At 42.9% G+C, this 288,358-nt stretch overlaps 1 protein-coding gene and 1 pseudogene across 18 annotated transcripts; one reads left to right on the forward strand and one right to left on the reverse strand.

The window, feature by feature from the left end:
* Positions 1-2,036: 2,036 nt before the first annotated feature.
* On the reverse strand, positions 2,037-173,188 carry TRIM2 (tripartite motif containing 2). Of its 18 annotated transcripts, none has more exons than XM_060299678.1 (14): positions 173,023-173,188; positions 124,147-124,213; positions 110,715-110,849; positions 58,132-58,316; positions 53,188-53,425; positions 41,919-42,070; positions 40,346-40,526; positions 38,818-39,541; positions 25,684-25,787; positions 25,274-25,441; positions 18,121-18,301; positions 17,001-17,071; positions 12,175-12,315; positions 2,037-6,446 (listed from the first exon to the last, which is right to left on the reverse strand). In XM_060299678.1, exons 4-14 carry the CDS (start codon positions 58,263-58,265, stop codon positions 6,294-6,296), a joined length of 2,247 nt encoding a protein of 748 aa, XP_060155661.1. In that variant the 5' UTR covers positions 58,266-58,316; positions 110,715-110,849; positions 124,147-124,213; positions 173,023-173,188; the 3' UTR covers positions 2,037-6,293. The 18 variants fall into 18 exon arrangements, with proteins under 18 accessions (XP_060155661.1, XP_060155658.1, XP_060155656.1 ...); XM_060299675.1 differs by lacking the exon at positions 173,023-173,188 and adding an exon at positions 137,805-137,885; XM_060299673.1 differs by lacking the exon at positions 110,715-110,849.
* Positions 61,098-61,196, forward strand: LOC115864529 (U6 spliceosomal RNA; annotated as a pseudogene).
* Positions 173,189-288,358: the final 115,170 nt, after the last annotated feature.

A 288,358-nucleotide genomic window follows, 5' to 3' on the forward strand; every position in this document is an offset into this window, starting at 1 on the left:
AGTGTAAATGGACTAAATGCTCTAATCAAAAGACATAGAGTGGGGACTTCCCTGGTGGCACAGTGGTTAAGAATCTGCCTTCCAATGCAGGGGTCACGGGTTCAATCCCTGGTCAGAGAACTAGATCCCACATTCGTGCCGCAACTAAGAGTTCATATGCCACAACTAAGGAGCCCGTGAGCCGCAACTAAGGAGCACGTGTGCCGCAACTAAGGAGCCTGCGAGCCACAACTAAGACCCGGTGCAACCAAAATAAATAAATTTTTTAAAAAAGATATAGAGTGGTTGAATGGATACAAAAACAAGACCTGTATATATGCTGCACACAAGAGACTCACTTCAGATCTAAAGACACACACAGATTGAAAGTGAGGGCATGGAAAAAGGTATTCCATGCAAATGTAGATCAAAAGCAAGCCAGAGTTGCCTTACTAGTACCAGATAAAATAGACTTTAAAACAAAGACTGTTACAAGAGACAAAGAAGGATTACATAATGATCAAAAGATCAATCCAAGAAGAAGATATAACAATTGTAAATATATATGCACCCAACATAGGACCACCTAAATACATAAAGCATACAGACATTAGGGAGAAACTGACAGTAAATAATAGTAGGGGACTTTTCATTTCTCACTTACATCAATGGGCAGATCATCCAGACAGAAATAAATAAGGAAATACTGGCCTTAAATAACACATTAGACCAGATGGACTTACTAGATAAACATAGAACATTCCATCCAAAAGCAACAGAATACATCTCCTTTTCAAATACACATGGAATATTCTCCAGGACCGATGACATTCTGGCCAAAAAACAAGCCTCTGTAAATTGAACAACATTGATATCATATCAAGCATCTTTTCTGACCACAATGCTATGAGACTAGAAACTGCAAGAAAAAAACTGCAAAAACACAAAAGGTGGAGGCTAAATATGCTACTAAATGACCAACGGATCACTGAAGAAATCAAAGAAGAAATTTAAAAATACCTAGAGACAAATGAAAATGAAAACACAACAATCCAAAATCTATGGGATGCAACAAAAGCAGTTCTAAGAGGGAAGTTTATAGCATTACAAGCCCAGGACCAGATGGCTTCACAGGAGACTTCCACCAGACATTTAGAGAAGAGTTAACATCTATTCTTCTTAAACTATTCCAAAAAATTGCAGAAGGAACACTTCTGAACTCATTTTACAAGGCCAGCAGCACCCTGATACCAAAAGCAGACAAAGATATCACAAAAAAAGAAAATTACAGGCCAATATCACTGATGAACATAGATGCAAAAAACCTCAACAAAATATTCAATTCAAACTGAATTGAACAGTACATTAAGTGGACCATATACCATGATCAAGTGGGATTTATCCCAGCGATGCAAGGATGTTTCAATGACAAAATTCAGCGTCCACTTATGATAAAAACTCCCAACAAAGTGGGTATAGGGGGATATACCTCAACATATTAAAGACTCTATATAATAAGCCCACAGCTAACAGTATACTCAACATACTCCACGATGAAAAGCTGAAAGCGTTTCTTCTAAGATCAGGAATAAGACAAGGATGCCCACGCTGATCACTTTTATTCAACATAGTATTGGAAGCCCTAGCCACAGCAATCAGAGGAGAAAAAGGAATAAAAGGAACCCAAATTGGAAAGAAGTAATTAAAACTGTCACTGTCTGCAGATGACATGATACTATACATAGAAAATCCTCAAGATGCCACCAAAATCTATTAGAACTAATTAATATTAGAATAAGTTAATTCAGTAAATTTGCAGGGTACAAAATTAATATATAGAAATCTGTTGCATTTCTGTATATCAACAACAAGTTATCAGAAAGAGAAATTACGAGAACAATCCCATTAACTAAACTTTTTCTCCCTAGTATAAACAGTTTGGTTGAGGTATTGATATCTTCCACATATTCTAGAACATACCTTCATTTATTCCTTCACTAAGAAAGAGGACAATAAATAGCTTAAATGTTTAAATAAATAAACATTCACCCTGGAAATGGAGAAAAGAAACTTTATTATGATGATTTGAAATTTTGTGCATGGTAAAGGTATACACATGAATCTTGTTTCTCCTATGTTTCAAGACAGAATTAATTTAAAGATTTATTGTAGACTAAAGCATCCAAAATACTGTGGTACATAGGTAGCTATGAACATACAAACACTTTGATGCACAGCATTCATTCTTTTCTTCAAATAGGCAGTCAGCATTTTGATTCATAAAGGAACAAATGATGAGAATATATCAGTATCAATGTCAGAGAGCGCAAGACTTAAGTGTTCTATACACAAAACATATGAAACAGACCTATAAAGGTGGAATGTACAAAATTTAAAAAGAAAACAAAGCAAGTGAAAGCCCCTCATACTCATACATAGGATTGAAAGGCTATAGAATTGAGAATAATATAAAGAATTCTAAGAATACACTCTGTTCATGACAGAACATTCCCATGTCATAAAGCAAAAACATTGAGTTTAAGGCTGTGTTGCTTTCAAAAGTTACTGGAAGTGCTGTACATTCACTGGAACAACATAGCCAATTTATTCATGTTTTAGAATATTAATAGCTTTCATACATTCTCCACAAACAGACCACACAATCACTGCCACACAATTCATCTTCAGAAAGTTTAAGATTAACATCATGATTTGTGGCTTACTGTCATTTAAAACAAAAAATTATTTATTTATACCAAATTTTTGATGGGCACTTCGTTTCCTTTATGGCAATGCTAGATTCCTAGTTATCAAAAATATTAAAATAATTTTAAAGTTTAAAACCCTGCAACATTTACAGAAAGCAACAGTATTACGACTTTTGATTTTAAGCAAAATTAGACAATGTTTGCAGCAAATAACTTCAATTTTACCCTACCTTGAAATGTCTTATTTTTAAATTATACTAAAAATATTCCTCCTTTTTCAGAAGCTGGTGAATAGGGAGGATAAGATAGAGTCCAAATGTACATAAAGATTTTTCCCATCTGAAGTAATCTGCAGATTACCTGATGCTTATTTGCTACTTTCTCCAATTAACTCAATAGGTATTACCAAAGCATTTATGTGAACCCTTCAGTGTTAAGGATCCATAGACACTTGCTAGCGTACTGCTTTCCCAGTTAACTCTGTTAGGACATACCTTGTATATTTAGTAGTAGAATCAAGTGTGCTCTAGTTGCATGGATCTCTTAGTATTTATTTGCTTCAAATCTAGTCAAAGAGTAAATTAAAAGAAGGAAACTTGGGGACTTTAGTTACTAGAGATTAAAGTTTGATCAAGATACTAATAACCATTTTTTTAAAAATGGCTAACAGTCATAAAGGCTTTTTATTCATGTGTTTCTAGGTGGTGATGTGACTCTCCACTCACCTCCCTGTGTCCAGCAGGGGAGGTCTGTGTCAGAGATACAGTTACTAATATCTATAAGCGGGGAGGGAATGCATTGTCACCTACCTTTACATTCTAACTGGCAACATTTTGCCATAAGTGCCCAGGGGAAATCTGAATGGGTAATTTTTCAGTGCTACTTATCGTGAATGTATGACAGGTTCTGTACACTTGACAAAGAGAAATCAAACAATAATGGTAGCCCAGAAAAAAAGTCACTTATTTTACTATCCTTCTCAGTTTACTAGAAACCATTTTTCAAAGAATGTGACAAAGTTTCACTTAAATCTTGTCTATTCGTATCTTATCAGCAGCACTTTTCCCCCTAAAATATGCTTACTAATACAGTAAATGCACATACGTATCCAAATTTGAAATGTTATCTATACTTTAACATATATGATTACACATATTTTGGGGATATATAGTGTTTCCTGGAGTGCCCATAGCATGTGTTTTAGTAACAGACAGTGGAACAGGTCTGAATCAAAGTATCTCTTCTTTCATTCCAGTTTCATTCCAATATTGACATGTAAAAAAATTAGCTTTGTATTCAATCTACTATCAAGATATCCAGTCTCATATGGTATGATGGCTGGTTAATTTCTAAATTCACAAGTATAATTTAAATGTGCAAAAAAACCTCTTTAAGTAAACTAGTCTTAAGATCAATGGCCTATGACAGAATCTACATAGAAAGCCATTTTTACTTGTGAAAAGAAACTGAAATTCATTTAACCAATTTAAAAAGTTTCCTTTTAAACATTCCAGAAGTTATCAAGGGTCTAGCTTATCTTTTATGCAGAATGTTAATAAACGGTAAAATGAAATTCCCTCACTAGAGTGTAAGCTCCAAGGGGGCAGGGATTTTTGTCTGTTTTATCCATTACTTTATCCCCAGTGCCTAGAATAGCCTCTGACACCCAGTAAGTGCTCATTAAATATGAATGTTTAAACTCAAAGACTTATTTCACTGACATTAGGAAACAGTGTCTTAGTTTAACATTCTAAAAATGTCATTGATTTATTTAACTTTATCATGGACAGTCTCAAATATTTTGAAAATTCTACCTAACTAAAAAAATACTAAACCTAAATGTAAATCTTCCTGAAAAAAATTTTTTTCAGAGGTTGATTTGGGCATAATAAATTTGATAGATAATTGGAAGATTTCCCTTCTAAATTTAAAAAAGTCCTATATAAGAGAATGGCTGAATTATAAATTAATAAGCAAGAAACATCACATTCATATAGTTATACGTGTGGGAAATGTTTTCTTATAGTACAGTCCTAAGGTGCTTTCAGTGAAAAAGGTCCCAAAGTCCTTACTGGAAATGCCAAACATGACATCCTGTTTGGTAGAACTGAGTAGAAAATTAAACAGTGGAAATAGACCACATCTTATTTTACAGTATTAGATTGACTAAATTATTCTTAACATTTTTCAAAATGCATTTATACTTAAAGTTAAATGTAACTCAAGTTGAACTTTTTTTTCTCTTGACCTGTTTTTTGTTTTGTTTTTGAAAGCACAGAAGGCCATTTTCTGACTAAAAGTCAGCCAATACAAGCATTCCTGGAAAATGGCAAAAATTACATCTGCTTTAGGGCTTGCTCTACTAGGACGGCTTTAAACTGTGCAGTTAAGGAATGTGCTGAAGATGCTTCTGTCTTTCAGAGTGCTGCCTATTTCAATACACCAAAGATTCAGCTATATATATCTATATATGATACATTCTACCCTACCCTAATCATGTATATATAGTCCTTTAATGCCTCTACTAGTCATTAGACAATGATAAATAACCATAACATGCCCTTACCTGTAATGCTTTTGAGATAACACAACTTTGGTAACACTTGTTTCTAAAAGGAAACCATTGATCAATCACATGCCTTTGGTTGACACCATCAGTCCTCCAAAGGGCTGCTTATGGCTCTCTGTCCTAGGATACTGGTGTCCTACTACATGTGCTGACATTTTGCAGGAGGTAAAGCTTTCGCATTCGTGAAGTGGAAAAGGAGAGACACATGTGAGAACGTGGCACAGAAAATGTGACTGACTTTTTCTTGATTACATTCCAGTGCATTAATCTGGAGTTAATGGGGCTGGTATAATATGCTTTTCAAAGTATTAGGGATTTCAGGATTCCCTGAAAATGAACTTTGTTTTTTGATACAGGGTGAGCAGGAGAGATAAAAAGAACACATGAAGAAGATCTTTGCTCTAACTCAGAAAGGATGGGAAATTTGCATTGATTTTTTTAAGTGCTAAACTCAAGACGCTCGCTAATCCCAGCTGGGAGGATTTTGCAAGACAGTTTCCATTTTTCCCGAAGTAATTTATATGTAGCTACTAATAACCAAAAAAATGTCACAAGGGTAATACCTACTGTAAAAGTGAGGTTAGAAGATCCCCTGGGTCTTGTGACCAAGGTTAAATAAAGTATATAACTATAACAGATTTCGTTTTTGTTTTGTTTTTGGAAGCTCTGCGCAAAAGCTACCACTCACAGGATTAACAAATACCTTTACATATTCTAGTTGCTTTTTAATGCTTATTTGATTTGCAAAATTAGTTTAGCTACATAAATCCCTGTCCTATAAGCCATAGTTCACAGGTGTAAAACTCTGCAGTTTTTATAGATTCAGTAGAAGAGATTTTTTTTTTCAACCCTAAATGTGGATTATGGAAATCAGATATGCAGTTTTTAAGGAAATCGTTACATTCAGAAATAACCTTGGAAAGTTCACCGATGATTCCTTCTAGCATGAAAAGTCTAGTATAATCTGGTCCTGCGTTGAGAAATCCATTCCAGTTTATGTGTAAGATCTTTGTAAGGGGTTGTCCAGTTGCCCACTGTTACTGTAAGTACCGATACACCTTGAAACAGTGGTTTCCAGAGTCTGCAACCACCACATGGCCGTCTGAAGTTAGGGCCAGGCCTTGGGGGCCATAGAGTGGGTCAGCAGATGTGTTAATGTAGGACAAAAACGATCCACTTCCATCAAAAACCTGTAAATATAAAGTCAGAGTGTAATAGGAAAAGTTACAGTAATACGATGAAATAGGGGTTAGAAAACCCTTAATGCTAATGTTTTTAGTATAGAAGCATGTGCGCAACGCCCCAGGTTTGTTCAGGTCACTATCACAGAAAACCCCTCCCTCCACTTACCTTGCTCTCCCTCCCCTCACTCTCTATGCCCCACAGTCACTGACAAGGAATGTGCCACTGGCCATAGGGTCTCACGTATACTCTTACAGTGGTCACATGTGAGGGGAATGGCCCTGGATGCTGCCTGAAAAATAAAAGATCCTTATTTCTCATTCTAAGCTTATTCCCAATCATAAGAGAGAAAAATCAGCAACTAGGCCACAGAAGAATGTCCTGAGTCACAATGTGCAACGAGAAAACAGAAATTACTTTTTTCCTTTTCAGAAAAGAGTAAGTTATACGAAGTCAATGGTTCAACAAGTACATTTAGATAGAAAGTGGTCTTTTTTGGTCTGTAAGCTTCTGCTATGAGGAAATAAGAGGAACACTCCTCCTTCCCAGGCCCAGGCTGGTTTCTTTCAACCATTCTGGTTGGCCCATAGGTGTTTCAAAAGGCAGGTGTGATGAGGGCCACAATATAAACAGCTTAGCATCTGTGGTCCGATACAGAACTGCTTTGTGAACTTCGTTTCCTGTCTGCTTCTGGCTTCCCATCAGATATAGACGCCTCTTCCAAATGTAGAGGTCCACAGGGATAATTAAGCAAGATAAATATACTAGAGAAATTAAAGCATACAGTGTTACATTTAAAGTCTCAACCCTTTTCCTGAGAAGTGGATACATATATCAGATTCAACTGCTCAGCTGCTGTCCTCACAGTAACATCAGAATGCTCCTAGATTTACCCAGAGCACCCTGTGGTCTCAGGTGCACTGCACAGACCCACACAGGTGAGGATGAATTGCCCTGTCTGTAAATGCATGTTTAGATACATGCAGGTGACTGCACAAGAGACATGGGAGAAAAGAAAAGTCTTTCTTCAGTGAGGACTGAAAAGCTTTGCTCTTAATTTAGAGGAAAATCAAAATTTTGTGTCACAGTCCCCTCTGGTAGTTTGACAAAGACTATAGAGCCCATCTCAAAATAGTGTTTTAATAGTTTTTTTTTCCAGAATGTAGCCAGTTTTATTATTATTTATATCCAATCAAAATGCCAAATGCCATTCAAGATACATTATTCCTAAACCATGGAAACATATTTGAATTAATTATTGTTACTCTCTTTTTTGGTTCACTTTTTATTTTGAAATAGTTATAGATTCATAAGAAAGTTGCAAAGATAGTACAGAGAGATTCTGCGTACTCTCCATCCAGTTTCTCCCAATGGTTACATCTTCTATACCTGTAGTACAATATTAAACCCAGTAAACTGACATTGGAATGTGTGTGTATAGTTGTACCTTTTATCACAAGTATAGATTAACGTAGCCACTGCAACCAACATGCAGAACTATTCCATCATCACGAAGATCTGCCTCATGCTGCCTCTTTATAGTCACACCCACTCCCCTTCTCCCAACATCTCTAACTCTTGCCAGCCACTATCTGTTTTCCTTCTCTATAATTCTGTCATTTTGAGAATGTTACCTAAATGCAATCATACAGCATGTGATCTTTTGAAAGTGGCTTTTTTTCACTCAACATGATGCCCTTGACATGCATCTAAGTTGTTGAGGGTGTCATCACTCTGTTCCTTTTAACTGCTGAGTATTATTCCACAGTGTGGATATACCAGTTTGTTTGGCCATTAACCTACTGAAAGACATCTTGGTTATTTTCAGTTTTTGGCTATAACAAATAAAGTTTCTATGAACAACAATGCAGAGGTTTTTCTGCGGACCTAAGTTCTCATTTCTCTGGGATAAATACCCAAGAGTGCAATTACTGAGTTGTATGGTAAGTGTACACTTAATTTTTTAAGAACCTGCCAAACTATTTTCAAGGCTGACTGTCATTTTACATTCACACTAGCAATGTATGAGAAATCTAATTTTTCTGCATGCTCACCAGCATTTGGTATCATCAGTATTTTTAATTTTAGCTATTCTAATAAGTGTGTAGTAGTAACTCATCATGGTCTTAATTTGCACTTCCCTAATGTCTTTTCATGTTTATAACCTCCTCAGTGAAACTTCTCTTCATGTCTTTTGCCCATTTTCTAATTGGACTGTTTGGTTCTTTTATGTCGAATTCTGAAAATCATTATATATTCCAGGCATAAGTCCTCTGTCAGATAGTGTGGTTTATAAATATTTTCTCCCCGTTTGTTGCTTATCTTTTTGTCCTCTTAACAGAGTCTTTCACTGAACAAAAGTTTTTAATTTTGATAAAGTCCAGTTTATTGACTTTGTTTTTTTATGGATCATACTCTCAGTATCATGTCTAAAAATTCTTTAGCAAGCCATATGTCCCAAAGATTTTCTCTTAGAACCTTCTAAAAGTTTTATAGTTTTACACTTTTCATTTAAATCTATAATCTTTTTTGAGTTAACTTTTACATAAGATGGGGTTCATTTTCTTTCCTTTATGGAGATCTTAATTGTTCTAGCACCTTTTGTTGAAAAGGTTACCATTCCTCCATTAAATTGCAAAATTTTGTACCTTTGTCAAAAAGTCAGTTGGCTGCACACGTGTGGGTCTATTTCTGGATTCTCTATGCTGTTCCCTTGACCTATGTGCCTATCCCTCCATTAATACCACACAGTCTTGTTTACTGCAGCTATAGAATAGCTGTATAACAAGTCATGAACTCAGGTAGAGGGATTCCTCTCTCTTTTTTTTCAAAATTGTTTTAGCTATTTTAGTCCCTTTACTTTTCCACATACATTTTAAGATAATCTTGTCTATATCTACAAGAATTCCTGCTGGGATTCTGTGTTAAACCTGTATGTCAGTTTGGGGAGAACAGACTTTTTTCTTGAGCCTTGCAATCCATGAATACAGTATGTCTCTCCACTTATTTAGATCTTCTTTTCTTTTTTACACTAGCATGTAAGCTTTCAGATACACATACTAGACATGCTTTGTTATTATATCTAGATATTTCCATTTTTTCAGCAATTTTAAGTGGTATTGTATTTAAAATTTTGGTGTCCACGTGTTCGTTGCTACTATATAGAAATACAATTGAGTTTTATATGCTGATCTTGTATCCTGTGACCTTGCTGAACTCTCTTATTAGTTCTAAGAACTGTTCTGTAGATTCCTTGATATGTTTTTATGTAAACAGTCATGTTCTCTCCAAATAGGGAGAGTTTCTTTCTTTCTTTCTAATTTGTAATCTTCTTATTTCCCTTTCTTTCCTTATTGTATTGGTTAGAACTTCCAGCACTAATGTTGAATAAGAATGGTGAGAGCAAACATCCTTGCCTTGTTTCTGATCTTAGAGGAAAAGTTTTCATTCTTTCACCATTAAGTATGGTGTTAGCAGTAGGTTTTCACAGACATTCTTTATCAAATTGAGAAAGTTCCTGTATATTCCTAGTTTTCTGAGATTTAAAAATCATGAATAGGTATTGAATCTTACCAAATGCTTTTTTCTGCATGAATTGATATGATCATATTATTTTTATTCCTTGGCCTTTTAATGGGGTGGATTACATTGATTTTTTAAAAATTCTCCCTTTATTACATTGATTTTTAAATACTGAATCAGCCTTGCGTTCTTGGAAAAAAACCCACTTGGCCGTGGAAAGATTTTCACATATTGTTGAATTCTATTTCCTAACATTTTAAGGAATATTAAAATATTCCTCATCTATAATCATGAGGAATATGGCCTGTATTTTTCTTTTTTGTACTGTCTTAGTCTGATTTTGGTATCATGGTATCAGAAGCTGAGTTGGAAAGTGAACTGTAAAGTGTTCCCCTGTCTTCTATTTTCTAGAAGAAACTGAACTGGTGCTAACTCTTCTTTAAATATTTGGTAGAATTCTCCAGTGAAACTTTCTGAGTCTGGAGATTTCATTTGGGGGAGTTTTTAAATTATGAACTAAATTTCCTTAATAGCTGTAGAGCTATTCAATTTATTTACTTTATATTGGGTTAGTTGAGGTGTTTGTACTTTTTGAGAAATCGGTCCATTTCATCTAAGTTGTCAAACTGATGCGTGTAGAGTTGTTCGCAGAATTCCTTACTATTCTTTTGATGTCTGCAGGGTCTGTAGTGATACTAGCATTTTCTGTCTTTTTTTCTTTGTCGGTCTTGCTAGAGGTTTGTCAGCTTTACTAATCTTTTCAAAGAATAACTGTTTCATTGATCTCCTCTTGAATGTAAATGATTTCTGATACTATCTTCACTATTTCCTCCCTTCAGCTTGCTTTCAGTTTTTGCTCTTCTCCTAGCTTCTTTTTTTTTTTTTTTTTTTGCGATACGCAGGCCTCTCACGTTGTGGAGCACAAGCTCTGGACGCACAGGCTCAGCGGCCATGGCTCACGGGCCCAGCCGCTCCACGGCATGTGGGATCTTCCCGGACCGGGGCACGAACCCGTGTCCCCTGCATCGGCAGGCGGACTCTCAACAACTGCGCCACCAGGGAAGCCCCTTCTCCTAGCTTCTTGAGGTGGGAAATTGGGTTCTTGATTAAAGACATATTCTCTTTTATAATGTAAGTATTCAGTGTTATTAGTTTCCCTTGCAGGTAGAATGGTGGTTACCAGAGGGTAGGGAGTGGGGAGAAATTGGTCAAAGTGTACAAACTTCCAGTTAGAAGATGAATACGGCCCAGGCATCTAATGCACAGGGTGCTGATTATAGTTATAATACTGTGTTATGTACTGGAAAGTTGCTAAGAGAGTACATGTGTTCTTACCACAAAAAAAGAAATGGCAATTATGTGATGTGATTTTGAAATATATAAGTGTATCAAATCAACATGCTGTATACCTTAAACTTATACAGTGTTCTATGTCAATTACATCTCAATAGAGCTGGGGGAAAAGAATTCCCTCTCGGCAATGTTTTAGCTGCATTCCACAAACTCTGATATGCAATATTTGCATTTTCATTCACTCCAATATATTTTTAAATTTTCCTTGAGACGTCCTCTTTGACTCATGGGTTATTTAGCAAAATAATGTTTTTAAGTGCATAGGACAAAATACATGGGATTATACAGGAAAACAATTATATTAAAATAGAGTCATCAAAGTGCTACAGAACTGTGATATAGTAATATGGGTGCTTTTTAAATTAACACATTAAATAACAAGGAACAACGATAGGTGTAATGATGACTGTAATTTTTAAGTAGTGATCAGTATAAATGATAATTCGAGACGTCTACGATGGTAATACGAAAATTTCTGTAATTTCTCTTGGTGACAAAGTTATAGGTATCACTATAAGTACTGTGATTATTGCCTATATTCATAATTAAAGGAAATTATAATTTTCAGTTAGAAGTTAGTCAAAATAATGATGTAATATTTTTGTTCAGTGGATCTCTTAAATTCTAGCTACAAATGCTTTTGGGGTGTGTGGGATACACGCTAAGAATCCCTGATTTAGAGGGTTTCACTCTGGTAATATGTTGACTTTTTTCTACTCCACCTTCTTTACCTTGATTATTTACAGTCTAATTACCTAATCAATGAACAAATGGAAAACATTCCAGTCTGGGGTACAGACGATTCTCCACTTTCAACAAACACCAATCACTCTAAACAAATAAATCCGTATGTTAATCTACCTGGATCCTGCTGTTTCCCCAGTCTGCTACAATGATGTTTCCATTTGAATCCACTGCTACACCCGTTGGAGCATTAAACTGCCCATTTCCTTCTCCATTTGAGCCAAACTTCAACATGAATTCTCCTTCCTGATTAAACACCTGTACGAAATATTTTAAGATTATTTTATTTTAAATTAAAATAGTTAAGCAAACATTATGGCTTTTAAAAATATCTGAGCAGGTTATTTAAGACATTCTTTAAAAAGAGGGGGGAAGTCTATAAGCTAGACTTCCATTCACTTGTGGTTCCCCAATTTACTGTCTAAATCTGATTTAGCATTTGTTAACCACTTCTTTTTCTAGCTTATATCTGGTTCTATTACTATGTGAAAAGACTTTTGTTATAAATTATAAAATATATAAAAACATAAGCTAATACGAGTAAGTAGAGCTGTAATTTCCAACATTATTCTTTCTGCATTTATATAAACAGCTAATTTCAAGAACAGGCATTGTATTTCTAACAGGATGGATGATCACTCAAAGTTGAATCAGAAAGTAAGAGCTTTTTGTTAAGCCAGATACTCAGAATTTACTACCATTTTACTAAGTCAACATAACAAGAAGGGGTGGTAGGCTGGACCACACATTTATAATAAGGAAAATTCATCGAATGAGTGAGTGCGTGTGTGTGTGTATGTGTGTGTGATGGCAGCAGGTGAGGAATAAGAAAAGGACTTTTTAAAATAGATTTTCTCAGAATATATTTTAATTAGAATAGAGAGTTTACACAACCCTAAGGCTTTGATGAATAGAGCCCATGAGAGAGAGAGGCTGACAGAAGTCGGGGCTAAACAGAACTCTTAAGAACTCTCAAATTCTCTAATATCTGATATGGTCAAGCACTGGGCTGTTGTGCTTAATTAAATATTCTTATTAATAGAGTGTTACTGTATATGTATCAACTGCAGATTACTCAGATTACTAATCTTGAGAGAATTAAAATTTTAATATGTGTTTAATGATAACACTATAGTAAGCATGATTTTATCTTGATGATTCTGGTGATACTTTGAAACGTCTTCGGGAATTATTTTAAGCTTCCATTATCATGCAACACGTGTAGAAGTACTCATTAACGAATCAGAAAGTGTTACACACCAGGCACCCATGAGGGTAAGGTTCCTAAAATATGGACCTGAGAGAGGTCTCTATGTCTGAGCACAGATCTAATCTGAAGATGATCTCAGGACCTTTTAGAGATTCTCCTATTGCCATCTCTGTGGTTATAAAAGATTAAAATGATGCTATTTGTTTTAGTTTCTTTTTTTGTCTTTTTGTTTTTGGTTTTTGGGTTTTTTTCTGCCACACCACACAGCACGCGGGAGCTTAGTTCCCTGACCAGGGATCGAACCCACATGCCCTGCAGCAGAAGCATGGAGTCTTAACCACTGGACCACCAGGGAAGTCCCTCTTTTAGTTGCTTATGATGGGAAAGTGAGACATTTCCATCTCTAAAGCCTAAACATTCTTTAAGGTAAAAAAATGTCATGACCACTTCCTGAATTAATTACATACTTGCCAAGTAAGTAAGCTACCTCTTTGGTTCTTTGGAAAGGACAGAGATAGGAACCAGCTTTTCCTAAAATATCATTTAAAATCTTTCCTGACTCTTTTTATCTCCTTCACATAAACATTCTACTTTTAAAGACCAAAAGGAGTGTTTGTATGCTGGCGAGGACACGACTGATTATTCTCTGATCTTTCCCTTATTAAGTTGTACAGGGGAGCGATAAATTAGGAGTTTGGAATTAATATATACACACTATTATAAATAAAATAGACAATCGGCAAGGACCTACTCAATTGCACAGGGAACTCTACTCAATATTCTGTAATAACCTACGTGGGAAAAGAATCTGAGAAAGAATAGATATAGATATATAGATATATAGATACATACATGTATAACAAAATCAGTTTGTTGTATACCTGAAAACTAACACAACGTTGTAAATCAAACTGTACTCCAATACAAAAATGAAAAAAGAAGTTGTACAAATAATTTTTTTGTTTGTTTGTGTTTATCTTTCTGAGTTAGTATGTTTTCCTTGGCATAATTCAAACAGCTTACGTGCTTCTGCTCCATTTTGAAATAATGGAGAAAGCCAAATTTAGTCTTAACTGTTTTGCAATGAGAAAAAGGTATAAAGTGAAGGTAGCTGAAGAACTAACTAGCCCACTCCTTAGCCCTGACCTATAGGTCTGGTTTTTACATTTACCAACATAGAAGTGACTTGAATACTAGAAATCTTGTTAACTGCCCTGTGTTATATAGGAAACAAAAGCCCAACTAGTCCATAAGAGCTATATGGCAACAACTGTCAAAGAGAAGAGAAAAAACAAAATGACTGGGTTTTTTTCCCTCTAAATAAGAGGAAAATTGAGTTTAAATAACTAAACTGCCTCTACAGTACTGAAAACTTGAAGTGTTTTCATAATCTTAATCATGATGTCACATATTTTCTATTTTTCCCATCTAAAAATGTCATTCCATTATTTATAAATTATTCAGATGAAAACATATTAAGAGGCAGAAGTATGAGATGAAATCTTTTTTATAGCTTTGCTTTTTGATAACAAATTTTTATAGCAAGTTTTTATAAGTTGGACGATAATCTTTTTCTGATTTCAAAATTCTGCTCACCTCAATACCACCTCCACTTGGAAGTCTTCCCTGACGATCTTAGCAATGGACATGTACTTTCTTCTGGATACCTATAGAACTTTATATGTACCTATTTTTTAAAAGTCATTCATTGCTCCTGCCTTGCATTCTGGTCACTCACATGTTTTATTTCCTCCTCCAGCACCCGTCAGGGCTGGTAAACAGGAGCCCTCCCACATACCAACACTAGGTGGTTCAGAGAGCTGCCTGGGGCACTGGGACGGGGAAGGCTCTGAGCCCACAGGTGTGCTTAGTAGAAAAGAGCAACCTGATTAACATCACTGTCTTCTGGTGGAGGTAGGCAGCACCTATGCCAGGCTTTGCTGGCCTTTGACACTGTTAAGATCTATATGCATTTTCTTCTCATTGAATGCGCTACAGTTAAATGAAGGATTCCTCTATAAAGAGAGTGAAGGGCAGGAAGCGTAATAATAGCCAAGTTATCCTTCTATAGTTATGTTCATCACACAGGACTGTTACAGCCCCCTGGGAGGACCGTCACAAGCACAGGCCCTGCTGCCTCTTTGCTCTCTGTTTCTCTCCTCCTCCAAAGATTTTCCCACTGTCCTCTTCCCTTTACCAAGGTTGGGCATTGAGAGAGGCGGGGAGATGAGAATGGAGCCCCACCACTATGGTAGCAACTCTGGAGAGACTACATGGCAGGAAGCAGCCTTACAAGTAAGCAGCAGCGGGCACCATTTCCCCTCATCCTGCCCCGTCACCATGGCCCACTGTGCTCTCCTCTTTGCACAGGGACTTGACACCCATCTCAAAAGCTCAAGGACTTCCCATTTACTCAGGTTAAAAGTACCTTCTTCCAGGAAGAGATGGGGAAATGAAGCAGTGAAGAGAGAGTACCTTAGGGTGTTAAAATCCTATCCCCATCTAGCTATTCTAGCTGTCAACAATGGCAAATTGTTTTTAAAGTTTTGTTGCTCAATGGTTGTCTCTAAGTGCAAACTTCAGTCATTGGCCTACCACCTGTGCTGTTTTCTTATCCTCCCTCACATTTGAAATGCCTCACTTTAAAAAATTTAAATGAATTTCCTTACAAGGAAAACTTTATATCACTTCTATAAGTGCAAACCAGTATGACTTGATGTAAACAGAAGGTAACTCTAAAAATATATACACAACACTTAAAAGAAAAATGTCTGCCAGTGCACTGCCCAGGACCACCTGGCCTCCCCTTCAATGGAACACACATCACACTTTGAGAAGCTTGGTCTAGAATGTCATTAAACATTTTCTCTTTTCGGTAAGTGAGACATTGGTTTTCAATCACTTTAGTATTTCCTGGTTTGCTCATAATAAAGGTCAAATCTCTCTTCTCTCCTCTACCTAGTAAGAAAGATGTACTACACTATTTGGGAGAGGGGGGTGGGCGTTGTTTTCTCAGGAACACCAAGTGTGTGAAAGGATTCTAAGATGTATGAAATACACTACATGAATGCATGCCAGGGCTATTTCCCTCCCCAAATCTGTTGCTGTAGCAGAGTCCTGATATCTAATTTTGTTTGAAAGGTCTTATAATGCAGAAAATTGAAGAAAGTGATCCATTTTAATTTACTGAATAGCCACGAAACGTTAAGCTTCAGAAAGTTCTGCCTCTCTAAGTTCAAGCAATTGCTTTTTTTTTTTTTTTGTGGTACGCGGGCCTCTCACTGTTGTGGCCTCTCCCATTGCGGAGCACAAGCTCCGGACGCACAAGCTCAGCGGCCATGGCTCACAGGCCTAGCTGCTCCGCGGCATGTGGGATCTTCCCGGACCGGGGCATGAACCCGTGTCCCCTGCATCGGCAGGCGAACTCTCAACCACTGCGCCACCAGGGAAGCCCCCAAGCAACTGCTTTTTTGAATTTCATTTTCAAGTTATCTCCATTTACGCCAGTTTCAAATTAAAAAACTTATTGCCACCATATTTTGTTCACTTTTCTGACTCTCCAAAGTCTGTATGTCCAAATTAAAACCCGCATCTTTAAGGAGAAACAAAAATCTTCTCTTTTCGGCTACCTCCCCTAGGTCCTGTGTGTATATATGAGTGTTATGTTTTCTCCCAGACTGAGTCCTCAATAAAAACAGTTAAAAGTTAACAACAATCGATGTGTTTATGGTACCTTGACAGAATGATTATGGAAATCTGTAACAATAATCTCATTATTGCTATTTACAGCTGCGAAATGGGGACCTGAAATAAAGATAGGAAAAAATATGTGATGACCATAACAACTAAAATGATTACAACAACACAGTAGTTACGAAACTTCATATATTAACTTAGTTATTTAAGAAAGAACAAAGAATCGTAAACTCAGTCCTTGAAGGTCATTCAGCCTGACCTCTGGCTCCGGATAACATGAATTCGATAGCATTCTACACTTGTGGCTGTCTACTCTGCCTTCTTCCAGATCAAGCTAAGAGTTCCAGCAGCCCTCATGAAGTGGAATGAGCAATAAGCATCAGGAATCATTCTCCGCACCACCATCTGAAAGTCACATCTGCCAGCTTCCCTGATAGTCATATACGACCCTCAGCTCTCACCGAGGAGAGACATGGTAACTCTTAGCACCAATATGTAACATTTTTTTCAAGTAGAGCAGAAACCCACACTTTGTAATTTTGGGTGACATTCAGAACCTGGCAGAACTGGAGACAAAGCATAAAGAAAGGTTATGCAAATTAACACGAATTGCCAAAAGCATCCTTTCCAAAAGAAAATTAATCAACTGTTTTCAGCCTCTTCTTGCAGATGTAAAAAACGAAGTGATTGCAAAGTGGCACACCAGAAAAAGAAGGAAAAGAGACCGCCCTTCCTGTGCTTAGCAAATATTCTCAACTCCTGCTCTCGTATAATCACCTAGACAGGTGAAAAGTATTCTCATTCAGAAGCTCTTTAAATAAAGCTACAGCCAGGTGGAACCAGAGGTTCTCCATGGTTCGTCAAACATTTTTATTTAAAAAACATTTCCTTAAAGCTTATATTTTATTTAATGTTAATATTCGAAGGTTAGACTTCTGAGTTGTAAACTGCCACCAATAAAAGCCACACACGGGCTGCAGTTGAACTTACTGTGGGAGGAGTCATTGAGCAGCATCTAACCATGCTTCCGCTTAGATTCCATCCCCAGTATCTTTCCCAAAGCCAGCAAAAACACTGGGGAGGAGGCGTCTTCAGCATGCTCCAACATCATGCAAATGTGAGCAGAAGAGGCATAAAAAAGGGGGTTTACATATTACCATCGAGTGTACCTGCAAACTGCCTGTCCCCATTTCCTCGGCTACCAAACCTGGTGACTATTTTCCCGTTTGGCTGGAAGATAAATACGCAGCACGCCTTGTTATCCACCACGATGATGTGCCCATTGCGGTCCACAGAAACTCCTTTGGGCCCCATCAGCTTTCCTGATCCGATTTTTGTCTGTTAGAAACAAGTGCAGAAATGAAGTTGAAAGCACTCCAGAACATGAAGACAGACACTGGTGTCAGCAAACATTTACTTGACTGTTCAAACAGAGGTGCACAGGGCCACAATGAGCGTCTGTCTTGGAAAACTGTCTTTGTCACCTCCATTATCTGTTACCGATATTTATAGGAAATCATTTTTTTAAGGAATCACTACCAAAATTGTTCTAGAATCTCCTTAACTAGGGCCACAGTTCCCTTGTAAAGAGGTAGTGTGGTATAGCAAGAGATCACCGAGTGAGGAGTAGGAAGACCGTCCCACACCTGTCACTTGCTTCGGACACACCTGATATAGCACAAATGGATTTAATTTTCTTAAGATTCAGATTCCTTATATATTAAAAACGTCAAAAAATGACATCAGTCACTTCCACTGATATTTCTGGAATATGTATTAAGTAAAATAAAGTAGGTAAAGTGTTTAGTGTAGAGCATAGCACATGTTAGGGAAGCAGTCATTAAAGGGAAGCAGTCACTGTCATTATTATATGTCGTAATTAATATCGAAATTCCGAGGCATCTGCCATTGAACTTTACTACAATTAAGTTCCACATGGGTGGGAATCATGTCTGTTTTATCCAGCACTGTGTACTCAGAGCCTAGCACACTTCTTGGTGCCTAACAGGTACTCAACAAATATTTGTTCAATATATTAACTTCCAAAGTCTAGCATTGTTACAGGTAATAATGATGATTGGTTCCAGTTTTCACAGTATTTTAAAATGACAAAAAAGCATTAGATTTCTATGAAACAATATGCATTTAAAATCTTACTCATTTTTCTGAATAGACTATAGTATGCATATAAATGTCTGTTTGTTGCAAAATACATGTCTTATACCTTTACTTTTCTACCTCCATCTTCTAGAGTATTTACAAAGTAGTACTTTACTCATTCACCCATTTGTTCACTAATTCTACAAACACGGATAGAGCACCCACTACATGGCACCTGGTAGACAAAGATGAGTTAGACACAGCGCCTACCCTCTTTTTTGAAGGACCTTTTTATGAAGGTCCTTTTATGGAGGTCCTTATGAAGGACCTTCAGATATATTACTGAACAAAGCAAGGTACAGAACAGTGAGTGGTCTGAGCCCATCTGTATTAAATATGTGCTTGTATGTATACATGTTCCTGGAAGAGAAAGTAAGAAACCAAATAGTGTTTATATCTTCCGAAGTGATATTAGTGAAGGTAGGAAAAACTCTTATTTTATACTTCTCTGTAGGCTTATTTGAAAAATCTATTTGCATGTGTTACTTTTTAACTTAAAAATTTAAACTTAAAAAAAATTACCTTCTCAAAGGTTCTGTTTTAGTCCCCTTACTTTCCCTCTCTCTGTTAATGCTGTCTGATAGGAATGTAATGTAAGCTACACATGTAACTTAAAGTTTGCTAGTAGCCACATCAAAAAACAGAAAAAGAAACAGCGAAAATTCATTTTAGTTATGTATTTATTTAACCCAATATAACAAAAAGGTACCATTTCAATATGTAGTCAATATAAAAATTATTAATGTACTATTTTACATTCTTTTTAGGGGACTAAGGCTTTGAAATCCAGTGTGTATTTTACACTCACGGCACATCTCAATTCAGACCAGCCCCCTTTCAAGAACTCAGTATCCACATGTGGCTTGTGGCTACCATATTGGACAGCACAACTCTACACACTTCTAAAATCTCATTTATGCTATGGCATCAACTTTCACCTCCATGTGTAAGATTCTCAAATCCATATCTTTAGTCGTGGCCTATTTTACAGGTTATCACCTCAAACTCAACCAATGTCAAAACAAAAAACCAAAAAAAAAGATAAAAAAGAAACCCCAAACTAGCACCTCCTGATTTCCTAATTATTTTTGTGACACCACAGTTAGTCCAGTCGACCAGGATCAAACTTTCAAAGCAAAATTCATCCTTTCTTTCACCAGTTTGAACCTCAGTTTCCTCATCTATAAACTGGCAGCTATGTTATTTACCTCCTGGGTCGTGCAGATTCTGAAGGATAAAGGAGACTGTCAAGCACGATCTCCTTCTCTCCCACCCTATCCAGCTGACATTATACTTGACGCGCAGGATTATCTTCTTTCCCCCAAACACATGAAGATACGTGCAGAGAGAGTATGGAGAGAGGGATGGGGACCTTTCCACAGTGGAGGTTCAGACTTTGTAGGATCTTGTAAGTTTATAAATGACTGAGATTCAGATTTGATCTCTTTAGAATAAAGAGGTACATTTACTTAGGAAGGAAACACTGGCATTCTTGCAAGGGAATCTGTTGGTTAATTTAATTCTGATTTTGCAATCTAGCCCAAAGATCAGAGACTATAACATAATAGCTTGCAAAAATATATATATATACTTTCTTTCATGTCAGAATGGAAGATATGTCCGTAGAGATCAAAAGGAAGAGAGGAAACTCTTGAGTATTAACAAGAATATTATCACTACCTAATATTATGAACAGTGTTTGTTACTTAGAATGACTCAGCCATATAATACCAAGTGGATGATAACTATGTAGCATAAAAACAGAAAATAAGGGACCAGTGCCATTCTATTATATAATCAGAACTAGTGCACTTCTAAAAGAAAAAACTTAAATGTTGAACCAAAACCTCTTTTCCTTCCATTTCCTTTCATCACTCCCCGTTTAGCTGCAGTAGATTCTACCAAGGGAAATAAGACAATGTGTCCTGACAATGTGTCTGCCATCTTAAACAGAACAATAAGCCAGAATATTTTAGACCCTGGCTTTGGAAAAGTTAAATGAAAGTATTTAACTCAACAAATAGGTCCTTAAATTGAAGAGGGAAGAGATGAGATATTTTAGAATACGTGGTGGCCAGGGGTCTCTGCATCTGTTCTGGGGTCACAAAAGTTTCCTAGATGGAGGGAAGATGGAAAGGAAAAAATTCGAGGCAGAGAGGAATGAAAATCAGGGCTAAGAAATTGGTGAGTAAAAGAAAGAAAAGGAGATAAGAAATTATATCCCTAGAACTACTAGGAATAAATACAGAGAATCCACATTTGTGTTAAAAGTTTGTCTTTCTGAGCACCTGTTTAATTTTACTGAATTCCACCGAAGAAGAAAATAAGTCTCTCTCTGTTTATGGTCATGGCCATCAGACTTGGAGGAAATCCCATTAAACTACAAAAGTGTTTTCACTTGCTATCCTTTTACCCTTTGGGTTTTGATCAGTATCTATTTAAAAAAGGGAATATGATGAAACTACACCATATCCATTCCCCCAATCCTCTAGGGGGCATGAGTGTTCTTTCGTGTTTATTCCAATTGTTACCAACAGTATTCCAACTATCAGAATCCAGTTCTTCCAAGAAGAAAGGCTATTACATTTAGAACACTGAATCACTGAGTGAAAAATACTTAATTTAGGAAACGCTTCTCTCTTAAATATCAAACCTTTGTTTCAGTTTAATATATTAGAGATAAAGTGTTTCAATAAAGTAGATATAAAACTGTTTCAGTAACTATTTTAGTGTTAGTTTCTAAATTTGAAAAAGACAGGTCATTGTTTTGCTAAGGTATGAAACCAGAACAAATGGGTTGTCTCCAAACTAAAAGGGTATTTTCAAGAGGTCGTTAAACAGTGTTCATTCTATTGATGTTAAAGCTGTCATATTTGGGTATGTCTTACCACAAATACAATTATGAAAACAGAAAAGAAGGGGAGGAAGTTAGAGATGCAGAAAGGCAAAAGAACTTCCTGTGTATATGGCCATCATACAGAGTCATCAAATCTCTAGTGGAACAAAACAAATCAATGACAATTGAAGATTCTTGTGCAATACGGTGGAATTAGAGATGACAGTTTTTATTCTCCTAGATTGAAAACATGCTGCCCCATGCAAAACAGAGGCTCCAACTTGAGGGTGAATAATTACATAAGTAACTTCTTTTAATGAAAATGATGAGGTGACTGTGGTGATCCAATGACTTTAAAAAGGAAAATATAAATTCCTCCAATAAGAGACTAATGAGTGAACTTCGTGTATCTTCTGAATTCCAGAATCGATTATGAAGAGTGTCATCTCTGTAAGTTTGGACAAAGAAGGAGTGACCACCAGGAGGTGGTATGAGGTCATGAAGCCAAAATCACAGCTGAACAAACAGACGTCATGTTTTGGGCAGGGTCATTAGAGGCACTGGAAAAGAACTCTTCTTCGATGCCTATTTCATACAAGGCACATATACAATCCAGAAATAAAATCTCATGTTACCCTTGCCCAAATCCTGTAAGACAGATTTTTTAAATCCAGATTTGAAATATGAGGCTATTGAGGCTCAAGGAAGTCATATAATTTGCCAAAGGCCAAACAGTTAATAAACCGTAGAGCTGGGATTCCAGTGGTTTGATCTGACTTAAAGCTCATGTTGTCAACAGAAAGAGAAGCCTGGACGGGGGAATGTGGAAGGCATAGTGAACACGGCCTTCAAAACACCTGTCAAAAAGTTTCATAATCTTCTTGTGAACAAATGTAGAAAACGGGCTGGATGACAATATTCTTTGATGACACCTTAGAAGAGAGATTTCTGTTGTCATCAAAGGGCTCTCTACTCTTCAGTGATTGACTGGATGAAGAAACAGAGGATGATGCTGGGAGTAACAGTAAGTGCATCAAATGATGGGATCCCTCCAAGTGTAGCTCACTCACATTTTCTCCATGAAGCTGGCCCCGGTTTTCTTTTCCCTCCAATTCCTATATCATATACTGTAACACTATGGTTCTAGATTGTACCAAACAATTTATGATTGCTTAAAGGCTGACATGAATTGTTTTCTGTTATCTCTTGTGTATTTGTCTTTTTTCCTCAAAAGGCTTCTACATTTTTAAAAGGTAGGGACCATGTCTTATTAATTCTGTTTCTCCCATATCATCTATCACAGAAAGTACTGATAGATAGGAACTGAGAAAGTAGAAGGAACTTCATAAATGACAACTTGTAGGCTAATTTGGGAAATATAAATTGCCTCTTAATAACCTTTTCTAAAGGTTGTTGTTTTTCATTGAATTGAGGTAAACCTGACAGTATTAAAAAAAAAAAAAAAGCATTATCCATGACATTTACCACAGAACTAAAACAAATAATCCAAAACTTTATATGGAACCATAAAAGACCCAGAATTGCCAAAGCAATCCTGAGGAAAAAAACAAAGCAGGATGCATAACTCTCCCAGACTTCAGACAATACTACAAAGCTACAGTAATCAAGACAGTGTGGTATTGGTACAAAAGCAGACATACGGATCAATGGAACAGAATAGAGAGCCCAGAAATAAACCCATACACCTACAGTCAATTAATCTTCAACAAAGGAGGCCAGAGTATAAAATGGGAAAAAGTCTCTTCAGCAAGTGGTGCTGGGAAAGTTGGACAGTCACATGTAAGTCAATGAAGTTAGAACACACCCTCACACCATACACAAAAATAAACTCAAAATGGCTTAAAGACTTAAATGTAAGACATGACACCATAAAACTCCTAGAAGAGAGCACAGGCAAAACATTCTCTGACATAAATTGTACCAATGTTTTCTTAGGTCAGTCTCCCAAGGCAATAGAAATAAAAACAGAAATAAACAAATGGGACCTAATCAAACTTAGAAGCTGTTTGCAGAGCAAAGGAAACTATAAAAACAAAAACAAGACAAAACAAAACAAAAAAAAACCCCAAAAAGACAACCTACAGAATGGGAGAAAATATCAATATTTGCAAATGATGTGACTGACAAGGGCTTAATCTCCAAAATATACAAACAACTCACACAACTCAACAACAAAAAAACAAACAACCCAATTGAAAAATGCACAGAAGAACTTAATAGACATTTCTCCAAAGAAGACATACACATGGCCAGTAGGCACATGAAAAGATGCTCAACATCACTAATTATTAGAGAAATGCAAATCAAAACTGCAATGAGGTACCACCTCACACTGGTCAGAATGGCCATCATTTAAAAGTCTACAAATAACAAATGCTGGAGAGGGTGTGGAGAAAATGGAACCCTCCTACACTGTTGGTGGGAATGTAAATTGGTGCAGCCACTATGGAAAACAGTATGGAGGTTCCTCAGAAAACTAAAAATAGAACTACCATATGATCCTGCAATCCCACTCCTGGGCATATACCCGGACAAAACTATAATTCAAAAAGATACATGCACCCCTATGTTCATAGCAGCACTACTCACAATAGCCAAGACATGGAAACAAACTAAATGTCCATCGACAGATGAATGGATAAAGAAGATGTGGTACATGTATACAATAAAATACTGCTCATCCATTAAAAAGAACAAAATAATGCCATCTGCAGCAACATGGATGTAACTAGAGATTATCATACTAAGTGAAGTAATTCAGAAAGAGAAAGACAAATACCATATGATATCACTTATATATGGAATCTGAAATATGGCACAAATGAACCTATCTATGAAACAGAAACAGACTCACAGACATAGAGAATAGACTTCCGGTTGCCAAGAAGGAGCAGGGGAGGGAGAGGGATGTACTGGGAGTTTGGAGTTAGCAGATGCAAACAATTACATTTAGAATGGATGAACAACAAGGTCTTACTGTATAGCACAAGGAACTATATCTAATCCCCTGGGATAAACTATAATGGAAAAGAATATTTTTTAAAATGTATAAAAGAAAGCAACTGAGCAAACTAATTGCTTTATAAAATGAAGCCACATTTAGGTTATACATGAGTAGATTTATGACAATGTCATTGTGACTCTCACTTCATTAAACTTAGATGTAACGAAGTCAAGACGTCTTTACATATGAAAAACTGAATATTTTATTGGATCTAGATCCAAAGAAAAAGACAATTTCATCTTGTATTTCCTGTCCCTTCTCTCGACTGGCCAGTTGTAGTTAATCTTACCTTAAACTTCCCATCTGATGAGAAGATGCTAACCCATTTATTATCATAATCTGCAATGATTATGTCCCCACTGGGATGCACAGCTACTCCTGTGGGCCGCTGCAGCTGCCCGGGAGAGCGTCCTCGTATGCCAAAACGACTTTTGAACTGTCCATCATTGGAAAATATCTGGAAAACAAATTACATTCATTGGAATGTGAACTAGCATAGAAATGAGTGGGAAAGACAGGCAAGAACATCTGTCATAAGTACTACAGGTCAGAACATGCAAACTCTATTTGAAAAATAGCTTATATATACATCATAAGCTTCCCTTTCTTTCCTTGCATCTTAAGTCTTAAGTAGGAAACTATGCAGGTCTATCTATTTATCAGTGTAAGTGGTTAAAGGTAGACAATTAGGGGCCATACCTGCACGCACTGGTTGTTACTGTCTGCAATTAATATCTTCCCATTTGTAGATGCTGCTACCCCTTGAAGATTTGTAAATTCCCCTTTATTTCTTCCTTTGGTTCCTGAAAATAAATGATAAAAGCACAGAAAATTAAACAATAGAGAGTTAGATTTCTCAGTTTCGGCAAGAGAACATTCAGTCTTCTATAGGTAGCCTGAGAATGCAATGTTTTTTTAAATTACACTTAAAAAAAAAGGGGAACCCCTTCCCTGACTTAATCCATATTCTACTAAACTTCTCTTCCAGACCAATTCTGTAAAGTCTTTGCAAAATCACCTTTCGAGGGGCAAATACCAATCTTCTCGTATTAAACTATAGCTGCATATTAACATGATTAAAATATATTTAGATTTCACAAAGACACAATTATAAAAACTAATGTTACAATTAAGGACACTTTATAGGAGCGGGCCTTATTTGGGAGCTCTGCCAAAATCCCACCCTCTCACTCAGCAGCTCTTAGACACCTGGACGCTTGACTTTCAGCACTAAAAACAAACTGTAAGGTCAGAGATGTTATAAAACTAGCGGGCTGATTTTCATACACTGGAGTGATTTATTTTCAAAGACTCGGTATCTCATAAGTTGTTTATCTTTCCTGTAAAAGATATCCTGACCATGTTTTCTAGATTAAATAAATAAGAAAGGCAAAAGAAAATTAATTAATCCAAGTCATACTCTCATCCTTCTAGAGTTTCTTATGGAAGAGATGAAGCAGGTGAAAAAATAAAGCTAAGGTGACTACAGTTAACAGATGTTTGTTTTTGTTTCAAATGAAGTGTTTATAACTTATTTTAATAAGACCATGCAACTATGAACAGAAGGAACTTTGCTCAGAAATGACCAGGAAGTGGGCTTCCCTGGTGGCGCAGTGGTTGAGAGTCCGCCTGCCGATGCAGGGGACATGGGTTCGTGCCCCGATCCGGGAAGATCCCACATGCCGCAGAGCGGCTGGGCCCGTGAGCCATGGCCGCTGAGCCTGTGCGTCCAGAGGCTGTGCTCCTCAACGGGAGAGGCCACAACAGCGAGAGGCCCGCATACCGCAAAAAAAAAAAAAAAAGAAATGATCAGGAAGGAGGTTTAAATTTTCATAGTTGGAGAGAGAGTGCTATGCCTCAGTTTTATCATTTCATTCATATTCAAAATAGCAACTTGATATTTGTTTTTAGACGTCAATGCAGGGCCTCAGGAAAGAGTAGAAAAGATATGCTGCCGATGGCCAATGTCAAACCCGTGCTTAGCCTGCTTAGGAAACTGGTTTTTGCATTTAGGAAGTAAAACCGCGATATAACTAAACTCAGAACAAAATCAACAACAGAACTGCTGGGTGAACCATCTTATCACCTGGTTCTCACCAGACCCACAGGGTAGTTGCTTTATTGAGATCCTAGACCCTAACAAGATGACTCACCGCCTCTCTATCTCTTCCTAACATGAAACAAAACTCTGAGATCCAGATCCTCAAATGAATGTCTTCTAGGTTGTAGGACAAACGATTCTACTTTATTTCAGATGTTTCAGCAGAGATGATCTTTGTACCTGATCTGCACAGAATCCCTATAGCATTCAAGTTCATGGGTTCAGCTAACACTCTAAAAATGGTGCGTTGGCATCTGTTGGTGGGTGGCAGGGTAAGGGGTGGTTGGCCCCTGAAGGAGGTATGTGCCCACTTTGTATTAGCTTTTGGTCATTCCTTCTGATGTCTGAGTAACACCTGGTTAACAGGTACAGCAAAACCGAAGGACCAGGAAAAGAAACAATTCTTCTAAAATACTCAGTTTATAAATACTTTTTAAAAGGTAGTGGGGGCAAGGCCAGGGTCTCTCAAGAATAAAAACTTAACTCATCAAAAACGATAAAGGGCTTCCCTGGTGGCGCAGTGGTTAAGAATCCACCTGCCAATGCAGGGGACATGGGTTCGAGCCCTGGTCCAGGAAGATCCCACATGTCGCGGAGTAACTAAGCCCATGTGTCACAGCTGCTGAGCCTGTGCTCTAGAGCACGTGAGCCACAACTACTGAAGCCCGCGTGCCTAGAGCCCGTGCTCAGCAACAAGAGAAGCCACCACAGTGAGAAGCCCACATACCACAACGAAGAGCAGCCCCTGCTCACCGCAAATGGAAAAAGCCTACACGCAGCAACAAAGACCCAACGCAGCCAAAACAAAACAAAAAAAGGTTGATAAATAGAAGCATGGAAATTATTAGTGAGATGAAGAACTGAGGACCAAATAAAGAAACATAATAAAAAAGAGTCCTACCAGTGAGACTGGAGAAGAATTGACTGTAAAGAAAAACCCAGGCTGTTCTAGATCTTGCTTTTGTAAAATTGGAAGTGCACCCATGGCTCAGAGGACATACAGGCAGGGGAAAGAAATGCTGAAAACGGGGAGGGGAGTAAGAAGCACCTGCACAGAGTACATGAGCATTGGTCTGCTGTCCTTAAACCTGCCTGCTGCCCTCTTCTGTTTAAACTTTGGTCCATCCTGCTAAGGACAAAGCCTATTCTATTCAGAGAAGGCTCTGCAGGCAGCAGCAGTTGAGTTTTGAAATGAAAGGAAAAATGGAGACACGTGCTTTAGTAGAAGTTCAGGGGTGCCTTAGCCAAAAAGATTTAATTGTCCTTTGGAAAAAATAGAGGTGATGCTGAAGGAAAATATATGAGCAAAAAACACTAGCACTTTTTTTTTCTCTGCAGAAATAAACACACACTTTTGAGTGTCAGTATAAATGGGAAAGAATTGTACTTGGGGGTATAATTTTAAAACTTGGGAAGACATTTAGTTGGACTCTATCAGTACCATTTGGACCAAGGAGAAGGAAGATTCTGCCCAGTTTGAAATGAATGTGAGGATGCTCAGTAACTGCCATGAGAGCAACACATCTACATTGCAGAGGACCACACTCCAAGCTCCAGGCTGATGCATTGGCCCCCCTGTTATTCTTGGTCTCAAGTTAACTAGAGCTTGAGTCTGCTGCCCCACATGTAAATAAAAAATCACAGGGTTGGAGGCACATCTGTTAGTCCCAGATTGCTTACATACTTTTGAAAGAGCTAGATGCAACAGGCATTGCCACTTAAATTTTATATTTGTTTTAAAAAATCTTTCTCTTTTAGCCACAGGGCTCGGTTTCCAAATAGCTGGGGTTGGCATTTTCGTAACAACACTTGATTCTTATGAGCATCTTTTGTCCTGTCAGAGCTATTGATCATCATTTTTCTTTTTTTTCACAAAAAGCTCTATTTGTGTTTTTTTTAAGTACAGCAGGAACATAGTGTTACTCCTAAGGATTAAAGGAAATCCACCAGCATACTCTTGAGGGACAATTAATGCTGACTATTTTTACTAGCAATTAAACTAGAAAAATCTTAATGTTGAGTAATGATGCAGAACTACAGCATAGTATCATTACACTGAAATGCCCGAAGTCCAAGTGTTTGTAAAGTGTCTTGCGACCAAAATAAAATAACAGAAATTGCAGAAGTTAGAAATAATTTGGGGTCATGCATCCCTCTTCAAAATATTTAGTAAATACTATTTAGTCTATAGAAAATTTCCCCACCCTCCACAAAGTATTCTAAATAATGAAAACTAGTTCTTTCATAACAAATATAAATGTAACATAAAACATATACAGTAGTTATAAAATCTTTTCCTGTCTACTCTGATGTAAAAGATTTCACTTGATGGTTAGATTTTGGCTAGTAAAATGAGTAATGTGAGTTTTAAAAGTAATTATAAACAATTTGACAACAATTCCGTAAGATAATTACACTTTTTTTCCCCAGACTTCCCAGATTTTAAACTAGCCTATGAAGCACAGAGTGAATTTTCAAACCAACAGCTTCTTATCTGTGCTCCTGCCCTTGCCTCCAGGAAGATGACAGAGGTAAGGTAATAAGTCCCTGGATTGAAATAGGGGATCAATAACTGTAAATTTCCTCTCACCCCCACTCCAACTTAGTAAGAAAATTAATGCTAAATGAAACTAGATACTTAGAATGGGATAATGCAAGAGGATGAAATTGAGCCAAACATAGGGTCTAACACGGGATCTTTAACCAAGTATGTGTTAACGTATGTTTGCTGAATGAATGGGTCCCTAAATGAATTATTAATGACTGAGTAAATTACAACCCACATTACATCATGGGAAAAGGAAGTGTTCAGTAATATTTATAGCACTTTCATATACATTCTCTTGTGCACTCCCTATAACAATCCCAAGAGTTAGCAGGATAAATATTATCATTCCATTTTATAGATGAGAAATTGAAGCTAGGCATATCACAAAGGTAGGGAAGAGACAGAGCAAAGAATAAAACCTGGTTCTCCCGACCCTTTATATATTTTTTAAATACACACATTGCTTCTAATTGGACCTTAGGATATCAGGTTTCTGAGGTGAGGATAATTACCCTTTGGGTTCACATGGATCATGCTTTCTCCATTAAATCTTTCAGAAAACTCCATTTTAACTGGTTCACTGTCTCCCTCACTAAACTATGAGCTCCCTGGGGGACGAGGCAACATCTGTCCTGTTCTCTGTTGCATCCTACAACACAGCGGAGTGCCTGACACTCATAACAGTGGCATCATTTTACATTTGAAATCCAAGAGGAGTTTCCAAGGATGAGATTCTCAAGGGGTGGGGACAGGGTTCCTATAATGACCTCAGATGCCAAATTAGCATGCTCTCCCTTCCTTTTAGGCAGGGAAGGTGATGGTTTGCAGAGATGAGGCAGGGAAGAGGGGCGTAGAATATCACACCTTCCTGTAAAGCCTCTGAACTCATGCTAAGTGATTTTACACATCCATTTGCTATGACAAGAGAGCACACTGAGCTAGAGTACAAATGAGCGGTTCATTCAACACATCCCAAGGATTCATTAAGGTATGGTGGATGAATTGCATAATTTGAAACAATTCATCTGTAATTCTTTCACTCCCTCCCACCTCTTCAGGCTTCCCCGTTGTTCAATGATTTTTTTAGTAGCTGACAAAACCAGCTCATGGCTTCTAGTCAGCAAACTCTGACAGTGCAGGGAAAAATAATCCCCGCGTTTCAAGGAATCAACACATGCTCTAAGCCACTTCCCTACACTCCTTCAGGACTGTTTTGCAATTCAATATTAGAGTAAGACAATAACTCATTCACAGTGGGCATGCATTATGTTTTCAGGTGTGGGAGATGTCATATATCTTAACTTTGGAAAACCACAGTAGTTAAGGGACATTTTAGATGAAGAGAAATCGTCGTGCAATTAAAAAGGCAGGGGCATCAGAGTTACAGGTGGCTTGGGTTCCTTCCTGGGCTCTCCTGAGCCTCCATTCCTTCAAAGCTAAGGATGATTATATGTTGTCCTGGTAATTTGGCTCTTGAGGGGCAAGGGCTGTAGGGCTGGGGGAGGAGCTCTGATTTGTAGCATTGGTCCGATTCTATTGTGTAAATACTACCATCACGGCTGATTTCAACGAATTCAGTAAAGATGCAGATACAAAATTAACATACAAAGTTCAGTAGCGTTTCTATACACTAACAATGAATTTTCTGAAAAAGAAACAAAGATGTTGATCTCCCTGATAATAGCATCAAAAGCAATAAAATACTTAAGAATAAATTTAACCAAGGAGTTTGTGAAAGATCTCTACTCTGAAAACTACAAGATATTGAAAGAAATTGAAAAAGACACAAATAAGTGGAAAGGTATTCTGTGTTCATGGACTGGAAGAATTAATATTGTTAAAATGGTAATACTACCAAAAGCCATCTATAGATTCAATGAAATTCCTATCAAGATTCCAATGGCAATCTTTACAGAAGTAGAAATAACATTCCTAAAATTTATATGGAACCACAAAAGACCCTGAACAGCCAAAGAAATTCTGAGAAAGAACAAAGCAGGGAGGCATCACACTCCCTGATTTCAAGCTATAATATAAGGTTATAGTAATCAAAACAGTATGGTACTGGCATAAAAACAAACAGACCCATGGAACAGAATCAAGAGCCAAGAAAATTACCCAAATATATACAGTCAACTAATATTTTGACAAGGGAGCCAAGAATACTCAAGAGAGAAAAAACTTCGTGCTAGGATAATAGAATATTCACATAAAAGAACGAAACTGGGGGCTTCCCTGGTGGTGCAGTGGTTGAGAGTCCACCTGCCGATGCAGGGGACACGGGTTCATGTCCCGGTCCGGGAAGATCCCACATGCCTCGGAGCAGCTAGGCCCGTGAGCCATGGCCGCTGAGCTTGTGCGTCCGGAGCTTGTGCTCCGCAATGGGAGAGGCCACAACAGTGAGAGGCCCACGTACTGCAAAGAAAAAAAAAAGAACGAAACTGGACCCCTGTCTTACACTATTGACAAAAATTAACTTGAAATGGATTAAATATAAGACCTGAAACCAGGTCTAATTTCTTCCTGGAAGAAAACAGGAATAGAGTTCCCTGACTCAAGCTTTGGTAACGATTTTTTGGATATGACACCTAAAGCACAAGCAAGGAAAGCAAAAATAAACAAGTGAAACTATACCAACTAAAACACTTCTGTCAATGAGCAAAAGAAACTATCAGTAATGTGAAAAAGACTTCCCTGGTGGCGCAGTGGTTAAGAATCCACCTGGCAATGCAGGGGACATGGCTTCGATCCCTGGTCCAGGAAGATCCCACGTGCCGTGAAGCAACTAAGCCCGTGCACCACAACTACTGAGCCTGCGCACTACAGCCCACGAGCCACAACCACTGAAGCCCACAAGCCACAGCTACTGAAGCCCATGTGCCTAGATCCCATGCTCCAAACAAGAGAAGCTACCGCAACAAGAAGCCTGCACACTGCAACAAAGAGTAGTCCCAGCTCACCGCAACTAGAGAAAGCCCGCGCGCAGCAACGAAGACCCAATGCAGCCAAAAGTAAAATAAAATAAATTTATAAAAATAATGTGAAAAGACAGCCTACAGGATGGGCAAAAATATTTGCACACCATATATCTGATAAGGGGTTAATATCTAAAATACATAAAGAACTCATACAATTCAGTAGCAGAAAACTAAATAATCCAATTAAAAAATGGGAAAAGGACCAGAATAGACATTTTTCCAAAGAAGATTCACCAAAGGCCACATGAAAAGATGCTCAACATCACTAGTCATTAGGGAAATGCAAATTAAAAACACAACAAGATACCACCTCATGCCTGTGAGAATGGTCATCAACAAAAAGACAAGAGATAAAAAATGCTGGCATGGATGTGGACTGTTGGTCCTTGTGCACTGTTGGTGGGATGGTAAATTGGTACAGCCGCTATGGAAAACAGTATAAAAGACCTTTGAAAATTAAAAATAGAGCTACCATATGATCCAGCTATTCTACTTCTGGGTATTTTTGCATAGGAAACAAAAACCCTAACTCGAAAAGATACATGCACCCACATGTTCACAGAAGCACTATTTACAACAGCCAAGACATGGAAGCAACCTAAGTGTCCATCGATGGATGAATGCATAAAGAAGTTGTGGGCCGTGCGTGTATGAACATTATTCAACCATAACAGGGAGAAAAATCCTACCGTTTGCAACAACATGGGTGGACCTTGAATGTATTATGCTAAGTGAAATAAGTCAGACAGAAAATGACAAATACTGTATGATCTCACTTATATGTGGAGTCTTAAAAAAAACCAAACTCAGAAAAGAGATCAGACTTGGGGTTCAGAGGTGGAGGGTTGCAGATGGGCAACTGGAGGTGAAGTAACTTCCCCAACTGCACGGGTAGGAAAGTGGCAGTGCTGGGGCTGGAACCCAAGGCTGTGTAGCCTCCGAGGCCACAGCTTTAACCATTCACTCTTCTACCTCACGCCCCTACATCACTCAAGTCAAAGCTGGAAGTTCAATTTGGTCCTCAATTCCTGCGCTCTCCCTCCTAAGCGTGTTATAAATCTGCCACGTCCTCTCTACTCCAGCGCATCACTCTTAGTTCTGGCACTTGTAACAGCTCACATGGACTACTGCAACAGGAAGCAGCTCCCTGCTTCCCGGGGCACACTGTCAGTAGATCCCCTATAATGTCCCCAGCCTCTTTAAAAATCAGTGTCTCAGCAAGTCACTACATTACATTACACTGTTCAGTGCCTCCCCATCACCCACATGGTTCTCAAACCTCAGCGTGCAGAAGCATCGTGGAGCTGGTAGAATGCAGATTCCTGGTCCCTCTCCCAGAGATTCTGATTCTGTAAATGCAGTACAGAATTCAGGTATTCTCATTTTTACCAAGTACCCCAAGGAATTCAAGTGCTTTATGGGAAACACAGGTATACAGAACAAAGTCTCAGCTCCTTTGCAAGGAAACAGAACCTCTTCTCTGCTATCTTACTTCGTTTAACACTCCAGGTAATGGAATCATTTACAGTTCCTCGAAACTACTTAGTTTCTCATCTTCTTTCCCTTCATCTAAACCTCCCTTTTCCTCCTTTCATCTGACAGACTCTTTCTCTTTCAAGGCCAGCTTTGGTTTAGATATCATCTCTAGATCCTTCCTTAACTCCCTGCTGCTTGCCAGCCTCATCCCCCACCCCACCCCAGCCTCTGAAGGTACGCGTACTGAAGGTACCACATTTGTCACACGCCTGTCCCCTTCCAGACTATGGCCTCCTCTAGGTCAGGGTCAGAATCTCACCCCTCCCTTTATACCAGGACCCAGCCACGTATGAGGCACATAGTAGGAGCTCAAACAGCAGGGGCCCATCTAACTACAGGGCTGGATAATCAGGGAGGAAGGTGAAAACGTGAGTCAAAATTACCCCTGGAAATCCTTTATATCGCACAGAAAGTGATGGTTCCCTTTCACAAATACACAAAATTAACATACGTTATTTAAGGTTGTTAAATGAATCCTGATACATGTTTTATGAAAACTATGTAGCTTACGACATGAAATCAGGGCCTCAAGAAGCTCAGTATGTGGGACCAGTTGAGGGAACAGCAGAACCCCAGTTGCCAGCTTATGTGTGTAGCTGGATTTGAATGAATTCTGACTTCAGTACATGCAGAGGGGGAACTGTTCTAATCATGAATGTTCCAGTATCATGGAACAATCACCTAACAACCTGACTGTACAGTACAGACAAGCTTAGAGTCCTAAAACAAAGCTATAACTGTAAAAGAAAGTTGAACTCTTCTAATTATTTATATAAACTCTCCCCATAGGTAGCCAACAGTATAGATTTTGAAAAGACAGGTTCTTAGAAGGCCAGTACTGTTTGTCTAATACTGCCTAGCACAGTCCTGTGCATGGGAATACATGTGATGATTGCCCTTGAGCTTGGTGCTTTGTTGCCTGGTCTGTGTGTCCCTGGGCTTCAAAACTGGAATCTGACAGTCGTGAGCAGGAAGTTAAATCATGCAGTAAGTCATGACTTGATTCGATTCAAATAGGCAAAGTACTTAGGCAAAGTGCTCTTGTGGGTTGGGGATTATAAATGATTAAAGATGTCATCTTTGACCTCAAGTAATGCGTAATATCATCAGGAAATAAGACCTCAGCAGAAATAATAATCCACCACAGTGGATTCTAAAATACAAGGTGAGACTTGAGGGAAGGATAGAATTGGGGAAAGAATTCATGGATGGAGGTACCCAGGTGTGAAAGCATAGAGGGTGTTCAAGGAGCTGTGGACTCCAACACTCACCTGTCCAGCTCCTCTCCCCAGTGCCCCCGCCACTTTCCACCCCTCCGACCTTTGTTCCCCCTGCATCTTCTCATGGATGTGTCCCCCCTAAAACATTAATCACGTTCACTCCTCTTCCCCTTGCCTTTGTCCTCCACACTGGTAGCTTGCCCAGGATGCCATTTCAACTTGGATAAGTTGTATTGGTCCTTCACGTCTGGTTTAAATTCCTTCTCCTAATCCATGCTATTAGTATTGTGGCCTCTCCCATTGCGGAGCACAGGCTCCGGACGTGCAGGCACAGCGGCCATGGCTCACGGGCCTAGCTGCTCCACGGCATGTGGGATCTTCCCGGACTGGGGCACGAACCCGTGTCCCCTGCATCAGCAGGCAGGCTCTCAACCTCTGCGCCACCAGGGAAGCCCTGGAGTTAAGATCTTTAAAGGTGATTGACTTAAAATGAGGCCATTAGGGTGAGGTCCTAACCCAATATGACTGGTGTCTTTCTAAGAAGAGGAAGAAACACCAGGGGTGTGCGTGCACAGAGGGACAACCATGAGAGGACAAAGCAGCCAGGAGGCGGCCGTCTCCTAGCCAAGAAGAGAGGCCTCCCAAGAAACCAACCTTGCCGCCACCTTGAGCTTGGACTTCCAGCCTCCAGAACTGTGAGAAAATAAATTTCTGTTGTTTAAATCAGCCAGTCTGTGGTATTTTGTTATGGCAGCTCCAGCATTAATAAACCTGGACCTAGTGCTGTATGCCAGGTACTGTTCTAAGCATTTTACAAATGCTTCAACATTTAAACACCTTCCCACCAGTGCCAGTGAATCACTACAGCTGCATTTCTCAATGGGTAGGAGGGGAGAAGAGTGTATCCCCTTCCCTGTAGGGTGGGAGCTGGGCATTCAGAATAAATATAGTTGGGGGAAAAACACCCTAAGAGATATATCTCTTTTCTCAGGTGAGAATCACAGGTGGAAGGGTGATGATTGATAATTATAACAATAGTAAAATGATTGCCACCATTAACTGAGCAGTTACTGTACATAGGCAAGTACCAGCCGTATTATAAGAATTCCTTCTCATTCCACCCCCCCAGCAACCTTAAGAGTTAGGTAATATTTCATTCCCTTTATTTTACAGAGGAAGAAACCAGGTTAAGAAGGGGCAAGCCAGTTGTCAGCCGGCAAGGAGAATCAGAATCAGATCCAGATCTGGGCCTTTGCAGACTGCCTGCACACTGCACAGACTACCTGCACGCTCTGCACACTGCCTGGGAAGTGGACTGGGGTCCCGTGGCTGGGGGAGAGGAGACTCTAAATGCGAGACAGAATTTGTTCTTAATGCAGATCAATGGGGAGCAGCAAGGTCAATTGTTTTAGAAGAAAAGGCAGCAAGGAACACCTAACAGCCCTAATAGCATGTGCAAAAACAATCATTCTCTTTATTTAGCTCCTCCTACATGCCAGGCATGAAGCTTGGAACTGAGTCCTGAGATGCTGATATTTTTATCTTTTCTTTTTATGGACATGGAAACTGAAGGCCAGGGAAACTGAGAGACCTGGCCAAGGTTGAAATAAGTGGCAGAACCTGAGTGGCAGGCCTGGGAGGCTCCAATCCTGCGCCTGTCCTGGCCCACCCACTCTGCTTTGGCAGGTATCTCAATGGCTTCTGTACCCACACTGCGTAAGCAGGCAGTGAATGCACGAGGGCCTCCATGCCCTGAGTGAAGAGTTTCCTTACCATATCATGGTCTTTACCAAGATTCACCCTAAAGAATAATAAATAATACAGAATACTAAATAATAAAGAGAAATGAATAATAATGGAGTAGCTTTTGCCCAAGAATGCTCCAAGGAGCCTTATTTTCCCAAGATGTTCCATGGAAAAAATTCTATGGTCAGACAAGTTTGGAAGTGCTGCCTGTTATCCCTCCACTGCCTTTGAGACTGCCAGTGTGGCAGTAAAAAAACAAACAAAAAACTGTGCACATCAACAGATTCTAAAGGTACTACAGTAAAAAAAAAAAAAAATCTGATTCCTTCACTTAAGCTAAGCTTTCCCCAATCTTTCTGAACCACAGAATTGTTTTTCTACATGTGTCAGTGAACATACCTCACAGCCTCCTTTTAGATATACCGCATTGTAGGACTGAAGAAGCAGAAAGAGAAGCAGGCTGGAGCCACTTTTGGATATGGTAGCTAACATGCAGACTTTTTTCTTAAGAATGATCAAATTGTGGGGACCTCCCTGGCGGTCCAGTGGTTAAGACTCCATGCTTCCACTGCAGGGGGCATGAGTTCGATCCCTGATCAGGGAACTAAGATCCCACATGCCGTGTGGGACAGCCAAAAAATAAATAAGTTTTAAAAAAGAATTATCAAATTGTTGGCTGTGTACGTTTAGTTTGCTTTCTATTGAGAAAATAAACAGCTTCAAAACATCTGACACAATAAATCTGACAAGGGAAGGGCTATTTGCATCCTCAAATCTCGTGGCTCATCCTAAACCTTCTTGCTTCCGTTCCGCCCCAACCCCATTCCATTCTCCAGGTTTCCACCCACCCCTTCCTCTTCGGGGCTGCTCTCCAGCTACAGGCAGGCGACTGGACATGACAACTTGCAATGCACCATGTCCCTCACCCCCCATCCTTACAATGAGGAAGCAGTGACAGGAAGGTATCAGACCCTCTGCCCACAGTTATAGCCCACGCTGGCAGATTCCAGAGACATGCGTGAACTTATGTGGTAGAAGTATCTCTCTGCCTTGGGGTTAGGCAGGAGTACTCTAGACATTCCCACAGGGGGGCGGAGGGGAAGGTTGCCAACAGTTCCTTTAAAATGTCCAGATTATGTACACAGTGCTATATTTAAAATAGCACAGGGAACTCTACTCAGTATTAGGTAACAACCTAAATGGGAAAAGAAATTGAAAAACAATATATACATGTATATGTATAACTTTGCTGTACACTTGAAACTAACACAACATTGTTAATCACCTATGCTCCAATATAAAATAAAAAGTAAAAAAAATAAAACCTGCTACCCAAAAAAAAGTCCAGATTATGAGTGCTGTGATTTTTCTAATTCTCTTTTTGCTTATTTTCAGTTTCTAATTTTCCATAATGAATGTGCAGCACTTGTGTGTTAAGGAGGAGGAGGCAGAGGGGGGAAGAACGGGAGAGAGGCGGGGGTGGGGGGGAGGGAGAAGGAAGGAGGGAGGGATGAGGGAGGAGGGGGGGAAAATAAATCATAAAATCTCCGGAGAAGGAGACTGCATGAGCTCACCTAATAAAATACACGCGTATCTCGTCAGCCTTAGCTGTGACCTGCAAAGCTGCAATTTGCAACACTTTCCCAGTCACCCCTTAACCAAAGCAAAGCTCAGAATTCAGGTGCAGCGCCGCCTCCCCCTTACCCACGCGGAAGATCAGATCGTCTTCGATGGGATTCTCTTTTCGTTTCCCGGTGCTGTACATGCTAGCGGGTCTCTTCACAGCCTTCTGCTTCACATGGCCGCTCCCCGGGGACTTTACGCGCCTCTTCACGCCCTCGGTGGTGGGGGACACGTCCGCCGACCGGATCACCTTCAGCTTAAACGGGCTGCCGCGGATGTGCTGGTCGTAGAGCCGCAGGGACAGGGTGAAGTCGCCCTCTTTCTGTACTGTGTACAGGAACTCGTACGTGCCGTTCTTGTTGTCCAGGATCTCCCCGTCCGCCACGCTGCCGTCGGGCGTGCTCAGCTCCGCCGTGATGTAGGCGTTGCCCGTTTTGCACAGCTCGCCGTCTTTGTCCTTGGTTGTTATGGTAACGGACATGGGCTGCCCGATAATGGTCTGCCGCAGCCCCTCGCCCGTGGCCACCGTCTCGGAGGCGACGGCGTTGGTGGTTAAAATCGTCCCGAGGTTGTGGATGGACTTCTTGAGCCCCTCGGTCTCCACGATAAAGTCCAGCTGGTCGTTTTCTCGCGGGTGCAGCGGAAAATCCTGGTCCGCCAGTTCGTTCAGCTTCTCGCTCATCTGCTTCTTCACAAGCAGCACCTCCGTCTCCGTGCCATGGTTGAGGGCCTGCGCCGTGAAGCTGCTGCAGCTCTTGATACTCTCCTGCCCCTCAAGCAGAGTATCCAGCTGCGACTGGAGGACCTGCGGGGAAACCAAGCCGGGTGAGCCCTTCCCAGGGCGCCCGGGCCCGCACCTGCCCGCGCTCTTGGCCCCCGGCAGGGGGTGTTCGGTTTAACCCAGGGAACCTCGTTCTCACGCTGAATCCTAAATCGCCTTACCAGTCCCTTCTCTTTCCCTTCCTCCTCGCCTGTCTCTCCCACACACATATTTATGGGGTCATGTGTCTTGGATAGGCGCAAGCAGAAACGTCACCGACAGCTTGGCAACCAGATTGCTACGCCTGACATCTGAAATTTTATTCATTATTCAGTATCTTTGTCTAATGTCCAAAGCTTCCCTGTCACCACCTAAAGGAAAAGAAACCAGACAAACGAAAACTCCACACCTGAATATCGGAAGCTTTCATCCCTGGTTTTGTGATGGGATGTGCAGAGTTAAACAAAGGCTGAAAGGGTTCACTCTGAAGTTGACTAACAGGTTGGTGTGGGTGAGAGAGCAATTAAGAGACGATTAGACATTATAATTAAGGAAGGAAAACAATCCAGTTTAACCCTAAATCCTGAAAGCATTACTTTATATTCAACTTTGCCTTGTGTCAAGTTATCAAGTGGTACTTAAGGCCACAGAATCATAGTTCTGCTGAAAACAGGAAGGAAGAAATAGCTGGATAAGCCACTAAATAAGAACTACTGTTTACTGAACAACAGTGACACTTAACCCATTTGAGTCCCCTTTACCGCTGGTAGAACACAGGAAGCTAGCGCCAGGGAGGCCCCCGATAGTGCACCTCTCACGGGATGTCTGTAGGAAAGGGTGGAGTCTTACTTTGTGTTTGAGACCATAGTTGACTTCCAGCTCCATAAGCAGCACGCTCTTGCGCACATTTAAAGTCTTCTGGAGTTCATCAAAGGTAGAATGGATGTCATCCACAATGCTGGCCTTTTGGTCGGTTAACTGATGGATGATTTCTGAGATGAACTGAAGAGCAGAATCTATTTCTGGGAGCCTGGAAGACAGTTATGAGAGGTCGTTATTATAATAAGATCCACACAGAAATAGTAAAAAAAAAATCCAAACACTATATTTTGTCAAGAAACATCTTCTGTGCCTTTCATCATCTTTAAAAAGTAATAACTGAAGAACAGAGTGAATAAGACATGACATAATTACTGCCTTTGAGAGAAGAGATTTTGAGGGTCCACATCTATTTCAATCTACCTCAATCATTTAATTTTAAAAATTGATGGTACAAAGCCTCGAAGCTTTCAGAACCCCATGGCTTTTTCTCACACTCTAAATCAGCTGTTCTCTACAATGGATAAACAACAAGGTCCTACCGTAGAGCACAGAGAACTATATTCAATGTCCTGTGATAAACCACAATGGAAAGGAATTTTTAAAAAAAGAATGTATATATATATATATATGTATAACTGAATCACTTCGCTGTACAGCAGTAATTAACACAATATTGTAAATTAACTATACTTCAATAAAAATATAAGAAGAAAAAAAATAAATCAGGCGTTCTCTAACTTGACATATTGATATTTTGGGCCAGATAATTCTTTGTTGCAGGCGGCTGTCCTGTGAATTGTAGGATGTTTAACAGCATCCTTTCCTCTACCCCTCCCCCCCACACAGCTGTGACACCAGATTGTCTCCAGGCATTGCCAAATGTCCCTTGGGGGGTATCATCGCCCTTGGTTGAGGACCACTGGTCTAAATATATAGCTGTATCTTTTTACCCAATCACATGAAAAACTTATCCAAACTCAGAGTTTCCTGGGAATTTCTTGCAAGTTTCCAAGTTCTTTTAATTAGTATAGAATAGCCACACTTTTCTCACTTCAACTTTTGGTAAAGATATTTATTTTCATTTTGCTGTTTATTTCCTCTCTTTGGTCCTTCTCATGCACCACACAGCTACTCTGTTTCTTCATTTCCATGCCAAATAAAGAGCCTGGAAGCAGGGAAGGAGAAGGAAAATTGAGCACTTGCTGCTCAGAACCATTTTGCTGGGCTCAGATAGAGATGAGCCAGTCACAGTCGGCACAGTGGCTTCTAAGTGTGTCAAGAACAGTAGCTAAGAAAGGCTCTTCAGACAGCCTCGTTTCAGGCACAATTTTCAGAGATCTCCTGAGAGTGTATTTTCCTCGAGTATATTTTGTTCATTTAATCATACTAAGGTACTAAAAGGAAAACCACCACTCATAACAAAAGGGGGTTGGAATTTTACCAAGGGGCAGGGGATGACCCTCGTCACTCACTAGTTTATGACTACAGCCCTATGATCAAAGGACAGTTTATTTAGGTGACACGAATCTTCTATCCCACCGGGACACGAGACCCTGAGGCCACAGGCGGCCCATCAGGAGCCAGGCAGAGGTATGCACACCTTTTGTTGACAGCGTCCAGCTGGACCTGGAGCGAGGCCTTGTGCTGCTCCACCACGTCCTTGAGGGGGACCGTGGGGTGTTCCGCATGCTCCCCCTCCGTGCATTCCCGACACATGGCAGTCTCGCAGGACTGGCAGTAAAAGTCCATCACCTGCGGGTGACACAAGAGCAATTCCAGGTTTGGTGCCATGACTGAGTGCTGACCACGCACTAAGCCTTCACTTGCACTCTCTCAGTTAATTCTCACAGCCTCCCCAGGATGTGGGCAATATTATATCCAGTTTCACAGGAGAAAAGGAAAGATAAACGTTTATGTTCCAGGTCTCGAACAGAGGTGGATCGGACTCCAAAGCTGTTGCTATGGCCACAAAACCAGCTTTTCTTGGCCACTCCCCTAAGACAGAACAGTATAGGGCTTTGGTACTCAAACTTTTTGGTCTCAGGACCCCTTTCCACTCTTTATACATGATTGAGGATTCCAAATGCTTTGTGTTTATATGAGTTATATCTATAGCTATTTATTAGGTTAAAAATGGAAACTGAGAAACATTCAAAATATTGATTAATTTATCAAAAGCAAAAATAAATGTTAACATTAATAATATATGAAAAGTATATTTTGCAAAACAAAAATTTTGTGAGGAGAATGGCATTGCTTTTCATATTTGTAAATCTCTTCAGTGTCTGGCTTCATAGAAGACAGCTGGATTCTCGTATCTGCTTCTGCATTCAATCTGTTTTGCTAGCACATATAGTAGAGTCTCTGGAAAATGCCACTGAATACTCTTGAGAGGTTGAGAGTAAAAAAGGTAAATAGGGCTTCCCTGGTGGCGCAGTTGTTGAGAGTCCACCTGCCGATGTAGGGGACGTGGGTTCATGCACTGGTCCGGGAAGATCCCACATGCCGCGGAGCGGCTGGGCCCATGAGCCATGGCCACTGAGCCTGTGCGTCCAGAGCCTGTGTGTCCGGAGCCTGTGCTCCACAACGGGAGAGGCCACAACAGTAAGAGGCCCGCGCAAAAAAAAAAAAAAAAAAAAGGTAAATAATGTTTTAGTATTATCATAAATATAGTTTTGACCTTGTGGGTCCCCTGAAAGGGTCTGGAGACCCATGAGAGTTCCTGGATTGCACCTTGAGAACGGCTACTCTTTGGATAAGAGATGAGCTGGATGCAACACTTACGTGACCTCACCGTGTCTCAATTTTCGCTTTGGCAAATGGAGACAGTCATGTAATGTACTAATCTACTTCACAGGGCTGCTGTGAGGATTTGGTAGATTAATATGCACAAAGAACTCAGATGATGCCTGGCATTGGCACGTAGTAAGTTCTTAATAAGTAGTAGCAGTGATGATGGCGCTGATGATATCATTTGCTTACCTGAAAATAAAACCACCTTACCCTGACTGTGGTGAACTCTCGGTATCAATATAACATAAAGCCTGAAGGTTAGTTTCCTTGTGAAGGCAGTCCCCTTATTCTCTCATCTGGAAATAACTTCTTCCAATATTGAATTCCCAAAGCACTTGGGGCGGGGGGAATCTTTTTCTTGAAGTATAACACACATACAGAAAATGGCATAAATCTTAACACAGATTGATAGATTTTCATAAAGTGAATGCACCCACTAAAGCAATTTTATTCATACCCCTTTTATGAAATATTTATAAGATTTTAAGTTACTGAGCACTGAAACTCTCTCACCCAGAGCCTAGATAATTCCCTGCACATAGTACATCTATAATAACATTGCTGAATGTGTGAACTCTATGCTGTTTATAAGAGACTCACATTAGGTTGAAAGTAAAAAGATGGAAAAAGATATTCCATGCAAAGAGTAACCAAAAGAGAACTGGAGTAGCTATTCTAATATTAGACAACACAGGCTTTAAGACAAAAGTTGTTATAACAGACAGACAAGGACATTATCAACTATACTTCAATTTAAAAAAGGACATTATATAATAATAAAATGGTAAAGCCATCATTTATTAATACATATGCAACCAACAACAGAGTCCCACTATATATGAAGCAAAAACTGACAGAATTGAAGGGAGAAATGGAGAGTTCAATAATAATAGTTGGAGATTTCAATATTCCACTTTCAACAATGATATAACGATTAGACAGAAGATCAGTAAAGAAATAGAGAACTTGAACAACATTATAAACCAACCAGGACTAACACACACATGTGGAACACTCTGTTCAATAACAGAAGACACATTTTTGTCAAGTACACACGCAACATCTTCCAGAAGAAACCATACATTAGGTCACAAAAGTCTCAATAAATTTAAAAAGACTGAAGTCATATAAAGTATCTTCTCTGGCTACAGTAGAATGAAATTAGAAATCAATAACATAAGGAAATCTGGAAAATTAACAAATATGTGGAAATTAAATAACACAAACATAATGAGTCAAAGAAGAAATTACAAGGGAAAGTACAAAATATTTTGTTTTGTTTTGTTTTGTTTTTGCGTTACGTGGGCCTCTCACTGTTGTGGCCTCTCCCGCTGCGGAGCACAGGCTCCGGATGCAAGGCTCCGGACACACAGGCTCAGCGGCCATGGCTCACGGGCCCAGCCGCTCTGTGGCATGTGGGATCTTCCCAGACCGGGGCACGAACCCGTGTCCCCTGCATCGGCAGGCGGACTCTCAACCACTGCACCACCAGGGAATCCCCAAAATATTTTGAGATGAATAGAAACACAACATATCAAAACTTATGACAGTGCTCAGAGCAAAATTTATAGCTGTAAATGTCTACATTAAAAAGAAGATCTCAAATCAATAACCTAGGCTTCCACCTTAGAGAACTAGAAAAAGAGGAACAAATTAAACCCAAAGCAAGCGGAAGAAAGGAAATAAAGATTAGTGTGGAGATCAATAAAATGGAGAATAGAAAAACAATAGAGAGAATCAATGAGCCAAAAGTTGGTTCTTTGTAAGAATCAACAAAATTGACAAACAGAATACTATGGACTGTTGTATGTCAATAAATCAAATAACCTAGATAAAATGGATAAATTCCTAGAAACACACAAACTACCAAAATGAACTCAGAGAAGAAATAGAACATATGAATAGACCTACAATAAGTAAAGAGATCAATCAATATTCAAAATACCTCCAACAAAGAAAAGTCCAGGGCGAGATGGCTTCACTGGTGAATTCTACCAAGCATTTCAAGAAGAATTAACACCAATCCCCAAACTCTTCAAAATTAGAAGAGAAGGGAACATTTCCTAATTCATTAGGCCAGTAATATACTGACACCAAAGTCAAAGACATCACACAAGAAAAGAAAATTAAAGACTATTATTAGTCTTTATTAGTCTATTAGTCTAGACTATTCATTAGTCCCTATGAATATAGGTGCAAAAATCCTTAACAAAATACTAGTAAACTGAACCCAGCTGCATATTAAAAAGATTAAACACCATGACCACGTGGGATTTATTCCAGGAATGCAAGGGTAGTCCACATACAATAATCAATATATGTAATACACCACGCTAATAAGATGAAGGGGAAGAATCCCACATGATCAGATCAGTAAATACAGAAATAGGATTTGACAATACCTAACACCCTTTCATGATAAAAAACAAAACAAAAAGCACATCAAATTAGAAATAGAAGGAAAATTCCTCAACTTGAAAAACGGCATCTGCAAAAACCCCACAGCTTATTTAATGGTGACTCCCTCCTAAGATCAGGAATATGACAAGGATGTTCACTTTTGCCACTTCTATTCAACAATGTTCTGGAAGTTTTAGCCAGAGCATATAGGCAAGAAAAATAAAATGCATCCAAACTGGAAAAGAAGAAGTAAGAATTTCTCTATTCAGAGATGACTTCTATATGGAAAATCCCAAAGAATGTACACATGTGCACGTGCACACACACACACACGCTATCAGAACTAACAAATGAATTCAGCAAAGCTTTAGGATACAATATCAACAAACAAAAATCAGTTGTATTTCTATACACTAGCAATGAACAATCCAAAAATGAAATTAAGAAAATTCCATTTATAACAGCATCCAAAAGAATATAAAATACTTAAAGAATAAATTTAACAGAGAAGGTACAAGACTCGTACACTGAAAGCTACAAAATATTGTTGAAAGAAATTAAAGAATACCTAAATAATGGAAATACATGGAAAGATATCCCATGCTCATGAACTGGAAGACGTAATATTGTTAAGAGGGCAATATTCCCAAATTGATCTACAGATTCAATGAAATATCTATCAAAACTCCAACTTCTTTTTTCACAGAAGTGAACAAGCTCTTCCTAAAATTTATATAAAATTACACTGGTACCCTGAATAGCCAAAACAACTTTCAAAAGAAGAACAAAATTGGAAGCCTCACACTTCCCTATTTCAAAACTTACTACCAAGCTAGAGTAATAAAAATTGTGCGTTACCAGCATAAGGATAGGCATATAGATCAATAGAATAGAATTGAGAGTCCAGAAATAAAACCATACATTTATGGTCAACTGATTCTTGAAAAGTGTGCCAGGACCACTCAATGGGGGAAAAGAGTCTTTTCCACAAGGGATGTCAAGACCACTGGATATCTATGTGTAAAAGAATGAAGTTGAAACCTTACCTCACTCCATATACAAAAATTAACTGAAAATAGATTAACAACCTAAATGTAAGAGCTAAAACTATAAAAATCCTAGAAAAAAACAAAGGGTTAAATTTTCATGACCTTGGACTTGGCAATAGATTCCTAGATATGATGCCAAAAACACAAGCAAAAAAAGAAAAAGTAGATAAATTGGACTTCATCAAATTAAAAACTTGTCTATCAAAGGGCAGTACCAGGAAAGTAAAAAGAATGGGAAAAATATTTCCTAGTTATATATCCGACAACGATGTAGTATCCAGAACATACAAAGAACCCCTGCAACTCAAGAACCCAATTCAAAAATTGTCAAAGGAATTAAATAGACATTTCTTCAAAAAGGGTAAACAAATGGCCAATTTTCACAGGAAAATAACATCATTAGTCACTAGGAAAATGCAAATCAAAACCGCAGTGAGACACCACTTCACACCAGCTTGGAGGGCTAGACTCAAAAAATCAGATAACAAGTGTTGGTGAGAATGTGAAAAAATCAGAACTCTCCTACTTTGCTGGTGAGAATGTAAAATGGTGTAATTCTATGAAAACAGTTGGCGGTTCCTCAAAGGTTAAACATTACCATATGACCCAGCAATTCCACTCTCCTAGGTATCTACCCAAGAGAACTGAAAACGTATGTCCACACAAAAACTGTACATGAATGTTCATAGCAGCATTATTTATAATAGCCCAAAAGTGGAAACAACCCAAATATCCATCAACTCATGAATGGATAAACAAATTATGGTATAATATTTAGCCATACAAGAGGAATGAAGTTCTGATATACACTGCAATATAGATGAACCTTGAAAATATTATGCTACGTGATAGAAGCCAGACTCAAAAGGCCACATATTGTAGAATTCCATTTATATCAAATGTCCACAATGGACAAATCCTCAGAAACAGAAAGCAGGCTGGTGGGTGCCAGGGGTTGGGGTGTCGGGGAGGGGATGAGGAATGGCTGCTTAACAGGTATGGAGTTTCTTTGGGGGATAATGAAAAACTTCTGGAATTAGGTAGTGGTGATGTTTGGACAACCTTTTAAATATGCTAAAAGCCATTGAATTGTACACTTTAAAGGGGTTAAAATGTTGAGTTTTACGTTAAGTGATTTTAACCTCCATTTTAAGAAACTGATTGCATCTTTGAAGAGATAGCAACAGACCTGGGTAGTTGTCCCTGGTTCTGTATCTTGCATGTTTCTTGGGAAGTAAAGGCCCTGAAATCATTTTGAAGCGTCTACAACTAGTCATTCTCTAATGCTTGTGCTCAGGTTCTGACAGCTTTGACTCAAGCTGAGACTTCATTGTGGGAGGTGAGCAACTCAGTTGAACTCATCCATCTTGGGTGAGAGGACACTGGTGCTCCCAAGGGTGGGTGGGCCAGAGCCCAGGATGAGCTTGTTGTTGTTGACAGGTAGTCACCATTTGTGTTCATTAGAAGAGGAGATGGCAGGACCATATGCATAATAACGTGCTGAAAAGGATGGTCAGGGCCTTGCAGCCACCACCACCACCACCCACCCACCCACCCCTGGCCAGGATTCTGGAAGTGGGGGCTGATTAGTGGCAGGGCATTCTTAATGAGGATCTCTCCTTTGCACCTCTTAACATCCTTGTTAGAAAGGCACCTAAGCCAGCAACAACAGGGCTTAAGGATCATTTGTGTTCTGGGACTTTGAGGCATGAGCTCAAATGTCTGCTTAAGTGCAAAGAACCTCTTAAATCACTAACCATTATTCCCATTTTTCTTTGTATTTGAACAATGCATCCATGGCAGTTTAATTAGAAGACAGATAGTGTCACAGCACTTAAAGTAAATGACAGGCGTTCATCCACATGTGCTAATCAGCACCAGGCAGTTTATGAGGGCAACATCCTGCTTCATTGTTAATTACCTGATTTTATTGAATCATTTGAATTGTTTTTAAAGATTTACCCATGGCAATTAACCGCAGCCATTTATCTGTAATATTGCATGCATTTGCCTTGAATATGCAGAACTCCTACAATCTATGGTGGAACAATAGAATGATTCAAGACACGCAGTAAATTTCCCAAGGCCTCTTGCTAGTTTATACGTTTTATGATTCCAAAGACTCATAATGACCCAGCATAGAAAAAGTGCTCAAAACACACTTTAAATAGCTTCATTCACCTCCAGGAGGATCCAATTCTTTAGAGTTAACTTTTAATGTGATTTGATGTGATATGTTTGGTAGAGAAACAGGGAACGTTTCAACCTAAAGGCTTCTTTACCTTTGCTGGAATTAGCATCTCTGTGACTGTTTCTCCTTAGCAGCCTATGGCATCCAAGGGTCTCTATTCCTCAGGCATTCTCAGGAAATACATCTTTAGGAATCCTTTGTGAAGCTTAACATTTATTTTCTCCTATGATTATTAACTGTTTATAGATCTCCTGTGAATTTTTCAAGTTCTAGGCTCATTTTCTTTTGTGATATCCAGTATTTTTCTTAGTAAGTAAGTGCTCTTACACGGTAAAATTTTGCTGGGGTATTTTATTTTATTTATTTATTTATTTAAAAAAATATTTATTTATTTTGGCTGCGCCGTGTCTTCCTTGAAGCACGCGGGATCTTTGCGGAATGCGGACTCTTAGTTTCGGTATTCACAGGGGATCTAGTTTCCCGATCAGGGATCGAACCCGGGTCCCCTACATTGGGAGAGCGAAGTCCCACCCACTGGACCACCAAGGAAGTCCCTGCTCAGGTATTTTAAATAAGAATTTTACAGCTACTTTCATAAACTGAATGATTCATAGTTTTCTTCTTGTTCTGTCTTCACTAGATTTTGGTGTCAGAGTTAATGAGTATATCATAGGTGAATTTGGTAGCTTCCTATCTTTTCTTATGATTCAGAATAAATACTATGAATCATATCTGTTTTACACAGGTTTGAAGGCATTCAGTTTTAAATGAACTTTCACCAGTTTTCTTCAAGATTATAGGTCTATTTGGGTTTTCTTGATCATTTGTAGTTTCCTAGATAATCATCCACTTCATTCGAACTTTCACTATATTAGCCTTTAGCACAGAGAATTGATCTACTAATTTTAAAATCTTCTTTTTATCTATACAGATATCTCTTTATTCGTCCCAATTTGATTTATTTATGTTTACCCTTTGGTGCTTTATCAGATGTCAGATTATTTCATTAATTAAAAAAAATTCAGCTCTTGGATTTATTCATCAACACAATTGTTTCATTATTTTCAAACTCTCCAAGGTTATCTTTACTATTTTCTTTTTTTCGTGTGCCATATATTTATTTTAATGTTCTTTTCCTAACTTCTTGAAATGAACTCTTTTTAAATAAAATACTTAAACATATGAAATTTCCTGAGTATAGATAATGACTTTATCTTATACATTTAATAGATAAAGCTTACACTTTCAACATTTTGTAAGTAGTCCAATTTTGCTATTTTTTCTTTGATTAAATAATTATAAACTTTTAAAAAAGATTTGGGGTTTCTTCTGTAACATATGTTACTAGTGTAATTTTATTGCATTGTGGTGCAGGAACTTGGTCTACACAATGGAAAAATACAGTGATTTTTTAAAAATTACCTATTATATGATCAATTTGAATGGCTCAAATTCTCACAATCTTAATAGCTTAGTTGAACAGATTTTAGTATATGCCTTTTTATTAGTGGGAGGCAGATTCTCAAGTGAAAGAATACTCCTTTCTCTGAAATTCATCCTTCCTTCTCCAAGTCCATTGATGCTTTTCTTGTTCTACCCCTTATCATCTCGCATTTGGACAACTCAATACTAAACTCAATTGGTGGTGCAGCCTCCAGTCTCTGCTACGCTATTCCTCCACAATGCCATTAACATACCCATCTCCTGTTTAAAAGGTTTTAATGCTCCTCCACTGCTTATGGAATTTAGGTCAAACCTTTCCTCAATGACATTCTTAGCTCGTCACAATTTCTCCCCTCTATCTTTCTAGACTCATCCTGTATTCTCCAGCCCACCTATGCTCCCATCACCACTGGGGCATCTCCATGCTCTAGCTGTGCTGAGCTGCAAGCTCATTCCTGAATTCCACGACACTCTTGCCTTTACTTATTGATGTAATCTTTTCAGTTGCCATTATTTCTCATTCCACACGATTGTCCTTTACACCCCAAATTTGGACCAGTGTCTATAGTAGATCTCCTAAAGTTTCTAAAACTTTACTCCTCTATCAAGTCAGATGTCCAGAGAGCCCTACCTGGACTACTCTTGAAGGGGACTCAGGTACCTGATGGAAATGCCTTCCCAGACTAGTATTTAGAATGTGAGCCCCAGAGGGAGACAGCCTTAGCATTCACTAAGAGCCAGTGTGAGAAGCGGTCATAAGAGGGCACGCTTTAAAGTTCCTTTTGCAAAACTTACATGGTAACTCTCCCTTGGAGTACAGTGTGCAGAAAATCTACAGTTATCAATAGCCTGGTGTGCTTTCGATTAAATAATTAAGGATATGTAATCCACGATGTCTCTCTTGTTTTGGCTAGCAAAACGCTCAGGATGCTGTTTCCTCCTGGTCTAGCTTTCATGATGTGTCAACTAGCTGTGTTACTTAAACTGTTCAAGTCTCAGTTTCTTTATCTATAAAATGAAGGTAACCAGTACCAATTTACACAGAGTGGTGTGTGAGAAGCCTAGCATGGTGTCTGGCCATTTGTTTAAAAATATGTACTACTGACTTCTGAGAGACTGAATATAAAAATGCACACGGATCATACAAAAATAAAACTCTGACCCACAACTTGCCCAAGAAACCAACCCCCTTATCCACAATGAAACAAACCAGGAAGCCAGCCTGCTATAAGTCAGGCTGCAATCTCTGTTAACAATCCAAAAAGCTAAACAATAACTTCTGTACCAATTGACCCCAAATGGCTAGGACTTGATAATTAACAGCGTCTATAATTTTTGTCCCTCTTCCGACTTAGGACCAACCAGAGAAAGCCAAATCTGCACCCCTAAGCAGTCACGTAGGAGTCCCCCTTCTAATTAGTTGGCCCCCAGCTTCCCCATGCCAACCACTCCCAATCAGGGCACAGCTGGAGCCTCCCCTTTTTTCCACTACAGAGCTTTCCCAGCTCCTCTGCCTGACTTTGAGTCTCTGACAAAACACAAGTGATGGTCTGACTCCTTGTTACAGCAAGTGCTGAGTAAATAGCCTTTGCTATTCCTCATTTGGTTGGTCTCTGTTTATATGTACACTTCCATGTGTAAGATGCTGTGCTGAGTGCTAGGGGTATAATGATGAACATGGTCCCTCCCTCTTGGAGCTCACTTTCTACAAGGAAAGCCAGCAGATACACAGCTGGAGGCAGGCAGAACACGGCAAATGTCATGAAGGGAATGAAGACATGGTATGATGGTGGGAAACCGGGTGTCAGAGGCGTTCTGCCCTAGAGAGTGAGCTAGAGAGGACTGCCTGGTGTAGAAATTTGACATGGAGGATGAGAATGAGCTGGCCACATAAATAGGGAACGAAGAGCGTTCCAGGCACGAGGAACAGACAGCAGCCAGGGCCCAAGGTGGGAAACCACTTGGCAAGTTCGAGGAGGCCAGTGAGGCTGCAGCACAGTGGGTCTATGAGAGGTAGACCAACAGTTATTAGTTACGGCTAATAATTATTGCTTTGCCCTAGGAACCTCATGTTACTTCAGTGGTTTGATTATAGCAGTTTCAAACACTTTTGAAGTGGCCACTACATAAAGAAAAAAATGAAATAAGCCATTAATTAGAAATCATGTTAATAGCTAATATTTATAGAGAGCTTACAGTATGCTTTCTATGACTAAAATATTTAATTCTCCAAATAATCCTGTATGGGAGACTGTTATTACTTTCTTTCTGCAGATGAGGAAGCGAGACAGAGAATTGAGTACATTTTCCAAAGCTGACACAGGAAACGAGTTTGAGGAGCAGGATTTGAATCAGGCAGTCTGACTCCAAAGCTGGCAGTGAGCTGCTATGCAATGCTGCCTCTTCAGGCTACACAGCTGCCGTGAATCCATCGTTTGATGGTACACACCGGTCCTCCAGAGTGTATGATGGTTACTGTGTTTGCTGGCAGCAGGAAGTATGTTTGGGATCTACAGGCTATATAATCTCTGATCAGGGATTCACATAACTTCAGAGTATTTATGATTAAGGAATAGGGTCTAATGGAGCATGAGGAAAATTTCCCTCACAAGAAAAATAAAACACTGTAAATAACATTTTAATAATCATTCTCACTTTGCAGAACTTATCTACAATTAAATCTTTCTCCATAATTTATTACACAGATGTTTGTGGGTCAAAGTATGCCCAGCTTACAAACAGTTGTCGGTTTGCTCTCCTGGGGAAACCAATTTGTGCTAAGTCGGCACAATGAAGACTGATCTTATTATTTAAATAAATTGGGTCAGAGAAAGGAAGCAGGCAAAATAGTCTGAGGACAGGTAAAAAGTGTTTTCAATCACTCATTTTCCAGGTGGAGTTCTGTTTCAGTGTATATACCCTCTGATTGACCAAAGCCTCCCCAAATCGAGCAGCCCCTCGGCCCAGGCAGTGCCTGCCATCCGCTCACTTACATTCCCATCGTGGTTTGGGCAAGAGAGAGGCTTCCCCGCAGCCACAGCGGTGACTGTCTCCAGGATGGAGGACTCCTCAGCATTGCTGCCTGGAGTTCGCTGCAGCACGTCCATCAGGTTTGTGATGAAGAAGTTGTTCTGGAGCGCGGCCACCCCCTTCTCGGGCAGGATGGAGGTCTGGCGGCACACGGGGCAGGAGAGGGTTAGACTGTGGGCGGGAATGTAGTTCTGCAGGCACCTGTCGCAGAAACAGAAGCGGGGCGGTCAGCACAGTGGGGCTCCTGCAGGGGCTACCAGACAGGGTCTCGGTGACTACAGGGCTACTTTGCATAACTTCCGTTGTGGTCTCCTTCACTAGGAAAAGATTAGTTCTGAAGTCAATAGGTCACCTCACATTGCACCAGTCAACTGATCAGATAATCTCATTGACTTTGGTACTGTTTCCTCGAGCTTTGCCACACAGGCAAAGTGTGGTCCACAGGTGCGCATCACTGGCCTCAACGGGGAGCTTGGAAGAAACGCAGACTCGCAGGACCCACTCCAGGCCTGATGAATCAGATTCCCAGGCGATGTGTATGCACATTTAAGATTGAGAAGCACTGATACCTAGTATGGCGTTCACGAATTTGTGGACTTTTACACAAATTGGAAGAAACATGTCACAATTTTTCTGTTAGCGCTGAAACTCTTTTTACATACAAAATCATAAGCAGATTTCAGATGTTAAAAACACATCGAAGTGGAAATGTTTGTTTGAAACAGGGACGGGACACCCAGAGTCCCACCAACACCATCTCTTCTTAAGAGCCTCTCCTTAAGAGCCATCAACTTAATTCATTTAATTAGCGACATGTATGGCTGATACAGTTGACCCTTGCACAACGCGCAAGTTAGGGGCGCCGACCCTTGGTGCAGTGGAAAATCCGAAGATCCCCGTATAACTCAGAGCCAGCCCTCCAGTTACCCAGTTCCTCCACATCCGGGGTTCTACACCTGCAGATTCAACCAACCACAGATCTTGTCATCCTGTAATACTGACTACTGAAAAGAATCCGCATATGAGTAAACCCATGCAGTTCAAACCTATGTTGTTCGGGGGTCAACTTTACTTCCAGTAATCCTGTGATCACTTTTAAATGTATGAGGAAAGACAGGCAGAGAGAGGGTAAGTTACTTGCCCAAGGGACTTAGGCCGTCAGAGGCAGAGTGGTTGCTCAAACGCAGGCAATTTGGCACCAGAATCTAAGCTCGACATCACTACAACGTTTCCCAGTTTCTCCAACGAATTTGAAAACCTCTGATTTCGCCCCATTTCTCTTATTTTGCAGATGGGGAAACTGACATCAAGGAGGTTAAATGACCTTCCCTATGCCACACAGTAGATCGCACTGAATCAATACCAGAGAGGAAACAGCTTTTGCTAAGGTCACTCACTAGCAACATCTAAATCTAATACACATTTTTTGATTCTGTCATTCATCAAGCTTGAGCACTGCCTCCCCACCCCTCCTTTTTATGAAACTTTATCTTTCCTTGGTTTCCGATACCACACTCACCTCGTTCTCCTTCTGCCTGCTCTCTTTTCTACTGAGTCAATATAGTTTGGAGTTAATCAAGGCTTATCGTAAGCCCTCTTCTTTCCCTGGGGTATTATATTATAATGCACGATAAGCATAACACTCTCATATTTATGTTTCTTCCCACGGATGCCTCCTCTGAGCCCCATAACTGTACACCAACTGCTCTCTTGACATCTCCTCTTAGAGGTCTCACAGGTCCTAAAACTCAACATGTTCAAAACCAAACCCACGATATTCCTGCACGCTGTGTCCACCCATCAGTGAACTGCACCTCCATCCCTTCATCTAAGCAAACCAGAAGTATGAGTCGTTCTAAAAACAGTAATTCCCATACTGGTCTTCACTGTCCACATGCAACCCATCACCAAAGCCTGGAAATTCCTCAGTATGGTTCCAGCCTCCCCAGGTCTCTTCATCTGTATGAAGACACCCTTGCTTAGATGTCTGCAGTCGCCCTGCCCCTGGTATAATGCCATCCACCTTGTAGCCCCCTCACCCTTCTCCATACTGCAACCAGAGTGACCTTTTCCAAATGCAAAGCCGACCACTTAAATCTCCTCCCCCTCACATCTAAGATGAAACCCTTCCATGGCTTCCACTGTTCTTAGAATGAAGACAAGGATCCACGTGTGGTAATACGGATTACCCACCTATATGATCTGGACCTATTTATTTTCTGTCTTTTCCCCTCATCTGCTGCACATTTGGGCCTATCTAAGTTCTTCCAAAGTGTTATATTCCCTTTCACTCTATACTTTTGCACATACCTGAAATTCTTTTCTTCTGCTCACTCCCCTTTGCTAAATTAATTTTTCCTCCTCCTTGGGATTTCTGCCTATTCATCACTTCTGCAGGGAAGCCTTCCCCGATTAGAGCAAATTCCCCTATTACGTGGTTGCCTGTGTACTTCTGGTATATGGCCCTTGTCACTGGTTTAATCTCATTAATCTGAGTGAGTAGGTGTTTAATAACTGGCTCCTGCACTTGGCTGGAAGCTTCATAAGGCCAGGGACTGTGTCTGTGTCCTCCAAGCCCCACTGATGGCATTTTAGAACAAATGAGAGTAAGAGAGCGGCTGTCCACTGAGCAGCCGGTGTTTGTGCCCAGCAGGAGATGGAGGTAAGGGGTCCTGGGTCTCTCTGTGACAAGCTGTGAAGTTTTGTCTCCACATAAACCAAATTTTCCCATCTTAGGGAAAGTTGCCAGCACCTTCCAAAGGAAATCAGTTCAATGTGCACGATGCTAAAACAATTTCAACACATAGCATTCCCTAGGGACTGGCCATGGTGGGATCCGGAAAATCTCCAGCAGTAGCTACTGGATGGGGAGTGGAAGTGGCGTGGGCTAGACCTAATTGAGAGGGCAGGAGGCCAACCCCAGGCAGCCCGGAAGGGCTGCTTCTCACCTGCAAGAGCAAGGAAACGGGAGCCAAAAACAGCCTGACGAGACACTGAACACTGGGGAATGGGGCCGCCCTGCTAAGCTCAAGCTTAGCTCTCAGCGTCATGTATAAAGAGTGCCCAGCTATGTCGACTGCTTCCTCTCAAGTAATGCCCTTACCACGTGAGCCCAGGGACCCATGGACAGTTAAAGCTGGTGGTCATGCTTTAGCTACATCCATTGAGTGAGGGGGGAAAAAATCACTCTCCATTTCGCCATTTTGGAATATGAATTTTAAAGTACTTAAGCCAAGGTATAAAATTATGAATAAAGTACAAAGTATCAGTGCCCTATATACCACCACTTAAAACAAACAAAAAACTGTACACACACGCACACACACACACAACCCCACAACAACCCAAAACAAAGAAAGGAAAACAAACAAAACACCACAACCACCAGTAACAAATCCACCTTCTCCATCCATCCATCACCACCAAAGATGTAGTTATTCTGCTGCAGTTGAGACCTTCCAAGGTAAATCAACTCAAAGAACGTTCAATGAGATAACAAATGTACCTTAAACTGGATGGTAAATATAATTACCATTGATTTGAAGTCATCGGAAATACCAATTTCCTGTTCTATGATAGGAGGTAAAAAGTTTTAACTATGTATTAATTAATAAATGAAAATGTACTTAATAAACTGCTATAAAACATAATTAACGTATTTGTCTTTAAGAAAAATATGTAAACTTACTAGGGAAATACTAAAATTAGACCACAGATAAACTAATTACCAACAACATTTTTTTTTTTTTTTTTTGCAGTACGCGGGCCTCTCACTCTTGTGGCCTCTCCCGTTGCAGAGCACAGGCTCCGGACGCGCAGGCTCAGAGGCCATGGCTCACGGGCCCAGCCGCTCCGCGGCATGTGGGATCTTCCCGGACCGGGGCACGAACCCGTGTCCCCTGCATCAGCAAGGCGGACCCTCAACCACTGCGCCACCAGGGAAGCCCCCAATAACATTTTTTAATGCTTAATTGCTGATGGGGTAAGTTGAGCGAGAAGGTAAAAATATGTTTTGAAGACTGATTAATGTAAAAAACTATTCAAGAAATTTTTTAAAAAGAAGTGTTTTCAAAAATAAATAAATTTTTAAAAATAATAATAAAAATAATTTTAGTTTACAAAAAAAAAAAGAAGTGTGTTTTCATATGTAGCAAACTGTATATTCAGGTAATTTATAATCATTTAATGTATATAGTTTTTTTTCTTTATCCGAAACATCATAATGTTCAAATATGCCATTAGTGTGTGTCTTCTGAAATACCTGTGGAAGAAAGCCCCCTCTTTTCAACTAAGCCCTCATATATGTAGGTATTTTACCTGATTTGTTATATGGGAGAAAATGATAGGGTTTTTTTTTTAAGATTTTTTTGATGTGGACCATTTTTTAAAGTCTTTATTGAATTTGTTACGATATTGCTTCTGTTTTATGTTTGGTTTTTTGGCCACAAGGCATGTGGGATCTTAGCTCCCCAACCAGGGATCGAACCGGCACCCCCTGCATTGGAAGACCAAGTCTTAACCAATGGACAGCCAGGAAAGTCCTGAAAATGATAGCTTTTTAATTGGCCATCACCAAAAATCCACCATGAGGGATCTATGGTTGGCAAAAACTGTTTCACAAAGAACAATGGGAAAATTTTAAAATTTTTTGAATCTTAAAATATTTAATGTTCCATCTCCTGTGGAAATAAATCAGTAGCTATTGGATTGCTTTCTCCCGCTTATAATAGTTCTTTGAAATAAAGTACATTCTTGGCAACTCATGATTGCGTTTCTAGATGTCTATCAGAAGGACAAAAGATTTATTGTCTCCCATAGGTAACTGTAGAATTCCGGAAAGAACCCCTTGGCAGGTTGTAGGAGGTCAGTCTGTGAAACCCCCTTCTCTGAGCACAGAGGAGGCTTACCTCTCGCAGAAAGTGTGCAGACAGGGGAGAACCTTGGGATTCTTGTACCTTTCCAGGCATATACTGCAAATCAGAAACTGCTTGTCAATCTGGCGCACCACAGGACTTGGGATGTTGGTGGCTTCACTTGCCATCCTAGACCACTGACATGGGGGGCCGGCTGTCTTTGACCCTGCACGCTGCCGCTGTCAGACAGAAAAACCAAAACGGAAAAACATATAATAATCTGCAAATGCAAATCAATCATTGGTTTATTCGCTAGAGGCATTGTGTTATGAATACAGGTAGAATTCCATGTTGTGACCTTGACATGGCTATAACCAATCCTCATCGCTATAGAGGGTGTACAGTGAGGGGCCTATTTGTAGATCAATAAAGTAATCACAGCTTCAGCATGCAAAGAAAACAAATTAGAAGGTATGTTGTACAGAGAGGTAGCTTGCTGGGAGACTCACAGATATAGAGAACAAACTAGTGGTTACCAGTTGGGGCAGAAGGGCTATAGAGGTGGGGGAGTGAGAGGTACAAACTACCGGGGTTGAGACAGGCTCAAGGATGTGTTGTACAACATGGGGAATAGAGCCAATATTTTGAAATAACTAAATGGAAAGTAACCTTTAAAAATTGTATTAAAAATTAAATTACTGCAAGAAACAAAGGAGAGGTAGCTTGCTGGGTTTCAAAGTGGGGGCAGCTGAAGGGATAAATACTTACATAGTCCTGCCTGTTCATGCCTCCAGCCATGACTGTATCTGAATATATATATATATATATATATATATATATATATAGTCTTATTATAGTCTATATTAAATAGAATAGTCTTACTAGGATAGAATGTGTTTTCCCAACTATTATACTTGAAGGGGGTCAAAATATGCCACTCCCAAATAAGCCACTTTGATATAAGGATTATTTTGAGCTGAAGGTGATTGAGAAGCAGCAGATGAGGAAGAGCCCTCTCCCTCTGCCATCTGCCTAAAAGCAGGACACACATTTCCCATTTGTAAAGGTGCCCCACTCTCCCATACCAGGAAGAGAAGAAGACTCTTAATCACCAGAGAGGAGTATGCATAACAAACCTTACTAAACCACCCTTATCTACCATACATATACTGGCCCCCTTCCCACAATTTACTGCCCCTTGGAGTCCAAACTCCCTTTTCCTTTGTCTAGTCAATTCTCCATAATCTGTGGTCTTGGGTCTAATGGCCTCTTCTTTTCCGTAAAGAAAAGTAAATGTAAATTTTAAAATAGTAAAATATAAAATGTAAAATTTAAATTTAAAATGTAAAATTTAAAATAGTAAATCAATGAAGTTTAATAAATATAATATATATAAAATTTAAAATGTAAAATTTAAAATAGTAAATTTAAAATAGTAAATCAATGAAGTTTAATAAAATATATATTTTATTTTGGAAAAATGAAATATCAATAAAATGTGTATACCTTTTTCTCCTGATATCTGTCTTTTGCCAGTTTAATTCACAGGCTTCAGTTACAGAACTGAAGTGTATAGAAGAAAAGTGTTTCCTTCCCTACATACTGTTAATATCCAGGAATGAAATAATTAGAATTTTTCATTAAAAACTTTGTATGGGGTTCAGAGTATTTTCTTCAGAACTAAAATGTGTTTGCCATGGAATGGGGACAAAAGCTAGAGGTAGTCTCTATTATTTTAAGAAATGTCTGTTGGTATTTGCGTGTGGGTGTCTTGAGGGCCTGGTGAGTGACTTAATTCAGAGGAGGTTTCAAAATGTGAAACGTCAGGCCAGAAAATGAGAATTGGAAGAGGGTAACAGAGAAAGCAGAGGGCTTATGAAAGAATAAGGGAGGGAAAAACTACAACATAAAACATAGCTCCATTTATCACCTTAAAGAATTTCTGGCTTGTATCCCAAAGGGGTGAACCAAAGCTGAGCTAAAACTCACTACCTAATTTTCTAAATATTTTGCAAGGTGTCCACAGCCTCTTAATTCCCAATGGAAATGCTCTTTCCAAAAAAACAGTAGTTAAGGTTCAATATGACCCTAGGCAGGAAGTAGTATTATTCCCATTCTATAGATTTTTTAAAACCGAGGCTCAGTTAGGAAGTTTGCCAGAATGCAAAACCCATGACATTTTCACCCCTTAAACAACCACAATCCTTGACCTTGGGTTTTCAGAAAGCTGTGCTATGGAAGCTTGGTTTACATATAACATTTTAACTTGGCCTGGGACCTGTGTTTACAGAAACAACAATTCCACATTTTCTAAAGAAAACACTCTTTTCCAAATATAAATGATGGTCTTCTTTCTCCCCCACCAAATCACCAACTTCTAAAAAAGCATGTCAACTTTTCTCCAGAAAATTCTGCTATTTACACATATTGGAGTATAGTTACAAACATGACACACCCCTTTTTCCAACTCTGTGCCTTCTAGGTAAGTTCTCTAAAGAGCACGATTAATAAACAGATCAAGCTTGCAAAAGCACCTGCTGTACAAGAGTGTCACGTTCAATCGGAACTCCATGCATTAGTTAAACAGCGTAGGTGTGACATACCTAATTAGCCAGCATTATCTGCTGACTCTCATAGACTGTCTTCCTAAAGAACCAGAGTAGAGAATGATACCCACTGATTGGATTAAATGCAGCTCTTCTCTCAGGAGCTCAAAATGTTGGCACATTGTCTGCTTTTCTTTAACTGCATCCCTAAGACATCAGCATAGGGAAGGAATGGATTTGTCTGGCTTTAAGATAAGGAAACCTAAGCTGAGGGTTTAAATGACTTGCCCAAGGTCATCCAGTAAAATCAGTGAATCAGAAAGCTCGGATTTCAAGATTTCTGCCTTATCTGATAAGCTCATGTTACCTAATCTTAAGCAAGTTTAACACTTTCCTGGCGCGTGCGTGCGTGTGTGTATGTGTGTGTGTGTGTGTGTGTGTGTGTGTGTGTGTGTGTGACATAAAAATTGTAAAGTGCTCACTTCAGCAGCACTAATACTGGAACGATACAGAGGATTGGTTTGGTCCCTGAGCAAGGATGACACATCAATTTGTGAAGCGTTCCATATTTTTTTAAAAAAAATCATATTAAACTTTTCAGTTAAAATCAGTTAAAAAGAATTTTATTTTGAATAGCTTTTGAAAATGTTCTTTTAACCCTTCAAAATAATCAGTCATGTGGAGTATTGAAACAAGCAGGGAGAAAACATCATATTGGATTTTACTTTTTTTTTTAACCTTGAATTTTGGATTTTTGGCAAGGAAAAAACATTTGTTTTAATCAAATGATATATGTTGACTAAATGAAATTTCCTGAGCTGACATTTTTATTCTCCAAAGTGGAAATAAAAGACATTTCATTCTAATTTTCACTCTAATTTCATGATAATTATTGTAGTGGGTGAGAGTAAGTCTTTGTTAGTATTGTTAATTTATATGGTAAATTAAATTTACTCATTAGCAGTAATTTAAAATTATGACAATATTACAACCTTTCACAAGTGACCTGTTGAAGACATCTGGATTTCAGGACTCCCAGAATCAACACAAAAGGTTTCCAACCCCCAAAGAGCCCCAAACCAAGATTTTGCCAGGATAAGGATGGTTCCCTGAATATAACTGGACACCCACAGTAGAAAGGAATTTGACTACTCCTGAAGGGAAAATAGAGGCACGGGGCATGCTCAGAAGCACTGTGGGAAGCCTTCTATCCAACGGAATATGCCACAAGGAATGTACACGAAATATCCGACAGCTTTTCATCACAGTGTTTGGGCACACCACAGTTTCTGGTCTCCTTTGATTAGAAAAGCTGTAAATACTTATCTATACTCTTGGCTGTTCTCCTTTCCCCATCTTGGTTTCTGAACTGTCAAAGATCCTTCTTACTCACATAACCAGCAGAAATAAGTGTATGATGATAGAGATCAGAATATAGAACTGCTCTTCTGGAGATCTGCAAAACTAATTCCTAGAGAGAAACACATGAAAACACACCTGGCCGGACTTTGTCTCTGAAGGAGCCAAAATGCTTTCGGATGCAGGAACTAGTACCAGACACGTTGACAAAAGGCCAATAGAAAGGAAATGATACAGAAGCGAAGGCAGGAAGAGCCATTTTAAAACTACACAAATAGCCAACATTAGTGTAATATTGACATGAACCAGCTATGAGAGCTCTTGTGTGGGGAGACCAGCTGAGGTTCCTTGTCGGCGGAAAACCAACAATGCTGCTTACAGAGGGGTTCACTCTCCTCTCCAGCTCTTTGCTTAACATCACTTGACCATTCTCATCTGACCATTCTGTTTCTAACTGAAACTTGCCCCTATCTCCTAGCACTTGCTACCACCCCCATCACCGCTCTGTTTCTCTCCATAGCACTGGTCTCTCTCCAATTCAGTGTGCAACGTATTTATTTGGCATATTGTCTCCCCTCCGCCCACCAGGATGTAAAATTCATGAGGGCAGGGATTTTTATCTGATTGCTCTGCAGAAGTCTCAGCACCTAGAACTATGCCTGGTACATAGTAGACACATTTTTTTTTTTTCAAATGGACTGAACAAATGAGGTATAACATGGGAACAGACTCGGTCCCAGTAGCAGAAAAGAGCAGCACTTGCTGATCTCATGTGAACATTTTCACTTGACGTCAGACATTACCTGCCTTCCTAAGCGATAGTCTAATGCTTAGCAACATAATCCGTGATCCAGAGGGTAAATATTTAGTGACGTATTTCAACACACTCACAAATGCAGGAAAAGAAATTGAGAACTATTGAAGACACATATGCATGGAAATAAAAAAGTCTAAGGAGGTTGACATGTAAGTTCTTTATTAGTGGAGATTTGCCAACTAAACACAGCTTGTGTGGGTAAAAACAATGCAACCATCACAAAACAAAATCCTTGGGCATAGAAAAACCCTGTCCCAGCATTTTTTTTCCTCACGTCATCTCTTGGTATTTTGCCCGGCTCGCTTTCTCAAATCTACAACTTGGTGGAAATTACAACCAAATGGAAAAGAAGAATTTGATAGGAGGAGATGAAATGACAGAAAAATGCCCACGTCCACATTCCAAAGTTGAAACCGTATTTCCCATTCCAAATTACACCACTGAGATCAGAAAACTTTCCAAACCCTTTATTTCTGACACTAAAGTGAGGAAGAGGAGGAAAAGAGGATGGAAGAGAAAAGACAGACTGAAGCATCTTCTGGAGAAGGAGAGGGAGTTTGTGAAAGCTTGTCTGGCCGGGCTAGAAAACATGTTTGGGAAACAGGTCAAGAATCCTTAGGAAAATCAAATTTTAACATGTGATTTGTGGGCAAGAAGGAGCATATTTGATTATAAATCATCTTAAAGGCACTAGATTCCATTTCTATTGTTTAATTTTATGGCATTCCTGGATTATGGCTTCTCTTTGTTGCCACTTAGCTGAATTTATTTATGAATATATTTACCTTTTTTATTGTGGTTGGGTCAACGACAGTGGTGCGGCCATGCTAAAATCAGTTTCCCAAGAAGTTAAAAATCTTCTTTTACATTTATAGAAAGTAGATCTTCAACCACTAGGATTATCTATAACTCCCAGTATGCTACCTTTTCCCTGCCAGAGCAGGTGGTACCTCGAGCTCAAGGCACAGATTAAAACACAATTTTAAAAACAAAGTATTTTGAATTTTTCAACTTTATGAGCATACTATTATTCACCTTCAATGGGATCGGCAGCGTTACTGAGGACTCAACCAGAGGAAAGAAAAGAGGACGATCTTCAGTGAAATTAAAACAGGGTGACCTATTTGCAGTTAAGTCAAGCCTCTATCCCAAATGGGCCATTTTGTAAATTAGAAAAGCCAGATGCAATATCTTTCTTGACAGTAGGTGTGTGAGTGTGTGGGGGGGTGAAGAGGGGGACCTGAGGAGGCCGTCCACTTTAACTTCTGTCTCCAGGGAAGGATGTGCCCAAGCTCTCCAAGGGCTCTCCTTCTCTCCAGGGTCAGATGTATGACAGCTTCCCTAGATTGCTGGGATTTACCATATGCAAGTTGATTTTTACGCCATGCCCCAACTTGTCTTTATAATATTTATGCCTGTTTCCCCTACCTCTTTCCTTAGTAGAGATAACTGTTTGTAATTACCTTCTTCATAAAAGTCCTCACCTTTTGTAGTCAGTTCTTAAGATTTGCTTTGGGTTTTCAGGACTTTCCTGGTGGGGCAGTTGTTAAGAATCCACCTGCCAATGCAGGGGACATGGGTTCGAGCCCTGGTCTGCGAAGATTCCCACATGCCACGGAGCAACTAAGCCCGTGAGCCACAACTACTGAGCCTGCGCTCTAGAGCCCGTGAGCCACAACTACTGAGCCCACGTGCCACAACTACTGAAGCCCGTGCACCTAGAGCCCGTGCTCCACAACAAGAGAAGCCACCGCAATGAGAAGCCCGCGCACCACAACGAAGAGTGGCCCCCGCTCTCTGCAACTAGAGAAAGCCACGAGCAGCAATGAAGACCCAGCGTAGCCAAAGATAAAAATAAAATTAAAAAAAAAAGAAAGATCTACTTTGGGTTTTCTAAGTTCCAGAAGGCTGGCCCTGTGTGATGAAGTGTTAAGTGGTCAGGCTAATTGACCTTCACTTTACAGTGCCCTGGGGCAGTCAGGGTGAGTGGTGTCTCCTCTCCCCACATTCATCACCTTGCCAAGTCTCTTCCCTTGCTTTCCTTGGGGACTACACAAAGAGGCTGAATATTCCGGGAAAGGCAGAGGGCAGCCAGGGCCCTAAGCTCTGGGTGTTGGGTGAGGTTAGTAAGAAGGGGGAAGAGAAATGCATTTCACATCAGAACTTCAAAAGACACAGTCCTACAAAAACAGCAACCCCCTCTTTTTGCCCTGGTGGATGGAAGCATATTATTTAAATCTGTTGTTTATTAAAATAAATATTTACTTAAACTATTAAGTTTTCAAGAATAATAATAAAAAGCACTTAACAGAGGAATGGAAGCTACTGAGAATAAGAAGGCAGAAGAGGGCAAATTAGGAAAAGGTTGACAGACTAACATGCAAAAGGCAGGAATGAATGGCTCCTCCAATGATGCTATTTGAATAATTATATTGGGCTTCTTTTTCTTCAGTATTTGGTCTAATCTAAATCTTCAAATTCTAGAAGGAAACCTGATCAGTTAAATTCAAACAATATGCATAATAATAATATTCAAAGAACCCTAAGAGCCAAGCTCATTATAGAGCATATTCTATAAAATCTACACTAAAATTCTTACATAAGTAATGAAGGGGCACAGATGGCATCAGAGATTTTTTTTTAAAAAAAGCAATTACAGGTGTGTGCAAATGAGAATTTTGCCACAATTAGAAGTAATTCAGTCACTTTTTTTTAAAAGAAAAAAACCTGACAGTAAATAATTTGGTAGCAGTTTTTTTTAAAGTTTGAAAGTACTTCTCTTCTATACATATCGATAATACACACAAATGTTTGGTTAAAATCTTAGTTTTATCTGAGAGATAATGAAAAAAGGCACATGGGAGTCAAAAATTAAGCTCAGTTAAATTTTTTAAAATTGCCACATATTTAGGATAATTTTTCTACTTAAGGATAGATAAAAGAAAGTCATGAGTTTGGAGAAATTAACGTCTAATGGTATCCAAGTGAAGGACATTTTTATTTCTGAGTAAGACAAAGAATGAGTATTTTTTACTTCATTTCACAAGCAACAAAATCCACTCAGCTTTCGTTATCATATAAATAAAACAATTAAGTCATCTCAGGATTATAATATTAACTATGGTGAAAATATGTATAGATTTTATTCTCCATTTTAAAAATGTGTGGGTTATATATATGCTACATTCCTATTTCTTGAAACAGCACATTCTATCAGAGAACATTTTTACTTCAGCCGTGTTTTAACCTTTCCGACGCCGATCCCTTGTGTCTTTCTAGGAGAAAATTGGAAAGAAATACTTAGAGGTTTAGGAAAGGCCACTGTTCTCATCTCTGCAACAGAAAGCTGCTTTCTTGAACCACAGCACACAGGAAACTTCTCATTGTGTGCTCGCTCGGGTGGGGCGTGCATTATTTAACACTACAGTGGCTTGGGAAAGATGCTGCTGAAACATCTGCCCGAAAATACTGAAAGACACCAGAAAATAGGTTCACAGTAGGCAGGAGTGAATCCTAATACCTAAGAGATCAATTCAAGCAACTGGGCAAACAAATGGCTCTCCTTACGTATTCTAATTAAAATAAAAGCAAGAACAAAAAACCTCTAACAATTTATTCACGAGGAGTAAAACTACTGTAAAACGATCTAAGCCAAAGAACCGAACTAATAATTTTTAAAATGCCTCATTCTGAATTGAGATCTGTTCCTTAAAGCTGTGACACTGAAACCATCGTTTAAGACAGAATATCATTTTACCTTGATGTTCAGAAATCTACTGATTAACATTCAATTTTTAGTTTAAAATAAATAGCCTTCCTACTTGCTCTCCTATCCCGCCCCCCGCCCCCACCAAATAAGGAATAACGACAGGGTGGGGCATCATTGTTTCTGCAAAGATGATACAAAATGAGACCCACTGTTTCAGGAAGCAAACCTAAGGTCCAACCCAAGTTTTTTTTTTTCTTTTTTATCTCCCTTCTGTGTAATGCTACCATTGAACTCCACCCAGATTTGAGCCTATTTCAAAGGCAGGGAAAAAAATGTCAGAAAAGACCCCAAATGATCTCCTGCATATTTTCTGATTATCAATGGCATTCAGGATTCAGAGGGTCGAGGCATGCATTATGAATGAATGGGTTTCCAATGGTAACTGGGAACTGTGGCACTCAACCCCAGGGTTCTCTAACAGAGGACACAGTGGGGGAAGGGTCGAATCACAGCCTCCTCCACCCTGGGGTACCAAGGAAGGAATCCTGCAAATTAAACACTTCATCCCCATCTTTGTACCCAGCAGAGAGATGCACGGGGAAAACAAATCTTATATTTAAAATAGGCCGACATACACATTAAAATAAAGACTAGTAAAAATAAAGATCTAGTCAGATCACATTAGAAAAGTGATAAGAAAAATCCTGCATGACTTTCTCCCTATTCTTGTTAATTTGATGCTTTTGTTTAAGCAGAGTGGGGGTCTCCCTCTATCTTATAGTTACAGAGCATACAGCATCACCATGAGAGAGAAGGGGTGGGGGTCTCGGGGAGCCAGAACGGAGACAGCAGAAGAAATTAGTTATTCACCTGGCGTAAGACTAAGCAATCCGAACATTTAGGACCTACCCATTTCTGCAGACAGACTAATTAACGAGGCAAAGAATTCAATCCTCCCCGGCCTGGCGCTGCAGCCCGCGACAATCCACAAGATCAATGCACATTTCTGCTAACATCTCAAGTTTGGAAACACCATGCAAAGAGACTGGTTAAAATTCCCTACCATGCAGTGCAGCCATCATCAGAAGCCCAGCATATCTTCTGCTCTATGGAGTGATGTGCCAGCTCATGAACAGAAGAGAGGAAGAGAAAAATGGAGGAAATAAGAGGAGGCTCAGGAAAGTCGGCAGGAATGTTTCTGGGTCATTAACAAGTAGGAGACCCCTTTCGGTATTCAAACCAATCAATCTTTATCTTACAGGACATCTTTTTCTCACTCAGCGTCTGTTGAAAAGACTGCAGCAGACCAAGCAAGGGATTATGGGATAGGGATGCAGCAGCTAGCTGCAATGAGATTCGTGGGTGGCTTGCTTTCCCCTCTGAGTCAGCAGTCAGCTGTTTCCACGTTCTGGTGCTGGGCCGCTGGGGTCCATCACCAGCATGTGGCTGCACGGTTACCAGGGGGAGGGCTGCCCGTGCACATCTCCCGCGCCACGCAGCCGGGACAGGCGCTGGGTTACAAATCATAAAGAGGGTGTGCTGTTAAGTAAGCAAAAGGGGATGCAGTGGGATCCCAGATCCCAGAAAGAAAACTAGGCACACGGGACCTCAGTACGAAAATTTCAAATTTAGAGGAGTGTTTTGGGTGAGTGTGAGCACACACTCACTTTCTTTAGTAAGAAAAAAAAAAGGGGGGGCTATTTCCTTAGACTTTTAAAGGAGCTTGAAACACCAATGCAAATTTTAAAAACGCAAAACAGCCCAGTTCAACAAGCCTCTACTACTCTTGATATTTACCCAGAAAAGGGTCTATAAAATACAGTTCCTCAAAGTCAGATAATGCAAATGACATTTCTCTGCTTTTTGTGGTTCTAGTCATTTACAGAAAAATCATATAAATCAACATTTACTTGATTCAGGGGGTGAACAGAACCTTTTGTTTTTCTGATGATGCAAAAGTTTTCAGTTTAAAGGTTGAGAACCTTGTCAAACTTGACATATTGACATAACCCCTATAAGGTCATTCAACTGATTTTGAAAAGTTTTGAATAACATAAAACTGACCAGAAAGAATATTACAAATAAAACTTTAGAATTAAAAAATCTTACATATCAGAATGGAAGTCATAGTCATTCCCTTTTCTACAGCAATGGAGGTAGGGAAACCTATTGCATTCTATTCCTTGGTTAGTTACTAGCTTAAAAGTAGACACGAATCATTTTCTTTAAATAATTAAGACCGAATTTGCATATTTGATGACATTAATATTCATCACGTTCTTTCCATGTAGCCAGGCATTGCAGTGAGCCCTGTGAAGGGGCACTCAGCTCTGCAGAGGGGAGGGGGGTCACAGAGAATTCAGTCAACTTCACAAACTCGGGAAAATGCAGACGTGCCAATTCTGGCACGCTATTCCGGGTGGTACATAGTTCTCAAAAGCTCAGGTTAACACCCTGCGTTAGAAGTTTGTTCTGTTTTTAACAGCTTTATTAAATATAAGTCACACGCTGTACAATTCATCCACTTAAAGTGTACAATTTCCAACATTAAAAAGTCACAAATAATAAATGCTGGAGACGGAGCAGAGAAAAAGGAACCCTCCTACACTGCTGGTGGGAATGTAAATTGGTGTAAGTCACTATGGAGAACAGTATGGAGGTTCCTTAAAAAACTAAAAATAGAGCTACCATATGATCCAGGAATCCCTCTCCTGAGCATATATCTGGAGAAAACTCTAATTCGAAAAGATACGTGCACCCCAATGTTCATTTCAGCACTATTCACAATAGCCAAGACATAGAAGCAACCTAAATGTCCATCGACAGAGGAATGGATAAAGAAGATGTGGTACATATATATATAATGGAATATTACTCAGCCATAAAAAAGAATGAAATAATGCCATTTGCAGCAACATGGATGGACCTAGAGATTATCATATTAAGTGAAGTGAGAAAGACAAATATCATATGATACCACTTATATGTGGAATCTAAAAAAAAATGATACAAATGAACTTATTTACAAAACAGAAAGAGACTCACAAACATAGAAAACAAACTTATGGTTATCAAAGGGAAAAGGCAGGGGGAGGGATAAATTAGGAGTTTGAGATTAGTAGATACAAACTTCCATATATAAAATAGGTAAACAACAAGGTCCTACTGTATAGTACAGGAAATATATTCATTATCTTGTAATAAATACAATGGAAAAAAACTGAAAAAGAATATAATTGAATCACTTTGCTGTACACCAGAAACTAACACAACATTGTTAATCAACTATACTTCAATTAAAAAAAAAAAAGCTGTACCCTTTAGCTATCACTCCCTACCTTCCCATACCCCACAGTCCTAAACAACCACTATCTATCTCTATAGATTTCCCTATTCTGGCCTGTAACATGAATGGGATCATAGAATATGTGGTCCTAGGCATCTGGCCTATTCCACTTAGTGTGACATTTTCAAGGTGCATCCACATTGTAGCATGTGTCAGTTCTTCATTCCTTTATTTGATTGAGAAATATTCCATTGTATAGATATAGCACATTTTGTTTATCCATCTGTCAGTTGATGGACATTTGGGTTGTTTCCACTTTTTGGCTATTATTAATAATGCTGCTATTGTGTTTGTGTGGACATGTGTTCTGTTCTAGAAAGTCACAATTTAATTAGAACCAACTTTGGAAACTACAGACAGGCAAACCCCACTGCACGTTACAATGTCCTCTTCCTAAGACAGGCCATCACAATGGTCCCTGACTTGCCAAGACAGGAGTCCCCTCTTCTTCTCATGTGTGTTTTCTGATGAAATTTACTGACCACGATGAATCCAGTAGCCAAATTCTTCAAAAGTGGATCCTCCCCTGTGACGTTCCTCTCCCCTGACCTCTCTTCTTCTCTTCTTCCACTCAACCCAAACTCTGGGGCATACAACTGGACTGAGTCTCTGTTCTCACAAGATGGTAGAGAAGTGGGAGAAATCCTTGGTCTTGTTGCTGGGCTTGTAGTCAGAGAAGGTTCACTTACACTCTCAGTCATTCATTCCAATGAACACTTACTGAACGTCCAGCATGTGCCAGGCACTGAGTAGGCACTGAGGATACAGAGAATAGACTGGTTTCTCAGCCCTCAGGAAGGTCATAGTCTAGTGTGGGAGATGGATTAGTAATCAGGCAATTGCAACTGCGAGTGGTAGATGCCTTGACTGATGGCCATGGCTGTTGGTATAGAAGGGCTCAGTTGCTTCCTGAGTTGTAGTCTGCTTGTATTGGGACCTTATGCAGCCAGAGTGTGAGGCCATAAGAGCAGAGAAGAGCCCAAGACCCTTGGGATTGAGTCTGCTACACACCTTACTGACTTCTTGGAGCCGTCTTGCCCCTCCCCAGGGTTTCCCTTCAGTTGAATGGACATTAGAGAGCTAACCGTCATCAGCCAGTTTGACTGAGATGTACACTCGGGAAGTGTACAGACACTGCGTGTGCATAAGAACAGGACAGGTGCTAACTGAAGTGGGTTTGGCAGGATCCTGAGAGATATAGAGCTCTGAAATTTATTGACCATGTATTATGTGCCAGGTTCAATTCAAAGCCCTTTAATATACCATCTATCTATCCCTAATCAAGGACGTTTCCCCTAGAAAGTAAACTCCTTAGGATGGCATATAAGGCCACTTATGATCTGGCCTCTGCTTTCCTCATTTTTTTCTTCCCCAATCATCCTCTGGTTCCTAAGTCATGCCACCATTCATTTTTTAGCAGTGGTTCTCAACCAGGGAAGGGCACCAGTCTCCCTGATGGAGTGGTGAGGTATGCATTTGTAAATGGGAAGGAGCATTTTTGACTGTCATATTGATTGTGTGTTTGGGGGTGGGAGGGTGGGGAGGTACTGTGACATTTCGTGCCTGAGGGCAGGGATGCCTGCCATCCTCCAATGCATGGGAGGGTCTCATACAAGTACCTTTGTCCCCTCAAATTGCTGATTGCACCCCCTTTGAGAAACACTATTCTCTAGGTTCACACACCACTTGTTCTGAGAGGAATGCTCGTCCTCTCCTGACTCCTTCACCTAGTTACCTCCTTCAAATCCTCCAGAACTCAGCAAAGACACCCGCACTCTAGGGAGGATTCTCTGCGACTCCTCCAATCCCAGACCCTCCCACCCCCGTCTGGACTGGGTATCAACCCCATGTGCTCCATAGCATTCTTTGCTGAAAATTACTGACAGCTCCATCTTTTACCTCTAACTCCCCAGCCCCTATGCAGTGCCTGTCACATAATAGGTGCCCAATAAGTAGATGCAGAATGATGGACGTCCTTCTATTGATACAAATGGATGAGTGACATAACATGATGTAAAGGTAAACGCTCATCTCAGAATTAGAAAATAGTTGGATCAGAGACCATTAGGGAAAGGCAAATCTTCATATCTGATTGCTGGTTTAGAATTTAGAAAGCACCTTCATAATATAAAGCAAAGCAAACGCAGAGACCGAGTGTAACAGGGAAGAACAAATCTGACTCCACATTAGCTCTTTTTTCTTTTACTTTAACCTCTGTATTCTATTGATTTTGCTACAAGTTAAGAATGTTGCCTATAGCCTGAAGTATGCCGGATAGTGTATTCTCAAGGCTCTGACCTCTAAAGGTATAACACTTTTCATATAGAGACAAAAAGTTGCAGAACAGAGCATAATATCTTGTTGGAGGTTTATAGGAACATGGTGACTGGATCTACGTGGACAGCTGAAAGAACAAAGGATTCTGGCATCAAGAGGTTTGCTGCAACCAAGCACACCCCGTCCCCTTTTAGTATAAAAGAAGACTGAATTCTAACTCGGGGAAGATGGTTCTTTGGCACACTAGTCCACCATCTTCTTGGTCTGCTGTCTTTCCAAAGTCACTATTCCTTGCCTCAACAACTCGTCTCTATTTACTGGCCTGTCATGCGGCCAGCAGAACAAGCTTGGACTTGGTAACAAGAGCAGACTTATTATTGTTTTAGTGGAAACTGAAGTTCAGAAAGTTTACAGGACCAGCCCAGAGTGGAGTAGCCATCAAGCAGTAGAGGTGAATTAGAGTTCAGACTTTGTGACTGGCATAGTTCCGCTTTCAGTGTGCACAATGCCCCTGAAGGATGGGCAAAAGCTGAGACAGTTATCAGGCAATTCCGCAGTGGAACAAAGCCAGCTGATTAGAGAGGTGATGTGTTTCAGTGAGAGAGAAATACAGTCAACTAGGGGGAGGCAGCCTGAAATCAGGAGCCTATAAAGTCTGCCCAATGCAATTATCATTTAGTTTTTTTCTTTTTTTTTTAATCTTTGCTTGCAAAAGCTTTTATGAAAATTGTTGCCAAATGGTCTTCTGAAAGAAGATGGTAAGGAAAACTTATTTCCTGCCTTCAGTTCAGGCTTGAGTGAGTGGAGAAGAGATATTGTTAGGATGGATTTCACAGGTCAGCACCCCACGTGGGACCCCTCAGAACCAGGCTCTTCCAGCCAGTCCAGACTCTTTGCAACCAGTTTGAGAGAGTGGTTTGGCTTGGACCCCAAGAGGCTCCTTCCTCTCTATTGGTAGAGGCTGCAGAGACCCTCCCCCAACATTGGGGGTTAGGGGCCATTCTTTAGTGGCCATGGGGAGGTCCTAGACCAAACAGGACTGTTTGAAAATAATGGTGATGAAGCAGAATGGATCTTCCCTTTAAAAATGTCCTTAAGAAGAGACATGGTCCAAGTTGGCCTTAACCTAGAGTGATCCTGCGGATAGAAATAGAGTCAGCTCACCCAGTTACAGCCCAGGAACTCACACGAGAACTGGTCTTGGGATTACCATGCAATTTGGGGGAGGGGGTGGGGATTACCATTTAATGTTATATATTTCACAAATAATTATGTACCAGGTGGTATACTAGGCACCGATGACACAAAAATAAATAAGACATGAGCAGAACCTCTCAAAATCACTCCTGGGGACAGAGTTTTCTGCGTCCAAGCCACAGGCAAGTTGACTGGGCCTCAGGTGTCAGGACAGGCCTTCCCAGACAGGCAGAGTGTTTGCAGTAATGGTGACCCAGATCAAGCACCCTGATTCCCTGTCCAGTATCTTAGCATCCCCTCCAGATGCCTGTGCATTTCTAGGGGGTGCTGCTTAATACTGATGACATAATCCAGGCAGGGTCTGCCCAGCACAGAAGAGAGGGAGACCCATCATTTTCCTTGATCTAGGCCGTATCTTTTTATTATGACCTCTGAGTTCATTTTACCTTTCTTGGCACTTGTGTCATGTTGAATCATATTGAACAGATAATTAAAATTCATGCCTAGGGGCTTCCCTGGTGGCGCAGTGGTTGAGAATCTGCCTGCCAATGCAGGGGACACAGGTTCGAGCCCTGGTCTGGGAGGATCCCACATGCTGCGGAGCAACTAGGCCCGTGAGCCACAACTACTGAGCCTGCGTGTCTGGAGCCTGCGCTTCGCAACGGGAGAGACCGCGACAGTGAGAGGCCCGCGCACCGCAATGAAGGGTGGCTCCCGCTCTCCGCAACTGGAGAAAGCCCTCACACAGAAACGAAGACCCAACACAGCCAAAAGTAAATATAAAAAATTAATTAATTTAAAAAAAAAGGAACTCCAAATTGGTCTGGTATAATTTGTTCATATGGAACATAGGATGCTTTCTTTTCTACGTGCTTGTAAACCATCCCATTAACACTCCCCTATAAAATTACACTTGATAGAGTTCCTTAGCTTACAATTTGTGGGTTTGATCTTTGTAAATAAAAAGTATATTTGCCCACCTCCAGTCTTTAAGAAACTCACCTTTTCCCTAAGATCTCATAAAACTCAGGATCTGTGATTGGGCAATCGTGGCTATGTATTATTTAAAAAAACCTAGAATGTCATTTACTGAAGACAGGGGATTTAACATTTATTTAGGGCAACTGAATTTTCTATTTTTACCTACTGTATTTGTTTCCTAGGCCTGCTGTAACAAAATACCACAGACTGGCATGACTTATAACAGCAGAAATTTATTTTCTCACACTTCTGGAGGCTAGAAGTATAAAAATCAAGGTATCAGCAGGGTTAAGTTCCCTCCAAAGACTCTAGGTGAGGACCCTTCCTGTCTCTTTCAGTATCTGATGGCCTCAGGCACTCCTTGGCTTGCAGGCACATCACTCCAATCTACTTTTGCTGTTACATGGCTATCTTCTCCCTGTACATATCTATATCTTCACATGGAGCTCCCGTCCCTGTATCTCTGTTTTTTCTTCTTATAAGGACGCCTATCATATTGGATTACGGCCCACCCTTATAGAGTGCAACCTCATCTTGATTATATCTGCAAAGACCCTATTTCCAAAAAAGGTCACATTCATAGGTACTGGGGTTTGGGACTTTAACATATCTTTTTGAGGGACGTAATTCAACCCATAACGCCTACTGTGGGTAAAAGGCTAACATGAGGCCTGGGCTGACACAGGCCCACCTGAAAATGACCTGGCTTTCCCACAGCACTGTTCTCTCAAAAATAGAGTTGAGATAAATGGAGAATGTTATATCTGCCTTGTTTCTGGTGTGCATTAGTGGAGCTGTGAGGTGGCTGCAAAACTAGGATGGCACAAAAGGTTAGTGGGATAAAGGGACTATGACTTGTGTGTGTCAAGGTGAGTGCTACACACCCTGGCTCTCATCCCTGGTACATACCCCAAGTGGGTGAGGAGCAAAGAAGCTTCTGGGCCTCCCGATGAGATGAAGGTGCTGTATCTCCTGCTTTGCCTCCTTTGCCAGTGCTTACTAACCATATTATTAAATTAAAGCCTCTTTGTGTCTTGTGAGTCTAATTGGCAGCTTGAACCCACAGCTGTGCTGCTGGCCTCTCCTGGTCCGAGTTCCTTCTTATTAGCCCCCCGAAGCCCCTTCTCAGCTTCAAGATGTCCTATGCACAGAAGACTCAAGCAAAACACAAGCCTCTACCATTCGGCATACATCAGACACCCCAGCAGCATGCTTCCTCTCCGTTATTCTTTGTTTTGGTCTGACTATGACAAAAATAACAAGTAAAAGCAAGCAAACTAAGTGCTCTTTTGTTTTGCCTTCTTTTGGCCTGGCTTTTTTTTTTTTTTTTTTTTTTTGCGGTACGCGGGCCTACGCGCAGGCTCAGCGGCCATGGCTCACGGGCCCAGCCGCTCCGCGGCATGCGGGATCTTCCCGGACCAGGGCACGAACCCGGTCCCCTGCATCGGCAGGCGGACTCTCAACCACTGCGCCACCAGGGAAGCCCTGCCCTGGCTAATTTTAAGCTGACTGCCGTGAGTATTCCTGGAAGATAACCTCCCAGTCCTAACTCTGGATCCCTAGTTATACCGATGCCCACACTGATGAGCACAACAGGACACAACAGTGTTGTCAACATCTCTTCAGTGTTGTTTTTCTCTTCATCAGTTTCGTGATTACACTTTTCATTTGGACAATTAAATTCAAGTCAGTGCCAAGTTCCTGCTTGCCTCAGCGGTTTACCTTGTTTAACTAATCACTGCAGGGGCTCTGACTACCAGGTTGAGATTTAGAGTCACGGATCCTAGGTAGCAAATTTCCCTTGGTGACTGCCCTGCCAAGGCTGCAGAGGCCGCGCCCAGACCTGAGCTGGGCGGGGCCGGCAGAGCCCAGACCTGAGCTGGGCGGAGCCGGCAGAGCCCCGACCCGCAGGCGCCTGGAGCCGGGAGCCGGGGGTGGCTGATGTGGGTGCGCCGCTGATGATGCCTTACTAGACGCTGACTTCCTCTTCCCCATGTTCCTTCCTCTCTGTCCCATAAAAGGGATTATTTTTTAACCAACATGTAGTTCAGACAGAACCTTACAAAAGTTCATGTCTGTTGACCAAGTAATTCCGCTTCTAGAACACTATTCTAAAGGAATAATCACAGATACGGGCCACTCTCCCACAGCCCGGGCTTCCCAGGCCAGGCGGAGCCCGGAGAACATTCACCGGTCCCCACACCACCTCGTGGTGGTTTCTATGGCAACAGGCTCCTCCCCAAGAGGCCTTCTGCATAGAGGCGTCCGCGCCTCAGCTTATATTTTAAATCTCCTTCCGCCCCCCCCCCCCACACGGAGGTTTCCTTTCCTAACCTTATTTCTCACCGGGAGAAAGGACGACTCTATAAAATAACTGATTCAAGTGGTGGCCATGGCAGCAGCGCCGGTGGGGGTGGGGGGAGGAGTCAGCCTTTTACTGCGGCGACAGAGTTCCAGGGATCGCCCAGGCCCGCCCCCTCCCGAAATGTGGTTGCGCCAACTGCGGCCCTTTGCCATCCCCAGGACTGCGGCTCTCCTGCCTTTCTCCCGGCTGGGTTCCGCATCTGAGCTAACGTGACCAAGGTGCCACGCAGTCAGGGGGAACTTTCGCCCGTTAACAGGCCTGAGTTTCCTGAGGGCTTCTAGAGCTCTGTGCTCTAACGCGAAGGGTGGTACTACCGGAGGAGGCTGGGCACCTGGGCAGGGGGAATAATCTGAGGATGGTGGAACTTGGCATCACCCGCAGGAGGCTGCCTCCCCCATACCTTTAATCAGGAGAGAGTATTTTCCTAAGCAGCGAATGCGGCACACGCCACACTGGTCACCTATATTAGAATCATGCTGCGAATGTCAGCATGAAGCTGTAATTAAGGCACAGGCTCTGGAGACACATCTGTATTGGCTCTGCGATCAGGCTGCTCCTTGCCTCTGTAAGCTCATTTGTGAACTATCACCTCACAAGGCTGTCGTGATGATTAAATGGTATAGCGTGTAAGTGTCTTAGCACCTTGCTCAATGCACAGCGAGTCTCAGGTAACTATGACCAGGACAGTGGTGGAGAGTATGGGCCTAGGGCCAGGGTGGGTTTGAGTCCTGGCTCTAACAAATATGACTTTGAGCAAGTAATTTAACCTCTCTGTGCCTCAATTTCCTCCTCCATATAATGGGGATAATAACCTAGTTCATTGGGTTATTGTGAGAATTAAATGGTTTAGTCTATGAAGAGAACCTATCCCAGTGCCTGACACGCAGCAGTCAGTTCATGTATTAGTAGAGCAGTGGTACTAGCAGTATCACCTCTATTAGATTTGAGTTCCTTTAGGAATGACTAATGAGCCCCTTTTGTATTCCTAGAGGCTGGCTTGTGTAGGGATTCAAAAAACATTTATTTGAATGAATGGACTAATAATATACTACTCCCCATTAAATTCTTTTCTTATGGCAACTAAAATAAATCAAGAAATGAGAGTGGGCAGAATCATGCAAAATCAGAAACAATGTATCTATCTACTTTTATCATCCGGGAAGGACAGGCCTCCCTTGGCCTCGGCCACTTAGCATTGCTGTCTCCCAGCTGGCTTTGACACAGTTGAGGAGGAGGCTGCGGCGCTACTTTGTTGCTCTGGGTGAGTTCTCACACTAACTCCCAATCTCAGGTCAGCCCCAGGAAGGAAGAGGTCTCTGCTCCAGCTCCCTTGCCCCTCGTTCTTGTGACAAACAGCCCTGGTACCTTCTGCTGGTCAGCAGCCAGTGGAAATGAGTCCTCATCAACCAGTTTCTCGCTTTAAGAGTCAGCAGCCTTCTTGGAAAGATAAGAAGAGAAAGGATTCCTTTTGGCACCTTTCCAAAGTTTTTCCCTTTGATGAAAGTCATCCTCTCTAAATGTAAGAACGGGAGGCCTCGCTTTCATGTCCTCCTCTAAATGGACTTGCTCTGAATACCGACGGGCCCAGCTCTCTTCTCTCCCTCAGCGGTTGGCAGTGTGTCTGGGCTGGATGCCAGGAAGCCACGGTGCCACTAGAGGCGAGGGGATCGGGGCAGGAGAATGGGAGTAGTTAGGCCGCAGCAAAGGGGTGTGCACACCAGTCCCATCAGGCCTGCCCAGCCCAGGGCGTCCTGTGAGATCCGTACCGGGTGAGCCACCTTGGTGCCTGGTGGAGCCATCCATGGCCTGAGGGCCAGTGCCGGAGGCATCCCGACTCTTCCTTGATAATGTCTTTCCTCCTCCTGTGTCTCTTCTTCCCCTCTTCTGCCCTCTCCCTCCTCCCCACCCACTTCCTTCATTCAACCAGCTTTTAATGTCCCTCTACTATGTGCTGGGCACTGCGCGGAGGTCCACATTCAGTCACCAACCTTAAGGGACTTGTGCACTCTCATGAGAGACAAACATAAAGTCTCAAACATAAATTAAACGAATAAAAATAAAAATAAATTTGATCTCAAACAATTTTTATCTGTGGCCTCCACCTCAGACCCAGCGGGGATGCTCACAGGTGTTGCTCCAGCTGACTGGGACGGCGTTCTCTGGTAGATGATACTCCGTACTCTGGAATCAGAAAGATGTGCATGCAAACCCAGCCCTGACGCTGACCAGAAGTGTGATCTGGGGGAAATTACACAACCTCTCTGACCCCCCCGTTTCCTCCTCTGTAAAATGGCAATAAAAGGGTTATTATGAGGCTAAAATACGCTAATGCCTGAAAGACACTGAGCACAGTGCCTGGCACACAGTAAGACTCAAAAGACATCAACTATGGTGGTGGTTTTAATTACTCAAGCCTGGGGGTCAGCAAGCTTTATCGGTAAACATGTTAGACTTTGTGGGCCTGTTAACACAGTACCTGTTAGAACTACTCAACCCTATTGTCATACAGTGAAAGCAGCCATAGACAGTATGTTAAGGAGTGTAGCTGTGCACCAATAAAAGTCCATTTACAAAGAGTGATTGGGAAATTTTATATAAATTTCACATGCACAGAAAATTATTTTTCTTTTGACTTTTTCCCCACGCACTTAAAAATGTAAAAACCATTCTTAATTCACAGGCTGTACAAAAACAGGCAGTGGGCTGGATTTGGTCCACAGGCTATAGTTTGCCTACCCCTGATCAAGCCTCATGAAAGGGCTGACACTTCCTTTCATGGATTTTGCCTCAAAGGGAAATCCAGTTGGCGGGTCCCTAATACCCTAATTCAGTGTCTACTTCAAGCCTGACGACCTTTAACAAGTGTCCAGACCAACCCAAGGACGGCAAAAATCTCATAAAAGAAAACCAATACCTACAATTTACATGTGTCCAAGATAAGAAACAGAAAAGAAAATCCGTTCCTTAAATGTACGATCGCCCTGTGTTTTGTAGACAAAGGCAAGCTGTTTCCACAGGTGCAAGAATTAGCAATGTGTGTACTTCACTTCTCAGGGCTGTATACAGAGACACCCGGCTGTAGGAAACGTCACAGAGGGTCACAACACCCCTAAGTTTTATACATAGGGGGTGAGAGAAAACAGAATGCATGGTGAGTGAAGTAGGCTGGGGAAATTGAGGGTGGGCAGGAGACACCTGCAAGAAAACAGGCCAAGTCCCACCCCCCGTGGAAATCAAATTGCAGATGATTGTTTATACAACAGTTAGGGACCCCAAGTAATGCCACATAATTTCTAATTCCCGCCTCTCCTTGCCTCCTCCCAAACTTCCTCAGTATCTGCAGATGGAAATAGGACTTTGTGCTTTACTTTCCACTGTAATCTAGGAAGGTTTTCATTCTCTAGTTCATATCAAATTCCTCTCAGGCCAGACATTCTTTCTCTAATGCTATAAAAAGGCCATAATCTAGATACACTGCAATTAATAATTAAACTTGTTTCCCTTGACGCAGAGGAAATGCAAAGACTTTCTTATAAAGCCATTCCAAGAGACAAATCTGTTCTTGTACATCTTTTAAAAACTATACACACTACTATATATATAAAATAGAACCAACAAGGACCTAGTGTATAGCACAGGGAACTATACTCAATACTCTGTAATAACCTGTGAGGGAAAAGAATCTGAAAAAAAAAATAGATAGATATGTATGTATAACTGAATCACTTTGCTGTACACCTGAAACTAACACAACATTGTAAATCAACTATACTTCAATAAAAAAATAAATTTAAACAAAACAAAACTGTGTTATCCATGTCCTGCTCTCATTATTGGATGAAGAACCTGCTAATCCTGCCTGACTGAACTGTTGAGTGGCCCTCAAGGTCGGACGTCATAATAATGTCCTCTAGCTTGGCGGGGACTCTCCCCAGGAGAAGCACAGCTCAGTCATGGACGTATATATAGTTCAAGTCATCAATAACCTGCTGGCTCCCTGCTGAACTGCCTCTCTGTTTTAACTGCTACCTAATGTGAAAAGAAAGCAAGGCTTCTTTGGAAAGGAAAAAGTGAGGAGCTGGGATTTAGGAAGGAACCTTGGCCAGGATTTACCTTGGCAGGGAGGGAGCGCCCAATCCTCCCTCCCTGCCCATCCGGAAGCACAAGTCCGAGGTCAAAGAACCTGGCATTTTCTTTTGTCTTTCCCCTACCACGTGGCGTGGCACTGGTACTCTCTAAAGGGATACAAGCCACCGCTCTGTCATATGGATCTTCAGTCTCAGACCTTGTCATATGGATCAAGGGCATAAACTCCATCACTTTCTAGTCCCACTGGGGGCCCAGTTCACCACCCCAGCTCCTGGCCTGAATCCCGATCCACATCCCATCTTGCCCCAGCAGAGCCTCTCCACCCGTGACTGGAAGCAGGAAGGCACAAGACTCTCATCCTTTCAAAGACTCAGTAGTATTTAAAGTTGGAAAGGACTGAGAGATGATACAGTCCCATGGTTTCAGAGCCACAAAATACTTTCTCTAAAGACCTGGTCCTGATCCTGGGGGCCCTGCCAACTTGCCTGCCTCTCACTTTGCTGGACCTGACGCAACTCTTCAGAATACCTGGAGCTCTTGTGGCCTCTGTGGCCATATCTAGTCCAGATCACCAGTGTATAGACAATGAAACAGGGCTGGTGAGGTGACGTAACTCCCCTGATGCCGTACAACTAGCTAGTGGCAAAGCCTGACCCTGAGTGCACTCCTCTCTCCGTTTGGCCCCTGCCCTCTGTGCACAGGCAGACCTGGGGAGCCGTCTTTGCAGGCTGCCTGGGTTTCATTATGATTGCATTAGTTCTCTGGAGACTGTTCCCCAACAGAAACGACTGAAAATACAAACACAGGTGTAGGTCTTGTCAAGTGAAAACAGAAAACTATATTGAGGAATAACAAACAGCTCTCATACTACAGCTGGTCTGCTTGAAGAGTTAAAGGTTCAGAGTTTATGAATATGCAAACCTTGCAGTCAAACAGCAGGAATTCCCAAGATAGCAGAAAAACAGGAACCCGCCACAAAGGATGAGAGTACTAAAAGGTTAAAATGCCAGGCCATCCACTCGGCAAAGGGCAGGGAAAAAATAAACCATGACATCCCGTTAGAGCGGGATTCATAGAGAAGGCAGGCACCTGGGAATAGAAAGGAAAAAAAAGAAAAGAAAAGATACAAGAGGTAATAGAGGATATTTACCAACTTTGCACAGTTAAGAAGCTGCATATCTTCAGAATGACCTTGACAATAAAAACCTGACACTAAAACAAACACAGAAGAGTGGAAGTTAAATCATTAGCTGTTGTATAGACTGCATATGAAGCCTTTTCAGCTAGTCAAATTTGAGAGTAGCGTAAAGTGATAAACGCACACAGGTTTACTCAAAAGAGCGTGAGCGTACTGTTGACATCAGATGGCCAGTGTGTTCTGGCCCTTCTCTTTTCTGTTCCCTGATGGGCCCCGGTAGAATTTCCATTCTGTTTTTAAAAAGGTATTAACACATGTTTGTTTGTCCTCGGAAATGGAAATAGAAGAACCCAGTCTTAATTTAGACTTGCCCATAAAGCTGATTCATGATAAAAACAGGTTTTATTTCTATTTTTCTTTTTATTCTAACAGTCAGGGCTCTCCTAGCAGCATCCTGGGACCTTTCTCCAGCCTTCCTGTGCCCTCAGGCTCCTGCTCTTCCCTCCACTATTTCTGGCTTTTCAATAACCAGTCAACCGAGGGCTTCCCTGGTGGCACAGTGGTTGAGAGTCCGCCTGCCAATGCAGGGGACACGGGTTCGTGCCCCGGTCCGGGAAAATCCCACATGCCGCGGAGCGGCTGGGCCCGTGAGCCATGGCCACTGAGCCTGCGCGTCTGGAGCCTGTGCTCCGCAACGGGCGAGGCCACAACAGTGAGACGCCCGCGTACCGCAAAAAAAAAAAAAAAAAAAAAAAAGAACCAGTCAACCGGGAATTCCCTGGCCATCCAGTCATTAGGACTCCGTGCTTCCACTGCCCGGGTTCGATCCCCAGTCAGGGAACTAAGATTCTGCAAGCCGCGTGGTATAGCCAAAAAACAAAACAAAACAAATGCACCAGTCAACCCATTACCTCAAGTCCACTGAGATCTCAAGTCCAGAGAAAGAGGCTGCCTCTCGTTAGTAAGTGGCAAAATGACTGTGTCTTCACGAGGGACGACTCTCTGTGCCTACCGTCCCACTGCTCCCAGCCCCCCACCCCAGGTGCAAGGCTGGTTCTCTGCCCAAATGATGCCTCCTCCCTGAGGCCTCCCCTGACCCTCTCATTGTAAGTGGGTGTCCGCCCCTTTGTTTTTTAGCACTTTACCCTATTGGAATCCTGTATGACAATTGGGACCGCTTGTAATGACATATCTTTTTGCACGCTTGGTTAGAGCTGTCTTCCCCACCAACCTGTAAACCCCATGGGGACAGGGTCCTACCCCAAGGATGCCACAAGTGCACATGCAGTCCTGGCACATGGCTTCCAATAGCGCAGGAGGCAGACCCACCAAGAGTCGGCCAGCCTGCATGTTCCCCGGGCTGGACCAGTGCGCCTAGGAGAACACAGTCTCACTGGCCAGGTTCTCCTGTAAAACACCTCCAGAAATACTTGTTATGATTGAACCTCCACTAAAGATAACTTTGAGCTTTATTTGTAGAAGGGATCTGCTAGGAAAATGGTGTAAGCAAGACGATCAGGGCAGTGTAACCTGCTTAAGAGTTACATTCCAGGAAAAGGTGTTCGTACCACTTACTGAAAATGTTTTCATCCGGTAAAGGTATGCTTTATAACACACTTACATGGGTGCTGGATAAGTGTAAATCTTGGAAGTCAGAAAAATAAACAGGTTTTTCAATATTCTGTAACTCACTCTTGCTTTTTCATGTATTCTGAATTAGTAAGCCCTCACAATACGTAGAATCCTAGAAGCGACAGAGAAAAGGATACCTTTTACTCCCAGACTAAGTCCTTTCACAGTGGGTGAAGGTAGCCTATTAAAAGTTATTTGATATTCTTTTTTTTTTAAGTAAGAGAAAAATACTGCTTATGCAAATACGTCGTTTTGAAAGAGTAGTTCAAACTACAATGTAAAACCTCTTCCTTCAAATAGGGATCCTAAAACCATATTGGAAAGAAAACACTACCAAATAAGATGTGTCTCTTTATTTTTGTTGCTTGGCCTTAAGTATCTGCCATCTTATTAAAGGGAAACCTTTCCAAAAATAGCTTCGCAATCCTTATGCACAGTTTGGCAGTAATAATCTTTTATATTTAATTCAAATAAGGAATTATGGATGTGATTTTCAGCTTTTTTTAGTGATCCTATCTGTCACTGCAGGAAGTTCAGATGCTCTCATGCACGGACATTTTATGTTTCTCTAAAATTCTGCTTCTGATCAAGCCAAAGATGAACAAGGGAGATATTACCTGATTAACAGTCATGCTATTTGTTGAAGAGGAAAGTGGAGAGAAGAGAAAAGGAGAGAGGACGAGGAGAAGGCCACTGATTCCTGACATGCATTTATCCCTTCCAACCCTCCACTTTCACTCAACAGTGTTACTGCTTTAACAGGCAGCACTTCTGCACAGAAGGGGAAGTCAAAGCAGTATGATGGTGATTCTTCGACGATTACAAATAAGGAGATAACTTTTTCTGTAGATCAGAAGGGACTAGAAAGAGAATACGAAAACAGAAAGGCAAAAGAAAAAGAGAGCTGCCTATACGATAAAAATCTCTAGAACAATTCAATCAAAGCCAGAGTTACTTTCTGGGACTTCCCTGGTGCTCCACTGGGTAAGACTCCACACTCCCAACGCAGGGGGCTTGGGTTCGATCCCTGGTCGGGGAACTCGATCCCACATGCATACTGCAAGTAAGGAGTCTGCACACCACAACTAAAAGATCCCACAACTAAGACCTGGTGCACTCAAAATAAATAAATAAATAAATAAATAAATAAAAGCCACAGTTATTTTCTAACTGGGAGACTGAGCACTAATCTCACTATGAGGACCCCACCTTCATGACCTCATCTACCCTAATTACCTCCCAAAGGCCCCATCTACAAATGAATACCATCATATTGGAAGGTCACAGCTTCAACATCTGAACTTTGGGGCAATCAAACATTCAGTCCATTACAGGAGCCTTTAGGTTTTGGTACAAGAGGGTCTGGACCTCTTTGGCCTCTGTGACCTCATATCCTGGTCCCCCCTGCGGTGACTAGAGCATTGAAACCACTCCAGGTCACTGTACACACTAAGACCCCACGACTAACCGTGGGACACTTAAGCCCAGCCGCTGCAATGCACGTAATTGGGGCTGGAATTGCTGCACTTATTGGCTCCAGGCTTGCCCTCCAACAAGTCTTCTATGAAGGATTTTAACTACACTCATTCTAGGCCTCCAGAGAGTCCTGAGTTATTTCTCTCCCTGTGTCTTTTAAACCTTTGTGCTTTTATACATGCTTTCCCTCTGCCTGGAATCCAATCCTTTTCTTCTCTTGCTAGAGATTCAATTGATACATCACCTCTATTCTAAAAACTGTCCCAATAGCCCTTTCACTCAGGCAAGGTATTCATCCCTCCTTGTATGTACTACTATTGCTGTACTTATCACCCTCTGCAGCAATTATTGGTTTAAATGTCTGCCCCTCCTACTAGAGAGTGAGCTCCGGACCGGGCCTTACCTGTCTTCTTTTTTTTTTTTTGCGCTACGCGGGCCTCTCACTGTTGTGGCCTCTCCCGTTGTGGAGCACAGGCTCTGGACACGCAGCCTCAGCGGCCATGGCTCACGGGCCCAGCCGCTCCACGGCATGTGGGATCTTCCCGGACCGGGGCATGAACCCGCGTGCCCTGCATCGGCAAGCGGACTCTCAACGACTGCGCCACCAGGGAAGCCCCCTCACCTGTCTTTTTATCCCTGGATATAGCAGGGTCTAGATGTAAGTAAGTGCTCAGTAAATAACACTCACTTATTCTATGTATATTACTTTTCCCTTACATACATTTTGGTTCATGGTATGTGAATGGCAAGGGAACTCACATTTATTTAGCACCTACTATGTACCAGGTTCTATGTTAAATACCCCATTTTATTCTCAAGACAAATTTGTAAGATAGGAATCATTGGTTTGAATAAAATGGAGACCAAAGAACCATCTTATTAGAAATACGAGAAGAGTATTTATTCAAAATGTCTAGGGACCTACCTAATCTACTTTGGATTAATAATATTTCTGGAGCTTAATTATCTTAACTCTAAAAGAGCAGTGATTGGGGTTTCCCTGGTGGCGCAGTGGTTGGGAGTCCGCCTGCCGATGCAGGGGACACGGGTTCGTGCCCCGGTCTGGCAGGATCCCACATGCCACGGAGCGGCTGGGCCCGTGAGCCATGGCCGCTGGGCCTGTGCGTCCCGAGCCTGTGCTCCATGGCGGGAGAGGCCGCAGCGGTGAGAGGCCCGTGTACCGCAAAAAAAAAAAACAAAAAAGAGCAGTGATTGAAAATGGGGCTTTACAATCCCACTCCTAGGCATGTATCCAGACAAAACTATAATTCAAAAATATACATGCACCCCTATGTTCACTGCAGCACTATTTACAATAGCCAAGACACAGAAACAACCTAAATGTCCACTGACATAAAGAAGATATGGTATATATATATAATGGAATATTACTCAGCCATTAAAAAGAATGAAATAATGCCATCTGCAGCAACATGGATGAACCTAGAGATTATCATACAAGTAAAGTATGCCAGAAAGAGAAAGACAAATACTATGTGGTATCACTTATATGTGAAATCTAACATACGACACAAATAGCATATCTATGAAACAGAAACAGACTCACAGATACAGAGAACAGACTTATGGTTGTGAAGGGGTGGGGTGGGAGAGGGAAGGATTGGGAATTCAGGATTAGCAGATACAAACTATTATATACAGGATGGATAAACGACAAGGTCCTAGTATATAGCACAGGGAACTAACTATATTGAATATCCTGTGATAAATCATAAAAGAAAAGAATATGAACAAGAATGTATACATATGTATAACTGAATCACTTTGCTGTACAGCAGAAGTTAACACAATATTGTAAGTCAACTATACTTCAATAAAATTTTTTAAATGGTGCTTTAACAAGTACCATGTGTTATATGAATGATTGAAATTTAACATTGAGCATAGCCTGGACCTACCAAAACATGTAAATGACCAAGAACCACCCAACTTGGCAGTGACAGCAAGAACACCCTGATGTTAGTGGAGCGGTCCACCATGGTCCAGTTTACCCTGTATTCAGTGGATTGTGCTGTTGCAACACCACCCACTAGTCCTTTGAAGCTGGTGGATCACAGCATCCCCACTCACATTGTTCCTCAGCGCAAATGTTCTTCAATGATCACACTGGCATGATTTTTAAAACTGGATGAAAAAATTCTTTAAAAATAATGCCACTGTTTGGATACTTCTGGTGTTCCGATGCCAAGAGAAATGACCTTTTATTGTTCTGATTTTGTGGTTTTCTAGGACTAACGTCAAAAGCACACGGAAGTCATGTTTTGGTTATCATCAATATACTCCACATGTCTCTCCTGTCAGTAAGGGCAGATGTGATATTTCACAACAGCGAACTCATTATCTTTACCTCCAGGAAATCTGCTTAGGTGTAAATTGTGAAATGTGTTATGGCACATAGCATGCCTTAATAATTTTGGAAGTTAGGAGCCATCAAAACACATATACAACTGAGAACTGGCAAACTTTCCCTAAAAACTGTTGTGTTAATTTGGTTTGTCAACTTGTTCCTGAGTACTGTTTGGACTCAGACACACAAAACCGACAGCCACCACCACCTTAAGGCTCACAGTTACTCAGGGGTTAGATGGAAAGAGGGACAGAAGCACAAATAAAGGTCAGAAGGTCCAACTGCCTGGCCCTTTTGCTTAGAGGAAGGAAGTTCAGTTTCATGTGGAAAGAAACTGAGCTTTAGACTGTCTGGACCCAGGACCAGCTCTGAAGGTCATTCCATGGGCCCCCGCACCACCACGGCAGATGGCCCATCACACACCTCAAACTTCGCACGACCAGGGAAGCTGCAGAGCACAGAGGGATGGAGTTGGAGAACAAACTACCAATGGACCTTCTCGTCTTTGAAAAAAGAAATAAAATTAGGTTTCAATGTTTGTAAGCCCATTCACAGACTGTCCTGATCCTCCAGTTTTTTGCTTGATAATGTAGAGTACATACGTATATATATAGATATACAACTACCACCCACCAATGTGTATGTGTATTTACATCTTCACATTTCATATACTTTGACTCTTCGTTTTATTCGTATGTACACTCCTAAGTCACTAAGAACCATAAACACTGGACTTGAAGGTATATTAATTCTAAAAGAAACCAAACCACTAATTAATCATTAATTCCTCAAACATGCTTACTGATACCTGGTACAATGTGGTTATAACACGGTGCCAATGTACAGTTAAATGAATTATATTTAAGAATCAAAGGGCAAGGACGGGTTAAACTCTAATCTCTCCTACCCCAACCCCCCAGAGTTAAAGCAGCAAGCAGAAAGGAGAGCCAGATCTGGTTAACTTTCAGTTCTGTTCGTTTCCTTACTTATGAGAAACGACAAGTAACATGATGTTCCAGACGCTGGAAAGTTCACATAGACGTTTAAGACACAATTCTAGGATTCAAAACACTTTCCTTCAAAACCAAATACGTAAGTAAGTTGCTGGATAGAGGACCATCTTCTCCAGGAGAGAAGACCGTAGCAGATTGCAGAGGGTGCAGAGGGGGATGGAGGAAAGTTACTCTGGGTCATTAAAAACTGGATCAGAAAGGTTCTGGAATTGTCATATACTAGCATTGAAGAGGGCTTCACAGGGTTAGTGGGGCCCACTCCACAGGGAGGGAAAACAGCCTGGTTTTCCATGGTTAAGGTAGAGAAAAATAGAAAGGTCTGGAACACTAAATAGAGGCCATCTTGTGGGCAGTCCTAACTGCCAGTGTTAACTGCCAGAGTGCAGTGACCAGAGCAGTGTGAGAAGCACAGGGGAATGACAGAACTCTAAGAGAACTAATCTGGTTGCAATTAACAGAATGCATTTCCTGAAAGAGAGAAGGCAGGAACGCCAGTCAGGAAGTAATTACAGCAGTTTGCTCATCCATCCATTCATTCATCGAGGATACATTTATTGATCATGTAATATATTTTTGGGCATCTGCACTCGCTGAGGGAGACTGGGATACGGCGGTGAACAAGACACAGAGCCCTCAGGACTTAGAATCCAGGGAGAAAAAAGGCATCACAGTTCAGGAGGCAAGAACTCTGATGGAGCTGAGCACAGGGTGCCCTGGAAGGTGACCCTTGGGTTGAATCTTAAGGGTTAGGTAGGGGTTGGTCAAGGGAAGAAGAGTGGGAAGGGTAACTGGTCAGAAGGGACAGCTGATACAAAAACACTGATCTTGGACAACCTGACACATTCCGGTCTGCGAGAGGCTCTGGTCCAGAAGGATGTGAACTGAACCTTTTATTATTTATTAAAAATAATTATATTAAATAAACTAACAATCACAGCCATTTATTCATTAAGTACTTACTATTCTTTACACTGTTAATTTAATCCTCACAACTCTATGAGGCAGACATTGCTATTCCCATTTTACAGATGCACAAACTGACTTCAAGGGCCTCAGAAATTTGCTTCTCAGAATCACACAGCTATTGGGATTAACATATACACACTACTATATGTAAAACATATAATCAACAAGGACCTACTGTATAGCACAGGGAACTCTACTCAACACTCTGTAATGGCCTATGTGGGAAAAGAATCTGAAAAGGGATAGATATATGTGTATGTATAATTGAATCACTTTGCTGTACACCTGAAACTAACACAACGTTGTAACTCAATTATACTCCAATATAAAATAGAAATTTTAAAAGAAACCATAAAGCAACCAGGACTAAAATAAAAATTCTTTTTAGTACTTAAAAAAAAAGAATCACACAGCTATTAACTATTGATCAGGCGATTCAAACCTAAATCTTTCTCACTTGAAAATCAACCTTGAGCCCTGAAAAGACAAGTAAGAGCTATACAACAGAAAGATGGAGCAAGCATTCCAGGCAGAGGAAACCTCAAGGCATGCATGTGTGGGCCACCAAGCAGTTTGGAATGATCAGAGAGGGAGGCACAAGGCTTGGGTGGGAGAGATGAGGGTGCAGAGGCAGTCAGAGGCCAGGCCACGGTGGACCTCGCTTTGTAGGCTGAAGGGTGTGCACTTTAACTTGGAACCCGCGAGAGCCATCGAAGACTTATACATGAAAGGCTGGAGGGGACAGACACATGCGCGCCGAGGTGTGGTGAGCGGGGAAAGACTGCTGGCAGAATCTCACTAATCCAGCGAGTCTCGGTGGTGACCACGCTCGGAATTCTCTTCCTAGAAGAATTAGTAAGACGATGCTCAGACAGCCTAAGTGAGAGGGCAGTGATGGCATCTCTCGTAGAAAAGTGGACTCCAGAGCAGAGGGCTCTGTGTGCTTGGGGGTGGGGATGGGTCGGTGGGAGGGGGTGGATTGGAGAGAGAAGGCGCTGATGAGTTGAGTTCAAGTTTGGACTCTTGGGTTCACAGTTCTAGTCTCAGAAGAAAGGTCTGGGTAGGAAACAGAGGTTTGGGCTATTGATCTGGGCAGGAAAAGAAATCATCACAATAAGCATGGACTATTAACCAGGTACAGTCCATAATGCTTTCCATGTATTTTCTCTGTAATCCTTTCAACAACCATATGAAATAGATATTGTTATTACCCCCATTTTACAGACTATGGCTCCAACTAAGCCACGAGGACATTCAATACCTGCCAAGGGCCACACTCTTAGTAAAGGACCCATACACCACACCTCAATTTCTCACACATTTGTGAATGTGATCCACAATAGAAACACGTTTTACATTGCCGTCCAGTCCAGAAATGTGTATTTCACTGAAACAAAAGTTGCCTGAGACCACACTTAGCCCCCTGCTGCCTTCTATTCTATTCCATTTTTTAAATAGGCTGCTGGCAACCCACAACTTGATTCACAACCTGCTTGTGGAACCCACAGTTTGAGAACAGCTGTCCAAATCCTCCTACCTCCCTTGCCTGAACTCGGTGACAGTGGTGGGATCTCAAAGGTGAGGAGAGATGTGAGAGACATCATAGACCACAGGAGGGAACTTCACTGCAGGGTGATTTAAGCCAAAAGTATAACAGGATGAGAAGTGAATCTCTTTTGCCAAATTTCACCCTGAGGACCTGTCTGTGGAAACTAGCCCTTCGGCAGTGAGCTGTTCACTGCCTGTCACACACATTTATGGGGATGGAAGCCTTTTTTGCTGCCAAGTGTTTGCACTGTATGGTTCAGGAAAAGATGCAGATGCACTTTGGAGAATACTGAAGTTGTTAGTTCTAAAATTGCTACAGTTTTCCGTGGCAGCAGAATGTGGGCTCACAGCCCAAAGCAAACCAAATTCCTGCAGACAGTAACTGCAATAGGAAACAATACCTCCAAGGCGGAAGTTATGGAATATGGCAGTCAACATCTTGCTCAGCAGGAAATGATTCTGCTGGCAGGACTTTAGGAATCCACCGCCAAGATATATCATAGACCCTGAACGTATGCATTCTCCCTGCTGCCTCATAGGAAGAGGGGAGATGTTCCTTTTCACTAGAATTGACCTGTTCTGAGTGGCCTCCAGGGTCTCACTCCCTCAGTTAACCCTTCCTTCCTCTTTAGCGCCACCATTTTCTCCTATAACATAACTTCCCTCCCTTCTGACTTCAAATACACGCTAGTTTCCTCTCCAAAAGCCCCTCGGCACGTAGGAATGTTGGGGGAGCTGCAACTGCTCTCCATGTTGGTAGTGGTGGTGGTTACACGACCGTGTGCACAGTCAAAACTCAGAGAACTGAACACCAGAAAGGGTGAATTTTACAATTTGTAAACGGTATCTTTAAGAAAACATGACTTCAGAATAACCCCCCCGTTTCTGAATCCTGCCACCCTATGGTTACGTCCTCTTTTTTCCTTCCTCCCTTTCCCCACACTTGCTCTCCCCGTGGTCTTCATTTGAGCTAAAACCCAAGTCTTCCCCCAGGTCACCACCCCAACTGCTTCCGCCCCCAGTTCTCTTCCTATTCCCTTCCCACCATCTATAGCTCTTGAAACTGCCACTAGAAACTCTTTTAATTCAGAACTTCTCTATCCCTCCTCTACCTCTTTAAACGCTGCTTCTCTGACGTCCTAGCAATTTGCCAAAATTCCAAGCCCACTGCCTTCCCCTTCTGTATTCTCTCCCTCGGAGATCTCACCCACTCTTGTGGATTAGAGGACAGCTTGAGTGCCTCTGACTCCCAAACCTATGTCTACAGAGAGGACAGCTGGCTCGGGCTCCCAGTGACCCAGTGGCCATCTCCACTCTGTCACCGCCTCCAATTCAGCACGTGCAGCTGCCTTTGCCAGCTGCCCTCACTGGTGTAGATGACTTCACCGTTGGTCTTTCTCCCAGGCCAGAAACCCTGGGATTCCAGACACAGTCATCGAGATCAAAGCAGGTAGCACAGCGGAAATGCTCTTGTGAACTGCCGTGTTCTAGACTGATTATCATTTCTACTCCTGAAATCTTTTCAACTACTCCTTTGAAATGTCTGTAGATTTCACCTATTTTTTTCTCCATCCTCTGCTGCCAGCCTACAGCTCCCTCCCTTCCCTCCAGTGTACTCTGTATTCTGTTGTTTGTCTATCTTTACTGAAACAACCTTTCCCCCTCTTACTCTGCAGCTCAGGACTCTTTAAACGCTCCTGTCATGGGCTGAATTATGTCCCCCCGCCCCGCCCCGGAAAAACAAAGATGTGTTGAAGTCCCCCAGTGCCTCAGAAAGAGCCTTAGTTAGAAACAGGTCTTCACAGAGGTGATCAAGTGAAAATGAGGTCATTAGGGTGAACCCTAATGCAATATGACTGGTGTCCTTATAAAAAAAAAAAAAGGAAATTTGGATACAGAGAAGGAAGACGACATGAAGAAACAGGGAAAAGACCATCTACAAGCCAAGGAATGCCTGAAGCCACCGGAAGCTAGGAGAGAGGCATAGAACAACTTCCTCCCAGCCCTCAAAAGGAGCCAACTCTGCCCACACATGTTACGGACGAAAACATCAGTCCATGTTTCTCCGTTTGGCCCTAAAGATCTCTGATCTGGTCCCATCTTCCCCATTCAACCGTAATTCCCATGACTTCCCTACTTAGACCTTCTGGTCAGTCCCTCCTCCAATCAGATGTGTCTCCCTCTAATCTATATCTGGCAATGGCTCTCCGCCTTTACTTGGGATGTCCCCAAAAGCCTATTATACCCTACCCACTTCTTTCTCCCATCTAAACCTCGCACATTCTTTAAGCTCAAACTTCAGTCCCTCTTCCTCCATTACACTGTCACTATTGTTTTCTCTCCCTTCTCTGAACTGTCAATGTACTAATCGTCTGTATCCTATGAATTGACAACTGATCGTGTCTCGTTCACATAGTTCCTTAATGGTTTCTTGTGTAATAGTCTCGGGTCTTGAGTTAAATTTTAAGTCCCCATTGGAAACCACTTTTCCGAACACCTTTGGAAAAGTGGTTTCCAATTTGTTTTCTCAGTAAAACATCCTTTCGTCCAGAGCTTCCCACAATTCTTGTATTATTTTATCACATAACATCCGATCAAATATTACTGAGCGTCATTTGGGTTAGCGAGAAGGACATCCAAGCTGTGATTCCTAACTCTTCCTTTCCTGGAAAAGTCACTGGACTTCCCGGAGCCTTACTTTCCTCACCTCTAAAATGTTACTTCTCAGAGTCATTGTAAAGATAAGTGGAACCATTTATGTGAAAGTGATTTTTAAAAGGTAAAGATTTGCTCAAATGTGAGATTAAATCATTATTATCACCTCAGTGGCAAGTTAGCTGACCTAGTTAGCTGCCTTGCTGAAGAAATTATGGGTTTGAGTCAAGTGAGCTGGTTCTTCTAGATTCGTGCCACCTGGGCCAATAAATTTCACGACTAATAGAGTGGGAAGAAGGATGGAGAAAACCACAAAGCACACCCAGTGGGCCGGCAGGGTTATCTTCATAAATAAAAGATAGATAGCGTGCAGTCACCTCAATCTAGGCATGCAGTACCCCAGGCTCTCGGAAGACATAACTGACAGTCCCTGATACCATCAGCTCTGGTGCAATAAATCTGCACGTAATATATTATGCTGAAGTCAACAGGTTTAATGTTTTGTTCTGGTTTTATTTGGTGATTTAATTCTACTGGTTTTATGACTGAAAACTAAACAAGAACTGCTAAATATGCCTGAAATACAAAAAGCAAGTCAACCTCTGTCAATTTAGAATCTCAATATGGTTCATCCCATGAGCATATCGAATCAAAGAAGAGCCAAGCTCCCTCCAATTTCCAAAGAAGACAAGCTTTAGTGGTATATGGAGTTGATGTGTTTGGTAAGTATTCACATCCCCAAACCACCAAACTTTCCCCAGCCATATGAATTCAGACTTGTTGTTTTTCTCAATTTAAATGTTGCTTTTTTTAAAGGGGTTAAATTAACTTTTTTTCTTTTACTTCACTTTGGTACTTGTTCCAAAAACTTTAAAGCCTGGCCAATGATTTTGAGTGAATTAACTGATCCGTCTTAAGTTGTGGATGCCAAATACAGCCTGCATGTTAAGAATGTAAGTGTTGTAGCAGTTTTTATGTGTAGAATTCAGAAAGCTGAGCCTTGGGTCTCTACGTCCTGGAAGATACATCTAGGAGACAAGCAGGAGGTCTGAGTGTCTCCACTGGGATTGACTCCCTCCCTCTGGTCTGCTGGTGACCTCCTGTCCCCACGGACCACCTATGGACAGATTCTAGCTCAACAGTTGAATAATGCAGACTGAAGACTAAAGGACTCGTAGAGAGACCTGGCAGCACTTCGGTGAATGTCTTTACCCAAGGGACCTGATGAAGAGGAAATGGTTTGGGAAAAATATCTAAGAAAAGAAATCTATTCAGTTCTATTTAGATTTAGTTCTAGCATGGAGCATCCTGTGTGGAATAAGCCCCGAGCATGCTAAGAATATCTTGCCCTGCATTACAAATTGAAAACCAGCTCCCATGCAGATGGAATTCAGAATTTTATAACTCAACAAATCTAGCCCCCTCCCATTACAGAAACTGCTTTTAACTATTCAAAGCAAATTCTTAATTATTCTTGACATGTAAAGGCTTTTTTAGAAAGTAGTATGAATTTGATCTGTGATAGATGCTTATTAAAAATTCAGAAGCTTTGTTTAAGCATTTCCTCAAACAAAAGCCTTATAGAGGAAATCCCAGACAGATCCTATCGTTTTTTTTTCTTTTAATGACATTGTGTTAAAAATGAATAAAACATATCTTCTTCTGTGGGGTCTGTAGCTGAAGCAGAGACATTAGAATAAATGTCACAGGAAAAAGGAACGCTTGCACAGACACCCCCTCACACTCCCACCTCTTCCCATTTCAGGCTCCTAGAACTTTCCACGTTGTTTTGATGGGTGGCTTGCAGCTTCGAGTGGGTTTTTGAGCCTTCGGGCATCAATTACTTTGTACTTCAGGTTTCTGGATTGAGACGTTTGGGGAGGGAGGGGATGAAAGACAGTCAAAAGGTAATTGCTACTTGATGGCTGAAAGCAGACAAAAACAGCACGAAGACCCCAGTTAGCCTCTGCTCGTCCTTCCTCTAAGCAAATGGCACCCCGTCACATTACTTCCTTGTACAACATGACTGTGTGACTTCCAGGTGACCTGGGGCAAAAGACAGCATGTGTCATATCTAAGGCTCTTTTGTTGTAGAGTAGGTGGCACAACAGATTTACGGGCGTTGCTTCCCTAAAATGGAAATAGCTTTGTAAAACAAGACTTCTTTTCCGTGGCACCAGGTATCTGGAGACCAGGTTCTGTAGCTAGTTGTTAAGTTTGGCTCTGATTAGTGTCCTCATTATTGGCTAAGATTTAGAAGAGAAAGGCACCTAAGTTTTGCCATTTCTGCTCTGCAGCCATCAAGACGCACTCAGCCCTTTCGAGTACCTTTCTAGCGTCCTCCCTTGGGTGACTTCTGATTGGTCACACTAAAAGAAGAAAGGTATCCAGGATACGTGCTCATGTTTCATAAGAGGTTCACTTTTACAATCTCCTTCCTCGACTAATCTGGCAATTAGTTTGCCTTTCATAAGCAGAATCCAATGCAGGAAGATCCAAATAGACATTTCTCCAAAGAAGACGTACAGATGGCCAAAATGCACATGAAAAGCTGCTCAACATCACTAATTATTAGTGAAATGCAAGTCAAAACTACAATGAGGTATCACCTCACACCAGTTAGAATGGCCGTCATCAAAAAAGTCTACGAACAATAAATGCTGGAGAGGGTACGGAGAAAAGGGAACCCTCCTACAATGCTGGTGGGAATGTAAATTAGTACAACTACTATGGAGAATAGTAGGGAGGTTCCTTAAAAAACTAAAGATAGAGCTACCATATGATCCACTCCTGGGCATATATCCAGATAAAACTATAACATGAAAAGATACATGCACCCCAATGTTCATTTCAGCACTATTCACAATAGCCAAGACATGGAAGCAACCTAAATGTCCATCGACATAGGAATGGATAAAGAAGGTGTGGTACATACATATATAATGGAATATTACTCAGCCATAAAAAAGAATGAAATAATGCCATTTGCAGCAACATGGATGGACCTAGAGATTATCATACTAAGTGAAGTCAGACAGAGAAAGACAAGTATCATATGATATCACTTATTTGTGGAATCTGAAAAAAAATGATACAAATGAATTTATTTACAAAGCGCAAACAGACTCACAGACTTAGAAAACAAACTTATGATTACCACAGGGAAAAAGTCGGGGGAGGGATAAATTAGGAGTTTGGGATTAACATATACATACTACTATATAGATAAACAACAAGGACCTACCATATAGCACAGGGAACTCTACTCAGTATTCTGTAATAACCTATAAGGGAAAATAATCTGAAAAAGAATGGATATATATATGTATGTATAACTGAATCACTTTGCTGTACACCTGAAACTGACAAAATATTGTAAATGAACTATACTCCAATATAAAAATTTAAAAAATAAATAAAAAAACAATGTAGGAGGTAAGCAGAGGGAGCCCTGGACATATGCTGAACAATACTGGAGAGCCAGCTGCCCCAAATCTGCAAGGAGATGATTCACTCACCAATACCGAGGAGATGACTGTGCACCTGCGCTGCCGCTAAAGCAAACTGTGCCACGTGAAAAGATGCTCAACATTATTAACTATTAGAAAAATGCAAATCAATGAGGTACCACCTCACACCGGTCAGAATGGCCATCATTAAAAAGTCTACAGGGAATTCCCTGGCAGCCCAGTGGTTAAGACTCCACGCTTTCACTGTCGAGGGGCCAGGTTTGATCCCTGGTCAGGGAACTAAGATCCCATAAGCCGTGTGGCATGGCCAAAAAAAATTTTTTAATTAAAAAATAAATTTAAAAAAGTCGACAAATAACAAATGCTGGAAAAGGTGTGGAGAAAAGGAACCTTCCTACACTGTTGGTGGGAATGTAAGTTGGTACAGCCACTATGGAAAACAGCGTGGCGGTTCCTCAGAAAACAAAAACTAGAATTACCATATGATCCAGCAATCCCACTCCTGGGCATATATACAGACAAAACTATAATTCAAAAAGATACATGCAGGGCTTCCCTGGTGGCACAGTGGTTAAGAATCCACCTGCCAATACAGGGGACACGGGTTCGAACCCTGGTCTGGGAAGATCCCACATGCCGCGGAGCAACTAAGCCCACGTGCCACAACTACTGAAGCCCACGTGCCACAACTACTGAAGCCCACGCACCTAGAGCCCATGCTCTGCAACAGTAGAAGCCACCGCAACGAGAAGCCCGTGCACTGCAACAAAGAGTAGCCCCCACTCGTCACACTAGAGGAGTCCCATGTGCAGCAACGAAGACCCAATGCAGCCAAAAATAAAATAAATAAAATAAATTTATTTTAAAAAAAGATACATGCACCCCCATGTTCATGGCAGCACCCCCATGTTCATGGCAGCACTATTCACAATAGCCAAGACATGGAAACAACCTAAATGCCCATCAATAGATAAATGGATAAAGAAGATGTGGTACATATATACAATGGAATACGGCACAGCCATAAAAAAGAATGAAATAATGCCATGTGCAGCAACATAGATGCAACTAGAAATTACCATACTAAGTGAAGTAAGTCAGAAAGACAAATTTCATATGATATTACTTATATGTGGAATCTAAAATATGACACAAATGAACCTATCTATGAAACAGAAATGGAATCTGGACATAGAGAACAGACTGGTAGTTGCCAAAGGGGAGGGGGTTGGAGGAGGGATGGAGTGGGAGGGTGAGGTTAGCAGAAGTAAGCTTTTATATATAGAACGGATAAACAACAAGGTCGTACTGTATAGCACAGGAAACTATATTCAATATCCTATGATAAACCATAATGAAAAGAATATTAAAAAAAGAATGTATATATATATATGTATAACTGAATCACTTTGCTATACAACAGAAATTAACACAACATTGTAAATCAACTATACTTCAATTAAAAAAATATTAAAACTAAAGCAAAGCGTGCTGTTAACCTTGAACTACACAAAAAGGGAAGGGGTCGGAACTGACCCCAAGCTTCCCTTCTTTTGAGTCCTGCAAGTTCCTGCCCTTTCTCTTCCCCATCCTGCGCCTCCAGTTCACTATCTTCATTCCCAGCAGAATTATAACTAAGGCAGCCTGCCCAGCTACAAAGACAGCTGTGCACCCTCCCATTGTGTCCAATAGTGAGGATATCCAGACAAGCTAACAAGATGCAAATCCCCTGCAATGTGGCTAATGCCTTTTTTATCCCTAAGCAAAGGCCCAGAAAATTCATTCTTTTAGGTGGTTTTATAATATAGCTTTGACACCATTGTCGAATGTGCAACACTAATTTAAATAACTTGCATGTGTTCAGCAAAAGAGACAGTTCTGTCTTTGTTTAATCTGAGAGGTTATTTTCATGATTAAGGAGACCTGATCTCATCCTCTTAATTAAGGCAAATCTCAAGGATAGCTATGCCCCATTATGGGTAATTTTGATGCTAGCCTGGTCACTGTCGAACTGCTTGGTGGCTGGGGAAGGAATATTATAGGAATAGAGCCTGTACCGAATAGGAGTCTCCGAGATAGGTAGAAAGTGTCACTTTGTCTGGGTCGTGGTGAAGAGCCAAGAACACACTTTCTGCTGCCAAAGGAATCAACTCTCAGGTCAAGGGGCCATCATGATTCCCTCAGCAATCTGAGCTGAACTACAGAGGGGGCTCCTACCACAGCCCTAGACCTGGTTTCCTAGGTAAGGAAATCAGAGAACAGGTGGGAGAAAGATGCTCGCTAATGTCTAAAGGTACCACCAAGGCTTGAAAATCCCTTCAAGGTTTATGCTCTGCCTTTTACACTACTGTACTTTTCAGATCATAAAGCAGGGGGTTTGAAACATAGTATTTGTTCAATAAATCGTCTTGATGGCAGACTGGGCTGGAAACACAGCTTTCCTTTCTTCTACCTGATTGGACAGAACACTCTAAAACAAAACTGGGTCTAATCTTTCACATTTTTGGTCTTCAGTCGGATCTCTCTTTTCAAGAGTCTTAATCTGAGAACCTTTCCATGTTGTTTGCTTCCTGGTCCTCACAATCGGCATCCCTGAAGGTCAGCGATGAGAGTCCTAAAATGCTAGCTCTGATCCTAATAGGAAAGAAGCAGGTCAGCCAGACTTTATGCCTCTCTCCATACTTTGGTTTAAATCAATTACTATATGTAAACTAAAAAAGACATCCCTCCGGGCTTCCCTGGTGGCACAGTGGTTGAGAGTCCGCCTGCTGATGCAGGGGACACGGGTTCGTGTCCCGGTCCGGGAAGATCCCACGTGCCGCGGAGTGGCTGGTCTGGTGAGCCATGGCCGCTGAGCCAGCACGTCCGGAGCCTGTGCTCCGCAGCAGGAGAGGCCACAACAGTGAGAGGCCCACGTACCGCAAAAAAAAAAAAAAAAGACATCCCTCCAACAGCAGACATTCTGAAACCTGAAAAACATTTCTAATAAGGAGACGGTGATTTAGAAAGCTAAGCAACTCCCAGAACTCCAATTGCCTCCAGCATATTTGTACAAACTGCTCTGGTTCCAGAAGTCTGCATGTTGATTCATTTTACTGCAGTCGGGTTGGAAGAGAACCAATTTCATAACTTCTATTTGGGACCTTCTAAATTGTCATAAATTAATAAAGATGCTGACCTATACGGTGTTTTTGTCTGACTCAAGGACACGTCCTAAGCTTCCTGGCCAGCCCTTCTGCCTAAATAAATTTCATCTAGACTTCCAGTATGTTATGAAAAAGAAGAAGGTATTGTAAATTCTAGGGAGAGGACATTTCTGTTCAAGGATTAAGATGAGATTCAAAGGCAGGATATGCAAAAGTAATAGTTTTACATAGGAAGGAATCAGTATTCATTAAGGCAAAATATTTGCCAACAAGAGCTCAAATTCTGAGGTTGAATTTCCACTAAACTCTTTCTTTTCTATAAGTTTATTTCTTTTATTTATTTTTGGCTGCACCGTGTCTTCGTTGCTGCGCGCAGGCTTTCTCTAGTTGCGGCGAGCAGGGGCTACTGTTCGTTGCGATGTGCCTGTTTCTCACTGCGGTGGCCTCTCTTGTTGCAGAGCATGGGCTCTAGGCACGCAGGCTTCAGTAGCTGTAGCACTGGGCTCAGTAGTTGTGGCTCTCGGGCTCTAGAGCGCAGGCTCAGTAGTTGTGGCGCACAGGCTCAGTTGCTCCACAACACAGGGGATCTTCCCAGACCAGGGCTCGAACCCATGTCCCCTGCATTGGCAGGTGAATTCTTAACCACTGCACCACCAGGGAAGCCCTCCACTAAACTCTTAAAAAATACATAAAAGCTGAGTGGCTGGTAAACAGTTGGTTTAGTCTCACTAGGTTTATTCCTCTTCATTTCCCCTCCAGCTACTTATCTCAAAGTTTGCATTTACCGGTTCTTCTAAGAACAAATACTAACCATATCAAAGACCTACCATTCTCTTCCAGAGAAAATAAACTAAACTCTCAGATAAGTTGCAGTGACTTTTTCAGACCTGCCAACTGGCAGGTCAGTCTTAAGGTCTGATATCTAAGAGCATAAGAAATAATGCTGGAGACGGAGTAGGCCAGTGCCTCAGCCTTGACTCAAGGTTTGTAAGATAACAGTCTCAGAGAAGCCACTCAAACAGATATTCGGGAAAGTATTATATTTTTCTTATGAAACCCCAAAGGAAAACCGTCACCGTTCCTATCTGCATCATTAGCAGCAGAAGCATACTGCCAACACCTGCCAGCATAAACCCTTAGAGCCTGTATAAATCAAGCTAAGATTGTCTCTTGCGAATTTATAATCCAAGATGGATTTTGGTGTAAACCAAGCAGTGTCATTTTTAGTGCAGTAATGAGAGAAGAAGAACATGTTATCTTCCCAGATTTTAGAATTTCAGTATGGCGCTTTGAAAGGTTTTTTCAGCATTGCTGTATTACCAGATTGGGTTATCTCTGTTGAGCAGGCCAAATTCTCACCAAGCAGTGGCTGGAGAGGTGGTGAGTTACTGCTGCTCAGAAAAGGCCAAATAAACAGATCCCGTCCGAGCCCCAAGGTAAATATCCAGCCTCTTTCTAGAGGAAGCAGTGGACAGAAACTCCAGTGGCAGAATTCAACCCTAGGACAGACCAAAGAAAAGGCCAGAGTGTGTGCTCTTAATTCTCAGGGAGACTCCTTAACCCACTTATATTTAGTGTCTTATATGCGAAGTTCTTTTTTTTTTCTTTTTAATTAATTAATTTATTTATTTATTTAATTTGGCCGCACTGTATCTTCGTTGCTGCGTGCGGGCTTTCTCTAGTTGCGGCGAGTGTGGGCTACTCTTCTTTGCGGTGCGCAGGCTTCTCATTGTGGTGGCTTCTCTTGTTGCGGAGCATGGGCTCTAGGCAGGTGGGCTTCAGTAGTTGTGGTGAACGGGCTCTAGACCACAGGCTCAGTAGTTTTGGCGAATGGGCTTAGCTGCTCCATGGCATGTGGGATCTTCCCAGCCCAGGGCTGGAACCCGTGTCCCTTGCACTTGCAGACGGATTATTAACCACTGCGCCACCAAGGAAGCCCACGAAGTTCTTTCCATTTGTGTTTCCATATGAAGCAGAAGTAAGCTGACCAGACAATCAGGAAACCATGCAAGTCAACATTAAAATGATGATAGAAGAAAAAGAATTCAAGATGTAGGTGCCATATTTGCTTTTGAAAGATACAACGGAATTTCCAACGGAGGATTTAATAGACAAAGAGTTTTCCAGGGAAATAAAGGCAGGATTTGGAAAAATGTTCTGAGAATACTGATAAGGGGACACTGTCATCTAAACAAAGTTGACTCTAAAAGGTAATTATATCCTAGATTCCATGATCCAAAAGAGTGGCATGGTATGTACCTAAATAAGAGTATAGAAAATGGTAGGGAAAAAAAGGAAGGGTCCAGGGAAAAGAATGTGCAAATATGGGGGTGATCTGGTGCTATCCTCTTGTACCCAGTCCAGAATATGAATTATCTCACCATGAAGACATTTCATTAGTGTTGGTGGCCATGCCCGACTCAACCAAATCTGTGTTTATCCTAAGGGTGGAGAGAGGTAGAGTTTTTGCTTGTTTTTTTATAATTGATCCTTAATTGCTAGATATACTTAGGTTTGAAGAGGAAGGAACAAAGTAATGTGCATCATAAAGAATTCAATCAAATCCCTTGCATCTTTGGTTAAGGTTGTGGTAACCCAAGGATTCTGAGTCATTCCTGCTCTTTTGTTTCTTTCCACCGAAAGGCAGGTACTAGGTCTGCAGGGTTGAAATCACGTGGCAAACTGAGACTGGAGGTCAAGAGAGCAGGGTAGTAGTGAAACAAGCACATTACCTCTTCCACCACCACCCCCCCATAAAGGACTCGGAAATACAAGGAGCTGCGCAACAAGCCCATAACTGTATTCTAAAATGACTGATGGAAAAGTTACACTCCATTTTTAGAAGAAAATAGGCTAAAAACTGTCTCGTCGGGGAAAAAAGGCATTGGTGAGCATACCCTACCACCCTAGGGGCTCAGCCACTCTTTGGATGTCTGGAACTCTAGGTGCTTTAAAATCAACCATTTCAAAAGCGCTTGAATCTAAAGCTGTCTCTGTTCATAAATTAAGGTTCCTGAATTCTGAGGGGAGGGGAGGGGTGAAGACCCAGTTGCCTGTGGGGTTGGATTACAGGTGGGAACCAATTTAGAGTTCATAGAAAGCTTGGGATCTGACAGGCACTTCACGCGACAAATGTTCCTCTCCACTCCCAGCCTCTTACCTAATTTGTACGCAGCATGCAGTTTTCAACATGGGGCATGCCTTTTCATAATATATCAAACCAAAAAAGCCCTGAAAACCCTCAAAAATCAACATCTCTCTCCTCTAAGAACTTGGGCAGAGGATCTGAGTAGAGGCTGATTAGGAAGGAAATCGGTTTCAGTAGTTGGTTGTAGGGAAACGACCGAAATGTAAAGAGACAGAGAGAAGGAAACCCATCTTTTCAACAATTATTACACCTACTGCTTTAATGAAGAATATCTTTTCTTTTCTTTTCCCCTCAGTTGCAAAATGACGAGAAAAGCGTTTCTTCCGAAGCTCGGCGCACACTTTTCGGGACTGGCGGAGAGTCCCCGCCCCAGGAGAGCGAGGCAGGCGCGCGGCTAGCGGCCGGTCCCTGGCTCCCCACCACGCACACCCCCGCCCCACCGACTAGGACCCGGAAGCGGAGCCTCCGGTGGCTCCGCACACCTCGGTCCACGCAAACCTTGCCCAGAGGGGAGGCTCCAGGGGGCCGGGTCGGGCCCACCTGCGCAGCCGCGCACGCACAGCCCGGGCCGCGGCCCAGCAACAACCGACTTACTAAGCGACGGCGACCCGCTCGGCGACAGAAGAGGCGCGCACTGCCCGCGGCGAGTGAAGCCGCGGCACCGCCCGGCGCTCTCGGGCTCTATGCTGAAGCCGCGAAAACCCACGAGACGAGGGAGAGCCGCCTCCCGGCTGGATCCCGAAGAGCCTCAACTCGGTGTCCTCGCTTCCAAGAGGCGCTCGGATCGGTCACTTCCATCCTGTGCTCAGGCCCAGGGCTGAGACATCTGTTTTCCATCAACCGCGCGACCGCGGCAAATCCTGGATTACGCACTGCCCGGCGCCCGCCGCGTTTCCGGCCCCCGGCGCGGCCGCTAATCTCCGCACACGCAGCAGGCAGAGCACACGCAACGCGGCGCCCGGTTCCTGACTGCTTTTCGCGCGCGCTGACTGCGGGCTCCCGCGGCCCGCCGCGGCGGAGGACCAATCGCGGTTCCCGGGCAGAAGGGTGGGCGCGGTTCTCAGAGCTACTCCAGAACACGCGTCCTCCCCCCAGCCCTGTAAACACGCTGCAAAGTCTGTGCCTTCGGGGGAATGACTTCAGTTTGCCCTGGCTGCAAAGGGCCAGTCTCCAGGACAGAATGGCTCATTACTCAGAGCAATCACAACTCCTGAAAGTGAGAGAGGAAAAACATCTCTGCGTTTACTTTCAGTAAATTCTGACAATGAGTCAACGAGGACACGATCGTCACCGAAAATGAGGAGAAATTACTGCGTCTCAAAGGTCTTATATTTTACACCGTAAAACAGGTTAGGGTAGAGAGTCTCCCCCCCTCTCTCCCCTCCCCTTCCTTCCGCCTGGAAACATTTGCGTGTACCAGGCACTAGGCTGTGAAAAGAAAGTTGGAAAAAGCCTGAAGTCTCTACTCTCAAGTGCCTTACTAGTAGCGGGGCGGGGGGCGGGGAGAGAGAAAGGGGGTGGAAACCAACAATTGCAGTGCATTGTGAAATTGCTGTAATAGTCTACGCTCAGAGGGTTACTGGCACCCAGAAGCAGGTTTTGAATCATGCTGGAAATCAAGGAAGGCTTCCCAGAAGAGGCTGCGTTTGAGTTTTGAAGACTGAGCAGGCATCAGGTAGAATGAAGACAGGTAGGAGGAGATCTGAACGTCTGTGTGTCAGCAGAAAGCAGGCGAAAGGTGCAAAGGTGAGAGATGGGGTTACCCAGGGTGGCAAGCAGTCAGACCATAAAGATCTTATCAGCTAAACTCCAGGATTTGACCTTTGTTTGGAAGCTATAAGGCCCCTCTGAAGAATTTTAAAGCAGATAAGTGAGTTGATTAGATTTGTGTTTCAGAAAGATCGCTGTGGAAGGCATCTGGAAGGGAGTGGAGGTGGGTCTGGGGTGGACAGAAAAGACTCCAAAGATGGGTGAGAGGTGTAACCTTTAGTATTTGATGGCCCGTCACAAGGGGGGGAGCAGAGTTGTAGGCTGTCACTCAGGTTTCTGACAGTGGGCAATGGGGTAGATTCAGCAAGAGACAAATGAAAAAGGGGGAACAAGTGGCATCTGAGAAATGACGAGTGTGGTTTAAGAGTTTCTAGTTTCTGTGGGCTATCCAAATGCAAATGTCCTAGCAGACAACACTGCCACATGGATCTATAAGGTATTTGGGGGTGTTACGGGCTAAAAACATAAATTAAGCAGTTGCCCACCTATAATAGAAGAAGATAAATACGGGGCTAAAGGATATTCACACTTGCTAGGACTGCCATAACAAAGTACCACAAACTGGGTGACTCCAACAACAGAAATTTATTGTCTCACAGTTCTAGAGGCTGGATATCCAAGATCAGTGTGTCAATGGGGCCATGCCCCCCCGAGGGCGCCAGGGAAGGATCTGTGCCAGGACTCTCTCCTGGCTTCTAGTAGTTTCTTGGCTCGTGGCAGCAGTACTTCAATCACATGGCTTTCTCCCTGTGTGAGCGTCTGGGTCCAAATGTCCCCTTTCTATAAGAACACCAGTGATAACTGGATTAGAGGCCACCCTACTCCAGTATGATCTCATTTTAACTAATTACATCTGCCCTTATCTCTATTTCCTGTTTGGAACTTACCCTATTTGCATATAAAGTCACATTCTGAGGTACTGGCTGTTAGGATTTCAACATACGGATTTTAGGGGGACACAATTTAACCCCTAACATTCACACTGTGAATTCACAGCAGGATTGAAGGGACTTCCCCAGGGGTCCAGTGGTTAAGACTTCACCTTCCGATGCAGGGGCTGCAGGTTTGATCCCTGATCAGGGAGCTAAGATCCCACATGCCTCCTGGCCAAAAAACCAAAACATAAAACAGAAGCAATATCGTAACAAATTCAATAAAGACTAAAAAAAGAGCAGGATTGAGTTTGGAGATGTGGAGAAACACTAGTTTTAAGTGGACAAAGAGAGCAGCTCTGGGTGGAAAGTGAGAGAAAAATGATTAGAAAGGTACAAGAGGGGTGACCTACAAACCGTGAAGAGAAATGTTTAAGAGAGGAATGATTAATATTGCCAGATGCTTACAAAGTCAGGCAAGACAGCGCTAGAAATTGCCATTGCCTTTGGCAGTGTGGTAGTCATTGGAGAACTGTCAGAACACATGAACTTCAAAGGGCTTGTTTAGCTCCAATATTTTGTGACTTTAATATCGCTGTCCAGGGACTTCCCTGGCGGTCCAGTGGTTAAGACTCCGCGCTTCCAACGCAGGGGGCATGGGTTCAATCCCTGGTCGGGGAACTAAGATCCTGCATGCCTCTCGGCATGGCCAAAAAAAATAAACATTAAAATAAAACAATAAAATAAAGTCATTGTCCAGCAAACTCCCTGAGAAGTGGAGGGGGTGAGTGACCATTTGTTTGACTCGTCTCCTACAACCAACCTGCTTTCTCAGCCTCCTTTGCAGTTAGGGCTCGAAACTGCGGCCTAGGCTCTGGCAGTCAGGAGGATAGATGCCAGGCTTCGGTCTGGAGGAAAGCAATATGGGAAATCAGACTCTAAGGAAGCTGCTTTCCGTGAGGTGATGGAGTCTGGTAGAAGGGAATGGAGGCCCAGAGGCAGCAGGGGCGAAGGTCCTAGGTGCCTGTGCCCGGAGGAGCAGTACTGGGGCTCATCCTGGAACCACCCTGTGATACCATCCCGGCATTGTTCTCAGTGGGGTAGCCTCCAAGCTTTCAAGAGATGCAAGTCTCTGGATTTCTTGAAGATTCTCTGAGTCATGTAATATTCTTTTGTAAAAAAACCCCAAGCCCACAACTGCTTTTATTGAGATATAATTCACATAGTATAAAATTCATCCATTTAAAGTGGACAACCCATATATATAAAATAGATAACCAACAAGGACCTACTGTATAGCAAAGGCAACTATACGCAGTATCTTGTAATAACCTATAAGACAAACAAATCTTTTAAAAAAAGATATATATATATGTATAACTGAACCTCTTTGTTGTACACCTGAAATTAACACATTATAAATCATACTTCAATAAAAAAAATCTTCAAAAAAAACCAAAGTGTACAGTCCAGTGGCTTGTAGTATGTTCACAAGGTAGTGCAACCATCACCACTATCTAATTCCAGAACATTCTCATCACCCTGAAGAGAAACTTCACACACACCAGCTGCTCACTCCCCATTTCCCCCTCCTCCCAGCCCCTGGCAACCACTAATCTACTTTGTGTCTCTGTGAATTTGCCTGTTCTGGACATTTCATATAAATGGAAACATACACCACGTGGCCTTCTGTGTCTGGCTTCTTTCACTGAGCAAAATTTTTTTAAGATTTATCCATGTTGTAGCACATATCCGTACAGCCTTCCTTGTATTGCCAAATAGTATTTCATTGTCTAGTAGGATATACTGTATTTTGTTTACCCGTTCATCAGTGGATTGCTTTCACCTTTTGGCTAGTATGAATAATGCTGCTATGAACATTTGTGTACAAGCTTTTGTCCGAAATATATTTTCATTTCTCTTGGGTATATATCTAGGAGGAGAATTACTGGGTCATGTGGTAGTTCTATGTTTAAAAATGTGAGGAACTGCCAGACTGTTTTCCAAAGCAGTTACATCATTTTACATTACCACTAGCAATATTATATTAGGGTTCCAATTTCCCACTGGGTATAAAGTGGTATCTCATTGTGGTTTTTATTGGCATTTCCCAAAGGCTAATAATGTTGAATATCTTTTCATGTGCTTTTTGACCATTTGTGTATCTTCTTTGAAAAAATGTCTATTAAAATCCTTTACCCATTAAAAAAAATTTTTTAATTGTGGTTAAAAATACATAAAATTTACCGCTTTAGCCATTTCGAAGTGTACAGTTCAGTGACATTAAGTACATTCATTCACATTGTTGTGCAATCATCACTTTTTTGCAGTACGCGGGCCTCTCACTGTTGTGGCCTCTCCTCTCCGGTTGCGGAGCACAGGCTCCGGACGCGCAGGCTCAGTGGCCATGGCTCACGGGCCCAGCCGCTCCGCGGCATACGGGATCTTCCCAGACCAGGGCACGAACCCGTGTCCCCTGCATCGGAAGGCGGACTCTCAACCACTGCGCCACCAGGGAAGCCCTCTTTGCCCATTTTTGTCTTGTTATTTATTTATTTATTTTTGGCTGCGTGGGGTCTTCATTGCTGCACGCGGGCTTTCTCTAGTTGCGGCGAGCGGGGGGCTACTCTCTGTTGCGGTGCACAGGCTTCTCATTGCGGTGGCTTCTCTTGTTGCAGAGCACAGGCTCTAGGCGTGCGGGCTTCGGTAGTGTGGCACGCGGGCTCTAGAGTGCAGGCTCACTAGTTGTGGTGCATGGGCTTAGTTGCTCCACGGCATGTGGAATCTTCGCAGACCAGGGCTCAAACCCATGTCCCTTGCATTGGCAGGCGGATTCTTAACCACTGCGCCACCAGGGAAGTCCCTTTAATTGTCTTTTTAAATTTATTTTTTAATTTTTATATTCTGGAAACAAGTCCCTTATTGGAATATGACTTGAGAATATTTTCTTAAATTCTGTAAGTTGTTCTTTCACTTTCTTGATGGTGTTTTAATATTCTTTAACAACTTCCTTTTATGCTCAAACTAACTAGTGTTGACAATAGCTAAGAACATTGACAGATGTGCTGGGTTCTGTTAAATACCATCTTTTTCTGTCTTTTTTTTTTTTTTCTATAACAACCTGTCTCACATCACACATTCTATCCAATATTGCCTTAGAATTTTGTTTTTTGGTTTTTTCCTAAAGCCTTTCCTATTCTATCTGAATCCCACCCCATGATATTGTGATTTATAATAAATACATATTTGGTCTTCGTTCCATTTCTGGCACAGAGCTCCTAAAATTCTTGGAATTTCCTAAGTGATGAGACCCTTAAGAATGTCTTTTTTTACGTTAATGAGGTGACTTTTGGACCACACCTAAGGATGGGGACTGGTTGCCAGGAGAACCAACATTGTCATTTGAAGGTTGGAATGTTCAGTCCACACCCTGACCTCTGGGGAGGGGGAGGGACTGGAGGTTGAATCAATCGCCAATGGCTAATGATTTAATCAGTCGTGCCTATGTAATAAAGCCTCCATAAGAACTCAAAAGGACACAGTTCTGAGAGCCAGGTTGGGGAACACATGGAGATCTGGGGAGAGTGGTGCGCCTGGAGACAGCATAGAAACTCCTCACCCTTTCCCCACACCTTGCCCTGTGCATCTCTTCCATCTGTCTGTTCCTGAGTTATAGCCTTTCGTAATAAACTGGTGATCGAGCAAGAAAAATGTTTCTCTGAGTTCTGTGGGCTGCTGCTCTAGCCAATTAATCGAGCCCAAGGAGGGGGTCGTTGAAACCTCTTGTCTGTAGCTGGTGGATCAGAAGCATAGGTGACAACCTGGACTTGTGACTGGCCTCAGAAGGGGGTGGAAGGCGGGGGGGAATGTGTGGGGGGGTGTAGTCTTGTGCGACCAAACCTTTAACCTGTGTAGTCTGATGCTCTCTCGAGGTAGTAGTGTCAGTATTGAGCTGAATTGTAGGACACCCTGCTGGTGTTGCAGATAATTGCTTGGTGGTGTCAGGGGACCCAGCCCCCATACAAACATTGAAAATTGTGCTCAGAACTCTTTTACACCCACATCTTACATTTCCTGGGCACAGACCCAAAGTATCAATGTCCACAATTATGAGCATAACTTCCAGCAGCTCTTCCATTTATTTTCCACCTCTATCCAGACCCCTGCAGACCCCTGCAGCCCTGTGCAGTGACCCCCCCCACCCCTCCCCTCCACTCCCCCCTTTCCTGTTACAGTGCCATATATTCATGCGGGATCTAATGAATGAGATCAATGTCCTATTTAATCTTTGGATTATTTTCAGTGCCCAGGACAAGGCTTTGCAAAAATTTGGAGCACAATAAACGCAAGTTCCGTGGAACCAAATCTTGTGCCTTATTTCCTTGTGTTTTTTTATTCTAAAATTATATTTATGCAGTCCTTGATTTTAAACTTTTCTCTTAATGACCACCTTTGGGGGATTAGGGCCTGAAATGGGCAGCAGGGCAAATCTATGATGTTCAATTTATGACTGGAGGAGTGGAATTCTTTGGGGAATTCATCTCTGAGTTTGTGAAATGGTGAAAGAAGGCAAAGCTTTACAGATGAAGTTCTCAGGACCCAGAGAGGAGCTAAAGAGTAGTATTGGGGGCATCGCAGGTCTAAGGTGAAGTTATTTCCTGGCAGATTCTTCTGAGGGGTTGGGCTTCATGACTACCATTGCTCAGTGCTTTGGGGCTACTTAGTCTTTGTAGGCATCTCTGATCTCACCTTCTGCTCCTGGGCCTGTACAGCAGTCTGCAACTCTTCTGAGCAGGTGCTAACTGCAGGGCACCTGTTGGAAATAGCTGGAAAGAGCCCATGTTCATTCAGTCATAGGTCCATACACAGAAATCTGTCGCATTTCTATACACCAACAATGAGAGATCAGAAAGAGAAATTAAGGAAACCATCCCATTTACCATCACATCAAAAAGAATAAAATAGCTAGGAATAAACCTACCTAAGGAGGCAAAAGATCTGTACTCTGAACATTTAGGATGTTGATGAAAGAAACTGAAGGTGACACAAAGAGATGGAAAGATACATCACGTTCTTGGGTTGGAAGAATCAATATTGTCAAAATGACTATACTACCCAAGACAATCTACAGATTCAATGCAATTCTTATCAAATTACCAATGGCATTTTTCACAGAACTAAAACAAAAAATTTCAAAATTTGTATGGAGACACAGAAGACCCCAAACAGCCAAAGCAATCTTGCGAAAGAAAATCAGAGCTGGAGGAATAAGGCTTCCTGACTTCAGACTATAATATAAAGCTACAGGAATCAAAACAGTATGGTATTGACACAAAAACAGACGTATAGATCAATGAAGCAGGATAGAAAGCCCAGAAATAAATCCACGCACCTGTGGTCAATTAATCTATGACAAAGAGGGCAAGAATATACAATGGAGAAAAGACAGTCTCTTCATTAAGTGGGTGCTGGGAAAACTGGACAGCTACATGTAAAAGAATGAAATTAGAACACTCTCTAACACAATACACATTCAGTCATAGGTCCAACTGTCTATTAAGCACACACCTTATACAAGGCACCGCTCTGGGCACAGAGAGGAATGAGATACATTTCCTATAATCAGGAGTTGGGTGACAAATAGGGGGTCAAGACAAGCACAATTAGCTATCATCCAAAGCAGAATGGACCTCCAATAAAAGAGGCATAAAAGCTGTTTTGAGGATTCAAGGGAAGAAAAAATCACCCACTTTTTCAAGTAGAAGGAAAGGCTTTATGGAAGGTGGGGAAGGAGAGCTAGGCTTTTGCTTCGATACTCAGGACCTCTAAATCATAATCCCTGTTCTCCAGTAGTTCCCAAACCAGTTGGGATGAACATCATACATACAGTGGCTCCAATTCAAGACCATATATGTTAAGATCAGTATGAAAGAGTCATAGAAAAGCTAGAGGTTATTTCCTATTAGTGTAACCACGAAATACTTTATGGAAGGGTGGACTTGGGCCCTAAAAGATAGAAAGGTTTTATTAAGAAAGGTTTTATTAAAATGCATATTTTGGACAAAAAGCAATTAAATGCTCTAGAAAATTTGGAAAACCCAGCAAAGTATAAAGAATAAAATAGATCATCTATAGACCCACTACCTACAGACGAATACATTGCCAGACATACAATATGCTGAATAAATATTTGCAATATGAATAAATATCATTACAATTTATTATCTCTATTTTTTCTCATGCATATTTTTATTACATACATAATTTTGGAAAATGCTTTTTTAAAACATATTTATAATATGCAAATTTATATCAGTAAAATTATTTGAAAACACATTTTTAAACAGCTGAAGAATATTCCATTAATTGATACGTCATTTATGCAGCCAATTTTCCAAGAGTTCACAGATTGTTTCTAAATTTCCAATTATTATAAATTAAACTTCAGTGAAATTATTAAACACACATATTTGTCCACACCTCTATATTCTCAGCATAGATTCCTGTAAGTGGAATTATCCCATCAAGGTGTATTAATATTTCTGGGGCTCTCAAGAGAGTAAAACATTGCGCAATTACTTTCTAGAAAGGTTGTAACACTTTACATTCCCATTAGCAATGTGTGCCATGAGACACACACCCTCACCAGCAGTATCATTTTAAAATATTTGCTAATCTGATAAGGAGAAAATAGTAACTCATTGTTTTTAAATTTTGTATTTATTTGATCACTAGTGATGTGGAACATTTTGAATATGCTCCCTTCCAAGAATATTTTCTTTATGTTGCCAGTTCATATGTTTACATCAAGTGTTGTAAGTGAAATATTTTGGTGGGGGGGAACTTGGAAAGACTCTGCTGTTCTCTCAGCTAGTCTTGGTGTTCTCATGGTTTTCTTTGTGTGAGCATCCTGACACGGCAGGTAAGTGTGATCTTATTTTTTGAAGATACAGTCTCATTCCTTCATTTTCCTCTGTCTCCCCTTCCCTCTCCCACACACAGCACAGCCAGCTACATACTTCATCTGGTGCACAAAGAAACTGGTCTGTTGCAACCCTGGAGAAAAAATTGATGGCATCAGAATTACTGAGACAAAATATCCAGATTGTCAAGGGCCATCTAGTCACAGTGACTCTTTTTAAGTGCTGATTTCAGAGCGTGAGCAACCTGCTCTTATGCCCTAAGATTAGCCTCCACGGTGCTCCCTCCTGACTCCCTCAGTTCCAACTGCACTGCACTTTCCTGCTTCCTGGTGCCTACTCCTGCTGAGCCTGGTGTGGCCTTGTCTATATCTTCCCCAGTCCACAGCCTGCCTGTCCCTGATTATGATGCTCAAATGGTGGCCCTTGGAGGAGGATAATCTTTTCCTCTGAATCCCATAGCATAGCACGGTGTCTTTTAAAGAATCTCCAGTCTTCTAGGTATTCTGGTTCTTTGTGCATGCAATCATCTCCTTCATTACTTTATATAAACTCCTGGAGGCATCTACTTGAGTAGGGTCTATGTCTTCTTTATGTCTGGATTCCCATAGTACGGTTAGCAGAAATCCAAAAATGTTTTACATATTAAAAAATTCAATGTCATTTAACAGAAACACTAGGGGGAAAGAAAGACCTACTTTGAAAGGGAAAACAAAGCTTAATTTTTCTTTTTCTTTTTAGGCTGCGCAGCACATGGGGTTTTAGTTCCCCAACCAGGGATCCAACCCACACCCCCTGTGTTGGAAGTGCGCAGTCTTAACCACTGGACAGCCAGGGAAGTCCCAACAAAGCTTAATTTTAATTGTAGTGACTCTGGTAACGTTATGGACTGAGTTGTGCCCTCCCTCAAATTCATATGTTGAAGCCCTTACCCCCATTTATTTCAGGGATATTTGGAGACAGGGCCTTTAGGGAAGTAATTAAGGTTAAATGAAGTCATACGGTATGGCCCTAATCCAATAGGATTAGTGTCCTTATAAGAAGAGGAGGGGACACCAGAGATTTCTCTCTCTCCACATGCAGAGCGAAAAGACCATGTGAGGACACAGTGAGAAGGCTGTTATCTGCTAACCAGGAAGAGGGCTCGCATCAGAACCCACCCATGTGGGCACCTTGATCTTGAACTTCCAGCCACCAGAACTGTGAGAAAATACATTTCTGTTGTTTAAGCTACCCAGCCTACGGTGTTCTGTGATGTCACCCTGAGCAGACTAACACAGTGGTGAGATATTTGGTAGAAATGGAAGAAAGTCAGTCTAAATAAAGGAATATTAATAACTCAATAAAAGAACTCACAGAATCTCACGTTGAGACTTTGGCAGGGGGTGGGGGTAGAAGCTAAAGGGAGAATTGGGAAACATGGCTCCTTTTGTCTTGTCATGAAAGGTCCTCATCCTGCAGCCACTTCAGTCCTCTGTGGCAGAGGAATAAAAACTGATAAAAATTACAACTGGAGTCCAGGAACTAAGAAATTGAATGGGGCTAAATAATTAATTTTAGATCGAATATAAAGTCAGCAGAGAGAAATAAGCACTAAAATAATATTTTACAACAACTGGGAAATTGATAAGGAAATTGCAACTGGCTTCCATTAGAGTAAGAGCATACTTTCTTATAATGTTTTCTTGAAATGATCATATATTGATCTTCTTGGGCTGATCCATTAGCCATGGAAAGATGTACCTGAGTCTTTAGGGACATTGCTGAATAGAGGCATCAGGCCATATCAGAACCCAGTACCTCAAAACCAAATATTAAGGAAGAACACATTAGAAAGCAAAGACAGAAAGAGAACAACTCTCTCTGGGGTCATAATCATTGTTCTCAAGTCCTTGCCAAAAACTCATTCATCATAAGTCTGACTATTTTAAATTTGTGTCATACTTTTGAAGTTTCAAAGAAAAAACCTTTCTTGGACAAAACAAAAACAATAGAAACAGGCAAAGGACTTTTTTAGAACTGTATTTCTTAGGAATGTTGTGGTTTAATGTCTATTCAATTCTCGTATTAGAGATGAGAAAAAAAGGAATCAAGAAACTGTTTCTTGTAAAATCTCCTTTTATCCAACATGTGGAGAAAACATGGTGATGACTGAGTCATTTTCTTATTCTTTACAATGGATTCCAATGTATTCTATCCCTAACTTCCAAAAGGTTATATTTAAAGTTTTTTTTTTAATGTATTTATTTGGCTGCGATGGGTCTTAATTGTGGCATGCAGAATCTTTCGTTGTGGTGCTTGGGCTTCTCTCTAGTTGTGGTGCACGGGCTCTAGAGCACAGGCTCAGTAGTTGTAGCGCACAGGTTTAGTTGCTCCGTGGCATGTGTGATCTTAGTTCCCTGACCAGGGATCAAACCTGTGTTCCCTGCATTGGCAGGCAGATTCTTAACCACTGGACCACCAGGGAAGTCCCTGATAGTTTTTTTAATAAATTTTAATGTTAAAATTTTTAGAATGGCAGTACAATTGATTTACAAAGTTGCATTAGTTTCAGGTGTACAGCAAAGTGATACAGTTATATATATTCTTTTTCAGATTCTCTTCCATTATAGGTTATTAAAAGAGATTGAATATAGTTCCCTGTGCTATACAATAGGTCCTTGTTGTTTACCTATTTTACACATAGTAGTGTGTAAATAAACTTTTATTAAGTATAAATTACAAACAGAAAAGTGCATAAGTTCTAAGGCAATAGCTTCATGAATTATCACAAGGATAATTCATCCTTGTGATAACAGGGTAAACACCATTCAGATCAAGAAATAGAACATTACCAGCACCTCAGATGCTCCCACCGAAATGTAGTTTTGAGGCAGACATATATTTTATTTTCATAAAAATAATACCATTAATGATAGTAAATGCCTGGATTAACTGACAAAATCCAAAAGGTTTATGGACACATCGCCCAGGGGCTCATCCAACTCTTTAGATTCCTTAATCAACTGCATAGCACTCATGGGAATACAAATTAGCATAAGTATCCAGTGTTCCTGGAAAATAATTTTGTGATATATATCCAGATCCTTAAAAACATTTCTATCTTCTGCCCTAGTAATTCCAGCTTCAGAATCTTTCCTGAAGCAATATCAGAAGTGTGGTCACAGACCTATGTCTAGACAGCATCATAAGACCAACAGCTTTGAGATAACTCTGCCACCTCCTAATTGTGCAACCTGGGACAAAATATTTAACCAACTGCTCTGGCCTCATTTTTCTCATTGGTTAAACAGTACTAATAGTAGTCACAAAGATTAAGTTAGTTACGATGCATAAAGAACTTGAAACAGTGCCTGTCACCATTAGCAGTTCAATAAATGTTAAGAATTATTAGCTATTATTACAGAAACATTCATCATTATATTATCAATAATAGGAAAAAATTTTGAACGAAGTTAAATAACCAGAAATAGGGGCCTGAATACATACACTCTTCTGTATACATACGAAAGAATACAACGCATCCCTGGGGGTATCGCATATTGGTTAAAAATGCAGCTTCCGGAGCCAGAATGCCAGCCTGCCCCTGACCAGCTGTGAAACCTTGGACAATTTTCTTAACTCTCCAAGCTTGGTTTCCTCACCTGAAAATAGAGAATGATAATACCTACCTTGGAGGGGTAACTGGTTCATATACACAAAGCACTTAGAACAGTGCCTGGCATACAGTTGGTGCTCAATCAGTGTTAGTCCCTCCATTTTAAGTGCTGGAGCCGGACGGCTCTGTGATCTACCACACGCACAAAGCTTCCCAGTCCAGGGCTGGGAAAGTACGTGCCTGGGAATTGGAGGAGATCAGAACAAAACCTAAGTTCCCCTGGCGTTAATAGAAGGAATTAGAGACACAAGCCTCGGCCTGGGGGCTACGAGCTGGAAAGAGTTGTTCCACGGGATGCATCAGAACGGATTGCTTTGATTCAAAGGAAAAACGAAAGACCCCCAAACAAAAACTCCCACCGCAGTAACAAACAAGCCTTGGAGAGAGGAAGGAGCTGGAAGCTTTTCCTCCTCTTCAGCCCCGCCCCCCTCCGCCTCTTTTCTTCTCCCTGCCTGCCGCCCCCATCCCCTTCTCAGGCTTTTCAGAGACTAAAGAACAAAAATGGAGGAGAAGGGAGATTTACAACCACTTGGGGGAGGAGATCTGCAGTATCAGCTTCCACAGAAAGAACTGGGAGCTGCTCTGATGGGACTCCCTTCCCCACCCGGATCCTAAAACCCTCATAAGGGTGCGGATACAAGGACGTGGTTTCCACCCTAAAGGAGCAGGTTTCCAACCAGCCTTGGAAACCCGGAAGGTATTGAGACGTTTCTCTGACCCAGTGACTCCAATTCCCGGAAAGGGCAAGGATCAGCGGTCGCCAAGCCCTCCTTCCACCGGCCCTATTCTGCCCTGAGCCCAGGTCCCCTCCCTAGCAGCAGCTTCCCTCCCCCGAGGATCCTGCCCCAGGTCTATGTGCAGAAGGCAGCTGGGGAGCCCCAGTCGGTCGGCAAGGAGGCCCGCGTTACCTGAATACACCGGACAGCGATGGGGGATGCTGGGCGGCTGCCAGGGACCCCTCCCGCCCGCCAGCGACAGCGCAGACAATGCCACCCCTGCTTCAGTGCCTGAGTTGAGTGTGGGAAGAAGGCTGCTTTTCTCAGGCTGTGTCACTGCCTTTCCTTGTCACAGTTCCAGCAAGGCCTCTGGGGCTTGTAGGTTCACTGCTATAGGGGTCTTTCCATTTTCTTTTCCTAATGGACTGGCATTAATTAATATTTATGCTGCCCCCCCCCCAGTGTGCCCGGATCACAGAGAGTATCCAGAAGACACAATAGCTAGCCTCCCTGAGGGTATACTGAAATGGGCCACATTTCTGAGAAATCAACGATGGCTGCTGTTTTCTCCTTAACAATGCTCTTAAGATAATAGAATCATCCAGTGAGAAGCACAGGACAAGAATCCTGTGTCCTAAGGGTCCTGGTTCTTGTCGCTTGGTTCCCAGCGAAAGAACCTGCGTGTCAGTGACATAGCAAAGAGACTCGGCTCTCCTGGGCAGTCCTGGAAATGCAGTGGTGGTCCAGGCGCCCGCGGAGCGCTTGAGGACCACGGAAGGAGTTGGCCTCGCAGATTTCATAAGGGCTTTTGCACAAAGAGGCTCCTCAGAAAGATTCTGCTTAGAGCTCCTGCAGTTAAAGTGAAATCACCCAGTGTTGCAACTAGGAAACTATATGGACTTGAAACTACTTTGGAAGACACGTGAGTGCTCTTTATGGTACATAGTTCTGAGGCCAGGTTACAGCTTCAAAGTTCAGCGTGAACTCTGTTTTACCCTTGTGGGCAGAGTGGGAGAAGTCGGAGGGGGGGAAAACGCACCCAATGAGAACTCTGTCCTTGGAGGGTCCCTGGTGGGATCTCAGTGAAGATAGGCTCAGCTCCCTAACACACTGAAGAACACACATTGGACACGACCTGCCCTGACTAGGTCTGTACCGAGGCTTTGAGGATGCTATAGACTTAAATACCTCCCTCCTACACAACCATTAAGGATGGACAGCATTTGCCAAGTTAGTTCCAGAGACGGGTGTCAAGAAGCATATCTGGTGTTTGTAAAGTCAGAGGTTGGCCCTTTGGCTCCTTGCAGTTTCTGTACAGTCAACGGGTTGAGGAATTTCACTGAAGTTCTATTTTGCACAACAGTTGCAAAACGTGAAGTGTGCCGTTCCCTCAGTGTTGACTCATCAGGTATGGTACTAGAAAGCAAGGGCCAAGAGTGGGCAAACACACCTGGTAGTTAAAGACCTACATACCAGGAAATGCTCTCCTTGAAAGGCTGAACAGGACTGCTGGTGTGATAAGGGATCCTGTTCCCAGCAGGTTTGGCTTGAGGTGAGATGATGCTTATCTAAATGGCTCCCAGGGGCTCCCCAGGGGATGAAATCCCTGTCTGTGGTTCTGATCTGCTTTCCATCTTTCTTGATGGGTCCTTTTAACACCCAGGATGACCAAATTGCATGCTTATTAGTTATCATTAATTGCATGTGAGTGGTAGTGTGAGTGTGTCTCACTTGACCATTTAAGTAGAGAATACGTGAAATGCAAGGGATTATAAATGTAAATCAAATTGGGGTTCCATTGCTCTAGGTGGGGAGGCCTTGGGAGAGCCAAGGTCACTGCGCTCTCTGTCCCTTAGCCATCTGCAGGGCTAACCTTTGTAAACTCACACATGTCAGTCTGTGGTGTGAATGTTTTTCAGGCCACTTGTCTAGCCCCAGATGTGCTTCCAGCTCAATTCTTGCTTGTGTAGCTTACAGAACATTTCAAGGTTTCCTGCTTGGAACCCTCTACAGCATCATCTGGAAACCTCAATCAGAATGGATGAGACGGTTCATCTGAGAGGGAAAAGGTATGATTCCATGCCAAACACTATGGAGGGATGTCTGCATGTTCTATCATCTCAGTCCTCATAACAGCCTCATAACAGTGGACATTATTACTCCCATTTTCAGGTGAGGAAAATGAGAACTGGAGGGGTTCAGTAACCTGACAAGGTCTCCAGTAGTCACTAGAAACCAGAAGACCTGGGATTCAAGTTCAGCTCTGTTTGAGCTATGTTCTGGTCTTGGTGCATTCTACTTTTTACAAAATTTATTATGAAAAATTTAAACAAACACAAAAGTAGATAATGGAGGACTTCCCTGGTGGCGCAGTGGTTAAGAATCTGCCTGCCAATGCAGGGGACACGGGTTCAAGCCCTGGTCCCGGAAGATCCCACATGCCGCGGAACAACTAAGCCTGTGCGCCACAACTACTGAGCCTGTGCTCTGGAGCCCGCATGCCACAACTACCGAAGCCCACGCGCCTAGAGCCGGTGCTCTGCAACAAGAGAAGCCACCACAATGAGAAGCCCGTGCACTGCAACGAAGAGTAGTCCCCGCTTGCCGTAACTAGAGAAAGCCTGCGCGCAGCAACAAAGACCCAATGCAGCCAAAGATAAATAAATAAATAAATTTATATTTTTAAAAAAGTAGATGACGGATCCCTAAATATCTACTACCCTGATAAAACAGGTGTCAAGATCTTGCCACTTTGCTTCATCTTTATGGAACAAGTTTCTTTGGCTTCATTTTCTGTCAGTTTCATCTCAGCCAGGATCACTCATTCACTCACATGCTAGGTTTCAACCACACTAAACAAGCAGTTTAGTTGTTCCCTGAATACTGCCTCCTACCTCTGGACCCTTTGGCTCAGTGGTTTCCAGCCGTGGTACACAGATATTCACAAGACCCACCACTGACCGACCACATCAGAGACTTCTAGCACTAGTCACCCTTCCCTCCATGTCCATTTGACCCACTCCTCCTGCGTCTTCAAGACTCCCTTCTGGAATCCTCCCTTTCTCCACAAAGCCCTCACTGATATCCCCAATCTGGCTAAGGGTGGTCCCTCCCTCCCTCCCACCGCGCCTTGTACATATTTCTATCATAACTCTGCCCTGGTGGTTCTCCAACAGACTGTGAATTCTTCCAGGGCAGACAGCATGCTTCTGAGCTCTATGTCCCCAGGGACTTGCACATAGTAACTAGGGATCCGTAAATGTCTGAGCAAGGAAGGGAGGACGAGGAAGAGAGCGGCAGGACAGAAAAGGAAAGAACGTGAAGCCATCCTGGTTCCTAACCCTGCCGGTCTTGGGATGTGAGGAGCCCCTAGCACCTCTTCGATAAGCGTTTGGCACAAGAGTTGCCTCCATTGCAGGACGCACTGTGGGTCTTAAAACAGCTAGCTAGCTGGTGGGCAGAGAGAATAAGAAAGAAAATGACGGTCCATCCGCTCGCCCCTGCTGACCGCCCAGCCACAGCACACCTCCTCCCTTGCCTCGTGTGGCCCTCTGTCCTAGGAGAGGTGTCTACTCCGCCACGGGGGGCATCCAGAGTGATGAAATCAGGCACCGATGAACAGCCCTCTGCCCTCGCTCACTGACATGCCGGAAACCAGACAGAGCCCCAGGAGCGCTAGCGAAACCCATTTCAGGGCTCAGCCCCACCTCTCACGTGATGTCCTCTGGCTCCACGGGCTTCTCTCTTGGCTAGTCAAGGACAAATGCTCTAATCGCTGGGGGCTTTCCGTCATTCCTGAGCCCCACTGTAGCCGGCTTTAGTACCTTCTGAGCACTTTTATGGGGCAATAAAACTTTACAGCCTGCAGCTCTAAACCGTTCCCAAATTTCTGAATAGAACTATTTATGGCAAACAAGACTGCTACGGTTTGCCCTTTGAAAACACCAGCAGATCTTAGACCCTTTCAAAGCGGGTTAGCTGAGTTACACGGGCTAACAGCTGGCTTACAGAAACCCCCCAGTGGCAAAGCTAAACTCCCGTCTGTGAACAGCTAAGTTAGAAAATAAAACAGGCTTTGAGTCTCACAGCATCACCGAAGTAGCCCTACGCTTTGCCGCTTCCGTGTTGCTTTGGTGTCAAACCCGCTTGCTTGCATCTCTCCCCAGTTTTTTCCTTCCCTGTTCCTTTCTTGTCAGCATTGACAGGGATCCCTATGAGCTTCGCCTGCAAATTCAGAGAACCAATCTCTTCCTTCCGTCTTTAGCAGGCAGAAAATTAAAACCAGGAAAAAGCTAGCAATTCAATCACAACTTGTTTCTCCAAAACAGTGCTCAGGATCAACCAGCCAGCCCACAAAAATCATCACCACACACTTAGAAGCGCCCTTACCAGTGTCCCATATCAGCCACTCCAGTGCATCAGAGACGAGCCCCAGCCTCCTCAGATGTGGGGACTTAGCTCTCTGCAGCCCACAGACAATCGGGCCCATTATAGTCATCAGGCTGCCCAGTTAAAGGGTGGCCCTTACAAAAATATAAACAGCTTGTCAGCACAAGCCAAGGGGGCGGGGCTGCAGCCTCAGGGGACAATGGGAGCCAATGATCAGCCTCTTTGGGTTCTGTTAGCTTAAGATATTGTGTTTCATTTTGAAGAAGGGGAGACAGAGAGCGAACACTGGAAGGCCCAGCCCAGCAGCATGAAAGGGGTCCAAGTTGAAAAGTTTAATCACCGCTCGCAGAGCATTTTCAAGGAGGAGTTTGTATGCCTCGCACATAATAATACATATTTTTAGAACTCACAGACTTTTGTGTTGCACTAGCCATCTCTGGTCTCCTGGGGATAAAAAATGTAGTATTCATTGGGTAGAATGGAATTTGTCAATCAAAGAACAAAGGGAAGGAACAAAGCCCAAGGACAATGCTTTCATGACCCACTTATTTTGTTGAATATAATATCCGATGAGACGTACTCACTACATCTACAGAGAAAATGCTTGAGTTGATACATTTGTCTTCAAAACCCAGAGAAGTGGGCTTATTTTATTCCCCAAATATAAATGCCTCACATTAAAAAAAAAAAGTGCTCACTTAATCTGATCATACTTACGCACACGAAACAGAAGCTAGTTTGGGAGAAGGCAAATACAGTGGCTGTTTTCTCTCTTCTGAGCTTAACTAAATTCTGCTTGTAAAGCTACTAGATCAGCTTAACCTTCCAATACCCTATGACAATAAACAAGAACCAGAAAATAAACTGTGGCTTTTTTTTCCCTGTATATATTTCTAAATAATACACTGAGGTAAAAATAAAGTTAAGATCCATTTGGCTGATTTGTGGTATCAGGTAAATTATAGGCAAACAAACTTTGAGAAAAATACAGTCATTGCAATTTGGAATAGTCTCCTTATTTATAAAGGGAAGCACAGTAGCTATCAAAATTAACTAGCATGGAAACAGAAAAATGTTGAAATACTGGGTTGGCCAAAAAGTTCATTTTGGTTTTTCCATAAGATGTTATGGAAAAACCTGAATGAACGTTTTGGCCAACTCAGTATAATCATTTCCACAAATTTTGTATCAAGCCTTCTGACTTTGATTTTAAAAATAATAATTCAAAGACACTGTCCTTTCTGATCTATGGTAATTTTAAAATATTTATGATTCTGCCACTGATGTTTAATTTGTATTGAAGTGAGATTCCTCTAGTAGCTTCTCTAAACAGTGCTTGAGGTGGCTTCTGACCCTTCTATTCTTCCACTGATTCGAAAGGAGCTGTTACATCTGTACTTGCAAGGCTCTGGATTTTAAAGTAAAAGTTACCTTCTGGAAAAGGTCTAGTTTTCCTCTAAAGCATTCAGTCTCTGTCATAAAAAAAGCTTCAGGACACCAAAAGCATGAACAAAAGAAAAAAACAGATAAATTGGACTTCATCAAAATTAAAAGCTTTTGTGTATCAAAGTCCATTGTCAAGGAAGTGAAAAGACAACCTACAGAATAGGAGAAGTATGTGCAAATCATATATCTCATATGGGTCTAGTATGCAGAATATACAATGAACACTTACAATTCAACAACAAAAAGACAACCCAATTTAAAAATGGGCAAAGTTCTTGTAGAGAAATTTCTCCAAAAATGATATACAAATGGCCAACAAGCACATGAAAAGACGCTCAACATCATTAGTCATTAGGGAAATTCAAATCAAAACAATGAAGTAGCACTTCACAACTATTAGGATGGCTATTAAAAAAAAAAGTGTTGAGGAGGCTAAGGAGAAACCAGAATCTTTGTACAGTACATTGCTAGTGGGAATGTAAAATGGCGCAGCTACTGTGGAAAACATTCCTTCAAAAAGTCAAACATAGAGCTACCATGTGACCCAGCAATTCCACTCCTGGGTGTGTAGCCAAAAGAACTGAAAACAGGTACTCAAACAACTACATGTATATTCGTGTTCATAGCAGCATTATTCACAGATAGCCAAAAGGTAGAAATATTCTAAAGGCCCATCAACAGATTAATGGACAAATTGTGGTATATACATACAATGCAATAGTGTTCAACCATAAAAAGGAATGAAGTACTGATATATACTACAATATGGATGACCCTCAAAAACATTATAGTAAATGAAGGAAGCCAGACACAAAAGGTCACATATTGTACGATTCCATTTATGTGAAATATCCAGAACAGGTAAGTCCATAGGGACAGACACAGATTGGTGGTTGCCAAGGACGAGAGGGAGCAGGGAAGGGGGAGAAACTGCTTAATGGATGCAGAGTTTATTTTAGAACTAGATAGAGGTGGTGGTAGCATAACTGCAGATATACTATATGCCAGCAAATTGTTCACTTTAAAATGGTGAATTTTATGTTTTATCTTACTTTTTATAGCTTCACTATCTTCTGGATTCAACAGGAGCCTTCCTTGAAAGGTCATCCCACGAGTATACTGAAAAAAATTTTTTTTTAATTTTAGAATTTTATTTACTTTTTTATACAGCAGGTTCTTATTAGTTATCCATTTTATACATATTAGAGTATATATGTCAATCCCAATCTCCCAATTCATCACACCACCACCCCTCTTGCCACTTTGCCCCCTTGGTGTCCATACGTTTGTTCTCTACATCTGTGTCTCTATTTCTGCCCTGCAAACTGGTTCACCTGTACCATTTTTCTAGGTTACGCATATATGCGTTAATATACGATACTTGTTTTTCTCTGACTACTTCACTCTGTATGACAGTCTCTAGATCCATCCACGTCTCTACAAATGACCCAATTTTATTCCTTTTTATGGCTGAGTAATATTCCATTATATATGTACCACATCTTCTTTATCCATTCATCTGTCAGTGGGCATTTATGTTGCTTCCATGTCCTGGCTATTGTAAATAGTGCTGCAGTGAACATTGGGGTGCATGTGTCTTTTTGAATTATGGTTTTCTCTGGGTATATGCCCAGTAGTGGGATTGCTGGGTCATATGGTAATTCTATTTTTAGTTTTTTAAGGAACCTCCATACTGTTCTCCATAGTGGCTGTATCAGTTTACATTCCCACCAACAGTGCAAGAGGGTTCCCTTTTCTCCACACCCTCTCCAGCATTTGTTGTTTGTAGATTTTCTGATGATGCCCATTCTAACTGGTATGAGGTGATACCTCATTGTAGTTTTGATTTGCATTTCTCTAATAATTAGTGATGTTGAGCAGCTTTTCATGTGCTTCTTGGCCATCTGTATGTCTTCTTTGCTGAAATGTCTATTTAGATCTTCTGCCAATTTTTTTTATTGGGTTGTTTGTTTTTTTAATATTGAGGTGCATGAGCTATATTTTGGAGATTAATCCTTTGTCCATTGATTCGTTTGCAAATATTTTCTCCCTTTCTGAGGGTTATCTTTTCATCTTATTTGTAGTTTCCTTTGCTTTGCAAAAGCTTTTAAGTTTCATTAGGTCCCATTTGCTTATTTTTTAAATTTCCATTACTCTAGGAGGTTGATCAAAAAAGATCTTGCTATAATTTTTGTCAAAGAGTGTTCTTCCTATGTTTTCCTCTAAGAGTTTTATAGTGTCCAGTCTTACATTTAGGTCTCTAATCCATTTTGAGTTTAGTTGTGTGTATGGTGTTAGGGAGTGTTCTAATTTCATTCTTTTACATGTAGCTGTCCAGTTTTCCCAGCACCACTTATTGAAGGGGCTGTCTTTTCTCCATTGTATATCCTTGCCTCCTTTGTCATAGATTAGTTGACCACAGGTGTGTGGGTTTATCTCTGGGCTTCCTATCCTGTTCCATTGATCTATATTTCTATTTTTGTGCCAGTACCATACTGTCTTGATTACTGTAGCTTTGTAATATAGTCTGAAGTCAGGGAGTCTGATTCCTCCAGCTCTGTTTTTTTTCCCTCAAGACTGCTTTGACTATTCGGCGTCTTTTGTGTCTCCATACAAATTTTAAGATTTTTTTGTTCTAGTTCTGTAAAAAATGCCATTGGTAATTTGACAGGGATTGAATTGAATCTGTAGATTGCTTTGGGTAGTATAGTCATTTTCACAATGTTGATTTTTCCAATCCAAGAACATGGTATATCTCTCCATCTGTTTGTATCATCTTTAATTTCTTTCATGAGTGTCTGATAGCTTTCTGCATATAGGTCTTTTGTCTCCATGGGTAGGTTTATTCCCAGGTATTTTATTCTTTTTGTTGTAATGGTAAATGGGAGTGTTTCCTTAAATTTTTTTTCAGACTTTTAGTCATTAGTGTATAGGAATGCAAGAGATTTCTGTGCATTAATTTTGTATCCTGCAACTTTACCAAATTCATTGATTACCTCTAGTAGTTTTCTGGTGGCATCTTTAGGATTCTTTATGTATAGTATCATGTCATCTGCAAAAAGTGACAGTTTTACTTCTTTTCCAATTTGTATTCCTTTTATTTCTTTTTCTTCTCTGATTGCCATGGCTAGGACTTCCAAAACTATGTTGAATAATAGTGGCGAGAGTGGACATCCTTGTCTTCTTCCTGATCTTAGTGGAAATGCTTTCAGTTTTTCACCATTGAGAATGATGTTTGCTGTGGGTGTGTCATATATGGCCTTTACTATGTTGAGGTAGGTTCCCTCTATGCCCACTTTCTGGAGGGTTTTTATCATAAATGGGTGTTGAGTTTTGTCAAAAGCTTTTTCTGCATCTATTGAGGTGATCATATGGTTTTTATTCTTTAGTCTGTTAATACGGTGCATCATATTGATTGCTTTGCGTATATTGAAGAATCATTGCATCCCTGGGATAAACCCCACTTGATCATGGTGTATGATCCTTTTAATGTGTTGTTGGATTCTGTTTGCTAGTATTTTGTCGGGGATTTTTGCATCTATATTCATCAGTGATATTGGTCTGTAATTTTCTTTTTTGTAGTAGCTTTGTCTGGTTTCAATATCAGGGTGATGGTGGCCTCATAGAATGAGTTTGGGAGTGTTCCTTCCTCTGCAATGTTTTTGGAAGCATTTGAGAAGGATGGGTGTTAGCTCTTCTCTAAATATTTGATAGAATTCATTTGTGGAGCCATCTGGTCCTGGACTTTTTTTTGTTGGAAGATTTTTTTTTTTTTTTTTTTGAGGTATGTGGGCCTCTCACTGTTGTGGCCTCTCCCATTGCAGAGCACAGGCTCCGGACGTGCAGGCTCAACAGCCATTGCTCACGGGCCCAGCCGCTCTGCGGCATGTGGGATCTTCCTGGACCGGGGCACGAACCCCTGTCCCTTGCATCGGCAGGCGGACTCTCAACCACTGCGCCACCAGGGAAGCCCATTGTTGGAAGATTTTTAATCACAGTTTCAATTTCATTACTTGTGATAGGTGGGTTCGTATTTTCTGTTTCTTCCTGGTTCAGTCTTGGAAGGTTATACCTTTCTAAGAATTTGTCCATTTCTTCCAGGTTGTCCATTTTATTGGCATAGAGTTGCTTCTAGTAGTCTCTTAGGATGCTTTGTATTTCTGTAGTGTCTGTTGTAACTTCTCCTTTTTCATTTCTAACTTTATCGATTTGAGTCCTCTCCCTCTTTTTCTTGATGAGTCTGTCTAATAGTTTATCAATTTTGTTTATCTTCTCAAAAAACCAGCTTTTAGTTTTACTGATCTTTGCTGTTGTTTTCTTTGTTTCTATTTCATTTATTTCTGCTCTGATCCTTATGATTTCTTTCCTTCTACTAACTTTGGGTTTTGTTTGTTCTTCTTCCTCTAGTTCCTTTAAGTGTAAGGTTACACTGTTTATTTGAGATTTTTTCTTGTTTTCTGAGGTAAGCTTGTATTGCTGTAAACTTCCCTCTTAGAACTACTTTTGCTGCATTCTATAGGTTTTGGATCATTGTGTTTTCCTTGTCATTTGTCTCTAGGTATTTTTTGATTTCTTCAGTGATCTCTTAGTTATTCAGTAACGCATTGTTTAGCCTCCATGTGTTTGTGTTTTTTATGTTTTTTTCCCTGTAATTCATTTCTAATCTCATAGCATTGTGGTTGGAAAAGATGCTTGATATGATTTCAATTTTCTTAAAGTTACTGAGGCTTGATTTGTGACCCAAGATGTGATCTATCCTGGAGAATGTTCCATGTGCACTTGAGAAGAAAGTGTAATCTGTTGGTTTTGATGGAATGTCCTATAAATATCAATTAAATCTATCTGGTTTATTGTGTCATTTAAAGCTTGTGTTTCCTTATTAATTTTCTGTTGGGATGATCTGTCCATTGGTGTGAGGTGTTAAAGCCCCCACTATTATTGTGTTACTGTCGATTTCCTCTTTTATAGCTGTTAGCAGTTGCCTTATGTATTGAGGTGCTCCTATGTTGGGTGCATATATATTTATAATTGTTATATCTTCTTCTTGGATTGATACCTTCATCATTATGTAGTGTCCTTCCTTGTCGCTTGTAACATTTTAAAATTTTTTTTAATTTTTTTTTTTGCGATACGCAGGCCTCTCACCATTGTGCCCTCTCTCATTGCGGAGCACAGGCTCCAGACGCACAGGCTCAGCAGCCATGGCTCGCGGGCCCAGCTGGTCCGCGGCATGTGGGATCCTCCCAGACCGGGGCACGAACCCACATCGCCTGCATCGGCAGGCGGACTCTCAACCACTGCGCCACCAGGGAAGCCCCACATTCTTTACTTTAAAGTCTATTTTATCTGATATAAGTACTGCTACTCCAGCTTTCTTTTGATTTCCTTTTGCATGGAATATCTTTTTCCATCCTCTGACTTTCAGTCTGTATGTGTACCTAGCTCTGAAGTGGATCTCTTGTAGACAGCATATATATGGGTCTTGTTTTTGTATCCATTCAGCGAGCCTGTGTCTCTTGGTTGGAGCATTTAATCCGTTCACATTTAAGTTAATTAACGATATGTATGAAAAATTTTTCAAAGATGATTTATTTTATTCAATCATTCATTATTTGTGTATTGTCCAGCATCTGTTACGCATCAGATACTGTTGGGCAGTGGGTGCCAGGAGACCCACTTGCACCCTCTCTATCAAAGGTGAGAAAGAAATTATAACTTGTGAATCAAGAAAACACAACCACGTAGGACTGAAAGTCTCTGAGCATGCTGTCCCACACACCCCTGAGGCCTGGTCTTTCCTGACCCCTGTATCCTTTGACATTGGCCTATTGCTGTTATTAAACATAATACATAAAAAGTAATTACAGAGGGACATGTATGTTCTTTTAAAAGATGGGGAGGTGACATCATTACTTTCTAAGTTTCAAACCATTAGATTATGCAATTCAGAAAATTGCTATACCCCCTTTGAGAACGCTCATCATCCAATTAAAATTTTACCCTTGATCCAAAACAGCTACCTCTTAGTCATCCAGTTCTTGGCAACCTGAAGCTTCAATTACCCATTCACCCAACCCTCCTAAGAGCTGAAGCCTCAATTAACTGACTTACTTCAACATCCCACAGTGCTCTTATTATCAAGCCCCTGAGTTGCCAACATACAACACACTATACTGAAGGAAAACTATTAAATGGTCTACTGATATATTTTTTAAAGTGATGCACAAATAATACTAGATTCTCATGTTAGCAGAGCATACAGTTAATGGAATTGAGTAGTCAAAATAGAGGTCCTTTGGGTAAAATATGGATGAATGGTCAGACGCCTTAAGTCTTCTCAGAAGATTCTGGAAATTATAAACTTCTAAGGCTAAATCCTTTACTTTCTTTTTAGGGAAATATAAGTGATCAATAGGCAACATGGCTTAATAAAGAGGAGAAGCTGAAATTTAACCATCAGTGACATTGAAGGACTTTGTAGATAGAAGGAATGAGAGTTACAATATTTTCTTAACTTGACAAAGCTTTTGATTTTGTTCTGCTTAGCTGCTCCTTAATGCATTGTCAATTATGGATAAAAATCATTCATTCTTGGTCTGCCCACAACCTCTTAAAGAGATGAAAAGTTCTAAACACATTCCACTAAATTTTCATCATCCTCAAACTCACTTGTTCTTTGCAGATGAGGCATTTATAACTAATTATGTGGATGTTCCAATATTATTATTCTATTTGACATCTTTGTACTTCTCTGAGGAAGACAGCAATGGTAATGGTTAAAGTCAGGTTCAGATGAAGATGGGCCATGAAGAGGACTCTGCTAACCACACATCAACATGAACATACTTTTATTTTTCCAACCACACTGGTGGATTTTTACAAGCCTCCTATAGTCTTTTGCTGTGTCCCTAAATGAGCAATGGCCCACATTTGCAAAATAATGCTTAAAGTTAGGCTGTAGTCATGGAAAAGAGAGGTAAATTGACTTATATGGTGGACGAAGCAATGACCTCAGGCCCATCTACTCACCCAGCCCATAGAGCTAAAGCGTGACAAGCTTTGACACCACAAAGGCTTTCAATTAGTTTGTAAAGATCATGAGGGGGTTTGCTGAAAACCTAGTTCAGAATTCAAACCAGGACCCATAAGAAAAGGTCCTTCCAAGAATAATGCAGTGTTTTCACCAATTACCCATATGATGGAAGAAAAGGTACCATCAATTTTTAGGAAGCTACAAGTTGAGCCACCCCTTCAGAAGTGGGAGCAGAACTTAAGAATAGAGGTAAAAATATGTATACAGCATCTGCAATATGCCAGGTGCTGTTATAAGAGCATATACATATATTAACTCGTTTAATCCTCCCCACCAACCCTAGGCAGCAGGTACTCACACTCATTTTACAGACAAGGAAACTGAAGGTTAGAGAAGTTAATGAATAGCCATCTAGGTAGAAGTAGCCAAATACCAAGAAAATAAAATTCTAACAGGACTAGTTCCAAGAAGGAAAAACAAACAGCAGAAATAAGGTATAAGGGGAGTTCCCTGGCGATCCAGTGGTTAGGACTCCATGCCATGGCCCCGGGTTCAATCCCTGGTTGGGGAACTAAGGTCCCACAAGCCACGTGGCACCAGCCAAAAAAACAAGAAAGAAGACATAGAGTTATAACCAGCTAAGGATAGTAAGGAATAAAAATACCTAGGGGCCCTGCATTAGTTTGCTAAGGCTGCCGTAACATATTACTGTAAGTGTAAAACAACAAAAATTTATTGTTTTACAGTTCTGGAGGCCAGAAGTCCAAAATCAAGGTGTTGGCAGGGTTGGTTCCTTCTGGAGCTTTGGTGAGACTCTGTTCCATGCCTCTCTTGTACCTTGTGGTGGGTGCCAGCAGCTCTTGGCTTACGGCTGCATCACTCCAATCTCTGCCTCTGTCTTTTTTTTTTTTTTGCGGTACGCGGGCCTCTCACTGTTGTGGCCTCTCCCGTTGCGGAGCACAGGCCCCGGACACACAGGCTCGGCGGCCATGGCTCACGGGCTCAGCTGCTCCGCGGCATGTGGGATCTTCCCGGACCAGGGCACAAACCCGCGTCCCCTGCATCGGCAGGCGGACCCTCAACCACTGCGCCACCAGGGAAGCCCGTTTATCTAGTATTTTATTTTAAAATGGAATCATACAGAATATAGTCCATTCAGGATGCTAGAACAAAATACCACGGACTGATTAGCTTGTAAACAACAGACATTTATTTCTCACAGTTCTGGAGGCTAGAAGTCCACGATCAGGCTGCCAGCATGGTAAGGGCCCTCTTCTGGGACGCAAATGTCTGTTTGTATCCTTATGTGGTGGAAGGGAGTAGGAAGGTCTGTGGGGCTTCTTTTATACAAACACTAATCCCACTCATGAGGGCTCCACCCTCATGCCCTAATCACCTCCCAAAGGCCTCAACCCCTAATACTATCATCACATTGGGCATTAAGATTTCAACATATGAATTTGCGGGGGACATGAACATGCGGACCACAGAAACTTCTTTTATTCCCCCTTTTTTTGAGATTCATCCAGATTGTGGGGTATATCAGTAGTTCATACTTTTTTATTGCTGAATGTTGTTCTACTATATGAACATAGCACAATTTGTTTATCTTCTCACTTCTTAAAGGAGTGCTTTAATCAGTGAATTAATTTGATATTCCAAGATAGGGGGAGAGATGAGAGGACATGAAGGGTAATTTCTCAGAATCTGGGTTTTCCTCTTTCTTTCCTCCTTCTCTCTCCTTGCCTCACCTCCAAATTATTCTCACATGCTCAGGCCCATGTCCACACTTCTTTCCCCGGCCCTCATTGGCCCAATATTGCCATTGGCTCCTGAATTCCACGCTGGAGAGTAGGGTCCTAGTAAGGCAGCCGCTGAAGTCTAATTTAGCTGCTTCTCGTCAGCCTCTCCCAAGGCCCACTCCTCTCCCCATGTCTACCTGGGTCCCCCCACCCCTGCTCTCACTTGCATAGGCCTCCTTATTTCTTTTGCCTCTTCCGAGTTGCCAACTTCAACTCTTCTACACTTGGATGTGATTCACTGCCTCATCTCCAACATCCGTGCTCAATCACCTTACCCAGAAAGCATCCTATGGTTGGCCCCAGCCCAAATCTGCAGTTTTGGGTTTCTGCCAGATATATTTCAGTTAATTAGGGGAGGCAGCATGGTAGTGTTTGAGAGCACAGACTTTGGAACAGGCTGCAGGTGCCTCTGTTTCCTCATCCACAAACTGGGGACAGTAATAGTCCTACTTCATACGATTGTCATGAGGATTAGATGAGATATATTTGTGAAAGTTTAGAACAGTGTTTAGCACGTAGTAAACATTATATACATTTTCCATAAAATAAAGAGATAAAAATAAATGTTCAAATGCTCTTTCTCATCACAAAGAATTCTACTTGCATTCATAGATTTATTCATCCAAAAGTTATTTATTGAGGAGCTCTTTGTGCCAGGAACTCTTCTAAGAGCTGGGGAACAAAGCAGTGAACATAACATACACAAATTACTTTCCACTAGGGGAGACAGACAACACACGAACTGACAACTAAAAATATAGACCATGTCTGTTACATGCCGTGAAGAAATGTAAAATAGCCTAAGAGGACGACTGGGAATTTCCAAGGGTGGGTTGGAGTGGGCTGGGCTGAACGAGAGAGCTGTGGTGAGGATGACCAGGAAAGGCCTTGCTGGGAAGATGTTCTCTGAGGGAAGACCTGAATGGGCCCAGGGAGACTGCCATGGGGCTGCCTGGGGAAAGACCATCCTTGGCAGTGTAAATAACAGGTACAGAGGCCCAGAGGCCCTGGCATCTACTTGTTCAGGGGCTATTGCGGATTGGCTGACTGTGGATGGGCACAATTTGTTGAACTTTCATTAAATTCATGAGTTTTACTTGCAGACCTTGACGTTTAAATTTTTAAAATATCTTGACATTTTTTTTCCTCCAAAATGTTTAGAGATTGAGACTTTGATTGTGAATTTAGAGCCTTAATGCTTTTTAGCATATGGATACAGTGCTGGTTATGGTGGAATAGAAATGAAATGAGTTGGCCGCGTGGCACTGTGGTTACACAATCACCACGATGCTCGGAGCAGTGGGCGCTAGGAACGACCCCATTATCCTCAGGGCTTCACTAGATGACTGACCACTTAAATCTGGGCTTAGCATCCAACAGGGATTTCGGAGATAGTTGACGGGCTTGTAGCAGAGAGTAACTAACATAATAAAAGAATTGGAAAATAAATCCAGAAGGGACATTTTAGGATCTGAGCATGCAATTACTTAGTATGAAGAAGAGATGCTTATGTGTTCTTACCCATTTCCTCTGAGAACAAACTGGAAGAAAACTGACTTGACTTGCAGCATGATGACTTTAAGGACATTTGTAAACAAACAAATGAACAAACAAAGAACACTGCAAATTGTTTCACTCTCAGTCTCTGAAGTTATTGAAAAGAAGGGGAATATATATATATATATATATATATATATATATATATATTCCTACAAAAAACAGGTATCTTAGCTAACATCTCCCTAGAATTCTGCCCGAGTACATTTCCCCAAGCACAGCTTACTTGAGTTCCACTGAACCCTGTGGTACACTGAATCAGTTGTACAATTATAACTATGCATTCTGATTTAAACATTTTTAAGCTTAAAGGTACCCATGTCCCTCATTATTGTGTTCTACACATCCACTTGATGGTAGCTGTCCAAATTATAGTGATTTCTCCTTCTCTGGGATGGCCCATGACACAGAGGTGGCCCCCAAGGGAGCTGGTCTTTCTCGGCCTTAGGATGGAATTGCTGGCAGGTCCCCGATAGCTTTTTCAGTCACATGCAGGTAATTAAAAGCTCTGACAAGAGTCTGTATTTATAGAGACCCTATCATGTGGCACACAGTCCTAAGAGCACTAAGCATGGTTTCCTTCAGTCTCACAACTTCATGAAGTGTTGTTAGCAATGTAATGTTGTATACGTGAAACTTTAAAATATATATAGATACGGATTTTACCAAAAAATTTAAAATACAAATATAAAAAATAAATAAGTAAAGGTCTGCTGAGCACTTTCAATACCAGGAAAACCTCATTTCAGTAATTCGAATGCCTTATAAAGCAAAAAGCACAAACAACAACAAGGAAAATTTGATAAACAGAAGTTTATCAAAATTTAAAAACATCTGGTCTCGGGCTTCCCTGGTGGCGCAGTGGTTGAGAGTCTGCCTGCTGATGCAGGGAATGCGGGTTCGTGCCCTGGTCTGGGAGGATCCCACATGCTGCGGAGCGACTGGGCCCGTGAGCCATGGCCGCCGAGCCTGTGTGTCCGGAGCCTGTGCTCCACAACGGGAGAGGCCACAGCAGTGAGAGGCCTGCGTACCCCACCCCCCCAAAAAGCATCTGGTCTCCTGGGGAATTCTCTGGTGGCCCAGTGGTTAGGACTAGGCGCTTTCATTGTAGTGGTACAGGTGTAATCCCTGGTTGGGGAACTAAGATCCCACAGGCCACGCAGCAGGGCCAAACAACAACAACAACAACAAAATCTGGTCTCCAAAAGATACCATTAAGAACATGAAAAGGCAAATCACAGACTGAAAGAAAATATTAGCAACTATATCTGACAAAGAACTTGTGTCCAGACCACATGAAGACTCATACAACCCAATAATCAGAAAACAAATAACATGGGACCTAATGAAACTTAAAAGCTTTTGCACAGCAAAGGAAACCATAAACAAGACCAAAAGACAGCCCTCAGAGTGGGAGAAAGTATTTGCAAATGAAGCAGCTGACAAAGGATTAATCTCCAAAATTTACAAATAGCTCATGCAGCTCAATCACAAAAAAACAAACAACCTAATCCAAAAATGGGCAGAAGACCTAAATAGACATTTCTCCAAAGAAGATATATAGACTGCCAACAAACACATGAAAGAATGCTCAACATCATTAGTCATTAGAGAAATGCAAATCAAAACTACAATGAGATATCATCTCACACCGGTCAGAATGGCCATCATCAAAAAATCTAGAAACAATAAATGCTGGAGAGGGTGTGGAGAAAAGGGAACACCCTTGCACTGCTGGTGGGAATGTGAATTGGTACAGCCATTATGGAGAACAGTATGGAGGTTCCTTAAAAAACTACAAATAGAACTACCATATGACCCAGCAATCCCACTACTGGGCATATACCCTGAGAAAACCATAATTCAAAAAGAGTCATGTACCACAATGTTCATTGAAGCTCTATTTACAATAGCCAGGAGATGGAAGCAACCTAAGTGTCCATCATCGGATGAATGGATAAAGAAGATGTGGCAAATATATACAATGGAATATTACTCAGCCATAAAAAGAAACGAAATTGAGCTATTTGTAATGAGGTGGATGGACCTAGAGTCTGTCATACAGAGTGAAGTAAGTCAGAAAGAGAAAGACAAATACCGTATGCTAACACATATATATGGAATCTAAGAAAAAAAAATGTCATGAAGAACCTAGGGGTAGGACGGGAATAAAGACAGAGACCTACTAGAGAATGGACTTGAGGATATGGGGAGGGGGAAGGGTAAGCTGTGACAAAGTGAGAGAGTGGCATGGACATATATACACTAGCAAACATAGAATAGATAGCTGGTGGGAAGCAGCCACATAGCACAGGGAGATCAGCTCGGTGCTTTGTGACCAACTAGAGGGGTGGGATAGGGAGGGTGGGAGGGAGGGAGATGCAAGAGGGAAGACATATGGGAACATATGTATATGTATAACTGATTCACTTTGTTGTAAAGCGGAAACTAACACACCATTGTAAAGCAATTATACTCCAATAAATATTAAAAAAAAAAGGAAACAAATAACAAAAAATAGGACAAAACATTTGAACAGGCATTGACAACTGAAAGTCTATGAATGGCCAATAAGCGCATAATAAGATGCTCAACATCATTAGTCATCCAGAAGATGAAAATTAAAACTACAATGAGATAGCACTACAAAACCACTAGAATAGCTAAAATTTAAAAGTCTGGGCTTCCCTGGTGGTGTGGTGGTTAAGAATCCACCTGCCAATGCAGGGGACACGGGTTAGAGCCCTGGTCTGGGAAGATCCCACATGCCATGGAACAACTAAGCCCATGCGCCACAACTACTGAGCCCGCACTCTAGAGCCCGTGAGCCACAACTACTGAGCCTGCATGCCACAACTACTGAAACCCGCGTGCCTAGAGCCCGTGCTCCGCAGCAAGAGAAGCCACCACAATGAGAAGCCCATGCACCGCAACGAAGAATAGCCCCCGCTCGACGCAACTAAAGAAAGCCTACATGCAGCAACAAAGACCCAATGTGCCAAAAATAAATAAATAAATATTTTTAAAAAAAAAGTCTGACATGACCAAAAGTTGTCAAAGATGTGGAGCAACTGGAATTCTCATACGTTGTTTGGAGGAGTAGAAAATGGAACAACCAGTAAGGGAAAACATTTTGACAATTCATTCTACAGGGAAACACACATCTATCAAACAACCCAACCATTTCCACTCCTAGGTAATTACCCAGAAAAAATGAAATCATGTACAATGAAGACTTGTAAAGAATGTTCATAGTTTTATTAATATTAGCCCATATCTGGAAAAAACCCAAATGTCCATCCATAAGTGAATGGAAAATAAACTATGGTCTATCCATTCAATAGAGCACTACTCAGCACTAAAGAGGAACAAACCTCTGATACACACGACATGGGTAAATCTCAAATATATTACACTGAGCGAATGAAGCCAGACAAGAAAGAGTACATACTGGTATGACTCCATCTGTATGAAATTCTATAAAATGCAAATTAATCTGCAGTGGCAGAAGGGAGAAGATCAGCCGTTAGCTGGGGCTGGGGGAGGATAGGGAATGGCTGTCAAGGGGCACAGGGAACTTTTGGGGATGGTGGAAATACTGTGTGTCTTGACAGTGTGGTGGGTATGCAGGTATAGACAGGTGGACAAAGAACGTCACCGGCTATATTAGTAAACAAAGAATGCTGTGGCCATCAAGCTGTCAGCCACTGCAGCCTGAGGGGATTCAGGATGGAGAAAAACATGATACTGGCCATAGATAGCTAAGGCACCTATCAAAGGAACGACTTCAGTTAAGCCCAGACTCTTGCATCTTCCCATAGACAGAAGAGCAGTGGGCTTCCCTGGTGGTGCAGTGGTTGAGAGTCCACCTGCCGATGCAGGGGACGCGGGTTCGTGCCCCGGTCCGGGAAGATCCCACATGCCACAGAGCGGCTGGGCCCGTGAGCCATGGCTGCTGGGCCTGTGTGTCCGGAGCCAAAAAAAAAAAAAAAAAAGCACTAACTTGAGATGTTTCCTTTTCTTTAATTAACGGTAATCTTTTGATGTTCCGACTGCCTGGACTTTGTTGCAAAAACTCCTATACATCCCGGATCCTCCTTATCTATTTGGAACAGTTCCTCAGAGCTCTCTGAGAGGCTGTTTCTGAGGCTTAAGTCCTCAGCTAGTCTGCCAAATCAAACATAATTCTCAGCTTTTAGGTCGTGCTTTTTTTTTTTTTTCAGTTGACACACAGTTGTCAAAACTCACTGAACTGTGCACCCAAAATGGGTGCAGTTTATTGTATGTAAGTTAGACCTCTTAACAAAGGGAATCTTACCCCTTCCAGTGTAGCGATGACAACTTCGACCCCTTGGTTTATTTAGGGCTTCTCCTTCCCCGGTTCCTTTATGCTTTCATCCTGGAAACCCGAGTGGAGAGTTGAGGAAAAATTGGATTTTTTTCTTCCTGCTAGATTTTACTTCCTTCTCCCAATGCTGTGAGGTTTCTGACCTTCTAGAGTTACCCTAAGGAGGGAGAATTGCGGAAAGATGGTCACAGTCTTTGGGTACAGATATAATAGGACACTGGTGCCCTTGGGACTTGGCAGATGTCTGAAGCTGGTACTTGTCTCCTGGAAGGCTTTTGGGGGCCTTGGAGCTTGCTGGGTTGTGAACCCCAGTCGGAATTCCCATGATGTGGCTGCCACTGAGGGTCAGTGCCTCATCATTCAGGGTCGACCTCACACAGACTCTCCCTTTGTCAAGGCCCAGGCATTCCTCCACGCAGCCCTCTTGGGCAAGGGCCTCTTGAAGTGGCTCCCACTGGGCCCTCAGGAGAGGGGGACTTGTCCCCACCACTCGGGGGCAGCAGTGACTCTCAATGTCACCTTCTTCCTCTCCCTCTGTCTCATACTAGTCCTTACACTCTTACAGCCTTTGGGATGAGTGTCAAACCCTGAACAATCCTCTTGAATTTCCCGTTGTCACGTGGTTTAAGGTGAGCAGGAAGCAGGAAGCACGCCCTCCCTCGGCCATGGGCGGGGGTGGGACAGGGAAACGCACACAGTGACAACCTTTCCAAAGATCCAAAGAAAGCCTCAAAGTGGGTGATGGGCTCAGGGCCACAAAACAGGTACTGGTCCCCCCCTTGGTAAGTCCTTCACGGAGAACTTATCTTGCTTTTGCTCCTGAGCGTAGGCGGCATCTACTAACTTTTTCTTGACCTTTGGAGCCTTTGATTTCACCGATACAGAAAGCATTCTGTGTTAGCATTCTAATTACATATATATGATTGGCGACTGTAAATACCTACAAATAAATTCTGATATTTCCATGAAAATATTGCTCAAACTTTCTGAAATTCGAATTTATCATATTTGTGATATGGTAATAGATCCTTAATTAGAGTTATATCATATAGAATTTTCTCTTTGTAAACAGTGGGTTTTACAAGTATGATTTGAATTTTTAATACTGGAAAAAAAATTTTGCAGTACAAAAATAGCCTTTACTATTCTGTGGCAAGGGAATTTATTAGAATTGATTTCTTTTTCTGGAAAGTACCAATAAGTGTAATATCATCAATCTATTGGGGCAACTCCAACAGTTTGTGTTTTCCATAGACCAGCTTCCCCATGCAGGCAAAGCTTATTTTCTCATTCTTTCCCTTCTGGTCGTTTCTTAAGGTCTAGAAGAGCAGGCTCCTTCTGATAACAAGAGAGACGGGTGGCAGACAGGGAGCGGCTCTAATTCATTCAGAGTACAGGGAAGAAAGGCCCAGGCTTGAGAGAGCTGTGCCTCCCTTTCAGGGACTTGGCAGCTGGGACAATACTTGAAAAGCTGCCCTCAGGTGCAGCCGGCTAGCATCTTAGATTCTGTGTAACTCTAGAAGATTCTGTTCCAGGCTGTCCCTTGAGTCCCAACAAGAATTCCTTCCTTAGTGACAGAGCATGAGAATGAGGCTCTTGCAGTTCCTTTTACAGATTTTATGAGGATGAAATGGTTCAAATTTTTAAAGATTCGCCTGACGTTTAAGCACTATTTCTTAGTAAGTCTCTTAAAAACCCTCCACATTTCTTCTGCTTCTTTAAAAGCATGAAATTCTGAAGATATTCACATCCCGTCTTTAATCTCCAGGTTGAGTCAGCTTCACTGCATCACAGAATGTTAGAGCCAAATGTAACCTAAGAGGCCTTTACGTCATAGATAAGGAGACCATGACCCAGGGAGGTGAAGTGGCCCAGTTCCCTCCACTCTGACCGGACTCCAGCCTCTCCTCCAGCCTATCACGGGGGCTCTCAGCCTCGGCCCTCTTGCTATCTGGGCTGAAGAATTCTGTGTTGTGGGCCTGTCCTGTGTACTGCAGAATGTTTAGCAGCATCCCTGGCCTCTACCCACCAGAAGCCAGAGCACCTCTTCTCCCTCCTCCATGGTAACAGCCCAAAATGTTCCCAGACATTGCCAAATGTCCGGTGGCAGGGGGACAGGCGGGGTGGGGCAGTGGTGAATCAGCCCTGGTTGAGAACGACTGGTCTAGCAATTTCCTCGGCCCCCTTCCCACGCTGGGCTAAGGGATACCCAGTTTTAATAACAAGGTTGTCTGCACAAGCCCCCCTTCCTCAGTTCCCTTCTCCTAACCAACTGCTAATCAAACTCAACCTTTCTCATCAAATGCCTCAGTGAGAGATGAGCCCCAGTTGGGTTAACAGATCCTCAGAAATCCGTTCTCCTCACTTGATTTCCTGTCTATGTACAGCCTCCCCGACTCCTTTCTGAGCTCCTGAGAGTAGAGGTGTATCCTCCTTGACTGGTGTAACTCAACCCATGGCCGCCCCTACTGCCTGCAGTGCTAGGGACAAAATAGAAGCACCACCAAGGCCACTGGCCAACCAACACTTCAGGAAGGCTCTGTTCAAACACGAAGGCACAGCTGCTCAGATCACACGTGTAAACATCAGAGCAAAGGTGAAAGGCACGTCCCTTGGAAACTGACTCAAGGGCAGTCGCTCTAGGGCTCAGGACCCGCGGAGTCATCCGGAGAACGCGCAGGCTGTGAGCACACGGAGGTAAAGTCTTGAAGATCGACGTTCTTTTTCCCTTTATGTAAGTGAGGCTGGAACTCACTTGAGGTAAAAAGGCCAACACAGCAAAAATGAAAATATTCCTGAGATTTCCAAATGTATATACTAAGTAAATAGCTGTATGATGAGTCTGTCCCTTAAGGAACTAACCATATTAGGTGCTCTTTCAGCCAGAAAGCTTTTGTGGAACTCTGCTATCAGGAAACTACAGTCAAAATGAAAGAGACTCATTCATTCATTCATTCATCCATTCACCCATTCATTCAATAAATACTTGGGAAGAATGTATGTGTAAAAAAGGACGAATCATTATGGAACAATGCTGCTGAGGGAACATCAGGACGCCCTGCTAGGGAATTTGTCCTAGAAAGTGGCATTTGAAAGTGGACTGTATTTGACTCCCCAAACTAGGCATGGCATCCCCACCACAGAGAAGATGATGGGGCAGATGGGTGCTCTGGGTGGCGTCGCCAGGTGTGATGGGTGGGCCTGTACTTCTGGTGAGGGTTCTAGTATCTGAGAGACCCCATGCCACTTCCTGAGGACAGGAAAAAAGCAGCAGTACTGATGGAAACGTCCTGAATTCCAGAGGGCCGATCCTTGCCATGCACACGGGAATATCACTGTGAGGCCAATCACAGGAGAGCAATGCTGAACCCATCCATCCTTGCACCTGGGATCCAAAGCCCGCCCAGGCTACAGCTGGGGAGAACAGACCCTCTTCAAAGTGCCCAGAGGACTTCCTGTCCCTCAAGCTACTCCTTATCCTCCCGTTTATGGACTGAATATTTGTGCCTCCGCCCAAATTCATATGTTGAAGCCCTAATCCCCATATGGCTGTATTTAGAGATGGACCCTCAAGGAAGTAATTAAGGTTAAAAGAGGTCATAAGGGTGGGGCCCCGATCTGACAGGATTAGTGTTCTCACAAGAAGAGACAACAAAAAGCTCTGCTCTCTCTCTCCACGTACACACACTGAGGAAAGGCCGTGTGAACATACAGCAAGCAGGTGGCCATCTGCGAGCCAGAAAGAGAGCCCTCTCCAGAACCCAGCCATGCTGGCACCCTGATCTCAGAGGTCTAGCTTCTAGAAGTATGAGAAAATTAAGTTCTGTTGCTTAAGCAACCCAGGCTGTGGTATTTTGTTATGGCAGCCCAAGCAAATGCCCTGCCCAAGGTAAAAGGCCCTTGGTTCACCCAGTCCGTTCTGGAAGCTCATCACCATGCAGCCTGGCTTTTACACTATTGGGTGTACATGCTTTACGCTGATGCTCCCACTGAATCTCTATGAGGTTGGCAATTGTCATCCTCACTTTACAGATGAGGAATGTGAAGTTTAGAACAGTTAAGAAACTTGCCCAAGATAAGTCTGACCTGTGTTGTGGAGCTGGAATTATATAGAACACAGCTCTGAAAGCTCCTTGTCGTTCGACCCACACCTGCAAGGGCTGCTAACTTCTGCTTGGGTGTTTTTCTCATTGCGAATCTCTGACCTTGCTTATTCCTTCATGGGGCACGCTAGGCTCTTTCTCACCCACAGGCCAGGCCCCTGCATTCCACATCCTATCTCCTGGATGAGCTTCCTACAGATTCGGATGTACTGATGTGGCCCTGATCTCACATCATCCTCTCCCTTCCGCTATAGCACTCTGGACCATCCTGTCTTACCCCCTGGGTGTAGCTCAGGTTCTCAGCACCTGTGTGCAGAGCTGCGGCTGGAGGCATGGTCCCCATCCCTGTTCCAAGCTTTGTCACCTTCTCAATACAGCCCTCCGCTACCTAGTAGATGTCTTTTTCTTTTCCTTCACACAATGCAGGAACATTCGTCATCCCACTGAGGCCACAGGGCTTCATTATGGGAATGGGAAACACTGCAATTGTGAAATCATAAAGACGAGTCTGAGGGGTGAGAAGCAGCCCATGCATCATCTCCCAGGGACGCCACAGACACAAAGGCTGCGTCTGCAGAGACAGAGGTGGCTGTACACCAGCACAGGCAGGAAAGGCCCCAGAGCAAGTGGCATCTGAGGCAGCAACGTGTGGTGGGCTCAGGCTTTGGGGCCAAATGCCCATTCATTCATTCATTCATTCATCAAATCTTTATGGTGTTCCAGGTCCTATGCTGGGTGTTGGAGATACAGCAGTGAACATGCTCTCTGGGAAAATCAGACAATAATGGATCACAGGCTGCGACAACGGCTCTAAAGGACTATCCAGGGTGATGAGATAGAGGGTCCAAGGGACAGGAAGTGCATCCTGAGGAAGTGGGGAGAGCACCCTAGGCAGAGGAAGGAGCAGCCCTCAGGTAGGGAAGCACTTTTTGAGAATGAGGAACACAAAGAGGCCAATGGGGCTGGAAGACAGTAACAGTTTTACTAACTTAACTCAAGAATTAAATTATTCTGAAACACCTGATGGTTTGGGGAAGAAATCCACAAAATCGTAAAATGAACAATTCTATATTGTATGCACTCCAAATACTGAAAATGAACTCTTTTTAAAATTTTACTGAAGTATAGTTGATTTACAATGTTGTGTTCGTTTCTGGTGTACCACAAAGTGATTCGGTTATATATATAACTGAACTCCCACTCTATCCCTCTCCCACTTCTCCTCCCCTTTGGCAACCACAAGTCTGTTCTCTATGTCTGTGAGTCTGTTTCTGTTTCGTGGATAAGTTCATTTGAGTCATATTTTAGATTCCACATATAAGTGATATCATATATTTGTCTTTCTCTGTCTGACTTACTTCACTTAGTATGATCATCTCTAGGTCCATCCATGTTGCCACAAATGGCATTATTCTGAAAATGAACTCTTGTTCCATAACGCCAACACTGGGTGGGCGTCTACTACATGGCAGGCACTGTGCTCACTGCTTTTATTTTCATTTAGTACCTCACTCAATCCTAATAACAGCCCTATGGAGCATGCCCTACTTACAGATGAGAAAACTGAGTCACAGGCACACGTTACCCAAAGTCACATGGCTGAGAAGTAGCAGATGGGGGCTCGAACCCACGCACTCGGGCTCCAGGCCTGGGCTCAGTCATAACACCACTTCTGACATCTTTTCTCTAAGGCCCTTGGAGAAGGGCAGCTACATCAAGAAGCCTGACTTGGACTCCAGTCTCTTTACTATTCCCAAGTTCTATGATCTCAAAAAATACTCAGTGTCTGCAAGTACAGTGGTTCAGGCTGCAGCCTCAGGAGGCTCACCACCCCAGCGCCCCCGCTGCTCTGGCTTCACTTCTGATTCTGAACCAAAGGATTTCTTCCTCACCTCCTATCACGTATTATCTGTCCAAGGGCCTCAATTTTGTCACCTGTAAAATGGGCTGCTGTGAGTCCTCAATGGACTACAGTGGGTAGGGAGTCTTCTCAGCCCTTTCCTAGCTTTCCCCTCAAATACCAGAAGGAGTCAGAGGCCCGGATGAAGCAAACCTGTTCATTAGGACTCAGCCCCGCCATTTCTAGAGCACGCCCATTTCTAAAAGCAAAGTACTCCATTGCCAGACAACTGCCTGGAGGGTGGAAACCCACGTCTTCTGACTCCTGTCCAGCACCATCCCCAGCACAGGGCGCCAAGTGTCATCTGGGGACAGGAAGGGAGTCATGAGCTGGGCCACGACGGCCCCAAGTAAGCAGGATGCCCTGTGTGTGCTACCTGCAGCCCTGGTCTACAGGAATGCTGGTCTACAGGAATGCTGGGATTGAGTCCAAACAAGAGGGGAAGGGCGCCAGGACTCATTACTGCCACATCCCTGTATCCTGTATTCTGGCCCCGTACCCTTATCCTTGATGGGTGAGGGAAGGCTGAAAGCCAGAGCTGCCTTCAGACCGGGAGGTGGTGGGGTGCAGGACCACAGTCTGCACAGCCTCTCACAGTCCGGAAGGTGTTTGTTTGGTGTGGTGTGTCTGCTGGGGGCTGGGAAGGCAGTGAACCTTCATTCTGTTCAACGGCTATCCCAACCTGACTCAGCCCTTGGCCATCACATGGTCCTTGCCTTGCGTGCTAGAACCACTCCCCTGGCCTGACACTTGTGATCAGAGCTCATGGGGCCTTCAGAACTGCCTCCTTTCCCTAGCTTGCCTCTTAAGGGCTTTCTAGAGAGGCAGTACGGCTGAGTGGTTAATGCAGACTGCCTGGATGGGATTCCACCTCTTCTGTGAGATCTGGGCAGGTCACTGCACCACTGTGGGCCTCTATTTCCTCATCTGTAAAATGGATTTAATCACGGTATCCACTTCAAAGAGTTGTGATTGAAACCAAGCAGGACCCTGTGGGGCTCCTGAGCATGGAAACCTTTCTGTGTCACCTGTTTCTTGTTTGTAGGCAATAGACTCCAGCTTCCATGACCTTCCCTGAGCTCCAAAGAGCAGGTTCAAACGTTTGCTAATCAGGGAAGGGAGGGGATGCAGAGACAAGGGAGGAACAGTCAAGGAACAATAGTGCAGCCCTGGGAAAGGATCCTGGTTCCACCTCAAGGGATACACATAACAATATATTTGAGCTCTTTACAGAACTAAAACCCCCAACAAATGGAAGACGTTAACGACCTGCAGAAGCGTTCTTCATTCCAGAGAGAAGGTCACAGTTTGATAACCACAGAAATCAGGAGATCACCTGAGGCCAGATTAAAGGAATGCAGGCCCTGCACACACCCTGATCCTTATCAGCAACCCGGCCCTTGAACCACTGCTATGAAACTCCTCACCAAATCTTCCCGGGTTGGGACACACAGTTTTTGAGGGCATTAGCCTGCTGTGACCCCCTTTGCCTGGCAAAGCAATAAAGCTATTCTTTTCTACTTCACCCAAAACTCTGTCTCCGAGATTCAATTTGGCAACTGGTGCAGAGAGGCCAAGTTTCGGCATCATGATAAGAAAACATAAGTAAGTACTTAGAAGAGTGCAAGGCTCTTTATGTGAGAGTTAGCTCTTGTTCTCATTATTACAATTATAAATGTTCACTCTCCTGTGGTCTTCTTCCTCAGCCCTTGTCACTTTCTACACACCCAGAGGGCTCTATGTGACACTTGGGACAAATGACAGGCACAGCTCTGAGGGCGGGGCACCCCTGGTGCTCAGGACAATGCCTGGCACAGTGGGTACTTCATACATATTTACTGAACGAATGAATGAATGCAGTGCTCTGTTCGATGCCTAGGAGCTAGCAAGAGTGGCTAGTTAGTATTTTTCCCAAGGAGTTTTTTTTTTTTAATTTCTGGGCAAGATTGCAACCCCCCCAACTTGCCTTTCAAAGGCTTTGTGCTCACACAGCTAAGATTTGGGACCAGGAGCCCTGCCTCTGCTTCCAGCCATGTCCCAATTAGCTACAACACCTGAGGCTGTCTAAAGCCTCTTTTTTCTGATAAGAATAACAACACCCAATCCTAGGGCTATGGTCACAATTAATGAGATGGCATGGGAAATGTGCCATGAAATTTGCAAAAGAAAACCTTACTATTTATTCCTATAAAGCAACATTATTTAAAATGTACCCAAAACACATTGAGTTAATGGGGCTGTTCATTTATTGAAGACCAATTCCTCTTGTTTAGTTCCCTTCCCAGAGGCAAGGGTACAGTGTTATCAGCTCTCTGAAGATAAAGCAAATCCATTTATTCACTGCAGCATTCAAATGCAAAGTGAAACTATCCGTCCTCATCTCCTCACCAGCTTAAATAGAACTTCATTTAGTATGTATTCTGAACACGGGACACAGTTTGGAAGAGAACTCCAGGCCTTCATTCCTTGTCCGGTTAACCATTATAGACCGGGTGATGAAAGTCTCACAGATAAGGCTGTCTTCCCCCTGAGGAGGCACCCTAAGCCCACGCAGAGCCATGGCCATCTCCATTCTGGGCCCCGGCAGGCCTGCTGCCACAAACAACGTGTTGATCTTCCACACATTCCTTAGAAACCACTCAGGCGCCAATCCACCTTTCCCCGCAGGACTGCAGCTGCCGTTTACTTCCAAATTCAGCCATCTGAAAAAAACCTGTCATTATGTTTAATAGTGACGTATGCCCCATTTTTTGCACAATATGTACCATCAGAATCCAGAGTTGCTATATCAATATGAAGCTGAAAGCAGTTTAATAAGAGATTCATGATGCAAAAGCATCCTTGATATACCATTTCCCAAGGTGGGCTCCATGGGAGAGAAGCAAGTAAGAGACAGCAGGAAAAAATGAAAAGTTGGCAACAAGAAGGCTGGGGACTGTGAATTAAACAGCCTTCCTTACTGCACAGCTTTTCAGAGTTTTTAGTGTATTATTATGTATTGTGAACATTATAGTATACATGATCCTCAAACAAGATTATAGTATACATGATCCTCAAATTGGTTGGACCAGAAATCATTTTTCATTCCCCTTGCCTCAAAGCCAATATCTCAAGGGACTATGAAAACTGCTTATTAGCATAGCAAACTTTTCCACAAAATAGGCCTTCTTACCCTCTATCAACTGCAAAATAAATATTACTCTTGTGTCTCTGTAAGCAGCCAGAAGAATATTACTCTTTTATTTTGTTATTTATTTATTTGGTTGCTCTGGGTCTTAGTTGCCTCAGGCGGGCTCCTTAGATGCAGCTCACCCGCTCCTTAGTTGTGGCATGTGGGCTCCTTAGTTGTGGCATGCGAGCTCCTTAGTTGTGGCATGCATGCGGGATCTAGTTCCCCGACCAGGGATCGAACCTGCGCCCCCCGCATTGGGAGCACAGAGTCTTACCCACTGCACCACCAGGGAAGCCCCAGAAGAATATTACTCGTCTGCCCATAAGTACGGGAGGCAACCAGAAGGCTCTAGAGTCTTTATTCCGACTCAAGATATCCTCTTCAGTTTTTTTTGTTGTTGTTTGTTTAATAGTCTGTCCTCTTAGACCAAAACCTTCTGAGGGAATAATCTTCAACAGTAGAATAATTGGTCACTGGCAAGTGAGTCTCCTACAAATCCGGTTTGGCAAGTGAGTCTCCTACAAATCCGGTTTGGCAAGTGAGTCTCCTACAAATCCGGTTTGGCTGAGTGGGGTTGGGGTGGTGGTGGAGCGCTGTCTGAAATGGCAGAGTGTTATGGCACCAACAGCCTGCAAGCGTCACCCACTGCATTACCTGAATTGTATTCAGGGGGGCCGGGCTGACGGCCCAGCTGGGCCCTTGGGCCACAAGTTCATGGAGGCTGCTGGGCAGAAGCTGTCTCTGTCAGGTGACCTCATTTGGTAGAGGCTGCTAATTGTTTGCTCACTGTCCGTTCTCCCTTTGTTACATATACCAGAAGCCCTGATTTAAAAAAAAAATTTTTTTCATGGAAAGGCATTTTATGTTAAATACAGCAGTGTGTACGTGTGAATCTCAAATTCCCAATCTATCTCTCCCCCTGACCCTTCCTCTCTGGTAACCATAAGTTCGTTTTCTGAGTCTTTTTATGTTTTGTAAATAAGTTCACTTGTATCATTTTTAAAAAAAGATTCCACATATAAGTGTTATCGTATGATATTTGACTTTCTCTGTCTGACTTACTTCATTTAGTATGATAATCTCCAGGTCCATCCATGTTGCTGCAAATGGCATTATTTCATTCTTTTTTATGGCTCAGTAATATCCCATTGTATATATATACACCATATTTTCTTTATCCATTCATCTGTCAATGGACATTTAGGTTGCTTCCATGTCTTGGCTATTGAAAATAGTGCTGCTATGAACATTGGGGTACATGTATCCTTTCAAACCATGTTTTTCTCTGGATATATACCCAAGAGTGGGGCTGCTAGAAGCCCTGATTTTTAAATGGACCCAGGAACCCCTATAAAGGATTCATTTCATAGGTTCTCTTCCAACGAGCTGTGGCCAGAGACTACGTTTTGACCAGTGAGATGTACGTGGAAACACTGAGTGACAGCTTCCAGGAGAACTTGTTTTAGGACAGCTGACCTGGGCCCTTTTGTTCTCCCTCACCCTTTTCTTCAAACCCTTCCTTCCTGCTGACTAGATTGAGGGAAATGGCTGGTACTTAAGCAGCCCTCTTAGTCCATGAGGTAGAAGCCGGTTACAGAGGGTACCCAAAAAAACGTCAGCACTGGAGCCCTAGACCCTGACAACTTTATGAACTGGGCTACTCACCTCTGGATCCCTTTTACCTGAGAGAGAAATACATTTTCCTCTTAAGCTGTTGTGGGTTTTCTGTCACAGCTGAATTAAGTCTTAACTAATGCAACAGATAGTGCCTAAACATTTTCGTACTGGGAAATAATTTTAAACTCACAGAAAAGTTGCATGCGTATTACAGAGAATTCTGGTATGCGCTTTACCCAGATTTGCCAATTTGTTAATAATTTGCCACGTTTGCTTTATCATTCTTAACCTCTCTGTTTCACTTTCCCTTCATGCACACACAATTTTTAACCACTTGAGAAGGAACTGTGTACATCATGCTCCTTTACTCTTAAGTACTTCACTGTGAACAAGGACAAGAGCTCCCACGTAACCATAGTCACCAAATTCAGGAACTTTAGCATTGATACAATACTATTACCGAATCTATAGTTCATATTCCAATTTTGCCAGTTGCCCCAATAATGTCTTTTCCTGGACAGCTACATGTAAAAGAATGAAATTAGAACATTCTCTAACACCATATACAAAAATAAACTCAAAACAGATTAAAGACCAAAATTTAAGATCAGATACTATAAAACGCCTAGAGGAAGATACAGGCAGAACACTCTTTGATGTAAATCATAGCAATATATTTTTGGATCCACCTCCTAGAGTAATGGAAATAAAAAAAATAAATAAGCAAATGGGACCTAATTAAACTTAAAAGCGCTTGCACAGCAAAGGAAACAATAAACAAAACGAAAAGACAAACTACGGAATGGGAGAAAATATTTGCAAACAACGCAACTGACAAGGGATTAATTTCCAAAATATACAAGCAGTTCACACAGCTCAAAAACAAACAACCCAATCAAAAATTGGGCAGAAGATCTAAGTAGACATTTCTCCAAAGAAGACATACAGATGGCCAAAAGTCACATGAAAAAGTGCTCAATGTCACAAATTAGTAGAGAAATGCAAATCAAAACTATAATGAGGTATCACCTCACACTGATCAGAATGGCCATAATCAAAAAGTCTATGAATAGGGGCTTCCCTGGTGGCGCAGTGGTTGAGAACCTGCCTGCCAATGCAGGGGACACGGGTTCGAGCCCTGGTCTGGGAAGATCCCACATGCCACGGAGCAACTGGGCCCGTGAGCCACAGTTACTGAGCCTGCACGTCTGGAGCCTGTGCTCTGCAACAAGAGAGACCGCGATAGTGAGAGGCCCGTGCACCGCGATGAAGAGTGGCCCCCACTTGCTGCAACTAGAGAAAGCCCTCGCACAGAAACGAAGACCCAACACAGCCATAAATAAATAAATAAATAAAATTAAAAAAAAAAAAGTCTATGAATAATAAATGCTGGAGAGGGTGTGGACAAAAAGTAACCCTTCTACACTATTGGTGGGAATGTAAATTGGTGCAGCCACTATGAAGAACAGTATGGAGGTTCCCTGAAAAACTAAAAATAGAGTTACCATATGATCCAGCATTCCTGGGCATATATCCGGAGAAAGCTATAATTTGAAAAGGTATGTGCACCCCAACGTTAATAGCAACACCATTTACAATAGCCAGGACATGGAACCAATCTAAGTGTCCATTGACAGATGAATGGATAAAGAAGATGTGGTGTATATATATAATGTAATATTACCCAGCCATAAAAAACATGGATGGACCTAGAGATTACCATACTAAGTGACATCAGACAGATAAACACAACTATCATATGACATTGCTTATATATGGAATCTAAAAAAATGATACAACTGAATTTATATACAAAACAGAAATAGAACAGAGACATAGAAAACAAACATGGTTACCAAAAGGGAGGGAGGGATAAATTCAGAGTTTGGCATTAGAAGATACACACTGCTATATATAAAACAGATAACCAACAAGGACCTACTGTATAGCACAGGGAACTCTACTCAATACCTTGTAAAAGAATATTTATGTGTGTGTGTGTGTGTGTGTGTGTGTGTGTGTATACACACACACACCTATTTATATATAACTGAATCACTTTGCTGTACACTTGAAACTAACACAACATTGTAAATCAACTATATTTCAATAAAAACTTATTAAAAAAAGGACAGTCTCATTAAAAGTTATTAACCATAAGAAAAAGTTCAGGATCCAATTAGAATCATATATTTATTTGTTGTATCTCAGATAAGCATTTTTAATGGAGTATTTCTTTAAAAAAAAGAAAAATCCAAATTAAAAAGAAATCAGATTATTTGCATATCCAGCTCACCGCCACTTCTACCTCTTTAGTGATTCACAAACCTGCCATTATCCTGCTGTCAAGCTCAATTTTAGGCCCCTGAATGCAGCAGCACCCCCACCCCAATGTGTGTTTCTAGATTGCCCACACCCCCTTCTCCCATTATTCCCCATGCTACTTCCAGGAGTTCTGAGCGTCCCAGTCACAGCGAGGCTGTGGTAACTTCAGTGTTAGCAATTCTCACCTACGGGGTAGTCAGCAGTGGAGATCACCCCATCGTGCACACCATTTCCAATAACTGCCTGATGGACTCAATACACTGGAAAAACTTGCACGGGGCACTTGACAAAGAGGTGGGAACAGTGATCGTTTAAGCCTCCTGGATGTAACCAGCCATTAAACAGTTGTCTAAGTTTTGTTCAGATGTAGCAGCAATCCATATCTCGAATGCATTTGATAAGGTGACTTAGGAGGTATGATTTATTCATCCTTGAGGGTTTATTTCCACCATATCTGTCTCTACGGCAAGAACCAGGCTTGCTGACAGCCCATCGCTGATGTGCAGCAGAGCTCTCCACGCATCTTCACGGAGCTTATTCTTTAGGCACCAGTCAATTCCTTCCATTTTATGAGGAAAGAGATAGGATTTTTTTAATTAATGAAATTTATTAATAGGCATAGATGGGTATATTACTAAATGGTCTAAAATGGTCTCTCGGCTCCCAAGAAAGAATTACCGAGGAATCATCGGGGGCGGGTTGGCTGCTGCTCTGTGGGGCGGGCAGGCGGCCTGATAAGTGAGTTGACAAGGACCCCTCCTTTGGACACCTTTGGGGATCCTGCTGATGAGCCAGGGAAGCCCCACACCTAACGATAACCCCACTGGCCTAGGAGACACTAACGTGCTGTTTCTCTCCATTGAACTTGGGTCTCAGGCTGAAGCCTGGAGACTCCAGCCAGCTGGAAAGAATAGGGATGGGGTGGGAGGGTCATTGCACGTTCAGGGAAGACCGCTGTCTGCATAATTGCTGCCACATCTTCAAACTGCAGTTGCATTGATTCAGAATCACCGGATGGGTGAGAAGAAAACCATGGTCAGTGCAAACGTTTCCCCTGAGAAGGAAGCCGTCGTTAAAGTGCTTCCTGCTATGGCTGTCAGGCGGGCGCCCTTGCCCTTGTGCATGCTCTGATGGCCGAGGGTGGGCCGGCTTAGAGGGAAGTGGGGCTCCAGGCCAGAGAGAAGAGGTGTGGCGGGCTGCTCCCACCTGTGACCTGGCACTTCTGGGGCTGTCCCTCCTGAGGCCACTGTGAGAGTGTGTCACCTGCATTTCTTTTTTAGAACTTTGAACCTAAAGATAGAGACATCAGTGCTCTAACTTCTGTCCCCATCCAGCTGTAGCCCCACTGCGATGCTGCTATATCTCCCACAGTGGATACAGGGCAGGTACACAGCAGGCCTTCAATACACATTTGTGCGCTGAAGGAAGGATTTTGATCTAACCCAGAATCCCATCAACATAGACACCGTTCCAGAGGATACTGGGAGTGAAGAACTCCTGAAAACTGGACACCATCAACGCCCTCCAGGAAGTGTTTCCTGAGTCAGCTAAAAATCACTGTAATGGAAAAATGCCCTGGTTTCTAGAAAGAAAAGAAAAGAAAGGGAAAGGGAGGGAGGGAAGGAGGAAGGGAGGGAGGAAGGGAAAAAGAAAAAGTCAGTCACTAAAAACAGAGGCATGGGAGGGACTATAAAAGAAAAAATACAAGAGACAACCAAATGCAATGTGCAGATCATTTCCATTCTGATGCCACAAAGTATAAAAAAATGTTTTTGTGACAACCAATATGAATATGCATGAGGTATTACATGATATTAAAATGTTACTGTTAATGTCATTAGGTATGACAGTTGCATGGTAGTTATGTTGTTGGGTTTTTTTTGAAGTCTTAGTCTGTTATCCATATTGAGTATTTATAGTTGAAATGACCTGTCTGGGATTCGCTTAAATATAACAGCAAAAAACAAAACAACAAAAAGTTGGCACAGAAGGGACACGGCTGGCAAAATGTTGATAATTGTTGACACTGGGTTTGGATTCATGGAGGTTCATGATACCATTTTTTCTACTTTCTGTGTAATTTTGAAACCTTTCAAAAGAAAAATATTTTACAAGTGGAATCCACAATCTCCAACCCCTGAACCAGGTTGTATCATCTTTTTTCCATTAGTTAATTCAATGCATAGTTACTGAAACCCTGCTATGTGAAAAGCATTGAGGTAGGAAGTGTGAGGGGTACAGAGCTACATAAGACATGATCAAATATCAAATATGTACAGGATAAATATCTCTGGTGGTTTATACTTGGTTGCCTGGGCATGGAAAACCCTGACTCCTCCTGGAAGCTGGGTATGCTCATCAGTAGTCAGCAGCCTCCATTCTAAAGCTGGTCACACCCCTTACTAACCAGGCTGTCTTGGACCAGCCACCTACCCTTCCTAAGCCTCTGTCTCCTCATTTATAAAAAGCAGCTAATGGTAGGACCCCCTTCGTGAGCTGGTTATGAGTATTAATGACAGGCTTAGCCTAGTACCTGCTTAGGCTATTGATACAGAGCCAATGACAATAACCAACATCGTGATGTGGTTAGAGCAGCCTAGCAGTAGCCCTTTGTGCCATTAGAAAAAAAGGGCCCTTTTCTCGGGCTGGCGCGACCAGGAACAAGGGTGAAGGGCTTGGCTGGTTTTACCCCTGGCTGGGCTCTCCTGTGTAGGGCTCAATCTGTATACCATAGGTGGGGCCTCTGCATACGTTTCCCAGGCCCACCCTGAGCCCCCTCAAATTTCCCAAAAGGAAGGAAAGCCCCAGAGCTTGCCTACAATTGAGCGTGTGCATGAATGTGCTTAGCATTCAAAAAGCACATTGGTGCTTGGCGCTGACCAACTTGTGTTTGGGGGTTATTGTGGCAGGATTGCCAGGTTAAGAAAAAACAACCACCTATACAGCAGACGCTTTACAACTAACTCCCCCCATGCCCACTCTGCCCCTCCACCACCAGGCTTAACCTCACAGTGCTGGGGTTGTGTTAAACATGCCATTCCTAGTGTTCAATCCTATTGATGGATTTTAAAATTGTATTTTCATTTCTCCTAAATGACGGTAATAGGAATGGTGACTAATGTATTAATGTAGATTAATTGCTTGTTTTACTGGGAATGAGAGTTACTTTATCACTAGTCTTGATTATCCCTTATTTTGTTTTGTCTCCTCTTTCTCCTCCTCCTCCCCACACCCCTTCTTTAATTAAAAGGCAAACACTGGGGGCTTCCCTGGTGGCGCAGTGGTTGAGAGTCTGTCTGCCGATGCAGGGGACGCGGGTTCGTGCCCCGGTCCGGGAGGATCCCACGTGCCGCGAAGCGGCCGGGCCCGTGAGCCATGGCCGCTGAGCCTGCGCGTCCGGAGCCTGTGCTCCGCAACGGGAGAGGCCACAACAGTGAGAGGCCCACGTACCGCAAAAAAAAAAAAAAAAAAAAAGCAAACACTGTTATGGCCAACAATCAGGCCATTCACTTCAGCAAGTGTTTTGCTATGTGGTGGATTGAAATGTACCATCCACATCCCAGCTGCAGGCGCCATTAATGCTTCCATGGATAGTCACACAAGTGCACATCTGTTTTGTAGATGCAAATGAAGCTAGAATGTGCCTGACTGCGAGGATGCCATTGTGAAGGGACACGTGCCTCACTCATGCAAAGCACTGGGCTATAGGAGGAAATGTACATGGTTCACCTGTACCACATTCAGGACATTCAGGCATGGACAGATGCCATGTGTAGACATTCAGAAATCAAAAATGCAAATATATTCAAATCCATTCCTGACTATCTGGAAGGCTGGAGAAATATTTCATAAGGTTGGCGCTTTTGTCATTGCTACGGCCAAGGATCACAGGGAGCCTTCATCAATATTAACATCTTTACAAATACTATGGCTTAGGACTACCTTTTCTAGTAAAATGCCCTATAATTACATATACATTTGCATACATTTATAAATTGTGCATTACACCAGAAAAATGACAGGTGAAAAATGCTGCCTCAAGGGCTTCCCTGGTGGCGCAGTGGTTAAGAATCTGCCTGCCAGTGCAGGGGACATGGGTTCGAGCCCTGGTCTGGGAAGATCCCACATGCTGCGGAGCAACTAAGCCTGTGCGTCACAACTACTGAGCCTGCGTGCTGCAACTACTGAAGCCCGTGTGCCTAGAGCCGGTGCTCCACAAGAGAAGCCACTGCAATGAGAAGCCTGCGCACCTCAATGAACAGTAGCCCCCACTCAACGCAACTAGAGAAAGCCCATGCGCAGCAACGAAGATCCAGTGCAGCTAAAAATAACAATAAATAAATTTATTTTTAAAAAATGCTGCCTCAAATAGTCAAGGGAAATTAAATCCAAATTCATATACCAAGGTAGATTGCAATAGCACAGCATATTACACAGTTTTTTTTTTTGACTAGTCCGATAACTAAGACTACTGCCTTCCAGATAACAAATGTAAGGATAATTTTTAAAAGCAAACAAGAAACATTAAATCTATATTAAAGCGTGGTGTGTGAGTCTACATTTTCTAAGGCATGCCAGTCACAATGATACACTTCTTCCAAGAATCTGCTTGAAATAATTGGCTCTAACCATGTCATGAGTAACAACCTCTCCACCCTTCAACATGGATTGACTTCTTGAAGAGAACAAGGTGCCTCCAGTACCACAGAATTTATATCAAATGAAAATCTTTTAAAGAAATTTGAGTAAGTGCTAGATTAGAGCTGGAAAAGTCAACACTTTGGGAATGGATTTTAAAGATCTTTTAACAATGCAATTAAGTCAACCACTGTATATCACTATGCTGTCTAATTTAAGAAACATTATTTTTATATCTTTAAGCCTATTCAACTGGTTTCATTTGAGAAAATGGAAAATTAACATTTTGAGTTATTTCAAAGAAGGTCTCTATAGTTTTAATCTCAATCAATCCTGATTATCCACTATGTGTATATTAAGGTCTTTTTCTAACTCCATGCTTCCCATTGTCTGCCTTTGGTCACTTTACAGCTATATACATTTTTTTTTCTAGTTTCAAAAGCAATAAATGCTCTTTGCAAAAGTTCAACTGTCATCTATTATCCTACCACACAGAAATGATTACTTAACAATTCAGCATCATGTCAGATGGTTTTCTAGGCAAACATATTAGCAAAACAGTGCTTATGAAAACAAAATAATTCACAGTAATTTATCATTTCTTTTACCTTCCTACCAATAATATATCATGGATAACTTCCCTTATGGAAATGTTTGGGCCTATAAGCCTATTTTTTGGTGTGTAGCTTCATAGTATGCTGTTTTATGGATGTAGCATAATTTATTTAACCAATCTCCTATGTGGATAAATCAATATTATAAACAAATGCAAAAAAAAATTATTGTACATACACCTTTGCAAATTTCTCCTATTTAAAATGTTTTCTTAGGAATTCCCTGGCGGCCCAGTGGTTAAGACTCTGCGCTTCCAATGCAGGGGGAGCAGGTTTGATCCCTGGTCAGGGAACTTAGATCCCACATACCCCATGGTGCAGCCAAAACAGAAAAAAATGTTCTCTTTACATATAAGTAGCTGGTTATACTTCCCCTGTTTTATTATTGTCTTTAAATCACCATAGATAAATCAAGAATTAAGTGACAAGGAAATTGGCAAATGAGTCTTGGAAAGTACATGTTTTTATATTTTATATTACTCAAACCCTTCATATTTTGTCATTTTCTATGGTTTTGAACCAGAGAATCTGAAGAAGAGAAATTCTAGGTGGAAGGATTTAGGGACACTTTCAACAACAAGCATAAGCCCTTGGGGGACAGAACCTCAGGCCTGTCTCCTTCCTGAATTGTGTTGTTAATGAGGTTTTGACCAAAGTCTGTCTGCATCTCTCCTCTCCTGCACTTTTCGTGGGGCAGTTGCTCTACTCCCATTCTCACTGTGGGAGGTGTCAGGTTCTCTGCATCCCATAGTCATACTTTTCCCAGAGGCAAAGGGAATTCAGGAGCTGAGGACTAGCTCATGCTAACTCTAGGTATGGCGTGTGGTGGTGAACTGGAAACAAATAACTTGTTAAAGATTCCAAACATGAAAACCGAATAAGATTTCAAAATAAATTTTGTTTCCTTGCCATTTCGTCGGACTGCTTTTGATCCTTTTGTAACACAAAATTTTCATTCAGGACTTCTTTCTATGTTGCAATTTGCCATTGCATCATCCTCCCGTCATGCTATATTTCTCAATGGGCTATTTGTTTAGAGACCTTTTTCTTTTCTTTTTGCCAAGTTCTGTGAACAATGAATTACTTCAGTGGGAAACTCCATACCATCTTTGCAGAAAGATCATGTGTGCAATTGTACTCCTTTGTGCTTTCATTGGTTTGGTTGTACAAGAGAAATCATTTTAAAAATACAAAATCAATAGTTCAGATTAAAGAGAAATAAATTCTCTTTAACCTGAAAAAGAAATGTGCTCTTTTCTTCCCTGGGCATTGCGATGTTCACCTTTAGCATGGAGTCATGAACTACAGGGCTTGGGGAACTTGACCGAGGTCACAACTAAGATATGAACCCAAACATTCTGGCTGCAGAGTCTAAATTCTTGATATTATATACTATATGGCTGATTCCACCACACACACCCAGTTTTGTGGTTAGGTAAAAAGTTTAAAAATTATTTGAGAGGAGAATTTAATCTGAGTTCACCAGATGGACTCCTGGGAGGTCAAAGCATCTCAAACTGAAAGCTAAAGATTAAAATGAAGTCTGCATAACGAATGATAGCATTCCAGATTCTGTTCTCTTTCATGCTCCCAGAATGGTGGAAATCAATTTTATCCATCCAAAGCAGAAGTATTCTTAGGAGACTTCTTAGTCTTAGAAGAAACTAAATGTTCCCATTAAAGAAAAATCCTTACAACACTGCCTTCTGGGGTTGCCCGAAGAAAAACTTGGCTCACTGCCAGATCATTCTTCAAAGGAGGTCCACCAATTACCAAACCAATCAATTACACAAAGGCTGCAATCAAACGTTTTACAGCTTCACTCTTAACTGTGTGTGGACAAAGATCTCCAGACACGTGAGTCTGAAACAAACAAACAAACAAACAAAAATAATGGAACTCAGAGGCCATAGAAACAATACAGGGAGTAGAGAAAGGTTTTTAAAAATCCACTGTGTTTCATGTCTTTGGAGCCAAAAAAGAAGATACGCATCCATGAAAGGACAAGATATTTTTTAAAAATTAAAAACCAAGAATGACACCTTAGAAATTAAAAATTTGAAAACAAAAGATCTCAATAGCATGAAAGATAAGAAAATTAGAAGATCAGTTCAAGTGGTGTGTTGTTCAGCTAACCAGAGTTCCAGAAGAGAAAACAGGAGGAAATAAAAGGGAAGGAATCAGTAAAGTGAAAATAAAGTACATTTTCCCAGAAAAGAAAAGCATGAGTTTCTGTATTAAAAAGGGCCAAGTGATCAGAATAATGAATGAAAAAACACTCAAATCATGGCAAATAGCTGTGAAATAGCAGAATATATAGGGAGAAAAAACACTGAAGGAGATGGAGAAAGGGAATGAATGGCAAAGGACTTCCCAGTAGCAATAATGGAGACCAGAGGCGAGTACATGAGCCTTTACAATTCTAGGAAAAACTATTTTCATCTAGAGATTCTATACCCAGCCAAACTATGAAGTCAGTGGGTAGAATAAAGACATTTTCAGATATACAAGGACTCAAAATTTACCTTGTATGTACCCTTTCTTTAAAAAGCTACTGGAGGATGTATTTCAGAAAAACAGAATTAAATCAAGAAAGAAAAAGACACTGGGGTCCAAGAAAAGAGAATCCAACACAGAAGAATCGACAAAAGCATGTCTCCAAACAACAGCTCACTGGGAGTAGAGAAAAAAACAACACAAAAAAACAGTCCAAACTGGAGAACAGAGGACATGTGACACATCTGCTAGGACAGTTGAAAAAAATGTTAACAATTGGCCCATAGAAAATCTAATGAAAAAATGAAGTGTTTATTAGCTCTGGGTAAAATAAAATGCAGTATATAAACCACATTGCTCAGCAGTGACAACATTTATATAGTCATAATGTAAATAATGATTTAATCAAGACTTGTACTATAACTAAGTTGTGGGGAAGGAAGTGAGGAAACAAGAGTATAAGAGAGAAACCTAAATTCTCATCTTCTGTGACTGAGTCAACAGATAATACCCAAAATTGATTGGTAAACTGTAGTGTATGTATATGTAAGGAAATCTCAGGAAAAATATATGAGGGGTGGGTGATATTGGTTGCCTCCAGAGAGGGAATTAGACAGTCTGGGGACCAGGGTTAAAAGGAGACTTTTCATTATTTTTACCCTTTTTTCTTTTGAATTTTGAACTGTGTTGATATACTACCTTTTTGAATAAAGAAAAGAAATAATTTAAAAAAATAGCAGAAAGAGGATAATTTTTATTTTTATTTTTTTTTTTGTGCGGTACGCAGGCCTCACCGTTGTGGCCTCTCCCGTTGCGGAGCACAGGCCCCGGATGCGCAGGCTCAGTGGCCATGGCTCACGGGCTCAGTGGCCATGGCTCACGGGCCCAGCCGCTCCGCGGCATGTGGGATCTTCCCGGACCGGGGCACGAACCCATGTCCCCTGCATCAGCAGGCAGACTCTCAACCACTGCATCACCAGGGAAGCCCCAGAAAGAGGATAATTTTTAGAAACATGAAACAGCTAATGAAAAATGGTTAAGACTGTTCAAAGGGGTTATTTTTAGGAAGGAGAACTGAGGGATGGGGTAACAGATAAGAGCCTGCTGTATTTAGGTATAAGCTTTTAACAATACCATTTTATCTTTAAAATGAAGTGCATGTATTTATATAAATAAAAAGTCAGAACAACATTAGACTATGAGAACAATTGTAGAGGTAAACTAGGTGAGGTGAAAGAAAACTGGCTACAGCAAGAATTTATGCAGATGTCAACCCTGAGTGAGCAAAACATTAATGTCTTTAATAACACCTTTTTCCCCCCCCAAACACCTTTTGTCTAAAAAGGTACAGTAGAAAATAAATTTGTATGAGAATAACAAAAATAAATACTACTTAAATCTCAAAGAAGGGACATGTTTCCTAAGTTTCTTTACATCACAGCACAGTTTTAACATGTAAATCTAGAAAGCTGATCCCAGAGTACATGACATGAGTTATGATTTTAGAGAATCAATAATCTACAAATTTCAGAAATCTTCAGTAACCACCTAACTGCATTAAAAAGCAACTAAAGAGGGATTCCCTGGTGGTGCAGTGGTTGAGAGTCTGCCTGCCAATGCAGGGGACACGGGTTCGTACCCAGGTCTGGGAGGATCTCATATGCTGTGGAGCGGCTGGCCCGTGAGCCATGGCCGCTGAGCCTGCACGTCTGGAGCCTGTGCTCCGCAAGGGGAGAGGCCGCAACAGTTAGAGGCCCGCGTACCGCAAAAAAAAAAAAAAAAAAAAAAGGGCAACTAAAGAAAGTAGTCTTGAATATGGCTATGTATACTCGGGTAACATAAAGGTTAATTTTTCCCTTACGTCTTGGAAAAGCTAGGTTCGTACATGTTTTTAGGATTCTGATGCCAAAAAAATTTTGCTCCTCAATTCCAGAGAGCATGATACGTGTGTCAACCCCTTTAATTCACTTGATCCAGTGGTTACTGATCACTTGGGCACAAGTGGCCAAAGGAAGATTCTCTCAGAATCTTGGGCATCATGGTTTCAAACTCTGTGGTCTGTTGGAGCTGCCTCATGAGGAAGAAGATTCCTTTTTATTAGCAAGATGTCATTTTAACTGAAGCCTGCAATAAGAGACCAACCCCTGACATCCCACTTGCTCTGCTGCAGTCCAGAAACTGCTGCTTCTCATTTACTCACTCACTCATTGTGATGGTTAATTTTATGTGCCAACTTGGTTGGGCCACGGGGTGCCCAGATATCTAGTCAAACATTATTCTGGGTGTTTCTGCAACTGTGTTTTTGGATGAGATTAACATTTTTAACTGGTAGAGTAAAGCAGATTGCCCTCCATAATGTGGGTGGGCCTCATCTGATTCACTTTATTATAAAGCAGAAACTAACACACCATTGTAAAGCAATTATACTCCAATAAAGACGCTTAAAAATAAATAAAAAAATAAAACACAACAAACTAGTGAATATAACAAAACAGAAGCAGACTCACAGATATAGAGAACAAGCTAGTGGTCACCACTTGGGAGAGGGAAGCGGGAGGGGCCATACAGGGGTAGGGGATTAAGATGTACAAACTATTATGTATAAAATAAGCTACAAGGGTATATTGTGCAACACAAGGAATATAGCATATATTTTATAATAACTATGAACGAAGTATATTGTGAATTACAATATTGTACACCCACCTGTAACTTATATAATACTGTACATCCATTATACTTCAATAAAAAAAAATTTTTTAAAAAGGACTAAATAAAACAAAAAGATGGACCTTCTCTCGAGTAAGAGCAAGATAACCAGCAGACTGCCTTTGGACTTCATCTGCAATATTGACTCTTCCCGCCTGATGGCTTTTACCTGGAACATTGGCTCTCCCTGCCTCTCCAGCCTGCTGTCTTCCCTACAGATTGGACTTACCAACCTCCAAAATCACATGAGCCAATTCCAATCAGTCAATCAATCAATATCCTATTGGTTGTGTTTCTCTGGAGAACCCTGACTAATACACTCATTCAAACAAATGTTTATTTAACATATACTGTGTGCCAAGCAACAAGCTAAGTGCCAGGATAAAGAGTTAAAATGACGGTCCTTACCTTTGGAAACTTAGAAATTTGACAATAATGATGACCACAAATAGTTTCTCCTAAGAGTAAGCTGGCAAGAGAGAATTTACGCATGAATTTCATTTAGGAGCTTCAGGCTTCATCAGGCTTATTCATGATCAGAGCCTCATCAAATTTGCTTAAGTACTTGGCTTTTCCAGTCTTGCCTTATCTGTTTTTTTCCAGTGGATGGAAGGTTCTAGTGAAAAGCTACAACTTCCCACACCCTAATAGGCCAGCTGCTGAGGACACAGTGCATTTACCCGCTGGTGGTCCGTGCAGCTACCCTTACTACACTTCTGAGTGGGTCTTAGACACAGTTTTCCACCTTGAAATACTGGCCAATAGTCAATCATCCAGGAAATTTGTTGGACCTGCCTTGTACCAGTTGGTTTATGAGAACTAGATGATTCAAAGAAAACTAGTCCTGGTCTTGTCTGTGAGAATTGTTTGAGTGTGAACCATTCACTCATTAGAGAACTCTAATGAAACCCAAACTGGGGAACAGACTATTCCAAAGGATTCTGCTGTGTCTCATACTGTATGAGAATAGAGTAGAGTGTACTGGAAAGAGCTATGGCTTTAAAGTCAGACGGGTCTGAGGCAGACTCCCGGGCCTGCTTCTTAGTAGCTGGTGACCTTGGACAACTGATCCAGCCTCTCGGACCTTCTAAAATGAGGACAACAGCACCTTCTCACAGGATTCCTGTTAGGACTCAGTGGGATCCCAGCTGCACAGTGGCAAGGACAGTGTCTGCTATATAGCACACATGCTAATCCACGGAGTGTTGGTGGAACTTTGATCCATCTCTGTGCTTGTAAAAGCAGTAGGGTTGGTTATAAACATTAGCTTGCCAAGCATTTCTTTATAAAGGAAGGATTACAGTTCTCATTTCAAAATTTTGTGTTGAGCTTTTTGAACAAAGGACCTATGTTAGTTCCAAGTAAAACAAGATCTTTGTTACTCAGAAAACTAGAGGATGGCTGGTAAGTGGATGTCCAAAGAATCTGGCCAATGAAGAGCTAATTCACATTGGCAAGAAGACCGTGCCTGGTCTCCCTCTCCCTCCTAGGGAAACATAAATGTGAATGAAAGAACAGAATATGGAAGTCTTTACTGTGTGTGAGGCACAGAGCTGGCCCCCAGCCCTCCTCGCCCCCCCTTTAAAAATTAAGCCTGGAAAATAATCATCTTCTAAAAATCCTGATACTACCTCACAAGACTGATTTGTTTTCCTTTGGGGAAACTAATGAGATCAGTGATTTTTGCTGGATTATCTCAGAAATGTTTATTCTTAGGAACTTGGTGAGGGGGGGAGAGTCAGATAACAACCTTTACTCCGCTTCAAGATTATGTTTAATAAAGACAAACTCAAAGGAATTAAGGAAAGGAGGGAGGGGAGGAGTAGGGAGAAAAATTCCAGAGAAACATTTCGCTCAGAAGGGTTATAAAAACACTCTCAAAACCACAGTGTGAAGACTGCAACTGACTCATATTCTAAAAATAACACCAAACAATTCTGGAAAGTTGTAAAATAGAGATATAACAATGGAAGCATATTGCTCATTGCCAAACCAAAAGCATAGTAAAGTTGTAACTTTTACTTAAAAGAGCTAAAAATAAAGGGTTGTGGGGAAAAGTCCAAGAAGAATAATATGCTAGTGGAAATGAGGCAGTCCTATATATTTAATAAAAATTTTTGTGTAGTGAATTTTCACAAGGTTCATCTGTCAAAAAAGTAACTGACAGAGTTTATCACATCATTAAACTCAGAGCTACTGTTAGTTCTCCAGGGAGGCTGGAGGCCAATACAATACTGGCCACAGATCACACAGTTTCCTGACAAACCATCTTGAGTGGCAGTCTTCTCACAGATTTAGAGGAGTGTATTTAAATTCTGGTTAATTTGTCCAAGTATTAAAGTTTGAATTACAAACACAAAAAAGAAGAGAAAACAAATCCAAGCAGAGATTCAAATGGTCATATAGGAATTTGTAAGAATTTAGTGAGCTTTTCTATAAATGGTACAAGACATTTTCCTTTTCCTAAAGATTCTACGATGGTGCCACATTGTCTTAAGAACAAGTTCAAATTCCTCATTCTTTGAGGATATTGAAGTTGGGTAGAGCCTTACCGTATGTCTTTCTTCTTAACAATACTCATGATAGGGCTTCCCTGGTGGCGCAGTGGTTGAGAGTCCGCCTGCCGATGCAGGGGACGCGGGTTCGTGCCCCGGTCCGGGAAGATCCCACATGCTGTGGAGCGGCTGGGCCCGTGAGCCATGGCCGCTGAGCCTGCGCGTCCGGAGCCTGTGCTCCGCAACGGGAGAGGCCACAACAGTGAGAGGCCCACAGACCGCAAAAAAAAACCATAAAAAAACAAAACAATACTCATGATAGGTTAATCATCTGGGTGCCATGAACCATGCTGAACCCTTTACATCAATTCCCTTTATTCCTTAAAAATGGAATGGTCGTCCCCACTCATTGATGAGGAAGCTCATCTATGTGTGTTATGCAAACTGCTCAAGGTCACACACCTTTGGGATACAAATACCTATCATCTGTCTCCAGAGAGAAGGCCTGTTTTCTTTCTCTCTGTTAACCATCAAAAGTGAGCTGCCAACATGAAAAGATGCTCAACATCGCTAATCATCAGGGAAACGCACATCAAAACCACAATGAGATAACACCTCACACCTGTCAGAATGGCCGTCATCAAAAGGAAGAAAGAACTCTCCTCCTTCCAATGATTATAAACTATTTTCCTTAAAAACAAAAAAAGGAACACACACAACAAATGTTTGTGAGGATGTGGAGAAAAGGGAACCTTCATACACTGTTGGTGGGAGTGTAGATTGGTGCAACCACTGCGGAAAACAGTATGGAGGTTTCTCAAAAAACTAAAAACAGAATTACATATAACCCAGCAATTCCACTCCTGGGTATATATCTAGAAAAAACAAAAACACTAACCCGAAAAGATACACTCACCCCAATGTTCATAGCAGCACTATTTACAATAGTCAAGACATGAAAGCAATCTAAGTGTCCATCAACAGAGGAATGGATAAAGAAGATGTCGTATATATATACAATGGAATATTACTCCACCATAAAAAAGAATGAAAGTTTGCCACTTGCAGCAACATGGATGGACTTGGAGGACATTATGCTGAGTGAAATAAGTCAGACAGAGAAAGACAAATAGTGTATGATATCATTTATATGTGGAATCTAAAAAATACAATAAACTAGTGAATACGACAAAAAGGAAACACACAGAAATAGAGAACAAACTAGTGGTTACCAGTGGGGAGAGGGAAGAAGGGAGGGGCAAGACAGAGGTAGGGGATTAAGAGACATAAACTATCATGTGTAAAATAAGCTACAAGCATATATTGTACAATGTGGGGACTATAGCCAATATTTTATAATAATTATAAATGGAGTATAACCCTTAAAAATTGTGAATCACTATATTGTATACCTGTAACTTATATAGTATTGTACAGCAACTATACTTCAATTTTTTAAAAAAAGTAAGTTCCCAAATCCATGACTTTTGAGCCACTGCTTAAGCTGTCTGCCTCTAGGTGAAAAATACCTCCACCTTCTCTGCTTACCTTTCCACTTCTAGACCATTCCTCAAAGCCCTGGGGCCACCACAGAGTACCTGATTATACCCACAAGCATCAATGTCCCCCTTTCTGGCTTTGGCATAGAACAGACTGTCTGTGTCACTTGCCCCCACATTTGATTAGTCAGTCTAGCACTCCACCTAACACTTTCTTTGTTATACTCTTTATCTGTTTGTGTGTGTGTAAATCTTTCTTCTAACCATGATGGCAAGAGCTAGTTTTTAAAATGGTCATATGCTTCCTTCTTTTTTCATACTTAGTGGGAGAAACAGGGTAACTATTTCATAGATTTAATTTAAAATTTTCTGCATTTTGGCAACATGTAGGTACCTAGAGATTATCATACTAAGTAAGTCAGAAAGAGAAAGACAAATACCATATGATATCACTTACATGTGGAATCTAAAATAGGACACAAATGAACTTATCTATGAAACAGAAACAGACTCACAGACACAGAGAACAGACTTGCGGTTGCCAAGGCGGGGGGTCGGGGAGGGAAGGACTGGGAGTTTGGGGTGAGCAGATGCAAACTAGTATATGTAGGATGGATAAACAACAAGATCCTATTGTATAGCACAGGGAACTATATTCAATATCCTGTGATAAACCATAATGGAAAAGAGTATGAAAAAGAATATATATGTGTAACTGAATCACTTTGCTGTACAGCAGAAATTAACACAACATGGTAAATCAACTACACTTCAATAAAACTTAAAAAATAAAATTTTCTGCATTTTGGTTACCCACTATATATAACTACACATTAGGATAATTTACTTTTTGGCTTACCACTATATGGTGATGAGAATAATCTACTTTAAAATAAAATTTCCAATGGAATTGTTGTTTTTTTAAACCCTTTATAGTTCATATCACTGCATAATTGAACTTTACTAGTATTCTTATTAATCTCATATAACAAGAATATTTGATCATGCAGGACAGAGATGAATTGAAGGGTCATGAACATATAGTTGCATTTTAGCCAACAGTATCAAATTTCCCCTTAATCAATTTTTCTATCACCATCGTGAAGAAATTCAAAAAAGTGGAATGGAGTTTTACCTTTTCTCTCTGTCCCTGGACACACATAAAGAGATCTTCTGTTAAGAGTAATTTACTAAAAAGAGCCAACAGGAAGTTTATAGGATGGAAAGGCAACCGGATAAACTACCTCAAGAGAAACTAGAAGCTGCTTGCGTAACCCTGGTAGACAGCTCACGGGCCGGGATGCTCCATAGGCAACCTGTCATTATCAAGCCAGAAATGGACGGAACTTGCTGTTCCAGGCATTGGAGGGCAGGCAATTGGTATATTTAACAGTCAGCCTGGGCTATGGCCGGAAGAAGGACAGACATAAAGGGAAGCTGATTCCAAAGAACACTCTGAAGGTTGGTCCCAGGACTAAAAGGAGCACGAGTGGGAAAAGTCTTGTATGCAGCCCATTCCTGAGCCACAGTCCTGAGGCTGCACCGGTGCTGTGACGTGAGTCAGACCCTCAAAGGGACCTCACAGCACCCCACCTTACACCCTGGTCCTCCGAAGCTGGTCCCCGGCTAGTGGCAAAGGCTGATGGGGTAGAATGTGTTCATCTAGGATTCCCATGGGAGAATCAAATCAACCCCTTTTTTTTATGCAGTCCTTAGGAGAGACGAAGATTATACCAGAGCAGAGCATCTCTGCCACAGCCTAAGGCCCTGGCAGCTCAACATTAGGGCTGATACGGCTTCTGCCCCCTCCAAGCAACTAATTTCTGGGTTTTGGCACCCAGAATCCAACCAAACACCTGGATCCTATTTCCTTCCCCTTTCTCAGCGCTGTTTCCACATTCTAGCTGCAAAACTCTCCTTCCTTTCTCCTTGATAGTGAAATCTTTGATCACGGGTACTGCTTTTTTGACTGGAGAGCCGAGGGGCTGGCAAAAGGACTGAAGACAACATGGCCATGGCTTTGGGAGGTTTTGCACAGCCTGTAGAGGGGAGCCAGGCATCTGTTCAATTACTCTGGTTTTGCCTGCCTACCCAGAGCCTATGGGAAGCGAAAATGGCAGCTGCTAAAGTGCTTTTTTCATTTACGTACCGGGCCGCCTTGCTTGACAAAGCTGTTTTGAACAAAGCTGGCATCTGCTCGTTGCCCTGGGGTAAGTGGTCATCCCCTCTGTGCTGAATCCCTGCCACTGTGCACACCCAGGTCTGTGTGTTAGCCTGCAAGGCTGCCTTGTGTCTGGGGAGGGAGGTACCACCCTGGTCTCAGCATTACAGTGGGAGGAACAGCCAGAGAGAGGCAGGTGTTCTGCCTTCCTGTTACTTCACCTGACCCCACATCCGAGCAAAATAAAAGCAGCCCTAAACCAGAGGGAAAAGGCAGGGAGAATCCAGCCAAGTCACATTTTAAGGTCCTCTGAGTTTTTTTACTTCTGGCTAAGTTCTTATCCGCGGAAAGTGGTGTTCAATGCCTCCTCTTTGCTCGTGGAGACACACCTTCTTCCGTTGCTTGTGCAGCTTAGGGAAGGCTTGAGGGAAATTTAAAAGATGTGTGAACTGGGAACTTTTTTTTTTTTTTTTCGGGTACGCGGGCCTCTCACTGTTGTGGCCTCTCCCGTCGTGGAGCACAGGCTCCGGACGCGCAGGCTCCGCGGCATGTGGGATCTTCCCGGACCGGGGCACGAACCCGTGTCCCCTGCATCGGCAGGCGGACTCTCAACCACTGCGCCACCAGGGAAACCCTGAACTGGGGACTTTTGAAATCACATTTCAACATCAGTGCTGCTTATATGCATGGACAATTTATGGTACCCATGCCCTCCCCCCAACCCAAGTGACAGCAGAAGGCGGCTTCAGGACAGTTCCCAGGCCTCCCATAGAACAGATCAAGCCTCCCAATCCTCACTCGCCTTACCTCCGTGATCAGCAGAGGCAGCCAGAAACTCTGAGTGGTAGATGTTGGGCAGGGGGCATGCTGGTTACTTCTTACCTCGGGGGCCTGTGGGCATTATCCCAATCCCCAGGGCCAGCCCCTTTAACTTAACAGTCAGGGGAAGCTTAGGGAACAGAGAATGTTTCTTCATTCAAATAATCTAGAGAGATCTATCAAAGTCTACAAATAAGAAATGCTGGAGAGGGTGTGGAGAAAAAGAAAACCCTCCTGTACTGTCGGTGGGAATGTAAATTGGTGCAAGACTATGAAGAACAGTGTGGAAGTTCCTTAAAAAACTAAAACTAGAGCTACCATATGATCCAGCAATCCCACTCCTGGACATATACCTGGAGACAACGATAATTCTAAAAGATACATGCACCCCAATGTTCCTAGCAGCACTATTTACAATAGCCAAGATGTGGAAGCAACCTAAGTGTCCATCAACAGATGAATGGATAAGGAAGATGTGGTACATATATACAGTGGAATATTACTCAGCCATAAAAAAGAATGAAATAATGCCATTTGCAGCAACATGGATAGACATAGAGATTATCATACTAAGTGAAGTAAGTCAGACAAAGACAAATATCACATGATATCACTTATATGTGGAACCTAAAAAAAATGATACAAATAAACTTATGTACAAAACAGAAATAGATCCACAGACACAGAAAACAAACTTATGGTTACCAAAGGGGGAAGGGGAGGAGGGATAAATCAGGAGTTGGTGATTAACAGATATACACTACTATATATAAAATAGATAACCAACAAGGCCCTACTGTATAGCACAGGGAACTCTACTCAATACCTTATAATAACCTATATGGGAAAAGAATCTGAAATAGATACATATATATACACATATAAGTATAACTGAATCACTTTGCTATATGCCTGAAACTAACACATTATTGTAAATCAACTATATTTCAACTTAAAAAAGAATAAATAGATAAAATAAATTTACTAAAACAAATAACGAAACAAAGCAAAACAACAGAACTCAAACTAGAAGAGGCCCTGGGATAGGCCCTAGTCCTGCCCCTGCTCCAGCCCTGAAGAGAAGGCACAAGTCTGTGGCTGAGGTTACCTAATCTGGCCTGTGGGATGTGTTCTGTTTGGCAAGCACAATTTACTTTTAAATGTTTTACTCTTACTTAGTTGCAACCCTTAAAGATCTGAAGATTTCATATTAATAAATAGATAACTGGATTTCCAGAAATCCCTGATAAAGTGGAAGATCTGGCAAAGTTGGCTGACATCCCCGTGTGGATCATAGCTGCCTTCTCTCCTTAAGCCCCAGCAGCCCCTGGCCCTCCTCCAGCATTTATGCTCCCTGCTGGTCCCTGCAGCCATGGACTTTGCCCTCTTAGGCGTGACCAATGTTTCCCTACCTCAGGTTTCACCTAGGAAGTTCTAACAAAATATCCACACCCACGTTGAGACGAGTGAAGACAGAATCTGGGCCTAGGGAGGGACCTGGGCCTTAGAAGAGTTTTAAAGTCCCTACGTGATGCGAGCAGGCAGCCAGGTTCATGCAGGGCGGGGGCTAGACCATGAAGGGCAGGTGGTAAATTATCCTCCTTTTGAAGCTCCTCAGTGCCTCATTTTATTCTTTCACCATTTTAGAAGTTCATTCTATTCTATCGAAATCTGGTTTTCTCTTATTCCATTCTTTTCAGAACCTCACCCAGCCTCAGGATTTAAAAAGAAAAAAATTTTTTTTTGAAAGCTTCTCCTCTTTCTGCTACATTGTTATTTTGGTTGCTCCATTCTGAACCCCCTCCTCCAGTTTCTCCACATTCTTTTTAAAGTACAATGGACAAAATTAGAAACAATACCCTAACCATTATTTTACTAGAGTAGAATTCGGTAGGGGCATTTCTTCCTGGTTCTATCATATCATACTTAACACCTCAGAACCACATTAATTTCTTTTCACAATGCTTTTTTTTTTTTTTTTTTAACTTAATTATCATCTGGTTTTTGTTAACAAGGAACTCATTTGCAAAAACCTGAGACACCACACTCCAGGATGGAAAACCAAGTTTGGGGGCAAATAAAGCACCGAATATCAACCCTCGTCTCCCTGTTAGAGGGACATCAAACTTCCTCAAGGGCCACAACCTGATAATGTAAAATTAAAGAGGCCATATGGGGAGCTTCCTGGTGGCCTACTGGTTAGGATTCCGGGCTTTCACTGCTGTGGCTGGGGTTCAGTCCCTGGTCAGGGAACTGAGATCCCTCAAGGCATGGTGTGGCCAAAATAAATAAATAAATAGGCCATATTCATGTCCATGACAGTTTTACTTCTTCACCTATACATTAATTTCCTCCCAACAGGCTAGTCTGTTTTTAGGGAATTTCCAAGCTAACTTGATAACTGCTTTTCTTAGGGTTATTTAATTTTTTTTCCCATTTTGTAGGCTTCTCCTTTCTTACCTTTTTGTTTTCATTAACATAATCCTCAACTATCAGGTTATAACAGAAAAGTTGCTTAGTGGGAGATGGGATTGAAACACCAGCATCTCTCTATTATTTTGTTGTGCTCATTTTATAGATTAGGAAACTGAGGCCTGGAAAAGCTCTCCCACCCCACAGCTGACTGCCCACACACCCAACATCAGAGGAGTCCTGGCTCTGGCCACCCCCTGGGCAAGGTGAACCTTACCTGACGCTGGATATCAGACAGCACAGCAAGAAATCCAGCCTCAGAGATGGCAGGAGTGAGGCTTTCGATACAATGTCTGGGTATCACACATTCGGGCCTGAACCGGATCGACATGGAAACGCACACGAAATATTGAACATGATATTCCAGAGCCAGCTGACGCTGTTAAACGCTCCTTGGAACCCCTAGGGGAAAGCCAAGGTTCTTTAAGGAATACATAAACCACGGAGCCACCCTGGCATGATGCCAGCTCTGGAATGTTGGAAATCTTGTCCAGAAATACATATAAAACCGAAGCTGAACTTCAAGATTCCCTCTAGCAACCAATAGTAAGAAAAAGCACACCCCTTCACACTCATACTTCGGGGAGAAAAGGGAATTATTTACGCATGGTGTTCATAAAATATCTGCCCTGTTAGAACACAGTGTGAGAGGAGGAGAAGGGAAGGAGCAAGCTCGGGGTTTGGGACCTGAGGCCCAAGAGGCTCTTATATCGCAAAAGAATCCGGATGGGCCAACGTCGGGAGGCGCGACCCTGGAGGCGCCGCCACTCCCGGGTCCCCGCAGGCCTGGCCGCGGTGGTCACTGCCATTGCACACGGGTCCTCCCGGGCGGGAGGCCTAATCTCATTGTTTCGAGCCAACCGTAAAATGCAGCTTCTCCCCTTTCTCAAAAAGGACCCGAGGTACGGGGGGCTGAACAGGACTGTCTCCCCTGGCTGCCTAGGCCCGAGGTCTTTTCTTTGTGCATCCGACCCCAAAGCACAGGACCAGATACCAAGGCGTGCGCTAGAAACCGGGCGCTGCAGCTCCCTCTCGCAGCCAGCCCGGTTGTCGCCTCCTTGTCGCGCCAGTGCGCACCACCTACAGACAAGGCGTGGCGACGTGCGTCGCGAGGCCCTCCCGCAGCCCGATCCCCCGCGGGCCGGCCTCTCCTCCCGCTGCCTTTGCGTCCCCGCCACTAGGCTGTAAGCCCTAGGAGCCGAGTCGCCTGCAAGCAGTGCGGAGCCACAGATACTCACGTTTCCAATTGTTCTCATGAAATGCGCGCACTCCCCGCGGCCACTAATAGAAGCCAGAGAAAGCGCTCTGAGAGCCGCCTTTCAGGCAGCGAGAAGTGACAAGCTGGCGCCCCGCTGAAAGCCCCTCATTTTCTGCAGGCTCACTCAAAATGCGCCTCGGTGCCGCCAACGCAGCTGCCAGGTTTAATAACTATGTCAGACAGCCCCTCCCCCCAAAAAGAGACACAAAGATGACAGGCTGGGGACCAAGGAGAGCATGTTCGACCGCAGTCACCCTGCCTCATCCCTAGCGATGCCGCAGCTGGAATGACTGCGCAGGCACGGACCGGGAAAAGGTTCAAACTCCAGCCTTGACCTAGGAATTCTCCAGAAACCTCAGTTCTTTCCTAGTCGCTCTGAACATAAAACTGATACTCTTCTCAACGATACTTGTGAAACAAAGCAAGAGGGCGAGTGCCTTTCCAGTTAACCCAACCTGGCGTCTCAAATGTAAAGGGGACTTAGAGGAACGCAGCAAACCTCAAACCTATTAATACTTGATTTTCTGGGCACTGGTGGAATATCCTGGCACTATGCAAAGCGCAAGAAGCTCATCAAACTGGGTTTCGCTCACGTTTTGTCGCGCACACGAATGCTCCAGCCTCTCCAGAGGACACTGGCCAGGAGAACCTTACTGTTTGGTGGTGGTGGTGGGGGGCTCCTTTGCAGCTCCTCCTCGACCTGGACCATCTCCAAAACGCGGGCAGCGCCTCGAGAGCCACTGGGTTTTTATCAAGCCGGAAGGAATTAGTGGTTCTGTTTTACATGTGAAATGTCCCACCGAAGGTAGTGCTTGATAAAATATAGTACAAATATAACCCGTACAGGGCGCTGGGGGCCCCGCCCCGCCCCGAGGGTTCCTCCCAGCCCCACCCGCTGCGCCCGCCGCACCTGCTTCTGCGGGGAGTGGTTTCCGTGGAAACTCCGGAGAGCCAGTCCTCCCTTTGGACACGCTGTTACCCCGACAACTGCGACCTAGCATTAGGCGGTCCAGGAAGGATGGCAATGGATGCCCGCTTTAAATCACAGATTCAGAGAGATTCTCAAGGGTGGGAGGGCAGAAACAGGAGGGCAGTGAGTGATATTTGGGAATGGAGGCGGAGCCGCGGGAGCCTGCTTGTGGGTGGGGATAGTGGACGTCGCAGGCCCGGGGGACCGCATATCTCCCCCCTTCCCCCCCCCCACTAAACGAGTTTACACTTGGTTCTAGAACAAATTCCGTCATTCTCTTCAGCATATTTCCTTTTCTCTATTCTGCTTAAGATACTATATAAAAGTTGTTTTGCACAGACGGAGCAATAGCTAGTTCCCGGTAGAAGTGAGGAGAGGCCCACAAAGATGTGTGAAGCCGAGAGGAGACCTGGTGTGAATAATATTTGACTGTGCACTCTCTGCACTATCAGGCCACGGAAAACACATGGCTACAAAATTAAACTCATGTGATGGTTTGGGTGGGGAAAAGGAGAAGGGTGGATGAGACTATCCATGTTTGTTCAAAGGTGCAATGTTCGTATGCCATCTTGTTACTTTTGGATATGGGCATTTGATACTTGTCAAGCAAGTCGGTATTCACACGTAAAATGAAACACGTTAATGTGCTTTGAGCAAGGTATAATGGGATTGCAGACAAATGCACACATACCTCATATTGGTTTCTCCTTACTCTAAATTGTATGTTTAGTATCTGAGTTATTGAAAGTTTAAAATCAATGGCATATTTGAATCGAGGAGATTTTACTATACACATTATAATAATATGATGATTTTAATTAACCTCTGGGTTGAGACTGAAATACACATATTTGTATGTATGTGTGTGTGTGTGTGTGTGTGTGTACACAAACTCATCTCTTTAAAAGTCATAACTGCATTTCTGTTAAGTTCCACATGCACTAATTTTCATAAAGGAAGTGATATTTCTATATTTTAAGAAAACAGTTTATGTGAAAGAAAACATATAGGAAATTTTTGTCATAAAGCAAAGACTTTCATCAAGAAGAACCATCTAATTTACATGTTCTGAAAATCCACATGCTGTATCCTGAATCTGCTTTGAAGCACATAATTTTGGAATCATGTGATGTGATGTTTATCTGCAAATGAAGATCTCTAAAACAAAAAAGTATAGCCAGCAATAGAATAGTCATCCACTTCTCTCTCTTATTACATTTCAAGTTTGAGAAAATAAAAGTATCAAATAGATTATCTTCACGTCTAACAAAATTTAACAGTGAATACTGTAGAAGAATAGGGGTAAAGCAGTTAAAAAATACTAAGCAATGAACCATTTAAAAATATTGCTCCAGAAAATAATTAAGAGGAAGACGATTATATTTAAAATATCGTATTCATAGGTAATATTAACTGAGATTCAAAACAGTAGATAGTTATGATCCCAACTGTTTTCAAAGTTATGTGTGTGTGTACCTGTACATATGACAGTGATGATGCAGGGGAATTCTTGGCTTTACACTTGCCTATATCACTTGCCTATATTTTCTCTACACTTGCCTATGGTTTCCACAACAAATATTACCCGTGAGAGCAGTGCGGTAGGCTGCTTGAGAGAGGAGGCTCAGAATCAAATAGACTTGGCTTAAGTTCCAGCTGACACTTCCTGGCTATGTGTGTCTTCTCATTTGAAAATCTTGGCTAAGAATAGCACCTTCCTCATAAGGTGGTTGGGAGGATTAAGTAATATAAGACCTCAGCACAGGGCCTGACACTGTGTTCATTATAGCAAATACATGAATCCCAATTTTTAGGCTACTTTTCCCAGGATTTTAATTCTACACTGAATATTTTTGAAGCTTCCTTTAGAAATTATTGTTTCATATATGCAACGTTGTTTACATTTGTCCACAGTTTTTACCTAAACTTCTCATCATTCCTTTTTGCATCTCAGAACTTCCTCTGGGATTACTTTCCTTTTCCTTAAAGTACATCCCTAAGAACCTTCATAGTGAGGATTTTTGTTACTGAAATCTCCCAGTTTTGGTTGGATAATGTCTTTCTTTTGATTTTCTTCTTGAAATGTGGCTTCACTTGACATATAATTTTAGGTTCATGGTTATTTTCAATCAGCACTTTGAAGATATTCCACTGTCTCCTGGCTTCACTGTTGCTAATGAAGAATAGCTGTCATGTAATTTTCGCTTTTTTCTGGATATCTGTCAACTTTGAATGTTTTGTTCTTTGTTATGCCCTTATTCCATTATCTTATCTCTTTAAAAACATTAAACACACTTATTTAATATTCTATGCCCAATCATCCAGTATTCATAGCCTTTACAGTTTATTGGCTCACAAGAGTCTCATTTCTTTATTTATTTAGTGACTTTTTATTTTTTTTTGCGGTACGCGGGCCTCTTATTCTTGTGGCCTCTCCCGTTGCGGAGCACAGACTCCGGACGCGCAGGCTCAGCGGCCATGGCTCACGGGCCCAGCCGCTCCGCGGCATGTAGGATCTTCCCGGACCGGGGCACGAACCGTGTCCCCTGCATCGGCAGGCGGACTCTCAATCACTGCGCCTCCAGGGAAGCCCTTAGTGACTTATTTATTGTGAATTCACATACCTTTGAACTTTATCAGTGGGACCTCTTTGAGTCCTGTGTTAAAGTGAAATGCTCAGGTAGCTGGGCTGGGGAGGTAGGAGCACTACCAACATGGGGCCACTTTAAAATAAATTTTATGTTTAAAGTTTTCAGGTCCATGTAGGAGATGTAAATTTCAGGCTCAAACACTTGTGAGTGGAAGCTTAACACTGGAAGTACTTTGGGCAGAGTTTTCTTCCCAGTGCCAGGACTGAGGTAGGTAACATTTCCTTACGCAGGCAGGCTGTGCTCTGGTATAGCCATTGTGCTCTCTTTCAGGGGTTCTTGCCTCCTACGTTATTCAAGCCCACTGCTTTTTATCTCCTGCCTCCTGGATGTGGCTCATTCATACTGAGACTCTGGGGTTGGCCAGTGCCCCCTCTCCTTCATCCCTCTCAGCAAAGCCCTGCTTTCCCCTCTACAATCAAGGTTTTTCATAGTTCTGCCTTCCCTTTACCACCAGCTCCACAGTGCTTTGAAAGAGTAAGACAAACAATTCAATTGTTTTAAATAGGCAAAAGATTTAGACAGACATTTCACTGATGAAGATATACAGATAACAAATAAGAACATCAGGGAAATGCGAATTATGAAATATCACGATGAAATACCACTACACAAGAATGGCTAAAAGATGAGAAAGACTGACAATATCAGGTATTGCCAAGAACATGGAGCTGCTGCAAACCTCAGATGTTGCTGATGGGCATTTAAAATGGTATAACCACTTTGGGAATCAATTTAGCAGTTTCTTATGAAGTTAAACATACATATATGTATTCATTTTCTATTGCTATAACAAAATCACAAATTTAGTGGATTAAAACTACAGCTGGTTTTTATCTCATAGCTGTGAAGGTCAGAAGTCTGGGACAGTGTGGCTGGTCACAAGACTGAAGTCAGGGTGTTAGCCAGACTGAGTCCTCTTCTGGAAGCTCTAGGATGAAATCCACTTCCAAGCTCAGTGAGGGTGTTGGCAGAATGCAGTTCCTTGTGGTTGCAAGACTGAGGTCCCCATTTCCTTGCTGGCTGTCAGGTGAAGGCTTCTCTCTTAAGGCTGTCCATATTCCTTCTTAGGGGTCCCCTCTGTCTTCAAGTCAGTGAGGACGCATTGAATCTCCCCTGTGCTTCACATCTCTCAGACTTTTTTTTTTTGTCTGAAAGTTTTTAAAAGGCTCACATGATTAGATTAGGCCCACCCAGCTAATCTCCCTTTGCTGTGTTAAGGTAACATAATCATGGGGGCGATAGCTCATCATATTCACGTGTCCCACTGACACTCAAAAGGGAGGGAATTAGGCAAGGATGAATGTCATTGGGAGTCTTTCTCAGAATTCTGCTTACCATACCATATGAGCCAGCCATTCCATTCCTAGGTATTTACCCAAGAGAAGTGAAAATATATGTCTACTCAAAGACTTATAGGTAAATATTTATATCCGCTTATTCATTATAGCAAAAAGCCAGAAAGAACTCAAATATCCATCAACTAGTGAATTAATAAAACAGATTGTGGTATATCCATTCAGTGGAACACCACTCATCAATAGGAAAGGAGCAGACTCCTGCCATGCACAACAGCATGGAGAAATCGCCAAATCATGGTGCTCAGTGGAAGAATTTGAATACAGGTTGGTCTACTTTATTCTGAAACCTGAAACTGGCTCCCATACACAGAGGGCAGGAAGAGACAGAAGAAAGAGGCAGACCACTTCATATTGGTAGGTGGCAGGTTTAATAACCAAGGGAACTTACTTACAAGGCTTGTCTGGGGCAGCTGCAAGATGGGTCGATCTTCACACCTGCCTGCCAGAATCTTAAAAATTTATGTAGAGGCCTTAACTTAGTTTAGTCCTGTATACTGTCCCGATGGCCTCAGCACCTCATCACCATCTCCAGGCTGCGTCCTTGGGTGGCTTCTAGCACAGGGAAGGCAGGCAAAGCTCACATTCCAAGGACAGGGACGGAGGTAAGGAGCCTCCAATTGCTCAGCTCTTGGCTCAACTATTGGTCATGTCCTCTTGATTACCTCCTCCAACAAACACAGAAACTACATGCTGTATGACTTAATTTATATGAAGCTCTAGAATAGGTAAAACTATAGTAATTGGAAATAGATCAGTGGTTGCCAGGGAGGAGGGGGAGGGGAAAGGACTGACAATAAGGGGGCACAGGGGACTTTGTGGGGTGATGGAATTGTACTGTATCGTGGTTATGGTGCTGGTTACGTGACTCTATACATTTGTCGACATTCACTGAATGGTACAGTTAAAATCAGTGAATTTCATTATATGTAAATAATATCCGAACAGAATGGACCAAAAAGACTAAGGTTTTTATATTTTATCCAGAATTTTAAGGTGTTCTATACTGGGAGTTTCTCTACCCATTTAATCCAAAAAGTTCGTCTAAGACTTTCTTAACTATATACAAATGTGCGTGTATGTTTCATGCCTAGCCCTTACCCTCAGTGGAATTGCACAGTCACTTGGTTATTGTTTATCTCCTCTGGGCTAGACCATAAACCCCATGTGGACAGGGTCATGTTCACCACTGTAACCCAGGATCTGCCCAGAGTGGGCCTTGGATAAATATTTGCTGGATAACAAAAATATTTGTTGAATCAATGAATAGCCCGTCCCCCAGAGCTATTTGGAACACTGGAAAATCTGATTCCACATCTTTCTTCCAGCTGATCTCTTGTTAACTTCAAATCTATCACTAAAACATTTTCTAAACTGTAATTGAAAGTTGGAGTTAGAAACCATTCATTTAGCCCCATTATGTTATAGAAACCACTTATCCTGGCTTCTGTTTTCTGGGCTGGAAGCCCAGGGTGCACTCAAAGTGTCACCACATGGGCTGAGAGGGGAGAAGTACAGCAGCTGAGGCTGAGTCTTTGGGCTGCTCTGGCTGGACCTCCCCTCACCCCCCACCCCTTCCCAATTTCCTGTCATTTCCAGTCCTCTTTGGTCATGGCAGACTAAGCACCCTATTTCACTCCAAGGCTTAAATTGTTTTCTCTTTGAGGTACACATGATTCATCTAAACTTTAAAAAAATACGTATATTAGCATTAGTCAACAATATTTAAATAATATTTATTATTAGCAATAATTAAATGACATTAGCAATGTCATTTAAGATCAGGTGATCTCAGTAACATGAACTGGAACCAAAGAATGCAGAGCCTTCTGGGCTGGAGCCAACAGCACCCTCAGAGCAGAACAGGGCCAGGAAGGCACCAGACATATTTCTTTGTTTAGGGAGCTAATTAGGCCCTCCATTCATTTGACCTTGATCTTTGGTTACTTATTGTAAATGTCACACCCACCACTGCCCCCCCTCCCCCGGCCCGCTTCCAGGACAGAACCAAGGTACAAAACTGCCAAGTGCTAAAATCCTTCCTGGTTATTGTGATCTATCAACAGGGAAAGTCAGGTGAGAAATAGGTATTTCCCTTGCCTTTGTTTTTAGTATACAAATCTGTAAGCACAAATTTGGTGCTCCCTTTTAAAAATGCAATAGAGTGCACATTGGCTATTTGCTACCCAGCATTTATCATCCCAGTCTGGCAACAGATGCTTGAATTTCCAGAGAAAGTTTGGCTTGGGTCAGATTGAAACTAAGTTCCAGGAGTGGGCCCCATAATCTTAAACCAGTGGCACACCCGCTTGTGCCCCCAAGTCACCTGGATTGGCACTAACCCAATCAGAGCCAGTGAGCCACAAGAAGATATTTGCTGAGACTCTGGGGAAAAATAAACCTTCTTTTTCTTGTAGCAATTCTGGGAGAACAGACTATCCTTTTTACTCTGGATAGTACGGTATGAGAATGTGACCTTTGGAGCTGCTGTAGCAACTTTTCCATTGAGGGAGATCTTGGAGTTGCCTTTGTGGCCACCTCATGGAGGCTGAGGATAAAACCAACACCATAGAAGGCAGAGTGGGGAGGAGAGAAACCTGGCCCTAGGTGGCATCTGTTGAGCTGCTGGATCAAACCTCACCTGAAGTCAGCACCTCTAGATTTCCAGTTACCACTGAATCAATAAACTCCCTTTGTCTTATAAGGCAAACTGATTTCAGTTTTCTGTCATTTACAATTTTAAAATGTGACATTTAGTTTAAGCATGCTCATATTAAAACTACAGTGTCATTTAGACATTGCCTAAAAGTTCTATTTTGCCTAGATTTTTCATAAATCTTTCACAAAAGTTTCACAACCGTTTTTCAAACTTTCAGAATTCTAACATGCAGACACCAGGTTGACTGCTGCCCAATGTCCTGACACTCAGTAATTCCCTGATCTTTGTAAGGCTTTGCTACTGCGATGCAACATAGAATGTATGTGCCAGTTCTTGAAGCAAAAGCCTAGAAAAGGCCAAAGAGAAAAACTAGAGGCACAAAGGAACAGAGGCATTGTTGCTAGTTTGTCTGATCCACTTTGGAAGATTGGATCCTCAAAATGCGAACAGTAATTCTGAAGAACATCAGTAGCGTGAAAAATGTATGGTACTTGTGATCAAAGACAGATCCTCAGGGTCTGATTTACCACTTTTACTTTAAAAGTTTCATTAGTGATTTGATATGAAGAAAACTTCTTTTATTGAGCAAACATAAGTTTATTTTTTCCATCTTATGGCTCTCGAATGAAAGTAGTTGACATTTATCACTGCTGACTGTATGTCAGACACTGTGATATGCTTCACCTCATTTGATCCTCAGATAATCTTATAAAGTTGCAACTTCATTTTACAGATGAGGAGACTGAGGTTCAGAGTGGCTAAGTTAGAGACCACACGGCACGTGTGTGACGGAGCTGGGGCCCAAATCCAGGTCTGAAGCCAAAGTCCCTGTTTTAACCAGTTCTCCATATTTGTCTCCCGTTCAGCCTGCCCACCTCAGTTCAGATCGTTCCAGCATTTCATCCAAATAACAGCCAGTCATTATCACCTTTCCCTGCTGCACTCTATCATGAAAGCATTCTCTTGTCTATAAGTGAACCATCCTTCTCCACTAGTCCTCTCTCAGGGCTGGACACACAGGAGGGGAGGAGCAAACAAACACCTTGCAGAGGTGGGAAAGCTGTGGGTTCTGAAGATCACACTTAGCTCTCCCACCCCATCCATCAAAATCCTACGCACCCTTCGCCAGAGACCACCCTTTTCAGACCGAAGGAAACAGCTCCCTCTGGGGAAGCTCAGAGCCCTTCACCTCCCTTCCACTTGTCCTCCAGAACTGAGAATACACACCTACTGTGCGACTGCACACCTACTGTGTGCACCGCTCTTTGTGTACTTGTCCCATTCTTTCCATGAAAACGTTGCCTTTTCTCACTTTTGTAACTCAGAGCGCATAGCATTGGCCCAATGTATTGAGTCAGTAATTTTTTAATAGAAAAAAAGAAAGAGAAAGAAAAAATGTGGACGGCACCATGCTGCACCACAGCTGATGGGTCAACAAGGGGAGCGGGCATGTTTGGAGCACCTACTCCAGGCGCTGGATGCAGGTCCTGTAGTGCAGCCAGCTGCACTCTGGGAGGCGGGACCTGTTCCCACTTTATGGAGGGGGAAACAGATGGGGCTTGGCCTGTAACACCCAGGGAAGAGCCAGGGCTGCAGCCGGGGGGAGACCGGAGTGCGCTGTGAGAAGATGCTGGACCGTGGGTACCAAAAGCTGCTGGGATTCACCCTGGAGCGGGAGTCAAGCCCCCACGTGACACCTCATGGAAGGCTGAGGGGACTACATCCTAGAGTGAGAAACAAGAGGGAAGGCAGTGGGAGACCAGGGATGTGGCAAAGGGCCGGAAGCAAAGGCAAACTCATTTTCCCTCCATTCTGCCCAAAGTGACCACAGCCCTAACTGGGAATAAAGTCAGCAGGAACTAACTGGTAAGGGGTGCCTGCTACAGAGGACGGAAATCAGTCTCACGGGTTCTTGGAACTTGACCGAGCGGCTTGTTTCCTACTAAGCAGGACCTTCCTCCAAGTTCCTGTTAAACCTCAGTTTCTCCTGATTGTACGGACACTCATTACATGGATTTATGACATTTTGTTTAATAAAACTTCATCCTCAATTCCCTGTCTTCAACAACCTCAACAAAAAATGTGTCTTTCTGGAGATGGGGGTGGTGATGGTTGCGCAACAAGGTGAATGCACTTACTGCGGTGGATCTGCGCTTAAGAATGGCTAAAATGGTAACTTTTTTTTTTTTTTTTTTTGCGGTACGCGGGCCTCTCACTGTTGTGACCTCTCCCGTTGCGGAGCACAGGCTCTGGACGCACAGGCTCAGCGGCCATGGCTCACGGGCCCAGCCGCTCCGCGGCATGTGGGATCTTCCCGGACCGGGGCACGAACCCGCGTCCCCTGCATCGGCAGGTGGACTCTCAACCACTGCGCCATCAGGGAAGCCCTAAAATGGTAAATTTTATGTTATGTCTATTTTATCACAATTTTTAAAATGTGATTACCAAGTGCTTACCAAAACTCTTCACCAACTTCTGTTTAGGCCCTGTGACTTTATGGTCACGCCCAAATCGTCCGGAGCCTGGGCTTTTAATTGTGTCCTCCTCCAAGTGTTTCCTGCCTGCCCTCCACCCAACATCAGTCCCTTCCACCTCCGTCCTACCCTGCAAGCCCCGTCAGTCCCGAGGGGGCAGGCACAGGCGGAGATAGTTAGCTGTGGGTCTCGCTCATGCCTCCTGGTGAAGCCTTGTTGCCTGTGTCTGCGACTTTAGAAACAACGTACATCAAGGCTCAGCAGTCCCTGGCCTACGAATGCACAGTGCATAGACTGAGCTCCTGGCAGAAGGGGCATCTCTGGGGCAGATACTGGGCACGAAATCACTTTCCCTGCAGGTGCTGGAAGCAAAGAACTTCCTGTGTTCTACCAGCATGTGGTAGGAAACAACCCTCAGGGTGAAGACAGAGGCCACCTTTCAGATTCTGTGTTTTATAGCATCTAGTTTCTTCCTTTAATTCATCGGGCATGAGAAAGATCCCCATTCATATTACGTAAATCTGCATTCACTGGTTTGTAAAACTCAGAAATTGACTCAAAAGAGGCCAGAGTACTCAAGTGCTGTAGATGTGATTCTGTGTTACAGATATACTCCCAAAGAGCGGGGGGGGGGGGGGGGGGCGGGGGGGGAGGGCGGGGGAATCAATTGCTGCGCGTGACAATGACAGCTAACTTTTCCTGAGGGTTTCCCTGCACCAGGCACGGGGCTAACTTTCCCCCCATGCTTTGTCTCATGGAATCATTCAGGCAACCCTATGCTCAGGGCACAAATGAGGAAGTTTGGCACAAAGCAATTCCTTAGCTCACCCCAGATCCCAGTGGGTATACATGACGAAGCCAGACTTGAGCTCAGGTGGCCTAAGATCAGAGCCCTACCTAATGTCAGAGCTCTTTCTTATCACCAAAGTACAAAGGAACCTTGTAAAAACCTATAAAAGAGCTTTTGATAAATCCTTTCGGGGAGAAGAGAAAGATTCAGCATGGAAGATGATTGGACCATAGTTCTTTCCATTCTGTACAGTCAGACTTTCATTTATCAGATTTTAAGTGTAACATACTTTCACACAGTTCACCTAAGATGTTTTGTGGCACATTTAACATTTCATTGTCAGGGCAACAATCCAAATATGGTAATCCTTAGAACTTGGAAGAGGAGCATATATATCACAGTCTGCAGAAAATCAGAGAGAAATGAACATTTCTGCTACCAAAGCCTGTTGTTGAAAAGAAGAAAAGAGGCACTTAGCTCTCTGCGTCATAAAAGCCTTCTGTCATTTTAGATAAGCTGCCAGCCCACCGGGCCTGGGGTGGGCGTCCTTGTTCAGATAAAGGCTGCACATGACCAGAGCAGGAAATAAAATAAAACCCGGAAAGCAGTTCTGAGGGTGATGAGAAAGATGCTTATGCTAGTGAGATTGTTAGGCACTTTCTCCCTTGCAACCAACACCAGCTTTTGTAGTTTCCTGGGAACACTTGATCCCATGATGTTTGCAGTCAGTGATTCTTGGCTGGAACTGGGTCGTGGGCTGTTCTAGAGATGATGCTGCTGGTCTGTGGAGTCCAGGGCTGGAGCCGGCACCTGGGGAACAGCTTCCGCCCTCAGGAGGCTCTGGCTGTCCCTAACGCTCTGGGTTCAGGGCTCGCTCTCATCCTCAACTCCACCCCCTACCCCAGCATTCTTCCACCCTCACTCCTGAGATGCTCCTTCCCAACAACTCAGACTGTAGGATCTTTGATGTTAAGCACCTGCCATGCGTCTGCTACTGAATCCATGGGGGGAAGGGGAATACCTTTTAAAAATTTCAATAAAGTAATGGGAGGAAACCACCCCCTTTGAAACCCTCCCTTCCTGCTTTCTCCTGTTGAAACGATTTTTACAAAAAATAGAGAACTCCCCCAAGACATATTAAATAGAATCTGACTGAGGAAAATTCAGTTTTTCAGACACACAGAAATGTTGTGTCTGTCATCTGACAGGTTTGAAGCCGAGTAGACACCATGCTGTCTGGCAGTCGCTGGAGAATCCTGTGAGTCACCTGTGATTCCTCATCCTCGGGGTTTAGGGAGGGGCCGGGGACGTAAGCCAGGAGAGCAGGGTTTGGAGAGTCTCAGACTCAGGAAGCTTCCAGACTTTCATTTACGGTTTTTGGATATAGTCCAGCTGGGTAGGGAGGGAATTACCTGCAGCTCCTGGCACTGCTCAGACTGTGTGTCCCAACACGGGCTGGATAGGGGAGCAGGTGCTGGAAGTTAGGAGCCGGGCTCTAGGGCACTTTTGGTGATGCTACAACGACCAGAAGCAGATGTATCTGCTGGCGCCCTGGCTGACAGTCGTCCAAGGTTAAGTCCAAGATTAAGTGAATGTCTCTCCCTTTCTTACATAGCCCACACTCTCTTATTCTGTCTGCATGAAGCGTGCAAATGGCCCATTTTCTTTTTCTTTTTTTAATAAATTTATTTATTTATTTTTGGCTGTGTTGGGTCTTCGTTGCTGCGCACGGGCTTTCTCTAGTTGAGGCGAGCGGGGGCTACTCTTCGTTGCGGTGCGCGGGCTTCTCATTGCGGTGGTTTCTCTTGTTTGTGGAGCACGGGCTCTAGGCGCGCAGGCTTCAGTAGTTGTGTTACGCGGGCTCAGTAGTTGTGGCTCACGGGCTCTAGAGCGCAGGCTCAGTAGCTGTGGCGCACGGGCTTAGTTGCTCCACGGCATGTGGGATCTTCCCAGACCAGGGCTCGAACCCGTGTCCTCTGCATTGGCAGGCGGATTCTTAAGCACTACGCCACCAGGAAGCCCCCCATTTTCTTGATATCACAACTTTACTTCCACCCGTGTTAAAATTCCACACTCTACCACGTGTGGCACACCTTGTCCTTGGTGAAGTTCTGGGGCAGTTACATCTGTCATTCTTGACCCCCCCCCCCACCCCCGCCCAAGAAGGGCCTGTGAGTACCTCGCTGCTGCCCCGCCCCCACCGTGGGCCGTTCCCTGGGCGTCTCTCAATCCGCAAAGATGCTTCTGCCATGCTTGCTGGAAGTCTCATTATGATTCTGGAAACACCTGCTTGGTTTCCCAGCTTTAGTTTCTGCTTCAAAACGATTCTGTCAGGGTTTTATGTCACAATCACTTTCCTAGTCAGTTTTTCTACTTTTCTCTTTTGAAAATCATAATGCTGGTGACACTTTGAAATCCCACTAGTACACACGAGGAGGGAAAGCGAATAAAAACCTTCATGGTGTCTACCTTCTGTGCCAAGAACTTTGCTTATGACTCATGTGAAAGTGCACCAAGAAAATAGCAAGGGAACATATTGTGCACGTGTGTGTGTGTGTGTGTGTGTATGTGTGTGTACATATATCATTATTGAACAGTAACAACACTAAAAGCATTTTAACAAAACCCCACCCATTATTCTTCTACTAACACACCAAAATATTTTTGTAGTTGTGCATTCCCTTCCCACCTTTGCCAAATACATACATTTTATATGTTAGATCACAGAAAACATACAGTTTTATTTGGTGACAAAGGAATTCCTGTTGACAGTGGTTTCTTTCTTTGCACCTCGCCCAGAGCATATCAGGTAATCCACATTTCTAGTCTAGCAATTATTTCCCTACACCACAATTAATATTTGTGTATCGGGCTTCCCTGGTGGCGCAGTGGTTGAGAGTCCGCCTGCCAATGCAGGGAACGCAGGTTCGTGCCCCGGTCCGGGAGGATCCCACGTGCGGCAGAGCGGCTGGGCCCGTGAGCCGTGGCCGCTGGGCCTGCGCGTCCGGAGCCTGTGCTCTGCAACGGGAGAGGCCAAAACAGTGAGAGGCCTGCGTACCACAAAAAAAAAAAAAAAAAAAAAAATTTGTGTATCATTCTTTCCTGTTGCTAGAGGGGAGAGAGCAGGACCCATTTATCTTTACATTCATAGCATCCAGCATGGCGTGTCTGGTACATAGCTGGCACCTGATAAGTACCTGTTAAGGGAGTGATAACAAGTACAGTGCAATCTGAGTAGATTAGTCTAGACTGAGGTTATTCTTGCTCCGGGGTCTGTGAGTTTGTACAGAGTCCAGAGTCCATGGAATCCTAGACATTTAGTACATGGGATTAGAGGGGGCATCCTGAAATTTTCAAAAAGCATGCCCATAGTAAGTTCTCAGTAAGATGTAATCTCCCAGATGCACAGTAGACAAGCAAAGGCACCAGGAAAGATGAGCCACAACCTGAGCTGTGGCAGCTCAGCTCTTGGTCAGAGGCCTAAGGTTGACTTGCTGAATCACTGGCCTTGAGGGCTGCTGATCGCTGAATGTGATTTGAAAAACTCAGAACACACATAGCATTCAGCTCTAATTAACCATAGTGATGAAGAACATACACCACTTGAAGTAACTAACAATCCCCATTATGATGATCAACCTCGACCTGAATCTGCACTATACACATGAATCAAGTTCAAAGCAAATAGCAAATTGAAAGGCAAATTAAATTTCATTGGCAGTGAAATGGTCTGAGAGAGATTCTGGAAAGATGGCAGTGGTGAAAGAATAGTTTTTTAAATCACATCAAATTTCCTCATAAGAAGCAACAAAGTAGCAAAACCAAAACCCCATGAACAATCTTTACAATGAAACTGGAATTTAAACCATCCCCACGAACCCCAAACTACAAGTAGATGAGACACTGCCAGACCGTTGAACAGGAGAATCCCAAAGTATCAAAAGTGTTCACTGGAAAGCATGATGGAACAGTCTGAGAGGGGCAGATGAAACCAGAAGGGGTCCATCCACTCCAAGAGGTCCATGGTAAGCTCAGTCTACTCCCTATGGTCCCCCAAAGCAATCCAGCCAGCGCCCCCTTCAGGCACAGAACTCCACGTGGAGGAGAAACTATGCAATCAAAATAGAGCAGGACATGGACAAGAAAGACAGGAGAGGGAAAGTCCAGATAAAGGTAATGAAGGGAAACAGAGCCAGGAAATCTCAGAACACAAGTCTCACACACACACACACACACGCACACGCACACACACGCACACGCACACACACACACACACACAACCAAAAACCAAGAGGGAGTTCTGTGAAGATAGAAAAGCTACCCTACCTCCTTCTAAAAGTTGAGAAAAATTAATTTTTCCTATAAACAAACAATATAAAAAGTCAAATTCCATATAAAGTTCTTAAGGGGGAATAAAAGAGCTGAATAACAATATACAGATATTGAAAGTATACCAGAAAAAAAAGTTCACAGGAAAGATCACAGTTATAACTTTCTCTTTCAAAATGAGCTAAAATACATTAAGAAAATGATACATCTGAATAGACATTCCTTCAAAGAAAACATAGAAATGGCCAATAAGTGTATCAAAATATGCCCCACATCATTAACCATCATGGAAATGCAAATCAAAACCGCAATAAAGGGCATCCCTGGTGGCGCAGTGGTTGAGAGTCCGCCTGCCGATGCAGGGGACACGGGTTCGTGCCCCGGTCTGGGAAGATCCCACAGGCCGCGGAGCGGCTGGGCCCGTGAGCCATGGCCGCTGAGCCTGCGCGTCCGGAGCCTGTGCTCCACAACGGGAGAGGCCACAACAGTGAGAGGCCCGTGTACCGCAAAAAAACCCCAAAAAAACACAATAAAAAATCACTTCACACCCACTGGGATGGCTATAATCAAAAAGACAGACAGTAGCAAGTATTGCCAAGGATGTGGAGAACTTGGAAACTTCATACACTGCTCGTGGTGGAGCAGTCACTTTGGAACAGAGTTGGCAGCTCCTCAAAAAGTTACACAGAATTACCATACGACCCAGCATTTCTACTTCTAGGTATTTAAGCAAGAGAATTGAAAAAATACATCCACACAAAAACTTGTGCATAAGTATTCACAGCAGCATTGTTGATAATAGCCCCAAAGTGGAAACAACCTAAATGACAATCAGTTGATGAATGGATGGACAAATTGTGGTATATCCATACAATGGACTATTATTTGGCCATAAAGAGGAATGAAGTATTGATCCATGCTACAACATGGATGAACATATGCTAAGTGAAAAAGCCTGGCGCAAAAGACCATATATTGAATTTCATTTCTATGAAATGCCCAAAATACGCAGATCAGTAAAGACAGAAAGTAGTTTAGTGGTTGCCTCGGGAGTTGGGGGGAAATGGGGAGTGATAATGGGTATAGAGCTTCTTCTTGGAGCAATGAAATGCTCTAAAAGTGTGATGGTTGCTCTTTTCTGTGAATGAAACAGAGTTCCCCTAAACTGAGTTCCTCTGCCTAGTCTATAATTAACCTCTCTATGCAAAACGTTATTCCCTCTTTGTCCAAAACATGTTCCCCTGAAGGTTGATGAGTATCAAAGAAAAGGGGTGATTGAAACTGAGCAGGACACTGTGCGGCCCTCCTGAGCCCAAAATCCTTTATGTGTCCCTCATATCTTGTTTGTAGGAAAAAGTCTTCGACCTCTTAGACCTTCCCTGAGTTCCAAAGGGCAGATTCGAAGAGTTACTGCTTAGGGAAGGGAGGGAATGCAGAAATAAAGGAAAAACAGTCAAACAATAGGGCAGCAGTAAAGCAGAGTCCTAATTCCTCCTCAAGGAATATTCATAACAATATCTTTGCGGTCTTCTGTAGGAATTAAGGCCCCCACTCAGGTGGAGGATGGTAACTTCAGACTGAGCACAAGATTCCTGGAGCACCGCCCTGTTACCTCACCACCAATTTACTTCTGACCAATTAGAAGAAAATCACACACTCTGCAGCCCTCACCCCAAAATTTGCCTTAAAAATTCCTCCCCAGAAACCATCAGGGAGTTTGGGTATTTTGAGCACAAGGCACCCGTTTTCTTTGCATGGCTCTGCAATAAACCTTTCTCTGCTCCAGACTCTGATGTTTCAGTTTGTTTGGCCTCACTGTGCATCAGGCACATGAACTTGGGTTCGATGACATGAATACAACTAAAACCCAATGAACTGTACACTTTAAATAAGTGAATTGTATGGTATGAGAATTTTATTTCATAAAGCACTTGTTTAAGGGAAGAAAATTATAAAAGAACAATATAAACCAGAATTCAAAACTCAGAAATGAGGTGATAGAATTCAGAAAGAATTAGAAATAAAAGAAAAAAATCATTTCAGAAATGAGGACTAAACTACAAGAAACAACAGATTGAATAAAAACAATAGATAATGTTTTAAGAGACATAGAAGGTGAAAAGGAAGACCTTTTTAAAAATCAAAAAGAAATAAAAGATATTAAAAGGATTCAAGAGAAAGTGACAAATATTGGAAGCAAAGAAGATCAAACACATAGATAGTAGGAGTTTCTAAAGAAAAATATCAAAGCAAGAGAAAAGAACAAATACTGAAAACTATAATTCAAGAAAACTTTCCTGAAATGAAAAAGATTTGAAACTATGTATTGAGAGATAACACACATCTTGAGTATTGACAGAACAATCAACGCCAAGATCTATTTTAGTAAAATTACTGGAGTTAAAAAGAAAAAAAGGAAGAAAGAAAAGAAAACTATCCTTTTGTTGTCCATGCAAAACTAATGAGAGACTTGTAAGAGAAAGAAAATCAGATTTTCGTCAGAAGAACACAGAATAATATATTTAAGATACTCAAGAAAAGAAAACGTGAGCAAAGATTTTATATCCTGCAAAACTGGCTTTCGGGTAAAAGGTACAAACTGTTATCAACATCAGAGAATATTGTTTCCATGAGCTTTTCCTGAGGAGTCGTTTAGAGAAAGACTCTCGAAAAGCCAGAATGATTAGAGATACATTGATATATGGACTGAGCGGGGAACATTAGACATATAGAACTAAAACCAAGTGAGGGTTAAAAAGGAGAGTATATAGTGTGTCATGGCTGAAAGTGCAGACAATGTGATTATAGCACAAGTATAAAAAATAATAGAGAATAGAAAGAGCACATGCAAAAATTTTAGACTATTCTCAATAATTTTATTGGTGATGATAGTAATGTTATTCTGAGACTGTTGTATATGTAACGAGGACTAAAGCAAATGAGTATTATGGATATACTAATTCTATCAAACCTTGAGAACCAGGATTCCAAGGAGATACAACTATAACAGAAAAGAGATTATAAAAACCCTGAAATCCTGAATTGAACTGGAAATATCAGTAGGAATTCATGAGACATTTTATCTCTATCTATCAATCTGTGTATTGATATCTGTGTATCTACCTATCTATTGAAAGAGGTCTAGAAACAATCACCCAATCCAGTTGCAGTGAACATTTCCAATACCCGGACGGTGGCTTGAAATACCATTTTCCATTCAAAGAAACCAAGGCTTCCTGGAGAAATGTTTGAATCCCGGTACAGTATTAGCCTGGACTATCTTGTCATACAAAATAGGACTCAACTAGCAAAGACCACTAGAGTCATGTCAGAAGGACTCAGAAACCAACTTGAAGGGGCACCATTGACCAAATAAGGGACAATTTGAGAATCAAAAAAGATAATAAAGGCTACCAACTGAAATCATGAAATATTTTTCAATTCAGGGGTTTGTAAGTCATTTCTACGTACTCTATTGTTTGAGGCAGTCACATGCCCTCCCAGATTCAATGGGAGGGACACAGACCCCACCTCTTAAGCTCAGAAGTGCCAGAGAATTCGCAGCCATGTTTTAGAACCATCACAAGAACGAATTCATTTTCTCAGAAACTGGTAATTAAAGCAAAGAAAATTAAGCTATTTCTATGTGAATGGTGCCACTGCGAAAGCAAACACAATATGAAGGGAAGCCACCCTTTACAAAAATGTCCAACTAATGAATAAAAAATAAATGATTGAATAAGAATATCACAATTTTGCAGACCTCAGTGAATTAATGGAGATAGATGTTGAGTAGCAACAGCGGGTAACCTCACAAAAAGAGAGACAACCAGTGATAACCTGTCTCGTGATGAAAGAAGACACCGCCACCTGGAGTTGTGCAGAAGGGACTGAACGTGAGTGTGATCCAGCCTCCGGATCCAGCTACAAATGTGCAGGATATACAGAGGATGGGGGAGATGCTGGATTGTACCCACAAATCTGCAGTCGGGGAAATACAGACTCTGAGGTGCTCTGTAGGTCAAATACCCTAGGTGAACAGATCAATTGAAAAGGAAATAAAGTGAGACAAGCTGGGACCTGGGACCCGGGACCTGGGACCTGGGACCCTTTGCTGCAGTGCTTGCACCTGGACAAACATCTCCTTGAGCAACAAAATACAAAGAAACTATAAGGGACTAAAAATAACTGCGTGCATGGGCAGTTGGGGAGAATTATGGACAACAAGATACAAAAAGACCAAAAAACCCAGCTGCCACTTCTGAAGCAGAAGGAGCAATAATAGCAGGGTGTTGCATATGTCCCCTACACACACCACCACCAAAGGGGTGGGCAAACTACCTAAGCCAGCCCTCTGGCCTGACCCCTGGACCTGCCCCTACCCTCACCCCATATAAGGAACCACCTCGTCCCCCCTTGGGGAGCAAGTGAGGAAGGGAGCCTGTTGTTTGTTCTCGCTCCCCACTGCTGCAGCAGGGGCCCCAGTAGAGCCTTCCCTGAATTTCTTGTCTGGCCTCTGATCGATTTCTATTGATTAAGGAGGCCAAGGACCCTGGTCAGTAACAAAAGGAACAGAGCGGAGCCTATAGGTTAAAGTAAACTCAAAAGTTTATATCAAAAGATATAAAATGTAAAAATAAGGGGGGAGGCGCACAGACTAAACTATAGCGTGTCTAGGTGGGCATGCACATTTGGTTGATAAAACCATGAAGAAACAAGGAAGTGATTACAACAAAAGTCAGCATCATGGTTACTTTCCAGGGAAGGGAAATAATTGAGGTTGGAACTGTGCCACGGAGAAGGTGTCTGGGAGGCCAGCACTTTGGGTCACATGAGTGTTCACCTTATGATGACTCACTAAAGCTCTGTGTTTATTTGGGGGGGGTTCTATATGCTTGATTTTACAATAAAAAAGTGCAAAGAGAGGGGAGCAGAGGAAGACAGAGAGTGATTTTGATGGTGGTGGTAGTGGTGTTGGTCCTGGCAGCTAACTGTCTTGCACACTTGCTAATTAGATAATGGATTATCTAATTTAATTCTATTATCACCACTATTATCTCCATTTTTCCTATGGTGAAACTAAGGGTTTACAAGAGTTAAGTAACCTCAACAAGGCCTTAAGTTAGTGAGTGGTACACCTAAAACTTGCTGACGACTCACAAACCGAATATTCTCACAAGTTAAGGGAAGAGCGAGGCCATCCCCATGCTCTGTTCTCCCCTCCTCTGATGAGTGAAATAAAAGTGAAATACAGAGTATTTACTCTTTGATATCCATTATGGAGAGATTGTAAAAGGTACTCTTCATTTTTGGCAAATAGTACTTTAGGGGAGTAAAGCTGTCCTAAGCACTTTGTGATAAGTTACTGATACACAAGATAATAATTCGATTTGAGATTTACAAAAAGTAATTTACTCTTATCGTGGTTTTAAATATCCAGCTACCTTTACTGAAAACAAACGTCCTACACACCCTTATTATTCATTCTGTTTCTAATCTTTAAAAGGGAAGGAGTTTTAAATCATATGCTTAAAAAAATTTATATAGAGAAAGAAAAGTGATTTGGTTTTTAAAATGAAATTTTGGCTATAAAGTGAAGCCATACCATTTATTTGTTTGTTTGTTTGTTTGTTTATTTCCCAAGTTTGTTAATCTTTTATTATGCATAAGAGATTATAGAAATTTCGACATTTTAAAAAAAGGGACATTGGGGGCTTCCCTGGTGGCACAGTAGTTAAGAATCCGCCTGCCAATACAGGGGACATGGGTTTGAGTCCTGGTCCGGGAAGATCCCACATGCCGCAGAGCAACTTAGCCCGTGCGCCACAACTACTGAGCCTGAGCTCTAGAGCCTGTGAGCCACAACTACTGAGCCCGCGTGCCACAACTATTGAAGGCTGTGTCCCTAGAGCCCCTGCTCTGCAACAAGAGAAGCCACAGAAATGAGAAGCCCACACACCACAACGAAGAGTAGACCCTGCTCGCTGCAACTAGAGAAAGCCCATGAGCAGCAATGAAGACAAAACGCAGCCAAAATTAAATAAATTAAATAAATAAATTTAAAAAGAAAGGGATATTGGGTCCTGACTTAGTCTAAATCCCAGAAACCTAATGCCACAGGTATATTATACTTTGTAAGAATGAAATTCATTTAAGTGAAATACCTCAACTTTTAAGACAGTATCTGAATCAAAACAGTGAAAGCAAGCTTTGAAAATTATACAGTATCCATTTTCCCAAGCAGCTTAATTTTAAATCAGTGATCCATATTGATGTATAATAATACATTTTTTAAAAAAATAAAATGAATATTTATTAAGTGAATGAATAAAAGTTGGCTGCACATTGCAATCACTGGGGACTCCAAGTGACTACAAATGCCTGGGTACCTCCCTGGACACACTGATGTAATTATTCTAGGGTGTGGCTTGGACGTCAGGGTTTTAAAATTTTTTCTTTTATTTTTAAAATTTAAATGTAAATTTTTATTTATTGAAGTATAATCGATTTACAATGTTGTATTAGTTTCTAGTGTATAGCAAAGCGATTCAGTAATACATATATATACTTTTTCAGATTCTTTTCCATTATAGGTTATTACAAAATATTTTGTTATAATAGTAGTTCTCTGTGCTATACAGTATATAATAGTATTATTTACTATACTATTATTTACTATATACAGTATATAATAGTATTATTACATATATATACTGTATAATAATATACAGTATATAATAGTTCCCTGTGCTATACAGTAGGTCCTTGTTGTTTTATCTATTTTATATATAGTGGTGTGTATCAGTTAATCCCAAATTCCTACTTTAGCCCCCTTTCCCTTTTGGTAAACATAAGTTTGGTTTCTATGTCTGTGAGTCTGTTTCTGTTTTTGTAAATAAGTTCATTTGTATCATTTTTTTTAGATTCCACATATAAGTGATATATGATATTTGTCTTTCTCTGTCTTACGTCACTTAGCATGATAATCTCTAGGTCCATCCATGTTGTTACAAATGGCATTATTTCATTCCTTTTTATGGCTGAGTAATATTTCATTGTGTATATATACCACATCTTTATCCATTCACCTGTTGATGGACATTTAAGTTGCTTCCATGTCTTGGCTATTGTAAATAGTGCTGCTATGAATATTGGGGTGCATGTATCTTTTCCAATTGGAGTTTTTGTCTTTTCCGGATATATACCCAGGAGTGGGATTGCAGGATCCTATGGCAACTCTATTTTAGTTTTTTTACTGTTCTCTATAGTAGTTGTACCAATTTACATTCTCACCAACAGTGTAGGAGGGTTCTCTCTTCTCCACACCCTCTCCAGCATTTATTATTTGTAGACTTTTAATGATGGCCATTCCGACCAGTGTGAGGTGATACCTCATTGCAGTTTTGATTTGCATTTCTCTAATAATTAGTGATGTTGAGCATCTTTTCATGTGCCTGTTGAGGCCATACCTTTTAAAGAAAAACTTTTAAAATACGGTGTCTTCTTGTCTCTCCAAATCACTTTGAAAATTACAAAGCAAAATGTTTTATCTTCTAAGATAAAATCAGACCCTTTAAATGCACAGGATTTATTACATTTCTTTTGTGTTCTCTACCAAGAAAATTCAGATGCAGGGCCTGTTTGATAACCAGGCCACTGCTTCCTGAATTTGCAATTAGTGGATTGTCCAGAAGGGGGCACTCGTTCCCCAGACTACTCAAAGGACGCTTGACCTGGGTGAAGCAGAGCAGCTAAGAACAAAACAGACACAATCCACCCAGAGGACTGAGAACAAAAGGGAAAAGTTTTAAAAAGCAAAAGAAACTCAATATTTAATGCTGCCTCCTGTAATCTCCACAAACAGCCTAGAACTAGGCCACAGCTTGTCACAGACAGGCTGAATTCTGAGTTATAAAAATAAACTAGAAAAAACCTGTTTTTTTTTTTAATGATATTGTTTGCTTAGTGTAATAAATTCCATCCTAGTAATACCTATTTATTCAACAGCCAGTTTTGCCTGACTTGTGTTTTCCCAGAATGAGATGCACTCAGACATTGCTGAATCCAAAACCAATAGATTTAAACATGAATTATGCATTTGGTGGGACAAAATATAGGTGCTCTGTTTGGTAAGACAATGGTCAGACACTCAGCCTCCCCCGAATCAGGCCCCATGTTATCCCTGGCTTTGTTCTGGTTTATTACTGAAAACACATCCCATCCACATGAAGAGCTTTCCTCAAATAATTATGCTTTTAAAAACTTAGAGCAAATTTCATGGTCCGTTTTTAACAAAACAGTAACCATTCCTCAGCAAACACAAAGAGAGGAATATTTCAGAGTAAGCAACTCAAAGCAAACAAATGGAAACCCAGCCCCTTGTTTACTTACAGGTCTTTAAGCTCCTAATATTGACATTAGTTCCTGAGGTCTCCTGTGCATGTTCTTTTCTATAGCAAACAAGAGTGCTTGAATCTATAAAGAGGCAGGTTTTGCTGCTCCAGAAAGATGCGTTATTTGTCCCCCCAAGGACAAAAGACAAGTAAACAGTTCGGAAGAGCTGACAGGCTGAGTTATTGGGAGCAACGAGCAAGTAGTCTCGGTTAGCAAAATAAGCTCCTTTGCATAAGCTATAGCGATGCATTACAGAATCCAGGATAATGACCCAGAACAAGAGATGGACAATCGGAAGATTACAGTGTCTGAGAAGGATTCAGCTACAGCTTTTTCTTAGGGTCTGTGTGAAAGTATTACCTTGAACTTCAGCATACCTCTCCAAAAGGTATTTTTAGAAGCAATTATGTTAAAAGCTTTGAGCTCCTTGGAGTTTTATCTATACGGCTATCTCTTGGCCTAAGGGACCTTAAGGTATTGAATTAAGTGAGTTTCCTCTTTAGCAAGAGCTTCTATATAGAAAGACAGCAGCACACAAGCTGGAACACATCTGAAGAAGGCCAGGTGCTCTGGGGAGGAGGTGAGAGTGTTTGCTGTCAGCAGTCATTTTCCCTCAAGGGATAAATTGATGTATATATTTATATATAATCCATTCTTTTTCAGATTCTTTTCCCATATAGGCTGTTACAGAGTACTGAGCAGAGTTCTATGTGCTGTCCAGTAGGTCCTTGTTGATTATGCGCAGACTTGATAAAGGGCTCATCCCCTCCCAGGATGGTCTCTAGGAAAAGAACTAGATGGCACATAGGAGAGCCCTCTGCAGCCTTCCTTCCCCTGTCCTTCTTCTTCTTCTTTTTTTTTTTTTGCAGTACGCGGGCCTCTCACTGCTGTGGCCTCTCCCTTTGCGGAGCACAGGCTCCAGACGCGCAGGCTCAGCTGCCATGGCTCACGGGCTCAGCCGCTCCGCAGCATGTGGGATCTTCCCGGACTGGGGCACGAACCCGCGTCCCCTGCATCGGCAGGCAGACTCTCAACCCCTGCGCCACCAGGGAAGCCCCCCCTGTCCTTCTTGATTTCCTCTCTGGATGAGCCCAGGCACCCCTGCTACGACCACCTGCAGACCCGAAGCCCATTCAGCCAGAGCTCGCCCTTCCCTGAGATCACATCCTCCATCAGTGACGTTTTCAACTTCTGTGACTTCCTGCTCATTTTCTAGTGCAGGAGGTTTTATCCTGGGGCCTTAAGGATGGACGATTTCAGGGTCTGGAATGCCTTGAAGTCATATGTGAGAGGTGTGGTTATAAAAATGTGCATTGTCTATTCACAGTAGCCAAGACATGGACATGTCCATTGACATTAATGGGTAAAGAAGATGTGGTATACATATAAACAATGGAAATACCACTCAGCCATAAAAAGAACGAAATAATGCCATTCACAGCAACATGGATAGACCTAGAGATTATCATACTAAATGAAGTCAGACAGAGAAAGACAAGTACCATATGATATCATATGTGTCTAAACTATGACACAAATGAACCTATCTATGAAACAGAAACAGACTCACAGACATAGAGAACAGACTTGTGGTTGCCAAGGGGGAGGGGGTTGGGGGAGGGATGGATTGGGAGTTTGGGGTTAGCAGATGCAGACTATTGTATATAGGATGGATAAACAACAAGGTCCTACTGTATAGCACAGGGAACTATATTCAATATCCTGTGATAAACCATAATGGAAAAGAATATGAAAAAGAATATACATATGTATAACTGAATCACTTTGCTGTACAGCAGAAACTAACACCACATTGTAAATCAGCTATACTTAAATAAAATAAATTAAAAAATAAAAAAATAAAAATGTGCATTGTTTTCCTTAGAGGATGAGCTTAAACTCTCATTGGCTTCTCAAAGGGATTTATAGCTCCTGAAGGGCTATGGAAATCACCCCAGGGGGACTGTGGGGGAACTGAAGTTGGAGAAGCTGCATTGACTCAGGGACTTGACAGGCAGAGGAGCCCCAAAGAGCTGACAGAGCCTCCCATCCCACGATGTCTAAGAGACCAAGGGAACTCAGAGGTCATCCCATCCAAGTCGTTGATTTTATAAATAAGGAAACTGAATCTCAAAGTCATCCAGGGTGGACATAGGCTAACACCTGGGTCCCTAACTCTCACCTGGGAGCTCCTTCCATAATACCACTCAGGATAATCAAGTTCCTCTAGTTCTGATCCTGGAAGTTGTGGGGAGACGTGGCAGGAGAAAGATGACCTCCAACACCATCAAGGTCCGTTCAGACTTTACAGGGTTTACATAAGCAGCATATTGTTGGGAGCGTGGCCTCTGGAGTATGGGTGTGAGTCTTAACTCTGCCTCTTCTATGTGACTTTAGGAAAATTATCTCAGTCGATGTGCCTGTGAAGTGGGAATAAATGATCTGTTATTGATATTTTACAAGCGTTTATTGCACCTATTATATTCAAAGCATCATAAGAGATACTAAGGATACTAATCAAGACAAAGACACAATTTATTCCCTTCAGTCAGGGGTGGATTGTGGGGGAACCACGGTTAATTAAGATGTATTGTGACAAGAGCCTCCTCGAGAGTGGTTGGCCCAGAGCCCCTGGTAACTGGGAGAGGAACCAACACCTAATGTCTTACATTTTTCCCGAGACTCAAAATGCAAACCTACACAGGTAAACCACAGTCTGCTCTGTGGACCTACCTACCAAGGGACCCTGGAGTGATGAGGGAACACCATATACCAATGCAAACATTAGGGGCAGGGCTGACAGGAGCTCCGGGTGGCAGTTTGGGATTGGATGAAGGAGCAAATTTGGGGGTGAGGGCGAAGGGCTGGGGAGAACCCGGGCGTGAGGACCAGATGCTGCACCAGCTGCCAAAACATCCTGGGATCTGCTTCCCAGAGCTGATGGCCAACAGGTGCAAAGACAAAGAGAAGCAGAGCTGGGTTGGTTTCCTCCATGGTGGCTGTGTAGTCTGTGATCCTTTTTGAAGGCATGTGGCCAGGACCCCAAGCCTACCAACCCTCTGGGTTAAGTATAAAGCCCTCTGTATTAGTTGGGGTTCTCCTGAGAAATAGAACCAATAGGATGTGTATATACAGAAAGAGATTTATTTTAAGAAATTGGCCATCCCACTGTGGACGCTGGCAAGTCTGAAATTTGCAGAGCAGGTCAGCAGCCTGGACACTCAGATGGGAGTTGAGGATGCAGTCGTGAGTCCGAGGGCTGGAAACTCAGGCAGAGTTTCTTTGCTGCCACCTGGTCTCTCTTCAGGAGACCTCAGTTTTTGTTTTTGTTTTTTTTCTTAAGGCCTTCGACTGATTAGACAAGGCCCACCCACGTTGTGGAAGATAATCTGCTTTTCCCCAGGTCAACTGATTTCAATGTTTATCACATCTAGAAAATATCTTCACAGCAACAGCCGGACTGGAGTTTGACCGCACAACTGGGAGCCGTTGGTCCCACAGCCTCCGCGAATTGACACAAAGTGAACCATCACACCCTCTGACGCCAACACTCACCAAAGGCTGTAAGCCCACGTGAAGGCAGAGGGAAGGAGAGCCTTTTAAGTTTAAAATCCTAGCAAATTTGAACCTTTTCTTCCAACTCTCGGTGACCTTGTCGCCTCCTCTGCAAAGGTGCTCCTGGTCCTGTGCCAAGAGTATGTCCCGGTCCCCTGTGGAGCCAGTGTCCTGTGGAGTCAGTGTCCCCTGTGGAGCCAGTGTCCTGTGGAACCAATGTCCCCTGTGGAGCGAGTGTCCCCTGTGGAGTCATGTCCTTTGTGGAGTCAGTGTCCCCTGTGGAGCCAGTGTCCCTCTGTGCAGCCAGTGTCCCCTGTGGAGTCAGTGTTCTCTGTGCAGCCAGTGTCCCCTGTGGAGCCAGTGTCCCTCTGTGCAGCCAGTGTCCCCTGTGGAGTCAGTGTCCCCTGTGGAGCCAGTGTCCCCTGTGGAGCCAGTGTCCTGTGGAGTCAGTGTCCCCTGTGCAGCCAGTGTCCCCTGTGGAGCCAGTGTCCCCTGTGGAGTCAGTGTCCCCTGTGGAGCCAGTGTTCTCTGTGCAGCCAGTGTCCCCTGTGGAGCCAGTGTCCCTCTGTGCAGCCAGTGTCCCCTGTGGAGTCAGTGTCCCCTGTGGAGCCAGTGTCCTGTGGAATCAGTGTCCCCTGTGCAGCCAGTGTCCTGTGGAGTCAGTGTCCCCTGTGCAGCCAGTGTCCCCTGTGGAGTCAGTGTCCCCTGTGGAGCCAGTGTTCTCTGTGCAGCCAGTGTCCCCTGTGGAGCCAGTGTCCCTCTGTGCAGCCAGTGTCCCCTGTGGAGTCAATGTCCCCTGTGGAGCCAGTGTCCTGTGGAGTCAGTGTCCCCTGTGCAGCCAGTGTCCCCTGTGGAGTCAGTGTCCCCTGTGGAGCCAGTGTCCCCTGTGGAGCCAGTGTCCTGTGGAGTCAGTGTCCCCTGTGGAGCCAGTGTTCTCTGTGCAGCCAGTGTCCCCTGTGGAGCCAGTGTCCCTCTGTGCAGCCAGTGTCCCCTGTGGAGTCAGTGTCCCCTGTGCAGCCAGTGTCCCCTGTGGAGCCAGTGTCCCCTGTGGAGTCAGTGTCCCCTGTGGAGCCAGTGTTCTCTGTGCAGCCAGTGTCCCCTGTGGAGCCAGTGTCCCCTGTGGAGTCAGTGTCCCCTGTGGAGCCAGTGTTCTCTGTGCAGCCAGTGTCCCCTGTGGAGTCAGTTTCCACTGTGCAGCCAGTGTCCCCTGTGGAGCCAGTGTCCCCTGTGGAGTCAGTGTCCCCTGTGCAGCCAGTGTCCCCTGTGGAGCCAGTGTCCCCTGTGGAGTCAGTGTCCCCTGTGGAGCCAGTGTTCTCTGTGCAGCCAGTGTCCCCTGTGGAGCCAGTGTCCCCTGTGGAGTCAGTGTCCCCTGTGGAGCCAGTGTTCTCTGTGCAGCCAGTGTCCCCTGTGGAGCCAGTTTCCACTGTGCAGCCAGTGTCCCCTGTGGAGCCAGTGTCCCCTGTGGAGCCAGTGTCCCTCTGTGGTGTCAGTGTCCCCTGTGGAGCCAGTGTCCCTTGTGGAGCCAGTGTCCCCTGTGGAGCCAGTGTCCCCTTTGGATTCAGTGTCCCTCTGTGGTGTCAGTGTCCCCTGTGGAGTCAGTGTCCCCTGTGGAGCCAGTGTCCCTTGTGGAGCCAGTGTCCCCTGTGGAGTCAGTGTCCCCTTTGGAGCCAGTGTCCCCTTTGGATTCAGTGTCCCTCTGTGGTGTCAGTGTCCCCTGTGGAGTCAGTGTCTCCTGTGGAGTCAGTGTCCCTCTGTGGAGCCAGTGTCCCCTGTGGAGCCAGTGTCCACTGTGCAGCCAGCCTCTGTGCAGCCAGTGTGTCCCCTGTGGAGCCAGTGTCCCTCTGTGGTGTCAGTGTCCCCTGTGGTGTCAGTGTCCCCTGTGGAGTCGTGTCCTCTGTGCAGCCAGTGTCCCCTGTGGAGTTGTGTCCCCTGTGGAGTCGTGTCCTCTGTGCAGCCAGTGTCCCCTGTGGAGTCAGTGTCCTCTGTGGAGTCAGTGTCCCCTGTGGAGCCAGTGCCCTCTGCCTGCCCCATGACCCTGTCAGTTCTGGGTTGTAACCATGTTTATTCTCCCGACCCTATATTTCATCCTTGGACCCCCAAGGGCTTAGCTTCCACTGCACCTACTGTGCACAGCAAGCGCTCAACAAATGTTTGTTCAGTGATCACGCTTCTGCTTCTGGAATTCTGCCTGAGCCTACAAGACTGCGGAAGAGAGGACTTCAAGTTCCCTGGCAGACCTTGATGCCCAGAGAGCCCAGCACCCGCGGAGGCAGGAGCCTGTGTATTCGTGTTAAACCTTGAACTTACCCAAGCCCACGTCATGGCACGGTGATGAACACGACTCTTCTATGTAACGTGCTAACAGAAATGCATATTTGTCTTAGTCACCATCAGATAGCTGTCCTGAGTCCCTTCCTCAGGAGAGGGAGTTCAAACTAAGGATCCTGATGTGGAAGTTTCCAGACTCAGTTCTCTGGCTTGTCTTGTTCATTCCTTCCTGTGCCCTAAAAACATTTCTGGGATGCTGACTGGCCCAGGAACATAATCCCTGTCCTCAAGGAACGCATGGCCTAAGGCTCAAGAGTTCCCTTGTATCTTCATAAAGAAATGCCAGATTCACTTGATATTTTGCCATAAGGAAATATAGTGAATCTTGAGTCAAAATGTATGCGTTTTCAATGACTTCACCTTTAAACTTGACATAAAGTCAGTGCTTTGTCATGGTGAGGCACTGGGTCACTTCAAATTTGTGCCATTTCTTCTCTAGCGAAATGTGAGATATGAGTGTCCCGTATCAGCCTATAAATTCTGACACTTTAAGCACAGCAAACTTGGAAAAACCCAAAGTCAGGGAAGAAAACTCCCTGCTCTCCCCCTTTCTCTGGCCAGTGTTTCCAAATTGAACTTGGGAAACCAGGGGGGAAGAGAGAAAATTTCCTTTGTAATTATCATAAGATTAGCATATTGTGGAATTTTAGATTACAAATTAGAAAAGGAAATTTGTTCAGAGGGAGGCTTTATAAAACCCAATATGGGGACTTTCCTGGTGGCGCAGTGGTTAGGAATCCACCTGTGAATGCAGGGAACATGGTTTCGATCCCTGGTCCGGGAAGATCCCATATGCCGCGGAGCAACTAAGCCCGTGCACCACAACTGCTGAGCCTGAGCTCTAGAGCCTGCAAACCACAACTACTGAAGCCTGCACGCCCTAGAGCCCATGCTCCACAAAAAGAGTGAGAAGCCCATGCACTGCAACAAGGAGCAGCCCCCGCTCGAGGCAACTAGAGAAAGCCCACGTGCAGCAATGATGACCCAATGCAGCCAAAAATAAATAAATAAATAAATTTATTTTAAAAAAAAAACCAATATGTCTCAAAGTACGAAATATCCTTCAGTTGCATCTTGTATTACTAAGCCCACCTGTACAATGTCACCTCTGAGAACTCTCTCTTTTGCTGTCCGCGTGCTGATGAAGCATGGGAGGTGAGCATTTCATTCCCATGTCTGGCTCAGGAGAGCACAGCTCATGAAGTCCTAACAGTGTGCATCACAGAGCACCGAAACTAGATTTGAGATATTTTCCAAATAAAGTACAATAGTTAAAACATCCAGCTATTTCATGTCTAAAGACTTGCGTTTTAGCTGTAGGAGTTAGACTGATGTGGAATTTTAAGTCAATAGAATCTGGAGAGCAGTTTTGACAACACCGCAGCCTGGGCTGAGATGACCTCTCCCCAGTGATGTGCTGGTAAATGTTTCACAACCAGCTCTTCCGAAATGCTGTATGTGTATATAAGCTTATCACACATTTTCTTGATTTAAAGGATGTGTATAACATACAATTTACAAATAATAATTAAATATACTTTTTACAGTAGATTTCATATCACCACTTGACTCTCACAGAATGCATTTGTTGAGTTTTGCAGACCACTTATATCTGTAGCCAATCTCTGTTTGCAGTCCAATCATGATTTGACAAATGGAGTTGCATTTTAATCTGCTAACTCACTTCCTAATAGATTTATTGTTATAAAATCTGGTACATGACTCACAGTTAAACTATTTCTCATGCTTAAACAGATTATGTTCATTAAGTTGAACCTCTTTCAGCCTCAGCACTAGATATGACATACTTTTAAGTTTAATCTGCATTATTAACATTTTCTCATCACCTTCTTAATTCTAGACCAGGGATTGACAGACTGTGGCCAATGGGCCAAATCTGGCTCAAAGCCCATTTTGTAAATAAAGTTTTATTGAAAAATAGCCACACCCATTTGCCTCCATAGTATCTGTAGCTGCTTTTGCACTGCAGGGGCAGAGTTGAGTAGTTACAACAGAAACCGTGTGAACCACAAAGTTGAAAATACTATCTGGCCCTTTAGAGAACAAGTCTGTCAACCCTTGATCTAGATGATCAACAAATGATAAATCAAGCCCTGATTTGTGGTATTAGCAGGCTTCCATGATGTAGGTACTCCCACCGCAGTCAGTTTCAAGCTACCAACGTGACGTCGCTAAATGCAGAGTTGGGAAGGATTGCTGAGTAGAAACCATCACACAGAAATCCGACCACACAGATACAGTAGATGTAAATGACCTCAAGACCACAGAGAACAGTAAAATGTTGTCCAATAATTTTCAAATGACAAGTGTTGAGTTTTTATTACCTGTGTTTTTATTATAATGTATTTAATTGTGAGTTTCCATAATTTAATTTTTAATAATGGCTGTGTTTAGCAACTGGCTCATAAAATTCCTAAACATTTAATAATCGGTTCTTATGAACTGATACAGACCAACTCCAGTACACCACTGCCATGGCCCTAAACTAAAACTCATGGGAATGCTGGTTAAACTATAACGTATCAACTATAACAGGCGCTAGAAACAAAAAGGGAACTTGGAGCCGGAGCTGGAGTGGCGAGTGAGCTAGAAGTAGGAGAGTGGACCAAAGGGCCAGGGGATGTCAAACCCTCAGGGTTGCAGGGCCTAATGCCCAAAGGGGGACAGCAGCCATGTCTGGGCGTGTGCAAGATAGCTGAGACCCAGTGTTAAACAGGGGCAATAGAGGGCAGCCCCTATCTGTGAAGAGATTAGAAAACGACCCAGCAGCCCGAGTAATGGCAAGGAAGCATGTCTCAGGCCTGGGCAGATTTTTTTTTAATCTTAATTTTATTAGAGTATAGTTAATTTACAATGTTGTGTTAGTTTCCAGTGAAAAGCAAAGTGATTCAATTATACATATATATGTATTCATTCTTTTTCAGATTCTTGTCTCATACAGGTTATCAGAGAATACTGAGTAGAGTTCCCTGTGCTATACAGTAGACCCTTGTTGGTTATCTATCTTATATATAGTAGTGTGTGTATGTTCAACCCAAGCTCCTAATTTATTGCTCCCTCCCACCCCCGACACGTTTCCCCTTTGGTAACCATAAGTTTGTTTTCTATGTCTGTAAGTCTGTTTCTGTTTTGTAAATAAGTTCATTTGTATCTTTTTTTTTTTTTTTTGCAGTACACGGGCCTCTCACTGTTTTGGCCTCTCCCGTTGTGGAGCACAGGCTCCAGGTGCGCAGGCTCAGCGGCCATGGCTCACGGGCCCACCCACTCCGCCGCATGTGGGATCTTCCCGGACCGGGGCAGGAACCCGTGTTCCCTGCATCGGCAGGCGGACTCTCAACCACTGCGCCACCAGGAAAGCCCTGTATCATTTTTTAAAATTAGATTCCACATGTGAGTGATAGCATATGATATTTGTCTTTCTCTGTCTGACTTTACTTAGTATGGTATTCTCTAGGTCCACCCATGTTGCTGCAAATAGCATCATTTCATTCTTTTTTATGGCTGAGTAGCATTCCATTGTATACATATACCACATCTTCTTTATCCGTTCCTCTGTCGATGGACATTTAGGTTGCTTCCATCTCCTGGCTATTGTATAATAAATAGTGCTGCAATGAACATTGTGGTGCATGTATCTTTTTGGATTATGTTTTTTTCCAGAGATATGGGCAGAATATTTTGGTCTCTTATGAGAAATCAAAATCCCAAGCTTGTGTCCAGTGTGGATGTGAGGTCCAAATTCATACTATCTGTAGGTTGAGGGGATTACGAGTCAAAAATTACCATCAAAATTGTTCCTGGACCAGTGAAGTCCTAGGGCCAGGGCAGAGGCTAACATTTTTTCTCTGACAAACAGGTTCCAGGTTCCAAGTCACAGATTGGGAGAATGCCCAGAAAAATAAAGACTCCTACAACTCAATAAGAAAAAGACAAACAATCCAATGGAAAAATGAGCAAAGAGTATGGAATTAACAATTTGTGGAAGAGGAAGTATGTATGACCATTAGATAATGGGGGGGAAAATCTCTACCTCATTGGTAATCAAAGAAACACAAATTTACATAACAAGGGCCTAGCATTTCATACCTATTAAACTGACCAAATGTTAAAGATGCTAAAACCAAATATTGGCAGGGTTGTGGGAAGGTCAGAAGCCTCAGCTAGCACCGGTGAGGATGTAAAAGTCACCACCACAGGGGAGAGCAATTTGTTACCCAAACAGAGGGAATGGAAAATGGAAAACGTCAATCCGTCGGGGTGGCTAAGTAAATTGTGGCAATATTCATACACCGGAATACCACGTATCAGAACCCAATAGATGTATTCATATAGATATATTTGGAAATACTTAATGTGAAGCAAACAAATAAAATGTGCAAGAGCCTTTTTGTAAGTAAAAAGGAACCCAAATACCATAGAGTCTGGCATATAAATAAACACACTAAACAACAATATATATATTGAAGTTATAAAACCGTGGGTGAGGGACACATACCAGTTTCAAGGTCATTCCTTCTGGGGAGGAAGGAAGGGAAGGAGATAGATGGGATGGCAGTGAGGGCTCCAGTTGTATTTATAAAAATTTCTTTCTCTCCAAAAATGTATGAAGGAAATATTGCAAAATGTTAAAATGTGTTCAGTGCTAATGTTTGGCATCTGTTAAATTATTTTTTGTGCCTGTTTCGTGTGAGTTTGAAAACTTTTTTGAACAATGTCTAGGAAGCCATCATGGCTAAATCCATGCACTTGATAAATTGTAGCAAATTGGAATAGAAGACCCTCCATCTCCATCTATTTGGCTTCCTTATTTTAGAAGACAGAAAAAACTGTGGGGCTAATACAGTGTTGAAACTGAGAACTGTCTGTATTTTGAGAAACTGAGAAACTGAAACTGTATTTTGTGGCACAGATTTTGCCCATTAGGGATGACTACCAGATACTGTGAAATAAATGGGAAATGCCCTCAATGAAGGTTCCTTTGCTGCCCATCGTTTTATCATCAGTTACCCCGAAGGTGTGTGGACTGAGGCCTGAGACTTCCAATCCTGTCCCTGCCGTGTTTTCCACTGCTAGTCCGGGTGTGGTTTTCAAATTAGAGTGTGCAACCGTCATCTCCAAATTACTAAAAACGCAGTTCCCTTGGCTTTGCTGCCAAAGACACTGAAGGGGTGGGTGGTGGAGGGGCAGGGCTGGTGGGGGCTGGCGATGGGTTATTTTGAACGTGCACCGCGTTGATGGGGCGGCAGCCTGCAGAACGACAGCTTCGGCCTTTTGGCCACATTTGCCAAGTATCTGCCTTGGTTTCCTCTTCTTTGAAAAAAAAAAAACAGGGGATAAAAGGAGGCCTGGCTTACTGCTGGTGAACATGAGACATCAGAAACCAGGGCAAAAGGCTCATCACCCAACCTCATGGAAAAAAAAAAATACAGACCAGTCGCCCAAATGAAAGTAGATTATATATCTAGTTAGAAATGGAAGCGGCAAGTTTCCACTGTAGGTGCCAGGGTGGCGGTAGGGTGGTAAGTTAATGCTTGAAAGAAAGGGGAGTCTGGTCTCCCCCCCCCCACCTTCTTGATGGGTGGAGGGAGAACATGAGGAAGAACCCAGCTGAGAAAGTCCCTGCTGATTTATTCACAGCTGGGTACTGCTGTCTTATCACTAATTCATGTTTGCAAACTGCTCTCAGACTCTCTGATAAAAAAAGGGACAAAATATAGGCAACATGTTCATTATTATTACATTGTAGGAGAGGCCCAGCATGAAGATGAAGATGGCCACTGACACCCCAAAGGCAGAACTCGCTAGCAGGATAGACAGACAGGAGGACAGACTGGTGACCAGAACTCCAGAATGATATAAACTAAGCCTTACGTGACACACCCTCCACCCTCCAAGCCACGTTCCTTTTCCAAAGCCTCAGACAGGGTCTGTAGCTAGCTGCCGTGGCTGGTGGCATCCGTCACCTTGGAGACTGATGAATTTCGGGGGAGGCCGTTGAAATGACCCACATGGGAAACCCAGCAACTGGGAAGCCAGGGCACAGGCACCAACCCAGGCTCAGCCAGGCAGATCCATCTGCCTGGGGCCTTGAAACTTGAGTTAGTGAAGCAAAGAGTCAGGGACGAGGAGACCGTTTTTCAGGCAATGACCATGATGGCGGCAGAGCTGTGACCCTGTCCAGAGTGTGGTGTGGGCAGAATCTTCACAGCCAGTTTCTAGGGCATGATTGTGGCTGAGTTCTGCTTTGGGGCGCCCACGTTCCCACAGGTTTCATTCCTCGACGTGGCTCTCCGTGAGCTACCCAGAGTCCTTTCGGTACATTTTTGTTTCTACTTGAATCAGCCGGTGTTGGTGTCCATTGCTCACATCTAAGAACCCTGGTGAATTCAACCAACGCTTCAGAGATGGGAAGAGTTCCAAGTAAAGGAAACTACCTACTTAAAAACAAGCGCCATAACTCACCCCAGAGGCGATAAGGTCAGGAGCGTCAAAGCCTCGTTTGTTATTCATGATGAATACGTGTCAAAGACCTCTACACATTTAGGAAGTGGCATGAAGCCTTTGACTCCTGTTCTAAGACTTTATCTCCAGAAACATTCCCACAAAGATGGTGCTAGCTTTTGGGCTTGACCTACACAAGCATGATGGTGGTAGCATTTTCTGGAGCCTGATGGAGGAAATAGGGTGGGTGGAGGGGGTGGCAATCGAGGGTACCATTTAGGAAATGTCAAGCTTGAGTTGCCCCTGAAGTATCTGAAGGAGGTACCAAGCTGGTCCTTGGATGAGTGTAAGAGTCTGGACGTTAGAGGTATTCAAATGAAGGAATAAATTTGGAAGTCATCAGTAAACGGATGAGGTTCCAAGCCATGGATGAAAACACCTAGGTAAAAGAAATTGATAAAGAAGAATGAGAGGGCATATGTAGAGATCAGGGAGAGGGTGACCCGATGAAGGAGACCAGTAAGAAGTGTCTGGTGGGATAGGAGCAAATGCTGAAGGCTAGATGAGGGAAAACAAGAGAGGACAGTGATTCAAGGAAGGGAAGTGGGCAGCTGTGTATATTGCACTTTCCAGGATGGTTATATTACATGGAAGTTGGAACTGACAACACGGAAGTCATTGATGACCTTGATGAGAGGCGTTTCAGGGGAGTGATGGAGAATCCAGAATCCAGACTGGAGCGTATTGGAGAGTTAATTGTAGGTGACAAAGTAGAGGTAACAGTGTGTTGTAGACAACTTGGTGGAGAAGTTTGCTCTGAAGCAGAACAGAGAAAGGCGAGGAAAGCTGAGGGCCTGTGGAGTCAAGGAAAGACCACTTCTCTTGAATGATGGGTGATTCCAGCCCATATTTGTATGTTAGTGGGAATGATCTAGCAGATCCTTGGAGATTGATGGTACAAGAGAAAGGGAGAGCACAGAGGAAGGAAGCTCCCTTCATTCAACAAGCGTTCAGTGTTCACACGTGTCGGGTGCTGCTCTGCGTGCAGGTTACAGAGCACTGAGTGACCCACACAGGGCTGCCACTCCCATGAGCTTCCATGCTGGGGTGAGTTCGGGTGAAGGGATGGCTTTTGACAGGTGTGAGACAGGTGTAGATGTGGGTACCTTTGCAGGGTAGGGATGGGAAGAGAATTGAGCTCCCGTCTGACAGCTAAGGATGAGGCAGGTCATGAGCTGACATTAAAGGTGGGGGAGGAGGTCATGTGGGAGCTGTGAGGAGCGAGGAAAAGTGTGCCACCACCACCTGGGGAAAGTAAACTCAATGAAAACCAGTGGGGCAGCCAAGTAGTGCCCATGGGAGGTGTGTGGTCCTGAATTTACAGTGAAACCAGTCAGCCTGGTTGATTGTGTGATTTTTTTTTTCTGTCAGGGTCAGGCTGGTAGAAGGTCAATGTTTGAACCACTCAGGGTCGGGCTTTTGCCACAGGAGTATGGCTGAGAGAACAGAGGAGCATGGGAGTGGAAGAGGTCTCCCGGGGAGAGGCTGGAATGATGGATCTTGTCATCTGAGGGACACTGCTGAGGAGGGAGACGGATAAGACACAGGTAGGGATGGTGGCGTCTTCACTGAAAGAGTCCTTGGGGTGAGGTCCTAGGGCATAGAGGAGAGCCAGGAAGAGGGGAGATAGTGGCTGGGGAGGAGGATATTTGAGACTGATGTCTTGGAGGCGGGGGGATGCTCGTTATGCCGGGTCTATGGTGTGCCCGTGACACAGGAGGGGTTGAATGGTAACCCCCAAAAGACACGTTCATGCCTTGGAAACTGTGGCCGTGACCTAATTTTGAAAGTCTTTGCAGATGTAATTAAGTTAAGGATCCTGGACTATCCCAGTGGGCCCTAAATCCAAGACGTGTCCTGATACCAGAAAGAAGAGGAGACAGACCCACAGGAGGAGGCCATATGGGGGATGGGTGCATAGCCACAGTCAAGGAAGAGCAGAAGCCACCGGAGGTGGGAAGGGGTAAGGAAGGGTCCCTCCTAGGGCCCTCGGGGGGACTCTGGCCCTGTCCATAGCTTGATTTGGGACTTCTGGCCTCTAGAACTGTGAGACAATCAGTCTGTGTCCTTTTAATCTGTCCTGTCTGTGGTTCCAACAGCCCCAGGAAACTGATACAGGACTGAGCAGCTATGGCGCTGCTTGCCCTCCAGCTGGGTATAAAGGCCGCTGAGGCTGGGGCTTCCCTGGTGGCGCAGTGGTTGAGAGTCCGCCTGCCGATGCAGGGGACACGGGTTCGTGCCCCGGTCTGGGAGGATCCCACATGCCGCGGAGCGGCTGGGCCCGTGAGCCATGGCTGCTGAGCCTGCACATCCGGAGCCTGTGCTCTGCAACGGGAGAGGCCACAACTGTGAGAGGTCCGTGTACCACACACAAAAAAAAAAGCCACTGAGGCTGATGATGGGGTAGAAGATAAGGGGCAATTAGCGAGTCGCAGCTAGAGTTATTCATGAAGAGGAGGAAGGTGAAGGGATGAGTGCACAGCCACAGGTCGGTAAAGACAGCGGTGAGGAGAGGCAGGCCGTGATGCAGCTCCGTGACACAGCTTCAAGTAAGCTGGCGTTCTTAATGGAAAAAAAAAAGAGAGAGAGAGAAATAACTTGGAAGTGGCAATGGGGGAGGGCTCCAAGGGAAGCAGGGTCCGGGGGGACACAGTCTGGTTTCGGTCAACGCAGAGACGGCGGGAACACTGAGAGGAGGGGCTGGAAGTGTGGGATCTGCCAATCACAGCAGAGCAGGGGTGAGGTAAGGGGGGCGATGGGTCCACTGAGGGGAGATGGAGGGGGAACAGGGGCAAGTCGGGGACCAGTGCCCGGAGGCCGGCAGCATGGAGTCCTGGGCCTTGAGAGGGTGCCTGGCTGCGGGTCGGAGACTGTGCTTCTGAGCACCTGACTCTGGGCCTTGGGGGCTCTGCAGCACGCAAGCTGGCTCCTTAGCTTCTCACCGTCATTTCCCAAGCCCAGAGCCGAAGCATTCAGGCTCGTTTGTCTAGATGAATGCCCAGATTATATCTCAAGATTTATATTAACGTATGTCTAACAATGAGAGGTCTGTTAAATAATTATGGTACTTCCGCACAATGGGAACTTCTGCGACCATTACAATGTGGTTAAGAATATGGGAAAATACAATAAATAGTTAAGTGCAAAAATCGGGTTACAAAACATACAATATGATCCCAGTTTGGCAAAACAAACAAACAAAAGTTTACCTACAAGCGTTCGTAGGCCTGGAAGTAGACTATACACAGAAATAGTAACAATAGTTCTCTGTGGAGAGGAGTATGAGAATCTTAATTTTCTTCCTACTTTATTGTATTTTCCAAAACTGACAATGAATGTTTATCACTTTTGTGATCTGAGGGAAAAAGAAAGAAAATTTGTCCTAATAGCATGCTCAAATGTTTTTTCCTCCCTCTCTCTCTCTGAGAGGAATATTTAAAGAAATTTTCAAAGAAAAAAAAAAAGAAAATTTCAAGGTTCCTTTGGTTCACAATGAATGTGAGACTTCTTCTTATCACAGCTACCCCCTCATCCCTCACGTCCAAATCAGGTGCTGCTTGAACTTGATCCTGAGCTATCCCTCCAACAGGGGATCAAAGGCCCTGGAGTTGGAATGGCCACAGTGTCCTGGATCTGTGGGCCGTTTCTACAATGTCCCAGGTGAGTGGCCTCCTGGACAGGACCTGTTCCCATTTGGATATGACACCTGTCACATGTGCAGCCAATTTTTTTTTCTTCTGAGACCTGTCCGCGCTCATCTGGTACCTTTCAGGGAGTCCAGGACCCTTAACTCCCTTAAGTTTAAGAATGAAGGCTAAGGCTATTAGCCTTCATTCCTCTGACGGTAACCCTGGCTGCTTCTGGGTTGTGGCAGTGACCCTCCCAGGGCCCTCCCCTGCCCCCACCCCCACTCCACTCCTCTCCAGCTCCCCCATCCTGGCCCTTGGCCTCAGATGTCCTTTCTGGCACCGCTCCTGCCTTTGGGACTCAGCCAGTATTAACTCTTCTTGGGTTTGGACTTAGCCTCTGGCTCTTTCTGCTCCACTCGGCCCCCACAAGATGCTCCCACCTCTCTTAGACCCCTTTGGACAATCCCTGTCACCCCCTTCTCTAGTTGGGTCTTTGAAGTCAGGGAGAGGAGGAGGGAAGAAGATTTGGACGGACCTCTTGCTATGTGTCTCTAGTAATTTGCATTTGGTTCATATTGGCCCATCTGTTAAGAATTTTTAATTTAATTCAGTCTCAAGCCCTTTACAAATATGATCTGCATGTTGTCTCTGCCCTCTTTTTTTAAATTAATTAATCTATTTATTTATTTTTGGCTGCGTTGGGTCTTTGTTGCTGTGCCTGGGCTTCTCATTGTGGTGGCTTCCCTTGTTGCGGAGCACGGGCTCTAGGCGCGTGGGCTCAGTAGTTGTAGCTCACGGGCTCTAGAGCATAGGCTCAGTAGTTGTGGCGCAGTGGCTTAGTTGCTGCGCTGCATGTGGGATCTTCCCGGACCAGGGCTCGAACCCATGTCCCCTGCACTGGTAGGCAGCTTCTTAACCACTGCGCCACCAGGGAAGTCCCTCTTAAAAGACATTGATGTGTTTGTTGAATGGGCTCAGGACAGAGCCCAGGGGCAGGTCTCTAGAAAATTCCCATAGGACACAGTAATTGAACCCATCTAACATTGGTGCTTTGACCCTCATTTCTCTGCATTTTGACAAGTCCAAGGTCAAGGGCCTTGCTGAAATCCCTGCAGAAAAGTCTCAGCACCTCCTGCTCTGCCATAGTTCTTCCTCAATCCCTATGCTGCTGATGGACTTAGAGCCTCACCCTTCCAGTCTGTACAGTGAGGAGAGTGGTAATACTGGTCTCAGGCCATAGTGAGAGCACATATGTGAAAGCACTTAGTGACTCCCAATTTATGAGTGTCACCCAAATGGTAGTAGTTGACAGTTGAAACCCTACCGAGACAAGGCTGAGAGGCCGGTGCGACTTGTTTTTGGTGATCTGTGCCCCTCCCAGTGATCTTGACTTCTAAATGCTCACAAATCATCCATTGAATAATCTGTTGTAGACTACTGCTAGCAATTTTTTAAAAATCAAACTCAATGATCTATAGCTCATAAAAGGAATCCTCTTCCCCCTTTTGAAAGTTGAAGTAAACTTGCATACCCTGATGTGTCACTGACATGGTAGTAGTTTCCAGACTATGTAGAGAACTCCAGAAAAAGTTAAACAGCCCAATAGAAAAACCGACAAGGTCACGGATAAACAATTGACGGGAGAGGAAACCCGAATACCAAAGATGCTCCGCCGCATTTGCAAGCAGGGAAATGCAAATTCAAATCATGTTCAAAAACCATTTCTCACCCTTTAGATCAGGAAATATGAAAGTCTGACAATTCCAGGTGCTGTGAGGACTCGGAGGATGGGAACTTCTCACACTGCAGTGGGTGGGGATTGGGTGGCTCTGGAGAGCAACTGGCAACATCTAGTTAAGCTGGAGGCGTGCAGGCTCCCCATCCCCCCACCCTCACCTCCTGCCCAGCAAGACAGAGCCTCAGTGTAGACCCGAGGTCAGTTCTTGCCCACGCGCCCAAGGAGACATGGACCAAAATGTTCACAGCAGCCTTGTTTATTAGGAGAAAAAGTGCAGACAACCTAAATGTTCATCGAAGAGAAAATAGATTTAAAAATTGTGGTATATCGACACAGTGGAATTCTATACCGCAATGAAAATGAATGAACGGGAGAGGGCATATAAGGAAGGCATCTAAACCCTAGTAATGTTCTGCATATCTTTTTCAAGCTAAGTGATGGTTATACAAAGGCAATCACTTTGTAAAAAATTCCTTGAGCTGTACCTTTAAGATTTGTGAATCTTATTGAATGGTTGTTACGCTTCAATAAAAAAGTGTACCAAGTATGAATGAACGTGAACTACACGTATCTGTATAGATTGATCTAAAAAAACACAAGGTTAAAGAAACAGGTATCGCTGAAGGTGACATAAAGTATAAGGTCTAAAAACTTGCCAAACAATTGGGTAAGTTGTTTACAGATACACACAGAGGTGGCGACAGCAAACACATATGTGTCAGGGTGCAGAGGCTCAGGGAACAGGTTTAGAGGGGCATAGGAAACAACACACCTGTACACTTCTACTTCTTATGCTAGGTGATGAGTGCACAGGTATATTATTATATCATTATGTATATTTTTGTATAAGTAAAGTGTTTTATTTAAAACTTTTTATAAAAAAATCCGGATACATTCCGTCTGTCTCCAGTTTTCTGGTTCCCTCCCTTTCTCCAGGATTCTCACAGGTGACCCCAGAAGCCGAGAGTTCTGTCTGCGTGTTTTTCTCCAGCCAAAGGGAGGTAGTGGTGAGAACTCTGGAGCCAGACTGCCTGGGCTCAAATCCCAGCTCTTCCATTTGCTGGCTGTGTGACCTTGGGCAAGTGATTGAACCTCCCTGTGCCTCAGTTTACTCATCTAAAAAATGGAGATTATAACAACACCCATCTAACAGGGTTATTGGTAGATTAACTGAGCTAAGACGCCGTGCCTGACAATTGGCCTGCGCCGCATGCTCTAGTTCTGATGGACTCGCCGGGCCAGAGGTCTGCTAACCTTCACTTCACTCTCATTGCTCTGGTCCACTCTTTCCAGCCCTCCTCTTAGCAGAAGGCAAAACAAATATAGAACAAAATAAAAGTGGAGCATTCCCACATTCTGACTGTTTTCTTCGTGGTCCTTCCCAAGTGAAAGACCTGTTCCTCCCCCTTTTACCTTCTTGATCTGAAATCCCACTGTTGTCCCCTTTAGCTGTCTTCTCAAGCGTGAGGACCATCTGGGCCTGCCTCCCTGACCTTCTGCTTCAGAGGCCATTAATTATCAATATTTTGTGGGGTCCACGTGGTGTTTTAAAATATTTGAAACAGTTGCCTACATTTATAAATTAGGAGAGTTCCCATTAGAGTCTGGACTCTTAGCTGCTGTTGAAAAACTGTACCATCTGGCGACACTGGGCCCACATCTCCGTGTGGCAACCAGGATTTGGGCAGAGGGCCAGCTCCAGCGAGCTCCACAGCTCTCCCGACTGCCTTACCAGGGTGCCACCCACAGAGGACAGGTGTGCCCCGTGCCAGCGGGCCTGACCAGGGAGCGAGGGCCACTGAAATGAACCCAGGCTCTGCCCAGCAGGCTGTGGTCCTGAAGTGAGGGTGCATTCCCCAGAAGACAGGTCCCCGTTTCCTGAATGACAAAGATGCCATATGGGCTTGAGGCGGCCCTGCTCAGGCCCCTGGCTTGCTCTGGGCAGTTGAGTTGGCGAGTGCCCCTTAGACTGGAGATCCCGTGCCCCCCTCACGGGACCATTCTGTTCTGAGTCCTTCTGCTTGTCTTTAAAATGTGAGCCCCCTGTGAAGTGTATCTACCCTTTGAGGTCCTGTGAGAAAGCAACCGAAGGTGACTCCTTTGTGGAGAAAATATTTCATTGACAAAGCATTCATCTGATTCCCTGGAAAAGTGAAATCCGTAATGGGTGTAGGCTGACACTTCTATGGTACCTGTGTCATCACTTCTGCCTCCAGAGCCTGAAGAGCCACTACTGAAGAATCCCAGATCACCCGCCTGGGTGCCCGGAGGAGGGGGAGGCTGTGAGGGGGGTGGAGGACAGAGGGGGCTGTGCAGGAGGGCAGCGGCTCAGCGCACCTTGTGAGGATTGGCAGCACCAAAGGCCCCTGAGATGTTTGGAGCCTCTGGAGTTTCTCCATAATCGCGTATGTCTGACCCTCATCTGTTTTTCTCCGTGATTTGCCAGTAATAAGCCTTAACCCAACGGGAATAAATGCAGATCTGTGGAAGCAACAAGACAAAAGCTGAGCCTTAAGACTGTCTACTCAGAGGTGATTTGGGGAGAGGGTTGGTGGCTACAGCTCTGATAGCTGACAAGGAAGGGAAACCGACCAAATCCCAGGCTCTCTGACAGCAGGGGGAAGCAGGCCTGGGTCCGAGAGGAGGCCAGCGGGCTTCTAGAGACATGGCCTCTTTCTCTAACAATAGGTTCCTTCATACTTCTCTGCTTGGAATTTTACTTCTGAGAAGCTCCCTTTTTTCCTGACTATTTTCTTTTTCAGAATCTCAGATCTTAAAATCTGCCATTCTAAAATCAGTAATCTCTAACCAAAATGTCTGATCTCCTACAGACCCCCGCATGAGGGCTGCTCTGTTATTTATTCCAGGACTATGTCTGGGGTCCATGCGGAGTCAAGGCACCACTCCGCCACCCTGCCAGAGTCACCAAAACTTTTCTCCTCTGGCCCAAATTAGATGCAGAGAAGAGCTCTCTCCACTACCTCTGGGAGTCACTTTACCAAGCCCTCAATGCTCACATGAGAGTTGCTTTAACTGGGACTTTGTATAAATTGGAGGGAAAAGAGGATATTGGGACATGATTTGCAAGCAGCTTGAGGTGGCAGACATACTCAAGTCTCTTTTACTTTCAAGTTTCAGGTTTAGTGTTTTTTTGTACCTTTCTTTCAAAGGAAGAACTGCAAACCCAGTTATCAGATTTCTGCTCAGGACTGAATACGCACTAATGGGCTGCCAGGAGGCAGAGATGGGGTGGACCAGCGGGCTGAGGGGAGCTGTTTAACTTTCACGTTTTGTTTGCCCTGATGTGGATAAAGCCTGCAGTGCTGGTAACTGCTTACTGTTTCATGAAGAAATTAAAGAGAAAAAGTGCTTTCTTTCTTTTTTTAAAAAAAAACTATCAGAATATAGGTGGAAGAAAAGTAGTTAAGGGAGAAACATAAAAGGCAATGCAAATCTAATGATATTTGTTATACTTAGTGAATGGACACAAAAATCGAACTGAAAGCCAGTTCAGTCAAGTTTCTGCCGTTCTGAATTCCTACAGCCCAGACCTTGGTTCCCACGTGAAGCCGTTTGAGAATAGAAAAGGAGCACATTTAAATTCTTTGTATGCTCTGGACTGAACGTTTGTGCACTCCCCCCCACACCCCAGCAGTGTTCATATGTGGAAACACTACCCCTCATGTGATAGTGTCAGGAGGTGGAGTCCTTGGGAGGTGATTAGGAGTAGATGAGGTCATGAGGGTGGAGCCCTCATGAATGGGATCAGTGCCCTTGTGAGAGTCAGGAGAGAGCCTGCTTCCTTCTCTGCTCTCCATCATGTGAGGATACAATGAGAAGTAGGCATAACTTAGCGCATTCTGATGAATGCAGAAAGTTACACAGTCGACCCTCAGTATCCATGAATGATTGATCCCAGGACCCCTACGGATAACAAAATCTGAGGATGCTCAAATCCCCTATATAAAATGGCATACCATTTGCATGCAACCTGCACGTATTCTCCTGTATACTTTAATTCCTCTCTAGATTACTTATAATACGTAATACAAGGTAAATGCTATATAAACAGTTACAGGTGCAAATTCAAGTTTTGTTTCTTGGAACTTTCTGGAATTTTTTTTCCAAATACTTTCGATCTGAGGTTTGTTGAATCTGTGAATGCAGAACCCACAGATATAGAGGGGCGACCATACCTACCAATAAACATATAAGATTGTATGCACCATGGACTACACTTCCCAAGTTAAAAAAAACAAAGTACATCTTGGGTCCTGTCATCACTTTCTCATGATACTGTCTTTTTTGCAATGAATAGGTCTAGCTCTCTTTGTGAGGAAAAAAAGAAATAACACAGACTGGGATAAAGATGTGGTGAGAGTAGGCCGGAGGTGAAAAGAAAGCACAGCAGAAGAGCAGGCATTTTGATTTGGAAGTATTTACAGGCCTGATTTTGAGGTCTTCATTGAAACCCAGAGCTCAAAATCAGGCTTTACAGAGGAGCTGGGTTTAGTGGAGAATCTCTGAACCAGGTTCAGACCCAAGTTCCCTGGCTCCATTCTTTCTTTTTTTTTTTTTTTTGCAGTACACGAGCCTCTCACTGTTGCGACCTCTCCCATTGCAGAGCACAGGCTCTGGACACGCAGGCTCAGCGGCCATGGCTCACGGCCCCAGCCGCTCCGCGGCATGTGGGATCTTCCCGGACCGGGGCACGAACCCGCGTCCCCTGCATCGGCAGGCGGACTCTCAACCACTGCGTCACCAGGGAAGCCCTCCATTCTTTCTTTACCATCGTACCTGTCGATTTACCTGTGTAAAAGGATAGTAAAATCCCACACCTTCATAGCAGTTTCAATGTGCCTGTCCCTGTTCTAAGCACCTTATGCATGTTGAACCATTTGATGTTACAACAGCCCTTCCAAGTTAGTACTATTATTACTCCTTGCCTAGACTGAATAACAGCCCCAAAGCTATCAGGTCCTGATGCCTGGAATCAGTAATTATCACCTTATATGGAAAAAGAGTCTTTGCAGATGTGATTGGGTTAAGGGTCTTGAGGTGGGGAGACTATCCTGAGTTATCTGGTGAGCCCTAAATGCCATCATGTGTTCTTATAAAAGAAAGGCAGTGGGAAATTATAGACACACAGAGGACGAGAATGCAACATGACCCACGGAGCCCGGATTGGGGTGATGGAGCCATAAACCAAGGAATGCTGGCAGCTACCAGAAGCTGGAAGAGGTAAGGAAAGGATTCTTATCTAGAGCCTCTGGAGGGATACTGATTTCAGACTTTTTGTTTCCAGAATTGTGGAAGAGTAAATTTCTGTTGTTTTAAGCCATCCTGTATGTGGTAATTTGTTATACAAACTGGAAATCTGTTGCAGCGGCCACAGGAAACTAGTATATCCCCATTCTACAGATAAGGAAACAGAGGCACAAAGAGATTAGGTAACCTGCTTGGGTCTCCCAGCTGGTGAGTGCATAGCCCGATCTGGACCCAGATCAGGTGTCTCTGGGCTCTGAACGCCTCTGCCTGCTGCTGAGAGGACACGGTACCCAATGGATGCCAGGACCCTGCTTTTGTGCCTAATGTGAACAGCTTTGGCCCAGAGGCAGTAGGGAGTCCTTCAGTGCCACCTTGGCCACGTGTTCCCCACAGTTTAGCCACCATCCCCTGGCACTGGTGTCTCCATGGTCCGTACAGACCTGGTGTGCTGCAGAATGTCACCCTGCTCACTGGCAGTCATCCCTCGAGGTCCACGTCCTCTAGAGACCAGCACTTTGGTAGAAGCGACAGCACCCCCAGGAGAGTGGGTGCAGCTCCCTAGTTGCAGCACCTGGAGGTTTCTGGTAGGTTCTGGTCTGGGCTGAAATGTCATGAGAATTAGACTTATATGTGATCCTGGGAAGAAGAAATGAGAACAGATGTCAGCATTTGGCTCTTCCTTAATAAAGGTATGAATACAAACCTATTGGGACCAGGTAGGAGGCTAAAGGGGGAGCTACACTGGTGTGGGCTCTGCAAACACAAGCTCAACTCTCTTCCCTAGACAAGCAGGGGGAAGTGTGCCACTCGAAGATAAGTGCTGCCCAGGCTCTTTCATGCATTTGTCCCTTTGGCTAATTCCTTACAGAAGAGACTCCCAATATCTGTTCCCCTCTTCTTGCCTCCCAGTAGAGGCCCTGGTTGTAGCTGGGCAAAAGGCTGCCCAGAAGAAAGACCATGTGTCCTCACCTCTCTTCCAGCTAGGTGGGGCCATAAAACTAAGTTCTGGCCAATGAGATGTAGGTGGAAATGTTTGAGACTTTTAAGACACAAACTTAAAGTGTGGGATGTGCCCTTCTCTCTCTCTTCTTTCCAGCTGGTGAAAGTCCCAACATAATGGCTGGAGCCCATGCAGCCATCTTGAAGCAATGAGGTGGAAGCCTCATGTAGAGGGTGGTGGAGGAGCAAGAGAGACTGGATCCTTGAAGCCTTCTTCTTGGCTTATATTGCTTACCTTTGGTCTTCCTTACCTGAGACCACTGCTATTCAGGATTTTAGCCTAAACTGATAGACCCTTCTTTCCACAATCGTAATCACTCTTGCTTGTATCTGAATCATCACAGAGATTCTTTGCCTCCAAATGCACCTAAGGCAGCCAACTTTGTTTCCCCCACTTAGAGAAAGCAAAGAGAAGACATATGTCAGGGGCGGGGGGAGGGGGGAGTTCTGGTTCTGCTTAAATTAAAATGAAGCTGAAATACGAAAGCTATTTTTAGATAACATTAAAGCCATGCCTGTGACGCCTCTGTCACCCATTTGCTGAGTTAGTTGAACTGCCTTATTGTGCTGCTTCAGTTCTGAAAGAGGAAAAGGATGTATTCAGAGCACGCGCAATGGCTGCTCTGGGGTGGTAATTACGTGTTTGCCCTTGTGTGTATGCCTGTCTTGTGTCGCAGCGTCTTAGATCCCCAGCCACATGGTAACTGAGCGGGCACCGCATCTAATGTGTGTTTTGTCTCCATCGTAGCGCCCAGCGCACGGAGTGCCTCCTACAAACGTGCTCCCTGGGATGGCTCGTGTACGCCTTTATCAGAGCTGCTCTAGATGTGTCTGCACATTTACATATGTCTCACTTTGTTTCCCTTCTGCCGGTTTACTCACAGAAATGTCTAATAATCTTAAAAACTTCTCCTCTGAGCAATCTTTCATGGCTTTCTTCTCTGGTCTGAGAATTACACTCAAGTGAGTTTTTGACTTGCAAATTCTAATTCAGCAGCTGACTGCTTCAAGCAGAGGCGCCTATGTTCCTTTGCCTTTCTCTCTGAAGACCCCTAAAGGAGAATAACTCCATTCTTGAAAAACGCAAAATTTCTCATTTTGAAAACCCCTGTATTGTAATTGCCTTTTACGATGATTATATTATACAAACTTTGTTGGAATTGCATTAAAATAGCCATCTGCCAGCATAAACACACTTTAGCAAATGCATACTGTATTTATATGCTATCTTGCAGTTTTTCTTCAATGATTTTACATTTCTTATACTTCCTGCAAAGAAATTTACTATTGCATTATGCTATTTCATTGTCAGTTAGGTTTTCGAAAGATGTCTTGTCCGAATCCTCAGCTCTATGCTTTAGTCTTACTATTTATAACCAGAACAGAAATGAAATCGGTGCTTCCAAAACAAACCTTCTAGCTTCAAAGGTCAGCTCGTCTGAACTGAGTCTCACAGTTTACAGATGTGGGAAGCCCTCCTGAATGGGGCCGGCCCACCTGAGAAGTTTCATGATGCTTGGAGGAAGCTCCCAAGACAGTGGTGATCAGGAACACCAATCCCAAACTACTTCTTTCAACAAATGGAGGCCATGTCCACCCTCCAGGGCACAGGGATAAACTCAGGGGATTGATGCATAGACAGTCATTGACAAACCAGGTAAGCTTGCTGAGTCAGTCTGTGGAACATGTTTTAATTTTAGCTGCTCCACATCAACCAACAGGAGGATTTTTTTAAAAAAAATCATCTAATTAAAGATGGAAGAGGGGGCTCCCCTGGTGGCACAGTGGTTGAGAGTCTGCCCGCCAATGCAGGGGACGCGGGTTCGTGCCCCGGTCCGGGAGGATCCCCCATGCCGCGGAGCGGCTGGGCCCGTGAGCCATGGCCGCTGAGCCTGCGCTCCGCAACAGGAGAGGCCACAACAGTGAGAGGCCCGCGTACCGCAAAAAAAAAAAAAAAAAAAAGATGGAAGGGGGTGAAGACAAAGCAGCCAGGATCCCCTTCGCCTACTTAATGAGTTCTGCATTGGTGCCCACGTTAAAAAGCGCCTGGGCACAGTCATCCAGAGCCCCCAGAGCTGAGGTCGGGGGGCGGGGGCACAGGCCCCTCAGGGCTGCTTTTTTCCCAGGACTTAGTGTTGCCAAGAACAAGGCCTCAGAGGCCCGTGTCATCTTTCTGATATCAAGCAGAAATTTGTGTACAAGGCAGACAGTAGAGATCCCATGCCCCAAGGAAGAGATATTCGTCTAGAAAGGGTTTTCGTTCCTTTCCATGTTGAATTTAACTGAAATAGGTAGTTAAATTCACAGAGCAATTTTGTGTAAACAGAAGGCCCAGATTACTTGAGGCAGAAGCGGAAGCGGATGTTCCTGGAAGCCATCTCCCTTTGCCTGGCTTTACAGTCCAGGATACCCCTTCTCCCCACTCCTCACTGCCACTGGCGACGGTCAGGTGTTGCCATCAGTTGCTCAGTTTACCTTAGGAACTTTCTACTACTGTTTCTCAGGCTCCACACCATGGCCACCACGGTTGTTTGTAAATGGTGCTCTCCAGGTGACTCTCTCACAGGAACGCTTTGATGCCCTTCAGAATAAAATTTCCATCCTTTTTCAGAGCGCCCCTGCTCTGGGACCTGCCTCTCCTCTGAGCCTCCTCTCCAGGGCTTCCTAACCGCTCCTGGGTCCAGTCTTCCAGAGTCTGCCCCAAACCCATCTTGCTGCTTTTTATGCCTTTGCACAAGCTCTCCTCCTGCTTGTGCCTCCCTCCCTCCTCTCCCTGCATCTGTTAATCTCTTGGCCTCACACTCAGTTCCTAGAAGTCAGCAAGAAGCCTTCGCTCACTTCTCAGCACCCTCCCCTGGGCTCCCTCCATGCCCCAGGCACGTCTCTTTCAGGGAGTTTATCTCATTGTGTGATCAAAGGGGGGGTGAAGTATCTCATAAGGACCAGTAGGATACAGACGATGAGATCTCTGTAGGCAGGGCTGTCCACCATTCAACAGTATTCAGCAGAGTGTCTGGCACAAATTATATATCCAATAAATATTAGTTAATTGAGTGAATGGATCCATGGTCATATAGAAACAGAATGCAGGAACAGCAGCTGTGCTGTCTACTGCAAACCAAGACATGGTGGAGCCCTCCCCTTTTCCTTTTAGGAGAGTCTCCCACTTCGCCCTCTGTTTCCACCTCTCCCTCCCTGACTCTCCACAGGCACCAGCCTCGTGGGCAGGCCCCTGAGAACACACTGAAGGTGACGCAAGGGGAGGACCGTTCTAGAAAGGTGCACTGGTCGGTTTCACTATCCATTTCCAACTAAGCGGCTAACATCCCCCATCACATTAGGTATGGGTGTGAGCCACAACGAGAGCTAGAGCAGAGAGGGGAATGGATTGGGAAAGGAGAGGGGGGGAAAGGACCTCTATTTTGGGGTAGTACCAGTGGAAATACAGTCCCATAAGATGAGTTATAAAGAACCACTTCAAATTGAGAGAGGTACTGCTGAATATATAAATATCAGAAAAATGTAAACTTCCTGTGCACGTAGAAGCCGTTGGCCGTGTGTGTTCTTTGCTCCCTCAGATCCATTTTCTGCCCTGCTGCTTGCCCTGGGAGGCTGACGTGTCCAGGCTGCATCCACCAGGCTTCCTGACTTGGGACAGGCCCATGGGAGGCATCATTAGTAGATCAGAGAGAAGGAGGAGAAACAGGGTGAGGTATTCATTTCCTTTCTCCCTTCGGCTGCCTGGCTTCTGGCAAAGTTCACTTGTCCTATTTTCAACAGAACTGCCAGACCAGTCCCGGAAAGGATGAAGACTTCTGCAATTATTTCAAGAACGTGGTCTCTGCAGCATTAAGTGAGTGGGCTTTGTAAATGTCACTGCTACAGGAACGGAGGAAGCCAGAGAAATGGCGACTGCAGTGGTCCCAGCTGGACTTTGGGCCACGGTAGATAGTGCAAAATGAGACTTTCTCTGAGTTCCTACCTCTCCCTTCTGAGACAAGGGCCATCCCTGCTCACAAGCTCTGTGTTCAGGCCCCTTTCCCTTCACTCATCTAACAGATATTTCTAGAGCACCCAGGACCTTTAATCCTTGCTAATGAATTTGAGCCATGGTAGCGCTCTCCTTTTCCTCAGCGACCAGACTCAGATGTTCTGTCTGAAAGCCAAATATCTGTGGCTGCTTCCTTCAGTGGTCTTTGAGAGACTTCGTTTTCCTCCTTTCAGGTCAAATGAGTGTTATCCATCATAGGGAAAATTATAACCACAGATAAATCACTGTAAGGGAGATTGCTGTGGAGACATCGCCCGCGCTGAGGTCAGGGGCAGGGCTAAGCACTTCCACATGCACTGGCTAATGTCATCTTAAAACCTGTGAGGTGGTGAACATTATTTCCCTCATTTCACAGATAAGAAAACTGACTACCGAGAAGTCACAAAACTTGCCCAAGGTTACACTAGCTCCCAGCTGCCAAGGCCAGATTCAGACACAGAGACGCCAGAACCGCTTGTTCTTAACCACCACAGTCTACTACTGTGAGAACTCCGACAAGCCCGTCATCCTCTCTAAGCCTGCATTTCCTCACTGAGAGTAAAGAGGCAAGATTAAATCATTTAAAATTGGAAACTGGGGCTTCCCTGGTGGCGCAGTGGTTGAGAGTCCGCCTGCCAATGCAGGGGACACGGGTTAGTGCCCCGATCCGGGAAGATCCCGCATGCCGCGGAGCGGCTGGGCCCATGAGCCACGGCCGCTGAGCCTGTGCGTCCGGAGCCTGTGCTCCGCAACGGGAGAGGCCACAACAGTGAGAGACCCGCGTACCGCAAAAAAAAATAATAAAATAAAATAAGAAACTGAACTATTTTTTCATGAGGCTAGGTATTGGAACGATCAACCAAGATCTTTCAGGTTAATAATCTTCTGTGGCATTTGAGTCACTGAGTGGTTCTCTATGTCATGCAAATTGATCAGTGTCTTTTCTAGCCCTCATTGATTGATTTGGAGGAACTGACCTACACATTATTGTTTCACACTTCTGGGGGATGCTGTTTGACACCTTCAGGCAAAAGGGAACTTTACAAGTGCTTCCATCAGCCTTCCACCTTTCACTTCTCCCTGCCCATATTAATGGAAGACAACTGAAGACACGTTCCCACGGCATGTACCGCTTAGGTACAACTTGTCGAGAAAACCGCACGTTAAGTAATGTGATATTATTTGTTTCAGTTACAAAGCTTTTCTCAACTCTAGAAAGAGTACTTTTTTCTATTTCTTTGTTTATGAAATTGAGCACTGTCCCTACCCCTCTGCCCCGCCACCTGCCCCCGTATGCTGCTACCACCTCCCATTGGATAGGTCTTTCCTATCTTGGATTTCTCTGACACCCAGGTTTTATACTTGTGAACTGCTTTTTTTTTAAATTTTAAGACTACATTTATGTATTTTGATTCAAACTTATCTTGGTTGCCCTTCCCCTTTATAAGTAATAAAGTTGAATTCCAGGAAAAAAAAAAAGTGCCTCTCGCTCCAAAACGCAGTGCTCTTCGGAGGAGGCTGCTTTACCCCTATCAGCCACCAGGTGGTGCAGAGCCAACCGTAAGACCTAGTTGCCAGGGCTCCAGGGCCAAGAGCTGCTTGCCCCCTGAACGGTCTCTGACCACGGTGTGAGAATAAAGCGCAAACTTGTTCCCAGTAGTGATCGCTGCAAAGCCACACAGCGTCCACATGACAGAGCCAAGAGTTTAACCAGCTGGTCTGACTCCTCTGGGCACATGTCCATCAGCTGCACTGCTGCTACTCTTAAGGGGACAGGTAAGACGGAAGAGCTCTTAGCTCTTTTGAAGCACCTTTAACTTTCCTGCAAATGGCATGGTAGAGTCAACTTTCAAAATGAATAAAGGTTAAGAAGTAGATGCATGCCATACCGAAGTGGATGTTCTCAGTCAATGAAAGAGAGGATTGCTGCTTACAGCACACCCAAACCCACTCTCAGAAATCTCTGTGAGGCCTCTGGCCAGTACCCCCATATGTATGCATGAACATAAAATAGGCTGAACGTGGCTGGCAAAAATGGAGACGTGGTTTGTAGCACAAGCACAGCCCGGAAATTGCTACCCGTGGAAACGGATTTCAAGTCCACAAACGGCATCTTCTAAGTTACAGAAGACCACGTTCTTCTCTAACAACCTCAGGCACTGAGAAGTTACAGGAATTGTCCTCCATATGTCAACTCTTCCTTGCTGGTGGCCCTGGCTGGCCCAACCTTGGCCTGCTTTGTCTCCACGCTCTGAGATAAACCCTGGAGAATAGAAATGGGGCGTGAATGCCTACGGACTTGGGAAATGGAAGGAAAAAGAGGGAGACAAGGATTCTTCCTTCTTAATGCTCTGCCTGAGGTTCATGGGTGTGCCTGTGTGCTAAGTTATAAAACTGGCAGTGACAACCAGACAGCAAACATTTCCAAGGAGAGAGCATGGAGGTGTTTCCAAGGAGGTGGACAGGGTTATTTCATGAAAGTACAGGATCCCAAGTCCCAAAGTCATAGTTGCTGCACATCCCCTCTCCAGATTCTGGAAGCATCTGTGGCAGATCTAGTAACTCAGAGAAGTTAGACCAGTTATCCTGACAAACTGTGAAGTCTTTTGGGGAAAAGCATAAAAATGTCTGCTAAAGAGAAGAAAATTATAAAGGTCACTGTGCTCATTTAGAACTGAGTTTACCCACTTGCATTCCTGTTTTCTCTTCCTGGTGGAAAAGACAAAAAGTCATTTCAGTCTCCAAAGAGAGAATTTTAAAAAATTAAACCGATTTGATTTATTTAGAATGTCACTGTGGTCTGTAAAGATGGTTCTACAAGGACAGAGTTTCCCTCCCCCTCAAGCTGCGTCCCCCAAACACCCCAGGAGCGAGAAATCAGCTATGCATCCAGCATCAACCCTTTGCGGGGAGCAATTAGCACTGAGTCAGGGCCAAGTGCATGTTGGGAGCTGATACACCTTTAATCGTTGCACACCCTGTGTGACGAAACATGCACTCATCCTCGCTCTCGGTCGCTGACTGTGGCTCCGCACATTACGAGCTGGGAGTTTTGTCAGGCTGAATCAATAGAATCATACTTGTGACTCCTTCGGTCCCACTTTTTTCCCTGGCATGGACTGTTCTTCCCATGAAATGTCAGCTCTCATGAGCGAAGAGAACAAAGGAAGCCAGAGTATGAGCTGGAGGAGAACTAAGACACCATCTGGTGGCCGTTCACTATAAATCTTTGCCTCTGATGCAAATTCCTCACACAAAGGAGCCCGGTCTTGTTATTTGTAGGCTGCAGGAAGTCTCTATTACCTGGGAACACCCAAACTTCCAAAGTGGGCAGCCCTCTTTTCAGTTTTTTTCCCAATTCAAAGTACTCAACTGTATAGCACAGGGAACTATACTCAATATCTTGTAATAACCCATAATGGAAAAGAATCTGAAAAAGAATATATATATGTATATATCAGATATATATATCTGAATCACTTTGCTGTACACTTGAAACTAACACAACATTGTAAATTAACTCTACTTCAATAAAAAAATTAAGTACTTGGCCCCAAGTTTTATAATAACACCTTAACCACGCAGCACAAGAGGCAAACTCCCCTTTGAAGACTTTCACACAGTGAGAAAAAGAAAGTGTCACTTGGGTTGCGATGTTTTACCCTGTCGGTTGTGAGAGTTCTTGAAGCGAAAAACATGCCTGTGAAATACTGATTTTTTTTCCATGAATGTTCTGCAGTAAAATAGAAAAAAAAAAAGAGCCTATCAGGTTCCCCTTCCCATTGAAAACTTCCTTCACTGGCTAAAGACCATTTTTTCAAGACGAGTGAATTACAGACTGAAACTTCCCCAAGTCCACCTCCTTCCGTGGGCTCCCTGACCACACGCTGGCCTTTGTCCTCTTTTGTAGACGGCAGTGACTAAAGTGCCCTGAATTTGACATTTATTGATGGGTAACCACAGGCTCTCCCTGAGCAGAATCCCTCCCCAGCACTCCTCACACCCACTCAGTGGGCAGCTCATCCTGTCCTAGGACCATTTCTCTCCCTAACTGCCCACGATAGCCCATCCTGACCAGTGCGGGAGCTTTGTGTCCCAATCTTGAAGAGTCTTGCTTGCTAAGGTAAAAAACTCTCAGAGAGTCCTTTTATTTTTAAAGAGGTTTCACAAAACCTGCATGAGCCAAAGGAAAGAATTTCTAACAGTGTAATTGTACTACTTACCAGTGTTAAGGCAGCGCTGGGAAACAAATAACAGGGTCACCCCCCCCGGGTACTCTCTGGATGGGCCATGTCTTTGGGTAGGTCCTTCCCCTGCTCTGAGTCCTTTCCAATGTTGTGAGTGTGACCGCGGGCAGTGGCCCCTCCACCCCTAGGGAGCCCCTGCCTTGTGTGTGGCAAGTGGATCTCTAAGACCCTGAACTTGGTGTTCTAAGAATGAACCCCCCTCTCCTTGCTGCCGGAACCCAGCACCCATGGCTCCCGTCCAGCAAAGCCCAGTGCCTTTACCACCTCTCCCACGCTGTGGCTGGGAGGCCCATGTTCAGACTTGCCTGTTCTGAAATAAATAGTTGGGCACTGCTCAGAAACGGGAACTTCACTTTAATTAACAGGAAGAAGACGAAACAGAACCCAGCTCAGAAGGAACTGCTCACCTCAAAGAGTGGGAGCAGGGATTGGGGGAGGGGGGGCAGGGTGCACGCAGGGAAATGGCCTGCACCCGACCTGATCAGCGTTCTCAAGCTCAGGTCGGTTTGCCTGTCCGGGTCTGGGATTAGCAAAGGGACAGAGGAGGGCAACTCTCTCAGCACTCGCTGGCTCGGATGTTAGTTAAATCTAACAGCAGTCACCAATGCATCCCCATCTGCAAAGGCCAAAAGCTGGGACAACCTGCCAGGAGCCCCTGGACGTCAGGTAACTGGGGGTGAAGAGGGAAGTAGCAGACAGGGTCCCGCACGATGACTTTGTGCCTTTTAACCAGATACCCCTAAGCCCCCAAGCACAGACATGCTCACAGCCACCTGCTGGTCTAGAGCTCCCCCCCGGGACACCGAGGCCGTGGCCACAGAGCGGCTTGGAGTCAGGCCGAGGGGAACCGAGGAGGAAGACGCTGCAGCCTGGGGCCCCCAGTACAGGGGCGGTTCCAGACCCCTGCCAGCCTTGGGTAGCCAATGACCCTGAGATCTTGAGGGAAGGAAAGCCCAGGTTTCTGATCTCACAACTTGTCAGATTTTAAGAACTCCGCATTAGCCATGGACGTGAGAATTTGCCAGAAGTACTTGGCCACTGAAAGGACTGATGGAAAAATTACGAGGTGTCAGTGCCAAGGCACCACCCTGAGAGCAGAGGCAGGACTTGATGAGAGGCCAAGGGTGTTATGGGTTGAATGTTCCCCCTGCCAAAATATAGGCTTCCTACCCACTATGTATCTCAGAATGTGACCCTATTTGGAGACAGGTGTTTATAGAGGTAATCAAATTAAAACGAGGTCAGTCGGGTGGTCCTAATCCAATAATGACTGATGTCCTTGTACAAAGGGGAAGTTTGGACACAGCCCACAAGAGAAGAATGCCGGGGGAAGATGAAGATGTCCGTCTACCAGCCAAGGAGAGAGACCAGGAGCAACGCCTCCCTCACGGCCCTCAGAAGGAACCAAGCCTGCGGACACCTTAATTTTGGACTTCCAGCCTCCAGAACCCGGAGACAATACATTTCTGTTGCATAAGCCACCAGCCTGCGGTACTTTGTTACTGCAGCCCTAGGAAGTGAATACCTGGGATCGACCCCTGGGTGTCCTTGGATGGGTCCCTCCATTCCTCTGGGTAACTAGAAGGTGGCCGGACACAGTCCAGAATCCCCTCACTGGCCCATCACTCTGACGCTCTGGCCTCTGGGCCCCTGAGAACAAGGGGGGCATCTGGTCCACTTGGAACCTAAAGAAATTACTGTACCAAGACCCTGCTTTTGTGCAACAAAATGATCACCACGTTCCTAAGATGCTGCTAGCTGCTGCAGCTCTGTCCAGAAATGGGGGTGGGGTAGGGCAGTGTGGCTCAGCTCTGAAGCATTGTTTAAAGTCGCGTCTACCCAGCTAGGCATTTGGAACATGTGAAGTGTAAATCTTCGTCTTCCCCTCGCCATGCTTGCCTTGAGGTTCAGGGCCCATGATTCTTAGGTGTCATCATTGGATGATGGTGATGAAGACGCCCACGCCTTTGAACCCACCTCGTTTGTTAACCACACTAGCTGTTCCCGCCTCTTTCCCACAGCTCCTTCACGGACCTGCTTGGGTTTTGCACGGGGATCTGTGTGTGCCGGGCGGGCTTTGCGTGTGTTTGGGTTGCAGGTGCAGGCTTGTTGGGTGAAGAGATGCAGGAGGGGTGGGTGTGGCATGGGTGGAGACCCAGGCTGGTGCGTGTGAGCAAGCTGGGGAGCATTTTGGTGGGTCTACGAGTTCTTGGAGGTGCCTCCCCCTCTCAATGCTTGTGTCTTTTTTTCTTTACAAGACAGGTGCTAAGCAGGCAGTAGCTGTGGGAACCAGACCTGAAATGTAACAGGTCAAAGAAATCGCTTGTTTTCACATTTTGATACCAAAGTCAGTGGTGGGACCATTCTAGGAATGGGTTTAATTGCAAAGCATCCCAAGCCCTCCCCCTGCAGAGGCCTCCAGGTGTGTAACTCTGCTCAGAGAACAGATGCCAGGCAGCAGGAAAGACCAAGCCTGAGGGGGACCTGATGTAATTTCTCCCTCCTGGTTAGTGGGTGGGGGAAGGGAGAAGCCTCTGAGGTACCGGGAAGAAGGGGGAAGGAGGGAGGGGGAGGGGGAGGGGAGGGGAGAGGGGAGGGGAGGGGAGAGGGGAGGGGAGGGGAGGGGGGAGGGGAGAGGGGAGGGGAGGGGAGGGGGGAGGGGAGAGGGGAGGGGAGGGGAGGGGAGGGGGAGGGGAGGGGAGGGGAGGGGGGAGGGGAGGGGGGGGAGGGGAGGGGGAGGGGAGGGGAGGGGAGGGGGGAGGGGAGGGGGAGGGGGAAGGGCAGGCTTCTTTGAGGTTCAACATGTGCTGAGTGACTAAAATGAGGGTGATGCAATGAAGCCTCTGCAGACTTCCCACTGCTGTAATTCTGCGTGAATAATTCTGATAATGACCCTTTACTCAGCAAGGGTGGCATCCAGATAAGCAGATTGCTAGAGCCGTCCTGTCAGCTTATGTGCACACTTGATTGCCATCTGATGTGACGTAACCCACCACCGTGACTGACACTGCCCCTTGGGGCCCCTGGAGCCCAGGGAGAAATGATGAAACAACGCCTGTCCAGGTGGGGAGAGGACCCTGCGGGGTGCTGGGGCCTGTCCACTCCTTTGCGCTCCTGGGGCAGAGGCTCTGCTCTCATCCCTGTTGGTGAGCAATGGCCACCAGGAGTGAGTCGGGTGGACAGAGGCCTGAGTCTTGAGGGGGAGAGTTCAAGGTTGTCTTTCTTGTCAGGCGCCTTGTGTGAGGGGAGAGAGGTTGTCACAGCAAAGAGCCTGGGCTGCGGTTTACCTGTGCATCTCAAAGGCAGAATTCGGGACCAAGAGCCCCCTGTTCCACACACAGTGAATCTTGGTGTCACTCTTCCCAACACCCCTTTCCTCCCTTTGGGTAATAGTCCAACCACCGTCTCTTTGAGGAACCGCCCCTCCCTCCATTCTCAGCCCACGTGTTTGAGGGACTTCACCCACCCTTCTGGCCCCAGAGGGGAACATGTAGCCCAGGGCTGGCCAATGAGAGCACTGCCCCTCCCAGCACAGGCGTCCGCCAGTCAGGGACACTCCCGGTGACACTGTTGTTACCGTCATCGGGAGACAGGTGCTTTCCTTCTGCTAGAGTTGCTAAGCAAGTAGGGTTCATTGAGCACGGCCAGGGGCATCTCTGCCAACCTGGGAGGAGAGGCTGACCAAGAATAAAGGGAACACAGGCTGAAGCTAAGCAGAGAGATAGTAGAGAGATAGAGGGAGATGGGAGACGGAGAGAGAGACTGATCCCTGGCACCCATTCAAGCATCCAGACCCAGCTTTGTTTGAAACTGAATGGGGTTGTGTTGAAACCCCATTATGTGCAGGCATATAAGCCAGTTAAATTCTCAATCTTTGTCTCTCCTCCTGTTTTGGGTTGGGTTTCTGTCATTTGCACCGACAGAGTCATGAGCAGTACGCAAAGCCTGTTGCCTCCACAGGCCCAGCATACAGAGTCCACCTGGTCTCCCAGAGGCCCAGCTCTGTTCTCTGGGAAGAGCTGGGGGTCGGGCCACCCCTCACTGAGGGGCCAGTGGGTCTGAGTCTCTGCTACAATGCTCCTACTCATCTCTCTCTTCCCCTGGTATTCTGCTTTCTTTCTCTTCTTTCTTTTTCTCCTCCCTCTCTCTTGATTTTACCCAGGATTTTAAAAGATGCCAAATATTTTGTGTTGCCAGAAGGTAAACGAGAGCTCCAGAAATGATGGGGCACAACGATGGAGGAGCAGCTGGCAGGGGCTCTCACTGGCCAATTCTGGAACAATTAGAGCACTAAGATAATGGAGGGCAGTAGTGAATTATAGACCATTAGAAAAGAGGAAACTAGGAGTCCACACCAATAATAAATAGATCAATGAATGAATGAGTGAATGAATGAGAAGGAAGAGCTTTTGCCGCAGCAGAATGTCAAGTGCTGGTCAATAAACATGAAGGAAATCATGGGTGAAAATGTTTGAAGATTTTTCATGTTGAAAAAGCATCATTTTTGAGCCATCATAACAAACACTTATGTAGTCAAGAATGGATCAGTGGTTGCTAATTTCAGGGGAAATTTTGATAAGAAGCAGGATGTTTCCATAGTCTCAAAGTATCTCCCCACAGATTGCCCATCAGTTGCTAAGGGCGTCAGAGTAACTATCAGGGGAGGAATACGACCACGTTTTCTTTAAAACTAACAACGGCAGGGAGGGCCAGGTGGACACCACGTGCCTCCAGGTGGGACGCCCTGAGGAGGACACGACTTAGAGAGTTCCCCCTCCCACCCACCCCCATAAACAGAATCTAATAACGAGCAGTCATCTGACAAACCCCAAACAGAGACCGTTTTAATAGTTTAGTTATTTTATTGTGGTAAAAAACAAATAATGTAAAATTTACCCTCTTAACCATTTTCAAGTGCACAGTACAGTAGCGTTAACTACACACACATTGTGGTGCAACAGATTTCTAGAACTTTCCATCTGTGCTCATCATTGAACAACTCCCCTGCTCCCCATCCCCAAAGCCTCTGGCAACCACCATTCTACTGGCTATTTCTAAGAATTTTGCTCCTTTACATACTTCGTACAAATGGAATTGTGCAGCGTTTGTCTTTTTATGACTGGCTTATTTCACTCAGCATAACGTCTTGAAAGTTCACCCATGTTGTAGCATGTGTCAGAATTTCCTGCTTTTTAATGGCTGAATAATATTCCTTTGTACATATATACTTCAGTTTTACATATTAGGTTTTTAATCCATTTTGAGTTAATTTTTTTAATAAACTTATTTATTTTTTCATATTATTCATTGTTAGTGTATAGAAACATAACTGATTTTTGTGTGTTGACTTTGTATCCTGACTTTACTGAATTCCTTCATTAGTTCTAAGTTTTTTGTGCACTATTTAGGGTTTTCATCTTGCAAACATTTTATTTTTTTAAAAAGGACTGAATTCCTTATAAATGTTGATTTTGTAAAAGAGAAAGAAAAATTGTGGATGTAGTTCAGAATAAAGGAGAGTAAAGCAACATGAGAACTAAAAACAATCCCTATATTGCATCCTACAATGGAGGGAAAATGCTATAAACAACATTATTGGGCCAATTAACAAGACTGGAGAACAGATGGTTGATTAGGTAAAAGAATCATATCAATGTTTAATTTAGTGAAGTTGATAACTCTACTGTTGAGTTTTATGCACAAAAACAGCATTATTCTTAGGAAATACATGTTGAAGTACTGAGTAAGGGGCTTAATATATGTCACTTACTCTCCAAATAGTTCAGGAAAAAAAGAATAGAGAGAGAATGAGCACAGATAATAGAATGGGCAAAAAAGGTAAATCTAATTAAAGGGTATATGGGGGTGTACCAGGTACTATTCCTATTCTCATAACTTCTCTGTAGGTTTGGAGTTATTTCCAGATTTTTGTTGGTTTCAGGATGCTGGCGTCTGGTGCAGGGCTAGGGACACCCTCACTCGCCTGGGGACAGGGCTCCCACCAGCCGTGCACTTGGCTGGATCACTTTGCTGGATGACCCCTCCTGTCCCACCAGACCCTGCTGTGACTATAAAAGCAGCACGTGAGACATCTTTCCACATGGATTGGTAGTTTTGTCAAGTGGAACTTAATCCTTCCAAATCAGGAGGATTATTTTGGATAAGCCATTAAAATTATTAATTAAAATGTTAGTGTCTGATTGCCTTTGTACTTGTTTATAAGGATTTTCTCAGAGCCTGGGTGCGTTGACCTCCCTCTCCTGGCTCACCTGTTGAATCCATGTTAAATCATTCTCCATTTCTGCCTATACCAGAGGAACCTTCTAAAAGTGAGCACGAGGTTTAAGAGAAGAAACATTTTAAGACATGCTCAAAGTTACGAGGACACCAAACATTTTTGGAACCTCTAGTGTGTGCAAGGCAACTTGGTAGGGTATGGCTATTGTCCTCAAGCAACTTACAATCTAAAATAAGAAAGCAAGGGACTTCCCTGGTGGTGCAGTGGTTAAGAATCCACCTGCCAATGCAGGGGACACAGGTTCGAGCTCTGGTCCGGGAAGATCCCACATGCCGCAGAGCAACTAAGCCCATGCGCCACAACTACTGAATCCACGTGCCACAACTACTGAAGCCTGTGCGCCTAGAGCCCGTGCTCCGCAACAAAGAGTAGCTCCCCGCTTGCCACAACTAGAGAAAGCCCGCGCGCAACAATGAAGACCCAACGCAGCCAAAAATAAATAAATAAATTTATTTTTAAAAAAAAAAAGAAAGAAAGAAAAGAAAGAGAGAACACACAAAATGCTAGGTAATCATAGAAGTTGATTGTAATAGTTCCCCACATGAGAAACCACCAGGCAATTGGAAATTAATCGATTCATTAAGGGAAGACTGTAAGGACTCCGAATATTCAGAAAAGAAAAGGATCCCTGTTGGTGGAGAGGGTTAAGGAGACTTTATGGAACAAAGAGGTAAGGCTGAGAGGGAAGGATGGGTAGGATTTGTATAAAGGACAAGAGCATTTTCCAAGAGGGAGAGCCCCACAAACCAGCATGTGGAGGTGAGAATGCTCAGGCCTTTTTGAAGCACAGTGAACGAACCAGTTTGTCAGAGGTTGAGGGTTTGTGAAGGAGAATTAGAGGAAAGTTTTTTTGAGTAAATTGGTAATGAATCTCCAGAGCTCTGAATTCCAGCAGTGTAGGCTTTTGTGGGTGATGGAGAATCAAAGAAAAGTCTTTGGAGCAGAGCCTGGGAGTCAGAAGCTGCCTTCAGAAGCTATTGACTATCAGAGTTCACTTATTGAACACCCACTGTGGTTCAGGTACTTCCTATACTTATCTTTGAGCCTCACAGAAACTCTTCAAGGCAGATAGAATCACCTCCACACTGGCAGGAAGAGCTTATTTCTGGGAAGGGCAAGTGCTCTGCCTGGGGTCATGCAGGTAGGAAGGGGCAGAGCCAGGGGTCAACTCAAGGCCTGTGAGACTTAGCCCAAGGAGCCCTCTCTTTTTTTTTTTGGCCGTGCCATGCAGCATGTAGGATCTTAGTTCCCCAACCAGATATCGACCCATGCCCCCTGCAGTGGAAGCTCGGAGTCCTAACCACTGGACCTCCAGGGAAGTTCCTGGAGCCCTCTCTGTGACACCCTTTCCCCTCTCTGTCTTTGAAGTAAGGGCATGGAGCCATAAAGCCTGAACCAGAGCAGTGGCAATGGACATGGAAGGAAAAAGAAAGATTTGGGGAAAATGTGAAGGAAATACTGACAAGACTGGGTGAACAATTAAGTTTAGGAGGTGACTGAAATGGAAGTTAAATCAAGCTTCATTTTGTTTTTCAAGTGAGAACTTACAGTTACTACTGTGCTAGCTATTTGAAGAAAGGGAAAAAAATGATTATAATATTGTCCCTACACTCAAAAACATTACGGTCTAGTATAAGATGCTATAAGTGTGCATAAATATGTATAATATGGGAAAGAGTTAGATAAATACTACAAGGGCAAAATAGACAAAGTGCTGTATATAGTTAGACGGGAGAAAATCTAGGCAGTAAAATCAAATGTTCATTGAAGAGAATATATTTGATCTGGACTTTAAGAAGTGGATACAGCTTTCCCTGGCCAAGGGAAGTGAGGGGAGGCTATTCCAGATCAGGGTGTCTCAACCTTGGCACTATTCACATTTGAGCATGGGTGATTCTTTGCTGTGGGGGGCTGTCATGTCATTGCAGGACGTTTAGCAGCATCCCTGGCTTCTACCCACTGGATACCCCTCCCAATTGTTCTCTAGACATTGCTGGAGGGCAAAATCAACCCTGGTGAGAACCACTGTTCTAATCTAAGAGAATGATGTTAGAAAGGGGGTATGTTTGGGGAATAAAGGAGCATCTGTATCAGTCTGTTTCAGAATGTGTTCCTGGGAACATTAGTGTCTAGTGAGATAGTTGATGGTCCCTTAGATAGGGTTCATGGTCAAATAGAATTGAGAAATACCACATACTTTTCCCCTCAATTGGAAATTCCCAGTGTGTATTAGAATACTAAAGGCTTTGAGAGATTGTGCAGGAAAACTATTTGACATTGGTTAAATTTAATTATCAAAGAACTTAAAAAAGAAAAAAAAAAAAAAGAAACAAACAAGTATTAACCTCCTGAAGGGTATTATTGTATTGCAGGACACAGCTTGAAAAATGATGGTATATTTGACTGAAACACAGAGTATATGAAAGATTTAAAGCTGGAAAAACAGAGATAGATTCTAGAACCAGATTCAGAGAGCTTGGAATGCAGGTTAAGATGTCTGAATTTCATTTAGTCAACAATAACTGGGGCTCCCCTGGTGGCGCAGTGGTTGAGAGTCCGCCTGCCGATGCAGGGGACACGGGTTCATGCCCCGGTCCAGGAAGATCCCACATGCTGCAAAAAACCAAAACAAACAAACAAACAAAAAACAATAACCATCAGGAAGCATAATTAAAACTGTACTTCAGTTATTCATTTATTGATTCAGCATATTTTAAGCAAAATTGGTCTAGTGGCAGCAAGCCAGCTAGACTAGAAGATGTAGAAACAAGAACCAAAGTACATTAAGTTATTGCAAAAGTAATAACCTAGAGTGGTGATGAAGGAAGAAAGGGGTCCATGCGAAAGGCATTTTGGAGAGTAAGAGAACATAGTGTCTGATTTGTTGGAGGGTGGAACAAGAAGATGAAGGAGCCAATGATGACTACAGAATTTTAGGCTTGAGTTACCGGGAGCTTCTTGGTACCTTTAACAGAGAGGATAGTCAGGAAGAAGATTTGGGGAGAAATTATCTCATTTTGGACATGTTGAATTTGAGGGGTTGGTAGGACATCCAGCGACAAACGTTGAGTAGGTAGCTGCAATTAAAAATCAAGAGTAAAAATGGAACTGGAAATAATTTGGGGAAAGTCATCTGCCTTAAAGAAATTGTGAATGTGAATGTGGCAGTGAAAGGGGGAAAGAGTAGGGAGAGAAGGAAAGAAGGAGGCAGCTTAGAACAGAGATGAAGAGAACATCTACAGAGAACGGAAGAAGAAAGATGATGTAGAAAGGGAGCTGGATGGATCTGTTAGAGAAGTAGGAGACCCAAGAAAAAAAGTCAGAGAGGCCCAGGGGAGGGAGAGTCAAGAAGCATTTGACCATGCTACAAAGAAGTCAAAGAAAATGAACACTGGGGAGAGGCCATTGGATTTAGGATTTACGTCAAAGGAGGCTATTGAAAAGAGTTTCTTTGACTTCCCTGGTGGTCTAGTGTTTAAGATTCCACACTTCCACTGCACGGGGTGTGTGTTTGATTTTTGCGGGGGGGAAAAGAAACAGAAAAGAGTTTATGTAGAGTAATGGGGATAGAAATTAAATTGCAAGGGCTGAATTGGTGCTGAGAAAGTTCAGACAGATTGCTTTTTTAACAGTTTGCCATTATGACTGCTTAGAAGTAATACCCATTGAAGGCAACAGGATTGAAGCAAGAATTGTTTGTTTGGGATGGGGTGATTTGAGCAAATTCAGTGACAAAAAATAAGGAACCAGAGGAGATTAAGAGATTCAAGAAAGAGGAGTAATTATTAATAGGGCAAGGCTTAGGAGGAGTCAATTGAGTTGAGATCAAGGTCAGAGATTCTTTGACAAAAGAGGAGAGACGTGTCTTCTTCTGAGTCAGGAGGAAAGGAGGAAAAAATAGATAAAAAAGAGACAAGTCTTGAAGTGGAGACCTCAACAAATTCAAATGTTAATACATTCAGAGATCTAGGTCATCAGCTATAACGAAGAAGGCAGGAATGGGATTAAATGTTTGAGATTACAGGAAATAGCAGTTATGAAGAACACAAAAGAGTTCAAAAGAGATGGCTAAAATGTTATCCAAGCTAGAATGATATCTAAAATTTGCTACATGGACTTATAGCTGACCCAGTTAGTATAACTTAGTAACCTTCTTCAGGAGTGCTCAGAAACTAAATGAATTGAGCAAGAAATCAATAACGAAAAATAAGTAGACAATTCCCCAGTACTACCATACCAGGTAATGTACTACTAAATAACCCGCGATTCAAAGAGGCAATCTCAATGGAATTGGAAAATATTTGAACTGAATGATAATGAAAATGTTACATAATAAAACATGTGGGATGCAGTTAAAGTCATTCTTGGAGGAAAATGTGTAGTCTTAAAAATTAATAGCTTAGGGCTTCCTTAAGCTTAGGTGGCACAGTGGTTGAGAGTCTGCCTGCTGATGCAGGGGACACGGGTTCATGCCCCGGTCCGGGAAGATCCCACATGCCGCGGAGAGGCTGGGCCCGTGAGCCATGGCCGCTGAGCCTGCGCGTTCGGAGCCTGTGCTCTGCAATAGGAGAGGCCACAACAGTGAGAGGCCCGTGTACCGCAAAAAAAAAAAAAAAAAATTAATAGCTTAGAAGATGATATTTGAAGAGTAAAGAAGACGGAAAATTAATGATCTATCCAGCTCAATCTGCAGATAAACTTTCAGAATTAATAATCAAATTAAGCAAATCGGTTGGAAACAAGGTTAATACACAAAAATCAATTGTCTTTCTAAATATCCACTACAAGTAATTATAAAATTAAATTCAAAACTTGATGTCGTTTACAACAGGATAAAAAATCAAATATTTAGGAATAATTCTAACAAAAGGTGTGCAAGATATCTATACAGAAAATATAAACATTATTTAGAGACAGTAAATAAAATCTAAATAAATGGAGGGATATGCCATGTTTGTGGATTGGAACATGTAATATTGTAAAGACATCAATTTCCCCCAAATCCATAGATTCAATGTAAACCTCAAAAATATCCTGACAGGTTTTTTTTTAAACGTGGAACTTGACAAGAATTTAAATTATATGTGGAACTACAAAGGGCCAAGGACTGAGAATAGCCAGGACAATCTTGAAGAACAGAGCTGAAAAACTCACACTGGATATCACAAGTTATAATGCTAGGTAATTAAGACAATGTGGTATTGGCATGAGAAAAAAAAAATAGATCTGTGGGCAGAATTGAGAAGCTAGAAACAAACCAACACTTGATTTATAACAAAGATGATACTGTAGTACAGTGGGGGGAAGGATAGTATTCTTAATAAGTGATACTGGGTCAACAGATATCCATATGGAGAAAACCTCAGCTTAATCTCTACCTCACATGATAAAAAAAAAAATCCACTAAACAAAACAAAACAAAAGCCCAGCTGGATTGTAGATCTAAATGTGAAAAGTAAAGCAATTATACTCTTAGACGATAACACAGGAAAATATTTTTGTGCTATTAAGATATGCTAAAATTTCTTAAACAGGACATGAAAGACACTAGCCATAGACAAATGAGACTACATGAAGATAAAGAGCTTCTGTTCATCAAAAGATACCATTTGAAGGAGTGAAAAGGCAAGCCACAGACTGAAAAAAGAGAAATGCAATATATATTTCTAACAAAAGGCTCATTCAGAATGAATGAAGAAGTCCTTTAAGTTACTAAGAAAAAAAAACAGGAAAAAAATGCTACAGAAAAATGGGCAAAGGATTTTAGCACGTACATCACAAGAGAATATCCAAATGGCTAATACACATCTGAAAAGGTGGTCAACCTCATTACTCATTAGGGAAATGTTAATTTAAATCATAATTAGATATCACTGTTTACACACCAGAATGGCTAATAGTAAAACAACGAGAGAACTCCTATACTGTTAGTGGATGTGCAAATTGGTACAACAACCTTGGAAGACTGTTTGGCGGTATGTACTAAAGCTGAATACATGAATACATTATGACCCATCAATTCCACTCCTGGGTATATAGTCAACAGACGTGTGTATATTTGTACCCAGAAAGATATTTAAAATGTTCATGGTAGTAGTAGTAGAGTAATAAAAAACTGAAAACAACCCAAAGTCCCTCAACATTAGAGTGGATAAATAAATTATTAAAAAGTTACTTATGGAATGTTATAAAGCATTGGAAATTAATTAAGTATTATTCTATGCAACAACATGGATGATACAAAAATAATATTACATATATAACAAGAAGTCAGACACAAATGATACATATTGAATGGTTCAATTTCTATAAAGTTCAAAACAAAGGCAACCACCTTACACTCATTAACATGACTACTGTATTTAAAAAAAAAACAGAAAAATACAAGTGTTGGAGAAGATGTGAAGAAATTTAGACCTCTTGTTCACTGTTGGTGGGAATGAAAGATAATGCAGCCACTTTGGAAAATGGTGTGGCGGTTCCTCAAAAAATTAAAAATAGTATTACTATATGATGTAGCAATCCCACTTCTGGGTATACACCCAGAAGAATTTAAAGCAAGGTGTCAAAGAAATATTTGTACACCCATGTTCATAGCAGCATTATTTACAATAATCAAAAAGTGGAGGCAACCCAAGTGCCCATTAACAGAAGAATGGTAAGCAAAGTGTTGTATGTACATAGAATGGAATATTATTCAGCAGTATAAAAGAAGGAAATTCTGACACATGCTACAACATGGATAAATCTTGAGGACATTATGCTAAGTGAAATAAACCAGTCACAAAAACACAAATATGGTATGATTCCACTTATGTGAGGTACGTAGGGTAGTCAAATTCATAGAGACAGGAAGTAGAATGGTTGGTTGCCAGGGGCTGTGGAGGCCAGGAAATGGAGAGTTATTGTTTAATGGGTATAGAGTTTTAATTTTGCAAGATGAAAAGAGTTCTGGAGATTGGTTGCACAATAATATGATTGTACCTAATGTTAGTTAACTGTACACTTAAAAGTGGCTAACATGGTAAATTTTATATTATGTGTATTTTACCACAATTAAAATTTTTTTTAAATAAATAAAGTAAAATGAATACGGTGATTGAAATCAGAACATCAGTTACCTTTGGTGAGGTACTAGTGACTGGAAGTCACAGGGAAAGTTTGGGGGTTATGAGGATGATCTGTTTTCTGATCTGGGTAGTAAGAACATGAGTGTTTTCACTCTTGAGAATCAATCAAATTATATACTTTGACTTGTGTACCTTTCTACATGCTTCAAGCAAACCCACAACAAAATTTATTTTAAAATTAAGTCAAAGTAGAACATATAAGAATAGTGAAGGATTTGGTAGGGGAGGAAGATGGATAATGAGTGGTTACTTACCTAATATCAAAATATATTATAAAACTATTAGAAGAGTGTGATTACTGGCACAGAAGTAGACAATCAAATCAGTGGAAGAAAATAAAGTCTAAAAACAGCCCCATATAATAAATGAAAATTTAATATGTGATCAAGGAGGCATTTTGAATCAAAAGGGGAGAAGATGAATTATCTATAAATGATATGGAAGCAACTGGCAACTTATTTGTGTATCAAGGAGCTAGAGCCCTACTGTATGCCTTACACAAAAGAAGAAATTCTGGTAGAACAAAGATTTGCATTTTTATTAGGAACCATAACATACTATAATAATAATCATATCATGGTTATAACATTTTAAATTAGTTCTCCAAAATACTAGTAAATTTTACCTCATTAAACAGCTTCTATAACTACCAAAACAGAAATAAAAATTATATATTCTAAAAATATGTGACAGCAAAGGACTTATATTTCTAAGACATAAAGAGCTTTTACAACTGAAAAAGAAAAATGTTCATTTTTCTAAAATGACATGGAGAACTATTTCATTAAAAAAAAAACAAGTGGCCAGTAAACACATAAAAATGTATCAATATCATAAGTTAGCAAAGAAATGCAAATTAAAACTATTACATATATATGGGTTCATCAGATTGGCAAAGTTTAAAAAGAATCTCAGAACCTGGTGTTGGCAAGTGTATGAGAAAATGGGCAATATTGTATTCTGATTAGATTATAAACTACAGGGCAGAATAACAATCTGTATCAAAACTTGAAATTAACTTTCTCTTTGATCCAGCAACTTAATTTCTAGAAATTTACCTGTAAGTAAATAGCCAAATATCCAAAAGATGTCCACTGCAGTGTAGTATATAATAGTGAAATAGTAGAAGAAAACTAAGTGTATGTCAAATCATAGTTGGTTAATGAATTATGATACTCACATACAATGAAATACAGTCAGCCCTCTGTATCCATCGGTCCACATTTGTGTCTTCAACCAACCTGGTATCAAAAATACTCAGGAAAAAAAAGTTTCAGAAAGTTCCCAAAAGCAAAATTTGAATTTGCTGGTGCCAGGAACTATTTACATAGCATTTACATTGTATTAAGTATTATAAGTAATCTAGAGATGCTTTAAAGTATATGGGAGGATGCACTTAAGTTATATGCAAAAACTACACCATTTCATAGAAAGAACTTGAGCATCTGGGGATTTTGGTACCCTGGGGGTGGGGGTGTCCTGAAACCAATTCCCATTGGATATTGAGGGACAACTCTACCAAGTAGTCATGAGAAATGGTTATATTTATTGTTCATGAGTAAAAAAGGCAGTTACAAAAAAACCAAGCATAATATCATCCTCCTGAGTAAATTTATTTCTAGGTACAGACACACACACACACACACACACACACACACACACACACACACGGAGCTATCTGGAAAAATGGTCACCAAATTGTAACAGTCGCTATCCCACGGTGACAGAGTTCAGCTTTCTTTTTAGTACTTTAATGTTTGAATTTGTTCAATGAGTAACACATTATTTGTAATGATAAGAAAAACAATGTTATTCTCTTTTGAAAAATAAAAGGTCAAGGGACACTAATCTGGTCTGTCTTAGTCACAGGCACTACTTTCACATTCTTGGGCTGCTGGCCGGTTTCCCCACTTGTCCTATTAACCTCCCATTGAAACAGCAAATCAGACTGAACTAAAGGCTGGGAGAGGCTCTTTGGGGTTTAACGTCTCTGCTTAATTCACAGTGACTGGCACTGGAAGGCCTTCTCTGCACCATGCACATCGCAAAAATCAAGGTGTTTTCTTGCACTGAAATGCTTGCCTTCTGCCAGCAGCTGGCAGCTGGGCCTCCTCCCCCAGCCCCCTCTGAAGCAGGAGATAATGTCTGGGGGTTCCTAAGGCCCCACTTGTTTTTTCTGTGTTCCCAGGAGTTCAGGGATGGCTGAGAGATTTACATTTCTATAGGCCTTTCACTAGGGATCAACGAGCCTGGAGCCATTAATCCTGATTGCAAACTCTGGCGGCCCTTGGGGGCCAGGAAGGGACTAGTTGGTTTGGGTTTTAGGGGAGATATTGATATAATGTTCTACCAGTGACAGGGCGTTCTACCAAACAAAGTTTGAAATGTTCAGTCCTACCTATAATCTCTCTTCCACCACGTTTCCTAATCCTACAGAAATAGTCATAATTTTCATTTTAATTGGCAGCTGGGAGATGTTAACTCCTAGCAAGCAAGGGAAGAAAGGAAACACTTAGGATTTGGGCTGCACAAGACACTGCTTCCAAGTACCACACTGTTCCCACTCAGGGTTGAGCATACCACTGAAATAAAAACTTAAGCAACTGAAATTTTGACTTTCTCTCAAGTGGCTCCTGCTAGTATAGACACTTCAGTGCAACGGACATTCTTTTCAGGGAGCAAAGTGTGATGGAATTTTTACCTTTAATGTTTACAGTTTTGAGAACTGGAGATGCTCAGAGTATTGGCTAGAAAGCCTCAAAAATGGGCACTAGGACCCACTTGCAAGCAACTCTCTTCCCTGACCTGCAAGCAAACACCTTTCTAGAGGGCGACCAGGAAGCTCTACAGGGTCACATGCATCACCCCATGCCAACTCCCCACTCTCTAGGGCACCTCCAGCTAATCTGGAAGTTTGATTATAAGCCAAGGGGTACGGTTATATAACTCTGAAAGTTTAAACTTGGGAAAACACACACGTATCTAAACAAGAGCCCATTTAAAAGGAGAAAACCGCAGCACTGGATCCCGTGTCTCTAGTTTACTGACCTGTTAAGCAATAAAGATGTATTAATTGTTACAGTTACCTGTCTTCCTGGCTACCCAATGGCCGTGTCATACAACTAATTAAAAAGAGCATACTTGCTGCATCCTAGGGCCCTTCAAATGTCATCCCCTGTGTTCACATAAAACCAAAAATTCTTGTAAATGTCCGCTGTAGTCACCTTTACATTTCTTTCTTAAGACCAGTACTAATGGGCATGTGTCGCAGGCCGGGAGAATGAAGACGGCACCTTCCCTGGAGCCTACGTGTCTGGTCAGCAGGAAGCACCCTTCCTACCACTGCACGGAGGCTGGAGGCCGAGGCAGTGGCAGAGAGTTCAGTAATGGCCTGGAACAGGAACAAAGAAAGAGAAGGGCCAAGGGCTGAGGGACATGGCCCAGCCCCCAGCCTCCAGCGTTGGGCTCTGTGCTTCTGCTTTCCGTCACCTCTTTGCTGCCAGAGAACTCACTCCATGGGGAGCTGCGGGGCCAGGTGGGCCAAGAGGCAGTCAGGCGGCTGCAGGGCAGGCAGCGTTCCCAGGTGGTGCTGAGAGAAGGAAAGGAAATGCACGCTCGGTGCTGAGAGGAAGACTACTGGCCTGGCTAATCCCCGTGAGAACGGCTCTCTTGGGGAGACAAGGGCAGGAGTCCAGGAGCCAGGGCTCTGGGTGCTGTCCCATGAGAGAGCTAATTCCACCACCTCACCCTGCCCTGCTCTGTGGGAGAGGGTCGTGGACCTGTTGGGAGGTGGCTGGGAACCAGGAGGGGTACCGTCCCTGGGAGCACCACCCCCCACCAATCCCCCATCCTCCAGAAACGGGCAGCCACTGTCCCCAGCTGACATCAGGCCCTACTGCCCGGGGTTCTGTCTATGAGGCTTCTGGAGGGAAGGCAGGTGGTTCAGCTCAGTGCTGATTAATGCATTTTGCTTTGACAAAATGAGAAAAATAAGGAAAATGCAGTGAGATTTTAAAAAACTTAAATGTATCCAATTTAAAGATCACTCATTCTACTTCTGCGTCCAGTCTTATGTTCTGATTCGGTTTATTGGTGGTGCCAGTAGGTGATCATTGCTGTTAATGTCCTTACTGACCAACTTGTCCATTTTTTTCTTTCAATTTTACTGGCCCATGAAAACCCAAACTTCAGCAGAGAAAAGCATCCCAGGGCATGTTATTTTTGCCTGTTTCTTCTGTAAAGAACAAAACTAACTGTATCTTATTTCATAGTATGAACATCTAGCATTCATTTCATTTAGTCATTCAACAGATATTAAGTAAGCATCTACTATATGTAGTAGATGACTTTGTCAAGATATAATATTTTCTTACAGGGGATAAAAATTTTTTGGAATATTTTGGAAACAAACAACATAAAACAAAAGTATTAAATGGGTATCCTATTTTTCCCACATTTAATCTCTGATAAATTTAACCAGCTTAGCCACTAACATTACACTAGGCAGGTACCATGAAGAAACTTACTCTTTGATTATGAAATCTAGTTTTCTTTTTTCTTAGCAACATTATTATTTAAAAAGTCATGAATCTAAATCCTTCCCAAATTGAAGTGACCACAGCTGCTCTCATTGCCTCTCCTTTTAGTTGCTATCTAGATTTGCTACTTCACTTACCCGACCTAGTAAGTGAATGTGGTAGAGACTTCCAGAGACTAGATTTCAGGGCTCAATTGTTACTGCAACATAATCTAACCTATCCTGACTCATACAATGACCTACTAGATTAAACCTCTTTTCCTCTGAGTGCTGAGTAGGGCTGACCTAACCCCAGGATGTTATTGCTTCTGAAGTGTGATTTGCAGGTTTCTCACCCCAAAGCACTTCTCTCTTTGTTGTCTAAGTTTCTACCTAAAGTAATTTGACCTCAGATCTCTCCAAGCTTCCATTTCCTCAATTTCGGTGTGTCCTCTCTCATAGGGCTATGGTGAAAAATAGGTGATATAATTGTGCAAATCACTTTACACATGATGCCTACCACACAGTAACAATTCAATGATGATGATGATTGTGGTGGGTATTCTTTTCCTAGGGCTGCCATCACTAAGTACTACAAACTGGGTGCTTTAAAGCAATAGAAATGTATTGTCTCCCAGTTCTGGAGGCTCAGAGTCTGAAATGAAGGCACCGGCAGGGTTGGTTCTTTCTTAGGGTTGAGAGGGAAACTCTGTACAGGCCTCTCTCCTACCTTCTGGTGCTTCGTTGGCCATCTTCGGCAGTCCTTGGTTTGCAGCTACATCACTCTAGTCTCTGCCTTTGTCATCACATGACTTCTCTCTGTGTGCCTCTGTGGTCACATGTCCATCTCCTTATACAGTAATGACACAAGTTATAATGGATTAGGGGCCCACCCTACTCCAGTCCCACTTCATCTTAGCTTGATGACATATACAAGAACCCTATTTCCAAATAAGATCACATTCTGAGGCACTGCGGGTTAGGTCTTCAACGTATCATTTGGGGGGGAACACAGTTCAACCCATGACATAAGAGACAGGATTTTGTCTAGTGTTATCATCATTACTACTGTCTGCATCATTTTTCTACCACACACTAACCTGGCGCTGTGCATGGAGCACACTGTCACCAGATGTTGGCTGAATGGCAGTTTCTTAAAGCAGTCCTGGCCCAGTCCTCCACTGGGGGCTCCCTGCCCTCGGCCAGAGCAAGTTACCCCTCCCGTCTCCACTGCCACCTCCACCGCAGCGAGGTCCCCACACCTCGCCACTCTCCGCCTCCCATTCACCCTTCTCCATCTTTCGCCACCCACATCAGGATGAGGCGGGACCGCACAAATGGAAGCAGGTTGCCTAGAACATAATGAGACTGGCTCTGTGAACCTCCAGGAAAGTGTCTACTGCTGCACAGCCACTGTTCACACGGCGCTAAGCTTGCCTCGTGCCCACCAGGTGTCCTGGCCGCCTGAGGATGTCCGCCAGGGGCCCATCCCTCCTGCAGAAAGAACTCGTTTTTGCCATCCCTGGCCTTCCTCAAGGTGACGTGCCAATCAATCTTCCTCTATTTTTATTTATTTTTTTCTTTTCCAAATGGTATCCTATTTTAAAGGTATAAGGGGAGTTTTACTGATTAAAGAAAGCCTGTTGTCTCTCCTGTTGACAACAGGATAAAATAATCACTCACTACTGTATTTTCAGCAGATCCAGATTTTCCTATGTGGAGTTGGGTCTGCTTAAAGTGGGTGTGCACCTCGGCATGGCTCTGCAGCTTAAAGACGTGGGTGTGCCCGCCAGAGCGAGACCAAGCGATGACAGGCGTATTCGGGCCACTGATTTCTGACTTCTGTCAGGGTCTGTCTTGCAGGATCGTTTGGTACCTGAGACTCAGTCTCTTCCCTCCCTAGAGGGCAGCCACAGTGGGCCCATGACACCCGGGATTACTCTGCAGCATCCCTATGGGCCTCTTCTCAGAGTCTGCGGACTCCCAGGAAGCAGTGCAGCTCTGCATCTGGAACCCCATCCTTCATCCCAGACTGTCCATGCCTCACCCTCCATCTGGGGCAGCCGACCTCAGGAGCTGAATTGCTGAGCCCCAAAGAATCTTCTGGACTACATTTACCACCCTGACTTCGAGTGGAGGGGGAATGAGAAGGGAAGTTCTTCGCCTCACTTTAGAATTGCCAGGGGGTTCCCTGGTGGTCTAGTTGTTAGGATTCGGTGCTTTCACTGTCATGGTCTGCGTTCAACCCCTGGTCAGGGAACTGAGATCCCAGAAAGATTTAGTTCATAAAAAGATACAAGACACCCAGCTAAGCCAGACTCTCACATAACATCAAATAATCTTTTTAACAATCCTAATTATTTTTAAGTATATAGTTCAGTTGTGTTGAGTATATTCATATAACAACACATAATTTTTAATATAAGTTTGTCCCAGTCAATATTAAAATAATAAAAATTATTCATTGTTTATCTGAAATTGGAACTTCACTGGGCATTCTGTATTTTATTTGGCAACCCTACTGTATTTGCCCTAGCTTATTTTGTTTGTTTATTTGTATAACTGGTTCCTTGTCTCTGCAGAGAAAGGATCCTCAGGGGATTGAGGCCATCTTGCTCCATAACCTCATAGGTAAGACGCTGGAAGCCTGGGATACATACACTAAAAGCTTAGAAGGTGATTTTTTAAAACTTATTTAATTAATTTATTTTTGGCTGTGCTGGGTCTTCATTGCTGCACACTGGCGTTCTCTAGTTGCGGCGAGCGGGAGCTACTCTTCGTTGTGTTGCACAGGCTTCTCATTGTGGTGGCTTCTCTTGTTGCAGAGCATGGGCTCTAGGCACGCAGGCTTCAGTAGTTGTGGCACGTGGGCTCAGTAGTTGTGGCACACGGGCTTAGTTGCTCCATGACATGTGGGATCTTCCTGCACCAGGGATTGAACCTGTGTCCCCTGCAGTGGCAGGCGGATTCTTAACCCCTGCGCCACCAGGGAAGTCCCTAGAGGGTGATATTGACCAGTCAAGACCCTGAATAAAATCATAACACAGGGACAGTGTATCTTTGGTACTTCCTGCTTCTCTCTCATGTCCACTTGTCATCCTGTCCCTCCCTAGCAGCCATCTTCCAGGTTATTAACTCATCCTAGCCAAGCACCAGCTGATAAAGATAAGGTGTTAGCTGCTGATATGCTTAAAATGTGAACTCCTCTCTACCATACTTATTCTTTTTCCTTCAGTGAACTCAGATGATCAAGAAAGAAGGGTGGTGACCAAAATGGCAGCTGTTACTTGTGTGGGGTGAGGCTGCCCAGCACCCAGGGCAGTGGAGCCCAAGATGCCCATGACCCCTGACCTCTGCCAAGACCCCTCACCCTGCAGATCTTCTAAAAGGAAGAAGTTATTTGCAAGAAACTCTTCAAGGACTCCTTGTTTAATGGCAAATTCAAATCCCCCTTGGTGTTCTACTATTATGGTACATAGATTCTCAGAGTAGAGATATTCAGGAAAAGAAAACCCCAAATGAGAAATCTTTAGAGAATGGATAGTTCCAGTCTAACTTAGAGCAAACCACTTGTGGCTCAGGGGCACGAAGACAGAGGCAAGAAGAGCTTTCTCTTCGTTACTGTGCCTGGAGTCCAGGTTAGGAAATACCTACCCAGCGGGTATTCCAGTGTACTCTGACACACGTCTCGTTGGTGATGAGCAGTGTGTTAGCAAGATTAAAATACACATGGTGACCCACATGCACAACCAGTTCTTACCTCTCGGGACTTTTCTTGCAACCAGTTAAAAGAGTAACAAAGGAAACCCTGTAAACCTCTCAGTAGGTCTCTAATGAAAATTCAATTCAAAACACAATGAGCACTGCCACATCCCAGGCCATGTGGGTCTAAGGACCTCTGAGACATGTCTCGTCATGGAAATGCTTCGGATCAAATGGCAAAGATTGACAACAGCACCACCAATCACAGCACAGAGTGGCTTGTGTTGTGGTAAAAGTGGGCACAGGATACAGAGGAACACAGAGGATGGCTATCACCCAACCTAGCCATGGGGGGAGTGGGAGAGGTGGGCAAAGAAGGCTTTCCAAAGGAGAGGTCTGAAAGAACAAGGGGCAAGTTAAACAAAGGCATCTCTTCTCTGGCAGAGAGCGTGCTACCACAGAAGCCAACCCAAATGACGGCTGACATCGGGCCGTAGAGACTTGGCCTGCCACTGCCTCTGACTTGGCTCTATCGACCCCACTAATCTATTCCAGAATTTCCTTTGGGTCTCCCTCCAGTGAAGCCTACCAGCCATGAGCAGACAGAGAAATGGAATCCCCTTTCTCAAACTTTCTATTTATTCATTTCAGCCAAGCAGTTAATTAATTTTGGGAGATTCCCAGAGCGATTCTGGCACTTCCATCCAAACTTCAATTAGTCAAAAGCTTCTCTGAGGTTTGTTCTCCAGAGCATTCAGATGTATTCTTTCCTGTTTCAACGCTGAATAGACTGCCTTTGAGACCCACCGCTTAGGGGGTTCCTTAGTAGTTTGCTGGTTTCCATATTAGGCAGTTCAGCTGTAACTGAGGATTTTGACCACCAGCTGGGCTTTCAACGCCACTTCTGCTCAACGGCCCGGTCATAAAGACTGTTCTTGGCTCAAAGAGGCCATGTCCCACCCCTGCGTCTATGGCCATTTCCTCTGACAGTCATGTCAACATTCATTCTGTTCTCCCACTTAATTCACACATGGAGGACATTGCAACCCAACTAAATTATCTGAAATTGGCTCAATGATAAGATTCTTGGGGAGGTTTACATAATAAAACGTCACAAGCGAACCCACTAAGGAGCAAAGTCAAGGAAGAGATGTGAACCCAGGAACATCTCAGTCCCAGGAGAGCAGATGGGGACAATAACTGTATGTGGACTCTGAGGATACCTTTGGATGAGGGGACTCTGCAGACGTTGTACTGCTCCAAACATCCCCAGATATATTTAGTTTGAGGTTTGCTTGATGGATACAACGACTAGATACATTAAAACATAAGGAAAATGATTAAGAATAGCTTGGGGCAGAAGAGAATATCTTTAGACTGAGGGTATCTGTTGAGGCATGTGGCATTACAGTGTCCATAGCCTCACAGAGGTTCAAGTGTAATGGGTTCTGCACTTGCCTTCTTCAATTAATCAATCAGTATACTCAAACCCTCTCCCCTTCTCCCCTGCCCTCTCTCCTCTTCATCTCTTCCCTCTTCCTCCTCTCTCTCTTTTTTTTTTTCTTTTTGCGGTACGCGGGCCTCTCACTGTTGTGGCCTCTCCCACTGCAGAGCACAGGCTCTGGATGCGCAGGCTCAGCGGCCATGGCTCACGGGCCCAGCCGCTCCACGGCATGTGGGATCTTCCCGGACCGGGGCACGAACCCGTGTCCCCTGCATCGGCAGGCAGACTCTCAACCACTGCGCCACCAGGGAAGCCACTCCTCTCTCTCTTTGCTTCCCTCTGTCACTTACACAGCTCCCCATCTCCCCCTACCCACTCTTACTCATTATGGACCTGCTTGGCTTAGATATGGTTGAACTTGCCTTTACTACACCTATCACGTCCTTGTCTACTTCACCAAGAAGCGAAGACCCAGACCCATAACTCTCAGGTTAAGGAGGCCAAAGGAGATCAAAAAGAGACTGTGAAGTCCACCTGGGCTCATCAAATAAAAAAATGTTATCTTCGAATACAGGAAGCAGACAAAATTTAGATGACTAGAAGGATAGACGTCCAGCCAGACGGACAGGTAAATCACTGGCACTAGTTTGCGGTCTCTCTTATTCTGGAAAACAAATCTTCACACAATGTTCCTTGAAGTGACCTTTGTAATTCTTGTCTTCCTACCACTAGTCTGTACCTTTCCAACCAGGAGGTACAGACTCTACTGCTTCTATTTCCCCACCACCATTCTCTTCTGAAACCTGATCAAACAGCACACTCAGGAGTTGCTCGCTTCTAGATCTTGTGTTCACATCTTGTCATTTCTTTTTCATTTTTGTTTTCCTTGATAGCAACCCATGGTCATCAACTTCTCTTTGATGCTGTTTCCTCTCTTGGCTTCTATGTCAAAACCATTCTCTGGTTCTGCTGCTACCTCTCTGCTGTTTTATCTACACACAAACACACACACACACACACACACACACACACACTTTTAGTCAATATGGTGTACTGGTTTGGCAGAGAAATATCCACTCATTTCAAATATAGACAAATTCTGGACTATTACTAGACTAAATACATATCTAATACATTGATGCTTCCAGGAATAAAATGAGATTTTGTTCAAAGTCAGAATAGTAAGCAGGAGCTGAAACACAAAGAGCTCACAGGGATATCAGGATTGGATTTAAGTCTTAACCACTACAAGCTTAGGCTTTAACTCTTGCATTGGGAGAAGAGTCCAAGCCATATGCCCAAATGTGCAAAGGGAATTAGAACTAAGCTACTGGAATAAAATTGAGATTCAACAATGGCTTCCCACCATGAAAGAGAGTAGAAAAACTTCAACCAGTAGGACAATGTCAAATTTTTCCACCTGGGCCTGTGGGTAGAAAAGTCATTCACAAAATTTAGACCCACACCAGTGCCAAGTAGGCAGTGATGTAGGGAGGCCAAACCAAGAGATTAACATTAAAAATTGTTCCAGAATCCATTAATCAGGAGAGACAAAGGAGAGACCAGCTTCTAAAAAAGCTTCTGCAACCAAGGGCATGTGGAACTCCTACAAAAACAATATTCCTGAAGATTATTTCATAGTCAATGGTTGGAAATCGCACAAGGAAACAAGCCACCATGGGAAGAGTCAAGAATTATAAATAATAGGAAAAAATCTGAAAAAGTCTTTAAAATAATTATGTTTAAAATATTGAAAGAATATTGAATGTATTAAGGCAAGACTATAAAAAGTAGTCACATATTTTCTTTAAAAATTAATCATTTTAAACCATAATTATTGATATTCAAACGTCAATGGACAGGTGGAACCATGGGCTGGATATAGTCAAAGAGAGAATCATTTTGAAGATAAATCTGAGAATATCACCCAGAATACAACACAGAGATGGAGAGATGAAAAATACAAAAGAAAATTTAAGAGACCAAGAGTCTATAATGAAAAGCTCTAACATGTTCCAAAAGGAAAGAATGGAAGAGAGATAATATTCAAGTATCTGAGAATGAAGAATGAACTGAATTGAAGAATGACAAATATTCTTCACCTTTTTTTTTTGGCCACACTGTGCAGCTTGTGGGATCTTAGTTTCCCAACCAGGGATCGAACCCAGGCCCTTGGCAGTGAGAATGCAGGGTCCAAACTACTAGATCACCAGGGAATTCCCAAGAATGACAAATATTCTTTAGTTGAAACAATAGCTGTATTGAGTTGAATAAATAAAAAGAAATCCCACTTGCAGACACATAGTACTGAAACCTCAGAATGAACACAAAGAAAAATTATAAAAAATACTAAAGAATTAAGACAGAGTATTTTTTTAAAGGCAATTAGAATGATAGTTGACTTTTCATCAGTGATAATAGATTCAATAGAACATGAAATTTTTATCTTCAAAAAACAGACGAAAAATATTTTTCCAACTACTATTCTACGGTAGCTAAAATATCATTCAGGGCTGAGAGAAAATTCAGACATTCAGAGATTTAGAGACTTCACTAGCTGTGATTAGCAAAGAACTACTAAATGATGCACGTCAGCAAGAAAGAAATTAAAAGCAAAAGAAGGTATAGGATGCAAAAACTAATGATGAGGAAGTAAACTTTAATAAATTTGTTGGAAAATCTAAATAAGACTTTAAAACTTAAAGAAGAGGGGGTGGGTGGAGGGAAGGGCATAGGAAGAAGGCAGTCAAAGGGTACAAAATTCCAGTTATATAAATAAGTGCTAGGGAATTCTCTGGCTGTCCAGTGGTTAGGACTACACGCTGCCACTGCAGGAGGCCTGGGTTCGATTCCTGGTCAGGGAACTGAGACTGGGGAACTGAGATCCTGCAAGCCTCACAGCATGGCCATAAATAAATAAATAAATAAATGCTAGGGATATAATGTACAACATGATAAATGTAATTGCACTGCTATCCATTATATTATGAAAGTTGTTAAGAGAATAAATCCTAAGAGTTCTCATCATAAGCTAAAAAAGTTTTTTTTCCTATTTCTTTAACTTTGTGTCTATATGAGATGATGGATGTTCAATAAAATTATTGTGATCATGATTTCATGATGTATGTAAGTCAAATCATTATGCTGTACACCTTAAATGTGTACAGTGCTGTATGTCAATTATATCTCAATAAAACTGAGATATAATTACTTATTTAAATATAAAATTAAAAAATTAAAAATGTAAAAGGAAACTCCCTTAAGGAATAAATAAAATTCCACCAATCCAAAAGGAGACAGGCATGAAAAATAAATAAATAAAAAACACTAAGTAACATGGCAGGCATAAGTCTCAACATATCACTAATCATGATATCAGTAACACCAAACTAACCAGTTAAAACATAAAGACACCTGATGGAAACAAACAAACAAACAAAACCCAAAGAAAGAGTTATTTCTCACGTAAGAGTCACACTTAAAGCAAATTGACAGAAAAAGATTAAATATAGTGGCAGGGGTAAATACATAGCAGACAACTACTAGTCAAAAGAAAGATGAAGTAGTAATTTTAATATTAGATAATATATAATTTGGAAAAACAAATATTAGTAGGATTAAGGGAGAGTGCTACTTATTAGCTAAGAGAAAAGAAAGTAAGAAACAAATCTCAACATCACTAATCAGGGAAATGCAAATCAAAACCATAATAATACCACCTGACACCTGTCAGAACGGCTATCATCAAAAAGACAACAAATAGGACTTCCCTGGTGGCACAGTGGTTAAGAATCTGCCTGCCAATGCAAGGGACAGGGGTTCGATCCCTGGTCCGGGAAGATGCCTCCCACATGCCTCAGGGTAAGTAAGTCTGTGCACCGCAACTACTGAAGCCCGCGAGCCTAGAGCCTGTGCTCCACAACAAGAGAAGCCACCGCTTGCTGCAACTAGAGAAAGCCCGCACGCAGCAATGAAGACCCAACGCAGCTAAAAATAATTAAATAAAAATAATTTTTAAAAAAGATAACAAATAACAAGTCTTGGCAAGAATGTAGAGAAAAGGGAGCCCTGAAGTGCTGTTGGTGGGATTGTAAATTGGTGCAGACACTATGGAAAACAGTATGGAGGTTCCTCAAAATATTAAAAATGAAACTGCTATATGATCCAGCAATTTCACTTCCGGGTATTTATCCAAAGGAAAAAGAACTAATTTGAGAAAAATACATGTACACCAATGTTCATTGCAGCATTATTTACAATAGCCAAGATATGGAATCAGCCTAAGTGTCTATTGATTGGTGAATGGATAAAGAAGATGTGGCATACACACACACACACACACACACACACATATAACGGAATACTACTCAGCCATAAAAAGAACGAAATTTTGCCATTTGCAGCAACATGATGGACCTAGAGAGTATTATGCTAAGTGTAAGTCAGACAGAGAAAGACACATAGTGTACGATTTCATTTATATGTAGAATCTGAAAAACAAAACAAAGAAACAAACAAAACAGAATGAAAAGAGACTCATAGATAAAGAGAACAAATGGTGGTAGCCAGAGGGGAGGGTATGAGAGAGGGTGAAATAGGTAAAGGGCATTAAGAGGCATAAACCTCCAGTTATAAAATAAGTAAGCCACAGGGATGTAACATACAGCATAAGGAATATGGTCAATAATATTGTAAGAACTTCGTATGGGGACAGATCGTTAGTAGGCTTATCATGGTGATCATAAAACATGCAAATGTCAAATCACTATGTAGTATACCTGAAACTAACATAATATTATACATCAATTATATTTCAATATAAAAGAAACAATTCTCTAAAAAGATATAACAAACATAAGCCTATTTGGACCTAACAATATAACTTTGAAAATTCTAATTTTCAAACTCAGGGGACCTAACAATACAACTTTGAAAATTTACCAAGTAGAAATGAACCAAATTACAAGAAAAAAAAAAAAAAAGATCTCTCAAAAACTGCTAGACTGAGGTAAAATGGCATGATATGTGCAACTTACTCTCAAATGATTCAAAAAATAAATTAGATCTTAATCTAAACCTAGATATAAGCATAAATATAAATATAGATGTAGATATAATAAATAAAGCAAGGGTGATAAAACATTAACATTTAATGAAAATGGTTCAAGGGGGGCTTCCCTGGTGGTGCAGTGGTTGAGGGTCCGCCTGCCGATGCAGGGGACACGTGTTGGTGCCCCGGTCCGGGAAGATCCCACGTGCCGCGGAGTGGCTGGGCCCGTGAGCCATGGCCGCTGAGCCTGCGCGTCCGGAGCCTGTGCTCCGCAACAGGAGAGGCCACAACAGTGAGAGGCCCGCGAACCCCCCCCCCAAAAAAAATGGTTGAAGGGAATATGGGACTTCTTTGTACTATTTTTGCAACTCTTTGGTAAGTCTGAAGTCAAAAGTTCTTTAAAGTTTTACAAAATACCAATGCTGGTGCTGCAACTGATTTCACTAATTAGACGTCCTGACAATAATTAAGGATGAGGTCCCAGTAATAACATTTATTTAAAGCTCCCAGGTGATTTTAACTTTTTTTTTTAACCCTAATAAATCAAGCATACAGAAAATAATTAAAGACAGAGAAGATTTGAATGGCACAATTATCAAGCATAATCTGATAGGTATATTGAGCAAACAGGAAAAAGGGGCAAGATACTTAAAATGGGCACTTTACAAAAAAGGGTAATAAACATTTGAAAAAAGTGCTCAACTGTATTAGTCAACTGCTAAACACAAATTAAGAGACCACTGCATCCCCATCATAATGGCTAAAATGGAAAAAATAACGTGAAGTGTTGGAAAAGACTTGGGGCAACTAGAACTGTCAAGCATCACTTGAGAGGGAGGGAGTGTAGAAAGCAGCTTGACAGAATTTGCTAAAGCTTGTTATACCCATACCTTACGACACAGCAATTCTACTCCTGGGTATATACCCAACAGAAAAGCATATATATATATTCATCAAACACATATACAACAATTCTGATAGTAGCACTATTCATAGTAGGCAAAAACTGGGGTGGGGGAACTAAGTGTTCAATAGTAGAGTGGCTTTAAAAATCATGATAAATTGGTACAATGGAGTACTATATATCAATGATAATAAATAAGCTGCAACTACAGACAGCAAGACTGATGAAGTTCACAAATAGAACGTTGAATAAAAGACGGCAGACACACAAATAAGTCTTGCATGATTCCGTTTATAGAAAGTTCAAAAACCAGCAAAATCAATCCATAATGTGGGAAGTCAGGATAGTGGTTATTGTGAGAGGAGAAAGAGACTGGGAGGTCAATAATAGTGGCGAGGAGGGGGCCACTGTGGTGCCAGCAATGACCTGGGTGCTGATACATGGGTGCTTCCATTCCGTGGAAATTCATCAAGCTGTACACTTAGGATGTATGCACTTCTCTCTAGATAGCATACGTCAACAAAATGTTCACCTAAAAGTTAAAGTACACATTATTTTCACTTTTGAAAATTATTATTTGAAAAAATGATTCAAGCTTATCCAACATAAAAATATAGGGAAAACATGTTATAGAGGTGAGGACACTAATCACTATAAACATTATGCTATGTTTCTGGAAAAAAATAGATATGAAGAGAACTTGCATTCATGAAATTGAAGCTATATATTCTTTTCAATCATTCATGAAATATTTATAAAACTGACCAGGAAGGATGTGTCAACGAATCCCATAGAATAAACATACAGACGAGGTTCTCTGACTATAATGGCATTAAGTAATATATGCTCATTATAGAAAATTTAGAAAATATAGAAAATAAAACAAAAAACATAAATTAAAATTGGCTACACTCTCATAATCCAGACATTTCCACTCAATATTCTAGTGCATATACTTCCTGTTTTATCTATGTATATTTTAATGTGGTTGAAATCATTCTGTATATATTCTTACCTTCTCTCTCCTCTTTAAAATGATTGATGGCTGCAATGGATTACATGGTAACTGCAATGGTAACTCTGAGGTTACCCAGAGAACAAGGGGGTGGGGTACCATTTTCCACTTTATAATGAAGACTAAGGGTTTCCTACCAGAGGACGAATCCTTTGAGCATATTCTGAACTGTATTTATTGCTGTAAACAACAATCACAAGCACTGTCCTTCACAGTTTATATTCAGGGACCTGTGACTGCCCTCAAGTAGCTTACCATGTGGTTAGGATAACAGTGTCATTTTTCAGCCCCCCAACCTTTGAGCGTCCCTCCCTCTCATTGCACAATAGCTCCTTGCTTAGCCTTTGGTGAGTTCTCATGCTGCACAGCTCGGGTGAGAGACCATTCTTGCCTCCTCCAACTCCAACCTCCCGCTGCAAAAACCAAAGCAGCCAGATCCTCACATAATTTAGACTTGGCTCAGAAGACCCTCTCTTCTGGAACATTCATTCTTGAGCAAGTAGCACACGGACGGAGGAGCAGGTGGTGGATATTCTTCCCACGCAGCCACACCAGCTTGTGGACAAAGCTCCTACTGAGAGACCGTGCTGGGCTTCTCATGACACAGCTTTCCAAGCCAGGTGATGCCTGCCCACTTCAGCCCCTAGCCCTCCAGCCTCCCGTCGATCCTGTGAGCCCCCTGTGTCCTTCTGGTAAAGTGTCTTTTCACTTAAGCTAGCTTGCCAACAAATATCCGGTCTGAAACCCGACTGTAAGTAAATAACAAAAAGAACTCAGTCCGGAGGGATGAGAAAGCGGCACAGTCACAGCAGGACAGTCAGATGGAGAGATGCGGGGAGGCCTCAAGGAATCTGTGGAAACTCAGGGGACGACAGGCACTGAGGTTTGTGGGGTCAGACCAAAGCCACTGCGGCGCCTCTAGACTCCCCTGAAGTCTATCATCAATAGGTTGGAAACGGAATTTGATTTTCAGGAGCTTTTATATTGTTACTCCTCCCCAATGAGAAAGGAAAGAATTATGTCAAGTAAAAAGATAAATTTTATTTAAATTTCTTTTCTACATTGAAAATGATAAACATTGCTAAGAGAAACTAAAGACCTAAACAGTGGAGACATATATCATCTCAATATGGTCAATATGTCAATTCTATCCCCAAATGATCTATAGATTTAATGAAATCCCAATCAACTGCCAATAGTGTGTATGTGTGTGTGTGTGTGTGTGTGTGTGTGTGTGTGACAGAAAGAGAGAGAGAATTGGCAAGCTGATTCTAAAATTTATATGGTAATGGAAAAGATCTAGTATACCCAGGAAAATCTTGAAGGATAACATTGGAAGATTTTCACTAGAAGATATCAAGATTTATTATAAAGTTACAGTAATCAAGACAGCATTTTTTTGACACAGGGATATTCAAATAGACCCATGGAACAGAACTGAGAGCCCAGAAACAGACCTACACGTATACAATTACTTTGTTTATGACAAAGGCACTCCTGCAGTTCAGTGAAGGAAAGAATAGTCCTTTCAACAAGTAGTCCTGGATCGATTCTATTTCTATATGGGAAAACTAAACTTTGACCCTCTATTTAACAGAAAAATTAATTCAAAATAGATTATAGATCTTTATGTGAAAGGTGAAGCAATGAAGTTTCCAGAAGAAAACATAGAAGAATAATTTATGACATTAAGGGTAGTCCAAGAATAAAGTAGAGGACAAAAGGCAACAACCATTAAAGATAAAGTTGGTCAATTGAACTACATTAAAATTAGGAAACTTGTCATCACCAAAAGATGCCATTGAGAGAGCGAAGAGGAAAACCACAGATTGACAGGTGTTCACAATACATTATTTGACAAAGCATTAGAATCCAGAATATGTAGTGAGCTCCTATGAATAGAAAAAGACAATCCAATTTTAATTTTTTTATTATTTATTTATTTAAATAAATAAATTTATTTATTTATTTTGGCTGCTTTGGGTCTTTGTTGATGCGCACGGGCTTTCTCTTGTTGTGGCGAGCGGAAGCTACTCTTCATTGCGGTGGGCGGGCTTCTCGTTGCAGTGGCTTCTCTTGTTGCAGAGCATGGGCTCTAGGCACACGGGCTTCAGTAGTTGCAGCACGTGGGCTCAGTAGTTGTGGCTCGCGGGCTCTAGAGCACAGGCTCAGTAGTTGTGGCGCACGGGCTTAGTTGCTCTGTGGCATGTGGGATCTTCCCGGACCAGGGCTCGAACCCGTGTCCCCTGCATTGGCAGGCGGATTCTTAACCCCTGAGCCACCGGGGAAGCCCCAATCCAATTTTTAAATGAGCAAAAGACTTCAACAAGCACTTTGCAAAAGAGAATATCCAAATGGCCAATAAGCACATGAAGGTTATTTCACATCAGTACCACATCAGGCGATGCCAATTAAAATCACAGTGAAATACTATCACACACCCACAGGAATGACTAAAATTAATAGACCCATGAGGCAAAGTGTTGACAAAGACGTTGAGCAACTAGTACATTCATACTTCACTGGTGAGAATGTAACTGACTACAACCATTTTGGAAAACTCTTTGACAATTTCTACTCTAGCTAAACTAAGCTTACCCTAGGCCCCAGCAATCCTACTGCTAGGTTTACAGTCAAGAGGAATGAGCTTGCCCACAAAAGGACATGTACAAGAATTTCCATAGCAGCTTAATTCAAAATAGCAAAAACCTGGAAATAACTCAAGTGTCCATCAATAGTGGAATGGATAGATTATGCAACATTTGTACCGTAGAAAAACATACAAAAATAAAAAATAACTGCTACCACACACAGCATGAAACAGTCTCATAGACATGAGAGATAAGCAAAGAAAAGCGAACACTAAAGGGTACTTGTATGATTCCATTCATATGAATTTCAAGAACAGGGAAAACTAATCCATGGTGATAGAAGCCATTGAAGTCATTTCGTCTGTGGCAGCGGTTGATATTAACAGGGAAGCAGCATTAGAGAACATTAGAGAGCTTCTGGGACGTGGAAAATATTTCATATCCTGATCCAGGAGGTCAAGTATGTACGTATCTGTGCGTTATGCAAAAATTCTCTGGGTTATACAATTGAGATCTGTCCTCCTCAGTGTGTAAGTACATATATATATATATATATGCACATACATATAAAAATTTTCAAGGAACAAACTCTTTGAGATAGGAATCTATTACACCTCAGTTTTTAGAATAATTCTAGTCTAGCTCTAGATAATAGATAAATGGGAAGAAAAATGGAAAACTTTTCTGGGAAAAATATGGTGGATGCAGGAACTGCAAAAAGTTCATTTTTAACTTAGTTCATGCGACTTGTCTCTGACAAACTTCCACACAAGCCCCAGAATTTGCAGAGAACTCTTGTAAACTACCCACTGATGGGTACAAAATAAGTCAATAGTGAGACTCCAGCTCAGGGAGAGCAACTTAGTTTCAAAGGAAAATGAGCCTCTGCAGAAAGAAAGTTGCAGGGAAATAAAGGAAATGGTCAAACTTCAACAGAGTTTTTGAATTGGGGTGGGGGGGTATGTGGTGGGGGGAGGAGGAAGTCTTCCAGGATCCTCCATCCTAATATCTGAGCTCCCCACTTTCCACTGCTAGAGCCAAGGCTGAGGTTGGAGGCATTGACCTTGGACGTTCTGAAGGAGTCAGGGAACGAGTCCCTCATCTTGCAGTGACAGGTGCATTTGAGCTATAGAAAGAAAGGAAGCGCATGGCGAGACGATCAATGTCGAGGTGTTGAATTTTGTGAATCAATGGAAGAAATGAATTATTGCTCTCTGTAACTAAGATGTAGCCAGCATGCCAGTGTATGATCATGGAGTACGTCCCAGTGTGGATGAAGCTCCCCAAGATAGAGAAGGGGAAGAAGATCCAGTCTAGAGCCAAGACAGGGCTCTCCCCTGACCACCCTTGGCAAAACTCTTCAAAATATTCTGGTGGAGTGGATTGGGGGTTATCATCACCATCACTATCACCGCCACCACCACCACCACCATCATCATCATTACCACCATCAATAGCTAACTGTGCTAAATGTTTTACATACATTTCTCATTTAATCTTCAGTAGTCTTGCACATGTGGAGTAGTACTATTATTATCCCTATTTTACATATGAGGAAACTGAGGCTTAGAGAGTGGAAGTAATTTGCTCCAGGTCAACACAGCTAGCTAACACCAGAATGACCTCCTAGTTAGACCTGTCTGATCTGTCGCCACACCCCACTTGCAGAAGTTGGTCCAGCCCGGTGGAGGTATGGACTCTTCCTTTAAGGCTGTTTCCAGTCCAGGATCGTGGCTCTAGACAGAAAGGTGACAGGGTCGGAAGGTGAGGGCAAGATCATGCCTAGTAGTTGAGGTGTCTACAGTCCTGGCCAGTTAGTGGCAGAGCTGCACTAGAGCTCCTCTGTTGCTGTGTCCTGGGCTTTGATAAAAGGATGAAAGTAAGTGGAGACTTGGCACCGTAAGGATGGATTTCAAACTGATTGCCTGTGCAGTGAGTACACAGAGGGGGGCCTGGGCAAAGGGCACCCGGGGGCATGAGGAAGAAGGTATCCAGGACAGGAAGTGACCCTGTGGGTAGAGGAAACGTTCCAACAGATGCTGCCTCAAGTTAGCTGATTAGACTTCAAACATCAAACAGGACTGATGAGAAATTTTTGTGCTTATGATAAAAGGAAGAGATGGCACAGAATCAAATACCATAATTCCAGAAAGAAAAAGAAAACCACATTGTTATCTAAGAGAAAGGCTGGGGAAGGTGAGGGAGGAGAAGACCATTTCCTCAAAGGCAATGGACCAACTGCACATTCTCAGCCTCTCTAACTCCCTACCTTTAGCCTGAGAAACCACGGAGCCCCTGCCATGTGGCTCTCCGGAGTAGTCCCCCAACCCTCTCTCCAGACTCCAGATGTGCCAGTGTCCACACTCAGTGACATGGGGAAAACCAAAATATGGATTTATGGTGGTTAACGTGACAACCTATGTGGTATTTCTAAATATTTGCCAGTCGCCTGCTATCAATCACTCAGTTCCTAAGTGAAACCAAAGCAGAACTACCTTTGTCTTCCAAGGCATGAATGGAAAGCCAGAGTCCAATACAAAAGTAGTTTAATTTTTTAATATGTGTATCGTGTAGAAAAATTCATTCTTCACCTATCTTAAGGTGGAGGTAAGTAGAAGTCATGACTGTTACTGATATAATTTTTTAAATTACGTACAATTCATTAACTTCATAATCTATCAAACTATTGCCATGTGAGTGGTCTCCCCGTAGAACGAGTGACAGTCTGGATTGGAAGTGAGTAGACACTGCAAAGCGTCACATTCCTGCCTTCACCCAGCCCCCTCTTCCCTCCGCATCTAAACCCCCGCCCTTTCCTCCTGGCCTAGCTCCATCCCTACCTCCTCGGCGGGACTTCCCCAGGACGGAAATTCAGTCATTGTCTCTGCGGTGAGGCCACTGACCCAGAAATGAAAGATGGGAGAGAAGGTTGGACCGAGGGCACCTGATGGATTTGGGAAAGGGTGTACTTTTCTGTATGAATGTTCTTTTGATGTAAAAAAAAAAGTTAAACATGATCATGTTAACGGATAGTCTTAATGACGCTTTGACTGTAAACGCAAAAGTAGACCAAGGCTCTGCGATTTCTGTTCCGAATGGCTGTCCGATGTCCAAACCTTACAAAGTCCTCCTAGAATGTATGGATTCCTGAATGTACTTGCAGACTTCTAGGGGGTCTATGGCCTGCAGTTTGAAAAACACTGCCCTGGATCACATGTTAAAGACCCCACTGGGATTGGGGATTACAGTAGAACTCAGTAGTGTTGTAGGTTGACACAGACCACGTGAACAGTGTGTCAGGAGCTGTGCGGGGAGGGGTCTCGGCACACTCCCGGAACCCCGCCCCTCTGAGAGTCAAGTGTCTTCTGTGGTGACACCTCCACCACACAGGCACTTTCTCATGCCTTCCCCTTTCTGCAGGCTGGAAGAAAAGCTCCCATCTAATTCCACACAAGGAAGTGGAAACAAGCCAAGGCCACATGGCCGCATGGGCCAGATTAGAGCTAAGTTTGTCTCACCTTCAAACTTGAGAGTCTTCCTTGTGGTAGCAGAAGCAATTTGATCCCCTCCAGGTATCGCATTTCTCAGTGTCAGGCCTCTCAGGGGAAAACCAACCAAAGGAAAAAGTGCTCCTTCCCGCAATGACGCTGGGTTTCCACTTCCAGGGTTAGTACATTGAGTGTCCGCCGGGGAGCGTGGAAGGGAAGGCCTGGTAGAGATGAGAGCTCGCCCCCTTCCCCCACTGGGCCGCTGGATGCTTCAGGAATCCACTGTCCGGTCAGCCCGCACACTTCATTGTTGGGGAGGGGAGAAAAGTGCTGTCCTGAGAGACGTGTTTGCTGGTCAACACAGTGCGGGCTCCGTAAGAGCCTCAGTCAAGACCCTGCAACCATGGCTGCCGATTCATTTAGTGTCAATACGAACATCTTCACTCTTCTGTGTGACTGCACGTGCACACACACACACACACACACACATGCACGCGCACACACACATACACACAGGCTAAGTTACACTTCCTAAGATGAGATAAGACACCCTCATTTCAAGATCTTTTTGTCAATGACCTGGATGACTGGGGTACGTGAGAGAATCATTACAGTGAACTAAATAGTGTTTGGGGTGCTATCAAGGAAGCCTTTGATCCTCTGTGATGTTGTTAGGAAGACTGTGGTAGGCTTTCCATGAATGGTGTTCCAGGCACGCAGTGTGCTTGATGAGAACACAGCAACTCCTTGGGACGTCCTGGTTCTCAACATAAACGTCCAAACACAGCACGATGATGCACGTGCCAGTGGTGTCTGGGGTAACAGCGTCAGAGCAGGGAGACGACACCACCACAAGGAAACCAGCTTCTTGGCAAGAAGGGAGCAGTTCCAAGCAGGTGTCTTCAGATAATGTTCCAGGCCCATTTGGGGGAGAAAAGAAAGGAAAGAAAGAAGCAGATGCAGCCCTGCCTTGGAAAATCAGGAAGTGGTAATCTCTGGTTCAAGGTAAAAAGGTGGCAGGACAGAAGCCATGGAGGGAGACGGTCTGGGAGAGCAGCTTGGCCAGCCTGCTGCCATTGCAGAGAAAGCCTGCGGGCCACTGGTTCCATCGCTATTTTAAATTCTGATGACGGGAAGCCGAGAAAAAGGCCACAGTTAGGGGACTGGGTACGGGAGTAGAGAATCTGAGCTCCAAAGAGGAAGACTGGTATTTCTACTCTTTCTATGCCCCCAAATTGAATGTAAATTAGGTGACCCAAGTGGTCTACATGCTAAGAAATAGCCTTAGGCTCTATAGTTTTGATTTTTTAAATAGATTTTCAGTCTATAGTAAGTACCTTAAGAGAGATTGTAAACTTAAGAACAACAAATTGTAGAATAAGTGGTCACATAATAGTGTTTTCAGTGTTTATTTTTCTCATCATAAAATGAATACACAGGAAACTGGATAATCAGAACAATTTTAAATACATGGCCAGTCCCTTAGCTTCCTCATGTCCTGCTGCCTGGCCGACCTGGCTGTGCCCTGCAGGGTGGCCCAGGGTCTCCAGCATCTGCTGTGCTGATCTCACAGGCCCCATACCGAGGGGTCTGGTGCATGTGGCGGGTGAGAGCGCCTTGTCTCTCCATCAAAGCTGAGTCAGAGCTCTGCCTAGGCCTGCCTCTCCCCACTGCAGCGGCCCGACTGCAGCCGAGGACTGTGGCTCCTCTGAGCTGCGTGAAGAAAGGCTTCATTGTAGAAGGTTTGATCCCGAATTCCAATTAGGCAACTGCCCCCTTTATCCTCACTCTCTTGTATTCTTCTGTCTCTCCCTCATTCATGTCTAAATCACGTTAACCTGCTATGTTGAATGAAAGGGCTCTCTCATCTCTCATTCTCATAGGGTGCCTCTAAATGAGAGGTTACCTGGGGCAGCCTGGTAAAGTGGTTGGAGCACAGGCAGTGAAGTCACGAAGATCAGAGTTTAAACCGAACTTTGCTGTGTAAATTTGGGCAAATCCCTTAACCTCTCTGAGCTTTTGTTTCCTAACCATTGACTCAGGGCTAATCATTGTGAGCTAATGTGTGTTCAGAGCTTTGTACCTTGTGGGCACTTAATGGGCTTCAATGATTGGTAGCTATTAAAGCAAAATAGAAAACAACGGGGCTACCCTGGTGGCGCAGTGGTTGAGAATCCGCCTGCCAATGCAGGGGACACGGGTTCAAGCCCTGGTCCAAGAAGATCCCACATGCCGCAGAGCAGCTCAGCCCGTGCGTCACAACTACTGAGCCCGCGTGCCACAACTACTGAAGCCCGTGCACCTAGAGCCCGTGCTCCACAACCAGAGAAGCCACCGCAATGAGAAGCCCACGCACCACAACAAAGAGTAGCCCCCGCTCGCCGCCACTAGAGAAAGCCCGCGTGCGGCAACGAAGACTCAATGCAGCCAAAAATAAAATTAATTAATTAATTATTTTAAAAAAATTAAAAAACAACGGATGGCTCCTTGGTATCCCTGAACTGTTCAGCTTTGAGTGTAGGTGGTGTTTCTCAGCTTTGGCTATATGTTAGAATCATCTGGAGAGCTTTGAAAAATCCTGATGTCCAGACCTCACCCCAGCCCCATTACATCAGAATCTCTGAGGGTGAGACTCAGGTATTGCCCAGGTAATTCCAGTGTTTGGGCAAAGGGGAGGAAGCCCCGGAAACAGAGATGGGCAATAATCCCACCCAGGGCACCTTCTCAGTTTGCTGCAGTACAGATACTCAGAGAGAAGCCCCCTCACCTCAGGAAATCCCCTGGAGGCTAATGACAGAGGCGCATCATACCGCCCAGAGCCTAGATGCCCGAATGCCAGGCAGCTGGGGGCCAACGAGAGCATTTCCGCTGCAAAGGGGCCCCAGCCCTTCCTGGGGGCCGCGCGGCCTCTGCAATCCTCCCTGACTCTCCTGGCAAATGGAAGTGGCTGCTTCCCTCTGCCTGGCAGGGAACCAGGCTCTGGTCTGCTCTTCTGTTGAGGCCCCAGCTCTCTGTCTGGCAAGGAGCAAGCGGGCCCTGCCCCACTCACCTTGGGACACCTCACTGCGCCGATGTTTCTATTTTCAGACCATCACGCCGCATTCATAAATAACCTGTGGGAGACACTGAGTAGGTCCCAGTACTGTTTACCTTTCCACTCAGGAAACAGGGAGTTCAACAGACCGATATCCGCTATCCCCAAAGGCTAATTGTACAGATGACACATATTACAAAAGAAAAACGAAAGAACAAAACAGGCTGCACTCGGTCCAACAGGGAGCCCCGGGTCGGGGAGGGGGGCGGATTTTCCAGAGGCCACCAGTACCCTGCCCTCTCCTGCTTTTCTGATGGCGGGGAATTTGCTCCCGCCCATGAATCCACAGGGAATTTCAAGACACGGGACTCTGGGGGCCTTCCTCCAGTTCCTGTGGCAGGCAACAGGGTGCGGAGGCGAGTAAGATGAGCAGAAAAAGAAAACAGGGCCTACAAAGTATAAAGCTGAGCACTTTGGCCTTTAGAACGAATCTATGAAGGAAAAGTGGAAAACAAACTAAGGGGAAAGAAGGTGGAACAGAAAAGTTAAAATACAAGAAAGAAAGCTGAAAAAAACGTTTTTTGTCACTGAGTATTAGGACAATGGGTAAATTTTTTTTCACTTAAACAAATTATTTAATGAACATAGGTTTCTTTACAACAAAATAAACGTTCTTAACTTAAAAAAAGCATGATGACTTCACGTTGGATTACAAATCGGTACAACCACTTTGGAAGAGTATGCCTGCCCACACAGTTCAATTCAGCAATTTCAAATTTTGGTGTAACTCAAGACACAGATGTTCACCAAACACACAGATAAGAATGTCTGTAAAGACACAGTTCATTACGGCCACAGCCCAGAAACACCCCAAATGTCTGTTAGCAGGAGAACTGATAAAATGGGGTATGCAAAGGACCAAACAGCAGTGACAGTGCGTACTACAGCTACGTGTGTGGGCAAAGACGGAGCTCACAAGCATATCGAAAACAACACGAACAGCAAGGCTGTTACAGAAAAAGACAGTCTTATATCATTTTTACAAACCCTCCTCCTCCAAAAAGAAAAATATTGTTTAGTGATAATCATACGTGATAAAGCTACGTGAAGACCACACAATTCATGATAGTGGTTATAGCCTCTGGGAGGAGGGAGAAGGGGAGGGTTACATCTGGAATGTTCTATTTCTTAAACTGATACTATGTTTATTTTATTACCCTTCTTTAACCCATGCATACGCATTAAATGCCCTCTTTCTATATGTGATGTATTTTATAACAAAGAATCTAAGGGAGTAAGATGATGAAGTAGCAAGGAAGACAAGGAAGGAACAGAGAGGAAGGAATGAATGTGATAAGGGAAAGGATGAAAAGAAAGCCATTCTGGTGAAAAGGCAGGAATCAAACTTTGTCTGAGCTGCAAAAACATATCGAGTAGTTGTAGTCTGAATGCCGTTGCATAAGAAGATGGTGTTCCCTGGGGTTCATCCTCCATGACTGCCCTTCCCTAGCTAGATACTCTCCCTGACTGATTTAAGCACCATTCTGGTTTGGCAACCACTGATTTTCTAATAACAACCAAAGTTTTACCTCTACGTAAGTCATTTTCACTGAGACTTAGATGCCTGCTATAGAATGAATGTCTGTGTGCCCCCCCAAATTCGTATGTTGACACCTAATCCCCAGTATTATGCTATTTGGAGGTGGGGCCTTTGGGACATGATTATGTCATGAGGGTGGAGCCCTTATGAATGGGGTTTGTGCCCTTATAAAAGAGATCCCAGACAGCTCCCTCACCCCTTCCTGCATGTGAGGACACAGCAAGAAGACAGCCACCTGTGAACCAGGAAGTGGGCCCTCACCAGACTGAACCTGCCAGCGCCTTGACCTTGGACATCCCTGGTCTCACAGTCCAAACAGACTAAGACAGCTCCTATAGTTAACTGCCTATTGGATATCTCTACTTGGCCGTCCACACACCTGAACTCCCAGACCTGGGAGTGAGCATTTTCTTCCCCCCTACACTGCTCTTTCTTCTGTGACCCCTTCCCTTCCAAAAGGCAAGGCCACGCACCCAGTGGTTAGAATCCTAGGAGGTATCCTCTTCTCCTTCCTCAAGCTTTTGCTCCATGTGGTATAAAACCATGAACTTTTTCTATGCTCCTTCATATCTCTCAAGTATTTTGTATATTTTTTCCCATCCCCACTGTCACTACCAGAGCTCAAGCCGCTCTAACAGCTTCTTAACTGGTCTCCCAGCCTTTGGGCTGAGTGTCCTCACCTTCTCCCTCCACTTGCCATCAGGCTGGAACAGAAATCTGACAATGTGACTCACTTACTTAAAACCCAACTATCCGCTTACTGTCTATAGGATCAAGTTCAAGCTCTTAGCATCGCATGCAAAGCCTGCCAAAATCTAACCCATTTGGGCCTTTCCAAACTCATCTTTACTCCTTTTGACACAGATTTTACTCTTCTAACTCAGGGAACCCCTTGCAGTTCAACACACACACACACACACACACACACACACACACACACACACACACACACCTTCTTTTCTTATACTATTTCCTCTGTCTCTAATGCCGGCCTTCCAAATATTGGCCCAGGTTACCAGCTATTCTGTTTTTTCCAAAGGGAAAACAGAAATCTTGGTTTTCATGAGAAATACATCCGTTTTTACATGACATTTCCCAAATGTTTCAACATTGACTTAAATTTTTGCAAACATTGTAGAGAGTCTAACAAAAACCCTCTGGATTCCAAATTTGGACTCTGAGCACCATTTTGCAAATTTGGCCAAGGTATTCCCCACTATGTTATCCAGATTTGCTTTTTAATAATTCACCTAATCATCATATATTCTTATTTCTCAAGGAGTAAAGCTCAGGGGTCTCCATACAGATTTACCAATAGATTGCTCAAAATAGCAGAAGTCAGATCTAAAAACATTTTTAGCAGAAAATTGATATATTTTTACAGCCTAATAGTTTAATATTTAGAAATGTACTGAACACAGTGGTATATATTGAGTTATCTGTGATAAAATATTAAGGAATGTTTTTAGACCATGAAAGTTTAAGTTATTGTACATAAAAGAATAAATAATGACTTAGCTCAAGTATTTTTTACCTTTCACCCACCCCTGGTGTTTTGGGGAAATCGAGTCCCATGTCTCTCTTGTTTCCCATAACCCCTTGGACCAGCTCTCCCACTGCATCTACCATATTGTTCTATATTTATCTGTTGTAGTGTTTGTCTCCCTCAGAAGACTATAGACTCTTGGCAGAGACAAATAAAAACCTACAGTATAAGGTTGTTAGGAAATTAAATGATGTAATATAGTAAAGAATCTAGAATAGGGTCTGACATACAGTAAGACATGTACAGGGCTTATTTAAAAAAATTATTTTTGGTAGGCTATTTTATAATAGCTAGCTGTTGAATTAGTGAAAAAAATGAATGAAGTCAACTTGAGCTAAAACTCTAGTTGCTATGATACATATATACCTCCTGGTAAGGGCCACAAATCACAGTGAAATCCTCTATTCATATATTCAGGGATTCCCAGACATGAATCAAATCTTATTACAACAAACCTGAGGACTGCGTAATTGCTGTTGTAAGTAGGCCACCAGCTGGGGCTGGGAAATGCTTTATTTTATAGAGTTTTTATTGTTATTGTTATTATACTTGCAAGTGCTATAATTGAATTTAACTTAGATCTCTTCTAAAGCATTCGTATACTCGCAAAACCCATGAGAATTTAAAGAAAATATAGAGGGCAGAAATCTCGTGTCCATGTTTTTCTATCAAAAAAACTACAATGCATGCAGCAATTTCCAAGATGCTTCAAGGGACTGGATCCTTTGGTTTCTGACTGGCATGACACCAAGAAGACAATTTCTGCTTTTAAAAACTGTCCTTCTGAATTATTTCTGACTCTATAGCACACCAGCCTACTCCCGGTGCCTGAAGTGAGGACCTAAGGGAAGAGAGAGGAGAGGCATGTTCAAACATGATTTTGATCCCAGAAGTCCTTTTGCTTGACAAATTAAATTACATTAACAAAAATAATTTAGAAAATTCAGAAACAGCAACATCATGCACAAGTGAAGTTTCCCCTGTATGGAATCCCAGGATGTTTTCCATAGAATTCTAGAACAGCCTGGAAGGACAAGCTCCTACGTAACTGTTTAACAATGGCTCAACATCTAGCCGGCTAAATGTGATTCAATAATTCAACAACTAACTGAGCACTAATTCTGTACGACTTAGGGTGCAGGGGTAGAGACGGCAGGTGACTAAGGCACAGCCCTTCCTAGGTGGAGTGCTCTGAGGGAGAAATTGGCAGGGAACAGCCCCTTACAATGCACTGCACTGTCCCTCAGGGACAAACTGGAGGGTACAAAGTGGTAACTATTGTCTATAGTTGTAAGTAAAAACCTATCAGGGCCTTCCTAAGCGTTTCACAGCTAATGTCTTCTCAGACTTTCCCAGAGGGTTTTGGAATAAGATGCAAACTTTTCCCTAAAACACAGAACCAAACAAGAAACCACACCTAATCGCCTCTTACTGAGATGTCTTTCCAGATTTGAGTTGGTGACCATTTACTGCTTCAAAGAAAATAGATTTAAAAGCCTGCCATGGTTTCCTGTATTCGAACGAGTGTCTGATCTTGTTTTTTTCCTTGCTTAGTTATTTGCTATAATAATAACTTGTGGCAGTGAGCTCTCCTGGGTTACCATTCACTGGGAAAGGGAAAGGACTGTTTCATTGGTTTAGATTCATGGGGGAACCATTATGCTCCTGTTGAGAGAAAAGCTAAGTATAAGCTGTTAACAGGCTCTAAAAGGGGCCATTCATTGCTCTGCTGGGGATGTAGACGGGGAAGAGGGTCAGGAGCTCTGGCACCTGGTTCCCATTCTGCTTCCCTGTACAAGCCATTTCAATCACTCAACATCTTCATCTCTAAAAAGAGAATAAAACGTCTTTTAAAAAGTGCTTGAGAGCTTCCCTGGTGGCGCAGTTGTTGAGAGACCGCCTGCCGATGCAGGGGACACGGGTTCGTGACCCGGTCAGGGAAGATCCCACATGCCGCGGAGCGGCTGGGCCCGTGAGCCATGGCCGCTGAGCCTGCGCGTCCGGAGCCTGTGCTCCACAACGTGAGAGGCCACAACAGTGAGAGGCCCGCGTACCGCTAAAAAAAAAAACAAAGTGCTTGAAACATCACCTATTACGCTGGTGTACCACAGAGGAGCCCTTCCTCTTTGAGGACACACAATAGCATCACGGCACACAGGTGGACATGGGGCTACCTTGGGGAAACACCAGAGGCAAGGACTGTGTGTTCTATAATATATGTATTTGCTATCCGACTTCTCCTGGGGAAGACTTCTTCCGCCTCTAATCATTTCGTCTGCCCAGTCTCTGAGCAAGTCTTTTGAACTAAGGGTTTCAATATTCCATCCTCAAATTGATACATTTATTCAGCACTCATATCAGGTCTCAGACTAAGAACGCTAGGGCAATGGTTCTCAAAGTGTGGGGCAGGAACCCCTGTGGTTCCAGACACCTTTCAAGGCCCCAGAAGGCCAAAATTCAACCATGGATTCCTTCAAAGTACAAGATGGATAAATGGATTTTATGTAATGGAGAATGAAAAGTTTATTGACATAGTTTCAGATTCCACATTACAACTAATTTTTAAGAAACTATCACTTGTCAAGTTTTTGTATAGTATCAAAAAAAGTATCAACAATTACTTGAAAAGGCTATTAAAATATTCTCTTTTGTAACTTCATATCAAAGTGGGGCTGGCTTGTCTACAAATACCTTAAAACAACGTATTGCAAGTGATAGAATGCAGAAACATGTATGAGAATCTAGTTGTCTTCTATTAAGCTAAACTTTACAGAGATCTGAAAAATGCAAAACCATGCCACTTTCTTTGTTTTGAAAAATATACTTATTTCTCATAAAATACTCTATTTGTATTAATACATATTGGATATGTTGTTATTTTCAATGTATTAAGTAAATATCTTAAAATGTCTCTATTTTCATTTTTAATATGGTATCAATAGATATAACCAACATAAGCAAGCTCTTTGTTATCTTTAGTAATTTTTAAATTAAACTTTTTATATTGAGATTCATATGCAGTGGTAAGGAGTAATATCAGAGCTATCAGGTACATTTTACTCAGTATCCTGCAAAACTCTAGTACAACCAGGATGTTCAGGATGTTGACATTAATACAGTTAAGTTACAGAACATTTCTGTCACCACTAGAATGTGCCCTTTCATAGCCACAACTGCTTTCCTCCCATTTCCATCCCTTCCTTAGCCACCGGCAACCTCTAGTCTCTTTTCTATTTCTATAATTTTATTATTGCAAGAATGTTATATAAATGGAATCATATAATATGTAACCTTTTGGAATTGGATTTTTTTCACTCAGCATCATTCTCTGGAGATTAATCCAGGTTTTTGCATGTATTAATAGTTCATTCTTTTTTTTATTGCTATACCATAGTTTGTTTAGTCATTCATTCATCGAAGGACACCTGCATTGCTTTCAGTTTGGGGCTATTACAAATAAATCTGCCATACACATTGTTGTACAGGTTTTTGTGCGAACGTAAGTCTTTGTTTCTCTGGGATAAATGCCCAGGAGTGCTCGGTTATATGGTAGCTGTAATGTTTAGTTTTTAAAAAAACTGCCAAATTGTTTTCCAGAGTGGCAGTACCAATCTACACTCTCACCAGCCAGGTATGAGTGATCCAATTTCTCTGACTTGTATCCCCACCAGCATTTGTTGTTGTTATATTTTTTATTTAGGCATTCTGATGTGTTTGTGGTTTAGGTTTGCATTTCCCTAGTGGTTAATGATGTTGAACATTTGTTTTTGTTTGTTTGTTTTTGAGGCGCTTGTTGGCTATCTTTGTTATCTTTTTTGGTGAAATGTCTCTTCCTATCTTTTTGCCATGTGCTAATTGGATTATCTGCTCTTTTACTGTTGAGTTTTGAGAGTTCTTTATGTATTCTAGATAATAGTCCTTTGTTGGATATGTGGTTTGCAAGTATTTTCTCCGAGTCTGTAGCTGGTCTTTTTAAACTCTTAATGCAGTCTTTCTCAGAGCAATCTATATGCCATTTATCTCCTTTTGTTTCCTTGTCACACTAGCTAGAATGTCCAGCACCATGCTTAATGAGCGTGGTAAGAGTACACAGTCTTGCCTTGTTCCAGATCTTAGAAGGAAAGCATTCAGTCTTTTACCACTAAGTATGATGTTGGCTATAGGGTTTCGTTTTTGGGTTTTTTTTTTATAGATGCTGTTTATCAAGTTGAGGAAGTCCCCTTCTATTCCTATTTTTTCAAGAGCTATTATCATGAATAAGTGTTGAATTTTGTCAAATGCTTTTGCTGCATTAATTGATATGATCATGTGCTTCTTTTTAGCCTGTTAATATGAAGGATTACATTCACTGATTTTCAAGTATCGAACCAGCCTTGCATCCCTGGAATAAACCTCACTTGGTCATGGTGAACAATTCTTTTTACATATTGTTAAATTCTATTTGATGATATTTTTTTTTGGTTTTTTTTTTTTGATAATGTTTTTTAAAGAACTCTAGCATCTGCATTCATGAGGGACATTGGTCTGAATTTTTTTTTACCCTCTTTGTCTGGTTTTTGTATCAGGGTAATACTAGTTTTATGGAATGAATTTTGAGGTGTTCTCTCTCTGCTATTTTTTGGAAGAGATTGTATAGAATTGGTATTAATTCTTTTTTAAATGAACGGTGGAATTCTGCAGCAAAATAATCTAAGCCTAGAGATTTTTTGCAAGTTTTTAAATTACAAATTCAATTTCCTTAATAGTTGTAGTACTATTTAAATGATTTATTTCATACTGAGTGAGTTATGGTAGTTTGTGGTTTTCAAAGAAGTGGTTCATTTCATCACAGCTGTCAAAGTTATGTATGTACAGCTGTTTATGATATTCCCTTATTTTCCTTTTGATGTCTGCAGAGTCTGTAGTGATATACTCTCTTTCATTCCTGATGTTGGTAATCTGTGTCTTCTCTCTTTTTGTCTTGCTAGAGGTTTATCAATTTTATGATCTTCTCAAAGAACCAACTCTTTTTTTTTCCATTGATTTTCTTTATTTGGAAACACATGTTTCTGTTTCAATTTTTATTATTTTTGCTCTTACTTTATCATTTTCTTTCTTTTGCTTGCTTTGGGTTTATTTAAGTTCTTGAAGTGGGAGCTTAAATTATTGCTTTGAGACTTTTCCTCTTTTCTGATGTATGCATTTAGTGCTACAAATTTCCTTCTCAGCACTGCTTTATGTATATCCCACAAATTTTGACCTGTTATATTTTCATTTTCATTCATTTTCTTGTATTTTAAACAATTTATCTTATGACTACTTCTTTGACCCATGAATTATTTAGAAATGTGTTGTTTAGTTTCCAAGTGTTTGGAGATTTTCATGTTATCTTTCTGTTATTGATTTCTAGTTGGTTTCCACTGTGGTCAGAGAATACACTTTATATGATTTAAATTCCTGTAAATTCTTTTTTTAATGGCCCAGTGTATGTTTCATCTTGGTCTGTGTTCCATGGGTTCTTGAAAAGCATGTGTATTCTGCTGTTGTTTGGTGGAGTGTTCTACAAATGTTGATCAAATCCAGTGGATTGATGGCATTGTTGAGTTCTTCTATATCCTTGTTGATTTGGGGTCCAGTTGGTCTATCAATTGTTAAGAAAGTGATGTTGAAGTCTACAACTGTAATTGCAGTTTTGTCTATTTCTCTTTTCAGCTATATCAGTTTTTGCTTCACATATTTTGCAGCTCTGGTGGTTGGTACATACACATTTAGGATTGCTATGTCTTCTTGGTGGATTGATCCTTTTATTGTTATATAATGTTGCTCTCTTTCTTTACTGATTCTGTTTGCTCTGAGGTCTACTTTACCTGATATTAATATCTTGTTATGTTTCTTTTTTTGTTGTTAATATTTTCATGATCTATATTTTATCATCCTGCCTATTTTGTTATAGTTGAAGTGAGTTTCTTGCAGACCAGCATATGGTTAAGTCACATTTTCTTAAACCACTCTAACAACTTGTGTCTTTTAAATGTTGTGTTTAGGCCATTGTGAGCTTATTTAATCTGTCATTTTGTTTGTTTTCTGTTTGTTCTCTCTGTTTTTCATTTCTTTTCCCTGCCTTCCTGTGTGTTACTTGAATGCCTTCTAGAATTTTATTTCTATTTATCTCTAGTGTATTTTTTTTTATTGTATCTCTTTCTGTAGCTTTTTTACTGGCTGCACTAGGTATTACATTATATATACAAAACTTATCACAGATTCCTATGTTATCATTTTACTTCATTTGAATGAAGTATAAGTATAAAATGAAGTATAAAAATCTTATATCTCTTAGTGTCCTTTCACTCTCCCCTGTCTTGAAAATAATTATCATAAATATTTCCTCTGAATATATAGAACATTATATGTGTTGTGATTTTTTGCTTCAATCATTAAACATTATTTAGAAAGCTAAATGGGAGAAGGAAAGCTTATGATATTTACCCATATTTTTGTTTACTGTGTTTTTTCTTCCTTTTTGGTGTTCCAAGGTTCTTGATTTTATCAACTTCTTTTTAATAAATTTATTTTTTTATTATTTTATTTATTGTTTCTGGATGTGTTGGGTCTTTGTTGCTGCGCGCGGGCTTTTCTCTGGTTGCGGCGAGTGGGGGCTACTCTTCATTGCGGTTCGCGGGCTTCTCCTTGCGGTGGCTTCTCTTGTTGCAGAGCATGGGCTCTAGGCACGCGGGCTTCAGTAGTTGCAGCACGTGGGCTCAGTAGTTGTGGCTCATGGGCTCTAGAGCACAGGCTCAGTAGTTGTGGCTCACGGGCTTAGCTGCTCTGTGACATGCAGGATCTTCCCAGACCAGGGATTGAACACATGTCCCCTGCACTGGCAGGTGGATTCTCAACTACTACGCCACCAGGGAAGCCCCTATCATTAACTTTTGTTTAGAGAAATTTTGTTAGCCACTGTTCTAGTGTAGATTGGTTGATGACAAATTCTCTTGGTTATCCTTTATCTGACAATGTCTTTATTTCCCCTTCATTCCTGAAAGATATTTTTGCTGGGTATAGAACTCTGGGTTGACAGTTCTTTTCTGTCAAAAATATTGTGCCGCTTCCTTCTGGCCTCCATGATTTCTGATGAGAAATTCACTGTCATTCAAATTGTTTTTCCCCTATAGGTAAGATGTTGTTTTCCTCTGGCTGATTTTAAGTTTTTCTTAAAATTTTCTTTAAAGATTTTTCTTTAGTTTTCAGAAGTGTAATTATGATGTATCTTTGACTTATTTGGGTTGATCATGTTTGGAGTTTGCTCAGCTTCTTAAATCTGTACATTTATGTATCTTACCAAATTTGAGAAGTTTTCAGCTATTATTTTTCTTTTTTTTATATTGTTTAGTTTAAAAAAAAATTTTATTTTTGTTTTTTGAAATTTTGAATTTTATTTTACTAATTTTTTTTATACAGTAAGTTCTTATTAGTCATTCATTTTATACACATCAGTGTATACATGTCAATCCCAATCTCCCAGTTCGTCACACACTCACCCCCACCCACTGCCACTTTCCCTCCTTGGTGTCCATATGTTTGTTCTCTACATCTGTGTCTCAGTTTCTGCCCTGCAAACCGGTTCATCTGTATTATTTTTCAATTTCTTTTTCTGCCTCACTCTCTCCTCTCCTTCCATAACTCCATTACATGAATGTCAAATCTTTTGTTATAGTCTCATAGGTCCCTGAGGATCTGTTCATTTTTTTCAGTCTATTTTCTCTCTTTTGTTCATATTGGGTAATTTCTACTTTTCTATACTCCAGTTCATTGGTTCTTTCCTCTGTCCCCTCCATTCTTTGTTGAGCCCATTTACTGAGCTTTTTATTTCGGTCATTACATTTTTTAGTTCTAAAATTTCTGTTTGATCTTCTTTATATCTTCTATGCCAAGGCTTTTTTTTTTTCATTTTTTTAAGCATAATCGTAATGTTTGTCAAAGCATTTTCATCATGGCTGCTTTAAAATCTTTGTCAGATAATTCTACCAACTTGCTGTCTTGGTGTTGTCATCTATTGACCGTTTTGTTTTTTTTAATTCAGTTTGCGATCATCTTCGTTCTTAGTATAACAAGTGATTTTTTTATTGAAACTGGACTTTTTTTTATTTGTTATGATACTCTGGATCTTATTTAAACTGGCTTTCTCTGATACAACTCTGGCATGGAAGAAGAGGGTGCACTGTCTCATTACTGCCAAGTAGAAGCCCAGGTTCCCCACTCAGCCCTCAATGGCAGCCAAGGTGGGGATCCTCATTAATGCTGGACAGGAGTGGGAGTTCCAGCCCCCCTTGTGGTTTCTTCTGAGGTGGCCTTATTACCTCTGGGAGATGGTGAAAGTCCTGACTCTCCACTAAGCTTCCTCTGACATCACCCCATGAGGAAGGAGGGGATGCTGCCTCATTAATGCCAGGTGGGGGTAGATACTCAGGTGCCCAACATGGTCTCCACTGACACCGTGTGTGTGTGTGTATGTGTGTGTGTGTGTGTGTGAGTTCATTATAGGCTGGCAGGGATGAAAGTTCCAGTTTCCTACTTGGCCTTCTCTGACACCATCCTGGTGGAAGTGCTGGGGTACCTCATTACAGCCTTGTGGGGTAGAAGTCAAGGCTCCCCACTTGGCCTTTGTTAGCATGGGCTGGGTGGGGCTATAGTTTCTGGCCTGCGTAGAGTGGTTATTGTCTAAAAGCTTTCTGGGAATAAAGACACAGACCTACTAGAGAATGGACTTGAGGATATGGGGAGGGGGAAGGGTAAGCTGTGACAAAGCGAGAGACAGGCATGGACATATATACACTACCAAACGTAAGGTAGATAGCTAGTGGGAAGCAGCTGCATAGCACAGGGAGATCAGCTCGGTGCTTTGTGACCGCCTGGAGGGGTGGGATAGGGAGGGTGGGAGGGAGGGAGATGCAAGAGGGAAGAGATATGGGAACATATGTATATGTATAACTGATTCACTTTGTTGTAAAGCGGAAACTAACACACCATTGTAAAGCAATTATACTCCAATAAAGATGTTAAAAATAAATAAATAATAAAAGCTTTCTGTCTTGCTAAGCTGACCCTTTCCTGGTCCTTTATCTAGATAGAGGAGACTTTTGTTAGAGTTTTTCTTGTCTGGATCCACAGATGCTTTCCAGGCTGCTGGCTTCTTTAGCTCCAAGTCTGGGATATATGAGGCAAAAAGTAAATCCAGAGTTTTCTTACGTTTTTTTTATATGTAATGTCTAGGGCTTGTAGTTGTATGTAGTGGGAGGAATATGGAAAAGTTTGTCTAACCCATCTTCCAACACAGAACTCTCCTCAATAATTTGTTAAGCACGTGAAGGATCCTCAGGATACAAAACGTGTAAGTCATAGATCCATGCTCTCAGGTTTAGAATCTTTCTGTGAATGTGCCACGTTAGAAGTGTTTAACATTTAGCTCTTTACGTTAAACTGTATATTTTAAGTAAAATAAGCTATCACCAGCTATAAATGGTAAAAAAAAAAAAAAAAAAACCCCTTCTGGTTACCTTATCGTTGCAAAGGCTCACTTTTCAGCTCTCTGTGCCAGCACACTGCACTGCACCACACAACACTGTAATGACTGAGATAGCAACAATTTGCATTTGCATCGCCTGTGACAGCTTACAAAGTGCTCTCATATACATGATGACATTGGATCCTTGCAACAGCCATATAAGGTGGTCAGAACTGACATGTAGCTGCACACATGAGTGCAGTTGTAATGGCTGCTAAAATAATAAAATACTTCTGTAAATGCTGCTGCCTTGAGCTCCCATGTACCCTCCTATCACCTGTCCCCCACCTGCTAATGATCCTGCAGCTGAAAGGTTAATGCTGGGCCAGGAAGGGACTTGCTGCTGTCAGCTCTCACTGCTGGGGACAGTGCCCCAGACACTCCTGTTTGTCAAACGCTTTGACTATAGGCTCCAAGAACGAGTGACCTGCTCATGATCGCCAAACAGGGATTTCAGGATATTTCCTGAGCCAATAAGTAGACGGAGAAGTGGCCTCCACACACACCTTGCTTCCTTCTCCTGCCTCTCTCTGTGCCTTGGCACCCAAATGATTGAGAGCACCCACCCACAAAGCCTTTTGCAGGAACCTCGGTCCCCTGTCCATCTTCCCCTCCAAGCTTCCCTGCAACACACCTGCCCGAGCCCTTCACACCCACCAGCTTTTATTTTCAGTGGGAAGCGGGCTCTATAATACCTCATGCATGTACGTTTTATATTTCTCCCCAAAGACCACAGGCTCCATGTCTTATAATCCCACATCATCTGGAACAACCTGTTATGCACATAATGGGTTCTTTAAAACCCATCAAAAATGTTGGCCGCTGGCAGGTCACCAGAGACTGAGCACGAGCCTTGTAGACAGGAAGATGCAGTCACACAACTGTCCCTGCTCTCTCCTTTCTCGTGCTGGTTTTCCACCCCGAGTTTCACACACCCGTACACACCCACGAAACAAGATGTGTATGACTCCAAATGCGTTACTCTTGTGCCCTCCAACGTTGAAGGAAAAGCTTTCACTTGACACTTACATGATGGGTGTGTGCTCACGTCTCACAGTTTCTTAGGGTCGATGGGTATATTTAACCACAACAAAATGACATAAACTTTGATGACTTAATGGGAAAGTGGGACTAAGTGGGACACTTGGACTCGACCAGCTGAGAATCCCTGGGTTGGCAGGTTGTTGGGAGGATACCCAGGCCAGCCGCACAGTCCAGGGCTCTGGCTGTGCTTCCATGTATCCCTCAAGTGGCCCTCTGGGACAACGGGATCATCTTCAGAAAACACTGCATGAAGTCCTCTCGGTCTATGGAGATGACCCTGGTATTGACAAGATGGTTCCTGATTTCTGAGGCCTGACGGGCTGGGAGCAGCGGCTGCAGCTGGGCAGCTCTCTGAAGGGAAGGGTGGTGTGAAGGGGTCCTCGTGGCCTGCGGTGACCGAGGGCCTGGCTGGAATGCTTGGACAGCCCCCCAGCTCCCTCCTCCCCAGCCTCCCGCTCTGCCCCAGGGGTGGCTCTTTTAAGGGGTGTTGAGGTAAAACCTGTTCCCACCATACGTAGAATTCAGAAATTTCCTGTGAGTGGCCTGTAGTTTGCTTCTCTCTTGAGAAAGACACCGTGAGGAGGTGGGGAGGAAAGTGGGAGGATGAAAAAGGACAAGGAAGGAGAAAGGGGCAAAGGAGACTGTGAGAAAAGGAAGGGAAAGAGGAGCCAGGCTGCCTGCCGGCACTGCTGGGGTCACACCAGTCAGACAGACAGACAGACAGTCAGCAGGACAGCCCTGGGCCCTGAGGAGGTGCCCACCATGCAGCAGGATGCTTCATGGGCCCACAAGTAAATGGCCTGGAGCATAAAACTTGCCATCCCTTCGTAGCCGTCAGACTGGAAACATCGAGGCGACCGAAGGACACATGTGTCTGTGGTGGGTGAGACAGCAAGTGTGGCTGACGGGCCAGGGGGCTGAGCTGTGGGGCGGAGAGGGGCGCCTGTGGCCCCGAGCCCCCCACCATGGACCTGCCCATAGCTATAGCTGTGCTTCCTCTCTCTCTGTCTCTCTCTCATAAGCACACACAGACACAGACAGAAACACACAAAGGGACATACAAGCACACACACAGACACATACACAGACACATAGACAGACACACATACAGAGACACACACATACAGACACAGACACACACACAGACACACAGAGACACAGACATACAGACACACACATACAAACACACAGAGACACACACACAGACATACAGAGACACACACACATACAGACACAGACACAGACACACACACATACACACAGAGACACACACACAGACATACAGACACACACACATACAAACACACAGAGACATACACACACACAAGGCATCTTAACACACAGACACAGACACACAGACACTGCCCTCACTTCTAAACTGACACAGTCTGCATGCCCTTCCTGTGTGAAGGTCTCAGGTTAGATACTCAGCTAAATAATTTACATCTTAACCGGCCTTTTAAGATGAGGCCACAGCCCTGGCCCCAGTACGGCTGGTGGTGTAAGCAGCTGGGGTTTGGGGCCCTCAATCCTGCCCCATGGGCCTGGTCTCACCCTGCCACCCTCAGGACACTCACCTTTGCTCTTTCCGCGTGGACCGCAGTTAGAGGGTTTTGTTTTACGTAACTGCGATGGTGGGTGGCTCACGCGTCTAAAGAAAAGCAAAACAAAATCTCTTTACGTGTTTTCCTCTTGTAAACATTTTATCCCCCAATGGTGGGTGAGCTCTCAGGAGAGCTTTCCCAATGATAGTGACACCTCTAGGGAAACAGCAGCCCTGTGACTGAGTTCGGGGTGCCCGGGGAGTTGTTTTTTTTTGTGGGAGCAATACCCACTTCTTGGTTCAGGCCTGGCATCCAGGAGCCCCCATCTGGGCAGCTCCCCAGTGGGCACTGCCCTCCTCCCCACCCGGCTGGGGGCGGCCCAGGTGGGAGACCATGCCTTCTTTCACAGGAGGCAGGTGGTTTTGTTGCAACATCCAGGAAGAAGAGGCAGGCCCAGCTGTGAGAGGCTGTTCTGGAAATGGAAGGAAATCTATTTCCAGAGGGAAGGGGCCAAGCAGGTGCCTGGATGTGTCCAGCCGTCACCGCACCTCTGGGCTGCAGGCGGCGGGTACACTCACTCGGGCTCGGCCGAGCCTGTTGTGAAAGCATCGGGATGCTTCAGCTCTGAGTGCGACATAGCGGCCCTCCTGGCTGCCGGGCCCTCCCTTTGCAAGGTCCTGGGACTATCCCACGACCCAGCCGCTGAGGGTGCGCGCCAGGCCCCCAGGAACTTTCTTCTCTCCCGCGGGTCAGTGCTGTCAGTCCCAACTGTTACGGACTTTTAATCACCACCTTGCAGCACCTCCTTCATACAAACATCACCCACCCCCACCCAAACTGGAATTAATGGCCGTCTTGAGAAGCCAGATGGTACATCACTTACACGCTGGGCACTCACCACATTCTTTAGTCTTATTTGTATGTTGCGTGGTCATTTACATGTATACCTCATTTTATCGCACTCTGGAGATACTGCGTTTCTTACAAACTGAAGGTGCGGCAATCCTGCGTAGTCAGGTGATGACTAGCACTTTTTAGCAGCGAAGTACTTTTTTAATTTTTATTTTACATTGAGTATAATTGATTTACAGTGTTGTGTTAGTTTCAGGTGTACAGCAAAGTGATTCGGTTATTCATTACATTTATCTATTCTTTTTCAGATTCTTTTCCATATAGGTTATAGCAGTAAAGTATTTTTTTATAGCTTTATTGGAGTATAATTGCTTTACAATGTTGTGTTAATTTCTGCTGTACAACAAAGTGAATCAGCTGTAAGTACACATATATGGCCATATCCTCTCCCTCTGCGTCTCCCTCCCACCCTCCCTATCCCACCCCCCTAGGTGGTCACAAAGCACCGAGCTGATCTCCCTGTGCTATGCGGCTGCTTCCCACTAGCTATCTATTTTACGTTTGGTAGTGTATATATGTCCATGCCATTCTCTCACTTTGTCACAGCTTACCCTTCCCCCTCCCTGTGTCCTCAAGTCCGTTCTCTACGACTATAGCAGTAGAGTAGTATATATATATATATATATTTTTGGATACGGGGGCCTCTCACTGTTGTGGCCTCTCCCGTTGCGGAGCACAGGCTCCGGACGCACAGGCCCAGCGGCCATGGCCCACGGGCCCAGCCGCTCCGCGGCATGTGGGATCTTCCCGGACCAGGGCGCGAACCTGCGTCCCCTGCATCGGCAGGCGGACTCCCAACCACTGCGCCACCAGGGAAGCCCCAGCAGTAAAGTATTTTTAAATGAAGGTATGTACATTGTTTTGTAAAAGTAATGCTATTGCATTGAATAGACTACAGTACCATGTAAGCATAACTTTTATATGCGCCGGGAAACCAGAAAATTTGTGTGACTAGCTCTATTTGCCATGGTCTGGAATGGAACCTGCAATATCTCCGAGGTGTGCCGGTCTGTCTCCCCTTTCCCACGTGCCGTTCATCCAGGGTTCCCCAGTGCCTAGCGCAGACTAAGTGCCACTCACAAGTGGGTGATATTGGTTTGAATTGGGTTGGCTTGGGGGTAGGGCGACAGGATGAGAAAGAAGTTGCATTGAGCCCAGGGCCGTGTCCGTGTGTGCACGTGCCTGTAGGGCCTGAGGGGACACGTCTGCCACCCCTGCCGATGGGGACGTAGAGAAGGAAGACAGGTTTGGGTGGAGGTGGGGAAGCCGCGCGGCAGGACAGCCTGGAACGAGAGCGGTGACAGGCCTCTCTCTGCCGGGGCTCAACTCTTCCGTCGGGCTGTTCAGCTCTGCTCAGATGGAGGCTGCCTGTTGTGAATGTGAGCTTCTGCCCGCTGAGGCTCTGAAGGCATGCGGTTCTACGCAGCTATCCAGGAGAGACTCTGAGAAGTCCTCTAAGTCCGCCTTCTACCCCCCAAACAGATAGAACAACCTGGCACTGGCCTCTCTTTCCAAAGCCTCCTGAGCTGGCGATGTTGCCCGCCAGGAAGCAGGAGTGGCCACGAACCCCACGAGGGCCTGCGGTCCTGCCCTGCAGAGGCTGGGCCCAGGGTGGAGCGCACGGGGGGACGGCGAGGGCAGCGCAGAGCCAGGGCTCGTGGAGGCTGAATCTTATACGATAAGGGGGACACACTTTAAGACAAATGATCCAAAATTACGAACATACAGCAAGGTCCAGAGCCTTGGAAGGGGACTGAATCTTATGCTTCGTTCGCTTCACAATAAATTCACCTCTGGACTAGCCTAAAAAGAAGCAGGAGGGGGTGGGGGTTAGTTCCTAGGGCTGCCTAACAAAGTACCACAAGCTGGGTGGGTTAAGACAACAGAAATGTATCCTCTCGCCGTCCAGGAGGCCTGGCCAGAGAGAATGGAATCAAGGAATCCTGGGGCCACGCTGCCTCTGAAACCGGTCAAGGAACCTTGCTTGGTCCTTTCTAGCTTCTGATGCTCCAGCCGTCCTCGGCTTGCAGCTGCCCGCCTCCAGTCTGTGCCTTCATGGTCACGTGGCACTTTCCCTGTGTGTCTGTATCTTCTTTTCTTTTTTTTTGAATTTTATTTTATTTATTTTTTTATACAGCAGGTTCTTATTAGTTATCCATTTTATACATATTAGTGTACACATGTCAATCCCAATCTCCCAACTATCACACCACCACCTACGCCCCCCCCACCCCCCCGCTTTCCCCCCTTGGTGTCCATACGTGTGTTCTCTACATCTGTGTCTCTATTTCTGCCCTGCAAACCAGTTCATCTGTACCATTTTTCTAGGTTCCACATACATGCGTTAATATACGATATTTGTTTTTCTCTAACTTATTTCACTCTGTATGACAGTCTCTAGATCCAGTCTGTGCTTTCATGGTCACGTGGCACATTCCCCATGTGTCTGTGTCTTCACCAGCCTTCTAAGGACACCAGCTCTGTTGGATTAGAGATCCACCCTGCTCCAGTCTGACTCATCCTAGTTAATTACATCTGCAATGACCCTATTTCTAAATAAGGTCACAGGCTGACGTACTGAGGATTGGGACTTCAACATATCTTTTGGGGCACACAGTTCAACCTGTAGCAGATCATGAGGCAGGGGGGCAGCAGGGCGGAGGGTGTAGCAGCTGGAGCCCTCTGGAACCGTAGGGTTGGGAGACCCCTGGCTGCTGCCCCGCTGGGCTCTCTGGGTAGGAGCTCATTCTCACCTCTTCCCCAAGGCCGCCTGCAGAAGACAGAACCACGCCCCGCCCCAGAAACCTGCTGGTCTGAGCCCTGCTGCTTCATCTTTACCCTTGGTATTGTTACTCGCACAGACTCACAGCATCTCTTTGCTGGTCCCAAAGACCCTCGGTGGTTTCCATCTAGGACCATCCTGACATCCCCGTGGGTGTGGGTGGAGCCCATGCGGGGAGTGACACACCTGAGACATTCTGCTCCTGACCCCTAAGGGTTCGCAGCCTGGGGAAAGACGGCAGATAAAGATTTGCGCACACATCACCAGGCCCATATACCTGTAGCCACAGGGACGTAAGGGCCAACCCCCAGGACGCACCCAGGGAAGTGAAAGGGACAGATGCACGGGTGGTTAAGGCGGCAGGTGACTTGGTCTGGGTTGTATCGCTGTTTATGATTTTCTTTCCTCTAAGGGGTTTGCCCTCTTAATTATGTTTTGCTTAATCTCTGAAATGAATTTATGTTTGCTGAGCACACAGCAAGGCGTAAGAGTAGCCCAAAGAGTTGCCACCAAAGGGTGGCAGAAAGGAGCCAGGCTGGGATTCAAAACGGATCATCACAAGATGGGTGAACCCCGGACCTGCCCAGCAAGGTCAACCACGGGCTGGCCTGGTTGCTTCACCCTTCTAATTAACCAAATGCCGAAGAGGCTGTGCCGTTTTCAAAGTCACGTTCCAGTGACATACACACGACGTGAGAACGCTACCCGGCGCCGCTCATCCACGCTGATTCGGTCACCTCCTCAGAAGCAGCATCGATTCCCCAGGCGCGTCACCCTGAGTGTGAACGAGCCATGGATATAGCGCTGAGCTTCTGAGTGATGTGAGGGCTGGCTCCATCTTTCTGGCCCTGTGATACAGTGTGGAAGCTGCTTCCTGATCACACAAGTCAAGGAGAGGAAAGAGTCTGGTTGTGTGAGCTAGTGGTTGTTTAGATCCTGGATTAAGGAGCAATGTCATAACGACATCGGCCTGCGTTTGTATTTGAGGGCATGGCACAAGTGCACCGATTGACCAGTTGTTTAGAGCATGTTTGATCTTGCTGGACAAGGAAAGGCCGGATCTGTGCTGACTCAGCCCCCAGCCACAGGAGAAGGCCAGCCCTCTGCTCCTCTGATGGCACCATTAAGACTCTTTGACGGGCCTTCGGACCACCCTGCTGCAGACTCTTGGGCTTTCGCTGAAAGAATCAAACTTCTGCCCCTTCTGCCTCTTAGTGGCCCAGAATTTAAGTCTTACCTTTCTGTGGGCTAACAGAGCTTCTCCTTTTCCTGTATTGGCTCTCAGCAGCTGCCTATCAGAGGGTACCACAGCGATCTCCTGGCGGGTCTGCTCTTAGCTCCAGCCCCCAGGGATGCCCAACAAAACAGCAAGCCACAGATGTGTATGCACAGGTCTGCTGCCTGCGAGGGGTTAAGCAAGTCTGCCCTACGGGAAACCTTTTTCTGCAGCCCATCACCATGCTGGTCACGAGATGAGTGCTTGCAGTTGTGGCTGAAAGCTGCTTTGCATCTGCATTGTGTATGTCATTAACTTTGGGGCTTTTATTTATTCAATTTGATGATCACCAAGGCACTGAAACTTGGAAACATCTGTTCAAGAATTAATATGTGATCAGTAGGGACCATGTCTATTTTTGCTCTCGTTGTAACCCAGGGACTAACATAGTACCCAGCTCAGAGGAGGCCCTAAATAGGAATTTTTAGGTGAATGAACAAGTGAGTAAATGAATGACATGTCAAAATGAGAGACATGGCAATAGGAACAGGAAGGACCCAGGTGAACCAGAGCAATCAGGGAAGGCTCCTTGGAGGAGTGAGACTGGGCCAAGCAGCTGAGACTGAGTGGGGTTTAATCAAGCCACGAGAGGGAGAAACCACAACTATTTCTGTCAAAGCTCTTCCAGGGAGAAAAATCCCTCTGCCGGTAGGGATGTTGGGGGCTCAGTCAAGTAACAACCATCATCCTGGAGGTTCGAGGTGATTATTTTCCCATGGGACCAAGCTAGATCCTGACATGGATGTTTTAGGAAGTTGAGATCCTGCAGTGCAGGCCAGCGGGTAGAAGCCATGCAATAGAGGTGCAGGTGATGAATGTGAGCTCACATTCTGCCCAAGCAAAGGGGCCCTCAGTGGGTGGGTGTGTTTTATGCTCTGAAGGAGAAGGATT

This window comes from Globicephala melas, chromosome 5 (genome assembly GCF_963455315.2).
Source record: "Globicephala melas chromosome 5, mGloMel1.2, whole genome shotgun sequence".
Lineage (NCBI taxonomy): Eukaryota > Metazoa > Chordata > Mammalia > Artiodactyla > Delphinidae > Globicephala > Globicephala melas.

Bases quoted from the DNA above. Each gene is read 5' to 3' on its own strand.
- TRIM2 (XM_060299667.1), bottom strand. The intron at 53,426-58,131 runs GTAAGCCTCCTC...TTTCTGCGACAG, and splicing joins CTGCACACTTTCTGCGAGAG to GTGCCTGCAGAACTACATTC. The intron at 18,302-25,273 runs GTAAGATTAACT...TGTTTCTAACAG, and splicing joins CATCAGATGGGAAGTTTAAG to ACAAAAATCGGATCAGGAAA.